The sequence below is a fragment of the Antechinus flavipes genome, chromosome 2 (assembly GCF_016432865.1).
Source record: "Antechinus flavipes isolate AdamAnt ecotype Samford, QLD, Australia chromosome 2, AdamAnt_v2, whole genome shotgun sequence".
NCBI lineage: Eukaryota > Metazoa > Chordata > Mammalia > Dasyuromorphia > Dasyuridae > Antechinus > Antechinus flavipes.
The window spans coordinates 614,840,238-615,128,595 of NC_067399.1; the positions used below are offsets into that span (position 1 = coordinate 614,840,238).

Consider the following 288,358-nt stretch of genomic DNA (forward strand, 5'->3'; position numbering starts at 1 on the left):
TCTCAGCAGTGCAGGGCAGGAGTCATCAGCAGCGGTTATTAGAATCCTTTCCCCACCAGTGAAAGACACTTATCGCTCTTCATCAGCAAGGCTCTCTCAGATATGAAAAGAAAAATCAACTTAACAGGTGGGGCCTCTCCTTTCTCTACCACGTGAAAGGCCACTAGCTACTGTGTCTAGACAGTCCCCGAGCCCCATCAGAGCCCCCCGCCCCGGTGTCAGGGGATCGAGGATGCGGCCCTTCGGCTAGACGGAGCCCCCCCTCCAGGAGCCTTGGTCCATTATCAGTAAGGGCTCTATAGATTCCCAAGTAGGAAACCTTCCAACTGAAACGCCATCACCTGAGGGCTATGTATGCCAATGAAGAGTAACGGCAGTTACGGACCCCCAAACAAGAATTAATTAGGGTGGAGGGAGCACTGCAGAGTGGCTGGAGCTCGCTGGAGGAGCCCCAAGAGGCAAAAACCTCGGCGCGTCTGCCCTTGGCCCCATCAGAAAGATCAAATCGCGTGGGATTTTAGCTAGGGTGTCCAGACCCATGGAGGCCAGGGTAATCCAGACGCTTCGTGGAAATGGACAATGTTAGAACCGGAAGGGACCTGAGAGATCGTTTTACGCACAAGGAAATTGAGGCCGGTAGAGAGTGGGGGTGGGGAAGGGGAGAGAGGACAGGAGGGGGACTTCTAGAAGGGATGAAGGGAGAATGGGAAAAATGTGGCCAAGATCACAAAGCTGGGAAGTGGCAGATCTGGGATTTAAACCCCAGACTTTATTGCCTCGAGGACAGAGCTCTTCCATGATACTTACCGCTTCTTACAACCCTCAGATAGCAATCCACCGCTTGTGTTTTGCGGCTCTATGCCCTTATGGTTCTAGCCTTTTGTTCACTTATTAGACAGCAAAAGCTTGAGGTTAGCTTTCTGTGCTATTCCAAGACATGGTAGTCCCATCCCTTCCCTTAAGTCTATTAGCCCCTTTCTGACTGTACATGACTTCCTCTCCACCTTTTAATTTTATTTTTTTGGGGAGGGAGACAATCGGGGTTTGGTGACTTGCTATGTTATGCATATAAGTCATACATCTTGAACTCAGGTCTTCCTTGCTTCAGACACCGTGCTCAAACCATTGCATCACCTAGCTACCTCCTTTTTAATCTTAGGGGAAGACAATCCACATCTGTCCATCTGCACTCCTAGTTTATAGAGTCCTGGACTTCATGGGAAAGATATGAATTAAAAGCCTGCCTGTGGCACCTAGTAGCTGTAGGAACTTGAGCAACTCACTTATCTTTTCAATGTCTCATTTTCTTTTAAAAATAAAATAAAATATTCTCTCAAAAGAGAATATATGGAAAGTACTTTGCATACTTTGCATACAGCTCGTTCAACTCTAGAGGATGAAGTTTCTACTACCAATACAGTTTCAACTGCTCTGCAATTAAAAAAAAATTAGTTTTTTTCAAATATCAAAAATCACCCCCCCCCCTTTTTGTGTCCTCTGCAATTTAGTCTTGAGAAATACTTGAGTCATGGAAAGAGTATAGTGATTTGCTTATGCTAACCCCATTAATATATATCAAAAGCTGCACTAGAACCCAAGACCAGCTCTCTAGTCACTGCCTCTTGCCTTTAATAAATGCTTATTAAATTGAAGTTAATTTGATGAGCCAGAGAAGAAACCAGCTTCCTAGTTACAAAACACAGCAAATGTAGTGATTTCTATAGTCATCATATGCCATATTTGTCTTTCAATTGGCTATAGGCTGCAAGTACTTTATGAGTGTCTATTATTCTTATCATAGTTATCTTCTCAATGACTTCGCTCCTCCAATTCAATCTTTCCTCTTAGCCTCTTAAATTTCTCCATTTGTTTCTTCTTCTCCTGTTTCAAAATGCTCTAATAATTGCACAAATATGTACACATACATTAAATGGATCATGTTTAACATATATTGGATTACTTGCCATCTAGGGGAGAGGGTGAGAGGAAGGGAAGGAAAATTTTGGAACACAGGGTTTTGCAAGTTTTTTCAATGTTGAAAAAGAAAGCTTTAATTTAAAAAAATGCTCTAAGATCTGCTATGTTGAAAAAAGCCCTTTTGGTTGATATGCTGACCCTTGGCTACCAAGTCTAGGTAGTGATGATCTCAGATCTTTTCCCTTCACCTGCTCTCCTCTATGTAGCAGAAGCAATGTTGTTTCCTTCCAAGGCTGAAGGGAATCTTGTCCCTCCTCTTCAGTGAAGCAACCAAGGAGGAAGTCTTCCCCCTGCCACTTGATGAAGGAGTAATGGATGTTTCTGCTGGGCTCACAACCACAGGGAGCAGAGAGATGAACCAAGGCAGCATGGAGATAGCAGCAGCCCAGCAAGGGGGGAGCAGTCCCTGAGGCAAGCCAAGCTGGGGACCTACACAGAGATGGTGCAACCAGGAGCCACGCAGAGAAAGGAGTTACATGCATGAAGAGAGGAGCGTGGAAAGAAGGCAATCCTAGACCCAGCCTCAGTCCTTGACTGAAGGCTTCCATCCCATAGCCATTGAAGAATACCCTCCAGCTACAGAGAGAGACTGAGTCTATTGCTAGGGTCATTAGTTTGGAGAATCCCAAACACTCTTGGGGTGGAAGATTGAAAGTATACTTTATTAATGCTATAATATGGCTGATTTGAGTTCATTACCTTCCCATTCATTTCTGTCATGATTAAATGCTTATTGTTCAATACTGTTCTTTCCCTGAGTCCATTAGCATGGTGCCCAATTGAAAATATAGATTGGTGAAATCTAGGGTTCCTAGTTTTTATGCTACATGGGGAGGGGTCAGGAAAAATAAATTGCCATTAGAAGTTCCCACAATTAGAACCTATACCTGTGCATGTCTATAAAGAGATGGATTCACTGACTATACATACAACGAATTTTCTTTCCTTTTACCAACAAGTTTCTTCAACACTCCACGACTTACCTGGACAATTACAATAGTCTCCGATTGCTTCCAATCTCTCCCCATTCCAATTCTCCACAGAGCTTCCAAAGTGATACTGCTGAAGTACGGGTCTGACTCCATTCCAATAACAACCCCATCCCCTCATAAACTCCAGTGGCTCCCTATATGTCTAGGATCAAATATAAATTCTTCCATCTGGTATTTAGAGCCTTTCACAACCTGGTGTGTTTATATGTACTTCCTATCTACTCATTTTCCTCTTAAACCCCACAGCATGGCTTCTACCAACGCACTGGAAACAACTTGCTAATAGGTTACCCATGATTTCCTTGCAAAATTCAATGGCCTTTTCTCAGTTCTCTTGCTTCTCAGTCTCTCTGCCTCCAGACACTCCCACTCCAATTCATCTTGCACAGTGGTGTAGACTAGTCTTCCTAAAACAATTCTCATCATATTGCTCCCCTCCTCAAGAAACGTTAATGGCTCCCTATCGTCTATTTTATCATCTGAACTCTTCTGCTTGATCTCTCTGCTTCCACCGTACATGGAACACTAAAGTATCCTCTTCTAGGATAAAATAATAATTTTCCAGTGTTCACAGGGACTTGATGATTACCCCTAGGGGATTCTTGGGAGTATGGAACTCCCTTAGAGTGTATGGGATGCTGGCACATCATGATATCCATTTTATCAGTCCTTCCCTCTGCACAAATTGTTTTCATGCAGGGAAAATCAGATTAAACTTAATATTAAGGCCATCCTTAAAGGGTAAAAGAAATGACAAGATAAGCTTACAAGGGTTGTGTCTGGAAAGGGGAAGAAATAGACCCACCTCTTGACCTTAATGATAGTGATGACATTATATATTCATTAGAGTTTCCATATCTTTTAAGGCTGACTGTTGCAAATTCATTTGTCTGACCTCCTGTCACTGCCTAGCCGGAAGTTGGGGGAAGGGGAACTTAAAGAAGTTCCCTGTCCATTTAACAAAGATCTATTGAGTACCTTAATATATTCATGATTGTGGGAAAGAGAAGGAGTCATGGCCCTTGCTTTTTTTTAAATCAGGATGATCTGTAGCTATTCAGTGAAGCAATTTAAAACCCTTTATTTAGTGCCCATTGTGAGGAAGTTATACCAGACACTAGGGATACAAAGATGTAACAGTCCTTGCCTTCAGGGAGGATACATTTTGGGTTAAGATGAAAGAATGTGTAATTTGTGGGATCCTTCATTCTAGGGCTTTAATTATCTACTTCAGATTATAGGTTAGAATCCTCTCTACGTCATAGCACATGAGCCCCCAGCAGTGTATTCTGTGCATTTTACCATCCAGCTAAATATCAATGCCAGACATTTCTTCCTCCTCTCCACAGGTAGAAAACCAACTTATCCAGTCCTTACCGGGAATCCTTCCAACTTTCATTTTTATCTCTGCCTTAGGTTACTTTCAGGACAAATCCCCAATGTAAACATTTTTAAATGTGAATATAGCATTGCCCCAGTGATCTCTGAGTCCCCTTTCCCATGAATACAAACATACTCAGGAGAAAAGTAGGACTTCATAAGATAAATATGATGCAGACATATGTGGGGAATGCATTTAGCAACATATATAACCCAGATATACATTCATGGAAGGGAAACTCAAACCTCTGAGAAACCAAAAATGTTATGCCTTCTACTTATGGCATATGAATCAAGATTCATATCTTGGGTTTATTAGCCGTGTGATCCCATGCAAATTGTTTAATCTCCTTGAATTTTAGTTGCCTCATTTGTAAAATGTGGGAATTGTACTATCAGCCAATTATAGTTTGACTGTATATAGTTATATATAGTTTATATAGCTCACTGCTGCACCCTGCTAAGTGTTCTCAGATCCAATTCACTATCAACTCTGGCTATTCTCAGGAGAGAATAGGTTTCAAGTATGGGAAATGGCTTGTACAAATACATGAAGATGGGAAATGAACTTTTGAATTTGGGAATCAGCTAGTAATTAAGTCTTGATGGAATGCAGAGTTTACAAAGAGTAATCATATGGGATAAGGCTGCCATGGCTTTGGATATAAGTGGCAACATTTCTAGGTCTCAGGTTTCCTAACTATAAAGTGTGTGTGTGTGTGTGTGTGTGTGTGTGTGTGTGTGTGTGTTTGATGATATAAGAATGGAACTGGATGTTCTCTAAATAGGAGTCAGATTGTGACAGGCCTTTAATGCCAGGATGAGAAGTCTGTTTTATTTAGGAGACAATGGGAAACTAGTTTTTGACAGTTTTTGAACAGGGGGAATGATATAGGATCAAACCTGTTGGAGTCAACTCTAGTTATAAAAAAAAAAAAGATTCTCAAAGTACAATCCATGATGTTTCTTAAGAATGCCAGAGGGATTAGAGGGTGTCCTACATTGTATTAATATATATGAATATATGTATTCATTCAATATAATTTGTATATTATCATATATTCAATAAACATTTATTAAGCTCCTCCTAATCACCCAGGTTTACAGCCTCAATGTTCTCTACAACTGAGGTGTGAAGTTATCCTTCCAAAGGACCCTTTCTGCTCCCCCCAGGTTCTAGGACTTTCCCTTCCTGTGATGTTACTTTTATTTCCTATGTACCTATGAGAACATGTATTGTGTTCTTATGTGTCTATATATGTGTGGTGTCTCCCCCATTAAAATGTAAACTCCTGGAGGATGGGGCAGTTGTGCTTTTGAATTTGAAATTAGCTAATTGTACTAGCATCAAGCACAGGGCTTCGAATATAGGAGTTTAATAAATTCTTGTTGGTTGATTAAAGCTCCCACTTTTATCATCTACATTATGCTAAGCTCTGAGCAAGATATAAAGATAAATGAGACCCAGCCCCTCCACAGTTACATAATTATAATACAAATGTAACATTCATGTTCTATTGTGGAATTCCCAATGGTTATTGGGTTAAATATAAGGGTAAGATATGATTCAGACCTCTATATAGTATATAATTTATTAATAGAATAGGTAAGAACTGTAAATCAAAGGCAAGTTATTTAATTGGAATAGACTAACAAAATAAATAAGAGGAAAGTCAAGCAGTAGAAGCACTATGGGAAAGAGGAAGGGAATACATATTTATATAGCACCTGCTATATGTCAGGCATATGAGTATCCAGGTGGTTCAGGGAATAGAGTACTGGGCTTAGAATCAGGAAGATTTTTCTTCAGGAATTCAAATCCAGTCTCCAATACTTCTTAGTTCTATGATCCTGGGCATAGAACTATGATTATAGTTCTATAATCCTGTTTGCCTCAGTTTCCTCATCTATAAGAATGGACTGGAGAAGGAATTCGCAAATCACTCCAATGTATTTGCCAAGAAAACCATAAATGGTCACAAAGAGCTGGACCAGACTGAGATGACAACAACACGTGCCAGAAATTGTCCTAAATATTTTACAAATATCATGTGCCAATGAAGGAGAATTCGGGGCCTCCTTCCCAAGCACATCCTAATAAAACTAATGTTCATTAGGCATTCTGGAAAGTAATTTGGAACTATGCCCTCAAATTTATTAAACTGCAAACCCAGAAAGGCTTATGGATTCACCTTTCTCAGTGGAAGGTCCCATGACTCTACTCCTGAATTGGGATAACTGAGTCACATTTCTCCCTGCCTCAAGTGGCTTTTCCCTATTCCAGCAGCTTCCAAAATCTATCTTCTTATGGATCTTCTAGAGGTACCTTAAGGTTATCTTCCATTTACACCGAATGTATCTTGTATGTACCTATTTAATTTTATGTTGTCTTATTTGTGAGAATGTACTCAACTTGAAGGTAAGAACAGTTTTTGCCTTTATCAGTGTTTAATAATTCTAGGCATTTAGAAATATCAATAGATTGAGTTGTTGATTGTTGGTCTCACACTGATCACATATGGTAAGGAGTCTTTCTTAAGACTGTTTCTGTTTGCCTTTTCAGCTCCTATTACATCTCTCAAGTATTAGTACCAAACTACATAAATCAGCAAGCATTTATTAAGCACCTATTATGGGCCAGACTTTGTGCAAATTACCTTGGAGATCCAATAAAACTCTAAGAAGACTCTTAAGAATAGCCTCTTCCACAATTTCTGTTACCATGACAAAGCTCTTTAGACAAAATAAAACACGGCAATTTCCCAAGAGGGCTGTGTAAACCCCAGAGATGAAGGGGGCTACAACTTTAGGGTTTTTTGGTGGAAGTTGCATTTAAAGCTGGGTCTCAAAGGAAGTTTAAGATATTAACAGAGGGAGAGAAAGGGACTAAGTGGGAGCTGGACAGGAATTTCAGGCATAAGAAACTTTGTGAACAAGTGCGATAAAATGGAAAAGTAGGAGATTAGTGAATACTCTAGTGATAGCTGGAGCATAATAGTCACACTTTATGAGCATTGAGGCAGCATAGTATAGGAGAAACACAACTGGTTTGGGAGTTAGGGAACCAGGGATCTCTGTCCCTAACTTCTCATTTTGAGCCTGTCAAAGAAGGCATCTGAAACTCTGTATTCCTGTCTATAAAATGCCTTAGAGGCAAGAAGGGGGCCATTGAACTAAAGGTTCTCCAAGTCTATAAATCCATTAACACTCTGTCCCAGTCTGTTGCAGCTGCTTTGGGATTTAGAGACTTTCACAAAAGTGCCAAACTGGCCAGTGATGCTAAAAAACCTTTATTACAGGCATATTTTAGCTCAAACAAGGAATGGCACCACACTTAACCTGAGACATTTAGAAGTTGGAGTAAGGGGGATCAAGGACAAGGGAAGAGGGGTTCAAGCAAAGATAAACCTGGGTCTTTGTTGATGGACTTTAGATGCAATAATTTTTAGACCACAGAAGGATTTAGAACTAAAGGGGGACTTTGAGTGCTCCTATTCAATAACCTTCATTGGCTCCCTATCACCTCCAGAATTAAACTCTAGTATTCAAAGCCCACCTTTCCAATCTTCCTATACATTACTCTCCAGCATGTACTTCTCAATCCAGTGACATTGGTCTCCTGGCTGTCCACAAACAATATCTCTCTGCTCCAGGTATTTTCTCCTGTATTTCATGCGTGGAATGCTCCAACTACTGATCTCCTTTATCCTTTAACTTCCAATTAAAATCCTACCTTCTACCGGAAGCCTTCTTCAACCTCTCTTAATTCAAGTGCCTTCTCTCTATTGATTTTTTTTTTAAATTTATCTTATATTTAGCTTGTTTGTTTATATATTTTTCTTACTTATCTAATTGTCTCATTATTGTAAGCTCCTGGAGGATAGGGATTGTGTTTTGCCTCTTTCTGTATCCCCAGTTCTTACCACAGATCCAGTAGGCAATAAATGTTGATTGTTTGATTGACTGATAGTATAATTCCCACATTTTACAAATGAGGCAACTGAAATTCAAGGAGGTTAAATAATTTGCATGGGATCACACAGCTAATAAATGTTTGAGGTAATATTTGAACTTGAGTCTCCCAGACACCTTCAGTACTTTATTGAACCACTTAACAGCTTCATGATTTGACAACAAAGCTGCTAGAAGTTGCCTTCTGAAATCATAGACCAGTTACACAAAGCTCTGTTCACTTCTCCTACTTTGCCTGGCTTACATCCTCTACCCCAAGTAGCTCCAAGATGAAGGGAGGAGTTTATAGGCAGAAGATGGGGAAGAAAGTTCTCTCTAGAAAAATCTGATTGATTACCTATTTCTGTTGTCACAGGAAGGGAGATGCTAGGAATTGGTTAGAAAGTCTATGCCCTTCTTCAACCTGGGATTGACAGTTTTTAGAATGGAAGATTCTTGAAAAGAGAGTGCATGGATGCCAAGGAAAGAATACATCTAAGCCAGAGGCAGCCTGTTGAAAACAAACATGGATCTCAGATGTCACCATTAATGTAGGAGCTTTGAGTCGAGCCATTGCTTTTAGAAAGCCCTTATTATTGCAGGAGGGTATATGTGTATTTGGGGAAGAGGCAGGGCATGGAGGGAAGATTGGAAGTAATCAATAATTAACCTGTTAATTTCTGTATTCATGGATGTTAGTTTTTTTAGAGTAGATGACCTGATCCAAACTAGAATAGGACAGAGGCAAAATAAGTTTAAACAATGAGAGGAATCATAAAAAAAGGGAATTATATATGGAAGGAAACTTAAAAGCAATCTAATCCAATCCCTTCATTTTACAGATGAGTCTGAGTTTATAAAAGTGATGTCAGTCACCCAAGATTATAAATGTAGTAAGGATTGTTGTTAGTCATTTCAGTGTCCAACTTTTTGTTAATCCATTTGGATTTTTTTTTTTGACAAAGATACTCAGGTAGTTTGCCATTTCCTTCACTAGTTCATTTTACAGATAAGGAAACTGAGGCAAAAAGAGTAAATGACTTGCCCAGGGTAATATAGCTAGTAAATGTCTGAGGTTGGATTTGAATTCAGGTTTACTGACTCCAAGCCCGGCACTCTATCCACTATACAATCTAACTGCCTCCCCAGCAGACCTGGGGTCCTACAACTCCAGAATCCAATGTTCTTTTTGCTAAAGGAACTTCTCCCCTAAGAGCTGTTTGGAACACAAGAAAGGTTCAGGGAGGGCCTCAGTCTTCCAGGAACCTGGGGATTAGAAAGGACAGAGGGACTTGAGGAAGAGAAAGTAGAAAGCTTATACTTTACCTACTGTACAATTTTCCCCCCACAGACCGGTTGTGATTTCACAGTTTGTTGACCAACCATTAGAACCTTTGTCAGATCATTAGAGATGACTTCCAACTGTAAAATTGTGTTAATGACCCCAAGAAGGATCTTTACTTGCAGGACTGGGAGGTGGAAATGGTGATATCTAGCATGAGGAGACTTAACTGCAAGCTGGACTCAATAGAATGGAAAGTCTAGGAGACTCTGAAGTAGTTGTAGAAGACAAGGGAATTGTTTGTTGGAACTGCAGGACCTAGGAGCCAGGTTTCACAGTGCAGTCGATCAATACTGTTCTTTCTAAGGAAACAAACAAAATCAATGCCAGCTGCCCCAGGGCTCTGAGCAGATCTGGAAGCAACAGGCCAGTATATGTGTAGCCAGGAGGCTCCGCAGCAACAATACCCCAAAGTGTGTCAGGCCCACGAGGCTCAGGAAACCTGTACCTTGTTCATTGTGCCCACACAGTACCATACTGAGTAGCCATCTTTGGCATTAAGGCAAAACCAGCCCAATCTTCCACCTACTGCATACAAGGCTATAGAACGTCAGAATTCAAGAGAGTCTTGGAGATTAACCTTCCATCCATGGAATGGATCTGTGCTACAGCAGTCCTGACAAACAGCCTCTTCTTGCTTACCTGTGATAATAGGGTGTTCTCATTGCTTCGTATGGCACTCCAGTTCATTGCTGGACAGCTCTAATTATCAGCAATATCTTTTTTATCCTGAGCTAAAACCTGTCTCCTAATGATCTTCTAGCCCTCTGTCCTAATTCAGCCCTCTAAGGCCGTGCAGGCAGCTGGGTAGAGTTCTGCCCTGCAATCTGTGAGATCCGAGTTCCAGACATTAATTAATTAGCAAGTCATTTCATCTATCAGCCTCAGTGTCTCCATATGTAAAATTAAGGTTTATTACTAACGCCCAGGGGTATTGTGAAAATAAAAAGAGATAATATTTGTAAAGTGCTTACACATCTTAAAGAACTATATGAATGCTAGTTATTATTATTATTATTACTCCTTTTTTGTGTGACAGGTTTTTTTTTAATAATTGAAGATAGCCAATCATATCTGATTTGTTGTTGTTGTTGCTGAGTCATTTTTCAGTTGTGCCTGACTCTTCGTGACTCTGTTGGGGTTTTCTTGGCAAAGATACTGGAGTAGTTTGTCATTTCCTTCTCCAGCTCATTTTATAGATAAGGAAACTGATGAAAACAAGGTTTAGTGACTCAAGGTCATATAGCTAGTAAGTGTCTGATGCTGGGATTTGAACTCAGGAAGATGAGTCAAGTTAACTCCAGGTCTGGCACTCTATCCATAATGCCACCTGGCTGCCCTTCATCATCCTTCAGATGAATTGGTTCCTTCATCCTTCACTCTCCCAGTCACCCAGGCCTGGACACCACTAATGTGCTAATTCATGTGCCTCCCGGGCTGAACACAATGTCCTCGAGGTTCCTAACCACTGACAGTCCATCTCCCACCTTTGTGCCTTTTCACAGTCTGGAATGCAGTTCCTCTTCCCTTCTGCTTCTTAGACACCCTCCGCCCTCCAGTTTCCTCAAAAACTCAGTTCAAATGCTATCTCTTAAAGGAGACTTGCCTGACTCTCTAGCTACTAATACCTCCTTTATCAAATTTCCTTGCATTTTTCTAAGCTTTTTACTTTTCAAAACATGCATGATTTTCAACATTCACACCCTTGCAAAACCTTGTGTTCCAATTTTTTTCTCTCTCCTTCCCTTCACCCCTTCCCCTAGACAACAAACAGTTCAATATATATTAGATGTGCAACTCTTCTATATGTATTTCCACAGTTATCATACTGTACAAGAAAAATCAGATCAAAAAGGAGAAAAATTGAGAAAGGAAACAAATTGCAAGGAAATAATAACAAAAAAGTGAAAATACTCTGGTGTGATCCACACTCAGTCCCCACAGTCCTCTCTCTTCATCACAAGACCATTGGAACTTTGCCTTGTCTTCTTTTTGTATGTATTTTATATAAACAGCATTTGTATAAGGGTGATGTCAAAATCGCTGCCCGTCATTTTAGTCTTGATGACCTTAATAAGATGAGAACAGGTCTCAATCAAACTACAATTGGCTTTCAGCCTAAGTATGAAGAGTCCTTCAGAAATGAAGTGCTTCTGCTCAGGAATCATGTTTGGATAGGCTGAAGCAACTTGGCCATGACCCAGTGGTCATCTATAAATTATTGAGCAAGTTAAGAGGGAAGTCATTCCAGAAATTAAAGCAAGTGTGGCTCTCCAGAATACCCCTGAGGAGGAATTGTCTGAACTTGTTTGACCTCAGTATTGACCTTGGCTGAGCCTTCTTTCCCAGCCCTACCACTTTGTTGAAGAGGACCTTGTGAATTAAGAAAAGTTTGAAGGATTTTGGACTGCCCATCTTCCCACCCGCACCTGGGAAGTAGTAAACCTAGTATCATTCTCCTGGGACAGCGATCTTGACTCTCCCACTATGCCCCCAAAAATGCTTTTTGGAAGATCACTTCAATTCTGGAATTCATTCCTCAAGAGACCTCTAAGCTCCTGTGACCCTTCTTCAGAAAAGACGATGCCTTAAGGACCTTTGTTTAAGGAAGGACCTCAAACCAGCCATTTCTTCATTTCTCATAAGGCTGCATTGCAAACTACTCCACCATACTCTCCAGAGCTAGATAACTTCCTCCTCAGTACTGTTCTTTTTTCCCAGCTTTCTCTTGTACATTGTCTTCTTCCATTAGAATGTGAGCTCTTTGAGGGCTGGGACTTTTTGCTTTTATGGATACCTACAGTGCTAAAGCATAATTCTTAGCAGATAGTAAGTTTTTGATAAATGATTGTTGACTGCCTGACAGCAGAAGTTAGGAACAGTGTCTAGATTTAGCTAAGAACAGAATGGCTAAATATTCACCTTGCTAAAGGGAATATTGAGACAGCTAGGTAGATAGAGTATGATGCTTAGAGTCAGGAAGATTCATCTTGCTGAGTTCAAATCTGGCCTCAGACACTTAGAAGCTGTGTGACCATGGGCAAGTCACTTAAATCTGTTTGCCTCAGTTTCTTCATCTGCAAAATGATCTGGAGAAGGAAATGGCAAACTACTCCAGTAACTTTTTCAAGAAAATTGCAAATGAAGTCATGAAAAGTCAGATATGACTGAATTACCAAAAGGGAATATTCTTTGGCACTTCACAAATGAAAAAAAAGAGATTTCCAAGAACCAGAAATAGTGTGTTAACACTTTGCCACAGGTACCCTCTGAGCTGCAGCTCACTTCTTCAGAACTCTGTATGTATTTTTGGGTAAGTGTGTCACAGATTTTGGGGGGCAGATTCTTCATGCTTTCTAGTCTTACTATACCTCTTAGAAAATATCCCTTTCTAAAAGCTCCTGGCTAAATAATTCTCAGCTAATAATCTTGTAGTAAAACACACTCTGGAGGTTTGAGTCAGTGTCATTAGAGAATAACCCTGACTACTTAGGAGCTGCCTCTAGAATCCTGAGAGATGTTGCCAAGCTCTAGGCACATAAGTCTCACTGATGAGAATGGGAGTGGGATAAGGAGCATTGTAGCTCAAAGGGCTTCTGTGGATGGACTTCTGTGTGTACATTGCTGATTCCCTCCAGAGAACATTAGCTCCTTTAGAGCAGGGATTATTTGGTTTTTGTCTCTGGTTTCCTAGCACCTAGCAAGGGGCTTGGCACAGAGAAGTTCTCTAACAAATGCTTGTTGATTGATTGATTCATTGATGGATGTGGTCTGACTGGCAGAGAGTACAGTAGAACAATTACTTCTTAATGGATGCACTATACCAGAGGTGTCAACCACGCAGCTCTGGGACTGGACAAAGCCTGCAACGTTCCTGAGTGCAGCTGAACCAAATTAAAATGTAGTTGGGAAATATTTAGCAAAATAAATTAAAAAGAATGAAATGTTGGTAATATTTAAATGTAGCTGTAAGTCACTATGCTGCCTGCTGGCATTATGTATGGTTTAGTGTTTCTGTATTTCTATCTGAGTTTGATCCTACTGACCTAGTCCAATCCCAACCATATCCTCTTGCACTGCTGTACTGCTGTGGACACACTTAATACCTCCAAGTGGCAGAGTGATAAGAAGGGAAGGGGATGCTGGATTTTAAGTCAGCAGACTTGGGTTTATTTCTTGGCTTTGCCACTATTTAATACCTGTATAACCTTGGATAAAGTACTTTTCTTTGGTTGTGATTTCCTCATCTGTGAAATGAAGAGATTGTTCTGGATGACCTCTAGCCAGAGATATGCTGGTAAAATGTTAAACAACCAGCTCTCCAGGGAGAAAACTTTTATATAGGATGCACTATTAAGTTTATCTGCATCTCAGCACTTTTAAGTCTAGACAACCAAGCAAACAATAAATCACACCCTGGCTTACAAGGCATAAATGCTCACAATTTGAAAATGTAACTACTGGCTCTCAAAAAGTTGGCTCCAACTCACCAGGGCCTCTAAATACTCTATAACTATGTTGCTATGATCTTCAGAATTCTCCACTCTTCATTTTTTTTTGTTTAGCATTTTTTAAAAGTCTTGTCTGACTTTTCATTTCCCCTTTTGGGGTTTTCTCAGCAAAAATACCGGAGCAATTTGTGATTTCCTTCTTCAGGTCATTTGACAGTTGAAGAAACTGAGATAAAACAGGTTAAATGATGTATCCAAGGTCACACAATTAGAGAGTTCTTGAAGTCAGATTTGAACTGGGGTAGATGAGTATTCCTGATTTCCAGCCCAGCACCCATCTAAACTTCTACTTCTCTCATTTCCTCACACTTAGTCTGCTCTTTGACTTTGTTATAACCTTCAGTTCCTGCCTCTGCCCCATCTTTATTCTCCCAGCCCATCTCCCTATACTCTAGTTTTCCTCATCTCTGCCTGAAGTTTTGATTCCACTTTCATTTAAAAATCCACATTTATTAAGTATCTACCATGCACAGAACACAAGTGAGTACTGAGAACTTCATTCACTAGCAACTATCCCAGAATCCCTTGCCTCATGCTTTTGCTGAACCTGGTCTACAAATTCTTATCTTCTGAGTAACTTCTACCATTCAGAATTTTTCTGTTCCTCATAGGGCTGTGGATCATCCCTAGAGAAAATCACAAAATTGACTTGATTTCACCCAGTAAAAATTTATGGCATATAACCTTAGTTGAGGCTATGGTGCTGCTTGACAATCCTTCTCTGCCTTTATCGATTCCCTATCTCATTTCCTACAATGACTGTTCCGAACATTTCTTCTCTCCTTTTACCCCAACCAGTCCCCTACTCTTTACATTTATAGTGGATGGCCTAGTCTTTTCTTCCCTGAGAAATAAAAACATTCAGTGTGATCCTTCTGCCCTTCCTTAAAACATCCTTCTCAGCATCATCAGTCTCTCTATCCACCTTCCCTCCTAGTCATGGTGAAAGAATGTATTTTTCCTTCCCACTAAGACTTATCACTTGAACCCATTCTCTCTTGCTTTCTCTAGGCCCTCATTCTAGGTTATCTTCTATGCCTAAGATACTCTTCTTCCTCACCTCTACTTTCTAGCTTCTCTGACTTTTGTCAAGACTAATATCAAATCCCACCTTCTGCAGGAAGCCTTTCTCAGTCTCTTTCATTATGACCTCCCCTACTTACACACATAATCTGATGTCTTCCCTCTCAATTTATCTTCCATTTAGACTGTTTATATCAGATATACACATTTTTTCATGTTGTTTTCTCCATTGGAATGTGAGTTTCTTGAGAGTAGGGACTATTGTGTTTCATCATATTCCTGGGATTTAGCACAGTATCTAGCAAATGGTAAAGCAATTAATAAATGCTTGTTAACTTGGGCAAGTAGGTGGTACAATGTTTAGAACAATAAACCTGGAGTTAGGAAGATGAGTCTTCCTGACTTCAACTCTGGCCTCAGACATTTACTTGCTAGATGAGCCTGGGCAAGTCACTTCACCCTGTTTGCCTCAGTTTACTCATCTGTAAAATGAGCTGGAAAAAGAAATAGCAAATGATTCTAGAAGCTTCGTCAAGAAAACCCCAAATGGGGTCATGAAAAGGCAGGCACAAATGAAAGAAAAAAAAACCTTGTTCATTTGTCCCAGGTCATATGAGAGTAAGTCTCAGATTCCAGATTTAATCTGAGATCTTCCTCACTCTGGTCTTTCTAGCACCCGAATATCTTCTAGCTACCTTGGAATGGGTGAGTGCTAGATCACTTAGTGCCTTGTAAAGTGTTCAATACGCTGAGTAGACTCATTTGTATCTAGGAAAGGATGTGCTATTGATTGATTGATTTCTGAGATTAAGATGCTTGTAATCATACTAAAATAAGAAACTGAAATATAGCAATGCTAACCAGCATTAATAAAAATTGGGATGGTAATAATAAACAAGGCAGCATGTAAAAGTGGATAGATGATCAGCACCAGAATCAGGAAGATCAGGGTTCAAATCATCTCTGATATATACTAGGCCAGTGATGAACTACAAGATATTTATCTCTTTAGGTACCCTCGACAACTCTTTAAGTCACCAAAGAGTTTTCTCTTTGCTTTGGTGGAAGTAATTTCTCCATTGGGAATTCTCTACACAGTTGAAATCAGCTACAGACCACTGCCACTTCCCACACTGTAAAATAATTATTGGCATGTGGATAGAACCGTATGATTTACACAGTACTTTATGTACATTATCTCTTTTTTCTCCCAATGATTAATAATTGTGTTCCCCCTCCCCTTTCTCCTCCCCCATCCCCAAATGTTTATTAACTTCTTATTTGAGAAACCATTCTAAATTTTTTGTCAGGTACTTGCTCAAGTACCTTTTAACCCCTCTCTAGTTTCCTCATCTGTAAAATAAACAGCATTTACCTTACAGAGATGCTGGGGCACCAAATGAGATAACATACATAAAGCACTATGCAAAACTCAAAGAGCTACATAAATGTTGCATTTATTATTTGTTTAATTTGTCAGGAATTGATTTTGCCATTAAAAAAATATGTTATTTTCTACTTTTTAAAAATTAGAACAACATATGTGCATCTTTGATCTTCTGGCACATTTCCCATTCTCAAGGATTCCTCAGAGAATACTAAAAGTAGCCCTAAGAGTTCATCTTCAGATCCCTTTACCTTCTAGGCTATAATTTGTCTGGACCTGAATACCAGAAATCATTAAAATGACTAAATGTTCTCATACTATTCAATTCAATTTCATAAATGTCTATTAACCCCTTATTGAATAGAGAACACACAGTTCTAGAAATCATGAGAGAGAAAGAGATAAAATTTAGATAAGATGCAATGCTTGGAAAGAAACATGAAAAGAAGGGGGAAATGGAAAAGAAATCGGCATTTATATAAAGCCTACTATATGTCAGGTACCATGCTAAGAGTTTTTACTAATATTATCTCATTTGTTCCTCACAACCATCCGGACAAGCTACTACACCAAAAAATAAATCAAAGAGAGGAAAGTTTCTATAAGGTTGTTTCAATTCAGTTCAATTCAGCAGATATCAGTGGAAAGATCACCAGCATCAAGGAATATAGGTTTGAATATTATTTATTTCTTCCATTTAACTACCTATGTAACTTTGGATAAATCACTTCAAATCTCTAGGCTTCAGTTTCCCCATCTGGAAAATGAAGGGATTGAATTAGATCACCTCCACCATCTCTTACAACCCTAAATCTATGATTCTTTGAGTCTGTACTCTGTGCTAGGTACTGGAAATACAAAGACAATAATTACCCCAACATCAGCAACAGTACCAGCATCAACAATAGTAGTAGCAGCAGCAGCATCTCCCAGAAAGAACACTGACCCATAAAAATTTAAAAACAGTATTTTTAATGGATGATATTACAAATAGTATTAAGCTTTTTTAATGTGCCAGATGCTGTTAAAAAGCACTGTGAATCCAAATACAAGCAAAAAGAAAAACAATTCCTGTCCTCAAGGAGCTTATATTTCAAGGGGAAGGATTGGATAGACAATATGAAAAAGGAAACTGAAAAGGGGAGAGAAGAAGAAGAAGATTCCCAGGTTAGAAAGAAGGATGCTGGGGAAAAAAAGAGGAAATGAAGAAATAGCTAGTCTGGGCACCCTCTTTAAGTGTAGGTTTTGGGATATCATATATTCCAGAAAATATGCAAGGAAAACTTTTCAAGACATATAAATCCAATGGTAATAATTACTCACTACTTGTGTGATGTTGGGCAAGCCATTTAATCTCTTTGGGGCTCAGTAAAATGGGAAAGTTGCACCAGATATGGCCTAAGATCCCTTTCAACTCTAGATCTGTGGCCCAGAGAGAAATGTGTGGACACGGGGAGGAGGGACATATCATATCTGTCTTCCTAATTGCTATTAGAGTATATTACCTCTAGTGAACCTGGAGAAGTTAAGATTACATGTCAATGTTGTTGTTGTTCAGTCATTTTTTCATTGTGTCTGATTCTTTATGACCCCATTTGGTTTTTTTTAGTTGTTGTTTGGCAAAGATTCTGGAGTGGTTTGCCATTTCTTTCTTCAACTCATTTTATAGGTGAGCAAACTGAGGCAAACTTACCCAGGGCCATGTAGCTAGGAAGTATCTGAGGCTGGATTTGAACTCAGTTCTTCCTGATTCCAGGCCCAACACTCTTATCTATTTTTCTATCTACCTGCATATCCCAATACTTATCAAAAATTCAATCCCTAATGGCAACTGTTGAATTCACCTGTGTAACTGTCCATAGATCATTAGAAGAAAAATGCATAATTATATTATAAAATTATAAGAAATCATAATTATATGATTAAATTATAAAAAACAAGGAAGCAATTGTTCCAGAACCATTTCTATATGAACTAATGAGAGAGAGAGCGAATAAGGTGATTATGTCCATACAATAAGAGAAGCTTCAAATTTATATAGAGTTTTCTATACATTATCTCATTTGAAAACCAGTCCCTATCCTCAAGAAGCTTATAAATCTGCTGGTTGCCAAAGTCAAGTTCTTAGGTACTTTTACTAGGAAGTAAAGACTTTGAATAAAAGACCTGGAACATAGAACCATAGTCTTAGAATTGTAAAAGACCTTAGAGATCATCAACAGGTCATCTGTTGTCCAAAGACCAACTTAGTTATGTTTGGAGAAGTTGAGCAAAATGTAATTAATTTTTTTTAAGGAACTGCTGTTCATTCAACCTTCTCCTAAGGTGTAAACGTTCTGAAATCTATATTGAAAATGTTGGCAACAACACCAGTGAAATTAATTTAATTGAAAAAGTTTATTAACCACCTACCACATTCCCTTGTGACTGGACACTTGGAATGCAAGGACAGAAAACAAGCCATGCTCTCAATGCGCTGTGCCTGGTACATGGTAAGTGCTTAATATCCTCATTTGTAAAATAAGCTTGAGAAGGAAATGGCAAAGCACTTCAGTATCTTATCTTTGTCAAGAAAACCCTAAGTGGAGTCACAAAGAGTCAGACATGATGGAACAACTCTCTCTCTCTCTCTCTCTCTCTCTCTCTCTCTCATTTTCTCTCTCTTTCCCTCCTCTCCCTCTTTGTCTCCTCTCTTCCTCCCTCTTTGTTTCCTCTTTCCCTCCCTCTTTGTCTCTCTCAGCATTGTCTGTTCAACTGTCTACCTATAATCTATATCTACATCTATTAATTAATAATTTAGTTATAATCTATTTATAGATTTATTAATGGAAAAAGGGCAAGTACACAAATAACTATGATATAAAAGAGATAACTGAAAGGGCAGGCAAATATTATGAGACATTTAAGGAAGCAGAAATCACTTTCATCTAGGGGAATCAAAGAAGACTTCCTGGAAGAGATACCCCTTGAGTAAGGCCTTAAATGAAGATATAGAGATGAAACTAGTGAGAAGAAAATTCATTCCAGACATATCATAGAGTATTATGAACAAAGATATGGACATAGTAGAAGATAAATGAAATTGGAAATGGAAAACAGCCTTGCTTGGCTAAAATCCCCCCCCCCAAAAAAAAAAAAAAAACAAACATGAAGGGGCATGGTATAAGCTAAACAGGCAGATCTGAGCCATAATGTAAAGAAATACCTCAAATACTTGGAACATTTTGTAGCTATGGGGAGTTTTTGAGTAAAGAAATGGCATATTCGTAGAAAACTCTTGAAGTAAGTTGACAAAGATGTGTAGAAGAAATCCAATGCTCTGCTGGTTTATGGTAGGAAAGATCATTATCCACTTTAGGGATTAAAGCAGGCTTCATGGAAAGGCTACTATTTAAGTTGGGCTTTAATAAAGGAGCCCAAGACTATCCATCTTGGTTCATAATTCCTTCCCTACATGACTTATTCTACCTTTTCCAATAGGAATACAATTATTCTTGCTGGAGAAGATCAAGGGAAAAACAATAATTCTCAAATCTCATTATCATTATACCATAATAATAACTGACATTTCTATGCTGTTTAAAACTCTGCAAAGTGCTTTACCTACATTATTTCATTTAAGCCTTAAATAGTCCTCTGAGGAAGGTGCTATCAGCTTCCTCTTTTTCCATTTTAAGAAACATAGATAGGGAGAGGTTAAGCGATTTAGTTGCCTGTGGTCACATAGCTAGTAAGAGTCAAAGGGTAGAATTGAGCCCCGGTCTTCCTGATTTCATTCTGACCATACATAATTGTGAGTAACAGGAAGCAAATCTATACATACAGACAGATAGATATGTAGAGAGAGAGAGAAAGACAGATAGCTAAATAGGGTGAGGGGAGGGGGGGTAGATAGGAGACTAAAAGATAGATAGGTAGATAAGTGAGTAGACAGAAACTGAGAAATAGATAGGTAGGAAGATAGGAGATGGGGAAGGGAGAGAAGTAAGGAGGGACAGACAGAGAGAGGGAAGGAGAGAAACAGAGAAAGAGTGAGTGAGAGGTGAGTAGATGTGAGATGGAAAGATAGGGAGGCAGATAGAGAGAAGGAGAGCGAGAGTGATCGAGATGGATAGGTAGAGAGATAAGTGAGTAGATAGAAAAAGACGGAGAATAAACAGGGAGTAGATAGAGAGAGACAGACAGACAGATAAATGAATGGATAGATGATTGATCTTTCCCTCACCATATTTTTTTGAGATTCTCATATACTTCTGAGCTTTGGTCATCCCAACATGCTTTTTACGGGTTTCTGTTATTCTTCAGTGCAATGAGAAAGTTAAAAACTTGAGAAGAAAGGCAACACTGCAGAAAAATCATGAAAAATAGTCAGCTAGGGCCCCTTTAATGTGAAGAACAGAGAGGCAGAATGAAACCAGGGAATTGGCTCCTGGTACTTCAGTTATATATGGCCAGGGCTACTGTCCTCCCTGAGATGATGAATTCCCTGAGGCCACAGCTGCGGGGGACATTGGGAGCTTATGAGCAGCATGCTGTCAGCTCAGGAGAAGAGCTGATCATCAAGAGGGTTGCAAATAAGAGTTTCTTTTTTGACCTCCTCAAAAAGTTCAAGTACTCCAGGCATTTATCTCCCTTGGAAGCTATGGGCCAGAATTCTAACTTTTGGGTGTATACTGAAAACATATATATAAATTGGAAGATGTAAGTATGGGATTTTGATAGTGAGGAACTAATTACTCTGAAAAAGAAACTCTTGGCAGGAAGGGTCCAAAAACTCAACATGTTTAGATCCTGTGATTCATGAATCACAAAATCACAGAGCAGAAAAGACCTTGAAATCTATAGTTTTGCTGTCTCTTGCATCCACATATAGCTAAAAATGATACTTCTATAACTTGCTGAGGGATTGCCTGACCATGTTAATCTAATGTATCATTGAAAGGCATATATGATCCATGGAGCTATATAATAATGACCTATAATAAAATTACTGATTAGGCATAACATAAGAACATAGCCATAACTAGGACAGGGTGATCAGAATTTTCCCTCAGGGCCCCAAAATGCAAAGAGTGTGAAAATGTAAGATGATTTTAAAAGATCATGCAAAGTTAAAATTTATTATATTGATTTTTTATGAGCACTTCCATTCCTATAATTACATAGAATTGAGATGAACACTGTTTATCTTGGATAATTAATTAAAATAGAAAGCTTCCATATTTTCTTAATAATTAATATTTATATAGCACTTCAGTTTGCAAAGTGCTTTACAAATATTATATCATTTTATTCTCAAGACAATCTTGGGAGGTGAGTGCTCGTATGCCCATTTTGCAGATGCAGCAGTCAAGTGACTTGAAGCTAAGTATTTGAGATTGGATTTGAATTTAAGTGTTCTTGACTTCAAGTGTTTGTCTCTGGAGTAAAATATTAGGTAAACTCTACTTTAACTTGGTCTCATCCTGCTTTGCTTCCTCTGGCAGTTTCTTTGAACTCTCCTAGGACTTTCTCTCAATGGCTCAGGGTGTCTATATTTCTGCTACCTGCCACACTCACCAAAATTGCTTGTTAAAGTTATGTTTCAGAGTTACCATGAGCTGGATTCAGTTACCAAGCAGGAAGTCAGAAAATAGGAGAGACCTAGTTCTCCTTCTTTTTAGTCAGCAAACAACATTTATTATGCACCTACTACCTACCCTGGGCAGAATACTCATACATTTTAGATAACACCAATCATAGATGACTGACCAAATAGGATAATGCAGGTAAAGTGCTTTTCAAATCTTAAAGTCCTATATAAATGTCAGCTATTATTATTATTAATGGGGATGGGTAGTCTAAGTAATAAAACCTCATTTGCTTTACAATTTACAAAGCACTTGTCTAATACTAATCCTGTGAGATAGTTGCTGCAAGTATTATTATTCTTATTTCAGAGAAGGAAACTGAGATTCAAAGAAATTAATTGATTTGCCCAAGATGACAGGTCTACTAAGTAGCAGCACTAGAATTAACTTCAAGACAAAGTTCTTTGATTCTCTAAGATTCCTTCTCTTTGTACCATATATATTTGCTATTAATACATACACACACACACACACACACACACACACACACACACACACACCACATATAGGTTACACTGTCTGTGTCAAGTTTCTCAATTCTCCCTCATATGTAGAACACAGAGAATTTTAAAATGTCAGAGCGAGAGACAACTTAGAGATCATTGCTTTTGGGGGTGTTTTTAAAAATAAATTTTATTGATACTTTTTGTTTTTATCCCAATGAAACCTTTCCTTTTTCCCTTCCCAGAGAGCAAACTTTTGCAACAAAGAATTTTAAAAGAAGAAAAAATCATTTCAGCAAAATCAATATGTATATTTTTTTTAAAAGCTACCATTAAATATAGTATTTTATACCTATAGCCTCCCCACCCTCCCCTGTCAGAAGAGATACATTCTCATATCTCTTCTTTGGGGCTAAGTTTGGCTATTATATAATTTTATACCATTCTATTACAGTTATTGTCTATATTCTTTTCCTGGCTCTGCTTATTGTACCTTGTATCAGTTCATATAAGTTTTCAAGTACTACTCTGTGCTCATTATATTCCATTTTTAATTGGGTTATTCAGTCAACAAATGTTTTTTCAATAGTTTTTTATTTACAAGTTATATGCATGGGTAATTTTACAGCATTGCCAATTACCAAACCTTTTGTTCCAATTTTTCCCCTCCTTCCCCTGACCCCTCCCCTAGATGGCAGGATGACCAATACATATTAAATATATTAGAGTATAAATTAAATACAAAATAAATATACATGTCCAAACTATTATTTTGCTGTACAAAAAGAATCGGACTCCGAAATATTGTTAGCCTTTGAAGGAAATAAAAAATGCAGGCGGGCAAAAATACAGCAAATATTTTTTATGGGCCAAGTACTATGGTAAGTTTTGGAAATATCAGTAAAAGGAAACAGTTCCTGCCCTCAAGGAGCTTACATCCTATAGAGGGAAGATGAGATATAAATTTGGAAACTAGAAAATGAGGGAACTAGGGAGGAAGATACTTTGTTTGGGGGAATGATGAAGTCCATAGTATAGATAATCTCCTTAAAGGATCAGGGTGTGATGCCGGAGAAACTGAGGCAAGATAGACATTAGAGAGTTTTAATATTTTTTCAGAGAACTTAGATTAATTGATTGGATTAGACTTGCATCTCAAAGAATCCAGTAGTGAATGAAGAATTCCAGGGATTTTTATAAGACTCCAGTTATCAGGGAAATAAAAGCAAGGGTGGATGGGGCATTGGTGAACGGGAATTTCCAGGAACAGACCATAAATTTGGTTCTGACTGATTGGGAGTAAGGACCATAGATTCTTGATAACTTAGGAGGATTTAGGAGCCAGGATATCTGAAATAGAAGATTTCCCCTTTATCTGAGATTAAATATTTACAGTTTATGACCCTAGAGTAGATGGTCCTAACTTATATCAGTCCTAATAGTCAGGAAGGAGGGTTGCAACCAGGGGGACTGAGGCAGAACAATTCAGGGAAACTGAAGTAGAACATTTTAGGGAAATTGAGGCAGAACAGTTCAGGGAAATCGAGGCAGGACAATTAAAGGAAACTGTGGCATAACATGGGGAGGGGCCACAGGGACTAAGGGTATTTCTGAGATATGACCTCCAGGGCTGCAGTGATCTTCCAGGACGAAGAGCTTTCTGGAGGAATCAGTAGCATAGCCTGCCAAGAAATGGAACAATAATATTACATAATATTCATATACCACAACTTATGGGGTCATACATTTAGAGATCTGCTCTATAGGGGTCATCTCATCTCTGAAGTCCAACCCCCTTATTTGACAAGTGAGAAAACTGAGGCCCAGCAAGGTTAACACCTTGCCTGAGGTCACAGAGGTAAAAATATCAGAGATCAAATTTAAACTAATTTCTTCTGATTCCAGAGCTATGGCTCTTTTCTGCCCATTTCTTCATCAATGGAGATTTTACTGATACAAAACAGTACTGCCATGAAATTTTAGTATATATAGGGGGTCTTTTTTCCTAAGAGATCATCTAATCTCAACTTGTCATTTTTCAGATGACAAATAGGCCCATAGGAGTAAAGTTACATGACCTCCTTATCTATTTCTCTTACCCAGGTTCCCTGGGCTTATATTCAATCTCTATCTACTATAAGATTCTCTTCCATCCTTATGTCTCACTGATACTCCAGAGTATGTTGGGGTAAGAAAGAGTCTCTCCTCTTGCTGATGGCATTTAGGATTGTGGACAGAGAACTTTGGATAAGGAATGGATATAAAGAAGTAGATTTTTCTTTATCACTCTTCCCATGGGGCCAGGGAGGTAGAAAGCCAGGCAGAAATTCAGCTAACTGACAGGTTCTCACCAAGGGCTCTCCTTCTGTAGCTATGTAAGTAATATAGAATAGCACCAAACTGGGGGCATGTGTCTGGATGCTTGGAGTGCCAGGTTTTGCTTATTGGAGAAGTGAAATTTTTTTTCAACACTTCCCTCAGCAGTTTCCTTCCATGAAACTGTGCAGCCATCTAGATGCATTATAGGCTTAATTTCTCTTTCATCAGCACCAAATTCAAAATCGACAAAGGATTTAGCAATCTAAATACTCAGAATTGCTCTCTCCACCTACAGTCTTTCTCTGACCAGAGTTCAAGTTGCATGTTACACATTTCCCGACAGTAAGAGAGACCCATTAATATTTAGCATGTTACATTTTCAAAGCACTTTACTAACACTAATTGATCTTTTCAGCACCCCTTTGTGAGATAGATTAGTACTGCTATTCCTACTGGGGACACTAAGGCAGAGAAAAGGGATGTAGCTTGCTTTTGATCCAATGCTGGAATAAATAGAACCAGAGGTCAGTGACGGCTAGTTCTTCTTTTATTTATTTATTTTTTATTAAAGCTTTTTATTTTCAAAACATATGCATAAATAATTTTCAATATTCACTCTTGAAAAACCTTGTGTTTTTTCTTTTCCTTCACTCTACTCCCTCCACTAAACAGCAAGTAACCCAATATATGTTAAACATGTACAATTCTTCTATACATATTTCCACAATTATCATGCTGCACAAGAAAAATCAGATCAAAAAGGAAAAAATGAGAAAGAAAACAAAATTCAAGCAAACAACAACAAAAAGATTGAAAATACTATGTTGTGATCCACAGTCAGTCTCCACAGGCCTCTCTCTGGGTACAGATGGCTCTCTCCAATATAAGACCATTGGAACTGGCCTGAATCATCTCATTGCTGAAAAGAGCCACATCCATCAGAGCTGATCATCATATAATCTTGCTGTTGCTGTGTACAATGATCTCCTGGTTCTAGTCACTTCAGTTAGCATCAGTTCACATAAGTCACTCCAGGCATCTCTGAAATCATCGTTTAATAGCCAGTTCTGAACCCCAACACTGAAACCCCACTGCCCAAAACAGTGCCTTTCATACAATAAACATTTCAGAAATGTCTGATGAATACAATTGAAAATTCTAAAGGGCCTTAAGCTTGTAGGCATGAACTTATTTTTTAAAAAAATGTTTGATAACTGCTTAATAATATAATTGATTTCCCTTTTAATACTATGTATTTTATTATATGTGTTTAATGGGGAGATGGGAACAAGCATTTGCCTACTATGTGTCAGGCACTGTGCCAAGCACTTCATAAATATTATTTCTTTTGATTTAATTTTAAAACATTAATCTGAGAATAGTTCACAAACTTTACCAGAACACCAAAGGAATCCATGACATACAAAAAAGTTTAATAAGCCCTGCTCTAGACTGAACTCCTTGAATGTCCCTGGAACAAATCCATTTTCTTTAGGTTTTGATATCCCTGGGGTTTGTTCTTTCACTCAATAGGTAATTTGTACATGCTTATCTCATGTATTGCACAATTCTGGGCATACAAGACCAAAAGCAAAGATGGCTCCTACCTCTGGGGAGTTTATTAATTGGGGAGAATTACTAAACCAGCTTCTGCCAAGTAGAGGATTCTCTCAAAAGTAACAACTTTCTGCATAGATGTTCACCATCTTCCAACTTACTTCTGGAGTGGCAAAAGATGAGGAGACAAAATTTTGCTCTGAGGTCCAGAGTTTTAACATAACTTATTTTATCCATGAATACACACACCTAGCCATTCAACAATGTTCTTCTTCCTACCATCTCTTAGAAATCCTTGTTTCCTTCAAATCTCAATTCAAGCATCACTTTTTATACAAAAACGCTTCCTGATTCTCCCAACTATTACTGCCTCCCTCCTAAAATTACCAGTTAATCATGGATGTTACTTGTTATATATAGCCATTTACATGTCTTCTCATTCATTAGACTGGGGCTTCTTGAGGGTAGGTCTTGTTTTTTGTCTTTATATAATTAGCTCTTAGTACAATGCCTGGAATATAGTAACTGCTAGAATGGTACTTACTATGTGTGGTGTTCAGTAGCCTCTCACTCTTCATGACCCCATTTTTTTTTTTTTTGGCAAAAATACTGGAATACTTTGTCATTTCCTTCTCTAACAGCTAAATAAATGGTTGTTTATTGACTATCTGATATCTCCCATAGAATGTAAATTTCTTGAGGGCAAGAACCATTTGATTTTTAGACTTCATATTCCTAGTACCTAATGCAAAACTTGGCAATTATTAGAAACTTAATAAAGGCGGGCTGCTTGCTTGTTTAATGCAAGAAAATTGTTAGATAAAGAGGGAGATACAGAATTTAGATAACATAGGGTTCCTGTCTTTATGGAGTTTACAGTTTGATAGAGGGATAAGGCTCTCAGCAGAAATAATTAGAATACATAATATTACATATTCATTGAAGCGGAGAATAACAATATAACTAAGTGTAAGGATACTTACTACAGACTACAGATATAGACTATAAGTGTATCTGACTTTAGATATGATGTTTCTTTGTGGAGGGAAACAATCAAGATTAAGTCACTTACCCAAGGTCATACAGTTAGTAAGTATCTGAAACCCCATTTGAACTCAGGTCCTCCTGACTGCAAGGCAAGTACTCTCTTCACTCTGCCACTTAACTGCTCCATCTGGTTTTCATACCCATAGTTGCTTCTGTAAAAAGGATGCTAGATTTAGAGCCAGAAGTACTTTATGAAATTACCTCCAGTTTATCTGGTATATATATACATATATTTTGTTTGCATATATAGTTTGTATAGTTTCCATGTTATCTCATTTATTAGATTGTGTGCTCCAGGAGTGCCGGGATTGTTTTTACATTTCCTAGTATCTCCAGTCTAGTACAGAATTTCTAGCACACAGCAGGTACTCAATAAATGCTTGTTGACTTGTCAATTTTTCCTTCCCTCCACTATTCATTGTCTGAGATAGGACTAGACCTCATATCTTTGGGATTTTGAGTCTGGTACTATATTCACTAGTCATCTAATGGCCTCTAGCTATCTTTGAATGCTTAATTGTGGGCTTATCTCCAGGCATCCTTATCTATGTCTTTCATCCTATCCACCTGACACCAGAGAAGGAAGTGAGGCAAGTCAGGTGTCACCTCCCTAAAGTCATGGTCCTCTTCAAGAACAAAGACAAACAATGAATTGTAGGAAGTAGAAGCTGTTCCACTGCGAAGCCAACTGGCCAGTTTAAATTGAGCATATTCTTTCCTTTCCTTCCCTCCCCCCCTTCCTCCCTTCCCTCCTTCCTTCCTTTCTTCCTTTTTTCTTTCTTTCCTCCCTTTCCTCTTTCTTTCCCTCCTTCCTTCCTTCCTTCCTCCTTCCTTCCCTCTTTTCTTCCTTCCTTCCTTCCTTCCCTCTTTCCTTCCTTCCTTCCTTTTTCCTTCCTTCCTTCCTTCCTTCCTTCCTTCTTCCTTCCTTCCTTCCTTCCTTCCTTCCTTCCTTCCTTCCTTTCTTCCCTCCTTTCTTCCCTCCTTTCTTCCTTCCTTCCCTCCTTTCTTCCCTCCTTCCTTCCTTTCCTCCTTCCTTCCTTCCTTCTTCTTTCCTTCCCTCCTTCCTTCCTTCCTTCTTTTTTGTCTTCCTTCCTTCCTTCCTTCCTTCCCTCCTTCCTTCCCTCCTTTCTTCCCTCCTTCCTTCCTTCCCTCCTTCCTTCCTTCCTTCCTTCCTTCCTTCCTTCCTTCCTTCCTTCCTTCCTTCCTTCCTTCCTTCCTTCCTTCTTTCCTTCCTTCCTTCCTTCCTTTCTTCCTTCCCTCCTTCCCTCCCTTCCTTTCTTCTTTTTTCTCTTCCTTCCTTCCTTCTGTTCATCATTTTTTCTTCTCTCCTCTTCTTTTGCCCACATAACACATCATACTCTTACCTGCAGGTGCTCTGCCCTCAGGAATGTAAATTTTGATTGCTAAAACCACACTAGATATCTTAGGGTTTACCAGCTAGATTTCTTTCTTACACATCATGCCTTAAACCCATATCACTCTTGTTCTCATTGACTAACAACAACAGGTCTCAGACCAAGCCTCATTTGGTCATTATTTGGGACTAGATGGCTTAGAGTGAATGTAAATAACAATTGTTTCTGTTTGGACTAGAAAATCTGAGGTTTTCTTCTCCCACACTGATGTTTGTTTTTTTGTCTTTTTAATAGGTAACAGAGGCCATTTTTTGCCTTATTTCTTACTTAGCCTTAATCACTGAATGGACCTTGCCTTAATCAAAAGCTTAAAAAAGATCAAAGTCTTCCACTGAACTTAGGACCATCCCTATTCATCTTTCTCTCTACCTGGCCACTGGACCCAGATAACTCTGGAACAGAAAGTGAGGCAGGTGAATTTACACAGCCCTCCCTTACTTAAATCCAATTCACTTGCAAGTCATGGTATCACCTTCCTTATGTCATGATCCTCTTCTATAAGGAAGGACAAACAATAACCTCAATTTTCACCTACAATTGAGCCCACTCAAAGTTTGGACTTTAAGGAGGTGGAAATGATGGGAGGGGCCCTGACATAGTCTCTACTTTGGGAGGAAGCTGAGGCAAAACATTTGAGAAACTCCTTGAAGGAGTCTCCTTGAACCCTTGCCTCTGTGAAAGACCCACCCCAGAGAATCAAGATAAGTAGTTTCATTCTGTTATCTTGGAGGGACCAGTTGAGTCTAGGACCACTCATACTCAGCCCCAGCTGGAGATCTAGATTTCTATTGACATCTATTGAGCTGAAAATTGGCTCAACCACTCCCAGTAAGCTTCCCATTCTACTGTAAATCTAGGCCTGGGATCAGTAATCTCATTCAATCAAAACTTCAATTTGGAAGATTTTGGTTTGATTTCAACTACTCCCAGACCCTAGCAAAAGTTTCAAATTATAAAAAGGGGCAATTTGGGGCATTTCTTTGCAGAGGACCTAAAAACAGGAATCATGCCAGGCCAAGGGACCTCCCCTGGCATAGCTGCCTGAGAGGATTCTCTGCCCACTGAGAAGGCATTCTCTTCCCAGTGTCAGCCTCTTTATCTTTCTCACCTATTTCCCTAACAGGACTATACCCTTCTTTACCTCTCTGTCTAGATTTATCTGCTAGGAACTTTCTCTCTCTGTCAAGACCTTGACATGAAGGAAGTCAATCTTCCTAACAAAGGCTGACTTCCCAGTGCCAATAAACTTTTTGCCAGTATAACTTTTTGGTTCATAAATTCTTTTATGAAGGATGTACGCTGACCAGAAGGGGTTTCCAGAAATGTCTGCCCTGCATCGGACCTCATCATTTTGGTTCCCTGACTGGGAATCAAAGGGATCTGAACCTCATCATTTAGAGATCCTTTCCAATATAAGAGCAACTCTTATCAATTCCAGGGTAGTTAATGGCTGCTGGAAGCTAGGTGGTGCCATAGTGTATAAAACTTAGAGTCTGAACCACTTATCTTTTGAGTTCAAATTTGGTATTAGACACAATCTGTTTGACTCTGGTTTAGTCACTTAAGTTCTGTTTGCCTCAGTTTTCTCATCTATAAAATTAGCTGGAGAAAGTTCCTTAAAAAAAAAAAAATAGGATCATCACTGAAAGAAAAGACTGAACAACAAAGAGTGTAAGACTTTGAGTACCGAATTTGCATGTGAAAAGGCCACAAAAGAAATTTAAACATCTAACAAAGACAATGAATTTGCCTCTGTGTCTCTGTATCTTCTTATCTGAATAGCAGGAGAGATTTTAGAGTTTAAAACAAAAAATTAGAAAAATGTAGATTCCAGAGATGTTTGTTGATTATTTAGCAAATTCCATTGTCCCTATTTTAATGGCCTAACCAGAAAAGAAGTAGATTTGGGGAATGTGCTGAATTCTCTTTGTCAGTCCTTGTGTGTACCAGGAAGAGATATAGAAAAAAAAGAAGCTAAAGATTAAAGGACATTAGCTTGTCAGCACAACCATGCCCTCTGACCTCCTGTCAGGGAGTTGTCTGTTCTCCTCTCTTGTCAAGACCCTGAGGGAGAAGCCGGGAAGCTTCTGCTAGTCCTCGGATAAGGGTGCCTGCTCATTCTGAAAGAATACAGCAGTGCCCCAGTTGAAGTCAGAAGGAGTAGCCATGACAGCTGGCTTTTAGATCTGTTCAACCAAGGCCAAACGCTTGCACACCAGACTTGAAAACCAGACACTGGGAGGATACATAAGAAGTTGTGTGGAGCTGATACCTCCAGACTGAAATTCTTTATCTTCTTTCTTCCCTCCCCAGGCTCCCTCAAGGAAGCCTGAAATCTTTTCTCTGGTCTCAGAGAAAGTCTGTTTACTTTTCTTTGGTTTAAACATTTACTTTGTCTTTATAAACAGCATTAGCTGGGTGTACTTATTGGAAATGCAGCTGGGAGGAGGAAATTGAGCATCCCAGGAGAAGAAAGATATATTCAACACTGAGGTATTCCCTTACTCTGCCCAAAGGAATGTAAATTTTGATATCTGTAACCTAGCTAGGTATCTTGGGGTTTACCATCCAGTTTTCTTTCTTAAGAATCAAACTTTAAAACCAAATCACTCTGGTTCTCATTAATTGGCTAATAATAGGTCCCAGCCCAAGCCCCAATTGGTCATTTTTTGGGCCCTGATTGACTCAGAGTGATTGTAAAGAGAAATTGTTTCTGTTTTGGCCAGAAATCCTTCCAGATTGATTCTTTTTTTGATTAGGTAAAAGAGGCCATTCTTTGCCTCATTTCTTACTTAGTCTTAATCACTCAATGAGCCTGGCCTCAATCAAACAGAAACCTACCAAAGATCTTAGCTTAAAAAAAGTAACCATCTCCCACTTCACTCAGGTCCACCTGTAGTCCTCCTGGTTTATATCTTGCCATTGGACCCAGATAGTACTGGAGGAGAAAGTGAGGCTGGTGACTTTTCACAGCCTACCCTCACTTAAATCCAATTTACTTGCATGTCATGGTCTCACCTTCCTTATGTCAAGGTCCTCTTTGATAAAGTAGAACAAACAAGTTGGGCTGTCTTTGGCTGGGGGCTTAAAGTGTTAAAAAAAAAAAAAAAAGAAAAGAAAAGAAAAGAAAGAAGAGATCCTTTTGTGACAATTTCCCAGCACAAAGAAAAAGCATTTGTACTGGCAGTCTATCCATGTAATGAGTTAATTGTAGTGTGAAGGCTTGCAAACAGGAATGATTGAACAACTCTGCTGGCTACCTCACCCTATATAAATGACCAAAGAGAAGTCTTTTCTGACCAAGTGGATCTTGAAAGGAAAGTGTCCACAATAAGGTAGCATTTGAATTAGACTTTGAAAGGATGTTTTGGGTGAGGGAATTTAAATAGCATATTCCTGGTTGAAATGTAGCATTTTTAATCCCTCTCTTTCTTGATCACATTGATAAGGATTTTGTTCTTGGTTTTCTCTTTTTGGTGAATGATGGTGAACAGAGAAGACAAAGATGCAGACTCAGAGAAGAGTGATTTTGGTCTCAGGGTTTCACCATGAAAAGAAACAAAGAAGAAGGGCCCTACTACTAGCTTTTAGGACTTTGGAACTATGCAGTGGGCAAGGAAACTTTGAATAGCAGTCACACCTTTTCCCTCTATGTTGTTATCTTGGAGCGCCTTGACTCAAATGTGTTGTTTTGCCCTTTACCACTACATTTCATATTATACTAAGCAAACTTCTGTATTATCTTTATCTTAGGGGACTTCCTTCTACTGTAGTTTGGGGAATGGAGGGATTGTTGTGCCAGTTTTCCTGAATTGTCCTGCCACAGTTTCCCTGAGTTTCCTGCCTCAGTTTCCCTAAATTGTCCTGCCTCAGTTTCCTTAAATTGTACTGCCTCAGTTTCCCTAATTGTTCTGCCTCCATTTTCCTAAATTGTTCTGCCTCAGTTCCTTGATTTGTTCTGCCTCAATCCCCCTGGTTGCAAACTCCCCCTTCCTGACCATTAGAACTGAGATAATTAGGGCTGTAGCTGGCCACTCTGATATTCTAAAAGAGTCATAAAATTCCAGCTGTCCTATCTCAGATACCTAATTGGTATCCTCTACCTCTATCTCTAAGTTCAGACTTCGTGGCTCCTAACTCCTCCTAAGTTATCAAGAATTTATGGTCCTACCTCCCAACCTATCAGAACTGGATTGATGGTCCCTTTCTGAAAATTCCTTGATCACCAGAGTTCTGACTCCGCCCCTGCCTTTGTCTAACTTGATCACTTAGAGCCATATATGTTTCTTTGGAATCACACATTCCTTACTGGATTCTTTTGAGACAGAAGTCTGATTCAGCCCTGGGACCAAAATGGATCCTTTGGTCCCAGAAAATCTTTCCCTCTCAGAAATCCAAATAAAATATTAAAAACTCTTTAATCTCTTTCTTGCCTCAGTTTCTCCAGAATTACAGGAAGAGAAGGAAAACATTAGTGACAAAGAAGTGATTTCCCTCCCAGGACAAGGTTTGGCTCATAGCTTCACAGACTAAGGATCAGTGTGACCTAGTAAGAGCTTAGGGACGCAATGGATAGATCACTGGGCCTGGAGTCAGGAAGATCATAGTTTAAATCTGACCTCACACACTTATTAGCTGTGTGACTCTGGGCAAGTCATTGAACCTTAGTATAACTCAGTTTTTTCTTCTACAAAATGAGAATAATAATAATATCCCACAGTTGTTGTCTTTGCTTAGTATGATGTTTGGTAAATATTAAATGCTATATAAACATTAGCTATTATTATTATAATTTGCAGCCAAGCCAGGGATCCTCAAGTGCTGAACAATGAACTTCAGATCTCCTTAGGAACCTCTATGAGGGGAAAAGAGAAAGTAATAAGCACCTACTGAGTTTGGTGCCAGGCATAATGTTAAGCTCTACTTAACTTCTGGGAATCTTCAGTCCTGTAAATCCTCCTTATATCTGGTTTTCAAAGTCTGGCTTAGAAGCTCCTGGCTTGTCTGAACAAGGCTCATAGGCTTCAGTCTCCATCATCTCCAAATATTATCTCATTTGATGGTATGACCTCATAAGGCTTTTACAAAAATGGTTCAACCACATGTACTGCCCTCCCATATTCTTCCTCCACCTTCTCAGAGAATCTGAGAAATAAGAAGGGAACATAATGTGATGAGAAAAAAACAAAAAACTAGAGTGGAGAGTGAGTTAGAATAACAAACAATAGATATTTACACAGCACCTTTTGGTCACAACAGACTGGTAAGGCAGAGAATATAGACACTAACCCCATTTTATAGAAGCTCAGAGATGAAATAACTTGCTCATAGATAGCCAGCTACCAAGGGCCAAAAGCTGCTTTTAAATTCAATCCTTCCAGCTTCTAAGTAGAGTACACTACTGATAAGGCATTCCAGAAAACCTGGATACCATTTCTGGATCTATTACTTACTATCTATGCAACCTTAGGAAAAATAATTTCTCCTAGTCTTCCATTTCTCATCTGTAAAATGGGAATAATAACTATCTAATAAGGTTGTAGTGAGGATCAAATGAGGTAATGTAAGCAAAGTGCTCTGTACCCATAAAACCTCCTATTAACATTAATTTATAATATTACTTGGTACTCCTGAGATTTTCCTCCAGCAGAGGGACCTAGGAGTTTACAGTTAAACCTAATTTCCTTTAGAAGTCTTCCCTGAAAGTAAATATGGAATTGTTTCCCTCTTTTAAAATAAAATGCTACCAGCCTCAGGGAGTCTGCAGGTAGAAGCATAACCTAGAAGAAAAGGGGAGGCCATTTCCCCAGACATTTTCCCCAGACACAGTCCTGAAGTGGGAATCTGTAGATGAAGTAGGAGTTATATGGAGTCTCCTCTCAATGTCTCCCCACCCCAAACCTTCAGCTTAAACAAATATACATACTATTGTCATAGAAGCCTATAGAGGATCTCAAATGTAGAACAGGGAGAGACCTCTCTCTCTGACCTCAGTGTTCAGCTTCTCTTCCCCATTACTTAACAGATGACAAGAACTAAAACCCAGAGAGTTTGGATGACCTGTCCAATGTGACAAGTGCAAAGGAGTAACAAGCACAATTTGAATATTTGAATCCAGGTCCTCTGACTTCAAATCCCAAACTTTCTACTATATCATGCTATTTTTTTTGTCACATGCCTATTTACCATAACACTCTTTTTATTTACTTTGGGAGGAAGCAATCTTCCTTAAGTAATTTGTCACACAGCTACTGAGTGGCTAAGGCTGGATTTGAACTCTGGTCCTCCTGGACCAGTGCTCTATCCACCATGCTCTATCCACTATTCACTCTTTTGAACTGCACCTTAATTCTGAGGAGAGGTTTTTCCCCTCCATGAACCTTTTTCCCCTTCAAAACCACACAAAAAACTCTTTTCCTACACACCCCCTCCCCGAAATCTGGAATGACCACAGGAAATATAGAAAATATAGAGCACAGTATATTGGATGAAAATAAAATCTGCTAGGTCCAGGGACTTGGGCCATTGTTTGGGTACCTGATGCCATCCTGGGATTCATAGTGTAGATGAATGTGCTCATCTACTGCTCTGTCCTAAATCACCTACTGTTATTGCTTCTTGTCAACAGTGGGGCATTGGAGGGGATCGGAAAAGCAGTCACTTTGAGACTAATGAGCACAGATCTGAATATCAGATTTCTTCTCCAGAGTCTGTCTCACTCAATAAGAAACCGATCCTCCTAGTGTAAGTTGTGCTCCTGAGGGCTATGGAGCTACCTGTGGAAGTCAAGGTGCCTTAATGTAGAAGCCATCAGTTAAATGATACAGGGCTGGAAAGCATCCTTCTTATTGGACTGAAATCTTGGCATTGAACTTGCCCAAATTCCAAACTGCCCTTTTGCCTCGTTCATCTTTTGAAATCCTTTCTTCAAGGCTCACTATTATCTCAACGTGCTATCTCCTCAATACAACCACTTATATTCCTGGTGAAAGTTCTCATTCTCTTTCTGTCTCTCTTTCTTTCTCTCTCATCTCCTTGCCTGTCTCTCTGTCTCTGTCTCTCTCTTTTTGTCTGTCACTCGCTTCTCTGTTTCTCTTTTCCTCCATCTCTTTTTCTTTCTCTCTCGATCTCTTTCTTTTCTGTCTCTGTCTCTCTCTCTCCTCTCTGTCTCTATCTATCCTTTCAAATTTCTCTGAATACTTTTCCAGGATCTCTTTTTTTTTTTATAATTACTACACTTGTATCACAACTGTTCATGTATATGTCCATTTTTTTTCTATTAGATTTTAAACAACTTAAAAATTAGGTTTGTGCTGTATCCATCTTTCTATCCTTCATATCTCACTCAGTACTTAAACGTAGCTTAGTGTTTGTTGAACTGAAATGAAATTGAAGTGGAAGGAAGGTTCAGTAAAGGAGCATGGGAAACTCCAGATCTGGTATTTTATTCACTATGCAACCTCATTGCCCTTATGCAGAATAGTGGCCATAATATTTATATTTTTAAAATTTTAATATTTTCCTCCTTTTCTTTTTTTGGAACAAGTGTTTTGTATGTAGAGTTACTTCTTCATTGGACCAAAAGCTTCTTAAGAACCCAGACTGATTTTTGTATTTCTCTATTATCCATAAAGCCTGGTTTTCTCCATTTGACGTGACTTTTCTGCATGCCCTTTTCCATATTTCCTTGCAAGGTATAAAAGTATAATTGATGACATATTCATCATCACTGACCCAGATCCCTACCCACTATCCACCTACCCACTATCTCTCCCTCTCTAGACCAACTTCTGGAAATAAACAACAAAAGAAAAAACAAACAAACAAACAGCAACCAGGGAGTATTTTTTGTTTTGCTTCAGTAACAATGCAGAGTATACATTTTTTAATCCAACAGTTAAGAGATGCCACTAGTCAGTCATTCTTTATTTATTATTTCTTTTTTTATTCAGGTCCTTTGGGTTTCATGACTCCCTACAGTAGTATTTTATAAGGCACCAAATACATTTTGGACACTGTGTAAGAGTAATCTAACAATAGTAATTGAGACAGCTGAAAAACTCAAGGAAGCAGTTTGCTTCCTTTTTTTGAATTTTGATTTTGAATTTAGCTTTTTTAAAAAAAATTTTTATTGACAGACTGATTTGGAAGAGACAATGTGGCTCCATGTCTAAATAGCCAGCATAGACTCTAAGGACTCTGGGTCTAGTCTCAGCACAGAGTACCTCTAGATTCACTTAAATGACTCTAAGCAAATAATTTCTTCCACCTGGACCTCAAATCATCACCTGAAGAATCCCCATTATTAACGATACCAAGCTGTCTGCTAGGCATCTTACCCAAAATTATGAACAAGAAGGATGATGATAATATGGTACTTTGTCCAAAGGATTGTGGAAATGTCAAATGACACATTTTAGAACTTTTAAGGAGGCAGCTATCAGATTGTATTTTGGAATCTGGCTTCTCTCCGTGGGACCCACATTCTTAGTAGCCTCCATTTCATGCCAATTTTAGGGCTCTAATTTCTGATTTCTGGCACAATTGACCCTTCAGGATAACCATGCAGTTCCTGCGCAAAGCAGGAGACTACACGGAGGATCCCAGGGTGATAGCTACGTCTCTGGAAGAGATCTCAGCAGCCTTCTGCTCCATTATAAGATAAATCTGAGACCAAAGTCATTCAGGTAGGAAGCCTAAGAGGCTGGGTTTGAAATTGGTCTAAGATTGCCAGAAGGAATCTAGAGAAAGGTCACTAGTTGGGGAAAGGACTGGGAGTTCATGCCATGTGACGGAAACACGATTGGCTTCGTATTACCGTTAGGATGAAATATAAACTTCTCTTTTGCTACTTAAAACCCTTCTCAAATTGGCCCAAACCTGTCCAGCCTTCTTACCCGTCACTTATTTCCCATCTACCTTTCACAAACTGCCCTTGCTTTTAGCACTGAGCACTTCATTTCCTAGGCACCCCGTCCCAGACTTCCTGGCTGCGAGTGCCTTTCCCTCTCCCCAATATTAATTATGTCTTTATATATTTTGTGCATAGCATGCGTAGAATGTGGGCGGGATGTGCCAGCAAACAGCACCACACCAGACCCGTGCTTTCTTCACACTACGATTTTATATATAATGTAGTATTCATGATAGCTCTTGCAAAGAGCTTTACAAATGTTACTGTCACTCGATCCTCCCAATTACTCCGGGAGCTTGGTGCTATTACTATCCCCGTTTTATGGGTGAGGAAACTGAGGTAGATCGGTTAAGTGTCTTGTTCAGCATCTTCCGAAGCATGAGTTGTAGCCTGGGTTCCCATCCCGTTAGGGGTCGGACTATACATCCCCGAGACTGTGAGGGAGTCTGGAAGGGCCTGGATCCCGCAGAGTGGTAACGAGACAAAGCGACCCCAAGGCTTGATCTCGGGCGCTCTCCTTGTACGTCTCTTTCTAGCTCTGTCTCAGGGAGATAATGGATGCCAAGCACTTTGTGACCCTTGAAGCGTTCTATAATTGCCACTGATTATTATTCTTTACCAGGACTCAGTCTGCGATGACTTCGTAGTCAGAGTTCCTAATTTATACAGCAATTAAGGGGTGTGTTGGTAAACAATCCCACGGGACGGGGAGGGAGGAGGGGGCATATGCAATACACTTTTTTTTAAAATAACTTTTTATTGACAGAACCCATGCCAGGGTAATTTTTTACAGCATTATCCCTTGCACTCGCTTCTGTTCCGATTTTTCCCCTCCCTCCCTCCGCCCCCTCCCCCAGATGGCAAGCAGTCCTTTACTGCAATACACTTTTAAGTTTAACCTGCATTGTTAACAATTTCTTTAGTTAATCGAGACGATAATAAAACAACCCCACATTGGACACGTTTTGGGGATTACTGGTGTGTAAATGACCACCGAGAACTCTCTCAAGCCGATTAAAGCTCGCTACAGTGCCAATCAACAATCAACAAACATTAAGCGCCTACTGTGTCCCGGGCTCCACGCTAGGGGAGCTCCCCATCTAATAGGGGCGACATGCAAATGACTCCGTGCAAACAAGACATGTAGGGGATAATAAGAGAAATATAGCGGACAGAAAGCGCCAGTTTTTAGGGGCTCCTACTAAAGGTTTCTTGTAGAAGGCGAGATTTTAGGGTGTTTCATGCCTCGTCTCGGGAAAATTTTTTTTCGCCGCCTCCTCTACAGGGACTACAATTCCCAGCAGGCTTTGCGGAGATTAGGGGGCGGGGACAAGGGACAGAGCCAGGGCCTGGGCCCGGCGCGCGCGACAGCAGCTAGAGCGGAAGCGCGCGCTGGCGGAGGAGCCTATGGAAGCGACGAAGATGGCTGGCGCCGCCGGGTAAATGCCCTGCCCCCCCGCCTCGACCCCACTTCCTCACTCCCCTCGGGGGGAGGGGGGCTCTCCTCCCTCTGTTCGGTCTTGTCTTCTCTGCTCCCTTCCCGCCCGTGGCTCTTTTTTCCCCCTAAGCCTGGGGACCTAGCTTTCGGACTCCCCTCCCCCGAGGCTGAGGAGCGCTTTCCGCCTCACGTGATGCCGTGGGGGGGGGGGTAGGCCCCGGGCGGAGGTTACGGGAGAGGGCGGGGAGGAGGAAGGGAAGAAGGCGGTGCCCGCCGCTTCTCTCTCCACCCCCACCCCCACCCCCCTTCACGTCCCCTCGAGGCGTCGCGCTGCGGAGGCGCCTTCCCCTCCCTCCTTCCCTTCTCTCTCCCACCCCTTCCCAGCCCGGCCTACCCGCCTCTGCGCCGCCTTTGTCCGCCCGGACGGCGCCCCTGAAGGGACATTCCGGGCTTGGCTTGGCTCCCTCTCCGTCTGGGAGCTTCGAGCCCTGGGGGCGGACCACCCCTCCCCTTGACTCCACCCATCCTCGCCGGCATTTAGGCTCCCTCTCCCGTAGCCGCTCCACCTCTACCCGCCGCGTGCCCCTTCCCCCTCCTCACCAGGCCGTACTGCCTTCCCCACGCTCTCCTCCCTTCTCCGTGCGATTTCCCCGGGCCACTGCCGATTTCTGGCCCTTCCCTTCTTGGCGGGAGGGCGCGGACTCCCCAGGCTGCTGGCGGAGGTTAGCGGGGCCAAAGAGTCCGACTAAAAGGATCTCTCCATCCTCGACTTTATTTTGCATTTTGAGAAACTAAGGGCTAGAGTGTAGAAATGACTTTTGGCTGGAATCAACATTTGACTTCTTATTGTGCGACCTCTGTGCCACCCAGATGGCAGCGATTAGGGAAGAGGAGAGGGCAGAGAAGGAGTGTTTATTAAGTGCCCGCTCTGTGCTAGTTACAGTAATACCTCCCTCTCTCTGTGAATTTTCTTATTAGAGCCTCTCAACAACCTTGGGAGGCAGGTGGTGTTCTCATTTTACAAATGGGGAAACTGAGGCAGGCAGCCGGAACCGGATTTGCCCAATCCGGGAAGCATCTGAGGCAGGATTTGAATTGACTTACCTATGCTGTTATCTCTCTGCCTCTAGTTCTTCCAAAGGTTCACATCTGATTATTTTTATGCCCACTCTCTATTCTTTCAGCTTCCTTCCCCCAGGCCATCGTGTTCAGAACCCCCAGATTTCTCTGTCTAAAACACCATTATTTATCACCGCCATTGCCTAGCTCTAGAACTTGGCATATTGTTGCTCCTCAGCTTTCTTACTATTCAATCTCAACCTCTCCCCTTCCTTCTCATCTTTTTTCCTCCCTTTGAGTCCTGGTTGTTTTCCACTGGCCCTGCTAAGTTTTCCCCGCATCTTTTGTCTTTATCTCCATCCTTGAATGCCTTCCCACTTACCTTTCCATTTTACCTAGCCAAATCCTATCCTTAAAGTTTTAGCTCCAGTTGTCCTTCTTTTAAAGTCTTCTTCTCTCCTTATTTGAGTTCCTTTCCTGTTCCCTTCTTTGAGTTCCTTATACATTTACTGAAGAATATTAGCACCTCACTGCTCCCTGTCTTGAATTCTCAAGTTGTTTTATATACATAAGTATGTCCTGTCATAGATTAACCCTGCCCCTTCCCGTTTGCCTCTATAGTGGGACACTACATAAGTTTTCAGTAAATTATATTGTTATGGGTAGTAATGATTATACTAGGCCACCATTCCATACTCTCCTGCAACTCAGATATCAGGGTTATTGTTACCTATTCTGTCTATGATTTGTGTCTGTGTAAGTCTCACACTTAAAGCATTGAACATAAATAACTGTAGTTCCTATCCAGTTTCTTTTCTAACTGGCTCCCTGCAGGTCTGGACCCACCCAGTCTTTGTATCTTAGTTTCCTTATAAACAAAGAACAGTTTTTTGATTTCCCCCCCCCCCCCCCCTTGGTTATTCCCTTCTTAGTGATAAGCTTTTTAAAAGCTATACCCAAATCCTTGAAGGAAAACACTTTAAATATAGTTAGTATAACTTTGTAGGTGGAACAGAAAAGCCCTACAGAAATCATTTTGCTGAAATATAGTTTCCTATTTCTGAATACTATAGGAAGGATGACAGTACTATTAACTGATTGTCTTTAGTCACTTTGTGGGCCTCCACCAAAGTAAAGCTATAGCCTTGCATTTAATTTAAGGAGTGATAATCACACATCTTTATGAGCACTTAAGGTTTTTGTAGTGCTTTATCATATTCCATTTGATAATCACAACCTTGTAGAGTAAGTTCTGTTATTTTCATTTTCCAGATTAGGAAACTGGGGCTCAGAGAGCTTAAGTGACTTTCCCAGGCTCAAATACCAAGTAAACAATGTCTAAGGCTGGTTTGTGATTCCGTATTTTCTAACTCCTTGTTTTCTACTTTATTTCTTATATATCATGCTGGCTCAGGGAAGGTCATGATGCAAGGTCAGGTATCTGTTTCGTTCTATGAAAAATTTCTATTCTACAATTTGATATGAGTAGAATGATAGGTTTGGGGACTGAGCAGCTCTAGAAGCCCTCCTACTAAGTGTTAGATGAGGTGTGACCTTCACCATGCTCAAATCAGTATGACTAGGAGGATGGTATATAGCCTTTGCAAAGATGTGGAATGCTGCCCTCTGTCTAGTTCCTCCAAATGGAACTGGCTATAGGTATATTTTTTGATGACTTGTGGTAACAAGGTACACATTATAACTTGAAGTAGCAGTACAACTCTTGTAACTTGTATATTGGCTTTTATACAAGTAAGAAATTCTTGTCCCCTCGTTTGAAAAAAATCATCTGACGTGGAGCTATAATACTTGAAGGCACAGTCAGGAGGAATGAAGTAGTAGAAAGTGTAGGAGTGTGTACTTTCCTCTCATCCTTCCTATTCCCCCTTTCCCAATTTTTATCAGTGAAGTTAACCAGGCGTTATATACCCAGGGTGGTCAGACTAGGTGAGGCCACATATGAATGTCAAGTAGAAGAGGATGATTTGATGAACAAAGAAAAGAAATTAGGTTTCCATTTTAGACTGTTAGGCTTCCCATCTACTGGAAGGTCTTAGCATAAGGAGTCTAATTATATATTTATATTACTAACTATGCTCTGATATATACAGAACCAGGTGTTTGGAAAAGGTTCCTTTCACATCCACTTTGGTTTTCTATCAATACATCTCTGTCTTGCCAGCTGCATATTTGCTCACAGGATAAATCAGGAATAGTGTGCTATTTTTTCCCATAATGTGCTTGCACATGAAAGCTAAGGAATAGAGTGTTATTTCCATCCACATCTGCTTTGTGTGCTATAGTGAATATTACTCAGATTTTCCTTTAAATCTTTGTTCTGTGAATATTTTTTTACTTTTCTGAGACATCCTCCCCTATTTGGAAGGGTAAGGCGTTCTCCAATATTGTGGATACTCAATAAATATTGAATGACTATGTGTCATCTGATTATGTTGATGTTGTTACTGACCCACTATTGGTACAATTTGCACTTTGAATTATTTTACTAGTAGTGGTAGTGGATTTGGCTAATCCATCTATACTCTTACCTAGGTCCTCTTGTGCCCAGTGTAGACTTTTTGCTGGCTGGTGTTGGGAGTGCAATGTCTGAAAGTGGATATATGGAACAGAACAAGGCTAATTGGCCCACAGGGGGATTGAACCCGTGACCTTGACTTCATTATCACCCTGAACTAACCAGCCATAGACAACAAATACATATTAAGATGTTTCAGTAGTTCCCAAAGAACTAGTTTCTTCACATAGTTTCTCATTACGTTTCCATATAAACTGAGAGAACGAGGAACTATAATAAAAACTAGAGCCTTCCTACTAGTAGTACTCAATGTTTTTTGGTCTGTGAATTATTTCACAGAGGGCAAAACTTTACACTAATCATTTGTGCTACCCACTTGTGCTTACCATAGCCAAAAACAAACTAAACCTAACACATGCAACCTCCAGTCCTCAACAAACTGAAAAGAATATTGACATGGTTTTGATGAGACACAGATGATAGAAATCAGAAATAAATTAACTTAGGCCAGAAATAAAAGAACAGAAATTGCCTAATCATCAACTTAAATACTACAAGAAATCCTCTAAACTACTACTGGTGGTAGTAGTTTGAGAACCACTATAAACTAACCATTAAACGATAGAATTTCTAGCTATTTGTTGAATTACTGTATATATTGCAGACTCCTAGTCTTCAGGGAGACAGAAGAAAGAAGACATATTTATTTACTTCTGACTTCTTTCAAATCTTTCTTTAAGAATTGTACTGATACCTGAGGGAGGCAAGGGGCCATTTAGAGTTCACCATTGATGAACCCAGCAGGATTAAGGAAAACCCTCTAACCCATAAGTGTTTTATTGAATGACAGAGAAATCCTAGTTGTCTGAGCCTTATATACTAAAGAAGTTCTATGCTGTCAGCAGCTGTGCAACAGCATCAAACCTCCATTTGGAGAGTCCTGGGAGGCTCCTCCCTTAGAAAATATGTGCCCTCAACCTATGAAGTCTGTTTCTTAATGTCTTCTGAACACTGTCTCTTTTGTCTTCCATTCTTCACATTTACTTTTCAGGTATATTAATAATTGTCATCCTGACTTTTTTCTTTTGTGTTTCAAATCTGACTGGTCATGATCCAGTGATACCTGACAAGAAGTACTAGAGACAGCAGGCTTTCAATGTGAGGCGTTGTGAAACTGCCAAAAAGCAGAGGCTGTAGATGAGGAAGCGTTTTTTCTCTTTAACTAGAATTTGAGGCAGCATTTTGGAGAAAGGTGTGAAATTCTGTAATATAAGGTCTATCTTTTTATCAAATCTGAATATATGTATTTGGTGATAGTATTTTTTTATATAATTTTTTTTTAATTTTAAAATTTTTATTTTCCAGTTCCAAATTCTCTTCCCTCCCTTTATCCTCTCTTCCATCCATTGGGAAGGCAAGAAATATCTAATGTCACATAAAATATATTTTCATATTAGCCATGTTGGCAAAAAAAAAGCCAGAAAAAGGAAATTAAAGAAAATATGCTTCTGAATTCACTCTATAATAAACTATTAATTCTTTATCTTGAGATGGATAGCATTTTTCATCATGAGACCTTTGTAAGTGTCATGGATTATTGCATTGATCAGAATAGCTAAGTCTTAAACATTTGATGATCATTACAGTCTTGCTGTTACTATGAACAGTGCTTTTTTGGATGTGTTCATTTCATTTTATATCACCTCATCCAAGTCCTTCCCATGTTGTTCTGGAGCCATTCCCTTCCTTATTTCTTGTAGCACAATAGTACTAGTAACCATCATAGTTACATATCATTACTTGTATTGCTATTCCCCAATTGATGAGATTCCCCCAATCTCTGATTCTTTATCCCCATAAAAAGAGCTGCTGTATGTATTTTTGTACAAATGTATCCTTATCCTTTTTCTTAGATTCTTTTTGGATCTGGATCTAGTAGTGGTATTGCTGTGACAGGTTATACACAGCTGTACTGCTCACTGGACTTAGTTCCAAATTCTCCAGAATGACTGGCCCAGTTTAAAGGTGTTTCTTTTGACTTAGGATTGGACTGTTTCATGGTTTCCTTTCCCTGGGATGTCAAAAGAAGTCTATGATTAGGGGTCAAAAGGAAGGTAGTTATAAGGTTTGTGTTCTCAGATTCAAGCTAAGATTTTTGTTCTTAATTAATGCAGTGAAAAATTGATGAGAAGGAAGCCTTGGAAATGTTGAGGTGCTCATAGGTAAGAGACTTGAGGGCAGATTGGAAAACAGGAGGAATCATAATTTTAGAGCTAAAAGGGACCTTTTCAGATGAGGAAACTGGGATTACAGAGATATGAAATAATTCATCCATTGTAGCACAAGCCCAGATCTTAATCTAAATCCATATTCCCTTTTATGACCACTTTGAATAATCTCATTCTGATGGCACCTAACTCCCTATCATTTGAAGGGTTAAAAATTGCCTCAAATGGAAATAAAAGGGAAAAGCACAAATAACATTTTCAATAATATTTATGTTGAGAATTTTAATAAGGCCTCTTTAAGCTCTAAAATTCCAGATCTATGATCCAACATGCCTTTCCTTTGGTTACTAAATTTATTTTTCGTGCTTGGCATTTTTAAATTGTTTGCCTCTCCATGTCAATTTATGTATTGAAGGCTATTGCTTGTTGTTGTTGTTGTTGTTTTTGCTGAGGCAATTGGGGTTAAGTGACTTGCCCAGAGTCACACAACTAGGAACTGTTAAGTGTCTGAGGTCATATTTAAAATCAGGTCCTCCTGACTTCAGGACTGGTGCTCTATCCACTGGACCACCTACCTGCCCAAGACTATTGCTTTTTTTTTTTTTTTTTTTTTTTTAAAGAAATGCTCACTTGGCTTCAGTCTCAGGATAGCAACATCTAGGCTTTTGTTGTTGTTATTGTTTTTTTATGTACATCAATAAATATTTATTAATATTTCAGTTCATTCTAACAAATATTTACTAAACCCCTATGTGCAAAGGCACATGTGCTAGTGCTAGTGCTGACCAAAATGAAATAGTTCTTGCCCTCTTGAGAAGCTTACTATACTGGAAAGGCATTCTTGTTATAAATAAAAGTTTACATCTGAGTGAATTGTTGTCTCATAGGTATTCCATATAAGAATTGCTTAAGTTTGCCTAAAGAATATAGGAAATGTTATTGAAAGGCAACAACAAACAGTTCATGGAATATTTATTTCCTCATAGTCCTTATGATGAGCATAAGAAGAATTGCAATTTAACATTCTGGTATTTATTGCAGTAGGTAAATCATTCTTTTTTTTTTTTATATTCAAAATCTTCTGAGTCAACATATATACTTAATGACTTCATTGGAAATATAGAAGAATAGCTAAAAACTACATTGGTTAATATGTCAGGATTAATAAACGAGAGGGAACAAAAGCATTTATACTATTAGGAAGCCTCATACCTACATATCTTAAACACTTTAACAAGAGTTAGAAAGTAGTGAATATCACACAAAAAATAAATAAAATGACAAAAAATAAGAAGACAAGGTCTGTTTTAAGATGTGATCATAGGTATGATTATTTACACAGATCATTTAAAAATCAGTTATATGCATGCACAGGCTAGAAAAAAGCAATTGATAGCAAGTGCAAAGAATAAAAATGAGAAGATATTTCATGTAAATATAGATGACCTAACCAAGGTATACAGTAAAGATGTTGACTCCCCAAAATGAGAATGGACAAAAGTAAAGGTACTGACTCATTACTGTTTGTTTAAAACAAATTTATCAGAACAAGCACAGCACTATTACAAAAAGAGATTCTGAAGAATGTGGAAACAACCCCCCAGCCATCAACCATTTGTTACTCTTACCTAATACAGAGACATGGCAGCCACAAGTTAACATGGTTGGAAAATTACTAGCAGTATTACTAATAGTATTGTTTTATAAGATAGTAACAAAATTTGGATCTGTAGAAAGTTTGACATCTGGAGGGAAAAATCTAGTAATTTGGATAAATGCTTATAGATTGAGGTAGACAGGTAGTAACGGCAGCAAACATTTGTATAGGGTCTATTATGTTCCAGGTACAACAATCTTGGCAGGTAGGTGCTATTATCCTCATTTTACATTTGCAGAAATGTAGTGTACATTTGCAGAAAAGCAGTGGCTAAGTGACTTGCCCAGAGTCAAAAAGCTATTATTGATATTCATATAGCTTCATGTTTATAGGAAGAAAGCCTGGCTTGGAGTCCTACCTCTTGACACATACAGGCTCTTGACTCCGGCTAAGTCATTTAACTACTCTGTCCAAGACACACTCTAAGACTAAGTCACAAAACAGTTACTGATATTGATATTGGAATTGATAGAGGAAATTTTCTCACTATGAAGCTTCTTATCCAGGTGGTAACACAGACCTGGACTCAGAGAGAGTCACTTAGTTACTTAGGCATTCCATGTGAAATGTTCTATTCAGTAGGTCATTGACTATTTGTGATTTTCCTCCAAAATTTCTACATAAACAAGATGTATTGTTAATTTCATCTATTCACATAGTATATGCTGAAGGGGGAAAAAAAGAAAAAAGAAGGAGGAAAGAAAATAAGAAAGAAAAAAAGTAGTGGTGGTCAGACAGATCATAATTGCAGAAAGGTCTTGAAGATGAGGACTGAGAAGAGCTAATCAGATTTAAGAACAGAGAGATTGTTAATAACCTTCATCTCTTTCATCTAAATACTTTGAAAGCAAAGATCCCTTTTATCTATAGACTTTCACCATGGTTTTCCCTTGAGGATACTACATTTTTTTCAAATCCTTTCCAATCTTGACCTGACTATAAGGGCCAGGAGGAAAAGTGGGCATATTTCTTGATTCCCACTACCACTTGTAGATCATTCTTCTGCCATCATCTTAAAGCTAATCTTTACTCTTTGGAAATCCATATAATTTACTTGTTACCACAGTCTTTTTACTAATTGTTGTCATCTTCACATAATTGCCCCAACTTTTTCATTCACTTTAGTTACTTAGATCTTAGTCTTCCTCATTACTCTATCCTTCTGCTGTCATCCTGATGCTGTAATTTCAGTCTCCTTAGTCCAAATCCTTCTTTCTCCAATCCATATACAGAGAGACTGAGTCATACCTTAGACTTTAACATCTATTTCATGACTTGGAAGATTTAGAATCTTGAAATTTCATTCTCTGACCATAACTTTTTAAAAACAAAATCAATTTTATTTTGTTTTCAGATCTGAATTCTCCCCCTCATTCCCCACTAAGAAAGCAAGAAAAACAAAGTCCATTAGAAAAGTATAATTAGGCAAAACAAATTCCCACCTTAGCCTAATTTTAAAAAATTATGTCTTCATCTGCATTTTGAGTCCATCACTTTTCTGTTTAGAGATAGATGCATATTTCATCACATTATCTTCTGGAATTGTTATTGGTTATTGTCTTAATCTGAGTTCTTAAGTTTTTCAAAGTTGTTTGCCTTCACAATGTTGTTGTTATAATATAAATCATAGTCCTGTTTCTGATGGGGTACAGTTGAACCCCCAAAATATATTGGGGTTTCAGGCTCCTGTCACAAGATGTCTAAAAAGAATTTGTAGGTTTAGACCATCTCCAAATCAAGAAGCAAAGATTTTATTGCACTATTGGCATTGAGTTAAGTTTAGCCATTAACAAGGGGAAAGATGCCATAAGGCAAGGTGTTCTCTTCTTTAAAATATAATATAATGGTTCTCTCTGGGAGTAGGTTTCTCGGGGAGGTTTTCTGGAGGCAGCCTTAGTTTCAGTTAAAAGTAATAATCACCCCAAATGCAGCCAGGTGTTAAAAGTTCAGATCTTTTATTGCTTCCTCCAAAATAGCCCGGTTAGTTTTCTTGGTGGCCTATGTAACATTGCAATGTTAAATTAAATGTTAAATTAAAAATAAATAAATGATTGAATAAGCAAATAAATAAATAAATCAAAGGTGTTCCTTAAACATTCAACTCTAATATTCAGTGACTGATTGAACAGTTTGTGGATCATTCAATCCTCTCGCTTTGCCTCCTCTTTCTTTTTCTTATCCATCTATCAATCATTACACTTAATATGTGTTATTGTGTATTATATTATCAGTGTATACATATCTTTGTATCTTTGTGTGGTGTGTTACACATATACACAGAGCGAATTGTAAACTACTTGAGGATAAAAAAAAGCATATTTCACTTAAACTTTGTATCTATCACACAGCATTGTGATAGAGATGTGGTGTTCTTCTTTAATATAATATGAAGGTTCTCTTTGAGAGCAGGTTTCTTGGGGAGGTTTTCTGGAGGCAGCCTTAATTTCAGTTAAAAGTAATAATCGCCCAAATGCAGCCAGGTGTTAAAAGTTCAGATCTTTTATTGCTTCCTCCAAAATAGCCCTGTTAGTTTTTCTTAGAGGCCTATCTTTCTGCTTGGTTCCAAGAGGTCTTGCAGTTGTCCTTTGCCTCTGCTTTCTTCTGCCTCCAGCTAGTACAAAGGTGGAAGATGGAGTGGATCTGACTCCTCTAGCTCAACTCCAAATGTCTAATAACAGTGGGATGGGAAGAACTGCTAATGAAGTGGCCATTGTGATGCTTAGTAAGCAGGCTAAGTTTCTAAAAAGGGGTTAGCAAAGAAGTGGGGTACCAGGAGGTTCTTTTATAAGAAAAAAATAATATCAGGAGTTAACATCTGAAGCTTGGCCTTCTGATTGAATATAGTAACTGAGGGGAAGGAGAGTTGTGATAATTTTGTCAGTGCTAGGAATTCCACTAGGGCCCACTGCAGCAAAGGCCCACTTAAATTCAACAAAAGCCTCCTGTCAAAGGCTCTCCCTATGGCTCACCTATCTACCTAGGACCTGGGGTCTTTTTGCTTGGGTCTTATTCATCCCATTGATTCTTTTTACTTCTCTTTGCATCAGTTCATACAAGTCTTCCCAGGTTTCTCCAAAAAAAAAAATTATGCATCACATCTTACAGTACACATTTCTTAATATAAGTTATCCCCTCTTATAATAGCTGGTTAGGAAATAGCATTTTAAACTTAATTTAGAAGAATAAAGAGGAAAATTAGGTGAGTGGGAAAAGGTTTTTTTCAGAAGAAAATTAGCTTCAGAGGAAATTTTAAATTTTATAAGAACTGCTTGACTTGGGTGGAGAGCAAACATGTATAAGGTGCCCATAAAGTCATTTGGTTCGCTTCTTAGCTAACACATCAATTTCAAATAAACTCAAGAACATTTACCAAATGCCTGTTATGTTAAAGAGAACTGTGCTAAGTACTGAGAGAGATAATAGTTTAGATAAAACAGTCTCTGGTCTAATAGGGGGATGGATATTGCACACCACAAATAACTATAAAAAATGGTACATCAGGAATACCTGAGCAAAATACAATGTGAGGTCCTGTTATGCCACAGTCTCCTTGAACTGTTCTACCTCAGTTGCCCTGCATTAGTTTCCCTAATTGTCCTGAGTTTCCCTAAATTGTTCTGTCTCAGTTTCCTTAACTGTTCTGCCTCAATCCCCTTAGTTACAAACCTCTCCTCCAGTTCATTAAGACTGAGGACCATTTGCTCTAAGGTTATAAATTGTCAATGTGAGACTCAAGATAAGGGAGAGTTCAGACTTCCTGGCTCTTAACTCCTTTTGCCATCAAGAATTTACGGCCCTACCCCCTACCCTATCATTGTTCTTCTTTATCCCAATTTATAAGAATGTCAGAACCAGATTAATAGTCTGCTCCCACTCTCAATGTTCTGACCCTGTCCCTGCCTTGGTCTACCCCTGTAGCTGAGTTGTGTGTGTATATGTCATTGAGAACTCGCATTCACCACTGGATACTTTGAGACGAGAGTCCTGTCCAGTCAATCAAATTCTCCAATTAAAAAATATTAAAAACTCTCTAATCTCTATCTTGCCTCAATTTCTCCGGCATTACAGTCCAAAGGGGAAAAAGTTCTTATTAGCTATGGTTTGGGAAAGAATCAAGGAGAGCTTCCCATAGAGTGGTCATCTTCAAGAACAAAAAGGCAAACAACTTCTATGAGTAGTTACCCCACTGGGGATTCAACTGGAACTAGTCAGTTGGTCATAAAGCTCTTTTCCTCCCTCCCTCCCTTCTTTCTTCCCTTCTTTCCTTCTCTTCCTTCCTTTCTCCTTCCATCCCTCCTTTTTTCACTTTCTCCCTCATTCTTTCTTCCTCCCTTTTTTCCATAGAGGGAATCATACCCTTATTTGCAGCTGTTCAGCTGAAACCTCCCAAGATGTTTTGGAATTTTACTTGTTAGATTTCTTTCTTAAGAACTATGTCTTAAATCCAAATCTCTCTTTCTCTCAGTTGATTGGCGAACAGTAAGTTCCAACTCAAGCCCTATTTGGTTATAATATTCTATCAGATAGATGGCACAGTGAATGGATCAGAGTAATTTTTGCCTTTAAAGCTTGGGTCTTTGGATTTATCAAACACTATGTTATGATGGCCTTACACAGTAACACAGACTTAATAAATATTGTTGATGAAATTTTACCTAATTTTAAGGTAGATTTAAATATACCAGTATGTTAAGAAAGTCCATGCTAAGATCAGGAAACTAGAAGCAGTCTGAGCTTGTACAATTCACATAGGCCTCCTTTCTTTTACTTCCCAGACTGTAATGCCCCATTTTTCTGACAAGTTGAAACTTGTTCTGAATTGTATGTATTTCTCCATATTTGTATAGGTTAGGATACTTTGACTTTAATTGAATCTTTACCATATCCTTGACCTAAAGCTTGAATTTGTGTTGTTATCCTGTAAATACCAAGAAGAATGTAATACATTTATGTTTTTTAAATAGGTCAGGATAGTGATTCTCAAGTTTTCATTACTTCTTCAGAGTACTTAAGTGTTTTGTCTTCATTTGGTTAACCTCAGTCCTCATGACTTTATTCTTTGCCTCAATTATCTTTTATTTAACAGTAGCATTGTGAATGATCAGAAAGTACCCAATAACCTATGGAATTTAATTGGGTTAGATAATTTCAAGGTTCCTTCCAGCTCTCTTGATTAATAAATTTATAAATGCATCAAGCATTTATAAAGGGCACAACTTGCAGAACACTATACTGTAAACTATAGGGGTGAAAAAAGACATAGAAAATAGCCCTTTCCTTCAAGTGACCTATAATCATAGGGAATGGGGAATAAGGGATGAGAGATTAGACTCTTAGATGAAAAAGTAGAGAATATAAGCAATTTAGAGATGATACAATATAACTACATATTTAATATACATATATTTGCATACACACATCACACATAGACAAATAACTCAGACATATAGTCATTGTGGTACTATATGTATATTGTAAAGCAGTGAGCCATGTGATGTTAGGGAAGCTAATTTGGAGGAGATAGATCTTAAACTGATTTTTGAAGGAAGGTAATAGTCATGAATTGATTGAAAAAAAAAATCAGAAGGGCTTTGCAGGTAGAGAAATAGCATGAATGGAAGCTTGAAGGTCCAGATGAATAATGATGCTAAAGATCTTAGATTGAAAGCTGGAAAGGACTTTAGAAATCATTTAGTCCAACCCTCTCATTTAACAGATAAGGATATGTGACCATGATAAATTAATGTGTTAAATGCTTTGGATATGATGGAAACCCTATCCAAAAGGTAGACATCAGAAATTATTTCTATGATAGTTATGTGAAGTACTGAGAAGAACAATGAATAGAGGCCTTGAATGCTAAGCTGGGTTCCAACTTGATTCTATCCTTGATAAGGCGCCATTGTATATTCTAAATGAAGGATCCATGATAAAGTTTGAGGAAGATTACCCTGGCAGCAGTGTGTGGGATGGACTAATGTAACAAGATTGGTTATCCTAGTAATCTGGTAATGGGATCATGAGTGTCCTGTTATATCTGACTTTTGTGAAAGGTAGGTTATAAAGGTCAAGGGAAATGAGTGAACAGTGGACAGAAGACATAAAAGGAAATAACAAGTCAGAAAAGAGAAAAGTGGTCAAAAGTTTAAAGCAAAAAAACAAATAAAACAGGAACACAAAGATGCAGTTTACTCTGCCTTGCAGTCGTGTCTTCCATCACAATCATCTTGATTTTTGGGTAGTGATTGTTAGCCATGCCCTTTCCTTTTATCTTCTTCCTCACCACCCAACCCCGCAGTGTTTAACAATAAGTCCATTTTTCTCACCTTATATGCCTCAGATCTAGCTAAGGGCTGTAGAAATAGGAAGTTTGAGATCCGTTTCAGAAAAATAATCAACAAGACTAGGTGACTAATTGACTATGGGGATGAGGGAATAGTAAAATAATTTTTTATTTACGCTAAGCTAACAGGTATATAATAGTGCCATTGACAATAATGGGGAAATTGGGAAGGAGTGCTGATTTGGGAAGGGAGAGAAAGATGATCAGTTTAGTTTTTGAGAGGCATTTTCAGATGCTAAGATATATGTGATGTGATTATAAAGTAATGTGTAAGATTTAAAAAAAACCCAAATAGAAATTGATCTGGTCCATTCAGATGTGGTCTGCCACTTTCATTCATTGCTTTTGTAGATCCCATATTTATTACAACAGTGTAACATAATAGCTCAAAGCCTTTTTTTGGAAAGTTTTTTTTGGAATTGCCTTCAAAGCAAAAGTCCAATAGGAATCTCAGACTTTATCCAAAAGAGAACTCAGATTTCCCCTCAAATTAACTCCTATTACTGTCACAGGTACCATTATGTTCTATTATTCCTATCTTTCTCAATGTCTTACTCCAGATGTGCCTACTCTTCCCCCCTTCCCCCGCCCCTCCCCAGTGTCATCTACAATGCTTGCTTTGTAGGGAATAAGCATGTTTTCATCCAAAACCTCTTTCTCATTCCATCTTCTTACCTCATTGAAATCTGACTTCCCTATGATTTTAGTTTCTCTTCCCAGTACAGATTGCACATTAACTCACATGTCTGACTCAGAGGTTGTAGTGGAGGAGTGGGGATATTCCCTGCTTCCCAGTGTTACTTCAAGACTTTCCCCCTACCACTGTCACTCAGTAACCAGTCCTCCTTTAAAGTCCATTCAATTTATAATTTATCAGAATTTTTTTGACTGTCATCAATTGACCTGAACACTTTCCTCCCTCAAGGAGTTCAAATCGTTTTCTCCTCCCTAACTCCTGCCCTCTTACTAGATGACTTCATTTATCTATTGACACTCTCTCAATACCCATTTACCCAGTTTTTCAGGTTGCTTTCCATAACCCTTTCTCCCTCCCACCTCAGCTGTACAGAGATGGTCATATTCTTGATCTTGCCATCATCACTCAAAAGTGAGTCATTTTCATGTTCATGAACTCTGAAATTTATCTATCTGATTATGTTTCTTTTTTCATTTTATTTTCCCCTCTACCTTATAACACTTAATCCTATTTTTCATCCTCACTGGGACCACTATTCTGCAGGTTTTTTCCAGGTCATGACCCTACATTGTCTGTGGCTTCCTCCCTATCTCATCTTGACCCTTCTACATTATTCTCTTAAGTCCTTTACATTGTCGTATAATAAATCCAATTTTGCTGTGATGTTCACTACATTCATTCCTGTTTGTGTGCCATGAAGGAAACTGGAGACAATTCTGAAACTATGTTCCCTGGGTCCTTTATGTTACTTAATCTTAACCTTAGGTCCTCACTGGGCAAGGTAATATTACTTTTATACCTCTCCCATCACTTCATTATTCTGCTCATCACAGCAGTTTTGTTAGATTTCTTCATCTCTTCTCAAAACTCCCATGATTTTTCCCTTCAGCCTTCTTAGCTAAGAGCCTTGTCACATATTCAAAACAAAACAAAACAAAACATTGAGGACATTTGCCATGTGTATGCAATAAAGTTACATACAACTTTATCTCCTTCCTTCTTCATTTCACATCATTCAGAGGCCTTCCACCATCGTCTGTCTCATTTGAATAGATGATCCTTCTTCTTGCCAGTATAAATATCTGTTTATACACAAGTGATTTTATTCTATTCATCCTGTCTAGCAGGGTGCCCTTTGGTTCCTCCATTGGCCCCATTTTTTCACTAATCTAGTCTCTTCCTCTGTCCTGGCTGCTTCTCTGTTTCCTACAAACTTGTTCATGTCTCTGCCATCTTTAAAAGCAAAAACTCTTAGTTGAGTTGCCCATCCCCACTAGCTTTCACCCTCCCTCTTCCTTTTTGTGGATAAATTCCTTGAAAAGACTTTCTACAATTGGTTCCTCCACTTCCTTTCCTCTCACTTTGAAAGATCTCTCTTTAAAATTACCAGGGATTTCTTAGTTGTGCATTTCTATAGTCTTTGAAACTCTTAATCATCTTCCTAGATACTCTTTTCTCTTTAGGTTTTCAGGACACTCTGCACTGAATTAACATCTTGTTTCAAGTATGCTTCTCCAGAGTTCTGGTTCTCTACATTCCTGCCTATTTGATCTTTCCTAAAACTTCTATTGGAACTTCATGCAGGTCTGGTCCTAGTAACGGTCTGTGTCCCTCCAAGGTACTGGATGGCCATAATCTTTTCTTTCTCAGCTATTTTGTTTGGTAATCTTGTCAGTTCCTCTTGATTCAATTTATTATCTCTATGGAGATGATTCTCATTTCGGTTTATCCATTCCTAACCTATTTGTCCTCAGTCCTTTATCATTGGCTGCCTATCAAACTGGATGTCTCATAGATATCTCAAAATCATTATGTCCAAAACCAACCTATTATCTTCCCCCTCTTCTCAATTTCCATATTGCAGTTGAGATATATCCTCCTCCTGCTTATCCAGCTTTACAGCCTAAGTGTGTTTTTAGCTCCCCATTCTCTTACTCCCATATTGTTGTTGAGGCCTTTCAGTCCTACTGTTGTAACATTTTCTCTGATACTGCCACTACTAGTCCAACCTCCTCTTAGCTATCCACGTGATCATGAAGTGCAGGTTTGACCTTGTCGCCTTCCTATTCAGCAAACTCCAGTGGCTTCTTTTTGTTTCTAAGATCAGACTTAAAATCTTCTATTTGGAGGAGACCTTTGAAGCCTTTTGTAACCTGGTCCTTCCTTTAAACTTTTTTTATATCTTATTTCTCCACATACTCCTCAATCTGATGATACTGACCCCCTTGCTGTTACTTGTGTAAGGTACTCCCATTCCTCAACTCTGTATGTTTTCCCTGATTGTTCTCTATCCTTGGAGTATTCTCCCTCTTCACCTTTGCTTCCTGGATTCCCTGGCTTTCCTAGAGTCAGTTAAATCCCACCTTTTTCTGCATGAGGCCTTTCTGTCCCAGTCTTCCTCACTGCTAGTACCTTCCCTCTAAGATTTTCTCCAACTTATACTGTATATATCTTGTTATGTACATATTTTTTTACATGTAATAACCTTCACTGGTTTGTAAGCTCCACGAGGACAAGAACTACATTTATTCTTTTTTTTTTTTTTTAAAGTAACCAGCTCAGTACCTAGTACATAGTAGGTACTTAATACAGATTTGTTGTTTGCCTTGGCTATTTCCAAAAGTTTAACTGGCCCCAAAGGATAAAGATTAGTTTTTATTGAAATTCCTCCAAAGAGTATACTAGTAGATTCTAAAGGCATATTTAAAAGAAGAGTTTAAAAAATATAATGAGTAATGGCAGCCTTGTTAGACGAATATAGCCTCTCAAGGTGACTTCTTCAAAGGGACAGCACTTACTTGGATGTATGTATTCTAGATCATTTTCAGAAAAATCAATCATGCTTTTTTCATTTATTTTTTATTGGCGCCTTTTGTTTTTACATCACATTTATTTCTAAATATAATCTTTCTACTTCAACTACACAGAGAACATTGCCTCTTAACAAAAATTTAAAAATTTAGCAAAATCAAGCAATATATCCATTGAGTCTGACAGTTTAGTCAGTCAACAACCATTTATTAACCTTTTACTACATGCCAGACACTATGCTATACACAGCCTCCAGCCGCTGTCTTATAAAAGACAAGAAATACATTTTCTCAACTTTTTTTCAGGGCCAACGATGTTCATTATAATTATGCTGAATTCAGTTTCCATTTTTGTTCTTTTCCACTCATGTTGATGTAGTCATTGCATTTATTTCTGGTTTTGTTATTTTATTCTGCAACAGCCCTTATAAGTATTCTGAAGATTCTCTGAATTCTCCGTACTTATTTCTATAATAGTAATATTCCATTACATTTATATATATACTACAGTTTAAACACTTTCCAGTTAATCTATTGTTCCTAATACTTTGTTGTTCAAAAAGTACTCCTGAGGGTGGGGTGGAGAAATGTGTGTGTGTGTGTGTATATATATATATATATACACACATATGTACACCACCCACCCCCACCCCCCATACCCCAAGACCTTTCTGCTTTGACCTTCTTGGGGTATTTGTCTAATAGTGGACTCCCAAATCATGTGCTCTGGACATTTTTAGCATAGTTACAAATCACTTTCCACAATTTTTGGACTAATTCAGCACTCTACCAATAGTATATTAGTTTTCCTGTATTTTTTAAAAATAGCTTTTTATTTACAAAACATATGCATGGATAATTTTTCAACATTGACCCTTGCAAAACCTTCTATTCCAACTTTTCCCTCCTTCCCTCCACCCCTTCCCCTTGATGGCAGATAGTACAATACATGTTGAATATATTAAAGTATATGTTAAATCCAATATATGTATACATATTTGTATAGTTATCTTGCTGCCCAAGAAAAATCGGATCTAGAAAGAAAGAAAAAACCCTAGAAGGAAAACAAAAATGCAAGCAAACAATAATAGAAAGAGTAGAAATGCTGTGTTGTATTCTCTCTCCGGGTGTAGCTGGCTCTCTTCATTATTAAACAATTGGAACTAGTTGAGTCATCTCATTGTTGAAGAGAGCCATGCCCATCAGAGTTGATCACTGTATAATCTTGTTGTTGCCATATATAATGATCTGGTTCTGCTTATTTCACTTGGCATCAATTCATGTAAGTCTCTCCATTGAAAATCACTGAAATCATCCTGTTGGTCATTTCTTACAGAACAGTAATATTCCATAATAGTCATATACCATAATTTATTCAGCTGTTCTCCAATTGATGGGCATCCACTCCGTTTCTTTCCTGTCTTTCTTAATCTGACCCTACATAATCATTTTACTTTATGATCACATTTTTTAATAAATGAAATTATCCTGTATACTTAGAGGTATGATTGGAATTCCTATGAAAGATCAGGCCCAGAAATGTAGCTTTAGTAATCTTTAGCAAAGAAATAGTAGTTGAAACAGTAAAAATATATTAGTTCTTTTTGAGAACAGGTATAATGGGAATAGTTCATGGGACTAAAAACTGAGTGGTGAAGAATTTTCACAATTTTTAGACTCAAGGAAAGAATAATCATGAAGAAAACAGTAAGTTTAATCACAGACAAAGAGAACCTGGAGACTATATTGTCAGGAAATCAAGGAAGAATATAAGAGGGCAGTGCCTTACTCATCTTATATCTACAATAGTAGCTCTTTTCATAGTCATTTTATTTGTTGGCTTGAATTGAGGAGATTGTTTCAAAAGAGGCCTGCAATACTGATTAGAAGAGGTATAAAAAAGATGAGAGCTGAAAAGAGATAATTGTATATTTTCTAGGTCATTCAGTGGAATGGTAAAGGGTAAAAGAAAAAAAAGAACACTAGATATCAAAGCTAGAAGAGAGTAATTAAAGATTATTTTACCTTTGGAAGAGAAGTAATAGGATTGTGATTAAAAAGGAAGCGCTAGACCAAGTGTAGATTCCTTCATCCCCTTTGGCCTCCTTCCCCACCCCCAAGGTTGTTGAACTTATTTAAAGAACCATGAGACATTAGAAGAAAGAAGATAAAAAATGTTAAAAGATGAGACTGGGTTTGTTTTTTTTTTTTTTTTTTTTTTTTTTTTTAGGAAGTAGGAAGAGAGAGAATGCAGAACACAGAGTTAGCTTTAGAAGGGGGACATTTCTAGAGAGGACAGCTATGTTGGCATATTGGAGTTCGAAAGACTCATCTTTCTGAGTTCAAATCTGGCCTCAGAAACTTTCTAACTATATGACCCTGTCATGTAAAGCCTGTTTGTCTTAATTCCCCATTTATAAAATGAGTTGGAGGAAGCAGTGACAAACCAATCCACTTTCTTTGCCAACAAAGCCTTGAGTGGGGTCACAAAGAGTAGGACATGACCAAGCAACAAACTTAGTACATAATCAGAATATTAGAGGAAGGAGAAAGAAAGAAAAGAGTTTTGAATTCACACATAAGACTGCAGGAAATATCAGCACATCAGGTAAGCATTCTTTTAAAGTGCCTAAAGTGTGCCAGAATAGATGCAGAGGTAACAACAGTAATGACAGACAGTGTGATATAATAGATAGGATCTTCCAATTAGGAAGACCAGGATACATTTGAGCATGTGTGACCGTGGCCATGTTGTTAACCTCTCAGGGTTCCCAGCAGTTCTTCAGATTCAAAGTTACAAATAAAGTTGCTAATTTGTGATAAAGAGAATTTCCATTTAAGGAGTTTCCAATAACAAAAAAAAATTATATATTAAAAAAGAAAAAATATTTTTATTTAGTGCTTTGTTTCTATAATAATTTACATATGTTATTTCATTTGACTCTCTTAGTAAGTGCATGAAGGATAGACTCCCTAAATATTATCCAAATTTTTTAGATAAAGCAAATTGAGACTCAGAAGGGTTGACTTATTGATGGTCTCAGAGTAAATGTTTGAAGTGGGGATTTGAACCTAGACCTCAACTGAGTTTATACCATGTTATTTACCATGGATTGAAGTTGAGAAAGATTTTAAGGTAATAAGAGATAATAGTAATAAGTAATAAAGAGAGAGTGATTTGAAGTAACTTTTGTGGGGTATAAACTAGAGAACTTAAATATTAGTAAGATGATCTCTCAGAAGCTAAGATCAGATGATTATGATCCAGTATTTGGCCGAGTCTCTTTGGTTATAGCATTTTGTTCATCAGTGCTTTGCACTTGTAGGAGAGTGAAGGAAGATATTTTCTGTAGGAATTATCCAATGTTGGGGTTGACAAAATGTGCTTTTTAAGAGATTAAAGAAATTTTATGGTAGTATGTTGTGTTCATATCAATCAATTGAAAACAGTTCAAGACCGACACCACAGAGTTAATAATTGTTACTTTGGTCTATTTATTCCAGTAGTGTGTTAACTTAATTTTTATTGTCATAGTTTTCGGGGAGGTATTGATGAGTAGTACAAAATGGCCTAAAGTTTGATCTGACTCCTTAATGAGGTAATGCAAAATATTTTTCTCCATCCTGCTCTCAGATCTCAGCAATGATTTTAAGATAAGAGTAGCAAAAGGCTAAATATATCTTTGCTATGTTATCAACCTATACTATTGTTCAGATTCATATGAGAATATGCTGTCATTCTATTGTTTCTTATCAGTGTTTTTTATCTTCGTATTATTTTTGCTTCACACTCTTTTTAGCCGGATTTCCTAAAACAGATTATTCAGCAAATTTAATTAAATGTGTTGTTTGCACTTTCTTTTCTTTACTAATGAATGTATAAGTAAGGCCAAATCTAACAATCTTCCTTATGCTATAGTGATTGAATTCTTTGTCTACTCAGTAATTCGGTATGTTTAAGTGGTACTTATTTCTCTTCTATTACAAATGCTAGAGATTATAAAAGCTGCCTAGCACAGTGCCTTGCACATAGTAGGAGAATAATAAATGTTGGAAGATTCTCTCTTTTATCTCCTCTCTGTACTCACCTACAAATAGAAGAAAGGTATAAGATTTCTAAACACTGTTTATTTATATTTATAGAACAGATTTCTGAAACACTGTTTTTGTTTTCCTTTCTGGGAAAAATATTTAAACATATATTTGCACAAAATGCTTTGTTCCCTAGACTTTCTTCTCTAACATGATCTTTGAAAACTGCAAAAGTAGATAATTTTTCTAGGTAACTATTAATAGTATCAGACCATTACAATTCTTGTGTGCCACAAAGAATGGAGCACAACTGTCAGATAGAAAGATGAAGGTATATTTGTTATCTACAGAGAGTATTGCTATTTTTTATGAGACAGAAGAATTAGGGGCCTGGTTAGCTTGTGGACTTGTGTTTTGGGGATTTTTGAGTTAGATTTTGGTAGAGCGGCTCTTCTACCTAGGTCTCAGAGAGATGGCAGCCAAATGCATGCTCTCATCCTTTTGTTTATGTAGACATGAGAAATAAGTGGTTTATTTTCTGGCTTGTTCAAAAGGCTCAGGCTAGAGAATAATTTGGATTTGAAAGGAAGCTGAAACTTTTCTTATCCTATTTACCTCATGGTCCACAATTCATCAAGTTTAAGAATTTCTTAGTTTCTTTTCTGAAAATGACCTTTTTTATATACATGACATTGTGGAGGATATAAGATCCAGAGGACATAACTTTCTTTGTTTTATTATGATGCTGAATTTTTTCCTTTTCTCAAGTTTTTGCCATCTTACAAAGTGGCAAAAACTAAAATATTCCTTGAAGTTCAGAATTGTAACTTCATTTATAATTAAAAAAAATTAAAAGTAAACTCAATTAGTAATTTTTATGTCAATAATTATTCAACTTTTAAATATACTAACCTGATTCTATGAATAGGACAGATGATGCATACATAACATGTTTTCTTTTATTCTTTGTTGTAAAACTAATAAGTGTGTCTTACTACCTCTTTTAGAAAAAACAAACAAGTATGCACTTTTTCATGGATTTAGAATTTCAGGATATTTTGCATGTATTCAGGGCTATTTAGAACTCTTTCTAGGCTGCAAGTCTTGTTTCAGTTTTAGTTGATTTTAAAACAATGTTTAGAACTCTTGACTATTCCTAATACTCATTTGTCCCTAGGAGGCACAATACATATGGTCACTTAGCATTTATTAAGTTTCTTCTATGTGCCAAGGCACTGTGCTAGGTGTTTTGTTGTTGGAATCTTTACAAACAGTTAAGTCATTAGAGTTGATAGAGACAATAATTATCTAATTTAGCATGGTTCAGTATGATTGATGTGATCCTATGAGGTGATATTATGGGCCAGAACTTGAAACAAGGTACTAAGTAGAACTGATAGACAATAATGCTTGTGTTCACACCTTTAGAGAGCTCATATAAGCAAGAAGTATTTAAGTACTCATTGGAGTTCACAAACATGGGAGATTCACAAAGTTAACTTTGTAACTTTGTGAATTCACACTGCCCTTGAAACTCTTAGGGCCAGAGAGCACTCTGGGAGGAAACCCATAATCCCACTCTCATATCCCACAATCCCACTCTCGGAGAAGGAGCATAAATAGAGCTTCAGAGAGCCAGTCAAGGGAGTTACTTCGGAACATTGCCAGGGGTCGGAGAGGAGCACTCTGGGAAATTGAGAGCCAGAAGCTCTCTCTCTGAGGCAAGACAGATTCATTTCCAACTTTCACCTTGGTGCTGGCTGGAGGCTGAAGAAAGCAAAGGCAGAAGCAAAGGACAAAGCTGCAAGAGCTCTTAGAACCAAGGAGAGAGAGAAGCCTCTAAGAAAACTAACTGGGCTATATTGGAGACAATAAAAGATCTGAACTTTTAACACCTGCCTGCATTTGGGTGATTATTACTTTTAACTGAAACTAAGGCTGCCTCCAGAAAATCTCCCCAAGAAATGTGCTCCCAGAGAGAACCATATTATTTTAAAGAAGAAAAACACCACATTTTGGTGCCCCACGATTCCAATATTTTGTATATAGAGAAAGGCAAAAAAGAATCTACTCTCTTCAGACTCATAATCAAATGGAGGAGACAACATAAAAACATCTTTGCATAAACACAATATATATAAGATAAATTAGACATAAAAATATATTATAGAAATATATACATATAGAGAGGACAAATTGGGGAATATCTTATAGAGATGGCATTAAAAATAAGGTGGAATAGGAAAGGTATCTTAGAGAAGATGGGCTTTGCTGAGATATAATCCCAGGAAATGGCAGGCAAAGATGAAGAGGGGAGTATTTTGAGGCATGGGAGAGCCAGGGGAAATCTGGCTGGAGGTAGGAAATAGAATGTCATTTTTCAAGGTATGAACATTTTTTGAATGTTTAAGGAGACCAATGTCACTGGATTGCAGAATATATGGAAAAGAGAAAGGTATAAGAAAACTGTGTAAAAGGGGAAGGGCTGGACTTGGAATCAGGAAGACTTAAGTTCAGATCCTGTCTCAGACACTTATTTAGCTAAGTATCTCTGGCCAGGTCTCTGTCTCAGTTTCCTCAGTTGTGTGATAGGGATAATAATAGTGCTTCTATCAGAATTGTGAGGATCAAATGACATAATGTTTATAATAAATTCTATTTAAATGGTTATTTTCTCCCTTCTCTTCCTTCAGCTTCCTTATTTGTAAAATGGGAGTAATAGTCATCATCACAAGATTATTATGAAAATAAAATGAGATAATATATAAAAGTGCTTTACAAACTTGAAAGTGTTACATAAATATTAGTTATTACTTTAAAATGGCTTCTTAAATACTTATTTACTTTTCTCATTTCTGTGTAGGGATTTTGGTTTGGTTTTTTTTTGGGGGGGTCATTTGAAATTTTCTGTTGAAATTTTTTTGTTTTCTTGTCATTTTATGACAATAACTATTTTAAATTTTTATAGTACCTTTTTGTAAAAATAACGATTCCATTTTTTTTTTTTTGTAGGTATCAATATTGGTGAATAAAAAGAAACTACCAAGATTTTCCTCCTTTTTCTTTGGAAAATTTGTGTAATTTTTTCCCATCTTCATACACAGTCCCTCTTCTGCCCTTCTCATCAAAAATAAATGCTAATATTTGGTAAGTTAAGACTTTGTATATTTGATTGGAATATTGAGAAATTTTAGTTTATTTTCCCAAAGACCTTCATCATGTTGACTGAATACCTTCTGGAGGATTTATGAATAAATTGTTGCACAGGATGAAATGGTATGGATGGGTTTCATTTTGTACCCATAGGTATATAGATCCATTGAAATACTGAAATGATTTATTAACAATTTAGTGGCCTTTTTGTTGTTTTCATATAAAGTTTTGTAAATGATGCTTTGAAAGAGGTAGACACTGAAAGATTTCCTTCCAACCACCCTTCAGCTCTTTTTTTCTTGAGATATATACTAAGGATTGTTTACAGAAGGTATCAGTCTATGCCAGTACTTTGACAGTGTAAAGCAAAGGTATCTTGACCTCTCAGTCATCCTTCCCTCTTTAATTTTCAGTCTTTCTTATACTTCCTCCTTCCCTGCCACATACAAATAAACTCAGATTTCCACCATTATTAAAAATCCTCACTTAACCTTTCTATCCTCCTAGGTTATAGTCCATTGTCTGCTCCTTTCCGTTTATAACGAGTGCCTCTATCCTTTTCCTCTGCTGTTACTTTTCAGCTCTTTATAATCCAGTTTCCCACCTCCCCTGTGGTTGACTGTCTCCAGTTACCATTAATCTCTTCTTTGCTAGATCTGATTCCCTAATTCTTAGTCTTCAACCTCCTTGATCTCTGGGGAACATTTGACACCAGTAACAACCTCCCCTTCTTGAATCCTTTTTGCTCCCTGGCTTTTCATGCTCCTGTTTCCCTCCAGACTTTTCTCCTATGTCTCTGCTTCTCAGGATCCTTTGCTGGATCCTCAGCATAACCCATTCCCTAAGCACGCATGTCTCCTAGGGCTTTGTCCTTGTGCCTTCTCTTTCTGTGTGTGCTTTCTCTTAGTAAGGTCATCAGCTCTCCCATGGTCTTAGAGATAGTCTTCATGTTGCTGATCTTAGATTTCCATGTCTAGCCTTCTCTTTTCTGAGTGATCTTCACCTGTTTGTTGGACATAACCAACAAGACATCTCATAGCAAACCATACTCTTTTCGTAATCCCTTACTGTCTGACTTGGGACCTTATCATTTCACTGAAACTTCTCTCTCCCAAGTCACTAACAATCTTTTAGTTGCCAAAATTAGCCTTTTCTCGGTCCTCATTCTCCTTGACCTCTATGCAACCTTTAAAACATTGATCATTCTGTCCTTGAAATTTTCTTCTCTCTTGGTTTTTGCGACATGACTCTTTCTTGGTTTTCCTCCCATTTGATTACTTTGTTTCCCCCTCTTTGCTAGATCCTCCTCCAGACCATGTGATCTAATCATAGGTTTCCCTCAGGGTTCTGTCCTGGGTTCTCTTCTTTTCCCCCTCACTACTCTTTCACTTGGTAATCTTGTCAACTACATGGATTTAATTAACATCATTATTGATTCTCAGAAATAACTAACCTTTCCTAAACTCTCTTTTGACTTCTAATCTTGCATCTCCAACTGCCTTCAGATATCTTGAACTGGATGGCCAGTAGAGATCTTAAACTCAATATACCCAAAAAGAACTCCTTATCTTTCCCTTAAATCCTCTTCTACCCCCTTCCCCTTCCCTTCCCCCCTCCTACACCCCCACCCCCACCCCCTTCCTTTTTACTGTAGAGGACAACACCATCCTTATTAAGAGTCGTCTTGAATTCCTTGTCTGGTCTGTAGTCAGGGCTGTTATACCTTTGCAATATCTCTCAAATATGCCCACTTTTCTAGTGCAGGCCTTCATCACCTTTTTCTTGCCTTAAGTCTCTCCCTAATCCAGTACATCTTCCATTTAGCCATAAAGTGATTTTTCCTAAAGTTCAGATCTGATCATATATCATTTCCTCCTCTTCCTTCCGCTTACCTTCAGAATCAAGTCCTGAAGTCTGTTTGGCATTCAGAATCCTTTGTACCCTAACCCTCGCCCTTCTAACATTGCAATCTTCTTACAACACTTTATTCCCCAATGGTATGCTTGGCTATTCCATGAACAAGACACTCCATTTCTCAGCTCTGGGCATTCTCTCTAGCTGTTTGTAGCTCTTCCTTCTGCACTCTGACCTCCCTGGCTTCCTTTAAGTTCTACTTAGATTTAATGCCATCTTCTACAGGATATCTTCCTCAATCCCTTTTAATTTTCGAATCTTCCCTTTGTTTATCACTTCCTATTTATCTTGTATATAGGTTGCTTTGCAAATATTTGTCTTCCCCAATAGATCGTAAGAGCCTGTCTTTGACGCTTTTTGTTTCCACCACTCAGCACAATGTTTGGCATATAATAGTCACGATAAATATTGATTGATTGATCCATTGATTCAGTCATTATCTTCCACTGATGTTTCCCCAATGTTCTTCCACATTTCCCTTTCTCTGTTGAGGGAATAAGTTCCCTTCATGTCAGTGAAGTTTGGAATCTGAGTGAGTTTCTGCTGTAACATCTTGAGCATCAATTTTTTTCTCCTCACTTACATAGCTACTATCCTCATTCAGTGTTCATCACCTCTTGATCATATTATCTTAATAGTCCCTGAAATAGCCTACCAGATTTTTTCCATTCCTGTTCTAATCCACTCTCCACATAATTGTTAAATTATCTTCTGAAAGCATAGATAACTACTCCTGCTTGAGAACCTGTAGAGGCTCCCTATTGCCTCTAGAATAAAGTATAAACTCTCAGTTTAGCATTTCAAGTTTTTTCTAATCTGACTCTAGCCTACCTTTCCATGCTTATAACACACTTTTTTTTTTTTTTTTCACTCTCTACATCATAGATAACTGATTGTTGGCTGATCCCTGAACTTGACCCTCTGGTTTCCATATTTTTTCATGGGCTTCTGCCCTACCTGACATGTACTTCCTCCTCAAATTCAACTCTTAGAAACTCTTGTTGCCCTCAGTGCTCAGCTTACATTCCATTCCTCAATAGGAGGAATTGATTGATTTTTAAATTGCCTTGGTTGTTAGTGCTTTCTTTCATTTCATCAATGACTCTGTTTATACTTGTCTGTTTTTATGTAGTTTTTCTCAGGAGAATCTTAGTTCCTTCAAGGCCTGAGCTGTTTTTCCATTTTGTTTTGCACACAGTAGGCACTGAATAGATGCTTGTTGAATTGAATTAGTACTTCAAGCATTAGAGCTCTGTTTGAGGCCCAAGAACTTTGAGGTCCTTGCTGGACTTTGTTGAGATAAGATTGAATGATATACACAAAATCAGTAGACAGAGTGGCAAGGTAAATTATTAATCCTGCCACATATCTTGGAATTAAAAGGAATTTTATAATAGAGTAAAACATTCTAATTTTTAATAATTTCCCTGATAGATATATAATTTCATTAATTTTTAAAAGAAAATAGAAGAGGCTGTTGTTTCATGGAAGATAAGTGTCTTCCATCACATCACAGTTCTGTGAGGAAGATAGTAGAAGTATCATTTCCAAACAAAGCAGTGACATTTAAGGAGTAAGGAACCCCCAAGGTAACACAGTTAGTATGCATCAGAACTGAGATTTGGACCCTGGTCTCCTGCATGCGAGCACACGCTCTTTACCATACTGCATCCCAGTCTGTGCTAACTCTCCATCTTTATCCACAACCTCGAGACGCCTCTGTAGCTAGGCCTAGTTCTGGAGTTGCCTTTCATAGTGGTGGCTCTCACGGTAAAGACTATAGTAAGGGTCAAGGATTCATATGGTGAGAGGGACCTTCAATGGTGGCTGAGACCATGGTGACAACAAAGGAGCTGGTGACCAAAAAGTTTAAGGAAGCACCTTCAGGTGATACAGCTTTCTTACTGATGGATTAGCATAACCGAGTCTTACTTGAAGCAGCCCTGTATGAGACTTTTCTACCAAAAAGGCACAAAAAAGGCTGCCTGACTGATAGGTCTTGCATGAGTGATAGCAGCCTCTTACGGCTCACGGTCCACTGCTTGCTTAGGTAACGAGAAGAATAGGCTGCAGCAGTGAAAGTATTTTCCTAGTAGAATCATCAGAGCAATTCTAGGGAGAGGGATCAGTCAGTCAGCAAACATTTGTATGCACTTACTGTATGCCAGGCACTGTCTTAGACCTGAGGAATCCCAGCACACCCGTGAGACAGACCCCACCTTCAGAGGAGCTGGTGTTCTATGGAGAGATGGTGTCAGCTCACAGCTAGGAGAATGGACACAGATAGAAGGGAAAGCCACAGGCTGCCTTGGCCTTTTAGCTGCCCACTTTTTGTTTTTGTCACACATATAGACACTTTGTGATTATTGAATAACTTCATAGTTGGTAGTCACATTTTGCCTGGGTTTCTTCCTTGTACTCTATCAATAAGCATTTTTTGTCTAGGAAAATTTCTAAATTCATAAGATGTATATATAATGACCATTGTTGAGAGGCAGAGTTCTATTTTTTTGTTTCTGTTTTTTAATGCGAGACATTTTTCTGTGTCCTTGCACAATTCAGAATTTCTTTTTCTGCTTCTATATGTTAAAATGAAGCAGTGTCTAAAAGTAATTGAATATTTGGCATATGGAACAATCACTTATTTATAGTTCCTACTACGTGCCCTGCACTATATTTGGTTCAGTCAGATGGTTTTTTTCTATAAAATGCTTACAATCTATTTGGGCAGTTGAACTCATATGCATGAAACAATAATTAAATATCTGAAATTTACAGGGTACATTTGTAAAACGCTTTATGTTTATTACCCTATTTGAGCAGCACAATAATCCTGTGAGGTAAGAACTGCAGGTATTATTCCCATTTTGCAGGAGAAGACACAGAAAAGTTAAGTCATTTGCTCAGGGTCACACAGCTAGTAGGTGCTAGGTTGATGTAGAGTTCAGGCATTTTTCTGCTTATGCTACCAAATATGACTTGCTAAAAGGCATGATGCAGATCAGGAGTTGCAGAGATGTGGAGAGTGCTGGCTCTCCCTGGAGGAGAGAGCACTTGAACTGGGTCACTTTGAATGAGGGACAAGATTTGGGCAAGAAGAGAAGGTGAGACCGAGCATTCCAGGAGAGAGACTGGCATGGAGACAAGTGGGGTGTGCCGGGGGACGGTGGGGTCTTTCTGGCCCAGGCCGGACCAGCACCTTGGGGAGTGCAGTGAGGAGGAGATGCTAATGCTTGCTCAAAGCGCTTTCGTGAAAAAGTCTGGAAAAAGTTCTCTAACAGAGGGAGCAGGTGCAAGAAGAGAAACAAAGTGAGATTGCCCTTGGATGCGCTGTTAGGTCTTGTGAGCATCTCCACATCTGGAAGCCAGGGTCCTTTCCGTTTCACAGAGCTGCCTGCCAGTGGTCGTAGCTGCCATGTGGCTTAGAGTGAGCAGAAGGACAGGCCTCATCGAGCGTGGCTTTGAGGATGCCCAGACCCCCAGAGAAAAGCAAAGAGAGGCTTAATCTTGGCTGTTTAAAATCTCCTTGTACTTGCCTTTTCATTATTATTATTATTTTTTAAGAAGCCAATCTGCACCTGGCCATAAAGAGTGACATTGTGTCTGGGAAAGTGCTGTGCCAGCACACAGAGCCGTCCCACAAGAGCACTTCCCAGGTCCCCAAACGCGGGGCTGACAATCTGCAGCGGCAGTCTGGGAGGGGGGTGGGAATGGACAGCCGTGGAAAGGGGGTGTACCTGCTAAAGCCGAGAGCTGGGGAAGAGCAAGTCCAAGGCCCCAGAGGCAGTGGGATGGAAACCATTGGAGTTGGCAGGATCAGGGAGGCAAATGGGCTCTAAAGCCACTACTGATGCTTTTGGGGGTCTGTGTGGGATGGGGAACAGGAATTTCACTCCATTTCTCAAGGTGTTGCTGTTTCATTTTATCAGCAAGGCTCTAAGGTTGAAGTTTTATTGATAGAAGTATGGATTGGATGGAATTAGAAATCTTGAAGCAACTAAAAATATCACTTCTTGCCGGGAAATGAGACTGCTCAAACCCTCCCTGCCCAACTGGGAGGGCCAGGGTGAAGGGTGGAGAGTGACTGTAGTTTACCTTTTCCAGGAATTATTACATTCACTATGAGACCAGTCTCTGTATGCACATCACACACTGACTGCCTCTTCCTCCCTGGCTTAGGTTTGTTGTGCTGTGGATTCAGAGACTAGTAGGCCCTTGTAAGTAACCTCATTCTGAACCCAAGGCAAGGCTACCTTGTTACCGCTCAGATCCGGGAATAAACTTGGGGCATTTGCCATGCCGGCCTTCTGTCTGACTTAATTGGGCCATTTTTAAATGAGTATGGATAATGAATGTGTTTGATTACTGTTCTTAGTCCTGTCCTCCATTTTGCACACAGGGTTGGAACTAAAGGAGAGATACTGTTCTGAACCTATTTTGCTATTTTTTTCTTTTCTTGGCCATGTTTGAGCACAGTGTGTGAGTAAATGATCATAACAGTGCTTATGACTCAGAATTCAGTGGTGTATCTTGTTCCCATTGCTCTAATAATATATACCCAAAGAAAGATTGATAGCAGAGAAAGGAAGCAAAAAATCTAGGGAAAAATCTCTGAAGGAGTAAGAAGAGGGATGCAGAAATGGAAAGAGTCTAGTAGTACCACTTTTTCAGGCCTCCAACGTGGGCCTTCACTGGCTCCTTATTGCTTATGAATGAAATCCCAACTTCTTTGCCTGGCATTCAAGGCCTATGGCCAAATAGAAGTTTTTTTTTTTTTTCCCCCCTAGAAGCAGCAGGGTTATTCTCCTAAAAGTACCTTGTTCATTTTCATTTCTCTCCTTTTCTATGGTTTTTTGACTTCCTTGCTTTCTTTTCACCTATCTGAATCCTTTAAGGTCCTGTTCCTCTTCTAGTTTTTTTTATTGATCTCTCTTTTCTCTAAACTCCATAGTCCTATATTGCTGTTTATATAAGACAATTATTTACTGCCTTATGCTGTTATTATTTTCTGTTCATTGGTTTTGTCTTCTGAATTTATAGGATTTTTGCAGACAGTACTTACTTTTCCATTTAGGACGTCTAGGATCTAGATTAAATACCTCCATATCAGTCAACACAGAATAGAATAGTCTAGCAAGCTAGCATGCTAGTATTCATCTTTTTAGTCTCATTACAGTAATTTAGGCTTTGCTTATAACCTAGTCAAACTTCCTAAACAATTTCTGTTCTTAAAGCTTGATAATAACTTTTCCATATATGAAAGAGTAATCCCTGATTTACTTTTTTATCTAATGTTTTCTGTGCTCATAAGTGAAACATTCTGCTTCTATTTCTCCAGAAGCCATATTTCAGATTCCTAGTATGACTGGGAATAGTCAGGAGAGATAGAGCCCAGATACACTGGCTAGTCCTTGCATTCTTCAGACCACTAATGCCTGCTTCTGTTTGAAACATGCAAATGTTCTTTTCTACTTACTGTTACTTTGCTGCTTCATCTACTTAAATTTCTCCATCAGGCTATTTAGTCCTAACTTAGATAAAACACAAGTCTTCAAAAAAGAGCAATAATGTTTCAGGCTGTTCCCCCCTTCTCCTTCCCCCCTCCCCCCCATGGTTTCTTTATATTTTAGTCAGTGATTGTAGGCTTCAATCTGTGACTTGAGAAGAACCATGCAGGGAAGAAAAATGACTTGGTACATAACCTGTTTAGTAAATATCAAACTTTGGATTCAGTCCACTCTTTGTGTCTCACTATAAGATGTCAGGCTAAATTAGAATAGATCCAACAGGGGAACCATTCTAGAGCCATTCTAGAAGTAAGCTAGACCATTGAGGAATGTTAAATTCAGCCACAGAATTCCAGTGAGACACAAACGAGATTAAAATGTAATTCAGCAGTGTTTAACAATAAAAATACAGTTGTCACAGATAATATTTGTTTGTAGTTTTCTGAATCTGAGTCAGTGTTTATTTGAGTTTGATACTCAAATATCCCTGGTACAGAAAAACCTTCAAATTATGACTGGTTAAGTGGGACACTTAGGGATGATTTCTAAAGATAAAGCTTAAGAGATCTTGAGCTCCAGGATCCTTGGATCCTTTTTGAAGCTGATTGTAACTTCCCAAGGTAACCATAGAACTGGCCTTCTCTGAAAATTGGGATTAGTGTGAAAAGAAATTCATGTACAACTTCATGGAGGTAAGAATGCTATATATCAAGAGTTAGATGCCAGGTAGATTGAACTGCTCAGCAGTTTCACTAAACTCGCCTGCTGCTTGTGTATACCATTGCTACATATGCCAAAATGTGTGATCTTGCTCATTTTCATTGTCTTGTAACTATCTTAAAAGAAACATACAATAGTATCATTTAACTTGGGGATTGTTTACAGACATTGCATGTTTTGGGTGATACTGTGAAGGTGTGTATTTCGATTAGAAAACAGGTTTTTTCCTTTGTTTATGACTAGTTCATTGTTCAAGCCAATGAAAACCTTGAACTGACTGCTTTTTTTCAGTGGTCACTTTAGGTGTGAACATTAAACTCTTAACAGTAAGTTGGTGAGCTATAGGGTTACCACATCAGTGAAGTGTGAAAGAGACTGGGCTTCAGGCTGTTTCCTAGCCTATAGAGCGTGAAATCATTTGGTGGCGATGCATGGCAACTGGGGCCAGTGGAGTATAAAATAAGTGGAGGGTGTGAGTTGTGTTGTGCTGAGAGATAAGCCTCTTCATACCATAGTTTGCTTATGCCCTTGGAACTACCAAGATCCTGCTGGAACCATATATCCCATATCTTTGTCTTAGACAATTGACTCTCTCCTGAAATGTTTCCTTCTCTGCTCCTTGTTCCACTGCAGAGAGGTGAACAATACATATGCCCAAGGTATATGTTAAAACACCTAATGTTGCCGCACACTTCTCCTAAAAATACCATCTCTAGCTGGAATTTACTGAGCAAGTTTCATTTGTTTTTAGACTTTGTAGCATGGAAGTCTTATTGTGCTTGGGACCTTCTATAAAGCTAAGACTTGTGCTAATGTCACTTTCATTGGTCATTGTTCCCAGGTATACATTTCCCTGTGGAGCAGGGGAGTACTGTAGGGAAGAATAAGATGTTCTGGATAATAATATGACGGAGATGGTGGGAGGAGGAAATGTAAGAAAGATTATTCATTTGGGGAAAAGAAGGGAGGGATTTCATCTCCTGACACATGGTGAGGTATCCCTACCATATGTTTTTGAGGGTGAGGCAAGGTGAATGGGGATGTTACACAGACAACTATGAATTATGATTATCATCACTTTTAAGTCTAGAAGGTTATTGGGAGTGGACATATACTGAGCACTACAGATCATACATTCTTATCCTTGTCTATTTTAATCATTCTCTCTGCTGTCTTTCTTGGCATTTTGGACAAGTCCTAGAACTTTGTTGAATCTTTGCAAAAGGAAAATTTTGAATATTTGTAAAGTCAATAAGTTATTATAAGAATCACAGGCATACTTTTCTCACTCCTTTTACCTCTAGGGTCCTTAGTATGGGTTGTGTTAACCAGAAACCATTATTTGACATAGTAGACAACCAAATTATTTTATAACCATTTGAGTAAAATAGAGTATTTTTTAAAAAATGCCTATCATTACTGACTTTGTCATAATTTGAAGGTTTTTCTGTACCAGGGAAATGAAACTTGTATGGGAAATTGCTTTTGAAAAGGGAAGGGTTATCATATTGGGTGAAATATGCTGAAAATTAGCATAAAAATTTACTAGTTCAGAAAGCAGTTAAATAACAAAAGCAGCACCCTCTTATTAGGGAATTATATAGGTAATTAAACAAATTAAACAAAAAAAGAGAAATGATATTCTTTTTTTCTTGCCCAAAGATGTTGTTTACTCTTAGGAAAGTCAGTTTGGGTAGTACTTAAGGTGGGAAGCAGTGTTTTCTCAAATGCTAAATAGTCTTTGTAGATAAAGCTCGTGGCCAGTCCTTATATGGCATTTTTCTTGCAATCATTTAATTAATTTCAACTCAGATATTTATTAAACACCTGCTGTGTGTAAAACAATATGCCTGAAAAGTGGGAACTCAAAAATATGACATAAAACTTATTTTCAATAAGCTATTGTTTAAGATTATGGATAATGTTATTTATCATATCCGTTGATGAAGAGGAGAACATCTAAATTTTTTTCAGTATTTTTTTTAGAATATTTACCTTGTTTAAAATTTACTTTGTCTTTGAAATGAATTCCTGGTGGTAATAGGTACTTAAGTGCTTATTGATTGATTAATTGATTACATCTTAACCCAGTAGTGATTGATTGGATCAGCATTTTAGGGAAGCAGTTTATTAACAGATGTTGCAGTGATATCTTCTGCCCACCAGAGGGATTAAGCTTAGCCTTGGTTCAAATCACAGTGGTCTATTGAAAGGGTTTCTTGCCTTTTTCAGTATAGCCTGTGGACAGTACTGGTCTAGAAACATTGGTAAAATAGGAATGAGAGCTGATCTAGCTCCTTGTCTTATTAATCATTCTAGTTGTTCTTCTAGGAGAGTGATTTTCAATCTTTTTTGTTGTTGTTTCTACAAACCATTGTTCCATTTGTTTCTTCACCAAAGCCACATCTCATACTTCACTATAGTTTGTTAGGAATCAGTGCTGCTTTTGATGAGACACCAATGATATGTGGCTTTTCTATTTATTAAATATCTAATTCTGATCCTTATTGTCAGAAAGAAAACTCTATATCCTAATAGAGTGTAAACATCAGTATAGAGAAGAGATTCGCTTACAAAATAGAAATATTCATACTTTCAGAGTCATTATTGAAAGAATAGATTCTCTTGACCAAATATTTTACCTAGGAATGAGAAAAAGACATAGCATGTGTTTGTTTCTCAGTAGCTAATCTGCCACAAGTAAGTGCTTTGAATTTTTAAACATTATTTTCTTTCTATTTAGTTCTGTTCTTAGGTAGTTTCTTTATGAATTTAATTTTAACCTGAATTTTGTGCACTTAGCAGGATCTTTTCTGATTAAAATAATAATAAAACTAAAATAAAAGGCAAGATAAAGGGAGAAAAAAACTCTTGTATGTTAATGCAATTTTATTCTTTTTAATGCCTCTTAAATAGATTAGGGTTGTTGCTCCCTTATTTCCCAGTCCCCCTTTCCTCCAGAATACTTTAAACTATTGACATCCAAGTAAAATGGTAAATACTCCTTTGGGGAGTATCCTTTAAGGGTAAGCTCTATGTGTTTCCCTTATTTTTTTTTTTAAATCTTAGATTTTTGTAGCCACTATCATTTTCATGGAGTCTGCCAGTTTATATTTCCATTAAATTGTTCCAGACTATAACCAGAGCTCTCTCCCACACAACCTCTCTGGGTCAGCACTAGGTTCTTGGGTAAGGGTGGATAGAGTACCATGCAGGCAAAAAGGTCCAATCAAATATTTGATTAGCCTTGAAATAAGGCATATGCAGGTACAGAGGTGGTTGGTCAGATCTGGTCACTTCCTAAGACGGTATAATATTTCTGTCCATGTGGAGACATAACTGTAGAAATAACTGAAGTGACTGATGGATCCATAGGCATAAACACAAGGCATTAAAGTTATTGTTCCATTCCAGAATATACTTCTTATCATTTCTAATTGCCAAATTCATACTTATGGTTGGTACTTCATCTTGGATGATTTATTTACTCTAGGGTAGAAAAAGGTATATCTCCAGTATAGTAGAAGAAGATCATTCACCCTGCAGTGCTGGCAGAGCTGACTATCTCTTAGTTAGTCTTGATGGGTGCTCCAACACATTGCAGAATTAAAGCACAAGTCTGAGACTTGGGTTCCCTTGTTCTAGTATCACTAAATTATAGTTAAGTACCTTGTCCATGAGTTTTTTCTGTAATCTGTAAATGAATTAGGTCAGGTAGCTGTTACTGGTACCAGTCCAGAAGACTAATACAGACTTTCATTCCAAAACAGATGAGATAAGATGTGACTATCTAGTTGATAGGTTTGAGATCTGTCTGAGAGCTTGGGCCAGAAATTCATAACAGTGTGAAGGGCATAAGCAGAAATGAAGTTAGAAAATATAGGCATCAGCCTGCATCCAGTTTTTGAAGGGTAGAAGAGGAAACAGAGTTTGAAAAGTGTCTCAGAATTTGGCATAGACTGCGCAAGTCAGCCCACTAAGATAGCTCAAGTCGAACTGTGGATGATAGGGGTTAGCCTGCTTGCCCTTTGCCTTGCTTTTAAGCACCTTTAGTTTGAGTACAGAAAGATTATATGGCCTCAAAGGACTTGTACGATTGTTGATTCCAGGACTGACAAAAGTCTGAGTAGATCTTTGGGGAAATTCTAATGATTTTCATTCATACCCCTGAATACACACAGAGATAGCTATGTCCCCTGCTTTCATGGAATCTACAATACATTTTCCCAGAGCTGATAAGTTAGACATGAACAGGTGTCTGACTTTTGATGTAGTTTTTCAAACCCTACTAAAAAATGAGCTCAGCTATTTCTTCTGAGCTGTAAATTGGTAGAGTCCATTGGACCATCATCTAGAGAGAATGAAATTATATTTTCAGCCATGTTTATGATTAGGGCAAAGCAAGTGTTGGGATTTCTTTTCAGGAGGTTTAACCTGATTATGTATCTTAATATTACTGGGCTTCTGACCACTGATATATAGCTTAGATCGATGGTGGTTTGGAAAAAGCAGAACGAGTTCCATCCATCATGCAGAGGCTCCATAGAAGCTGGCTGATAATGCTGCTTTCACCAAGCAGCCATCTATCCATCCATCTATCCATCAGTAGGATGAAATGAGATTTAGCGGAACAGGCAGCAGGAACTCTGAGACACTTTCTAACCAATAGTTGCTGCCATGGCTGAGGTCTGACCACAAACTATAACAGTGGGGCTTGGCGGGATGTGGAAAGCAGTACAATCTCCTTCCCGTCACTGCTAGCTTAGCTTGTACTACAATATGAGGCAGTGGCAGCAGCACTGCCTTCCATATTCAATTTAATTGAAGTTTGAGTGAATGTGGAGCTTGAGCAAAGGGTAACTTTGTCAGGTTGAACAGAAACATTTGAAGTAGAATTTTTCTCTTTGAAAATATTATTTAGCTGGGAAAGAAATAGTATTTAGCTGATTTTCATTTTACTTGGGATCCTACCAGAAATTAGCCTTAAATCCATTTTTTCTATTGACAGAACACCTTGCAACTAAGAAATGTACAAAGAATGGTACAGTCTTGTCTACGAAGGAACCTCTGGGAAATTCTTAGGTTTCCATAAACTGGAGGGGAGGGGTATGATATAGTTAAAGTAAATTCACAGGTAATCCAAGTCCTTTTTCCGTCTTTTCCACGGTTGTTAGCAAGTGCCTAAAACTATGGAAAGACCCAAAAATTGAGGACAGAGGTTCCAGTGCTGCTGCTGGCACTGTTTGCGTGACCTTGGACAAGGTATTTCAGCACTCTCAAGTTCAGGTATTTTATGTATAAATTGAGGGCATTGAGCAGGTATCTAAAATCTTGTGAGTTCATGGTACTTACTAGAAATGAGCCAAAATATGAAGATGAAGAATAGAGTTGGGAAGCTAAGGAGGAGATAAATAGGTTAGATAATTCATAAACTAGATAATCAGCCTCTAGATAATTGATTGTTAACTATATCTCCTTGATTGCTGGACTGTCTCATCTCAGTTTGTATTCTGAGGGAATTTATTTGATACTATTTGTTTATCCATTTGCCACCTACCCTGTTCTTGGGTAATAAATGCCTCTCCTTGGCCATGGTCAATGTCCTTGATATGTTTATATGGATGTCACAGCCTACTTCACAGTAAAGACCCCCATTCTTTGTTCTAAAGTCTTCGTTTTTGTTTCAGATTGGGGGGAGGGGTTGAAGGGAGCCTAATGTACCGGAGATGCCTCGGAAATGAGAGCCTTGGATGAATTCCTGGCCCTATTGATCCACCGGCAGTTTATGCATCCTGACATTCATAATCTCAGTAGGCTGCTGATGTTCCTGATTAATGGGCCCAGGGGCTGTCCATCCGTCACTTCACATTAATTACTGAAGAGGTGTTTTTCCAGTGATTTACCTGACAGCGGGCTGTGATGAATACCCCTAAACAGAGTGGGCAGTGATTAATCACAGGGCCACACCCCTCCCCCACTCTCTCTTCCCCCTAACCACAGGCCAGCTTTGGGATCTGACCAAGGAGTGCCCCCTCCTCACCAGCCATCTATCTCCATAAATGCTTGTGGATGCATATTTATCAGGGCATGGGGCCTGGCAGATAGCATTCTAGTATTTGTGCCAAAGATGATGAAAAATAAATCTTCCCACCAGAAAGGGGCACCTAACAGGCATGTGTATGGGGACAAAGAAAAGCATGGGAGCTGCCTTTGTATCTCTCTCATGGAAATCTGTTAGGCAACTAGCTAGCCTTCAAAACAGCAATCAGTGAAAATTTATTCAACACTCATTCACTAAGCATTGATTAAGCACCTACTGTATGTCGTTGGAGGTATGTGAGATTTAAAAAATAAAAGCCATTTTCCCTATCTTTCAGTCTAGTTGGGGAGAATCCCTAAGTTCTTATGAGAACCAGAAAAACAATTCAACGCAATGTCATGTGCTGGAGTTTGGAGTAGAAACAGAGAATTCAGGGGTTTTAAGATTCTTTTTTTTTTTTTTTTTTGGAGAGGGGGGGTTGGCTTGAGACAGGTCATTTAAATGGACAGTTTCTTCAGTTTTCCACTCTGAAAAACTTAGTTTTTAGTTAGTTAACTAGCTCCCTTATTGAGCCCCTACTGGGTGCTCATTGTCATATTAATTGTCATAGAGGATTCAAAAGAAATATAAAATGATCTCTGCTTTTAGGAAGCCAGTGGCATAGTTCTGAAGATAAACCTTTCATGGATAAAGCTTTTAAGCAATACGAGATCTTCTAAGTATAAAAATGGATGATATAGATAATAAGTGCTATATTAGTCAAAAAGAGATAAAAGTCAGTGTTGGCAAAAGTGGTCAGGATAAGCTCTAAGCAAGTCACAGCATTCCAAGTAGTCCTTTTGAAGAATGCATGAAGGTTTGCTTGAAGATGGTAGACAATCATTTCAGAAAAGGAGATGAGTATGAGTTTATTTGACTAGAGCAGAGGATTTATGTTTGAGAGCAATTGGAATCAGAATTGGGGCCTATTTGTTTGGAGGCTTAGGACTTTGGACTTTATTCATTATTTCATTATTCCTGGGGGAAAAAAAAGGTCGTGTTTGGGAAAAATTAATTGCATTTATTTGCACAATGTGGTTTGAAGAATCTATAGAAGCCCAGAATATTCTATTAGTAAAATAGATCGGGGGCTGTACAATGCGGTTACATGAGGAATGGATGATATAATTGACAGCTGACAGGTGATCACTTTTTTTGTCTCTACTCAGACAAAGCTCAGTAAGTCAAGGGTAGTTATAAGCAGTGACCGAAGAATTAAAGTACGAATCTGTAGCCTCAGGTTTTAAGAAGAGAATTGATTCTGAGACTGATGTAACTTCATTAAGGCTACACTAATTACTCTTTGGCCTTTAGGTAGACAGATCTCAAAGCTGAGAGTTGTGATTAAAGAGTCAGTGTATCCAACTGTATTTTATAGGAACTTCTAAAGACTGAAGTTTTCATTGAGCTTTATCTCTCACGTTTTTCATGTCAAATGTACATCTTTGCTGGTAAGCATACTGTTAAAATCTGACCCACCTCTTTTCTCCAAGGAAATTATGGCCATTGAACAATAAATTTCTAAATGTTACCACAGAAATTTGAAGTTTCCCTTTTTCTTAGAGTGACTAAATGAAAATGAACCAAGGTTTACTTCTACTATCATTATTAATTGGACTACAATCTGAAACATTTTCAAGCTTCTGGTGGGAGTATTGATAAGGAAAATGGAAGAAGTGATTTTTCTTTTGAAAACTTTTTTTTTAATCCTTTGAGCTTTTTTTCTATTTAGGAAATGGTTTTTGGTTGCATATATTTGTGTTAATTTCTTACACTTTTGAATATCAAATTTTATTATATATTTGTTATCAAAATTCTTCCACCCCAGCTGACTTTTCCTTAGCCTTATTGATTTTACTAATACAGCAGCCCTTTTATTTATGCAGCCATATTTGTCAGTTTTCTTTTTTATGATCATCTCTATTCTTTCTTTGGTTAAAAATTTTCTCTCTAGCCCTAATTATGAAAAGTACCTCTTTCTAGTCATCTTTTTTTTTTTTTAATCTTGTAATCTATTATGTTTAAGTTACATTATGGCATTATTCTTGTAGAAGTCAGTTATTGGGACCAGCAGTGATTTAAAGGGAAAGGATCATTTGTAGGTATTTTTTTCTCATTAATTTAGGAAGGAAAAAAAAAGGTGAGACCAATTCTCAGTAATTCTTATGGTATCTGAATACATGTCAGGGAGTGGATACAATAGAATGTCTAAGGAAATTTTTTAAATGATCTTCTTTAAAGGGTGGTGATTAGAAGGCCCAATTTTAGAGAAATTGGAAAAACTGTCAGTTTGACCAGAATTTTCAATTTCCTAATCTATAGCTATATTAATGCATTTATACATAAAAAAGCAAATATCATCTAGGTCAAAGAATGAATACTAATTGTAAATGGTTTTGGAAATGACTGTTTTGGGGAGTAGCTGATGAATGGAAGAAGAAAAAAATGATAAGTTCTCTGTTTACTATTGAGGTCATCACCAAGCTCTCAATCACTCAGACTCATCTCCTTGTGCTAAATTCTCTCCCTCACTTTTTTTTTTTCATATCAAAATCTATCTCTTATACACAGAGCAGCTCCCTGGAAATCCAAGTCTGAAGGGCCTCATGGTGGGAATGTGTGGGGGTGAGGTGGGGGGGTGGGGGCAGTGTTAGACATATCAAGGAGCTAGGAAAATATATGAATATGGCTTAAGAAAGGTGCCATCATAACTAGGTAGCTTGAGCTTTAGGCATCTGAACTAATCAAATCCTCTCTTTAGTCTTTAAGGAAAGAGCTACCTTAATTTGTATAAGCAAAGGCAGACTGAGCTATCGCAGGAAGTAGTCCAGTATGATGTTTCCTCAGGAATTAAGTCAAATGAAGTAGTCATTGATAGTCACACACTTATGTGCTTCTCTGAGTTTATACAATTATTTTCATAACAGTAGAGATTCTCAAATTGATCCTGTCTCTCTGATGGAGTACACCAGACTGTTTTCTGGAATGTAGTGGTTTGAACAGGCATTTGACTTACTGTTCAGCTTCCTATTTTGGACCTAGTTTATACAATCCTTTAGTTAAGGTGTTCTGAGTAAGCTTCTGAAGGGATCTATATGACTCCAGTGTATCTGTTTCATCCTAAAGTATCTTTACAGAGAAGGCCCAGGGCAGTTTCCTGCTTCCCCTAAATATTAACAAGTTATTGATTTCATGTTATTGATTTAAAATATAATAATAAATTTTCTACCACCTATTTTGAACAGAAGTAAGAGTGTACTACTCCTAAGCATACGTAGAAATTATTCTGTTTTTTCAAGTGTGAAATATCTCATTGTATTAACTGGTGCAAGTGCATTTACGGAAGGGTGCGTTAAGAAAACTACAGCAGAATCAGTTGTGGTTCATTAACAGATTCCATAGTTATTTAAATGTGAAGTTATATTTCTGCTGTCCAAGTAGAATCTTTCCTATTATTATGCCCCAGATGAGTAGCTCTGTGGTGTATTTGGATTAAGCCTGCTTTAAAGTGAGCCTCCTGTGCAAACGAAGAGCACTTTTTTAGCGTCTTATTTCTGCATTAGGCTTTTGAAATGTTAGGATAGAGAACCTTGATAATATTAAAAAAATATATAGTTCTGTGTGTTCTCCAGGGGATTGTTTTTTTATTCTCACAGAGAAGCCTATTTTTAAAAAATCTGACTAGGTTTTACATACTCTTCAGATTGCTGTGTTTTTCCTTATTATTTATACAAGTATACCAGTATTTCTTAATCTTTTTAATATCTCCTGACCCTTTAAAATTTTTTTTCATAACCTACCAATTCTTGCTCTTTTTTTTTTTTCCAGTATTATATTTCAATCCCTAATTCTAAACTATCCTTTCTTGGTTAGCACTAGTCTTTTTAAACAGCATTTTTTGGCCCAAGGACACCAACTGGACAATATTGCTAGTTCATTTATGTAAATCAGTGTTGTGAAGGTGTTGTTCAAATTCCTATCTATTCAAGAACCAGTGATATAAATTTGTTATCATGATTATTTTAACTTATAAATTTAAGTCCCTTCCCTTTTCTGAAGACTCATATATATCCATCACCTCAAAGAGAATATCATAAGCTTCATGCACTCTTTTTCTCCCTTGTATAAATACCCCGGCCTTTAAACAGTGAACAAGAGTGAGGAGTCTACCACCAATTCATTCAACAAGAATTTAGTGAATGCCTCACTCATTTAATAGATAAAGAATCTGAGGCCAATAGAAGTGAAATCTTTTCTCCAAAGTTCTTAAAAACAAAATTTGGGTCTGATAGAAGGGCAACTTGACTAAATAGATTTTATGTAAGAAAATGTGAGTTCAGATCTCATTTCTTCCTTTTACCACCCTGCATAGTATATTTCATCCCTAAGGTCCCTAGTTTCCTTCTCTGTAGAGGGTGAAACTTTGGAGAAATATACTTGAAACAAGGTATTAACTCAGTGGAATTGATGAAATGATTGTTCTGTAGTTCACATAAGTATATATACTTAGTACTTAGCATGGTGATGTAATGCACTTGCACCAGTTAATACAATGAGATATTTCACACTTGAAAAAACAGAATAATTTCTATGTATGCTTAGGAGTAGTGCACTCTTACTTCTGTTCAAAATAGGTGGTAAAAAATTTATTATTATATTTTAGATCAATAACATGAAATCAATAACTTGTAACACTTAGGGGAAGCAGGAAACTGCCCTGGGCCTTCTCTGTAAAGATACTTTAGGATGAAACTGATACACTGGAGTCATATAGATCCTTTCAGAAGCTTACCCAGAATACCTTAACTAAAGAGAACCTAGTTCACACATACTTGGTAGGTACACTGTAATGATGTAATTACAATAAGGTATATGAGGCTAACAAGGACTGGAAGATAGACATTCTATCTTTGACCAACATTGTGGTGGCTCTCATGCCTCCTGCACTAAGATCAAAACTGGGCTAGAATAAAGAATCTAGACCCTATTCTTGACCATTCTCGTGGTGTCTATCCTGCTGAGACCAAGGCCTGTCCCAAGGACCTCCAGAAAGCTAGCCTGAACATTACATTTTGGTGTCCAACATGGAGCATAAGAATTTACACTCAGCAGTTCAACTGACATGAACATGAGTTCAGTGGAGAAGTCTCAGTGACCCGGAAATAGGGTGAGTACAAAAATAGACAAGCAGGAAATTTTGATAAGGCTAAACTAGTGTTTCAGCTAAAATGGGATAAATGCTTAGAAAAGAACCTTCCCTATCCTAAGGGAAATGTCTAGAATGCATAGTTAAGCTAATAAAAAAAACAAGGTATGATTGTAACTTGGAAGCAGATCATTGGACTCTTAGAAACATTAGAATATATGTCTCCTTGGTTCTCTAAGGAAGAAAAATTAGAGCCAGATAAGTGGAAAATAGTGGGAGAGCAACTAATTGAATATTCCAATGATAATGGGTCCTGATTCAATTCCTGAAGAAACATTATATATATACACACAACATAATACAATTGGCTTTAGGGAATTATATAAGTTTTAGAATAAGAAAAAGAGAAAAAGAAGAAGGAGGAGGAAGGGGATGGTACTGACAAAACAGCTGAAAAGCATGAAGTTAATGCTACCCCTTTGAGATGGAAGTTTGAAGGTGAAACAGGAGTCTTTACTCCTTTTGTAATAGAAAAAATCCCCATCAATCTGTGGGAAAAGATATTTTACGACAGTTAGGATTATAGTTGAGTATTTTGACTTTTTAGGTAGGCCTGCTGTTGAAGGCCTGCCTGCAGAAACAATTTGACCAAGTATACTTATAACCTCCTCTAAGTCCTTGGAATTCCTCTATATTTGTTGTTAAAAAAAAAAGAAATCTGGAACATGGAGGATGTTGACTGATTCGAGAAAAGTAAATGAATAGATAGAAACTGTGGGAACTCTTCAGTCTGGACTTCCATCTCCTACTCAATTGCTTAAAGAATGGCCTCTTTGGGTTAAAGACATTAAGGATTGTTTCTATTCTATCCCTTTGGATAAGGAGGATATGGAAAGATTTGCCTTTTCAGTGACCAGTGTTAATTTAGCTGAGCCTTATAAAAGATGTGAATGGATAGTTTTGCCACAGGGAATGAAAAACAGCCCTATCATGTGTCAAATGTATGTGGCTGCTGCTCTTACTCCAGTAAGAAAAGCATTTCCAAAAGTTATGTTGTTATATTACATGGATAATATTTTGAGGTGTGCACTTGAGCAACAAATGTTGAAGCATGTCTACAAAAAACCATAGAAATACTAAGGAACTTGTAGTTCCTTATGTATATCCAGTTCCATATATCTCCAGAAGAATGCAAAGACCTGTTCCTTTTCAATATTTAGGATATGAAGTATATCCTAAGGTGCTTACACTCCTCTCTAAATGAGAATGATGAGAGAGATGGTCTCTAATCTTTCTTCCAGCTATAAATTTATGATGACCTTCTTAAGAAGTGCAAATACACCAAGTTTTCTCTTTTTTGTCCATGAAGGTCAGAACAATTTAAACCACCCAGGTATTATGACTCGTAAGTATTTTGTAATCTAATAATTCTAATTAAATGTTTTCATGAAAAAAAATCTTAGTGAATGCTTGCTGTGTGCTGGATGAGGAGAAGTACACAATTTAAATAAGACATGCTTCTTATCAGTTTCTCAGCATACCCTGCCCATTTTCCAAAACAGAATTTATCAGTGAAGATAAAGGGGAAAGTGTGTATAGTGGAGAAAGTGCTGGCCTTGGAGTCTGGGAGATTCTGGATATGAGCCTCACCAATTTAAATGATCTTTCTGAATCTCATTTTCCTCGTCTATAAAATAAAGATGGTGGACATGATGACCTTTGAGCTAACTTTCCTGATGAGGAATTAAGCTAAGATGGGGAACATTTGGCTAGAAAATAGTTCATACGAAAAATACCTGGGGAATTCTAATTTACAAAAAGCTCAGTGAGGCCATGGAATATATGAGAGGCTGTTAAAAAATTCCATTCCATTTTATGCTACATTAATAGAAGTACAATGTTGTGTAGTGTTATGGACTAGAACTTGAAATAAGTTGCTAAGTCACTGGAATTGATAGAGACAATGCTTATATATTTAGTTCACACCTTTAAGAGAGTTCACACATTAGTTCACACCTTTAAGATAGTTCACACATTAGTTTACACCTTAGAGTTCACACCTTTAAGAGAGTTCACACATTAGAGTTCACACCTTTAGAGAGCATATATAAACTAGGAGCCTTAACTAGGATTGACTTCTGGAAATTCACAAGTCAGAAGCCCACAAGCCCACTCTCTCAGAGGCGGAGTCAATTCATTCCAACTTCCATCTTTGTGCTGGCTGGAGGCTTTGGATTCAGAGAGAGCTAGAGGCTTAAGCTGGCAGAGGCTATAGGACTAGCAGCAAGAGCTCTCGGAACCAAGGAGAGAGATAGGCTGCTAAGAAAACTAACTGGGCTATTTGAAGCTGGCTGCATTTGAGGTGATTATTACACAGAACTGAAACAAAGGCTGCTCCCAGAAGCCCCCCCAAGAAACCTGCTCCCAGAGAACGATTATATTTTAGAAAAGAAGAACATCGGGGTGGAGAAAGACTTGCAGCAGGAAACCTCTTAGAGAACAACAATACAGCATAGGAGAAAGATAAAAGGCTCATTGTACTTTGCTCCAGACTGAGCATATCTTGGAGCCCTTTGTCCTTTGATTGGTACTGCATTTTAGAAAGCTATAGGTAAACTAGAGTATGTGCAGAGGAGGGAAATCCCAGTTATGAGGACAATGGGAAAATGTCGTGAAAGCACTGGGGTAATTTCCCTGGAGGCAGGAAGGAAAATGTAAAGGTTATCATTTTGATGATTATTCTGAGGGGAAGAATTAAGACCAGTGGATCAAGAGAATTAGAGGAATGAAGATTTCAGCTTAATATGAAAGACTCTATTCCTACCAAAATCGAATACAGTACCTTGTGAAGTAGTAAGTTCCTTGTGTTTGAAAATGTGTAAGCTGAGGTTGAATGACTCCTTGTCACTTAATGTTGTAGAAGAGATTCTATGCATATAGGAGTTGGACAAGGTGACTTTTAACATCTCTTCCAACTTTTAAGATTATATGGTTCTATTGACTGTTACACCTGCTTTCCTGGTGCTAGAATGACACTTATCATCATGGCCTGGGCTAAAAAAAAACTAAAGGACTGATTGGGATAACTGGGGGACAAATTCTGTAAGGAATCCAATCCAGAACTTGGCCAACACAAGGACAGTAGTTAAGAAAGAGATTAAGCATGTGATCTTGGATGTAGCAGATGCTGTGACCTAGACAACCTGAAACAAGTGTGATTCAAAAATTTACCATGAACAACAGTTCTACGTAATGTACCCTTCATTGTTAATGAGGTAATAGAAAAGGAGGTTAAATTATCTTCCCAAAGTCATTTGGTTAAGATTATGATCCCTAAACTATGGCTGTCTCTTGTAAACCAGTTAGTTTCTCAGGTTTATTGGTGTCATATGCATCATTGTTGTGAAACAAATAATTATGAAAAAGGATTAGTGAAAAAGGGTTTGAACTGATCAAGAGAATGTGTTATATATATGGATTTAGTTTATCTGCAAAACTTCTCTAGACTTAGAGATAAGAACCTCCAAGCATAGGATTAACATCTTGTGTTTATGCATTACCTTTCCACTGGGAACCTATCATTAGAAAAAGGAAGTGATTCTTCTCCCTCTTTTGAGGTACTCCAAAAAGAAGATGCTTTTATGTTCCCTGAAGGTAATTTAAGTAAGCATGATTTATCACATAGCATGTTAACTGATCACCACCTTCCAGTCCCCATAAATATTTTTTTATTTATAGAATTTTTTTATATATATTGTATTGCTAAAATGAAAAGAAATGGTATTGGTGGCGATAAACTCCTAAGTGAAATTTGCTTGAGTACTTACCATAAGGGGTGGATGCTGATTAACTGGGCTAATTATTTCAGTATATTTTATTACATTTCTCAATATGTTACTAAACTACCGTGGGTGAGCTTTTGTGGGCAGCTGGAATATGAAGTAAAGTGCTGGACTTGGAGTCAGGAATACCTGAATTTCAATTTGCATCCTTTTTGACCTTTACATTTTGATATTTGTTGTTCATCATCTCCTTCTGGACACTTTTTCCTTTCTGTTTTGTTTGTTTTTGAGACTCTGTTCCTTCCTGGTTTTTCTCCTACCTAATTTTACTGTTCATTCCCAGATTTCTTTGCTGTATCTTTATTTCAGATTATGTCCACTAAACATGGATATCCCCATGCTTTGTCCTAGATCCTCTTCTCTTTTAGTACTATTTCACCTGATGTCATCAGCTCCCTCGGGTTCAATTGCCATCTCTACATAGATGATTCCCAGCTCTGTATGTCTTATCTTGTTCTGTCTTCTGAGCTATAGTCCTGTTTACCAACCACCTAATGAACATTTTAAACTGGATATCTTGTAATACTCTCAAATGCAACACAGGCAAAACAAAACTCATTGTCTTTTTCCCATCAGTTTTCCTGTTTCCCTATTGCTATCAAGGACATGTCACCATCATTCCAGTCAACTAGGCTCAGACTTTCAGTGTCTACTGAAACCTCACTTGTTTCAGTCATATTCCATCTTTTACCAAATTTTGCTGTTTTTATTTTCAAAGCATCTTTCATATGTGTGTGTGTGTGTGTGTGTGTGTATGTAAACCCTTGTGCCAGCTCTCATCAACAGGCATTTTGCATGTACCAGCATTCTGTTAAGTGGATATAAAGACAAACATGAAACAGTCCTTTTCTTCAAGGAGCTTATGTTCTAAAAGTGAGGGGAGAGGGAGAAGTGTACAAGGTACATACAAAATAGATTTTAAAAAGTAATCCTGGAGAGGGAGCCTCCTTTAGAAAGAGGGATGTAAGCCAAGTTCCTGAAGAGGAAGAAGGTATTAGAAAGACTAGAAAGGTGGGAAAGAGCTAAGTCATCAAGGATTTCGGATGCCAAACAGGATTTTATATTAGATGCTTCAGGTTTAGGGACTCACTGGAATGTATGGAATGTGGGCAATGAGGTGTGTCACATGGTCTACCTGTATTTTAAGAAGATCCATTGGAAAGCTGAGTAGAGGATGGACCTGTTATGGGCCAGAACTTGAAACAAGGTATTAACTCACTGGAATGGACAGAGACAATGTTCATGTACTTAGTTCACACCTTTAAGAGTTCACACATTATCGTTCCAGATTCACAAGTTCAGTAGAGGAGATTCACAAGTGACAGCTTCCACAATCCCACTCTTGGAGGAGGAGTCAACCTTTGAGTTCACACCTCTAAAAGAACATATAAAAGGACAAGCCCACTAAAAGTTCTCAGAACCTCAGCCAAGAGTCAGTGGGGGAGATTGAGATGAAGGATTCGGAAGAGGAGAGGCTGAAGCTGGCAGAGGCAGAAGCAAAGGACTAGCAACAGGAGCTCTTGGAACCAAGGAGGGAGATAGGCCTCTAAGAAAGCTAACTGGGCCCAAAGAAGTAGACAAGACTTGGAAGGAGAAAATAAAGGTTTGGATTTTAACTCCTGGTTGCATTTGAGGTGATTATTACATTGAACTGAAACTAAGGCTGCCTCCAGAAGTCCCCAAGAAACCTGCTGTCAGAGAACGATTATATTTTAGAAAAGAAGAACATCAGTGTGGAGAAAGACTTGCAGCAGGAAACCTGTTGGAATAGCATAGTTATGAGCTAAAGAGCTGCACTCAGGGGCTGCCAGTATCAGTTGAGAGAAGGAGGCGTGTGCAGGTGACGTTAGGAAGGTAGAACTGACAGAACTCTATGTACGTGAGAAAGAAAGTAGAAAGAAGGAGAACACTGAGGTCAGGCACCTGGGAGTGGAGAGGGACTACCTGTGAGTTCTCTTTGGTCCGTTTTAGTTTTCAGAAAGTCTGTCCCTTAGATGAGTTTCCTTATCTCTAGCACATCAATCTCTCCTCCAGCTTGTTCCTCTAAAGCACTCATTTAATTTATAAATTGATGTTTAAACTTTTGCTTTATTGCTTCTGCTCTTGTGGCAAAGTATTTTTCTTTAAGACTGCTTTTAAATATTATAGACTTATTCTCTTCTTAAATATTTTTGGTTCCATAAGAGTTCTTTATTGTAGTTTTTTGTTTGGTTTATCATTCTTCCAGGCTTCCTGAATTTCAGACTTTTTATTAGCACTGGCTTTGCACACTTCTGGAGTTTTGAGACCGTGTTTATTTCTGCTTTTTGGGCATTATATTCTTCAAGATTATTACCATTGGCTCTGACCAGGGAACTGCAGATTTTTCACTGTTCTCTTAATTGGTGTGATCTGGGAGCAGGGAGAAGTCTAATTGAGGCTTTTCGGGCTCTCAACCTTTGTTTGGGTCTGAGTGACACAGCTAGATTTTTCCCTTTTTGGAGTTTCAGGACAGACATCTGCTAGCCCCAGACTCTGTCAGTTAGCTAGAAAGCTTCATGAATTCAGAATGATAGAATTTTAGGCCTTGGTCTGAACTCTCTACTCTGGTACTTATATGTAGATCTTCGCCTGGATCTTAGGGCTGAATTGGAGATCCTAGTCTAGGGTGAAAATGACGAACTTTGTGCTTATTCCCACTCTCTGCTCAGTATGCCCTCTCAGTCTTTAGCTATGCTGAATCTGTGACTTTGTTCTCTTTTCCCTGGTATAGATCTGTTGGTCTTTCCCTCTGTACACTAGAGGGAACTAGACTGGGGACTCCTGTTCTAGGTTCAGAGCCTGGTTTCTCTTGAATTTCCCAACCACTTCTCAGTTTGGTGGTCTTCCTCAATCTTTGTTGGAATATTTGTGGCAGACAGCTTAGCTCCTGTTGTGCAATTTTTGCTGGTTTCCTACTCCATCTGACTTTGAGTAACCCCCAGAAAAAAGTAATAATCATCTGCAATGGAGTAAAAGGAACAGTTATTGTGTGTGTGTGTGTGTGTGTGTGTGTGTGTGTGTGTGTGTGTGTGTGTGTTTTCCTGTCCTGAAACATGAACTTTGAACATTGCTGTCATCATTTTGTCATGTCTTCATGTTTGGCCTTTCTTTCCTACTTTATACTACTATTTGGTCACTCCATTCTAGCTAAAATATCTTCTGATCTCGTTTCCAAACTTTGGCCCATCTTAAAGGATTGTTCAGTTACAGTTCAGAATGGAAAAAGAAAAGAAATAGGGAACAGAGAAGGGGCCCTTTATCCACCTAGTTAAATTCTACAGACCTGTAATGTTGGAGGTAGAAGCAGAAAGTAGGCTTCAGAAAGTGATGATTTTACCATTTCCTAGATATTCAGCCTCTCTTCTTTCCTCCTTTCCCTCCCTAATCCATTCAGTTCTGTTATTGTGCCATGTAAAAAAAATTCTTTGTGGTCACAGTTAAAGTTAATTTATAGACTACTACTTGCTTCTTTGATCAGTGAAGTCCAAGGATTAGGGTTCTTGTTCTACATCAGAGCTTTATTTCCTGTGTGTTTTTGGGCAAGTCATTGAACCTCTCAAAGCTTCAGGTTCCTCCTCTATTAAATGGGTTGGTAAGATTAAATGATTTCTAAGACATCTTTTAACTCAAGTCTCTGATTCTATGATCTGTACTATTTCCTCTGTATCAGGTTACAGTTGAAAGCTCCTCTTTTTAGGAAAATATTTTTGATTAACCTCTTCTAATTTCCAAGTCATGAATGTAAGTAATAACCCAGTTCTTTACTTCAGTTCATTCATGTTGATTTTTATCTTATACTTTTACAAGGACAAGTCTTGAGACTCTTCAGTAAAAAAAACCCTAAGCACCCAGAGCATGGTTTCATTCCTTGGCTACTCCCACTCTTACCAATTTGGATATGTTATATCCATGAATAAAGTAAATTGTTGAAAAGTTGAGAGGATCATGGAAGAAAAGGTGTTTTTAATGTGAAGAACAGGAAGTATAAAGTAGAACAAAGGAATTGTGAATAAAAGAACAAAGTCAGAGATGTAATATGTGGGCTCATAGATTATTTTGGAATTTTTTTTGGTTGTTTGATTAGTTTTTTTCCAGGGTACTTCTCTCCACCCCCAGTAACTTTCATTTCTAAATTAGTAAACAACCCCACCCTTACCCCAATCACCATCTCAATCCCAGAATGGAAAAAAAAACCCCAAAAATGTAACTGCCTTATATCTAGTAACTAATTAATGTGTTGTACTAAGTATTCTTTTTCTTCCAGATTGAGGTAGCATCATGCAGTCTGATGTTGAGAAATGCAGACCTCGGGCCAGAAAGCCAGATATGGCCCTTTATGTACCCAAAGCTCGAAGAGGTTCAGTACTTCCTTTATCAAATCATCAGGAAATGAGTTATAGTCACCTGAATGCCATAGTGAAGCAAGGGCAAGAAGAAAGTCAGGTGCCCTCGAAGAATGATGTCTTCAGAGCTAGTTCTGAACTTCAGAGACCTATTAGTAATCCTAGCAGACAAGAGCACAAAGCCAGGGATGGAAAGAGACCTAATTCAAAATCAAAAAAAGGTACATACTTCAAAGAAAGAAACAGAGGAAAATTCCATGCTCAAAAGGGAACTGTAGAGTCCAAAGAAATGTTCAACAAAAATCAACAAAAGATCCTAAATCCTAGTAGTTTTTCCAAAGTACCTTCACAAATACATTTTAAACCAAAGAAAGAAGAGAAATTTATGGATTCCAAAAGCAATGATATGACAGTACCGCAAGGACTACTTATTTCACAATATAGTACGGAAACCTGTGAGACTCAGACTTCAAGTATACCATTCCAAAGTGTGAAATTATGTGATTTCAGAAAGGAAGAACTAAATGGGATGAGTTATACAGAAGAAGACTTGAAAAACAGTGTTAATGCTGATTGTAAGGTAGTAGAGATGGTGTCTACTTCTCAGTTTTCAGATGATCTGGTAGGTTGCAATTCTATTTTGAATCCTGACCATGTGCTAGCATCCACACAGCTAGACTCATCTTTTGAAATTGTGCAAGAAATCATCTGTACAACAGGTGACACATTGAAGCTCAGTACTGCTATTCAGGAGAGCCCAAAGAGTATCATCGATCAAGCATGCATGGCCGTTGAACCTAAGAATGTCAGTGACCTAACTGATCCAGTGTTCCTCAGCAATGCAGCTGGCATCTTGGATCAGACAAGTATGGATAGCGTGTCTGAGGTTGGGGATTCTGGCCACATGCACACAGTCAGCATATTAGAGAATGCCAGTGACGTTATGGATCCACCTTACATGAGCAGAGAGACTGAGAAGAAGGGTGACCCTGCTGATGAAGCATCCATGTGCTATGACCCTGATAATTTAAGTGACTTTGCTGATGAAATATTTACAGGTAGGGAGCAACAGAATGACAGTGACAACACTAGCCAAGCATGTATGAGCATTACAGATGGCATATCTGGTGAGACATGTGTGGGCAGTACCTCGACAATTGTGGGTGGAATCACTGAACAGGCTTGTAGCAACATCAATAGTTTGCTAGACTGTATGGGAATAAGTACTTACATAACCCCTCTTCTAGTGGCTAATAGCGTGGAGTGTGAGAATGAAAATTCAAGTTGCTTGACAGTTTGTGCAGACAGTTACGCTGAAGATAGTTCATCCAGTTATCAGGAGTCAATGGGAGGACTAACAAAGGACTTGTCAGAGTATACCTCTTTAATACCTATAAAGGAGGAAGCATCCAGCAATCATGGTTCCTGTTTAGACTCTGAACTCTGTATGTTAAATAAGCCTGAATTGCTTTCCAACAAGTCCTTGAACAGTGATCTGGATGGTGCAGATGACATCACAGAGTCTTTGAATAATCTAAGAACTGGTGAAGAGTTCAAAACAATTGAGAATGATGCCCCTGGGAAAGTAGAATATACAGTATCTTCAGAACAACAATCAGAACTGAAAGCTCCTCATCCTTCCTCCAATTCTGAAAGTGCTTCTACAGAGGAAAGCTGGGATTCTTTATTTAATGATGATGGAGACTGCCTGGATCCACGACTTCTAGAAGAGGTATGTTTAGATGAAATGGGATGAATCTGGGGATGTCTGTGGGTCTGAGACAAATCAGGCAAAGCATGGTGCATGTCCATGATAACACGACTTAAAATGCAAAGTTCAAAAAAAAATCTATCTGCTAGGTCTTTTAAATAAACCCCACAGAATATAGCTTTCATATAGTTAACCATTGCCTAAGGAATTTGATTGAGAATGTTAAAAAATCAGGAATTCAGTGGTGAACAGTGGCTCCTTGTTTGGGAAGAGACAAAGGAACTTTGGAGTTGGAGACAACAACTCTACAGGGACAGAATGAATATCAGTTGTTCCTATTTAGGATTGTGAGTTTTCAGAGGACATACCCTCACACAGTAAATCATCATCTGCAGTCTTAATTTCTTTCGCAGAAACGTGACACACTGGGTGAGATAACATGGAAGTATAGAATTTAGAATTGTAAACTTAGAAATTTTCTAGTTTTGGCTCTTCATTTATACCTGTTAGGAAACTGAGTCCCTGAGAAGTTGGCTTTTCCAGAATTAAGCAGATATTAAACTGATATTAAAGCAGATATTAAACAGTGTGGATTTGAAGCCAGATACTATTGATTTCAAATCCAAAGTGCTTTTGTATAGTTAACCCCGTAAGAAATGTTAGAAATTGGAAATTCCTTTTGAAGTAGTCAAAATTCAGATGTAAAATAAGTATTTATTGAGACCTCAGAGTATACAATCTCTATCCTGGTAATAAATGTTAAATAAAACAATGTATTAACATAATTAAAATAAAAAAAATCTTTTGGAAATTCATAAGGATGATCCTTCCATTGTGATGACAGTAAACAGATTGGTCTTTGGGAAATTAATGCTGTTGAACTTGAAGTGCTAGCTTGTATTATTGCTGAATATACAATTTTTATCCTGGGTGATCAGCTGCAGTATATTATACCCATCACCACTATAGCTTTGCAAATCCTTGCTGTAATATAGTTCCTGCAAAGTAATATTGATTGGGTGATGCTATGAGGGGTATCCTATTGATCCCTCTCCCCCCACAACAAATGTATAGTATTGTATTAGACACTATGAATTGAGTTTATGTTTGTAAAGACATTGCAACTATCCTCCAAGAATTTCTCTTTAAATTAAGGGAGACGTACTACCAAAAAAATCATAGGATTAATGCTTGTACATTGTATATATAACATACAACTGAATAATGAAGTGCCATTGTGTTGGGTGCTTAGTGTAAATTATCACCTCTTACAGCTGGTTAGGAAAAGCTTCATGTAGGAGATAGCATTTTAAACTTAACTTAGAAAAATATAGAAGAAAATTAGGTGACTGGGAAAAGCTGTTCAGGAGAGGACTAATTTCAGAGGAAGCTTTAAATTTTATGAGAACAGCTTGACTTGGGTGAAGAGCAAACATGTATAAGGTGCCCATAAAGTCATTTGGTTCACTTTTTAGCTAAAATATCAGTTCAGTTAAACTCAAAAACATTTGCTAAGTGCCTATTATGTGCAGAGAACTGTGCTAAGTACTGAGAGAGATAATAATTTAGATAAAACATAGCTTCTGGTATATTGCCCACTAATAAATAGTATAACCAATAAAAAAATAGTACATCATGAGTGCTTGAGCCAAATACAATGTAAGCTCCAAAGAGGAAAAAGTTCTTACTAGCTGTGGTTTGGGAAAGAATCAAGGAGAGCTTCCCTTAGAATGTCATCTTCAAGGACAAAAAGGCAAGAAACTTCTGTGAGTAGCTACTTTACTGGGGACTTAGATGGAACTGGTCAGTTGATCAACACATCCCCTTCCCTTCCTCTTTCTTTCCTTTTCTCCCTTAATTCTTCTTCTTTCCTCTCCCTTCTTCGTTCTTTCCCTCCTTCTCTCTTAGCATGGCCTCCCTGATGTCATGGTTCTTTTCAAGAAAGAAAAACAAATAGAAACAGCATTTGGATTGGACTTTTAAGAATGGATTGTAATTCAGCAAGTAGGTGGAGAACAAATATTCCAGGAATAGGCAACAGTGTACCTTAACAAAGATATCGGATACTGCAAAATAGTATAGTATTACTGGAACGTATATATTGTAGATAATATTGTAAAGAGGTTGGCAAGATAATATGATGCTAGCTTTTGGAGGATCTTAAATGCAAGACTGAGGAGTTTGAATTCTACTTGGTAGATAGTAGGAAACAACATTGAAGAATTTTTGGTCAGACTCCACCTGACCTACTGAAGAAAGATTGGTTTGGCAGCAGTGTGAAAAATTGATTAGTGTGGAGAGAGTAGGGTTAGGAAATAATAGTACATGTAAAAGAGAATGAGGCCTTTGCTAAGATTATGACAGTGAATATGGAAAAAAAGAGTGGTCTCTCCCCCAGTCTCCCATACTTGCCTCAGCTAACTGAGGCATATAGACATTATAAAGTGATAGTAATATAGGCTATGATATAGCCTATAAGAGTTGACTCTAGATAGTATGACATAAATATCAAAAGATAAATGCTTGTGTGTTCTGTATATAATATAAAACCAAATAATGAAGTGCCGCTGTGTTGGGGTATACCCTCTCACAGCTAGTTAGGAAATACATTATGTAGGAGATAACATTTTAAACTTAGAATGAAAATAAAGAGGGATTATGGAAGTCAGATTAACATAAACTAACTAGAGATGAGAACCTAGGGGATTGTGGTACCACTGATAAAAGTCAAGTCAGAAAAGAGAGCAACTTTTGAGAGGAAGATAATAAGTTCATTCTGGGTATATAGATTTTAAGATGCTGATGGAACTCACAGATAGAGAAGAAGTCTTCTTTTAACATCTGGAAAGATCTATTTGGAATTCAGGGAAGGAGTCATTGATAAAGATTTGGGAGTCATCTACATATATATCTGATAGTTGAAGTCATAGGGTTGTCAAGAAAGACAACATAGAGAAAAATGACCAGGGACAAAACATGAAGCAACACTTAGCTGAAAGAGGAAGTACCAAAAAAGAACCAAGAAAGGGTAGTTAAACAAGAGGAAGGAGAACTATTGGTGCCTAGTATCTTAGAAGACAAAGAAGAGGAGAATATCCCATAAGAGGGTTGAAAAGCAGTATTAAATGCTGCTGAAAGGTCATTGATGATGAGAACTGAAAAATTTATACATTCACATGAAAATTGTTCCCTTCAAGGTAACTATCATAGGAAAATATACAATTATTCTAATGGTGCTGTCATTGTTGAAAACATTTTTGGAACTCCTCTATTAAAAAAGTCAGCACCTTTTGCATTGCCTCACTTACAGGAAATCTTCATCCCTTGAGGGTAGATTTGACTTTTGCTAACAACTAAATGACATTCTGTGCCAATTGTGAATAAAGGAGGATGATCAAGCTGGGTCACATTGCTTTTGTTTCTTTTTACCTTTTTAAAAAACTGTAATTATAAAATAATGATACAGACTGGTCTGTGTATATGACTCAGAAGCTGACACTAAAGGCCCTAACTTGGTAACCGATGCCTATGAGTCTAAAGTCTCAGACCCATAATGGCCTGACCTCAAGTTGGATATGAAACAAGTGCCACCTGCTGGCCTTGTCACCCACTATCCAATCCCAGGTCATAGATCCAAGATAAATTATGGAAGGGTCCTACAGCCAGGGATGGATGTTGCAGAATAAAAAAAGAAGTTCAGAAACAAGCAGCCTACTATGTGGCTCAGGAGCCTGCTGCTCAAGAGCTTCTAGTTCAATCTAAAGCCTGTAGAGAAATGCTAGGATAGGAATCCCATACCCAAAGGGGAACTTACAGGTCTGTCACTCTGAACCAGCAGAGCTTCATCGGTAGCTTATCTTAATTGAGTCTAGCTACAGCTTACTGTTTCTCTGACCTAAATGCAGGTCAGGAACTTGTGAAGCTTAGTGATCAGGGATCAGATTGCCCTGACTCAGACTATGCACTAAAAGTTTACAGGTCCCCAACCTGAGCTGAATCTTGAAAGCCAGAAAAAGCAACAATCAGCATCCCCCCCCCCCAAAACCAAACCAGATATTCCCTTGACAAGTCCTCAGAACCTGGTCCTAATGTCATCAGGAAGTAGGCTAGAACAATGAGCAAACAAAAATGGAATCCCATCATTAATAGCGATTAGGTTGACAGTGATGCTCAAGATACAAATCCAGAAAAGAAGACTCCAAAATATTTATCAGTAAAGCCTTAAAGAAAAACATGGTTGAATTTGTTCACAAATTCAACTAGAATTCCTAGAAGAGGAAAGCAATGAATTTTAGATTTTTTTTTTTATCACTGAAAGTTGCAAGATGAAAAAATTAGAAAAGAAATGAGAGCTGTGGAAGGAAGAATTGATCTTAAAGATTGTCCTCAACGGGATCAACATTATTCTTATCCTTTTGGTCTTAATGATAAAGAGGAATGATATTCTTTCTTAAAAGGTCTCTGAATTCTGTCTCTAGACTTGTCAGCAAAAAGTTTATCTATTGGTATTACTTAGTTCCTCTAGCTGTTTTACTACACTGAAGATAAGGACACTAATGTTTCTCTGGAGGAGAGCTCAATAGAGAGTATACCCTCATCCCAATAGCCATTTTAGTTCTGACATCTGTAGATTAAATATACATTTCATCGAAATGAATATATTTTTAGTTACTTTATTACTACTTTCCATGAGTTTTTAGTTAAACATTGTCAGCATTTATTGAAATATTCAGTTAATGACATTAAGTACCTATTATATGCTAGGCCACTGTGCTTAGTGGTGGGAATACAAAGAAAGACAAAAGACACTTCCTTCTCTAAAGAAGCAAGCAACATGTGAAAAACTACATACAAACAACATATATGGGACATCCCAAAAGTTCTGGTGCTTTTAAAACTTAAAATTGCACTTTTAGGATACCCTGTATACGGAATAAATTGGAGATATTCAGTGGAAGGCAGGCATTTGCGTTAATTCATAGTATTGACTTTGTGGGATCTCACATATTCAAAGAACATTTTTAGTAAGGGGCAGGCAGTCAGAAATTGTAAGTAAAGCTTTCTCAGATGATGATGTAAATTGTAGAAATCTTTGAAAGCTGGAAGAAGAGGAGGAGGAAGAGTGATAATGGCAACAGTAATAGCAGTTAGCATATAATCTATCACTTGAAGTTTACAGGTTTACAAGTTTACAGCTATATTCTCTCACATAATCCTCCCAATAATCCTGGAACCTAGATATGATTATTCTTCATGGGGAGGAAACTGAGGCTGAAAGACATTAGGAATTCTCTCAAGGTCACATAATAAGAAATACTGACAAAAGAACTTTGAAGAGAAAAAAGTCATTATCTATATTATTTATAAACATCTACATTTCATCTAACATAGCCAGTTCTGTGGTGCTTTGTAACTCTATAAGTCTAGTAACCCTCATTCCCTTGACTCCACAGCACCAGAGTTTAATATTAAATCTTGATATAGGTAGCTCCCAAAATGGAAACCTGCTTAACTAACTTCTGAATTTGTAGAAATTTACATTTCAGATACAAAAAAAAAAAAAAAGCTCTATGAATGATGTCTTAATTTAATGAATTTAGAGCTTTTACTTCTATTGCTCTCCTTTTCTAGAGTTTGTGGGTCATACTCTTCATGGGTCTTTTTGTCATTCTATTTTTCTATTTCTATGAGCCCTCATTGTACTATTCTTGCTGCTGCTACAGATGCCACTTGAAAAATGGCAATGTGGAATAAGGGAAATGGAAAGGTTTACTGAGAGCCATGGGGTAGGGATTTTAAGAGGTTGGGAACAGGCTCAGAGGGAGTTGCTGGAATGTGTGGGTTGGTTCTGAGCCTCAAGCAAGCCTGCAGTCTTTGCCGTCATAAGTAACAGGAGGACCACAGGCATTAGGGCCTGAAATTACAGGAACTAAAATCTCTGAAATGTGCTTCCCATTTTTAAATGTAAATCTTTGGGAAAGAGTCTCATTAAAGAGTTACCCCCTGGAAAACCACCCTTCTGTTTTTTAAAAAGTTTTATTGACATGTTTTGTTTTCACATTAAAAACATTTCTACATTATCTCCATCCTTTAATAGCTCTTTTGTGACAAAGTAAAACAATTTAGTAAAACTAACTGTACAGTGGCTCCAACAAAAGGAGGGGTATACAGAATTCCACATCTGTTTTACCTCTCCATCTCTTTAAGTGTTTTTAAAATGAATAGAAAGCTATTTTCTTCACCATCCCATTGAAAAAAAGAGAAAAGAAAAACTAATTCCTTGGAACAAATATGTATAGGCAAGCAAAATAGGTTTTTTCAGTAGCTGTATACAAAAACATCTTCCTCATTTTATGCCTTAAACCTGTCCTCTCTTAGTCAGGTAGAAAGTAGTTTGTCTCATCATTGGAACTCTAGAATAATGGTTGATCATTGTATTGTTCGTAATTCTTATAATTTTTAAAGACGTTTGTCTTTGCAGTGTTTTTATTATTGTAAAAATTGTAATCCCTGCTTCTGTCCCTTAATCATTAGCTTATAAAATTTTTCAAGATTAATTTTTAAAAATAATATGGATGTTACACTATAAATTGTTCTTCTAGTTCTACATATTTAACTTTGCATCAGTTCGTGCAAATTTTTCCTGGTTTCCTTAAACTCATCTCTTTGCTTGTTTCTGACAGCATAATAACATTCCATCACATTTATATACAAATTACTCAACCATTCCTCTATTGATGTGCATCCCTTTAGCTTCCAGTATTTGCCATGACAAAAAGAGCTGCTGTAAATATTTTGTTCATATATAAGATCTTTGATCTTATTTTCTTTGATCTCTTTTGAATATATCGGGGAAATATAGCCCCTCCAACATTTACCATAAAGCTAAGATTAAATGGGAAACAGTTGATCAGGGTGGAAATCTTTGCAGAAAATTTCTCTGATATAGATCTTATTTTCAAAATATATAAGGAGCTGTAACAGTAAGAGCTAGTCCTCAGTTGACAAATGGCTAAGGATATGAACAGGGAGTTCTCAAGGGAAGAAACCTAGGCTATCTATAGCCATATTAAAAAAAAATGCTTTAAATTGCTACTAATTAGAGAAATGCAAATTAAAGCAATTCTGAGATTCCACCTCAAATCTTTCAGATTGGCAAAGATGACAGAAAAAAAAAAGAAAATGACCCTTCCATTTTAGAAGGGATATCTAGACTTCTGTGGGCATCTCATTATTAGAGTTATAGATGTTACAGAAATGGAACAAGAAATAATTGCTTAAGGCTTTCCTTTTTTTACTGCCTTGTGGGTGTTGTATTTTTTAAGCATTCGTATTAATTTTGTCCTGGATTAGACACTTTGCTCTCTTTAATAAGACCATTCTGCTCAAAAATTTCACAGTTTAGGTTTTTTCTCAGCCCCTAGTCATGCAGGATTTAAGTTAAAAAAAAAAAAAAACTCTGTTCCAGCCTGTCTTTAACACATCTCTAATTCATTTTTGTTGTAAAATTGTCTGAATTAACATTTTTTATTGACCGCTTTCTTAAGGATTTATAGACTTGCACCTTCCAGCCATGGTATATTCTGATGCAGTCACTTGGGGGACTAGGAAAGGAGCCTGATTGAATTATATACTCTGTTTAAGATACTGTAGTCCAATCCATTAGACGATGATGATTAGATCTCCAAGTCATCCAAAGATAAGGAACATTAGGTAGGTTTGTTAGATTAGCATTAACAATTTGCTCTCTTGTTCTTATGAGGTGACCTCTTCTAAATAAAAATATTCCTCCAAAGCTTTCTTGACGTTTCCTTCCCAGTAATTTTCGTCTAAATTAAAGCAAAACTCTTTACCCAGCACATTTGCTTCCCATCACTGATATGGCATAGTGGAAAGAGCCCTGTTCTAGGAATCGAGGTGTACATTGTAGTTTTGGCTTTGCCCCTAACTGGCCAAAGAAATCAGCTTGTCTCTACTTTACTTTCTGCATAAGTAACACAGACTGGCTTAACTCTCCAACACCAATAATCTGTGTTTCTAAGAATTCTAGATTCCTATTATAAAAGCCTCCCACGCAGGCCTTCCTAGTTGGGATTTTTTGTATTTCTGATTGGGCCTTCCATGGAAGGCCAGGATGGAGCAAATGTGTATGACAATAGAGATTCAAGATTAACAAGAAAAGGAAATTTATAGAAAGCTCAATTATGGAGGAGGGAACAATTGCTTCTGGTGATGTGTTGGTCATCCTACATGCTTCTGGTCTTTAGGTCCAAGTGATACTCCTTATGGTAGAAGTTGTACCATGCTTGCCAAGCTAAGCTCTGTACCTAAGAAGTGATCATTCATTTTACTAAATATGGTAGAATATAGAGTTCAGAGATGCTTTCCTCCGTGAGGAATTTGAAGTTGATAATACAAGGCTGAAATGCTGATTTTGATGGAATTTATTCTTTGTCAAGCAGAAGAGAGGAATGATGATAAAACCAAAATATTTCTATGAATTTAAAGGTTCCCTAGAGTACCAAAGTCCTCTAAAAATATAAATGCCCCTAGGGAGAGTTGTACCTCTGCATTCCCTAATATTTCTTTAATCAGAAATAGAAATAAAAGGCCAGAGGTATTTTAGTTTGACAAAGCAGACCTGTGTACAGAACTGGAAATATAGCAAGATAGTGGCTTATCTGGAAAAGATTTGATGAGATTTCCTAAGTAACAAGGTCATTATGAGTTAAAATTGTTATATGACATCCAAAAAAAAAGCTAGTACAATATTATTTTGTATTAAGATAGGCAGAATATGCAAAACTAGGAAGAAAAAAATTTCAATGTTTTCTGCTCTGTTTAGCCCACATATAAAGTTTTGTCCTGGGTACCACATTTTATTTTGCTCTGTTTTTTCTTTTCTTTTAAATTTATTTTGAACATTCCTTTTTACAAATCTTTTAAAAATTTCACACAGTCATACTAAAATTTTTCATATTAGTCATATTACAAAAAATAGATACAATAAAATCAAGAAACATAAAGAAAGTAAAAAAGCTATCTCAGTCCCTCTCTGTACTTAGCTAGGATAGTTCTCAGGAAAAAGGCACAGTCTATTTCCAGGTCTATATGCAAAACCTTTCTGATATGGTACAATCTACCAGAGATCATACTCATTGTATTAATCTTCAGGAACTTACTGTTGCTTTCATTTCACAGTGAGTCAACAGAGAAGGACTTCATGTATGAAGCAGACATGTACTTAACCAGCCATAAACATATTTTATATATTTGAAGATAGATTTGTAGGAATGGGCTTCATTTTTGCTAATGGGGAAAGCTTCAATTTATACTCAGAGTTCATTAGATCTCTCTCTAGAGGTAGATAGTATTTTTCATTATGAAATTTTATGGAATTGTTGTAAATCATGGTATTGATCAACATAGCTAAATCTTTCACTTTTGATCATCCTAACTGTATAATGTTTCCTTGGTTCTGCTCATTTCATATGGCTTCTGTTCATATAAATCTTTTCAGGTTTTTCTATAACCAGCCTATTCATAATTCCTTTTTAAAAGCTTATTGTTTATTTTTAACTTAAAAAAATTTTTTTGAATTCTAAAATCTCTATCTTTCTCTAGTCCCTTTCCCTTCTCTCTGATCCCATTGAAAAGGCAAGCAACTTAATCAATTGTACATGTGAAATCATGAAAAACATATATCCATATTAGCTATGTTTAAAAAAAATAGTACAAACTGAAGTATCATTTTCTTTTTTTCTATTCTCTAAGGGGATAGCATTTTTCCTCACGAGTCCTTCATAATTGTATTAGATCATTGTATTGAACATAATAGCTAAGTGTTTTACACTGGACGGTTAGTCCAGTTATCACGGTTAGTGTGTATAATATTCTCTGGTTCTGTTCAGTCTTTACTTTCTGGAATATCATATTACAAGCATTTCATTCCTTTTATGCTGTTAAATCTTGTATGATTCTGATCAGCTTCACAATATTTGGATAATTTCTTTCTGACTGCTAACAGTATTTTCTTGACCTAGGAGCTCAGGAATTTGGTTACAATATTCCTGGGAGTTTTTATTTTGGAATCTCTTTTGGTAGATAATCAGTGAATTTTTTCAATTTCTCTTTTACCATCTAAATCTAAGGTAGTGGGACAGTTTTTCTTGATAATTTCTTGAGACATGATGTCTATGTACATTCTTTGCTCATGACTTTCATGTAGTCCAGTAATTCTTAAATGATTTCTTATCAATCTATTTTCCAAGTTAGTTGTTTTTTCAATAAGATATTTCACAATTTCTTGGGATTGTTTTTTTTTTTTTTCCATTTGTTTGATTTTGTTTCTTGATTTCTCATGGAGTTGTTTACTTCCACTTGCCAAATTCTAATTTTTAAGGAATTATTTTCTTCAGTGAGTTTTTGTACTAATTTTTCCATTTTGTCAATTCTATTTTTAAAGGTGTTACTTAATTCAGGATTTAAATTTTTTTTTTTCCTTTACCAGTATGTTAATTGTCTTTTCATAATTTTCTTGCATCATTCTCATTTTTTTGTTTGTTTTTGTTTTCAGTTTTTTATCTTATCACTTTAACTTTTCCAAGGAATTCTTGTTGCGCTTGTGTCCAATTTGCAGGCGGTTTTTGTTTGCTTTTTCCATTTGAGGCTTTACTTGTACCTGTTTTTGCATTGTCTTCTTCTGAATTTGTGTCTCGGTCTTCCCTATCATCATGGTAGCTTTTAATGGTTAAGTTGTTGGCTTATTTTTCTAGCCTCTTGACTTTGAACTTTATGTTACAGTTGTGCTCTATTTACCTGGGAAGGTATTGTTCCAAGGCTTTTTTGTGCTATTTTCAGAGCTAGTTCTGGAGTTATGAAAGATTTCAGTACTTTTAAGTTAGTATAACATAGGGAGAAGTATAATCACTATTTTCCTGGTCTTTATTCTGCAAGGCCCCTTGTTCCCTTGCAGCCACAAGTACAAGTGCTCCTCTCTGCCTTGGAGCTGTGACCCAAAACTGTATTTAGGCAACAGAGTTGTCAGTAGCTCCAGGTGCTACACTCTGGTCCAGCAAAGGATTTCTGCCTAGTTGTCTGACTCCATTATTATATCATGGCTGAGATATCCCAAAGCTGTCACTTCCATTGCTGTCTTTACTACCTGCAAGGCCCATGGCTGGTGCTCCTGCTGTGCTCCTGGGCCTGGGTCTCTCCCAGCATTATAAATTTCTTCTCTGGACTTCCCAAGTTGTCTCAGGCTGAAAGAATGTCTCAAGTTTGACTTTTCATTGGCCCTGCCGCTCTAGCATTTAATTTGCTTTGAACAGTTATTTTAAAATTTGGAGAGCAGTGTTGGGAGAGTCTGATGGATTGTTGCCTCTACTCTGTCATTATGGATACCACATTTTTGGAATAATATAGACAAACTAGAAAACATCTCAAGGAGTATGGCCAGCATGGTGAGAGATTTGAGATTTTAACATAGAGAAGAAGAGAAAACTGAGTGGAAAGAACCCCATCTCTGATGCTTCTTACTTGTATGGCATCACACAAGCTTCTTAATCTCCCAATACTCAGTTTTCTCATATGTAAAATAAAGGATAATAAGGATAAGTCTCTTCTAGCTGAGCTAATCTTATTTCTTTTATTGATCAGATTATTAATATAGCACAACAGAAGTATACTATAAATATAAATTACCTAGATTTTAATTTTTTGACTTTGGGCTTAAATACCAAAAAAGAACATTTTCATATATATAGCAGAGCACATAAAAGAAGATTCTCTATGAAATTGAATTTCCATTTTGCACAGCTTGCTTTTTAAAAAAAGAGTATATAATATATTCTACATATTACTTTCAAGACTGTCCTGCTTATCAGTGCTTCCAAATTCCTTCTCTTCTTTTATGTGTGTTTTTAAAAAAATCAAAAGAATTCTTTTACATCATGCATTATGAATTTAAATTCCAAAATTATTATTGAGTTTTAGTTTCTCTATTTTAAGAAATTTTCTTGAGTTTTTCCTCTTTTTGTGCATTGGTACTGATTTTTCCCAGCATTCACAGTAACCAAGGCAACTTGAGAAGAGGAAAAGTAGTGCCAATAATTTTTTTAAAATCACATCTCTTGTAAAGTAGTTTTTCTCAGATTCTTGATAAGGCTTGATTTTGGGAAATGTAACTATCTTCATGAAATATACACAGTCATTTGACATTTGTACATGCTCCCAGTCATTGAATTCAGAGTGTACATTCTTAGCATCTCTCAGGAAAGTATTCTATCAGAGGCCACCAGGGTAGCAAGATTCTCAGCCCTGGACTTCAAGTTTAGGAGAGTTGGAGAGATATAATAGACAGAGGCATTTGTTGATCATAAATGATCATGCAAAAATAAGAATTTCGTAAGGTGTAAGAAAAAAAGTATTTTTGATGTTATTGGTAATATGGCAACTGGAATTAATCAGGAAGTCTTATTAGTGAGTTTATGTCAACAGAAAAATAAAAAAAAAGTGCATGAAGAAAAGTCTAGATAGGAAAGATTTAAGAATGGAATAAAAACTCTTAATTTGTTCCCACAGTCCCATAGGTAGGCAAATATTTAACAAATTATTGTCCTTTTCCATTTGTTTTTAAAAACTTTAAAGTTCCAAATTCTCACTCATACATCCTTCCCACTCACCCCCTTATTGAAAAGGCAAATAATTTAATGTGGCTCATGTTAAGGACTATGCCTAAGTGCACTGTAAGGGGCAGGTCAGTTCTCCAAGAGTCTCCACAGCTGTGAACATCTGAAGGACTTGCAAAGCAGCCTTTACTGACACATGTGTTGCTTGTGGACTGGGAAAATAAATTGGAGGCAGAGGGAAGAGGAGAGAGGTCAGACAACGCAACAGTCTCTTAGTGGGGAGGTCAGAGAACAGCAACTGACTCTTAGTCTCCTTGTATCATTATCATCCTCTCACAAGAAGAGAAGAAAAGGTCTACTTTCAGAAGTAAAGGAAAATTATGTATTGTGTTCCCAACATGCTCATATATGCGTAGTTATGTAAAATACCCATATTAGTCATGTTGAGAAAGAAACATAGGCAAAAAAAAGTCAAGAAAAAAGTTTAGAAAATACTCTTCAATCTTTACTTAGACATCATCAACTCTTTGTCTGGGGATGAATAGTACTTTTCATCATATGCTCTTCAGAACTGTTTTGGATCATTATATTGCTGAGAATAGCTAAGTCATTCATAGCTGATCATCTTATAATGTTGCTATTACTTTGTACCTGGTACATTTCACTTTGCATCAGCTCATGTAATTCTTTCTAGTTTTTTTTTTTTTTTTTTTTTTTTTTTTTGGAGAGCATTCCGTTCATTATTTCTCACAGCTCAATAGTATTCTATTGTAACCACATAATACAATTTGTTCAGCCTTTTCACAATTGATGAGCATTGCCTCAGTTTCCAATTCTTTTCTACCAGAAAAAGAGCTGCTATAAATATTTTTGTACATATAGATCCTTGTCTTTTCCCTTTTTTTCTTTAATCTCTTTGGGGATACAGACCTAGTAGTGGTATTGCTGGGTCAAAGTGCTTTGGGCATAGTTCCAAATTGCTCTACAGAATGATTGGATCAGTTCACAGCTTCCCCAACATTGCAATAATGTCTTATTTCTTCTCACATCTCCTACAACATTTGTCATTTTCCTTTTCTGCCTTATTAGCCAGTCTAATAGGTAGTACTTCAGGAATTGTTTTGATTTGCATTTCTCCAGTCACTAGTGAGTTAGAGCATTTTTCATGTTTATAGACTCATTTGATTACTTTAATACTAAATATCTTTTGATCATTTATCAATAGGGGAATGACTCTTATTTTTATAAATTTGATTCATTTCTCTATGTTTGAAAAATGAGGCCTTTATGAGAGAAACTTACTTCAAAATTTTTGCATTATTACTATTGTTAAATGTATTTTCCTTCATCTTGTTCTGCTCTTCCCATTTATTCTATTCTCTCCTTTCATTTTTGTCCCTCCTCAAAAATGTTTTGCTTCTAACTACCCCCTCCCTCAATCTGCCTTTCCTTCTATCACCATCCTCTTCTCTTTTCTTCCTCCCCTCCCACTTTCCTATAAGGTAAGAGATTTCTGTATCCAATTGAGTATGTACATTATTCCCTCGTTGAACTAATTCTGATGAGAGTAAGGTACGTGCACTCCCCTCACCTCTTTTTTTTTTTTTTTTGTCTGAGGAATTCTGCTTCTCCCTTTCCCTTTCTCTCTTTCATCCTGTACTTTCTTTTTTTTAAGATGTCATCCCTTCATATTCGACTCATACCTTTGTCCCCTACATATATATTTCTTCTAATTTCTCTAATAATGAAAAAGTTCTTATAAGTTGTAAGTATCATTTTCCCACATAGAAATGTAAATAAACAGTTTTGTTTTTAAGTTATTAAGTTCAATATGATTTCCCTTTCTTGTTTACCTATTTATATTTCTCTTGAGTTTTGTAATTTGAAAGTCAGATTTTCTATTCAGTTCTGGCCTTTTCATCAAAAAAGCTTGAAAATCCCCTATTTCATTGACTTACCATTTTTCCCCTTAAGGGTTACTAGGTAGATTATTTTTGGTTGTAATCCTAGCTCCTTTGTCTTCTGGAATATTATATCTCAGGCCCTCCATTTCCTTAATATGGAAACTGCTTAATCTTGTGTGAGCCTGACTGTAGCTCAAAAATATTTAAATTGTTTCTTTCTGCTTGCTTTGAATTATCTTATTTGTCCTAGGAGCTCTGGAATTTGACTATAATATTCCTGAGAGTTTTCATTTGGGGATCTCTTTAAGGAGGCAATAAGTGGATTCTTTCCATTTCTATTTTATTCTGTCTCCAATAAATTAAGAGATAATTTCTTGAAAGAATATTTATGCTCTCATGCTTTCAGGTAATCCAGTAATTTTAAAATTATCTCTTTTCCAGTTCAGTTGTTTTTCTAATGTGATATTTCATATTAGCTTCTATTTGCTAAATTCTAATTTTTAAGGAGTTATTTTCTTCAATGAGCTTTGTACCTCTTTTTCCATTTGGCTAATTCTGCTTTTTAAAGCATTCTTCTCTTCAGTGGCATTTTGTTTCTCTTTTACCATGTGGCCTACTCTGTTTTTTTACTTGATTTTCAGAATCCTATCTGAATTTTTCCATGGCCTGACACCAGTTCATATTTTTCTTGGAGGCATTTGACATAGGAGCTTTGATTTTGTTATCTTCTGAGTGAGTGTTTAGATTTTGCTTGTCACCATAGTAATTTTGTGTGGTCTAATTTTTTTTTTTTCTATGGCTTGCTCATTTTCCCAGGCTGTTTCTTTGACTTTTGACTCTTGGTTTAAGTGGGGCTCTGCTTCCAGGGTGAAGATGCCCTTTCTCAAGCTTCAGGAGTTTTATTGCATCTGTTTTCAGAGATTTTTCTAGAGAACTGTACGTTTTCATTTCTTCCAAGTTGGTATGATCATAGGACAGATACATTTACTTTTCTCTTGACCTCTTTGGTCTGTGAATGACCATAAGCACTCTTTTCTGCCCTGTGATGAGGGTCCCTCCACTGTGGCTTCAAGCTCCTCCTCAGCCTGGGACTGTCACCCAGGACTGGGACCAAGATCTGAGTATGGACCAAGCCACAGAGGCCTGCCTCAGGGCTAGCAGAGAGACCCCTGTTACCTCTTTCCTACCAGTCGTTTGTGCTGTGTGGGGACTGAGAGCTCCAGGAAGCACTGCTGCTGCTGATTCCGAGGCTCCCAGGGCCTGCTCCTGGCTTGCTGGGCTGGGTGTATGCTGGCACAGCCTGTGCTGCATCTCCCCTAGGTGGGACAGACCTGTCCCGCTGACCTCTGCGTTGTCTCTGTCTGGAGTATTGCCTGACTCAGTCCTTTTGGGCGTCTCCTGTTCCAAGAGTTATTTTATGGCGAGAACTGTGGCTTTGCCACCTTTTGTCTGCTATCCCTTTCCTCAGGTTATCTTCCTACCGCCCCCAAACTGTACATTGCTAAAGATAAGACCTCACAGAATTACTCCCTTGCTCAAGAAGCTTCGTGTCCCAGGATGAAATGCAGAGTCCTCCCTTTGGTCTTTAAGACAACCACAGTCTGGTACTAGCCTCTTCTCCAGGCTGATTACCCATTGTTTCCACACATACAGTTGGCGCTCTTTGCTTCAGCCAAACTGGCTTACGTGCTGTGCTTGTGTACAGCGTTCCATCTCCTCATCTACTTGTGATCAGCTGACCCCTGGGCCTGGAATACTCTCCCTCCTTAGCTCTACCTTAGGGAACCCCCTCCTCCCTCCTCTGCTCAGCTCAAGGGCTGCTTTCTTCCAAAGAACTCCCTTGATTCCTTGGTGCACCTGATAACTTTATATTTTACAGAAAGCCTTAAGGGCAGAGAATGGCTCAATTTGGTATTTGCAATCTCCAGTACCTAATAGTTTCTGGGACATAGTAGGTACTTAGTAAATACCTGTTGAAGAGTAGAATCAGCAGCTCTGAGTTGGGTTTTCCCCTCTACTGCAGATGATTTGAATACAGCCATACCAATCAATCAAATTAACAATAGAAGCAAGTCACATTGATGAAATACTTTAAAGTTTTCAAATATTCTCCATAAATGATCTCATTTTGTAAGCACCCTCCCCCATGTACCCTAGGAAGCTTCTAAATTGGTCCAAACAGTAAACCAGCTGTTGGTTCTGTCATTACTGCCAGCACTATCACCTACTGTCTGTTTATATGCACAGTAAGTCATTTAAAGGGCAGTATGTGGTACAATGGCTAGAGCACTGAGCTTGGAAACAGAAAAACTCATTTTCACTAGTTCAAATCCAGCCTCAAACACTTACTCTGTGAACTCGACAAAGTCACCGTTGCTTGCTTGAATTCCTCATAATGTTTGTTTGTTTGTTTTTTAATGAATGGGAGAAGGATATGGCAGACCACTCTAGCATCTTTGCTAAGAAAATCTCAAATGGGGTCACAGAAAGTTGGATATGATTGAAACAACTGAATAACAACAACAAATGCCATTTGCATGGAGTTTTGAAGAAAGTACTGGATTGGAAGTTAGCAGAGCCAGTCATTTAGCATCTGTTAAAGCTCCCACTGTGTGCTAGATATTGTACCAAATGCCGGAAACTTTGGTTATAGTCCTTTTGTGCCACTGACTTTCTTTTTTTTTTTTTTTTTTTTTTTTTTTATGACCTTGAGTATGTCACAGTTTCTTTAGGGCTTATTTCCTTATCTCTACAATGTGGATAATACTTCTTCCCTGTCATCTTCACAGAAGCGTTTTTACGATCAAATAAGATAGTGGCACTGAAGCATTTTACAAAGTATGAAACTTATGTGAGTGTTAGTATTTTTTGACTTGAGGGTTGAATAGAACTGATCATCTAAGATTCTGTTCCTGGTGTGTGTTTCTCTTCTTATGGCTGAAAACAAAACCATACTATTCTTTTTTTTTTTTTTTTTTTAAAGCAAATAAACATAACAATCCTGGCATCTCTCCCTTTTTCACAGCCCAGCAGTAGTCATAGTTAAAAGAGGTGAGGTGTCCTGAGTTTGTTTTCAAGGGTGGACTCGTAAGCCATAAAATTGCTAAACTGAGTTATTTAGAAGTTAATTGAACTCTGATTCTATGACTTTGTGGGGATTATTCATGAATGAATAAAAGAGGTTTGCTGAAAGTATAGATTTGACCCAAATGTTTTATGAACAGTAGGACTTGCTACTGATACACTCCTCAATATTTTCTCATGAGTCAGAACTCAGATGTTCATAATAGGTTGTAGGCTCATGGATTCCCCTGTCCCCTCTGTCAGGCTCTTATTCTTTCTTCTCCCAGAAATATTTCAGATTGGTCTGACATAACCAAAAGTGCTTATGAAAAGGGCCTAATCTGATGCCTTTGATATCCCCTTTCTGAGAATTATCAGAGCATGTCTATGCCTTTCTTGTGAACTTCTCCACCATGCTCTAGTTTGTATTACAGGACATGTCTTATCTCTCCAACTAGATCTTCTCAAAGGTAAGGACGATGCCTTATTTAGTTTCCAATTCCTTTTGTTCCTATGTAGTATGATGCAGACTAGGTGCTTTATATTTGTTCAAGGAAGTTATACATTGAATGAGAAGACAATGTTGACCCAAATATAAGTGAATGGGAAGTTATACTGTTAGATAACTTAGCACGGGAGCAGTAGATGAGGAAACTACTATTAGGTCGCCTGCTTCCTTGTATTCCTTTTCAAAGATTTTGATGATTCTATAGAGCTGTAGTATCAAACTCGAACAAAAAGGAATCCCTGTAGGCCACATACTGACTTAGAAAACCATATATAAATATTATCTGTGTGTGTTGTATTTTTATTTTGTTTTGTTAAACATTTTCTAATTACATTGTAATTTGGTTTGGGCCATCTCCGCTATAAAGGATGGGAGTACATTCAGAAGCAACATTCCCTCTTGTATTCTCCTCAAGAACTTGTTAAGTTCATAGAATTTGAAACTGGAAGAGACATTAAAAATCATTTCTACCTCCATACCATGCAAATGATCAAGAGGATGTCACCTGCCAGTGGCTGCTGGAGGTCTAACTCAGACCTGTAGAATGGATCTTTTCCTGTGAGAGGATGATGATGATGATATAAGGAGACTGAAAGGCTGTTGCTGTTCTCTGACCTCCCACCTGAAAGGCAGCTGCGTTCTCTGACCTCTCTCCTCTTCCCTCTGCCTCCAATTTATTTCATTCTAGTCCACAAGCGACACCTGTGTCAGTAAAGACTGCTTTGCAACTTCTTCAGATGTTATGATCCATAGCTGTGGAGGCTGTTGGAGAATTGACCTGCGCCTTCACCTAGGCATAGTCCTTAACAGATTAAGGCAGGGGTCCTTAAACTATGGCCCATGGGCCAGATGTGGCAGCTGAGCGGTTATCCGCCTCACCCAGGGCTATAAAGTTTCTTTATTTAAAGGTCCACAAAACAAAGTTTTTTTGCTTTTACTATAGTCCGGCCCTCCAACAGTCTTAGAGACAGTGAACTGGCCCCTTATTTAAAAAGTTTGAGGACCCCTGGATTAAGGTATTCAAAATCACACAGATAGTAACAGAGCCAAACTGTAAAGCCAGATCTTTTGATTCTTAATTCAGCTCCATTTCTACTTCACCATTCAACCCTTCAGATCCAACTTGATGGTCTCAAGAGAAATGAAAATTGTTCAACCTAAAAGAATAGTTAGGCACTTCTGAAGTAGTCTATTCTGGGAATAAAAAGGAATTCTGCATTTGGAGTTTTGTCTTCTAGATATTGTAAAGATTTAAAAAAACGTGTATTGACATTATTGGTAATGTTGAAGTGAAGTTTAGTCGGAAGGAAAACTTAGTAATGGATTTGAACCAATGGAGGAAAAAAATTCCCTAGGGAACTTCATTCTGCAGAATAGGAAATAAGTTAAGACCCACATGACAAACAGTATTGAGAGCCAAGGCTAATTCTGGAGAGCAAGTCAGAACTATGCTCAAAAAGTTATCAAAGTGTGCATACCCTTTGATCCAGCAGTGTTTCTACTGGGCTTATATCCCAAAGAGATCTTAAAGAAGGGAAAGGGACTCACATGTGCAAAAATGTTTGTGGCAGCCCTTATTGTAGTGGCAAGTGCAAGAAACTGGAAACTGAGTGGATGCCCGTCAGTTGGAAAATGACTGAATAAATTATAGTATATATTAATATTGTGGAATATTATTGTTCTATAAGAAACAATCAGCAAGGTGATTTCAGAAAGGCCTGGGGAGACTTACATGAACTGATGCTAAGTGAAATGAGCAGAACCAGGAATCATTGTACATGGCAACTAGAAGATTATACAATGATCAATTCTGATGGATGTGGCTCTTTCCAATAATGAGATAATTCAGATCAATTCCAATAATTTTGTGATGAAGAAAGCCATCTACACCCAGAGAGAGGACAGTGGGAACTGAGTGTAGACCACAACATAGCAGTTTCACTTTACTTGCATTTTGTTTCTTTCTCAGGTTTTTTTTTCCCTTCTTGATCTGATTTCTCTTGTGCAGCAAGATAATTGTATAAATATGTATACATATATTGGACTTAACTTATATTTTAACATATTTAACATGTATTGGATTATCTGCCATCTAGGAAAAGGAGTGGAAAATTTGAAACACCACAAGGTTTTGCAAGGATCAGTGTTAAAAAAAAATTACCCATCTATGTGTTTTGTAAACAAAAAAATTGAAGAGAAAGAGAGAGAGCTAAGGCTAAATCTGCCTGCTGTTAATCTTTTTGGTCCCTTTTCTGCCTATGTGGCCAAAATGTTTAACAAATAACTCATTCCTCTTTGTAATGCAAAAATAGGTAAGAGGCAGGTATATTTCTCTTTTAATCTAGTGTCATCTGCAAATTTGCTAGTTCTGAAGTAGTTGATAAAGATGCTAAATATGAAGGGCAACAGATACTTCCTAGGACACTCAAATAGAGATCTTCTTCCATTCTGAACCAGATATTGACTATTCTTAGTGTCTGGTTATTCAGCGAATTTAAAATCATGTAACTAGTCTGTAATTCAGCTCATATCCCTAATTTTTTTTCCTGCAAAGAGAACATAACAAAATTTATTAAATTTTTGCCAAAACATAGACACACTTTGTCTATAACATTTTATTGACATAGTATCATCCTGCTCTTTCTCTTTACCCCTTCATTATCTTCAACTCTGATAGATGAAGTTTCTTGGTGGGAAATCAGGCCTACATGGTTCTTCCCAGCCATCACCTCACTAGTTTACTCCCTACTTTTTGGCCACCATCATTATCTTAACTTATAGTAACCTTGGACTCTCCCTCAACCTGGGGAATCTAAAAGATGAGCTTTTAGCTTACCTTGCTGAAAATGAAGTTTCTGCTACTCTTCATGCCTTGTTCATATCACATCCAACCCTTCTATGGCATTTTCCCATTAGAATGTAAGCTCATTGAGGGCAAGAACTGTCTTGCTTGCTTTTCTTTGGATCCCAAGTGCTTAGTATAAGCATGCTTGGCACAAATTAAGTGAAACTTTGTTTCTTTAGTAGGCATTTTCCCCTTTTTTGAAAATTAATACATTTTTTACTATTTAACAATCCTGAAGCATCTCTCCCAGTCTCCAGAATTTTTCAGAAATCACTGACAGTGGCCTTCCAATACAGACATAGCTTTTTCAGAACTATTACCAAGTGCAATTAAGTGCTCACTTAGTATCTCCTTAGTTAATTTTGTGCTTCAATTCACTATTAACAATACATTTTCTTTCTGTTCTTTCCAGTCTTAAGATAACAGTTAAGTAGTTTTGTTTTCTTTCTCTATCTCATTATCTTTATGTCTTATCTCCTAAGTAGAGATTCTGACCCTTCTTTGATCCTTTTTCCTAATGTAGTTATAAAAATAAAAAACCTCTTTTATTATCCTTAGTATTTCTTTCTAACTGCAGTTCTCTCTGAGATTTGACACTATTCTTAGACTGCCATATTATACTTTTTCTTGTTTTCCCCATTATTTTCTCTTGCTTCTACCTTACATGTATTTGTTTTAATCCAAAGTAAATTCCCTGATTAAATATTGGTCCATTTAAATGGCTCCCTCCTTTCTGACTCATTGCAGTTGTTATTGTTTACATCTTCAGATTTTCATTTTTTAGAGTTTTCCATTGATGTGACTTCCCTTATAGAATTTTAGGCCATGGGATCCCTAACTATCCTTTCTATAAACCCTTTGAAAACTTATTGTTTAAAATTTCGGGTATGTGACAAACTTGCCTGGATTTCTATCATGAATGCCAAGATGGAGCAGTTATTTTTCCCAAAGGTACCTGTCTTCACTACTTGAACCATGGATTTTTTTTTTCTTGTTGACCAAAATCAGGTATAGAATAACATTTTCTCATGTTACTTTTTCCACTTTTGAGAGAAGAAATTTTAAGTAAGGCAAGTCAATTTATTCATTCCTTTAATTTTGCTAGAATTCCAAGAGATGTCCAGATAATTGAAGTCTCCTCTCACTTTTATATCAGGTTTTCATGCCAGGCTTGTTATCTGTCTCTTGATATATTTCATCACATTTATTTCCTTCTTTTTCTAAGGAATTCTTCTGGAATACCTCATTTATTTCTTCCTCCTAGTTGTCTTCATCCAAATATTTACACCTTACTTCCCCTTACTTTGGTTCCTTAATTGCTTTTTTTTCACTAGTAAATTTATTTATTTTTAATACACATTGCTTTATAAATCATGTTGGGAGAGAAAAATCAGAGCAAAAAGGAAAAACCATAGAAGAGATTTTTAAAAAATGGAAAAAAAGTGAATATAGTATGTGTTGATTTACATTCAATCTCCTTAGTTCTTTTTCTGGATGCATATGGCATTTTCTGTCCATTGTCTGTTGGATTGCTTTGGATCACTGAACCACTGAGAAGAACCAAGTCTTTCATAGTTGATCATCACACATTCTTGCTTTGATTGTGTACAGAACACTAATTTGGCTTATTTCCCTCAACATCAGTTCATGTAAATCTTTCCAGGCCTTTTTAAAATCATCTTGTTCATCATTTTTTTATATTTTTCTTTATATATTTTAGAAATGAGACATCAAAAACACTGGCTGAAGATTTTTCTCCCTTTGTATTTCCTTTTTAATCTTGTTTCTTTTGTTTTGTTTGTGCAAAAAAATTTGGTTTAATGTAATCAAAGTTGTCCAATTTACTTGTCATAATGTTCTCTAGTTCTTCTTATGAGTATATCTTTTTAATATATAATTCTATGTTCTTCTTTATGACTTTTGTTTTTTCCTTTTGAATGAGGTAGACCCTTTCAGAATTATGTTCCCATCATGATTCCCATCTTACCAAATTTCAATGAGATAAAATTTGCTTTCTTGTATTGGGATATCCATTTTACTTTCCTTATTATTATTTATACTTTATATATTTATGTGTAAGCATTTAAGACTATAAGGTTATTCTTAACTTTTCTCTTGGATTTTTATCTTTTATGATTTATTAGATATTCCTGCTATTTTTTGTGTTGAACTTGCTATTCTCTGTGATATCTAACTTGGCAAGGTACGAGAGCAGTTTTCTTCCACCCCCCTTTTAGTTAAAATCCTTATGAGCATATTTGCCAGAATATAGTAATATGTATGTGTCAACCTTCCTGATCAAAAGTTTGTCATTCTTTTATTTTAAGCTATAGGTCCAGGAATCTAATTACCATTCTTAATCGCCATCTTAATCAATTGTTCACTTCCCACTTTTCCCTTTCTCTTCTCAAGCCTTACATCAGCAATTCTGTTGGAAACCCAACCTACTGTGTCCCTAAGGTCTTTCTTTCCCAGGACTTCATATTTCCCAAGAATACTTTCTAGGTTTCTTATTGCAGCAGCATTTATTCTTACAACGAATTACCAGATGTGATTTCTCTTTAAGACTTAACATATATCATTAAGTTGGAGTACTTATTTTTATTTCCAAGTTATTTGCTTAGTAGGTAGCCATGGTAATATATTTTGGGATTTACACTGTCATTTTATACAATTGTACACTGATCAACAGAGTACATCATAGAGTCAAGTGCTGGAACTTGGAGCTTTTGCATATCTTTCTCTTGTTGGTTAGACTACTCAATTATGTTGTTGTTATTCTGTTAATTTTTGAACATAGAATTAGAAGCATGCAACAACAATTCTTTTTCAGCTGCATACTCCATATTTTTAAATTACCTCCCTCTCTTTCTTTGTGATTCTCTTCTCCATCAGGAGGATATGATTTGTCACTCTCCACTATTTTTATCTATTAATCCTGACTTGGAGTGTCAAGGAATACACATTTGAGATTGGTAAAGGGCACCACACGGAAGCTTCTGACCTCTACTTCTTTGCCACTATTTCAGGGTGAGATAACCTTGGGTAGGCACTAATCTTGCTACTGAAAAATAGGAAGCATAGTATTCAGCGTACTGGCTTTATTGCTGCTTTCTCCACTCCCATTTGATGAACTTGGAGATTTGGTTTTTACCAAACAGGTAGCAGTCAATCAATGAATCTGCATTTATTAAGCACCTATTATATGCCAGACCCAGTAAAAGTGATTTTCTCTCAGTGGAAAGGATTTTATATTGATTCCATTTCAACATTTGACTAGGTCAAGAATAAATCTTTTCAATTGCCTTTTAGAATGACAAAATACATTCGTATTACTGTTTCCCCCTACTAACCCTTTACAAATTCATCACTTCAGTCTAACCAAGATGATTTCTTTAGGTTTCTTCAAAGCTAGTGGCCCTGAATATACCCTTTTTACTATTTACCTGAGAGAAAATTCTGTTTCAAGGAAATTCTGCTATTCTTTTCCTCAGATTTCTTAACTTGGTCAACAGAAAGCAAATAGATTTTCCCCCCATGTTGTTAAATTGAAAAAGCATGCACACTACATGATGAATCTGATCAATAAGTACAAAAATAACAAGTGCCATTAATCCATCTCCTGAGTTCACACTACTTATAACTCCTCACATTAATCAGTCTTTATTTCCTCACATGCTGGCACGCAGGTGAAAATTCAGTTTCTAGTGCTACCTGTTCTCACTGGAAGTTCATTAAAAGTTCATAAGGTTTTATAAAAACCTTATTCCCTTCATTATCCCCATCATGTACAGTCTTAACAGTAAAAAGACTAGAATCAAGGAGTAGGGGCTGGATGACCAAAGAAGATACTCACATAGGAGAAGTATTTACTATATTTTGGCTTAATGGCTCAGTTACTTATGTGCTTCCTCCTCCTCCTTAGTTACCGGGGAATTCGAAGAACAGGAAGAGTCTCCAGGAACCTAGATTTGATTATTACAACTATGAAGCTCCTGAGCTTGACATCAGCGATTGTGAACTTCCTCATGTCATTGAAATCTATGACTTCCCTCAGGAATTTCGCACTGAAGACCTCCTACGAGTCTTTTGCAGCTATCAGTGAGTGTTCTCTCATGGGTTGGGAATGGTAGAGGGGATTGGGATAAAGATACATTAGAAAGCCTTCTATAAACACTTAAAAGTCTTCAGTTTTCCTAAGAATGGCTACAGCTTCAAGTTAGCTTATGTTCTCTAAAGCTTAGAATATTTTTTAAAATCAATATTGTCATCAAAAACAATTTTCCACAATATGTTTAGAAGAATTGCACTTGTTTAACCTATATTGTATTACTTTCTGTCTGGAGGCAGGGAAGGGAGGGAGAAAAATTTGGAACACAAGATTTTGCAAGGGTGAATGTTGAAAATTATCTTTGCAATGTATTTTGAAAATAAAAAGCTATTATTAAAAAAATTAATTCTCCACAATTAACAACTTTTCAAACTCTTCAAGTGCCTTAAAGTATTAATTAGTTTTAACAGACATCCTGTGAATCATCATTTCTCACTTGAAGATCTGTTGTTCTTGAGTTTGACATTTACTCCTTTGAATGGTGGAATGGTTTCCAGTTATTCATGCTATTTTTGTCCGAGTTCTTTAAAGAATCCAAACTTTTTTTTTGAAGCATGCCTGTTGATCTCACTATATGTCTGGATTTCATATCCCCTAAGTTTGCCTTAAATTTTTCTGATTATTTCTTTTTTGGGTTGCACTAAAAGGCTTTCCACTTCCAACCCCCAAGCCCTACCCTAGATAGGCTTCTGCTACTATCAAATACTTTGCTTAGACTTAACTACAATAGCTGAAAACTTTCTTCATTCTTGACCTTGAGCATACCATTTTCTCCCAAATCTCTTTAAATTAGTTGTTTTCAACTTGACTCCATCATTTCTGACTACTTTCTGCTAAGTCTTGTTAAGATTGATATGGGAAAAGATTAGTCTAATGGTTTGGCTCTGTGTCTAGCTAGGACTAACATTTTTCTCCCCACAGAATACTCTCTGGTGTTGAATTCAGTCTTTTTCTAAATATATTTGTAGTAAAGAATCTTATTTTTTTGTTACCCCAAATCCAAAAGGATCTCCATGATTCTTCACCTAGTCACATTTAAATGTTATCATCTTTTCTTAAGAATTAATCCTTCAAGTCCTTGAATTATTTCTGTGTTATTTCTCAGAACTTTCTATTACCCACTGCTTGTACCTATCCAAGTTATTAACTTTGAATATCAGCTCTTTTGAATACTATATAGTCACAATTCTTAATGAATAAGTGTTCATTTAAAATCTATCTTTCAATAATCTCTTCCCGAACATATATTTTCATCACTTTCTCTGACTTTAATTTGGTAAGTATGTATTAAATACCTATAGTACACTTAGCATTCTCTTTGTGCTGTGGGGAATTCAAAACAAATATAATGACATAGATCCGTCCCTCAAGAAGCTTATATGTTTTTCAGGAAGATGAAGCATCCAAAACATGAAACAAAATATGATTAAGTATCATATTGAATGATATAGTCTGAGTATTAGACAATATTATTAATGTACTATATACTACTCTGTAAAAGATATTTTTCTGACTTTATAGAAAATTTTAAAAATTATATATATACCCTTCTTTAAGGGTAGGGGAGCATGCTAGGATTAGCTGCCAGGAAAGAGGAGATAGGAGTTTTCTTAGGAGCCCTGGCAAACACAATATGCTTTCAGTGACAGTTTGCAGGCATACTAAGGGTTTAGTTGAAGAGTAAGAGTGTTGTTAAATACTTTATTCCAACTTGGAGACAAGGAAATATTGATACAGAAGAAACTCTTGCCATGAGCTCCAACAGAGAGAGAAGGTATGTTTTTCCGTCTGAGGTGATCACCAGCTACATTTAACATACTATATAAACTTAATCTACTAAAGAAAGTGAAAGACTTGAAGTCCATCTGAAGTACACTTCCATCTTATTAGAGGTGATAAAATTTTCTTAGATAAAAGGAAAGAAATAATTTTGAAGCAAAATTATTCCAGGGCAAGGGGAACAAAATCATTGTTTAGAGTTGATGAAGTAAAAAACTGAGACGTTGAGGAAAGAGAAGAAACATCTTTTTATTGGAACTCTACAATAGATATGAGATTTATCTTCAAAGAATGATTTGTTATGCTTTGAAAAAGTACCACCCCATATTCCAAAGGAATATTCACCGACACAAACCAGTGACTGAATTCTATTACCATCAAGATGAAGAGATCTTGATGATTCTAGACCTGACAGAGCAAGTGAAAATGTGCTCTGTCACAGCATGTCTTAAAACTGTATCTCCAAGAGATGACAGAGTTACCAATAGAACTATTCTGTAATAAACAGAGGCACACAACAGAAATTGGCATGGTTTTGGGGTGGAGATGCCCAGTAATACCTAGGTGAACAATATGTATTTATAATCTCAGCTGTCTGTATACAAGTATAATAGACCCCTCCCTCTCTCTGCTTAGAGAGGATGGGGCTTAGACATCAGAGAGTTACTTCCTTCCAAATCTTCCATCATTTAAGATGGCTCCCAGGGAACTCGCCTCAATATCATCCATCCAGTTGATCTGTAGATTTCAAGATCTATAAAAATTCAACATTCTCCATGATGAATTCACTTCTGTAATTCACACCTCCTCAAATGATTTCCCATCCTCTTACAAGACCATGTTATGTTCCCACTGGGAACATACCACCCCACTTTACCCAGTCTAGCACCCTCCCACCCCCCACTTCCCCACACATATTTCAGCTTCTTTGCTTTTTTCTTCCCCATTAGACCTTGAGCACTTTAATGGCAGGAACTATCTCTTTGTATCCCCAACGATTAGCACAATTCCTGGAATATTATAGATGCTTAATTTTTTTGACTAACAACAGAATATGGATAACAAAAAAATCATTTTTGAATTCAGGAAAGTAAAATCTGATAGGTTTGAAGAAAACTTAGCACAAAATTTATGACTAGAATATGGCATTAGAAATGATTCAGTAGAGAGGAAGCAGATGTAATGCCACATAAAGAAATTACATATTTACAGTCAAGAACATGAGAATAAAAGCCAAAAGAATATTTACTGACATTTAAATAAAAAAACAATAGAAATAGTACCATTATAGGGGGGTATGTACATGGCCTAGCCAGGTACAGAATATAGATGATACTTTTTCTAAAACATAGTATAAGACTGACACAGGAAACAAAATTTAGTAATAATTTGTGTGGGAAGAGAATTTGACAATGCAAGCATCTGCTAGAAGTCTCATTATTTTAAAAACAGAACATCTGATAAGTCCTCAATTGGCCTTACCCCTTTTTTCATAATGCGGAGGAAGCAACAAAAGAAATTGTTGATATCTTAAAAGAACTTTAGCTTTAAAGAACTCAGAGTGTGCCTAGTCTCTCTCCCCACCCACTCCCATGAGGTAGAGTTGAAATGACTTGCTCTATGCCATATGTATAGTACATGGCAGAGCTCCGCTTTGAATCTAGATCCTCTGACTCCAGAACCTGTGTTCTTGCCACTGTACCACATTCTAGTGAAAAAGAAAAAAACTTACAGAAGGGGAAATGGCAGGATCTTGGGCAAGGCAACTAGATCTTGAGATTCCCAATAGGAAATGCTAGGCTGAGGGGAAAAGAACAAAGATAAGAAGCAAGATGGGTGGTGATGCTGTTGTTAGGGATTCAGTGAAAACTCTGTCAAAGAAGGGCACACAAGTAGAAAACTGTGTGGTAGCAATGCATGTTCTCCTATTGACTCACGTTTTTAAAAGAGCTGTCCACATATGAAAATCCAATGAACCTATGAAAAACCTATATCAGGTTACTTACTGTCTTGGAGGCAGAAAAAATTTCAAACACAAAGACTTAATTTTGAATTTTGAAAGCTATCCTTATATGTATTTGGAAAAAAAATTCTATTGGGAGGGCGGATGGAGGGGAAAATGAATCCAGAAGATGAAGGTAGGAGCGTGTGATCAAGGTTAAATATAAGAATGACACAGAAGAGTCCAAGAGGCTACATCCAAGAAAAAAGTATCTTCAGAAATGCTCTGAGAAGATTAAGGATAAAATAGGCCCATGTGTTGGAGATATAACAGTAGGAGGCAAAACTACTTAATTTCTTTTTTCTTTATCCCAACTTCCCATGATTCTCTCCAACAAGGAAAACAGCATTTTTTTTAAAATTATAGCTTTTTATTTGCAAAACATATGCATGGGTAATTTTTTTCAACATTGGCCCTTGCAAAACCTTCTGTTCCAAATTTTCCCCTCCTTCCCTCTCCCCCCTTCCCGTAGATGGTAGGTAGTCTAATACATGTTAAATCCTATATATATATACACACACACATATTTATATAGTTATCTTGCTGTACAAGAAAAATCGGATCTAGAAATTAAAAAAAAAACCTGAGAAGGAAAACAAAAGTATAAGCAAACAATAACAGAAAGAATGAAAATGCTTTGTTGTGGTCCACCCTCAGTTCCCACAGTCCTCTCTGTGGCTATAGTTGGCTCTCTTCATCACTGAACAAGTGGAACTAATTTGAATCATCTTATTGTTGAAGAGAGCCACGGCCATTAGAATCGATCATCTTTTAGTCTTGTTGCTGTGTAAAATGATCTCCTGTTCTGCTCATTTCACTTAGCATCAGTTCATGTAAGTCTCTCCAGGCCTCTCTGAAATCCTCAAAAACAGCATTCTTACTGAGATCTAGAAATCATGTAATATGAAAAACATTTGAAGGATCGAGAGCTATTGAACCTGGAAAGGAAGGAGGATGGGTGTGGAACTGAAAAGATTGATGATTGCTATGTTGCAGAAAGAACAGACTTGTTCTCTGTTGTTTGAAAAGCCAGAAATAGGACTAATGATAGAACAGCTTGAGGTATTAGTGAGCTCCTGAGACTGGAAGTATTCAGAGAAATGATATTCTGCTAGAATTAGGCATGATTTAGAATGAGCAAGTTCAGGAGACAGGAGGTTGGACTAGATAACTACTAATGTTCTCCTCCTTTATGTGGAAAAGGGGCAGATCAGTATGATGGCATTAGATTGCTTAAGAGTAAGAATTCATGAAGGATGAAGGAATGGAGTTGGCTATTTAAAAGTGGTTACTGAAGAAGGAGGAAGATATTCCTTGTGAGAAAACAAAACTTGGGCAGAGGTTCAGAAACAAAACTGGTCATGACTTGAATCATTTCAATGAGACATTTGGGAGGTGCATTTTTGTTGAGGATTAATAAAGTGAGAATGGTTCCATAAAAAGGGTCCAGATTATTATGGTGAGCACAGAAATTAGGCTGAGTAGTTTTGACTTTGTCCTACAAGCATTTACAAACCAGCTTGCATTTTTTTGCATAAAGGATTTTGAGTAGGATTCAAAGCAGTGTTTAAAGAAATTAAATCTGTGGATGCTATAGTTCTGGAGGCAGCAGCCTCCCCCTCCTTCGGGGTCTTGTGTCCCATGGCTTCTTTTCAGCTTGGTTGTAGTGGCAATTCATTTTTGGGCATGGGGGTGAGCTAATATACTTTCTGACTTCAAGATCCTTTATGTAGATATGTAAAAGAGAGATTGAATGGAGAAAAGACTAGAGGCAGAAAAGGCAGTTAGGAGATTGTTGGGAGTGATAAGAACATTAAATAATAAGGACCTCAATTACTCAGCATTGATAATGGAAGAGATTGGTTGGATACAAAAGGCTTCTTGAAGGAAGAAGAGACAAGATGTAGTAAATGAGTAGGATCGATGAGATGAAGGAAGGATAGATTTAATTTATTATCTCTATGCATGTGACATCCAGATTTGTATTCAGCTGCCAAAGTGTTTTTTCTAAAGCATAAAACTGACCATGTTCCACACCACCTCCAACCTGCTCCTCAGTGGCTTTCTTATCTACAAAATAAAATAAAATTCCTCTTTTTGACATTTAAAATTATTCATCATCTTATTTTTCCCTACTTTTCTAATCTTGTTATGCTTTAGTCGCTTCCATGAATTCTGTAGTCTGGCTTCAGAGGTCCACTTGTAGTTCCTTAAATGTGACTCTCCATTTCCTGTCTTTGTGCCTCACCTCTGCCTCTTAGTTTACCTGACTTCATTCAGGATGCAGCTTCCCTGCCAACTTCTACGGGTGACTTTTCCCAATCCTTTCCACTGCTAGTCCATTCCCCTCTCAGATTACCGTCCATCTTTTCTATCTTATATGTACCTACATATTACATTACAGAACATAAGTCCTTCCTTATCAGCTGCCTACTGCACATTTCTTTATATTCTTGTTCTTGGTTTTATTCTGAAACTAAAAAGCACCCAACTAAATGGGCATTTTCTATAGATAGTAAAATGGTGAGAAAGGATTCCACATGAGACTGCAATCTCTGTTATATACAACTTGTTTTTCTTTCTACATTTTTAATAAGTTCAACCTGTCACTTTCAAAGCTGCCTGACTAGTCTGTGCTTCTTAGTGGAGTCCTTAGGTTCTCGTCTCCTCAATCATCCACTTGTCTTTTTTTCTTTTCTCTCATATCCATCCCTCTCAGTAATGGAAGAAGAAAGCTCTTATAACAAGTCAGTGATAAACATTTATTTTGTACTTCCTAAGTGGGGGGTTTTAGTTAGGACTTCAAAGAAGTCAGTGGATGGCAGGAGGGAGAGCGTTCCAGGCACAAGGGAGGGCCTGGAGTGCCCAGAGCCAAGAGATGAAGGTTCTTTGGAATAGCAGGAAGGTTAGAGAAGCACAACCAATGCACACATTGAATCTGTCTGAAAATAGATGGCTTATTCTGCAGCCTGAGTTTCCATATATTTCAAGCTGTAACTTTAAATCCAGAATGTTCAAAACAGAACTTAATATCTTTTCTTCCCTACCCATCCTTCTCCCAGACTTCCCTATTATTGTCAAAGGCACCACCATCCTTTCCCTTAGTCAGTTCACAATCTCATAATTGTCCTTGACTACTTATTTTCTCTTACTCCATGTCTCTAATCAGTTGTTTGTGCTTCCACAATACCTGTCACATCCATCCCCTTCACTCTACCCATATAGCCTCAACCTACTTCAGTCCTTCATCACCTCTTGTGTAAATATTGTAATGCCTCCTAGTTAGTCTGACTCTAGTCTCTCTCCACTCCTTCACATGGCTTGCAGCATGCATTTCCTAAAGCATAAGTCTGACTATGTCACTTTCCTATTCAGTAAATCCTAGTGATTTCTGGTTACCTCTAGACCAAATAGAAACTCTGCTGTTTGGACTTTAAAGGCCTCACAACCCAAAGACTCCAATCTTTCAAATCTTTTTTTAACTCTTTCACACTCCCTATGGTCCTAACAAGTTGACCTTTTGACTATTCTTTATATACAAGCTTCCATTTGCTGTTTCTGTGCTTGAAGAATAGGTTGATGAGGTCTCTAAAATCTCAAGCCTTGAATGGATCTGATTTCCAGAGCAGAAAGTAAAAGTTATGCTTCCCAGCTGAGAAGTTGAGCCTGTTTTTGTGTAACCCTAGAATCAATGAAACCTGGCTGTGGTTCAGAGAGAATCTTGGAGACTATAGCAGGAATCCTATTGTGCTTCAGATGAGAAAGGCTACTCAAAATTTTATTTGGTCATTAGCACCCATGTCTAAGAATTCATCAGTGCGGATTTTAATAATATATATCATGGTGTCCAAGCCAACCTGAGTTATATCAGGGTATTTAGTATATCACTTTGATGAGCTACATTTTGAGAGCTATGATTCTTGTTTGAAAATATTAATTTAAATATTCATGACTATATATTGAATTCATGAGATCCTAATTCTGAACATGTAAAATAGAACAAGGAGTATAAAATATGTTGTAGTTTTTTTCAACCTCAGTATTAAAGGCACATTTTTTATAAAATGTATAACAGATTTTAAAAACCAATTTAATCCTCTCCCAAAACAGGAATTTTCTAAGTTAGGTGGTTGTTAGTGAATGGCATATGTTAAAGCTATTATCCAAATACTTGTAGTCTTTAAGGGATAAGCATTTTTTTATTTGTTTTGTAGACTTTAACAGAGAAAGAACCTTCCCATCACTTTCAAATATATATTTCAGAGTAGGGAAATAAGAATCTTCCAGAAGTTATAAAATTCATTCTTTCATCACACAAATCATCTTGGATAGATAGCTATCATATTATGAATCTTTCTAGAGAAAGACCTTTCCAGTCTCTGTAGTAACTTGAAGTGCAGCAAGAAAATTCTTTTTTCTGATTAACCTAAATCACTTTAATTTCCTTTTATCTGGTTTTCCTCAAAGGATCCTTTTCCTGGCTGGATGTCTTGATAATAGGGTATAGATTGTCATTTCTTAATTCTTTAGTGTGCTTTTCAAAGTTCTGAGAAAGCAGGAGGGCAAATGCCAGAGTTAGATCTTCAGACTTTGGAATCTTAAGCGTTGGAACTAGAAGAGACCATAGTCAACATCCAGTTCAACTTCTATTTCAGTGATTAAATGGAAGCCCCAAAGGGGGCTTGATCAAAGGCATACAGCTAGTTAGTGGCAGAATCTGGACATAGGGGAACTAAAGCCTCTTGTTTCTATCTTCCTAACATCTCATTTCCATCGCCAAATCTCCCCTCATTTCCATCACCTGTTCTAGTAGCTAAACTGTTAACAGGCTTATCTAATTGTTGCAATAGCCTCTTAACCAAATGTTTTACCTCTGGTTTCTACCTACTCCCGTCCCTTCTCCATCCAGCTCCCAAAGTGCAGGTCCAATCATATCATCACTGTCTTCAATAAACCTCAGTAGCTCCCTGTTACCTCCAGGATCAAAACTGGTGGTACACTGGGTAGAACTCCAGGACTGGATTCAAAAGAACCTGAATGCAAATCTGGCTCAGACACTTACTAGCTCTGTGATCCTGGCAAGTCACTTAACCTCACTTTGCCTCAGTTTGCTCAGTTGTAAAATGGGAATGATAACAATAATACCTACCTACCAAAGTTGTTGTAAGAATCAAATAAAATATTTGTAATATTTCACTTGGAATAGTGCCTGGCACATTATATATATTGAATTGATGCCTTCCTTCCTTTTTTCCTTTTTTTCCTTCTTTCCCTCTTCTTTTTCCTCTTGTCCTCCCTTCTTCTCTCCCTTCCTTCTGGCATTTAAAGCCTTTTATAACCTGATCCCATCTTGCCTTTCCTGACACATCACTCCTTTATATCCAGCTAAACTGGCTTTCTTCTTTTTCTTCTCATGTGGGCTCATTCTTCTTCTTCCAAGAAACCTTTCCTGATCATCCCCAACTGCTAGTGTCTTTCCCACAAATGCCTTATGTCTATTTGCATATATGTATGTATGTATACACCTACCTATGTTTGTGTATGTATGTACCTACCTATGTTTGTGTATGTATGTACATGTAGTCTGTCCATGTAGAGATTGTAAGCTCTTTGAAGGTGAAGTAGTTGAATTTCTAAAACCTAGGACAGTGCCTGGCACATAAGAGATGGTTAACTTTATTGATTGATTCTGTCTGACTCCAAAAAAAAGGTAGCCTATTAATTCTGCTAAAAGGCTAACTTTCCACTGTTGTATCTTCAAATCTGGTCTGGCATCCATTTTATATTTTATTTCTCTTTATCATAGTTCCTCTGACTTCATCACAGCTTTTACTGTGATAGTATATAAGAAAAAACAAAAGACATCTTTTAATTAAGCTGCCCCTTCTTCATTATTTGCTTTTTGCCATTTTGTATGAACTCCATCTTACTGTGTAATCTCTCCATGCCCTTGAATCTACATTTGCAAATAACCTTCCCAGTTCACCTTCTCCCTTCTAGTCCTCCTCCACCCCCTCCCCTGTACCTGTTTTCTACCTCTCCCTTGTCCCCTGCCCACAAGAACACCTCTTCCAAATAATGCATTTAATACATTCCCTCCCCAGGGACTTGTGAGGATTAATTAGTTGATGTCTGTAAAGTACTGGGGAACATAAAATACTCCCGGGTAGTGCTCTGTGATGACATTATTGCTTTTAAAATTCAGCTACAGCTTCTGTTCTCCATTATGTTTTGTTTTTTTTTTTCCTGTGTATCATTATCCACTTTTGACTGTATATGAGATTGGGTCTGTCTCTTTCTTTTCCTTTCTCAGCATAATGTGTTTTGTGAGACTTTATAGGAACTTAATAAATGTTTACCAAATGAATAAAACTGTCTCTTTTAAGGCATAAAACATTTGCTTTCTTGTGTTGCAGAAAGAAGGGATTTGATATCAAATGGGTGGATGACACACATGCTCTCGGAGTGTTCTCCAGTCCAATTACAGGTATTTCCCTTTTATCCATTCTTGGTCTTCTTGATCAGTTGAAGGACCCAGGCTGGTTGTAGCTCAGAGGAAAGCTGCCTTACAATGTCTTGAAGAGGAAGGTTAGGCTTGTTCACCTTGACCCCAGAGGATACATTTCCCTAAAAAGCAGATTCAGCTTGATATTCACAATGAGAGCCTCTGAAAGTCAAAAGGCTCATCTCCAAAAGTGATGACTTTCCCCGCCTGCGGTCTCTCTGCCAGGCCTGGGGAGGGAATGTCCTTAGTACTGCAGGCTAACCCACATAGCCAGGGTTCCCTGCTGCTCTCAAATCCGGATTCCTTTACTTTCCTCCCTTCCTTTCAGAGTGGTGCCTTGGCGCTTTGAGCTGTAACTGATTGTGACCCAGGGAGAGGAAGGATTCCTTCTGAATCTGGTGGAAGGTGTTATATTTACTTACTAATACCCGGAAGATGTATTTCCACAATACTTTTGAAGTAATTTCATCATCATAAGCAACAATAAAATCACAAATCTGAACATGTACCTTCTCTTCCCCTCCCCCCCAAAAAAGTATTAGAAGTAATTAAATTGTAGTGACAGAAGCCCCCTCGAGAGCTGGTAATGGCCACACTTTTGTTGCCATGTGCCTTTTGTGTGTGGGAGCAGTCGCATGTCAGACATTTCTCCCCCGACCCTCACCTCTAGTCACCCCAAGATCTGTTGTATTTGTATCCCAAGTACCTAATATAGCCCCTGGGATAGAATAGGAATAAAGAAATACCTGTTGAGCAAGTGAATGAATGGATAGTCCCTGTCACTTCTCCACAAAAGCATTTTTATTTCAAAAAAGTTCCTTCTGCGAACCAGCTCCTGATTCTTTCTTTGCTTCATTTCATTGCACTCTCACGTGTTGATGTTCACACTTGTCCGCAGCCCGCGACGCCCTGAGCAGTAAGCACATGATGGTGAAGATCCGGCCGCTCTCTCAGGCCACAAGAGCAGCCAAGGCCAAAGCAAGAGCTTGTGCTGGTGAGTCGAGCCCCTCTCTGCTAGCTGCTCTCCCTTCCTGCTCGGCCCCAGGCCCGCAGGTCCCCCTTTGAGTCCTCTTGTCAGCCTAGGAAGTCAGTCCTGGGCTCAGAAGGTCCCTGTGGGGTGGGGTCATCGCAGTCGGGATGGGTCATGGGTCACTGCAGCCGCCTTTCTTCCCTGGGCTGGATCTGGTGTCTGCCCCATCCAGCTCTGGCTGAGACCGACTTGCTTAATAGAGTCACTGCATAAAGTTGTGTTATTGCAAATGAATGAAGCCGAGTTGTACTTCACAATGTTAATTTCCTGTGATGCTCATCTAACACTGGTATTAATTACTGCTGATGCAGCCCTTGTTAGTCTATTTGGTATGTTAATTACTGTGTTAAATCACTTAGGACTGAGCTGCTTCTTCCTTCCCTCCCTCTCCTCTCTGCTCCCTCTCCAGAGTTTCTCCAGCCCGCCAAGCCTCGCCCGGAGACCTCGGCGGCCCTGGCCCGGCGGTTAGTGATCAGTGCCCTTGGGGTGCGGAGTCAGCGCACCAAAGCGGAGCGGGATGCCGAGCTCAAGAAACTGCAGGAAGCCCGTGGTGAGTTAGCTGCAAAGCTCTTTTTAAGACCATTCCCTGAGCCTCATTTGAAGGCCCAAGCTCTCGGGGGTAACGAGCTGGTTCTTGTGCCGATGGTTGGGAGAAAGACAAACGAAAATCTGCTTGCCAGTTTTATACCCAGCCAGATATTCTAATCAATGCCCCTTGCAATGTTTTTCATGAGATATGTATCAGCCCTCCAGATAACATCTCAGGCTCTTTGTAAAGCATAATAATGTCTTCCCCAGCCTTTAGCAAGGACTTTTTTGTGAAGTGCATTTCCAGTTGAAATACTACCTTTAACATGAAAGGAAATTTGCCATGGCTTATGCTTAGCACATCCATTACATCACTGTGTTGTATATTATAGACAGATCTGATCTTATCAATACTTAGGTAAGAAGTAACAGAGAAGTGTGGCATTTCTTTTTTTTTTTCTGGTGTGAGACAGCCCTGAATGTTTTCAGTGTGGTATGGTCTGGAGTTCACATCTTTGAATTATTTACTAGTAGCTAGAGTTCTAGGAAAGTGTTTCAAGTCCACAGGTAGATTTTTTTCTTTTCCCCACATTTGGGAGCTGAAGTTAAAATCTGTCTCTTTCCCTTTATCGTCTGTTGACTTCTTCGTAAAAGCTTAGGATTCTGGCTTGGCTCCTAAGTACTTTTTATCGACATTTAAAGTTTAGACAGTCTCATTGCCCCAGCTTACGATCTGGGGAATCTGTGAAGGCAATTTATTTTGAGAATTCTACTTACCAGAAAGTAACTTCATTTTTCCATTAAATGAATTGAAGTTTCGAAGACCTTGTTTATTGCTGGTCTAACAAGGCCATTAATACTTCCTGTCCACTCTGCTCTGGTGATAGCCGCCAGCTGGCGGCCTCTCAGCTGCACTGACCAGATAACCAGTGACAGAGTATATCATGGCAGGTGCTGAAGTTTCAGAGCTGAACCCAAACTATTTTTGAAACCTTAATGATTGTAATGAACTAGTAGTGAGTTCTTTAAGATTCTCCATCATTGAAAGAGATTCTATAGGTCAGGATAGAGGTTTCCTATTGATTTTGAGAGGCTGTGACCAATGAAAGGGCTCTGTGAAGAAAGGCCAGTGGCATGTTACCCCCGTGTTATGTCATTTTTCTTTGTATGTTTATCAGTTGGTAAACATGAGTCTTGCCCAACCTCCCCCTTTGGCAGCCCTCACTTCATTTGTAGGACTGCAGTAGACAGTGCCAGCAGTATCGCCGTGAGAGTATCTGAGCATGCAAATTATGTATAGATGATGGGGACTTTGGGACTGTGGCTAGTCTACACTGGCAGGGAAGGGAGGAAGCAGACTTTTTTTTTTTTAAGTTCCTTTTATGTGCCAGTATATATACTGAAGTGCTTTACAAACATATCTCATTTGATCTTCTCAACAAATTGAGACATAGCTGCTATTATCCCAATTTTACAGTTAAGGAAACAAGCAGAGAGTGGATAAGTGACTTGCCCAGGATCACATAGCTACAGCCAGGTATTCCAGCCCTCCTGACTCCTGGCTCAGAGCGTTATCCTCTCTGCCATCAGCTGCCTCTAAACGGGTCATTGGCTTAACAGCATAAGCTTTTAGGACCTTCTTTCTGGTGGTACCACTAGTTCTAAGATCTGTCTTTGTAGACTTTTCTTTTTTTTTTTTCCCCAGAGATCATCATAATCTTTGTGTCTGAGTTGTGTTGTGTAAAATCTCTCTTATTAGCTCTATTCCAGATTACGTAGATGGAATTGTGTTTCTGTGGAACCCCAAAATGTCCACTTATCAATATCTGAAGTTGGGCCTTAACCTTTTCTTTGAAGATGAGAGAAAGCTCTAGAAGATGCACTATTTCTGTCTTTTTTTTTTCACTTTATATTTTAAAAACATTGATCAAATCTTACCACTGTCAGGAGGCCTCCCCCCTCATTCATGGGTTAAGAAAATATATACCTCCCTGAGGCCTCATAGATGAGTAGTTTCTCTTTTCATTGCTGCCCTGCAGATTAAAGTCAAAAATATAAAACCATAAAAATCCTATCATCAAGCCAGGTTAGATGAGACCTTGAAGCCATATCATACTTAAACCTTCCCTGGAAAATGATAATCAATTCTGTTTTGAAAGACTCCAGAGAAAGAAATTCCACAACCTCCCTTGGTAACCTCTTTCAGTTTCTAACAGCTTTCATTACCAGAAAGTTCTTAAGTCTTGTTAAATTTGTTGTTGTCATTAACTTTTTTCTCCCTAGTTCTCTCCTTGATGGAAGTAGAGATTCCTTAGAAAGAAAGACTTAGAAGTGGGAACAAATCTGAGTTAGCAGGCATGAAATCAGCTTTTATGTGTCTGGGTGACCACCAGAAAGTCCTCGTGTCCCTATTTCCTCATCTGTTAAATGGGCATAATAATACTTGACCTTTCTTCCTAATGGAGTTTGGGGGAAGGTAAGAATGAGATGGTGGATGAAAGTGCTTAGGAGAGTAGATCTTAGTTTTTGCCTCTTAAAATGATGAAGCTGAATTAGGTGATTTACAGAAGCTCTTTGAGCTCTACATTCTCTGACTCTGGCACTAAGGAATCCTATTCAAATGCCAAATGCTGTTGTGATTGTTACTGGGTTAATTTATTATATAATTATTAAAATAGTATTGACATTAGTATTACTGATACCATCACCTCCTTATCCCTTAGTCTTCTCTAGGACTCGCTACCTTTGACTTTTCCTCATAAACTTTATTTAATCATCTTCATGCCTTGCTTCTCATCCCCTTTTCAAATTCTTTCCATCTTATTCCTGTAGAATCTGAACAACACAAGAAAGCATCCTGTTCACAAATTCAGAAGTTGTGGCTTTGACTACTTAGTGCTTCTTCATGCCATGAAGCCATGACAACATCTACTCTCATGCCAGTTTGTGATAGCAGCATAACTGTAGTTACCTGTCATGTTCCCTGCTTTTTAATTTTCTAAATTTTCCTAATTTCTCTAATTTACTAGCTCTGAATTCACTGTCCTTGTTTCTGGTAAACTGGAAGAGGAAGTAAAAGTGCATTTTCATCACCCACTTTACCTAATTAAATCATCAATAATTTAAAAGCAGACTGTTTTCATAGATGACTCTGGAGGTGTTTGTGATAGAATTATCCTGCAGAATCTCTGAGGTGGATGGAACCCCAGAGATCATTTGAGTCTAAATCCATGCCCATATGAGACCCTCCTGGGAGACAGAAGGGGATAGGGCACTGGCCCATGAGTCAAAGGACCTGGTCTCTGAGGCTCCAACCTCTGTGACCATCAACAAGTCCCCTCCCCTCTCCCAGCTGTTGTCTTCAGCTGTAAATTGAAGGCATTAGACCTCCTGGTCTCTGAAGGCCTTTCTAGCTCCATTGCTCTCATTCTCTGGTTCTTCTGTCACAAATGGTCATTCATACTGGACTTGAAAATCTCCAATGAGGGAGAAAGCCCATTACCTCCTGAGGAACATTTTTGGATTTTTGAATTGTTAGGAAGTCACCCTCACTTGACATTTTAAAACATTTTTTCTTTGTTTTTATGAACTTAATAATCAGCAGCAAATTCAAATACATATACACTTATAAGGATTGTATATGAAGTTCTGAAATTGTTACATAATTTGTATTGAAAAGTGTGTATTAAACTTAGATGATTAGGTTGCTCTAATTGTTTTTTCTGAACTTATTTTTATTTTCTTTTGTAATTAAAAAAATTCTTATCATCTTATATGCCTGAATTAGCTGAAAAATGTCTTTTTAACTAGAAAACAATGCCTTCAATAGTTGAATGACTGTTTGTTTTTTAAAATTTTTCATTGATATTAGTTAAAAAGAATTCCTTATGATCTTCCTTCCTATAAATATTTACTATGAGATTCCACACTTCTGGTATTGATAGGAATATAAAAATATAAGTTTTAGCCCCTGCCTTCCTGAAACTTTCAGCCCATTTGGGAAGACAATTCAATTCAGTCACTGTTGTAGTAGAAGCAAGTGAGCAGTCTCCTGTCCCGATGGAGAAAATGAGGGACAGTGAAGACGTGTGTGTCATGCGATGTACAGGTTCTGTGCAAGCCTCTAATAGCCCAAGTCACAGGCTACTGGCCAGGCCTTCGTTGGAAGAGACCGTAGGCCAGGCCAGAAAATAATTTCAAAGGACCATGCTAGATAGTAAGAGAGAAACAAAATTGAGCACAGTTTGGCCCTCCCCATGGGGAACTTGCGGTCTAATACATAGTAGATACATAAAAGCCGAGTCAGAAAGGAGTAGCTGCCCCTGACATGGATATTTCTGCTGTCAAAGTTCCTGATTATGTATCCCTTTGTAGGGCTGTTTTTAAATCACAAAACTTCATTGATGACCACTGCTCAGGTTTGTGCCATTTAGAACATTTTCTGTATGTTCCCTGGATGTATCGCCAATCCAGGTTGCTTCATACATTTTGGTATCTTTGTATCTGTCTACCAGCACATTTGATCTGTGTCCTTCCCCGGCTTCAAGGTCATTAATAGCTTTAATGAGCATCTCATTTCTTCTGTCATACTCAGCAGGGGAGTTTATAGAGCACTTGACAATTCAGAAAGTGCTTACCTCACTCTAACCCTGAGAGCAGATCATGGAAGTATTTATGTCTATTATACAGAAAGGAAAACTGAGAACTAGAGGACTTTGCCCAAGGTCACAAAGCTAATTGTGATAAATACTTAAGTACATAAATCTCTTTCCCACTGAACCATAAAAGGGTGATAAAAATGTTTTTAACAGCCCTAGCCCAGAAGCCCTGCTGAATACCACTTAATTCTCTAGATGGATAATAGTAACCCATAGATAATCATCCTCTAAATATGACCTTTCATGGCGCTGTATCTCCCCACTTCTGATAGAACTGTTCTGCAAGCTGAACTGTATTTTCTCAGTATATTGATAAATATCTAAATACTTGCTAAATCAAGAATCTAAAGACTTACCAAAATCAAGTTAGGTCACATTTTTCACCTTCCCTTGATTTACCACATTTTTCACTCAGAGTAATAGACGGATATTAGATTAGTATGGTTGGGCTTGTTCTTAAGAAAGCTGTGCTCATTATTATTCTGTAGATGTTTGTGAATTGATTTTGTGATGATTTTTTTCATTATTTTTCCCAGGCATAGAAGTAAATCATACAGGGCACATCCCTATTCTCTTTTAAGAATGAAAACACTAGTTCTTTTCCAATCTTCAGCACCCCAAGTCTGAGAAATGGTCGCTAGCGATCTTTTGGTGACTTCAGTCAGTCCATTTAAATCTAGGAAGTGTATAAATCACTGTTTGTTAGGATGCATCAAGGGATGTCCATGCTCTGGGACCACTCCTGCAGTCCTTTCTTCCTCTCTGTCTCTCCTAATCCGTCTTTCTCTGTCCCTGTTCTTAGCTTCCACATTACTTATTAACATCAACTCAGAGCTCCACAAAAACAGGCCAGACAAACCCTCATTTCCTTTTAGTGTTGTCTGTTCTCTTCAGTTGGGTGAAGGGACAGCATTTTTCGTGAGATTTCTGTTTTACATATTTTCAGGTTAAATTTAAAGTGGCACTTGAACCTAAGGGAAAGTCACCAGGCTCGCAGGGTGGTTGGGAAGCCCCTCTCTGTAGAATGGGCATGGCGGCCGAGTGCTCTCTCCTTCGGCTCTAAGAATCTCTGATTTTGGGCCTGCTTGAGCATTGCAGAGTGGCTTCACTGTTACATTAGACTGCTCACTAAGATGGGGTGGGCTGGGGAGAAGGAAAGGTTGGCTTGTTTATTGGCATTTCTGCTTTTTTGCAACTATTTGTACAACCATCTAGTTTTCCCTTACATTTCCCATGTTTTTTATATTCTCTCAAAAGATTAACATTTACAGAGTCTCCCTTCTTGGGCTCCTTTGTGTTTTATTTTACTTCTTCCTAGAACAGCTGTGCTTTTCGTGTCATGGAAGGACCCTGTGGTGGCCTATGGATGCTTTCTTAGCATGACCATGGTCTGTCTTTCTAGTGGAAGTGAATGCTAACTTTTAGTGAAGGATTAGTAAAAAACAGACAGAGACATACACAGATATGGAATATGTAGGTGTCTGTGTGTTGTTTCTGTGTGATGTGTGTATATACAGATACACATGTGTGTGAATTGAGATATTGTTTCTCTTCCTTCCTCCCTCCCCATTAAAGTTCAGGAAAATCTCGGCCTAGATCAGTCCCTGGGTGGTCTGTAGACTCTAGATTGAGAGTCCCTCTTGTCGTTTCCTTAGCTTGATTGGTGAAAATTCACTTTTTGTTTTTTTTGCCAGAGTCCCATTGACTCTCCTTGCAGCCTAGAATCTTTTTCAGTTTCTAGTCAGTTTCTCATAAACTCCTGTTGTAGACCCAGGGAGCTCCTCAGTTTTCTGAGCAGCCAGTTACTGCCGTGCCCTCGGGTGCCATGTGTCTGCGCGCCCCCCCCCCCAGCCACATCATTTCCTCAGCAGCCATTGGGTGGACCGAGGGAGGGCTCCTGCAGGCCGGCTGCCATCTGGCTGCTGTGACCAGCGCCTGCCACAAGGTGGAGCCCACAGTGCAGCCAATTCCTTCCCTGTCAGTGCCCACCTGCTAGTCTGCAGCGTGGCACGGTATAGGAGAGGTGAATGCAGACTATCTCATTTCTGAGTATAGACACGATTTCAAAAACATTTTTATTTATGTAGCTTCTTGGATCCTCAGGCTGTAAAGTCTCTTATAGATATTAACATATTTAATCATTTCAATAGACCCAGAAGAGCAAATAATGGGTAAGGCTTATTTTATAAAGTTTGCAGATACAATTACATTGATATAGGAGCTTCTGGAGAAGGAAATTCTCATCCAATGCAGGTTGGCAACTTCTCTGCAAAGTCAAGTTTTACAGAGAGGTCTAGGACACAGAGAAGTGACTCCCTGAGAGGCACACAGCCAATTTGGGTTAAAGGAAGGACCTGAACTCAGGTCTCCTTATCTTCAGAATTGGCTCTCTGCCCTGGGCTGGGCTGGCTCTCACTGTCAAATTAAAGAGAATTGTATTTTCAGTAGACTTAGAAGCAATTATTGCTTGCAGTCATTATCATTTACTGAATATGCTTTCTTCCCTCACCTGCCCCCAAACTCCTCCCATCAATAATCTAAGGACACTGAATTTAGGAAAATTTGGCAGAAAAACTATATTAAGAACATATAGTCCATTCTAGTATTAGCATACTAGTACTAGCATTCCATTGGAGTTTAGAAGAGTAGAGACTCAATAGTGAATACTTAAATTCATTCCTGACATCTTGCTCCTACCCTTGTTCCTCTTGGGAATAAATGAGAGATGAATATAAAAACACAACTAACCCCAAAATGATAGGCAGTTTGAAGGAGGCATTAAGACAGTTGAGAAGTAGAATAAGAAAGGCAAGAATAACCAAGCAAGAACTGATTTCTGGGATTTGATGGAATTTGATCTTAGTTCTAAAATATATTTGTTTTCAAAGTCAGTGCTAAACATTTATATACCGCAGGATTATAGCATCGAATATTTAAGTAAATTAAATGAGGTTCAGGAAGAGATGGCAAAATTATATTAATAGAAGATCTTAACTTTCTTCTCTCTCAGAAGTAGATTCAACCAAAAAATAAACAAGAAAAAATTAAGGTGAATAGAATTTTCTGGAGAAAATTGAATGGGGATAAAAAGGAATATATCTTTTTCTCAGCAGTACATGGCATCTGCACAAAAATTGGCCATGTATTAAGGCATAAAAATCTCACAATCAAATACATAAAGGCAGAAATATTTTATGCATCCTTTTTGGAAAATGCCACAAAAATTACATTCAATAAAAGACCATGGAAGGAAAGATTAAAAATTAATTGGAAATGAAATAAATCTAATCTTAAAAAACAAGTAGGTCAAAAAACATGTCATAGGAACAATGAATAATTTCATTAAAGAGAATGACAACAATGAGACAACATTCCAAAATTTGTGGGTTGCGGTCAAAGTAGTACTTAAGAAGGGAAAGCTTATAACTCTAAAAGTAATTAAATAGAGAAAGAGAAGATCAATGCATTGGGCATGCAACTGGGGAAAAAAAAAGTAGAGAAAGAATAAATTAAAAATCCCCAATTACATATCAAATTGGAAATCCAGAATATCAAAGGTAAGATTAATAAAATTGAAGCATAAGAGAGCCATTGAACTAATAAATAAAACTACGAACTGGTTTTACAAAATATACCTTTTTCTTGCCTCTTCATGCTCTCCCTTGTTTTTCTATAATATGACATTTTCGTAATTGTGTTGCAGAAGTATTAGTAATTGATAACCAAATCAGAAAAAAAACAGTGATTCTATTTGTCATGGTTGAAATTTCTCTGAAAACTGAGGGAAAGTCACTCAGTTGGTGTTGTGTGGCACCAGCTTAATAGTGCTTGTCTTTACAGAAAGAAAGCGGTTGGAAGCGAAGCAAAGGGAGGACATCTGGGAAGGCCGGGACCAGGCTGCTGTGTGAACATCATCCAGAGAAAGAGATAATTTCACGGATTCAGAAGGCTCCAGGCTAGAAGACCTTACTGAGTTTCCTTTGTTTGTGAGCAAGGCAAAGACTATGGGTCCAGAGAGAAAGTAATCTGCTCCATCGGGCAGTCGGCTTTCTGGATCTGGAAGGAGCAGTTTGGGATCACTCCATATGGAAAACAGGAGGAAGCAGCTCCATCAACTGAGAAGGAACTTGGAAGTAGACTCCACTGGGCAAGAGAAGTCCTGGATGTGTGAGCAATCTACTTAGGAAGAGCCCGGCCAGCCTAGTGGCAGAGCACCCAAGGGAGCACAGGGCCCAGGTCGGAAGAGCCAGTGTTCCTCCAGCCATGCTCAGGGATCTGGAACCAGAATTTTGGTGCCGGTTCTTTCTGATGATGGGCCAGAGTCCAGAGAGGGCCGACAGCAGCCCATGTCACAGATGTGTGGCCTCCAGAGTCTCAGCCTTGCCGAGAGCCTGCCTGTCTTGCGGCAGCCAGAGCTGTGTTTCATGGCACGCCGTGCACCAGAGCCCGGGGAAACACTGGCATCATGGTGTAATCGAGATGCATTAAATCTTATCTCCTGACGTGTGGCTGTACGCTTGGTCTGTTTCGTCATCACCACTACCACAGGGGAGCGGGGGCGCGGAGGGGATTCCTTTGTTGTCTTCGTGTCGGTAGTCTGATGCGGTTAAATGGAGTTTTAGTCATCCTGCAGCCCAGGGACTCGGTCCTCTATTTCCCTAAGGCGGCCTTTTCTGACATGGGATTATTGTGTAGGTGTTGGTATATGGCCTCCTCCTCATCCCCTGTCCCTCTAATCTGTCATCCCACAGAAAGCATCTGGCACGCAGCGTGCTCTTAGTGCAATGCCACTTGTGCCAGTGTCCCTTGGCAGCTGGGGACAATCCATTAAGATCAGGGTCAGCCAGGGTCAAGCAAAGTCTCTGGGCAAGGTCAGAGTCAGGGACTTCAGTGCAGGCTCTGTGCTCCTGAGCTCTGCCCCGAGACACCGCGGAGCCGGCCGGACCAAGCAGCAAGGGGCCGACGTGGCAAGAACCAGCCTGGCCTGGGTCCTCAGGGAGACCGTAGCTCTTAGGGCCAGGGATGGCAATGGGTGAATGGCACCGCTGGAGCAGGACAGAGGAGGAACTTGTGGGGGAGATGGGCACAAACGTTCCCTGGGAGGGAGTCTGCATCCTAAACCCACTCTTCTTGGAGCTCCCTGGACCTGGGTCAGCCTGGCAGGCTTGGTTATCACCGTCAGTGTCCCTTGGTCTTGCTTTCTCCCCACCGTTGTTACAGTTTGTGAAAAACACTGGTCCTGAATCCCACTGTCTTGCTCTGATCCTTGGCAACAAGGCCTCCTCCCTATCTTCCAAAACAAGCTTCTCTGAGGTCTTTACAGATTCCTGAGACACGAGTGTCGGCCTGCAGTGGGCTGGCTGCGGCTGCTCAGCTCTGCTGCTGCCTCCACTTTCCAGCCCGGCCTTTTCTTGCCTCTCTTTCGTGAGAGCCAGGGGGTGATTAGCGCAAGTAGGCACTTCTCTTATTACTCCCCATTGAGGGCTCTTGGCCTTTCCTCAGAGCATTTTAGCCTTCAAATCAGCAGTTTCATTGTTAAAATGTGCAGTTTGATACAGATGACATTCACTATCTGAGATATCCCTCTCTCTCAGAAAGTCACTTCTATCCCCTTCCTAATTTTCGGATGCTTTTTTCCTTCTGGCATTTACTCTTCTAACCTAAACAGGAAGGAGGATTTTCTTAGGCAAAAATCAAAAGCTCTGAGACTTTTCTCTTTCATATATAAATATGACTCAGCTCACCTATCAATGGGATTTATGTTTTGAGTTTTTAAGTAGTGGTGATGGATCTGCACTTAGACAATTATTTCCATTCCATTTTGAACACTGACTTTTTTTTTCCCCAGAGCTGGTTTGGGTGAAGGATACAGGTAGAAATCATGGAATAAGATGAGCCTGTATGTAGTATGTAGCAGCCACAGTAGCCTTGTGCTGTAACCAATTTCCTACCGATTAAAATCATCCCCCAGATGAAATGGCCCTTGGGAGATAATAGGTCACCCCCCCTGAGAGAGCTTAGATCAATCAGCCCTTATTGCGAATGTTGAGAGGCACCTCTTGAGTAAGATTAGACTGGTGCCTCTGAGATGGATCCGTGATTCTGTACCAAATGGAGCTAGCCATGGTGAATCATGGCATTTAGCCTGGAAAAGACCTTCATCCAGTCAAAGCTCTCCGCTTTATAAATGAGGAAACTGAGAGAGACGAAGTCATTTGCCCAGAGTCATACTGGTAGCAGATTACAGAGTTGGGATTCAAAGCCAGGACTCTTAATTCTTAAGTCCAGTACTGTTTCCCGATACAGATCGTTTCTGTTCTAAATGCCAAATGTACACTTGCCAAAAAGACTATTTTATGGAAAACTCATATAGGGCAAGTGCTTACATGATGGTCAGAAAAAGTTTCTCTGAAGAACTTTGGAATCAATTTGCACTGTGGGAGCCACTGGCACAGGACCACCCCCCATGGCGTGCCCTCAGAAAGTGCGGCTCCCTGGGCAAAGAAGAATTGGAGGAAACATGATGTGCAAATTGACAGAATCCGCCCCAAATGTTCCCAGGGACTGTGGGTCTGACCCGTGGCAGAGCATTCAGAGCTCATCTTGGTCTGATCAGCCACAGCTGGACACACTGGGACTTGAACTCTAACCTAATGATGTCATTTCGGTCTCTTTGAGAACAAAGGGACAGCAACCATCTGACCAAGTGTTTTGTTAGGGCCCGAGTAGGTGGTCTCAGCTTTACATGCACACAGTGTTCCCTCCTTATCCACTTAGTAATGTCTTATGATTTAGTGTCTTAATGCCTAGAATTAAGTCCCCAAAAACAAATATTCCTTGTGAGTCCTGAACTCCTCTGCCCACGGCTAAAAGAACTAATGGCAGTAACTAGACCCTGAGAGGCTCTGTAAAGGTACAGCTAACCTCGGCTCGGAGGAGGAAGCTCAGGTTCCCCACGCGTTAGCTGCATAGAGACGGAGCTGTGCTGAGGCTTTCTGGGGTCTGTCTGGAATCTGGTTAACATTCCTCGCCCAGTTCTACGCCGTGTTAGCCAGCACCTCCTCCTCCACGGCCCCCTCCTTCCTCTCCCCCCGGCCCTGGGACAGCGCAGCCCTTGTGCAGCTGCTCGCCAAGGTTGGAACCGGCCGCTCCTCGCGGACGTGTGATGTGGGCGCTCGCCTGGGGACTGGAACTGTGGCTGTCTGCCTGACCTGCTTTCTCTGGCACTCTTTGAAACTGGGTCCTGCCAGGAGCCCCGGCTCGCCCCCTGCCCAGATCTGGCCCACGGAGCCATCCGTCGGCACACATTCCTCCGCTGGATGCACGCTTTTCCACAGACCGTTAGCTGCGTGTGTGCGGATAATGTCGTTACTGTTCTGGAGCTGTTTGCCGAAGCCAACAGGAAATCGGTCCTTCCCTTGTTTACCCAACCTGCCACACCAAAATATAATGTCCCTGCTGCTTAATAAAAGAACTGGGGGAGTTGAGAAGAGAATGTACAGCATGGGGAACGAGGGAACACAGGCAGGCCATTTTGTGCTCAAGGAGCGCACCCCAGAGCGTGACCTTTTTGCTCCCAGAGAAGGGAGACGACTCCAAATGGAAGGTGAGGTGGGTGGGATAGGCCTGTGGCCATAAATCTGCCCTTAGGGAACGAAAGAACACTTCCCCAATGATGAAAATTAATAACCCTGGGGATTTACCTTTTTATTTGTTTTCGTGGGCACTGAGCCTAGGGCGTGCTGTTTTGGGGAAGCAGGAGGTAAAACTGGCGGGGGGGTAGTAGGGGCCTTTGTTTATGAGGCGCGGTTGGACTAGATCCCCTCCAGGACTCCGTGAATGATTCCCATGTGGCAGCCTCGGCATTTGACCCGTGCCCGGTTGGAGGGATGGTGGAAGGACTGGCACCCCCCCGACCGCAGTGTGTGTCCCCAGAGGGGGCTCCATGCCGCCCCATAGCCCATACCAGCCTCGTTGCCCCGTTCAGATTTCCATCTGACACAGTCTCCTCTTCCCATCAAACACCACTCCCCAAAACTTTGTCAGCAGATAGCTACTCGTTACATTGCAAAATTTATTTATTCATTATGAAGTTCACTCTGGAGCTGGAATTAAACTGGACCCGAGGCCAGTCCTGAGACAGAGTGCCCCTGCTTGGGGCGAAGGCCCCTGGCTTGTCCCAGAGCCCAGATCTTCCCATCCACTGTGTTTTCTCGGGCCATCGTTGCGTGCGACCCTCGTGACGTCAGGAGCTAGTGGTGACCGGAGGCCCAAGTTGCTGGGACTTGGGACTGCGTGTGGATAAGGGTCCCCAGAGAAGGCGGGGACGGGGCAAGGGATGGGAGGCCGAGAATGGCACAAGGCACGGGGCCGAATCCACTGAGGTCTGAGCCTGTGGACTTAAACATCACTGGTGACTTACTCCGCTGTGTGCTCGGACTGCTGGCAAACAACAGTTTATTCCATCAAGCTTCTTGCTCCCCAGTGCCACGTACAGGAAGCACCATAGAGTTGGGGCTTCTGGTCATCCCAAGAAGGCAAGAGCCTGAGGAGCCAGGGGATGGTGACACAGAGTTCAGGGAAAGGCGGTTCTGTAAGACTCGGGACTGGGCACCTGCAGGCTCCGTGTGACAAAGGTCCAAGCCCAGTGCCGTCCTTGGGGGCTGTGCTCATCCTGCTCTGGCGTTCTCTCCTTCCAAGGCTCCCTGAGCGTATTCTTGTCGCCCCCGGACGCTCTCCCTCGTCAGGAGGCTGAAGCTCCGTGAGGGGGTGGCTCCAGGAGGCTGAGGTATCTGGTGTTGGGGCAGCAGGGGAAGGCTTGTGGCCGGGACCTCAGATGAGGTTGTTGAGGAGTCGCTGCTGCTGTTCCAAGACTTCCGTGTTGGCTCCGTAAGCGTCACCTAGAGAGGGGTCGCAGCTCCTGTTACATCTCTTTCCCTGTGCCCGGCACCCCTCAGCCCCAGACAAGCCGATTCTCTGAACCCAGGATGAATAAGCTGTGGCTTTTCTAGGAATCGATAGAGGCTCTTTGGGCATCCTCAGGAGTAACATTGAAAGCAACATTGTCTCTTCCCCTTTCACTTCCATGTTCAGGGGATGGCGCCCCTGTGTTCTGGAGCGTGGTGCCGTGTGGGGATACACTTACCCCCCACCCCAAGCCCCCATTACTCACTCCCTAGCTTCTACGGCCTGCCGGCTATCACTGGGCCTCCAACTGGATCCTCCCCAAAACCCAGCCTTCTTATTTCACTAGGACACAAAGCACGTTGCTTTTATAGTAAGCACTTCAGTGTTCAAACAAAGTGGAAATTAGACTAATTTTGAAACTGAAATCAGGGAAGGTCTCAGTGGACGGCCTTTTTGTTACTCGGCCACCCTTGGCTTCTGTCCTAACTCCTCCCTGCTCAGCCTTCTTGCTTAGGGGCCTGTCGTCACAGCTGGAGACGAGAGCCGACCCTGAAAGACCCATCTCTGCCCAGCATTGCCATTGTCCATGTGACAGCCGGGCAGGGAGAGGCTAAGGGTGGGTGTGGATGGGAGAAAATGCCAAGGAAAAAATCTAGGAAAATAAAAAGAAAAGCTTGTTTTCATCTTTGTCCCTGGGAGTGATTGAAGAAGTGGCAGGGCAGACAGGGAAGACTATTTCTTGAGGTTTGGGGAGATATAGGGGGTTGTTAGTAATAGGGAGGGTTGGGAAAGTAGATTCTGGACGTCTGTCTGCAAGACTTTGTTAGGGGACACATCCTTCCCTCAGTGGAATTAATGCCTCTTGTCCACGGCGAATAGTCCTGACTCAGGACATAACTCTGCAAGTGGCTCCTTCACTGGTCGGCAGCTCCGAACTGCCTGGATTCGCCCCCTGCCCTCACAGCCCCTTACCTGTGTGGCAGCCGTGCAGCCAGACCCGGTGCCCGTCGTACTTGCATCGGCACCGCATCATGTTGTTGGAGAAATCTGACTCGGCCACCTCAAATTTAGGATTTACCACCACCTGAAAGAGAAGGGGGCGAGGAGAAGAGCAGAGGATCTGTCAACAGAGGGGATGGGCACATTGGCTTTGCGAGGGAAAAGGAGGAGAGGACCTTGGGGGGATTGCAGCCCCAGGGCGGAATGGCAGGGCTGACAAATGAGACCCCCTCTGCACGGATAGATGGATTCCAGCAGCAACCACACTAAACGTCCTCTAAAGGCAATATTAGAACATTTGATTAAATCACAATCTCCCCAAACCTTAGTTTGCCTGTATAAAAAAGATGGTTGATCATTTAAAAGATAATTTATAATCTTTTATAATTTTATAATATATAATATAATTTTATTTTTTTTATTATTTTGCCTCATTTTAATTTTAGCTCTTTTAAAATAACTTGTCAAAAATGACTTAAATTTTAAATTAACTACTTAATCTCTTCTAGTAATTCTACTTGAGTTTGTTCAAAAGCTGTTATTTTCCTCTGAGGCATTATTTGTAGCATCCCTTTTTGAACATCCCTGTCACCATAATAGCTCAGTTTGGTGAGATTCTTCCCCCCTTTCTTCTCCCCCCCACCATTTTTCCAGCCTTCCTGATTTCACACTTAATATTAGGCCTGGACTCTGCAGCACTTCTAGAAGGAAGATCTTGTCTGGTCTTTTTTGCTCTTTTCTTGGGTTATTGTGTTGTGCTATTAAAGCACCTAAGGAATAGGCTATGGACCTGCAGACTTTCGAGACTCTCAAAGTGATTCAATCCAGAGAAACATTTGATTGTTTCCCCCCCGGTCTGACCTCTGCAAGTTCTTCAATGTAGTTTGGGTCTGTGCGGGAGTAGATTTCTGCTGGATTTCACTTCTAACAGGCAACTGAAAAGTTCTGTTAGTTCAGTGTATCAGAATTGTCAACTCTCCTTTGTTTTAGATTTTCCACCCTGATTATTCTTCTGCAGGCTGGGCTGGATGTTGAAAGTGAGACCGGCATTGGGGCAGATGGAGCCAGATCTGTGCTATGTGATTGATCATTCTTGCCTTTCCTATCTATGTCAGAGGGATGTTTGGAAGAAAGAGTGCTAGTTTGGGGTTTTTTTTAAAAATAGCTCAGTGCCCCCTGTGAGGTGAAGAGCAGTACTCTCAGGACTCCAGAAGGAAGATTTGGGGATTAGAGTGGACCTGGAATGGACGCCATTACCTGGAAGATGTAGTCCCCAGGACGCACATCTGTAATGTCCACCCACTGGCAGTCGATATCATGACGATAGGTGTCCCAGCAGCCCACGGTCACCCCCTGCTCCCCAAAGTTGGCGCAGGCGTAACGCCGCTGTAGCCCTAAAGGAAGGCAAAGGCAGCTTCAGAGGCCTTGGTTCGTTGGGGAGCCGTGCCTGGGAAATAATGGCTACAACACGCCCCCTTTGCATATTCCCAGAGCCCCAAGCAGGAGAACTTCCTTTAAGTGACTGCTAGCTTTCTCCATGCCTTATCTGGGGGGTCTTTGAGGGCTTGGAACAGTAATAAAAATGAACAGGAAAGGGAGAATGGAATCGAGATGGGGAAGACCCTAAGAAAAAGTCTCTGAGAATCAGGGCCCAGCCACGTTTCCTGGGTACCACGAACCTGTGGGGCAATTGGTGTCCTCTAGGCAGAAGCTAGCCTTGTGTCCTTCAGCAACCTTGGAGCCATTGAGAGTAAGAAGGTCATAGTGGGTGAAGACCTCAATACTGTGGTAGTGCCTACAAAAGAAAGCCCATCACCCCTGGCACCAGGACAGGGTCTCCTGGGGGGCATCAGCTTCATTCTTGCCCAGAGAAGGTCTGGGATAGCAAAGCGGAGCCCCGAGCCGCCACCTGGAGACAAGACAATCAGGTTCTGCCTTTCCAGGGTCCTGCCCTCTGCCAGGTGCCGCAAGTCTGCCCCTGCCCCCTGTCCAGCCTGAAAGGGCAACTGAGCAGGGCAAGGCGTGATAGCAGCCGGAAGCCTTGGTACACGAGACCTTGGGGACCCGTGTGGAGCTAAGACGCCTTTAAGGGGAGCTCTCCTTCATGTCGGGCTGAGACCAAATTGCTAGTATGCCGTCCAAACTGGCAGTAATAATAGCTCTGCTGGTAACACTGGGAATCGTGCTTATTATCCTGGATAGAACCAAGACCCAAAAATGCCTCTTCCCCACCGCACCTCCTTGCAGCTCTTTTCCCCACGAGAGGATATTTTCTATGCTATTGCCTCTCCCTCTGGGTGAGACTTTTCAGCCTCCCCCTCGATTTCTGGGGTCTCCACCTTTTCCCTAGCCATCGAATGACCAGGAATGATGTTCTCCAAAGGCAGCATCCTGGGTGAGGAGGCTTCAGAGAGCCAAGGAGCTGGGAGAGTAGCCCAAGACTGAGCTCCTTCCAAGCTCACAGATTCTGAGTGCCGTGACTCTGACAGAACTCTCAAGAACAAGGTGCCAAATCCAAAGATGTCCCAACACTTAACCCTCTTGACAAAAGCTTCTGTGCCCAGGACCCTGAGGAGCTATAACTAAGGATTTTGGTACCCACGGCAAATTCATTTTGGAGGAGGGGAAGATGCCAGACTCTAGAGGATTGGAGGGAGATGGGTGCTAGCCTTCTTTCCCTATGAAAATGGTGGCAAGGTCCCAACAGGCTCCACCTCTGAAAGTCTGATCTGGGACTTCATGGTAGCTGGGGTGAATCTCCCAACTCTCAAGAGAAGATAGGGGATGGGATAGTAGGACCAAGAGAGGTGGGGTCCCCAGGACTTCTGGAGAAGGAGACCTCTGACCTGTAACCATCAACCCCAGGGAAAGCCTTTCCGATGGGGACAGTTAAAAGTCTTAACCACCCGATGCCATGGGTAGCAGAGACCACAGAAGCCCCGTTTCAGGCTGAAACATCTGCTGCCCTGATTAGGAGAGATGTCCAGGCTTTCCAAAGCCAAGGCTAAAAAGGGTGCCCACCTGTGGCACTGGTGCCAGATCCAGCTATGACGCCCAGTCTTAGGTCGGAAGTCCGCCCGGCCAAGGTTGTGGATTTGGGAGGAAAATCGCAGCAGGCGGCGGTGCCCGTAGGGCCAGTTCATGTGATCAGCTGACTGGGAGAGACAGTTTTCCTCATGGGCACAGTACAGCAGACTCAGTGGGCGGTCCTCCAGGTAGGCTGTCTCTTGTACCAGCTGTGCATTCATCACCAAGTCTGGGGCACCTGGAGTTAACAGGAGCCAAAGGCGAGTGGCATTCCCTCCCCCCCCCCCCAAAAAAAAGACCTTCCTTCCTGCTTTACCAAACTGGGGCCAGGTTCAGGCTTTCACCTGAATAACATTTTACATGACTAGTAAATGGTTGTGTAGAGTTTTAAGAAGCTTAAGTCTTCTGTAAGGTTCACAATTAGGCAGGGAGACTTTATTATGTCCATTTTCAGATGAAAGACCAAGGTTCAGAAATGCAAAGGGATATTGCCCCAAGATCACAGGACTGCTAAGTAAAAAGATGGGACATAGACCAGGGAGTTTTTCTCCATCGTTATTCATGACTCCCATCAATGAGCAGATCTCCCCTCCCCTAATGACCTGACTCTGAAGGAGATGCAAAGACCCCAGACCCAGTCAAGAGCAGAGGTTCCCTTGGCTCCCCTTCCCCTGTGCTAGTTGGAGTTGAGAACAACCCCCACCAGAAGGGGCTCTTATGGAACCCTGTCCCTCCCATGTCTGGCTCCTGGCCTAGCCCCCACACAGCCCAGGTGGTACTCACTGTCAGTACAGGTGACTCCTGCTGAGAAGCGGCCCACCCCGTGGGAGCAGTGCACAGGCCCGTGCCGCTGGCATTGCTGCAGGGCCAGCTCTGTGCCGGAGCAGCGCACCCCACTCATCACCACTTTGCCAGCCCCTGGAGTGCCCTGCCAGTACCACGTGTCCTGGAAAAAGTCATTTCTCCATCAGTCAACAGAGACCACCTGGCCACAGGAGCAGGGACTGGGGTGGTGTGGGGGCCGTTGTCACCGGCTCCGAGAACCCGGACTTTACAGAGGGCCAGGACCCCTCCCCAGGGTCTCGCCTGAAGCAGAGCAGAAAGGGATCACGGGGAAGTCTCGCGGACCCACCTGGATGGCGTGGTTGGCAAACCCCATGCCGAGCTGCCTGCAGACCACCATGGCCTCGTTGAGCCCCCAGAGGTCACTGCAGACTGCTCCCCAGACAAGAGCCCCGTTCGTCTCCACCAGAACCTCCACCACGCCCTCCTCCGGAGTGCGCCCCCCAGCCAGCCGGATCTGCAACAGCCAAAGGGTGAATAGCGGCCATCTCCACCTGCGAGCTGCACACTTATCTTGGAGGCGTTATCTGGGATCGCGGCGAGGTCCCCACTGCCCTCAGACCCCCCACTGCCGACCCCTCCTCTGCCAGAAGAAATCCCCGCCATTAGGCGGCATTCCCGGAGAGTAAGATTTTTATTTCAGGCACGAGTGTACAATACTGTACCTGCGAGGAAAGACCGATACCTTTTCCCTGCTAGTGTGAATGAGGTCACTCTCTGAGAAATGGCCCTTAGGAGATTAGATGGAGGATGCTCAATGGGCGGCCATTCGCTGTGGGGGCGGCCCCCAGATATGAAGTGGCCCTCGGGGGGCCGGAACGTAGCCGAGGGCAGGACCCCGGGACACAAAGACAAGCCCGCCGCGCAGCCAGTGTGGGCCAGGAACGGGCGCTCCCTGAGGGCAGCCCCGCCGCTCCCAGCCCCGCCCACCTGCTTCTGGAAGTCCAGGTTAGGGACGTTGCACCTGACGGCGGCGTCGTTCCCGTGCTGGCAGCCGCTCTGGGAAGCGTCGAGAGCCGGGCAGTCGCTGAGCAGCCTCTCGTACCCGCGGCAGCGCACTTCACTCAGGTGGATGGGGCCCAGCCCTGTGCGGGAGCAGGGGACAAGCTCCTTGGCACGCGGCCCCTTCCCCAAGGCGGAGAGGCCCGTTCCGCGCCCCCGCTGCCCCTTCTGCGGACTCTGCAAGAAGCGGGGCCCCGGGGGGCACCGGCCACGCCCGAGCCCTCACTCACCTTGGCCCAGCTGGGCCCCAAAGAGGGCCTCCCGGGCGGAGCCGTAGCCTAGCTGGCGACACAAGACGCTGGCCGAGAGCAGGTTCCACCGGCGGTCACAGACGGTGCCCCACTGGCCGTTCATCAGCACTTCCACGCGGCCCTCACCCACGTGGGCCCCGGCGCGGAGCCGCACCTGGGGCTCCTGGAGGGAGAGACCCGGAGTGAGCAGGTCGCTTGGAAGCGGGGCCGTGCCTGGCTAGCGCAAAGCTGCCGGGGCAGGGCGGTGACGCCACAATTTCGGTGGGCAAGCCAGGCAACGGATTCGTTTTAAATCTCTAAAAAGAGACTATTGGCCTCCCTGACAGCAAGGTCCCTCCAGAGCTTAATCTTCTACGATTCCAAACCTTTACCTGTGGAGGCTAATAAGGCATCCTTTGAAACAGCTTGGTACCATAGAAAGCTCATCAGTTAGGAGTTAGGAGAGACCATTGCGCAAATCCCAGCTAGGACCTGCACTGTCTATGTGATGGTCTTGCCAGCCTCATTTTCCTCATCTGTAAAATGGGGTTACGTATACCATGAATTCACTGCCTAACTCTCAGGGTGAATGCGAGCAAAATATTTTGCAAATTTTAAAGCACTTTGAAAATATGAGTTCTTTGGAAAACGTTCCCTCCAGAAGCAACCTTACACAAGAGCCTTTCCCTGGGAGTCCCTGGGGCACCCTTCCAGGGCTGCTTGCCTTCCTCCTCCGCTCCCCTGGAAGCCCTTACCTCCTTGCGGCGGGGCTTCCCCTTGGGATGGCGGAAACGGGGTCCTGCCACACAGCTGACCACAGCATGGATGCCTGCGGGGCAGGCTGGCCGCAACTTGCCCTTGGCTGGGGACACCTGCACTTGGCATTTAGCCAAGTGGGGCTCGGTCCCCAGGCAATTCACCCGGTGGATCCAAAAGGAATTCTTCTTGGTCAGGCTCCTCAGCCTGCAAAACAAGTCGGGAGGAGAGCATGGGCTTTCTGGAAAGAGAGGGAGAGAGATGGGCGAGCGGGGTAAAGAGATGGAGGGGGAAGGCATGGTGGAGGAAGGGGAGGATGGACGCAGGGAGGGAGAAGAAGGGATGAGGAGGGAGGGAGGGAGGAAAAGGAGGGGATAAGAAGAGGAGTGAAGGAGGGAGGGAGGGAAGGAAGGAAAGAAGGAGGGATGGAGAAGGAAAAGGAGGAAACAAGAGTGAGCAAGAAGCAGAGGAGGGAAGAAGGGAGAGGGAAAAGAAGGGGATAAGAAAAGGAGTGAGCAAGAGGAGCCAGGTACAGAAGAAAGAAGGGGGAGGGAAAAGGTGTAGGCAAGAAGAGGCATGAGCAAGAGGTGCCAGGGAGGGAGGGAAAGAGGGGGAGGAAGCTGGAAGGCTGGATGGAGGAAGGAAGAAAAAGGGATGAGGAGAAAGAGAGGAAGGAAAAGGAGGGGATAAGAAAAGGAGTGAGCAAGAGAAGGGAAGGAGGGAAGGAAGGAAGGGGGAATGGGGAAAGAAAAGGAGGCAAGAAGAGGAGTGATCAAGAGGAGCCAGGGAGGGAGAGAGGGAAGGAAAAAAAGGAGGGAAGAAGGGGAAGGGAAAAGGAGGAAGCAAGAAGAGTGAGCAAGAAGAACCAGGGAGGGAGGGAAGGAAAGAAGGAGGGAGGAAGGGGGAGAGAAAAGGGGGGATAAGAAAAGGAGTAAGCAAGAACTTTCCCTCTGGGGAAACGACTGACCCTTCCACCCACCTCCCCACACTAGTCACCTGGATTTAGGGTCTTTCATCTTCATATTCCAGAGTTTCCTGCAATTGAAGAAAACTAGAAGTGAGGGATTGGAATAGGAATATATGGACCCTTCCCTTCAGCCCATTCCCAACTGGTTTGGGGACAGACTTTGGGGTTCAATGAAGAGAGCCAGATGATCTGTATTCAAATCCTGATTCACTCTCCTTTCTGCCTTGGTGGCCTTGGAGAAATCATTTGACCACATGGGCCTCAGTTTCCTTATCTATAAAAGGAAAGCGCTGGGCTCCCTCTGTGAACCTTTCAAACTCTAAGCTATGAGGACCTGACTCTATTTGAGTCCCTAAATACATCCCTTACCTCTACTGCCTCCTCTCATTCCTCCTGGATCCAGGGGAGAGAGACAGGGAAAGGAGCAGCCTTTGAAAGGAATCACCCTCAAGGTGAAGGTCACTGGTTCTAGGGAGCAGCAGCCTAGGCTATAATCAGAGTTCCCAGGGCCTCCCAGGGATGGTGACTGAGTCAGCCATGGCCCAGACGTGCAATTAGTAGAATTTAGGTCAAGCAAGGGCTTGAGTCCTGGCAGTAGAAAAAGCAGGAATCACGTATTGGCTGTGTGGTCCCTTGTCACCTTTCATTTGGGTTATATTGGTCTGTGGGGCAGGGAAGTAGCACGTGAGGCTGGACTTTGGGGCAGAGCCACATGGAGCAGCTGAGGGGAGAGGAGGTACTTGGGGGAGGAGAGAATTCCCTATTCTGTGGGAAAAGGGAGATTTCACTCTCTGTAGAGCAGGGCCCTCACGTAGACCATTTGGAATTGGAATCTTGGCTAGCTTTGAGTCACCTGACATCTAGCCAAAAACACCAATTAGACAGCGCTTTAAATAGATTTGACATAGTCCAGATTTTTACTTAGGATTTTAAATATGGATATTCTTATCAAATCCCTTTAAATATTGTAGTTTTTGCTTTCACAATAAAATATTATCTAGTAGGTGAATTTCCACTCACCCCACTCCCTTCTCTGGTGAATCCTATTTCTGGACTTTCTAACTGAACAGTCCCATGTTAAGCTGATAGCTGTGTCTTGGAGAAGACCCTCTGAATAAGATCTGGCTTCCTTCCTGAACCCCAAAGTCCCAGCCTAGACACACATTTAACCTCAGCCCTGACACTCAATCCCTGACCCCCAAAGTCAGGATCTCCCTACCTGTAGAAGTGGGTATTGACTGGCACCTCACTGGGGAAGCCCAGCATCCCGCAGATCACTCTGCTGTTGTTCATGGTCCAGCCCTGGTCGCACACCTGCCGCCAGTGGCCCTCGTATTTCACCTCCACAGCACCCTCCAAAATGGGGTTCTGCCGTTTTGCGCTGGCCAGCACAGGCTTGATCCGTACCTCCTCCAGCCGCTGCCCCTGCCCAAGCACATGGGATCATATAGACAGTGAGGGTATAGGACAGACAAAGAGACTCCTCCATGGAGCCCATTGGGGAAACTACCCCGTGGTGAGCTCCTGGGGCTAGGAAGCTATGAGCCAGCCTCATCTACCTCAAGTCTAGACTCCAGATTTTCTGTCTACTTTCTGGGATCCTCTCTGGCCCTGGGCTCACCTCATCCGGACCACTCTGGAGAGTTTTCCCCTTCATTCCTTCTCTTCTCCCATCTCTTCCCCTTGAGGGTGGCTGCCCTCAGGCTGGCAGCTCTCCTGGGCCCAACCTGCCCTATGTTGTTTGGCTGTGGCTGTTTTTAGCTCTGGGATGTTTGTGATGAGAAGAGGCTGCAATTGTGGCCAGTTGTGTGGGTGAAAGAGCCCCCACTTGTCCTCCCTCTGCTCCCTCCCTGTTGGTATACTCTTTCCGCAATTCCCAGCAAGCCCAACCTCTTTTTTCTCCAAGTCTGCTCAACCTCAAGAGACAAGATGCCAACTGGCCTTCATCAGAGAAATAGCCTGGGACCCTGGAATTCATTCTAAGCTCAAGGATCTCTCCCTTCCTCCTTCTCTACTTCCCGGGCTTCCATCATGAATTCAGTATATTTCATGAGCATCTGTTCTGAACAAGGCAATGTTCTACCCACTGGAGACGCTGAGACAAAGACACCAAGTCTGTTCTCTCAGAGGCTTTTAATCGACTGCTCTGCAGTAAGGAGACCTCTCCTCCACAAAGGAGTCTGGTGTCTCCTCTGTCCAGCCCCAAAGGGAAGCTCGTTTTCCGGGCCCCTATCTGGGCTCCTTCTTACCTGTGGCCCCAGGATCTGGGATGGCCTCTCTGAGCGGTTGCTGGGCAAGCGCTGGGGGTGGCAGACGACCCCGACATCTTCAGAGTGGCTGCAGTCACTGATGCCCCAGCCGTTGAACCTGCACTCTGCCAGGGAGCTCTCAGTGCCCGCACAACGTACATTATCCATCCAGATGTGGCCTAAGGGAAGAAGGTGAGGGCGAAGGGCACTGAGGACCAGGAGGTGATGAGGTCTTAGGTCATGGACCCCACTTTTTCTTTTTTCTCTTCACTTTGAAAAGATCTCTAAACTCAGTGATTTTCTTTAAATTGATCAGTCCACAAGCAGTTATTAATCAGCTCCTATGTGATAAGGATGTGCTATGCAGTAAGAAATACGTGGGAAAATGGGACAGTGTTTGTCACTGAGGATTTACTTCTAAATCAGTATAACCAGCATTTGGGGGCTTACAAAGCACTATACTGATATCTCATGTGCTCTTTACAGCAACCCTGTGAGATAAATTGGCATTTATTAGTCCCACTTTACAGATAGGAAAACTGAGGCTGGATTACACAAGAATACATAATTAAATATTACATAAAAATATGTGGCAGGATTCAAACTCAAATTTTTCTGACTTTGACTCTAGCACTATATCCATTATGCTACCCCAAGAGAGCTATCTCTTTTTCTTAGCCAGGGGCCTCCTTGAAGAACTCCCTGTCACCTGAAGGTAAGCACGCCCCTCCCAGTAATCTATAGATTTATAGAGAGAAGGAGAAAAGGGGTGTCAAGGGAAGTTAAGGTTAGAAGGGACTCTGGAGATGATCTAGTTTAAATTCCTCATTTTTTGGATAAGGCACCTGAAAAGAGAAATGATTTACCCACAGATCCCCAGAATTCATGCCCTCTGCTACTCTTTTTTTTTAAAGTCATGGTGCTTAGCTCTTGGACCTGCTCTCTCCCGCGTCCTACCCATCATGCTCTGGCATGAGCTCAACTGCCGGGAGATATCAGCCCCTGAGCCTATCGTCCGGGACCCTGGTCACTCACCTTCCCCTTGACCATACTTGGCGCTGTGTGCCCACGTCAGGGCAGCCTCAAAGCCAAGCTGGCGGCAAGCCACGTTGGCCTCCGAGAGACTGAAGTCATCATCGCACACGGTGCCCCACTGGCCCTCATGCAGCACCTCCAAGCGACCCTCCTCGGGCTGGCTCCCGGCACCCACCAGCCGCAGCTTAAGGGATCCTAATGACTGTTGCCAGCTTAGGGGGACCTGGCACAGCCACAGCAGGATCAGAGAGCAAGCAGGAGGGAGAGGCCACATCGGGGTAGCTTCAGGAGCAGCAGGAGCTCAGAAATCTGGGGAAATAAATGATATAATGATGGGTAAAGACCCCAAATCCACTTAGGCAACAGAGGCTTTGCCCCATTTGGGGATCCCAAAGACTCAGGTGGAACCCCTAGCTTTCCCCACTTATACAAGGTGGTAAGGAAGATAGTCCCAGAACAAAATGCTTATTAAGTGATTGTTGACTGACGGACCCTAAATCAGCAGGCTGAGATACATCATTGTGGCTTCCAATGTTTGCAGCGCAGTGGAGATATTGGACTGTATCCTCAGAAAACTCTCAGGCCTTTGTCTTGTATTGAAACAATTTAGAAGCTGGGGGCGGGAAGGGGGTGTCCTGTGCCCCTCAGTATCCTTTACTAGTCTGGCTAACCTGCCAGTTACCATCAAGCTGGTCAGCAAAGACACAAAAACCCATTCGTGTTATTGCTGGCTGAGTAGGTGCTTATGGATAGTACCGAGTCTTCTCTTTTTCCCCCTTTATTAAAGCTTTTTATTTTTCAAAACCTATGCATGGATAATTCTTCAATATTAGTCCTTGCAAAACCTTGTGTTCCAATTCCCCGCCTTCCCCCAAGCCCTCCCCTAGATGGCAAGTAGTCCAACATGTTAAACATGGTAGAATTATATGTTAAATCCAATATATGCATACATATTTATACAATTATCTGCCACACAAGAAAAGTCAAATCAAATCAGAAAAAAAAGAGCAGCAAAATAACTACCGAGTCTCTTCACATCAATAAAGGGCACCTTCTGGTTATGAGAGTGAGTTTTCCACCTTTAGAACCACATTCCCACAAACTGCTACTCCTTCCATTGGTGGTGACATCGGTGGGAACCAGAAAGAGAGAATGCTTCCCTTCCCTTGTGCTTAGATGTGCCCTGAACAATTTCTGGGCTTTCATCAGGGCTCAAGTTCCTTGATGCTGGGCCCGCCCAAGGCTCTGAAAGTACTTCCTGGCTCCCGGGACTCAGCAGGATCAAACCAGCTTGTACTGTGTGCTTTGTTTGCCCTGGACTGACCCTCCCATGGAGGAGAAGTAGGTGGTCACCCATGTGGTGTAGGGGGGAAAACAGAAGGGATTGGCTCCTAAATTCCTCCCTTCCCACCTCACCTGCCATGCCCCTGGAAGGAGTGCCTCTGGGTCAGACAAGAGAGGAAGGGTGACTGTCCCCAGAAGCCCCCTGTGAATGCTGAAAACACGTGTGAGGTTCTGAGATGGGCTGGCGGTGGAGGGAAGTCATCCTTGTGCTCCTCCAGCTGGCTCTCAGACACACACCAGTGCTTTCACGTCGCAGGGGACTCCGGGTCAGGAAACTTCCTCTACAAGCAAGGACAATACCTACTCAAAGTTTACCAACTTGAGAGAATTTCCTGGGCTGCTGAGAGGTTGAGTATCTTGTCCAGAGTCACACCTCTTGTTGTGGGCTGGAGCAGAGACTTGAATCCTAGTTGTCCTGAATCCCTCACCTCTCCCGGACTCTCACACTTTAAAAGAAGAACTGACACTTACTAACAATAAGAGTAGCCATTATTATAAATAGTTATAACAATAGAGGGTTACAAGGTTACCAAGGCAATTTGTCTCATCTGAGCCCCAGGATTCCCCTGAGAGAGTATCATTGCTCCATTTTATAGATGCAAAAACTGAACCTTTGGGAGCTTGCCAAGGAGACAAGACTGCTAAGAGTCAGGGCTGGGATTGGGGCCCAAGTCCTCTCACTCCAGCTTCAATGATGCTCCTTCCATACCAAGATGCCGCCATTAAAAATGTAGAGAATAAGAGTTTATTAGATTATCTAATTGCAATTTATTTGTAATTAGTTTGTCTATTAGATTATCTAATTGTATTTTTTTTTGTAATTGTAGATTTTTTTTGTTGATTTTGATTTGGTGGAATCAGAGGCAGCCAAGGGTAGAGCAGCTATGGAGAGGGAGGGAGACAGCCAGGCAAGGAGTGGGGAGTAGGGCAGCATGAGGACCTGGAGTTTGCCAGATGGGGAGCATTATTTGAGAGCAACAACAACAAAAAAGATCAGTTCTCCTGGCTCCCAGGCTCTGCCCTAGGCTTAGAATTCCAATTAAGGTTAAACTCCTTTTCAGCCAACATTCTACCTTGAGCGTCCTGGAACTTAGCTCATGCAAACAGAGTCAGGGGTAGATGAGCCTTTAGGTGTTCCAATCCCCTCATTTTAGAAAGGGTTCTGGGATCAAGTCTTGTGCACTCTTTCTTTGAAGTTTCTCATATCCATCCCTTTTTTCCCCCACCTTCACTGCTGCCATCTTGGTCCGGGCATTCCCATGGCATTTGCTGGGATACTAAATCATCCTAAAGTAAAAGACCTAGTTTCTTGGCCCAGCTTTTGCCAACAAGCTACATGGCTTCTCCATTCCATATACCACCAGGAGAGAACAGAAAGATCGCTAAGTGTGGGGGTAAAGGTCCTAAATGAGAATTCTGAGTCTTCCACTTACTACCTGGGAGAGATCTTTTTTTGTTTGTTTATTTGTTTTTGTTTTTTTGCTGAGATAATTGGGGTTAAGTGACTTGCCCAGGATCACACATCTAGGAAGTGTTAAGTGTCTGAGGCGATTTGAACTCAGTTTCTCCTGACTTCAAAGCTGGTGCTCTATCCACTGCACCACCTAGCTGCCCCTCTGGGAGAAATCTTGAGAAAATCACTCATCAATCTTGAGAAAATCACTTATCATGAAACAAAAGAAATGGACTGAATGATCCCTTCCTGCTCTGGACCCATGAGACTAAGATCTTCCTAAGACTCTATTTTCACCATTCCCCTTTCCCCCATTTCCCATCATCTCCTAAGTCAGGAATAGGCAGCCCACCCTTTTGGATGCCTCCAGTTTTTCCAAATTACTCAATTGGCTGCAATAAAATGAACAAACAAAAATACATGTCACTCTTTATTTCAGAAGTCAACATTTCAGCCATCAGCGCATACCTGACATAGGGCGCTGCCTGTAGGTCACTCCTGGTTCCTCTCACCAAAAATAAATAAATAATCACAGAGTGTGAGTCTCCCCGTGTGGTCAGAGAGGCTTGGAATGGTTAGTGGACAAAGAGAAATAACACCTTGGTCACTTAGTCACCAGTTTGGATCTGGCCCAAAAAGAGAGGCGGATCTTCAGGTGGGTGGATCTTCAGTGTGGTTTGTGGTCAACAGCACCCAATATGAAGGAACTGGAAAGAAAAGAGACAATATGTGGCAGAACATCACTGATTGGCAATACAGGAGTAAGAATAAGTGGGCTAGTAGATAAGAGATCTGAGTGGTTCCCCCCTGGCACTTAATACCTGTGTGACAAGCCTGTTTTCCCATCTGAAAAATGAAGGAATAGGTTTGATTATAAAGAACAACCTGTATTATAAGACTTCCTTGGTACTTTCTAACATACTGTGATCCTATGGTGTTATGAATCTATAAAACACTGTGATTCTAAAAGGGAAGAAGAAGTTTCATTAGAGAAACTGAGTCAGGTAACACTTTCTTCATTAAATGAGAGAAGTTCATCTAGCCACTCAGCAGCCTGGTCTCTGCTCTGAATCTCCTGTCCTAGTCACAAAAATCATGATTTAGAACTAGAAAAGACTGGTCCAAGAGTGTTAAATTCAGATTGAAGTGAATCCTTTTGAATCTCCTATTGATTTAGAAAAATCACAAACTAACAGTATCTGTATTATAATATTTTTATTTATTTTGCCAAACATTTCCCAATTATTTTTTAATCTTGTTCCAGTGCTTAGGAGTTTTGTCTCAGTTTGACAGCTCTGATCTAGTCCAACCTGATTTTTCAGAGAGGAAACTGAGCCCCAGAGTGGTTGGGTTAAATAGTAATCCAAGTAGTAAATAGCAGAGTGAGAAGGAGAACCCTGCATTACTAACTAATGGTGTGTTGACCACTTTCTCTCTGGGTATCTCTTTGTGTTTCTGTCTATCTCTCTGTCTTTCTCTGTCCCTGTCTGTCTCTTTCTCTCTGTGTCTCTGTCTGTCTCTCTTTTCCCTCCTCCTTCCTTCTCTTCTTGCCTTTCTCCTGCTTTTCTACCTCCCTCCCTCTCTCTTTGTTTCTCTTCTCTCACTCTGCCCCTATCTCTGCCTCTGTCTCTCTATCTCTGTCTCTTTCTTTCCTTCACTTTCCCCATATTGGTGGCAACAAGATTGCCTACCACAAAGTACACCAAAGATCTGCTCAACTGCTACCTCTGGGTCGGAACCATATCAGTCACTAACTGGCCAGCCCATTCTCTCCTTTTGAATACTAAGCACTTCTAAGTCAAGATTCCTCTCAGGTCTTTGGATTCCAAAGCTAGTCAGCCCTCTTTCCCTGGCTTCATGCAGCTCTGTCCCTACTCTGTGTGGGCTGATGGGTGGGGGATAGCAGAGCTATTTGGAAGTAGAAAAAGGATAGGGCAGGAGAGGAAATAGAAAGGTGTCAGGAAAGTAAGATTCTTGTCATGAGAAAAAGTGAGCTTGAATGCAAAGTTTCATCCACTAAAGGGAGGCAGCAAATGCAGAGTGTGCAAAAACAGGGCTGTAGACAACCGGGTATTAGAGAGGAAAAGTGAGAGGAACGTGTGAGGAACAGGGCTGGGGGAGAAGGATGAATGAAATTCCACCATGTTATGGGTTGATTTATGACCCTGGCAGAACTGTGTGAGAGCCCTGGGGTAGGTGCCAGCTCTGAGCTGAGCCAGGAGACAGTTTCCAGGCTGGTTCCAGCTCAGGGTAGCATGAGGCACCTGCTCTGTGGTCCTTGCCAAACAAGACTGGCACCTGGCCTGACCTGGCTGAGCAGGAGAACTGCTAGGTATGGGGATATCCCAGAATCTGCAAGGAAGGTGAATGGAAAAGGGGTAATTTGGACCTGAGGGGCTCTGGTCACTCATGTCCCCTTTTCCCCAGAGCCTTTTCAGTTCTGGGTCCACATGCAGGTGGCAGTTTTAAGTTCCCCTTAATCCAAACTTCCTGAATTATAGGCTATGGAAGGTCAGAGCATAGAGGAACTTTTGAGATCTTTGAGTCCAATTCTAGTTTATGGATAAAATAAATAAACAACAATAAAAAAGCCCAGAGGATCAGAGAGGCAAGATATCTTTCTTGTAAGGGCAGAGGTGGGATAAGAATCCAAGTCTCCTGATAGCTATACTAGTCTCCTTTACACTATGCCATTCTATCTCCTAAAACTGGACTTCAGAATATTCCAAGCTAATGGGCTGAATGAAATATCTTTCCGGATTCACAAAAAGTGGAACCACAAATACCACTCACTTCTCTGTAACTCGAAGGAACATCCTCCCTCTGTGTCTGTCTCTTGACTCTCTGAGTCTGTCTCTGTTTCTAGCTCCCCACTCCCTCTATCTCACACTTCTCTCCTCTGTCTCTGTTCCTTTGTCCCTGCCTGTCTCTCCCATCCATTTCTGTTTCTCTCTAATCTTAGCCTGTCTTTCTGTCTGTCTCTATCTCCCTACCCCTTCCACCCCATACTTCTCTCTCTCCTCTGTCTCTGTTTCTTTGTCCCTGCTTGTCTCTCCCATCTATTTCTCTGTCTCTCTCTAATCCTAGCCTACTTTTGCCATGGACCCATGGCACACTTCTGCCAATCTCCAAGGTGTGTCAACCTTCTTTGCCCAAAAACATCACAAAAAGTTTGCCCATAAAGAAAGGATGTGCTTATGCCCGTGGGTAAATTAATTCAGTCATTTTACCAATCAGTAACAGGTTTAAAAGTAATTAGCAAACAGCTGTGGACCAATCCAATCATACAATCCAACTTGCTGAATAATAACCGTTCTTCCTCCCCATCATCCAGACTTTTACTGTTTTCAGAGTACATATATCTCAATCAATCCTGCCACAGATAAAGCAAAAGTTCTTATTCTCCTTAGACCTGTGAGAAAACTGAGCCTCAGAGGGGCTAGAAGCGACCAGGAGCACTCAGCCAGCCAGGGATGGAGCTGGGACTGGAATCCAGATGTCTGAATTTCTGGGTTAGTGCTGTTCCCAATGCAACATGTTCTGTTTAAACATAGCCCAAAATTAGTAAAAAATAGATTCTCTAAAACTTAGTCTAACAGGCAGAGACAGAGGGCTGGGTGAGATAGAAAGAGGGAGGGAGGGGAGAGGGGAAAGAATTGGGCAAGCAGGAGATCAGGAACACTGACTGGATACCCAGTGGGTTCACTCACCACTTGGAGCCAGATTGGGCCGGGGCAGACTAGGGCTGCTACTGCTGCCGCCGCCGCCACCTCCCGGATTGCTTCCTGACAGGTAAGTCTGGGAGCCGTCCCGGCCCCTTATATCCCGACTCCCTTTTCCCTAATCCCCTCCCTCGAAGGAATCTCTGAGGAGGGGATGGGGAGGAGCTTCCGGGGGCCAGATGCCCAGCAGGAGGGAACCAGCTCAGCCCAGCCCAGCTTCCTGGGCACGAACCTGAAATAGCCGGGGGCCCGGCTCCAAACTCTCCAACCTGCACCCCCCCACCCCCCCACCCCACTAGGGCTACCTCACCGGGCGGGGCAGCTCTGGGGCTGTGAAAGGGAGAATTGGACTGTGCAGCCTGAGGCTAGCGGAGTGAAAGGAAAAGCTCAGCTCCCAAGAGCTGGGGAGGCGCTTCCTCTGCTCAGCCCCGGGGGTTGGCCCGCCCCGCCCCCCTACCCCCCAGAAACTAGGCAGGCTCATCCTGCGCCCCGTGCCCAGGCTCCGGGTGGCACACGCGTGCCATTCCTCTCCCCCTGAGTGTTTGTGCACGGTTTGAGGTCTTGGCAGGCGCAGGGATGCCCAGCACACGGCTTTATGGAGGCTATTTTCACTGGCCACTTTCTATTTTCACCCAGGACTAAAGGAAAGGAAATAAGCATAAACAGAAGCATGAAAAATCGAGGTCAGATAGAGGGAAGCATTTCCTGGCAGCCGAGTTTGTCAAATATTGAAACAGATTACTTAGGGAGGTTGTGAAATCCTGCTGGAGTTTGAAAAGGACTGGAAAAAAAAAAAAAAAAGGGATTTGTATGACATGCTTTAGCTGTGGGCCTGCCCCAAAGTAGTTAACAGAAAACGTTTGTTGAGCCCAAGCTGCATTTATCCCCTCTTTCCTCCTCACCCATCCCGTATCTTTCCTTTCTCACCCCATGGAGAAACTGAGGCTCTTTCCTGGGTCAAGGCGAATCAATGGAAGGATTTAAATCCTAAATCTTAGCTCCATGTTTTAATCATTGATTCACTATGTGACTTTAAGAGACAGATACATGTTCCTTCTCAGTGTTCCCATCTTATAAAATGGGGGAAAATGTTCCCAGCAAGCCCACTTCCTTCTTGGGGCCCTGGGGGCCCGGACCTCTCTCCATTTAGGTGAGTCCCCTGCCTCCTGGGCTCTGTCAGCATCCTCTCCTCCAGTCCCAGACCTCTCATCCATGTCTCTAGCCACTCTGTCCTGTCTGTAACCCTGCCCCACCCCAGCTGGAATCGAAATATTCCTCTAGCATGTCCCTGAAATGAGTCAACAGGAAAAAATGCTTCCAAACCTGGGTCAGCTGCTGTTTGGGGCGGCTCCTGGGGCCCTCTCCCTGGGACACTGAGGCAGCTGTGGGCCGGCATGCCAGGTATGCTGTTCCTGCCTCCCCTCATTCCCAGCTACCTCTAATGCTGAGCCAGGAACAACACCGGGCAACTTGGAAGCCCCGAAGCTACGGGCTGCCAATCATCATCTGCCAAGGCCTAAAAATACCCCCCGGAGGGTCTGGAGGGTGGGGTGCTTCTGAGCTGGGGTGGGAGAGGGATGTAGTCTGGAGTTTCTGGGAACACCCAGGTGACCTCCAAGGGACTCAGAGAGCCCTTGATACAGGGCTCAGTGAGCAATTACTGTGGGATTTGGAGCAAGGTAGCGTGGAGGGGCTGCCCATTACCTGTTCGATAAGAGTTCCAACTCCTGATCCTGGCATTTAAGGCTTTCCATGGTCTGCTTCAAATCTTCCTTTGTGGGCTTCTCTCACATCATTCTCCTCCTGGTATTCAAAGCTTCAAGTAAACCAGACGGCTTTCATCCCTCACTCGGGGAGCAGCAGCCAAATCAATACATGACAATTGGCAGCCCTCTGACAATTGTCCTCCTTATGATACACATTGGCTGTGTTCCTGGGCAGGTCCCTTTACTTCTCAATGCTCTAAGTCAATGGTGACACTCAGGTAGAAACAGGGTCCACTAAACCAATAGAAGAAATTGTGTGTGTGTGTGTGTGTGTGTGTGTGTGTGTGTGTGTACGTTTATTTACTCCAATTACATCTAAAAACCATTTTAAACAATCATTTAAATTTTTTTTGAGTTTTAAGAAAAACCATATGTTAACATCTATATTCTTTTATAATTTTATTTGTTTCATTAAATATTTCCCAATTTCATTCTAATCTGGTCCAATAACACTAGAGAATGTTGCTGGCAGGGGGCATCTTTGACACATTCCCTAAGCCAATAACTGAAGAAGGCATTTCTTCCTCTGGAAATTCCCTATATCGATGAAATACCATTTCCAGTCCTTATTTTTAGGGCTCCATTCACTATCACTGTAACTTCCCAAATAAGTTTACCTTTCTCTGACCTGTAGCTTCTTATGTGCCCTGTCTCCTGTAACTAGAATATAAGCTTTTCTTTTTTATTTCTTACCCTAGCAGCACACACTAAATACCTTTTATTCCTTTGGCACACAACTTTCCTGCTTCCCTGTCTTGGCTTATGACATTTCACTGTGCCAAGAGAGCTCTTTTCCACAATAGCACCCATCTGTGAGATTCCTGGGTCCTGAAAAACTCAGCTTAAAAGCTGCATCTTCAGCTCGAACTTTCCTTGACAGCCCCCATAGGAAATGGCCTTTCTCAGTACTCATAAAGCACGTTGTTTACAACTCTCCTCTAGGTTCCTATTGTATTTTGCACCATGGTTATTGGTGTATGCATCCTAGTACAACAGAAAGAACATGGGCTCTGGGAGACTTGGAGGGTTTCTGGTCAAATCTTGCAATAGATACTTGTTACTTTTTATATCCTTTTCTTTTTGTTTTGACAAAATACTTTTACTCAGTTCTTTATGCACTCAAGTGTCAATTCCATCAATTAAAATCTAAAAACTCAGTTTTGTGCCAATTGCATTACAAACCATTTACAAATCTGGGACAAAATATATATGTCCCAGAATTCTTCCATTTATCAAGTCCATATGCTTGGACTTTAATTCTTACTGTCAAACCGATAAAGTCAGGCTGTGTGTATATGGCTCCCTATTCTTTCTGAGGATCCATATTAATAAAATCGCATAGACTCATTCTTGAAGCTCCAGTTTGAATGGAGGGACATGAAGGAGGAAGCTCTCTCCAATTTCCCGCAGAATCTTTCAGGTGAAATCAGTCAGATGTAAAGTCTCTTCAATTCCCCAGGCCTCAATTTTGCCAACTGCAAAATGAAGGGATTGGGCTAGATTGCCTCTCCAAATCTATGATTCTATGAGACGCTCACTGCTGGGAAAATTGTTACCAGTCATATGGAATCAAGCTGAGTCGTGGAGGATCAGATATATGGTTCTCAGGCAAAATTTGCAATATTTCATCACTATTTGTAGCATTTCTTCTGTCCCCCCTCCAAAGAAGCACAGGATCTGATCCTGGACCATGTAAGACACTCAGGAAAACACTAACTCTCCCCATGAGCTCTTGGCTGCGTTTCCTGGAAATATACCACACACATGACCAAGAGAAACAGGATGCAAAAACCAGCCCTTTATGGCTCAGTTGTCTCAAGTCTCTTAGAACCTTATCTGCTCTTCACTTCTTGATTCTTCAAGACATAACACTTCAACTCTCTCATAAGCACAGGCTGGTTTAACTAGGGTGTTATTGTTGTTTCCTTTCCCCCACTCCATTTTGGAGTTTTCTTGGCAAAGACAATGAAGTGTTTGCTACTTCCCTCTCCAGTATGTTCCCATTTTACAGATGAGGAACTTGGGCAAATAGTGGTTAAGTGACTTATCCAAAGTCACACAGCTAGTGAGGACTTCCTGACTCCAGGCTTGGTGCTCTATCCACTGCACTACTACCTAGCTTCCTGTTGACTTAGATAAATCATCCTATAAACAAAGGATGGCTGCTTTAAATATCTGCACTTACCCTTACCATATATGAATGAAACCCTTGCTTCTTATCTCTGATACAAGTCTGGCAGAAATCCTTTATCCCAAGACTTGCTGACATTTGTATTATGTCTAGCCCTTTTGTAGCCAGGAGCATGTCTAAGTTAATTCTGTACCTCCGCTAAGCTTAATACAGTGCTCTGAATATGGTGGGCATTTAATACACACTTTATTTTTCTTTTTGTTACTGTTGAATTGATGTTGAAAATGCCATTTTTAGGAGATTAGTCTGGTCATAGAGAGCAGGATAGACTAAAAAAGATAGGTGAATATTGGCGGGACAGCAGGGAGATGCTTTTTGTAGAGCAGAAAGATCGTCTGGTATCAAATCCGAACTCTACCACTTCCTATCTGTGTGACTGTGGGGAAGTTAGGGGCCTAGGTTTTCCTAATCTATAAAATAGGGAAGGAGATTAAATAACTTCCCTTGTAGCTTTAAATCTGAGACCATCATGGGTGGGAGTCTAGATTAGGATATTAGCTGAGGAAATAGAAGAGTGAGCTTCATAACTGCTAAATGCTGGGAGGGGTTAATGCTGAAGGTAAGCATTAGAGGTCACCAATTCAATTCCTTGACTTTGTAGGTGAAGAAAGAGAGGGATTCCTCTCAATGAATGTACTACCAAGCTTTGAGCATCCCTTCCCCAAATGATTCTGGCTTTAATGTATTTTTATTGATGTGTGTATATCTCATGTCCCCCTTTCTTGTTTTCCACTCTATCCCTACCTTGTGCAAATTCCTTAAGGGAATTTTAATATAATTTTATGTTTTATTTTGAGTCCCTAATACCTAAGGCACAGGGCCTGGATTCTTCATTGATGTTTGTGATTCAGGAACTGAATTGAATAGAAAACCTGGGTGGGGGTGATAATTAATCTATCTTCCACAGACCAACTCCCTCCTTCCCCCCACCCTGCCCACCACCATGAACTTAGATGGGGAAAAAAAAAAACATTACATACTTATTTCAATATGTAATTGGATACCTTTGTATTCCTATATATTCAGGGATGGGGGGGGGGTGTTAATGTTTCATAGACTTCACCAGAGCCTTCCAGGGCTCAGTTCATATAAAAGTTACCCTTCTTCAGTAACTTCCTGTCTCCTCTAGGGTAAATTGTTATTCAAAGGTCTTCATAACTTGAACCTTATTTAGGATTTCAGGCCTTTTTATGACTTCACTACCCATTGTCCATTCACTATACAAGCCACACAAATCGGCCTTCTTCATCTCCCTCCTTCCTTCACACCTTTGTATCAGATATGTGCCATGCCTGGAATTCATGTCCTCCTCCTCCCCACCTTTCAAAATCCCTCCCTTCCTTCAGAGTCCAGCAAGGTCCCCCCTCCACCAAGGCCTTTCACGTTCCATCTTCCCCCACAACCATTGGAGCCCTCTCCCCACAAATGACATTTCTACTCTTTAGCTATATCGCATCTACTTGGGCTATGCTGCCTCCCTTAAAACATCTGTTTCTGGAGGGCAGAGGCTGTCTCAGTTTTGTGCTCGTATCCTTAGGATTTAGCATGATGCATGGCATGGGGTAAATACTTAATGAATAAAAGCAAATAAGATAAATAGTTAACATTGATATGGTGCAAAATATCTTACAAATATCATCCTATTTTATCCTCTACAACAACCCTAAGATCTAAGTATTTTATGATCCCTATTTAACAGATAAGGAAACTGAGGCAGACTGAAGTTAGGTGACTTGAGCAGACTTATCCAATTAGTCTGAGGCCATATTTGAACTCAGCTCTTCCTGATCCAAAGCACTATCCATTGCACTACCCTGTTATTTGATTATAATATAACTCCATGAAGGATATGTCTTTATTCTATGTCTTGCTCTTCTATGTACTTTTTTTTTCACAGCATCTAATCTGTTCTCATAGACCTTATGGTCTAGGCAGACAGATAAGATGTCTAGTTCAACTAAGAAATTTCCCGAGGTAGTAAGTGTAGAATTAATTATTAATCAATTATTCCAAGTGAGCAACACGAGGGACAAGAATCATTGGAGCAGCCAAGGAAATCTTTATGGAGCAGTTAAAATGACACTAATAACTGCTGTTTACATAAGCATTTTAGATGTAATATCTTCTGATTTGTGACTGTGTGAGAGAGGTAGATCAGAATTATTATTCCCATTTTACAGATGAGGAAACTAAAGGTCGGAGAGCGATTTCCCCACAGCTACAGTCAATAAATCATGGAGTCACAGAATTGCATCATTGAGACAGGCCTTGGGAGCCATCCAGTTCAACCCACATTCTGAGAGGAAACCCTTCCATCACAAGCCTGACCAAGTGTCATACAACTTTGGCTTAAAGATTTCCTATAGGGGCAGCTAAGTGGCGCAGTGGATGGAGCACCAGCCCTGAAATCAGGAAGATCTGAGTTCAAATCTGACCTAAGACACTTAACACTTCCTGGCTGTGTGACCCTGGGCAAGTCACTTAAGGGGAAAAAGATTTCCTATAAAAGGAAATTCCCCTACTTCCTAGCAGGAAGAGAACTGGAATTTATTCAGTGCCTACTATGTGCCAGCCACTGCACTAAGTGCTTTACAATTATTCTCTTATTTGACCTGACGACAATCCTTCGAGTTAGGTTCTATTATTATCTCCATTTTACTGATGAAGAAACTGAGGCAGCAGGAGTGACTTACTCAGGCTTGCACAGTTAGTATGTGTCTGAGGCCATATTTGATGCCCAGTGTTCTATCCCAGTGCTTCCTAGGTGGCCAAGCATCTCAAATCAGCTACTAGAGAGTTCTACCCAAAGGGACATTTTTTCTTATATCAAGCTATGTGTGTCTCTCCATACAACCTTCATCCTTTGTTCCTGGCTCTGAACTCTAGGCCGAGAAGAACAGACTTGATTCCTTTACCTTATTAACAACCCTTCAGAGGCTTGAAGACAGAGACCACCTAGATCCTCCTGCTGAAGTACTTCAAAAGTCTCATCAACAATTTTTCATCTTAAGGAATCCAATGATTCTTGCTGGTTTTTCAAGAACTAAAACAGTTTCATCTTGTGTTAGGAAATCCAATGATCCCTGAAGATTTTAAAAGTCTTTTTAACAGTCTCCTTGTCAGCTATACTCTTTCAATGGTGAGCACAATCAGCAACAGAACCACCCGATGTTTCTTGGGTCTTCTCTTTCGTTTCAAGGATCTGCTCCATCTCTCTGCGATGGAGAAGGCAAATGCGGCTCATAGGCACCCATCTGATTCCTTCTCCACCTGTAGAGATACAAGCAAACCCTCTCCCCCAAGCAGTTAGCCTATCTGGTCCCTTCCATTCACCACTTTTTGGGTCTCTCCACATCACCTGGCGATTATCTAAAGATAGTGGAGCTACTCGCACTGGACACTGCTCTTCTGGTGGGTTATAAAACCTGTCTGCTGGAGCCAGTGCATCTTTATCAAAGATTAAAAAATTAATGGTATAGAGAACTAAATTTAGAAGTTCTCTAGGGTTACCCGTGGCTCCCCCTCCAGGTGGAAGATCCCATTTCCTCAGCTGATTCTCATGTGACATGACCCTGACACCTTCATTATCCTCATTAACCTCTGGGCTCTCTTCAGTTTATCAATGGCCTTCCTAAAAATTGGTCCCCAGAGCCAAATTCAATACTCTACATGTGGTGGAACCAGGGCAGAGTACAAAGTAACCATCACCTCCCTGGTTCACTAGGACATCGGCAAGCTGGCCTAGTGTTGTCATTATTCATGAAAGACAAATGCTAGAACTTCTAAAATAGCATTTATGGTCAAATTAACAGAGCATGCTTTTTGGTGCTCATAAAAATCATTTATTTAATCTCCTGATTAATCCCTACAACTTCAAATCAATTTCTCTTCATCATTTCCCGCCCAACATCCCAGTGGTCTCCTGAGATAGTGGGAATTTAGTGAACCACACAGACCCCATCTTGTGACTCAACTTTGGTTCCTTTCTATTCAGTTATGGGTCTAGTCCAGTTTCTGTCTTGTGAGAAAACTTTATTCAATTATGGGAAACTTGATTGTGCTGTTTGAACCTAGCCCTTCACGGCTGGGAAGTTGAACCACCTCTACCTGCTTCTTAGAGACCTTAACTAAGGACCAAGGTTATGCTGACCAGAAACCTGGTCAGATGCAAAGATTAATGCAAGAAGTTTTCTCCCAGTGGTACATCTCAAGTCACCCATGTATCTTATCTGCAAACTGGTCCTGTACTGATTCTGTGCTGATAATTATTGTTTCCATTTCCCTTTGATTGAATACGGATTGGGAAGGAGGAGGTGATGGAGGAGGACCTCTTTTTTTGATCTCAGGAAATCTGACCTTTTGGCTCTCCCCCTCTCAACTTGGAAAAACCCCTAATATTTCCTCCAATTAGAAATCAGATGACCTAATTTTGTATCCTGGTTAATTGTTTTTTTAATTAATTGATTTTACTGGATGAATTTATTTTAATGCATAAAAGTCTGTCTCTCTCCCCCAGTATTCTGGATCCAATGGCAAAGTTGAGGAGGTCTGCTCCCTATTTCTTATGCAACTGCTGTGTATTCCTTCATAAACTGATTTGCTCGGAAGCTCAGACTTTTGTTTCCTCAGGCATTTCATCTTTCACATAACATCCTTCTCGCCTGGAAATGTCTCCACCTCTGTAATTTCTTTCCCTCATCTGTATATTGAACTCCCCTTTCAAGAATATCCACAAGAGTCACGTTCAGCTCCTGACTCTCTCTTCTACTTTTCTACTTTGTCCCCTCTCCAGAGTCTGTCCCTCCATCCCTCCCTACCTCACCGCGGCTTCTCTGCTCCTTCCTTGGCATTGTCTCCCCCCATCAGAAGGGAAGCTCCTTGAGGACAGGAACGTGTGCAGCATTTGTATTCCTAGGGCTTAGCACATACTAAACCCATAGTCTGGCACAGAGTAAGTGCTCATTGAATGTTAATCTAATATTTTTTTAATGACATCACCAACCCAATGACAACATGAAACAGCAGTCATTTCTGGCTCTCCCTCTTAGTCATTACCCTCAATCCCTCCCCAGCATCCAACCAATTGCCTAATCCTGTCAGTCCTAATAAAGCCATGTTCCTCATTCCCATCAGCGCCTTTCTGTCCTCACTCCTCCTCCTATCACGGGCCTTCATTACCTCTCACTGGCAGCACTGGGCTTTGTGACTAAGTCCACGGCCTTTCCACACTTGCCTCCCCACGCATAACAAAACGGCCACAGAGTTGGCCCGAGTCCCTTGACCCCTGTGAGCTGGCCCAGGCCAAGGTGGTCTATAAGAGCCTACAGAGCTGAACTGGCATGAAGCCAAATGCCCAAAGATGGTTAGGATTAGGACTTGAATAGTGGGGAGTGTGAACTGTGGGGAATGCAATGCAGGTGGTGAGAACTGCTCCCCTGAGGGAGTGTGGGAAATTAACTATGAAATAACGGAGAGAAATAAAAGGATTATTGAGCAGCCTCGAGTGCTCTGCTAGAGATAGGCAGCATGAATCTGAAATGTGCCAAGTGCAAGTCTGCATGGTTCCCTGATCTCCAGCCTGGCACCGGAGCCAAGAAAGCCGATGGTGGCAGCGGGCCAGGTTGAGGTGACAACACAGCAGAAGGTTAAGAGACTGGGGTATTAGTTAAAGCAGCATTGGCCAGCCATGATCTTCAGCCTGGACAGAACGGGAACTAACAAAGTGAGCAAAGGAGCCATGCCCTCAAAGAAGAGGTGGTAGGGACCGGTGAGTCACCACCCTCACCACCAGCACCTTCCCTCTGATCCCCAGGGAGACAGCCCAGGACACTGAGCCCACAATCCCCTAGAATGGCAGTACTACCCCCCCTTCCCCAAGGCTGTCTCCATTCCAATCCCTGAAACCATCATTCAGGAAATCAATCCTTGTGGAATGTGACCTGGCAACTGCATTTGCAGAAGCTCCAGCCCTTGTCTCTTTAAGCAAACCCTGCTTCTAAAGACCCAGAAAAGAGAGGTTTTGCAACCAAAGTCCTTGATCCTGTTAAATGGCTCCACATCAGAAGTAGATCTGGTTTTATCAGTGGAAAAAATGTAAAATTAGATGACTCACCTTCTTCCTTGGAAGGACCATGGGGTCTTTTCATCTAGCTTGCAGGTGATCCCTCTTTGGTTGGCTCCCCTTATTAGAACTTCAGGGACTCTCTTGTTTTGTTTTGTTTTTTCTATTTATATCACTAGCATTAAACACAGTGCTTTGCACTTACTGGTTGCTTAATAAACATTTTTTTTTTGTTTTGAGTTATGAGAAAAGCAGAAGTTGGAAAAGGCCAGGCAGAGAGTGATGTAGTCAGTATTGAAGAGGAAGAGAGGTGGAAGATATTGGTATTACTATGTGTTTTTGGAGGCACGGATGAAAATCATGGTATGGCATCAATTTTTATGGGGTTTGGATTCTAAAGGAGGTAAATAGGGATGGGAATCAAGAGTTTAGAAATTTACATTCAATTTAACCTTGGAATGGATGAGGATTGTAGAGGGGAGGCACCAAGGATGGATGAAGAAGAAGGAAAAGGGGATGCCGCAGAGAGAAGCCTAATTTTTTTTTTAACAAAGCAGGGGACACAGTCAACCAGAGAATGGGGAAAAGGGGAAATACAACTGAGGACTTAAAGATAGTTTAGAAAGCTCAGAACAGTCACTGTGAGGAGCATGTGGGAAGAACAGAAGTGTTGATAGCATCAATGGTGTATTGAAACTAAACAGCAAGAATCTGCATGGGCCTGTGATTCATCCCTTCTTTCCCCCCTTCCCCATTGTGACTCTTTAGTTTGGGAACAGAGAAAATAGATGCTGGCAAGAATCTGGAATTGAGGATGGACATGATGGACATATCTATGGGTAAAAGAATTTAGTGACGTAACAGAATACAGCATCCGGATCTTATAGAACAACCATCAAGAGGAGCCAGCAGGGACAGAATAAATATGGTAAACTAAGAAAAGCAAGATATTAGCAGATCTCTGGGGAAACACAGAGAAGGTTCAACAAGTATGAGAGATGGAAGAGGATCTTTTTGTAAAATGGGAAGTTGGATGGTTATTCAGCTTCAAACAAGCACATCACAAAAGCACAGAATCTGAGAGTTAGAAAGGACCTCACTGGCCATTTAGTCCAATCCATACTCAAAGAAATCCCTATGACAATGTGCCCAACAAGTAGTTAGCCAATCTCTATTGAATACGTATAGTGAAAGGGAATCCACCAGCTCTGGGAGCAAAAACATTGCACTTTTGGACCACTCTCATTGTTGGGAATTTTTTTCCTAACATCAAGCCAAATAGGCTTCTTTGTGCCATCTGCCCATTGCTCCTGTTTTTCTCCTCTGGGGCCAAGCAGAACAAATTTATTCCTTCCTCCATAGGACAGGCTTTAAGCATTTAAATCCAGCTCTCCTGATCTTCTATATTCTTTTCTCTAGGCTAAACATGTTTGATGTCAGTAATTCTTTTATTTTTCTAGTTCCTTCTTAGCTTTAGTATTCTATGATTGAAAGGTTGTATTTGAAGGGCATCTATCAATATTTAATCTTAGTAACTAATCAATTCACTAATATTTTCCACTCTGTAGGTTTGTGGTGAGGATGCAATGAGATAATGTATGTAAATGTGAGCTATTAATATCATTATCATCTTATATTCAATGGAGTTTAAATAGATACCATCCTTCAAGATATCACAACCCTATTACTGTTTTTTTACATTTAATGTTTACCAGACTATTGCTTTTTGTAATTGAATGACCATACTGGGCTATAAGCTCATTAAAAAAACTTTGGGTCATCTTCATTATAGCTGGGGGATGAGTACTTCATTGATTCCTCACCTGGCTTTTACTTCCTCCTCTAGGTCTCTATTTTTTGAGCGCTTTTTTTGCAATGCAGTTTGGAGGTAATGAGTGTTTTGTATGGTGATAGCTATTTAAAAAGTGTTATTTTTACAATTTTATGGGTCAATGTTATGCCTAGGCAACTGTGGGTGACAGTTGTCTGCAATGATGCTCCAATTCTAGGACAATTTATTTATTGAATTTGGGAGTTTGAATTTGTAGGACTGAGAGACTTGTCATCTGCAAGTTTATGGACTCTGTCCTGGATCTTCTCCATCACAGTGGCAATTAACTTTGGCAAGTGTACATTTCCTTGTTTTATGACAAGTTTTATGTTTATTATCAGAGGGTCATTGAACAGAATTCTCTCTGTTGTTTCATTTTCCAAGGAATCATGAATGATCTAGATGTATGAATGGGAGACACCTACTTGTATAAGAATCTGTGATGGGGAAATTTGGGGATTAAAATAAATTTTTGGGTTTTTTGTTTGTTTGTTTTTTCCCTTGGTGTACTTATTTTCCTCCTAATCCTCTCAGAAATTTGTTATTTCTTTTTTCTCTATTAATTGTTTTATTTTTTTCTGGTTACACATGTATATTGACTTTTTAAAATATACATTTCTTTATAAATCATGTTGGGAGAGAAAAATCAGAACAAAAGGGGAAAACCACAAGAGAGGAAAAAAAAAAAGAAAAAAGAAGTAAACATAGCATGTGTTGATTTACATTCAATCTCCATAATTCTTTTTCTGGTTGCAGATGGCATTTTCTATCCAAAATTTATTGGGATTGCCTTGGATCAATGAATCACTGAGAAGAACCAAATCTTTCATAGTTGATTATTGCACAATCTTGCTGTTACTGTGTACAATGTATTCCTGATTCTGCTAGTTTTGCTCAGCATCAGCTCATGTAGATATTTCCAGGTCTTTCTAAAATCAGCTTGTTTATCATTTTTTATAGAACAATAATATTCCATTACCTTCATATACCACATCTTATTTAGCCATTCCCCAACTGATGGGAGAGAAATGCTTGTTAATTGAAAAAATGAATAAATTTTTAAAGAAAACAAAACCAGTAAGGCAGTATTTTATTCTTTTTCACAATTAACAAAAAAATAAATACAGATATCTCCTATTTTTTGTATCTTCCAGTTAATTGCATAATGGTAGAGATGTGGTCCATTGCTGTCTTTGCTTATGAAAGCCTACTTGCCTCTCAATGCTTTTAAGTATGTCCTCATTTTGTATACAGATGGTCCCTATAAAGATTTTGTATAGATAAGAGAGTAGATAGTACTGACTTACATAGATCAATAGTTACTGATATTCTCTTGGTCATTTGAAGTTTTTTGCAAGGATCTTCTCCTCCTTCAGATATATTATAAATCAGTTCCTCAATACTCTTTCAATTGCATCATCCCTAGCACAGATCTACTCTTATGTACTTGTTCTAATCTTTTCCTACCTTTGTTGTTCATATTGCTATTTTATCCCTTCTACATACACACCTAGAATTGTGATACTGGGTCCAAACAAAATGTTTTCACCATCTTTCATGAAGAAAACAGTTTGTTAAAATGATTTTTGCAGATATTTTCTTCTGTTTGTAGTTCTCCTATTTTCTTTCTTGGATGCCCTTTAATTGACATTGCTTAGTCAGATATCTCGTAAAGTTTTCTTTAAACTGGTTTTATCTTCCACTATTTTTCTCTAGTTTATGAGACAATATAACTCATAACCATCCATCATCTTTTTGGGGGAAGATTTTTACAAATGATTTTATATTCTGATCCTCTGTTGGTTGCCTTTGGCATCTACTTCTCACCATTTGGCAAGAAAGTCAGATGTTTGCTGATCAAGGCAGTCTCTGGGCAATTTTGGTGTATTTGTTGTGCAATTAATTTACATTTGTTAAATTTCTGTAGAAAATTATCATAGTTGTTGTCAATGTCATTTTTTTATCCATTTCCAATTTTTGACTTTCAATGGCTTCTTAAAATGATTCAGAGCTAAGTAGTCTCAAGTGTATGCTATATCTTTTTCTCATTCTTCTTTTTAAAAAGAATGCTGATCTTGGAGATCTAGTGCAGAATTCAGGTCAAAAAAAAAAAAAACCTTGTGAATGGTAAGGTTCTTCAGATGCTCCTCTTGGCAGACAACATTGTTTTGATTTCCATGAAATTCTGAACACAGCAAAGTCTCCTGGAAGAAATCTGTAATCATTCAAAGGAATTTGACCTGTCCACCCACACAGAAAAACCAAATGAATGAAAAAATGTCTATTTGCTCAGATACCAATGAATTTAGGTGAATACTGTAAAGCTTATCCAACAGTGTGTGTATCTGGGACAACCAGTAAGAGTTGGGCTTAGAGTCAAATAGGAAAAAGTAGCAGGCTAGACTATGTTGGGAAATAACAAGGTTCTTGTATTGACCTTCAGCTTCTCATGAAAGCAAAACTAAGATTTAATCAGTGATATCATATGGCATTGAAACATGGAATACTACTTCCTTCTAAGAACTGAGAAAGAAGACAATGGGAAGGCATATGTCGTTTATGAGCAGGATCAACAGACAACTAAGAAAGGGAAATAATTGGGAGAAAACCTCATATATACATTGTTGGAAACTAGCCCTGCATGTCTGGAGAGCTGGAGAACTGCTACCTGTTGCTTAGAGACCCTTAACCCAAGACGTAGGTTATGCTGATGAGAAACCCAATCAGATCCAGAGATTAATGCAGTTATACATCTCAAACAACCAATATCTCTTATCTGAAAACTGGATCCCATACTGATCAATCAATTATTTCCCTGTTCCTATAATAGTTTACAGACACTTGAGGAGAGTGGAGTCCCTCTTTTCTGAATTCAGTGAATCACACCTGCTCATCTCTCCCTCCTAACTTGGAAGGACCTTGATCTTTTATCCAATTAGAAATCAGATTCCCAAATGTTGCACTGTTTCTTTTTAATTAATTGGCCTTACTTGATTAATTGTTTTTAATTTGTTAAAAGTCTGTCTCTTCCTGTATTCAGGATTCAGGCCTAAGCTGGGGAGGTCTGGTTTTGTTGTTGGGCAATTGCCATGTATTGCTTGATGGGAAGTTTTATTTCTTCAGTCATTTCATCTTTTATCTGCCACATAATCAAGAGGAACTGTGATGAATACTATCAAGACATGGTATGACTGCAAAAGAAGAGTGAGGGATGACAGGAAGATAGTGTAACTCCTCTGTTTGTACTCTCCCAAATCGAGAAAGATGTGGATGAATAAAGAGATATATCTAGCTCATTAGTGAACTTTTCAAAAGATATGAATAAGTTGACCTCCCAAATTGTTCAGACCACAAAGCCATATGAGAATTTTAGTTTGTGAAGAATAGAAAGTTTCTGCCAAATAATTTGGGCCAAATAATTTCGTCTTTCTAGGTATTAAATTAGATACTAAATTTTTACAGCCTGCCTTTACAATTGCACAGCTTCTACCATTTCCTTGTGTTGTGACCTCATGAGCTTGCCTGGAACTTTTATTTGAAGGTCGAGTACTCCAGTTTATACCAATCCAGGTTCAGCATACTTTGTGTGACCGTACTCCTAAAGGTAGAACTCACAAGCCCCTACCAATGTTTACCTGTTTATTATCATCTACAAGCCACAATTAGCCCAAAGCAGTCATTTATTGTAAAAGAGTGAGAAAGTAAACAACAAAACTTTCCTTCAAAAATTTAGAGTACTTTAGAAGGGAAGCAACAAACTGGGAAAACATCTTCCCAGTTAAAGGTTCTGATAAAGGCCTCATTTCCAAAATATATAGAGAACTGATTCTAATTTATAAGAAATCAAGCCATTCTCCAATTGATAAATGGTCAAATGAACAGACAATTTTCAGATGATGAGATGGAAACTATTACCACTCATATGAAAGAGTGTTCCAAATCATTATTGATCAGAGAAATGCAAATTAAGACAACTCTGAGATATCACTACACACCTGTCAGATTGGCTAGAATGACAGGGAAAGATAATGTGGAATGTTGGAGGGGATGTGGGAAAATTGGGACACTGATGCATTGTTGGTGGAGTTGTGAATGAATCCAGCCATTCTGGAGAGCAATCTGGAATTATGCCCAAAAAGTTATCAAACTGTGCATACCCTTTGATCCAGCAGTGTTTCTATTGGGCTTATACCCCAAAGAGATACTAAAGAAGGAAAGGGACCTGTATGTGCCAAAATGTTTGTGGCAGCCCTGTTTGTAGTGGCTAGAAACTGGAAATTGAATGGATGCCCATCAATTGGAGAATGGCTGGGTAAATTGTGGTATATGAAGGTTATGGAATATTATTGTTCTGTAAGGAATGACCAGCAGGATGAATACAGAGAGGCTTGGAGAGACTTACATGAACTGATGCTAAGTGAAATGAGCAGAACCAGGAGATCATTATACACTTCGACAACGATATTGTATGAGGATGTATTCTGATGGAAGTGGATCTCTTTGACAAAGAGACCTAACTGAGTTTCAATTGATAAATAATGGACAGAAGCAGCTACATCCAAAGAAAGAGCACTGGGAAACAAATGTGAACTATTTGCATTTTTGTTTTTCTTCCCGGGTTATTTTTACCTTCTGAATCCAATTCTCCCTGTGTAACAAGAGGACTGTTCGGTTATGCACACATACATTGTATCTAGGATATACTGCAACATATTTAACATATATAGGACTGCTTGCCATCTAGGGGAGGGGGTGGAGGGAGGGAGGGGAAAAATCGGAACAGAAACGAGTGCAAGGGATAATGTTGTAAAAAAAATTACCCTGGCATGGGTTCTGTCAATATAAAGTTATTATAAAATTTAAAAAAAAAGACAAAAAAATTTAGAGTACTTTCCCATAAATACATGGAGTCAATAGGAAGAGAATATACTGTAAAGTTCATAAGTAAAAGGGTACATGTGACCAAGTCAATTTATACCTTTAATTTTCCAGTTTTCCCTTTACTGGACATTGGTCTTGCTCCTGCATGAGAAGTATTGCTGTTAATGATTGGCCAAATCTCCCTCATTTTCAGACTTGGACTGAGGAAAAATCCTGGCTTGGGCTATTGTTCTCACCAATACCCTAATTTAGGACCAGTCAGAGTCTCAGATGTGGAATCTGCTATCTTTCAAATAGAACTCTAGCTTTAGAATCCAGCCTCAACTTGACTCTTCTCTTACTCCATGGGACATTGTCAAATGTTTCTGGTGGACAATAATGAGGGGAGGTTGGGAGAGATAATTCCTACCCACTCTTGTTGTTCTCTCCAAGAGGTGCAAGGCTAAAAGTGAATAGTGAATTTGTTCTTCAAAACTCACTGCTTCTATTCTGTCAGAGCATGTCACTATTTTTTAAATTCTCACCAAATATATGTCCACTAAGGGACAAGAGCCCATTGTCTCTGACAATTCTTAGCCATAGTTCCTGCCTAATTTTTTAATATGCAAATGTATGATTCAAACTCTGAAAATGATATACCCTGAATCTGTTATATCTTTCATCTAGAGTCACTCAGTGTGTATGAAAACCCTGTAATTCCATCAAGTGACTTGGAATGGGCGGGTGTGAGGGAGAGTACCTACACATATATTTGTCACATTTTCTTCAACTGGAAAATTAAGGTGATGATAATGAAGATGAGGGAGAGAATACAAAATATAAAACACTTCCTTGCCTTCAAAAAACTTACAGTCTGGAAAAGGACATATGTTCCAGGGGAGGGAGTGAATTATTGTTTTCCCCCAAACGTTTTCTTCGTGCGTGTTCTCATGCTACCTTATCTTTAGCACAGCTTTCAGTAACCAAAGATGGTCAGGGTTGTTTTTTCTTAAGCAAACAAATATGTACCCATATATTAGGCTCCATTGGCCATGATTATAAAGAGCAGTAAAACACCAAAAACCAAATTCTTGGGACTTTATGAGAAATTTGAATATTTCCTCCAACAGACTTGGGTATTCAGATTTTTTTTTTTTAAGCCACAGCCCTTCCCTAATCATGTTAATGACTTGTGGTAAATTTGGGCAACCTAAGAGCTTACTGAGGAGAGACCTTGGAAATGGTCACTCAATTAAATTAAGTTCAACATATACATTTATCAGTCCCCTACTATGTGCTAGCTACAGTGCTAGCTCAGCTTTAGGAATAAAAAGGAAATAGGACCTGCCTTCAGGAACCTTTTAGCCTGATGAGGCCCTCAAATATAACCTGTATAGAGCAAATAAATTCAAAATCCATCAAAGGGAGAAAGAGCAGTAAGAAGCACCAGGATCAGGGATGGCTTTGTGAAAGAAGCAGCATCTCAACTGAGTCTTTTGGGAAGATAAAGAACACAGGTTTATGGGAAGGATTTTAAAAATGTCTCATTTTTCTCTTCCGATTTTACAGCTGAGGAAACTAAGACCCAGAAAAATAAGAAGACTTGCCTGTAAAAGAAGTGGCAAGATCAGATTCTGAACTCAAGGCCTTGGATTTTCATCCTTTTCCTCCATTTCACCATGTTTCCTTTCTTCAGGGAGGAACTGGTGGAGAGGAGGCTAGGTCTTCCAGGCATGGGGGAACAACTTCAGTGAATGTCTCAAGGTAGGAGAAGGACTATTGAGTCCAGGGAACCATTAGAACATAAACATTTATTAAGTGCCAATTTTATGCTAGGCACTGTGGTTGGTGTTGGGAAAACAAAAAGAAACAGTGTGCATTGCAGTCTGAGAGAACAGTTTGTAGTGCAGTTTGGCTAGGATGGAGGAGTATTTTGAGGGGAATAATGCAAGATAAAATGAGAGCTCAGTTGTGAGGAGCCATCAGAGTTAGACTAAGGAACTTGAATTTCATCCTAGAGACAGTGGGGAGACACTAAAACTCCTCTTTTAAACAGGGGAGTGAAATGACATAGAAAGGTAAAAGATTACTGAAGGAGATCTATAGGTAGGCAGTTAGTCTGGTAAGAATACAGGGAAGGGCCTTGGCCAGGGTCATAGCCAAATGTGTGTGAAGCAAAGTGAGAGGGGGAAACGAAACACAATAATATTCCCAATTAGCCCCTACTATATACCACCCCTCCTTGGTCCTCCTTGAATGTTGCTGTTCTTCAGATCCAGCCTCTTTGGAATGAGATAGATGTTTTGAGAAAAGGGACAAGTTCATATTTCTTTCTTTCCCTCCTTTCTTTTCTGATTTTCTGAAATTCAATTTAGCAAATGTTCATTAAATGACTACTGCTTGCAGAGCATTGTGCCAGGTCCCTGGGGAGAGGAGGCAGGGAAGGCAAAGATATATAAAGCACCAGCCCTGCCCTCAGGTGGCTCACAATCTAAAAGCAGCATATGGTTCATTTATAAGTAATTATATAACTTGAGCCCTCTCTTTCTTTTCCCATCCCAATTATGTCTCTGAATTGTTTCCCCATGGGCTCCTGGAGAGATAGAAAATATTATGGAGATGGGAGAGAAAGGGGGTAGGGAGGATAGGGTAAGGTGGGTAAGGATAAAGTTGGTAAGGAAGAAGCGGAGAAAGGGGAGAGAAGGAGAGAGGAGAAGGGAAAAGTAGAGGAAAGGGGGAAAAGGAGGAGAGCAAAACAAAAAGTAAAAGAGAATAAGAGAGAGGGAGGCAAGGAGAGTAGTGGAGAGAAGAGGAGGAAAGGACAAGAGAAAGGAGGTGAGAGGAAGAAAGGGGAGGGGAAAGACAGACATGGAGCAGGAGGAAAAGAGGAAGAAAGAGACACAAAGAGGCAGAGAACAATTAATGATCATCCTGTTAAATGAAAAAAAAATCACTAGTTGAAGTTTTTCCGGAAATCATAGGAAAGAAAGACAGTTTTTTCATCCCCTTTTTTTCAAGGGTTGTGAACAGAAGCCACTCAGCTAGCTAAAGGAACTCTATCTAGTCACTTCAGTAGGACTCTTTCTGGCCTTGGCCCCCTTCTTTCTGATTCCTAGAAGAGAAATGGGAGTGTTAACCTATAACCAAGGAACCACATGGATTAGGCACAAAAATCACAGTCATGGTCCCAAGACAGAAAGGCACCTAGAATCCCAGCTGAGCTGGGAGATGTTCTGTCCCCAGAGCTAAGATGGAGCTGAGTACCTCCAGGAGAAGAGAGAATGACTCAGGGGGAACGAGTTGTGCAGCTGTGAGAAGATAAGATCCAAAGCCTCTGCTACTGCCAGCTACTAGAAATCCCATTGGGATAGTCAACTGAGAGATAGATTTCCTTTTGGGTGTGAAACCTTCTCATAATGTTCCCTGATTTTCTTTTTCTTTTAGCTCATGATTCTGAAACAAGGAATGGACACTTTTTTCCTATGAACTATGGTTGAATGTAATTGGAATTTCCTGTCACAGCCAAAGATCTGGAAGGGCAACCAGGAGGAAGACTAAGAGAAAGTTAGAGATAAATGCTTCCATATAGGAATGTTTGAGCTAATTTTCTTTTTCACTTTAATGTAAGAAATCAATTAGCTGATCACATATATTAAGTCGCTGAATCAGTGCACTGGGAAAAAAAAACTGAGAAAAGGAGAATCCACAGAGAAGGCTGGAGGCAGATTTAATATTTTAATCAACATTCCATTTCATCCCTCAGATAAATTTAAGACTTGGCCATCAAGGAATGATTTTCCTGCTGCTCTTCAGTATGGCCTTGTTTTGGAGGGAAGCAGTCCAGGCATCTATTTATAGAATGACTGCTCTCAATTGGCCCCAAAGGGTGTTATAGCCCCTTGAGGGAAGGCTTTCTCACACCAGAGAATGTCACTTTCAAGGCTAATGGTCTAATGGTTTAAACAGAACCCCACTTGGTGGATAAATAAGATATTGTACTCCCTTGCTGGATAATTCATATAGTGATATATTCTCTCTTTCTCTTTCTCTCCTTCTCTCCTCCTCTCCCTCTTTCTCCTTTCTTCTCTCCTCTTTTTCTCTCTTTCCTTTCCTCCCCCTCTCTCTTTGTCCCCCTCCTTCTCCTTTTCTTTTCTTCCCCCTCCCTCATCTCTATCTGTCTCTATCTGTGTCTCTCTATCTCTCTGGCTCTGGCTCTATCTTTGTCCCTCTCTAGTCTGTCTCCTTATCTCTATCTGTCTCTGTCTCTGTCTCATTAAGGAAAGCAACACTAGAACTAAGTAGCCAAAAGGCCCCATGCTGAAGCCAATCATGACTATGGAACACAAATATAGATGAAGTGCTATTCAGGCTCTCAAGTGATACTGCAGCTACTCTTTTGGGACTTAGAGATTTCCATAGAAGACTCAAACCAGCCAATAATGACAAAAGCAATAGCTCTTTTATTAATCATTGTTGTTGTGGTTCAGTCATTTTTTAGTTGCGTGTCTGACCCTATGTGACCTCATTTAGATTTTTCTTGACCAGTATACTAGAGTAGTTTGCCATTTCCTTTTCCAGTTCATTTTACAGATGAGGAAACTGAGGTAAAGAAGGTTAAGTGTCTTACTCACAATTACACAGCTAGGAAGTATCTGAATTGAGGAAGATGAGTCTTCCTGACCCCAGACCTAGCATTTTATCCCCTGTACCATCAGTCACCCTTCATTAGTCATATGTTGTCTTACATAAAGGAAAGCCCTTAATTTTAAATGTCTGAAGTGTGGAGAGGGAGGAAATTAAAAGGAGGAAAAGAAGGCAAAAGAAACAGTTTGAAGTAATGATAATGCATTGAAGTAGCTAGGTGGTGCAGTGGATAGAACACACTCTGGTGTTGGGAAGATCTGAGTTCAAATCTTACTTTAGACATTATCTGTGTGACCTTGGGGAAAACCTTTAATCTTAATTCTTCACAGGTAAAATGGGAATGGATATAGCATCCATCTCCCAGGATTCTGAAGATAAAATGAGATAATGTTTGTAAAGGGCTTGGCACATAGTAGGTGCTATTAGTTATTATTATGAACGGTGAAGGGGCAAGATACATATAGTTCAAGCTTTCCACTGAAAGTGATCTTGGAGCAATCCAGGCCAGCCATCTCTTCGTTTCTCACCTAACTGCATGCTTGCCTCCGAATCTCTCCACCATGCTTCAGGAACAGTATTTTCTTCTCTTTTCTTTGTGATCAATTTTCCTGTCACAGCACCTTCTTTTCAGTTTGATTTTGCTAATTGTCTTTCTCATTAAATTTTAAACTTCTTAAAGGCAGGGAGTCTTTTGCCTTTCTTTGTATCCCTAGAACTCAAAATAGGGCTGGTATATAGTAGGAGCTTAATCAGTGGTTATTGACTGACTGATGATTAATAGGGGCAGGAAAGGAGTAAGTGGGATTGATTGATCCAGGTGAAAGATATCTTGCTGACTAGATTATAACAAAATCTTGGTCACTCCTCTAGTTCTTTATTGCATCCCTCTGTCCTATACAGTGGGCTAGAGCAGCAATGCTCAAGAGGGGAGGGGCTGTCTCAGGTGCTCCAATTGGTTTCCTACTTCTGATATCCCAGACTGGGACCAGGTACCCATGAACATAGGGGTTGCATGGAAGATGACAGCTTCCAGCAAAGAAGAATTTATATATGAAGCAGGAATGTGAGGAGAGAAGCCAGGCAAGGAGAAAGGATCTTTTCTAGAGCATAGATTCTCAGGTCAAGACCAGTCTTGAAAACCCTATATTTTTTTCCACATAACACCAGAAGAAAAGGTCATAGTCAGCTTATTAGTGGGGAAAGGCTCAAATCATGAGATGTGATTAAAAAAATAATAATTTAAAAAGCCCTAGAATTCAGGCTAAAAGACATCTTAGGGACCATCTAATTTGACTACCTAGTTTTATCTTTTGAGAAGGGTAAGACCCCAGAGGTGGTAAACCACTTGTCCACGGTCATATAGTTTAAGTAGTAGGACCAAAATTCAAACCTCAGTTCTTTGATCCCACATCCAGTGGTTATTCCCCTATTCCACACTGCCTCTCTATCTCATGTCAACTATGAGTGATAATTAGGCTGGGATCTTGCTAGCTGAGCATTTAACGTAATCAAGTTCAGTTGTTTACACTGTCTCCAAATATCGATTAGTGAGCCCTGTGTCCCAGAAATCCCTAGCAGCAACTTGTGAGTTTTGTACTGACTTGGCAATCCTTATACTAATACTAACATCACATGCTAAATTGGACCTTTCCATATGACTGCTCTCAATGATGTTTCACTTTAATTGCTTCTAAGATAGGGAAGAATAGAAGCTTCTTTCAGTAGCCTGAATCTAAAGAAGAAGGGAGCTCTACAGCTAATGGGCCATAGAGCTATACCCAGCTGGGAAGGATAGGGTTGGCTACCCAAGATGTCACCCCAAGGGATGTATTAAGTATGGCCCGGAGATTTGTGAGAGATCATCAGGTATAATTAGAGGGGTATAACATCACAAGGGACATAGAACTATCCTTAGCTCATGCTCATTCTCTTCCTTCAATAAAGTCTTTTTCTTCATTCTATGTTTACACAAATAATTAACTTTCAATCACTTACTCTGAGTTATGAATACATGACTTAGAAACATATGGCACATATGGCCAATGGCCCACTGCTTTGCCTTCCTCCCACCCACTTTAAGATGAATCCCTCTTCCCAGCTTCATCCAAAGAGCAACAGAATTCTTCTGAACCTACAATGCCACCTGGAGGCTAGCTCAAGAAAATGGCTGACTCATTGCTTCTTCCCCACCATTGCCTTTCTTTCCCCTTAAGGGGATCATTCACACATTATGCTCCCTGATGATTTCCCCTCCACTTTTCACTGTTCACAACTCAGTTTTTTCTACTTCAGGCAATTTCTTTCCCATACATATAAATCTTCATCAATTACCCTTCCAACTTATGCTCGATGTCTTCAAGAAAATCTCTTTTCATTCCACTGGTGGACAAAAAAAATGACCCCAGTTTTCCCTGATGAGCACATGAAGAGTGCAAGTAATGTAGAGTATCAAGAAAAAGAATTACTGGTTATAAACAAGAGCTAATGATACATATTAAACAAGGACTGAAAAGTCCTTAGTTTAGAAGTAAAATTAGGCAGAACCAGAGCCATCAACCACCATGGCTCTTGAAAGTGCCTGGAAGTCATTGCTTTTAGAATCTCTCTAGTCCAAGCTCTTTACCTTCTTCTCCTCAGAACAAACCTGATTTTCCTCAATGAATAACCAAAAAAAATTTTTTATTCACTTTCATTGTTCTTATATTTTGCACAATAACTCAAGTTACAAAGTCCTCTGAAAGGCTTAGAATCAGAAAGAACACACACTAGAAGAGTGCTATGGCAATTCACTAAACCTCTGGAATCTCTTTAAGACTATAAATTACAGCAAATGATCAGTTTGCACTAGTGAAAGGAGTTTCCACAGTGGGAGTAAATTAATCAGTCAATAAGCTCTTATTAAATACCTATAATGTGTCAGGCACTGTGTTAAGCCCTAGGGATACAAAGAAAGGGAAAACTCAAACTCCCATGATTCCTACCCTCAAGAAACTCATATTTTAATGAGGTATAAAGATACATACAAGATATTTAAAGTTAAAAATAAGAGATAATCTCAAGGGAAGGGAGGAAAGGAGGACCAGAGAAGACTCTTGCAGAAGGTGGGGTTTGAGTTGACTCTTGAAGAAAACCAGAGAAGTCAGGAAAAATAAGTGAGGAGGGAGACCATTCCAGACATGAGGAATAGGTAGTCATGGGGAACAGCTAAGCAAGAGGGACAGCTTGTCAGCTGACTGCCTCATTATTTCATTCATTATGTCTGTGACTTCCTACACTCAACTACCCTTCTCTGGCCACAATGTTTTTTTTTTAACATCATCTTCATTTCAATGTATATCCTTCCCACTTTCTCCTCTCTAGAGAGTTATCCTTTTATTGCAATGAAAAAGAAAAGAAAGAGACAAAGACAGAGACAGAGATTGTTTAGCGAAACTAATACATCAGGTCTAACATTGAGTCTAATTCTATATTCAGTATTTGACAGTTCCCCACTTCTGTAAGAAGTTAGGAAAGTTTATTCTCTCCACTCTTCTTCAAGGTTAAACTTTATAATTCCATGACACATGGTTTCATTTTTAAAATTATTCTTTCTATTTATTTTGTTAAGTCATTATTTATGATGTTTTCTTGGATCTGCTTACTTCATTTTACATCAGTTTATGTTTTCCAGTGCTCCTCTTGTAGACTTCATAGTCAACAATTCTAATGGCACAGTAACAAATCTCATTCTTATACCACTCTTTGTTAAACCATCCCCAAATCTATGGACATCTACTTTATTTCCAGTTCTTATTACTATAAGAAGTGCTGCTGTAAATATTTAGTGTATATAGGAGGCCTTTAATGTATATATACTGTAGATATATAGTATATATAGTGACTTTCTTGGAGAATATTTTTAACAGTGGCATCTCTGAGTTCCAAAGGTATGGGTGAGTTAGTCACTTTCTTAGTATAATTCTTAATTGCTTTCTATAATAATTTAACCAAATCTTATGTCCATCAATAGTTTATTTCTACACCTTCCTTTCTACAATCCCTTCAGTTGTTCTCATCTCTTGTTATCTTTGCCAACTGCCATGGGTGTTAGCTGAAATCTCAGGATTGTTTTGATTTGCATTTTTCTTAATACTATTAGTGTTTTGAAGCATTTTTCTTATGGTTGCTGACAAGTCATGATTCCTTTGAGAACTGTTTGTGAAAAAAAAGAGAACTGTTTGTAATAGTATTTTAGCTGGGATGGTAATAATGGGATTGAAAGCTTAAATTCATGCCAATTATCTGGTATTTGTTTATACGGTTGATTGATGAAGCATGATGTCTTTGGATAACACATCAACAAAGGGTTAAATATTTTCAAAATATCTCCTCATCTTTCAGTTCAGGACCCAGCACAGTTTCCTGAAGATAGTAGTTAATTAAATGCTTATTGGGAGAATGGATAAATGAACCTTTGAGTATTCTATTAAAAATATGGTTAATCATATTTTAGTGCAATGAAATATATTCTATTAAGTTAATTTTGTAATGAATAACACAGAGCACATGGAAGACAGAGGGCCAGAGTTTCTGGGCTTGGGTTTCTGGTAAGGGTGAGGACAGAATGTATTCTTTGAAAAAACATCTGGCAGCTGACCCGATTCTTCTTAAAGGGGACAGGCAGCCTGCAAGTAGCACATTGGTGAGCAGGCTGTGGCAAAATTGGAAGGGACAGAGTAGCTTATTGTATCCTGGGTCTGTTGCTTTGCTCCAGTGTTGGGCAATTCTGTTTCAAGCTTTGAATAAATTGAAGACATTGGAGAATATGGAGGGCCCATGCGATGTTTGTTCAGCTCTCACTTTTTATTACTTTTTAAAGTTTCATTGATGCTTATTGCTCTTTATATCATTCCCTTCCCAATACCTGCTCTGTCACCATACAAGCCTCCCTTGTAACAAAAATAGTTAAGTAAACCAGCTGATACAGATACTGTAGCTGAGAGTACACGCTGCACTCTGTACTTACAGTCTCCCACTTCTCAAATGGGTGGAGGGAAGTACCTTTCATCATCTCTTTTCCAGGACTAAAGCCCAGCTCCCTGCTCCAGGTGTTTCCATTTACATCACTGTAGTCATTGTTATCCTATTTCTGCTTTCTTGGCTCTACATCATTTCCTAAGAATCTTTCCATGTTTCTCTGAATTCCTCTTATTCATCTTTTCTTACCACACAATAACATCCCACTACATTTATATAAATGATGAGTTTTCTTGAAATAGCAATTAGAGTGGGCACAACATGTCACTAAAGGGTCTTTTATATGAAAGAAGTGATCTAACCTTGTCTGCACCTTTGGCAGTGCTGCTCCCACATGAGAACATTTTTAGAGGCTCACTGCTCAACTGGAAGCTCTTTTCTCAGATTTCATCCTCCTTGACCTCTTTGCAACATGTGGCTCAAACCTTTGCTTTTAAGAATCCATTCAAATGGTTATTGAAGCGTTTCCTGAATTGCTAGTGGCTTCCCTACCTGGATGTCTTGGATTTATTATCTTTTATATTTATTTATTATATTATATACTATTATATATGATTAATTAGCAATAATTAATATATTATATTTATCCTTTGTATAATCATATATGTATGTTACATGGGTATATCTATGTTTATGTACCTATATACATATATACATCCATCACACACACACACACACACACACACACACACACACACACACACACATATGAAGGAAATGGCAAACCACTCCAGTGTCTTTTCCAAGAAAACCCCAAATGGAGTCACAAAGAGTCAGACACTACTAAAACAATTGAATGAATTATATACACATATATGTATGTGTATGTATATATATAAGTATAAATATAAGTATATATGCTATGAAGCACTGCTAGTCATGGGGAACAGCTAAGCAAGAGGGACAGCTTGTTAGTTGATTGCCTCATTATTTCATTTATTATGTCTGTGACTTCCTACACTCAATTACCCTTCTTTGGCCACAATGTTTTGTTTTTAACATCATCTTCATTTCTATGTATAGTTTTCATTATATATATAGATATCATTTCTCTGTATACATTCTTTGTATATCCTTCCCACTTTCTCCTCTCCAGAGAGCTATCCTTTTATTGCAATGAATAAGAAAGAAAAGAGACAGAGACAGAATTTTGATTGGCAAAGATAAAGAAGGAGTATATACTAGGCTTGGAGGCTAGTTTGTGCACATATATAGAGACAGAAAATTTAAGTGTTAAGTTTGAAGAACAATATATAGTTCAAGCTAGAATACAGAGGACATAAAGGGGTTTGTTCCCACTCTTCTCATAGACATTAAGTATGTTTATAGGAGAATATATCTCCTAGGTTTATGGGGGGAAATGTATTGTAGATACTGTACATATGATGCTATTTTAGTAAATGCCTTTAATTTGAGTTTGTCTATTGACTAATTAAAAAAATATTTATTTATTATTAAAGCTTTTTATTTTCAAAACATATGCATGGATAATTTTTCAATATTGATCCTTGCATAGCCTTGTGTTCCAGATTTTCCCTTCCTTCCCCTCACCTCCACATCTAGATGGCAAGCAATCCAATATGTGTTATGCATGTTAAAATATATGTTAAATCCAATATATTTAAACATACTTTGTAATGTTCATCTCTAAATTATAAAGTTCTCTGGGAGCAGGTTTCTTGGGGGGCTTCTGGAGGCAGCCTTCCCTACAGTTCAGTGTAATAATCACCTCAAATGCAGCCAGGGATTAAAGTCCAAATCCTTTATTGTCTCTTTCACTTGGGGCTCAGCTAGCTTTCTGGAAGCCTTCCGGATCTCGGTTTCGATGTTCTCCACAGGACAACCTGCCACCACCTCTCTGTCTTCCTTCATTCTGCCCAACTGAATCCTGACTTTTCAATCTCCCAGAGTCTCCAGTCAAGACAAAGGTGAAAGTTGGAATGAATCTGACTCTGCCTCTGAGAGTGGGCTTGTGGGCTTCCTGAAGTGCATCCTGGTTGAGGCGCCTAGCTTATATATGCTCTCTTAAAGGTGTGAATCTTGTGGAACTCTTAATAAGTACTAAGTACATTTAGAGAACTGTTAAGCACCCTGCTGAACAACCATTGTTTCTATCAATTCTGTGATGACCACGTATTTTAAAATCAGCTGGAGTCAGGAATTCAGGTTAGGGGAAAATCCTCGACCTTTATCCTTAGTAGAGGTGAAGAAGGATCAAAGGAGAAGGGGGATTGGAGGTGAAGGGGGGGGTTGCAATAGCACTGTGTGCAGCTGCAACAAGACGCCAGCCAGCAGTCTCTCTTTCCACTTCCCTTTCCACTCCCCTGCCTCTACCTACCAAAATCGTCATTTCCTATACAACACATCAGGACTTGCACAAAGAGTGGGCGGGGGCCATTCTTTCTCCAAGCATATATATTAATAGAGTATAGTCCAATTACTATTTCGCCTCATGTGCTTGGGACCTCAGTGCATCAACTTGAGCCTCAGCCCATTACATCTCCTGCTTTTTTTTTTTTTTTTTTTTAGAACAGAGGTGGTCATGCCATCCCTGACTCTTCAGGGAGGTCAGAGCCCCCAAGGGGAGGTGATCACACCCTCCCTGACTTCTCAGGAAGGGAGGTGAAAGCACTAAAAAGGAGATGATCATGCCCTCCCTGATATCTCAGGAAGGGAGATGAAAAGCACCAAAGAGAAGTGGGGGTTGGTAGCGGGTTTCTGGGCTGAAGGGTCTTATTATGCACAAACCCATCAGCATGGGAGGTATTACACAAGCACATAGCAATAACCCTCCCCACAGTCAGTGCAGGGTTGATGTGGTGTCACAAACATGAATTATACACCCAAGTAACGGTATAACAAACAATATAAATCAACATGGTTATAAAAGCTTGCCAGAAGTTCTAGAAGGAAAATATGTAAACTAGTCACACATATGCCTTCTTCAGCAGTCAAGAGATAGTCCAAAACCAATCTATTGTCCATTGCTTCACATATCAGGGAATCCAATGATCCCCACAAGTTTTTGAAGTCCTGCAAAAGTCTTATGTGTTAGGGAATCCAATGATTCCAGCAGATTTTGAGGTCCTATAACAATCTTATCATTTCTCAGAAAATCCAATGATTTCTGAGGGCTTTCAAGTCTTATGTCTCAGAGAATCCAATGATTCCTGAGGGTTTTCAAGTCCTACAACAATCTTATCATGTCTCAGAGAATTCAATGATTCCTGAGGATTTTGAAGTCCAACAATTATCTATGTCCATGAGTCAAATGCCATAACTGCCACGCTCTTTCAATGGTGAGCACAATCAGCAACAGAACCACCTGATATTTCTTGGGTCTTCTCCTTTGTTTCAAGGGTCTGCTCTATCTCTCTGCGATGGACAAGGCAAATACGGCTCATTGGCACCCAACTGATTCCTTCTCCTCCTGTAAAAATACAAGCAAACCCTCTTCCCCAAGCAGTTAACCCTATCTAATTCCCTTCTATTTACTACTTTCTGGATCTCTCCATATCACCTGGCAATTATCTAAAGATAGTGGAGCTGTTTGCACTGGACACTGCCCTGTTGTGTTAAAAAGCCTGTAACCTCCCCAATTGTAATCCTGATTGCTTTTCTGTTGGTTGATGACATCAGAGTCCTGAATTTCTAAAGACTCTCTGGGTGTAACCTCAGTTGCTATCATGCCCCATCTATCTTTTGATTGATACCTTGGAGCTGGGCCCTGCCTCTCATTTCTCTGGGTCAATCAACATTCAGAGGCCCAGTGAACCCTCGGTTACATTTTGGACATGGGGTCTGGGGTTTTATTCTCTCACCCTGTCTTCTCATTTTATCTCCATATCTACAATGAGCTCTCAAATGTCCAACTTTTCCACATTGAAAGCATCTATGAGTTGCTCTAGAATTCCTTTGCCAAGAGGGACCCTGTCTTTCCATATTCAACATAGTTTGGGTATAATAAGCATTTGTGCCCACTGTGGCACAGTGCCTTATGATCTCCTCTAAAGGAGCATCCTTGTGCAGTCCTAGTATAATTCTTCTGCAAATCTCATTAGCATTTTCCTTAGCAAGTTGCCTTATCAAAATGTCTGTTACTGCATTTTCCCCATTAGTTCTTGTGATAGCTGTCTGCAAACATCCATAAAGTCAGCAAAGGGTTCATTTGGCCCTTGTGTTATTTTTGTGAAGGCCCCACCCTTGTCATCTTTATTGTGGAGAGAAGCCCACTCCTTGATAGCATTAGCAGCAATTTGCTCATATGCTGCTATGGAATAATTAATCTGTACTGCAACATCTGCATAAGGACCTACACCTGTTAGTTGATCACAGGTAATTGCAGCATGAACTCCACTTGACTATTTTGTTGGGCTTGTATCCTACAGAGCTCACTATATTCAGAAAGCCACGGGTTCTAGGCATATCTTTGCTATAGATTTCCAGTCATTAGGGATTAAGATTTCAAAAGCCAAATTCTGTAATAACATCTTAACATAAGCTGATATAGCCCCATAACGAGTGCAAATTTTTTTCAGGTCTTTGAGGATTTCTATATCAAAAGGAGTGTATTTTCTACTTTCTTGACCTGAAGAATTAAACTGTTGAATTACAAGAAAAATGTGATGTTGAAATTCTGATGCATCTCTCCCTTCCACTTTGGCCTTAATTAGTCCCTTTTGCAATCTAGTCATAGGAGCAACTGGATGCTGGGGGGAAGATGCTGGTGCTGTCATTGCCTCCCCCACTACCCCTCCTCCCTCCATTCAGGAGGGTGGAGTTGATGGAGAAGAGTCAATTACCTGCTCCTTAGGTGGGGCTGAAACTGCCTCAGATTCACCCTGCCCTTGAGCCTCCCTTAAGTCTCTATGCCCTGTGGGGATATGGTCATTAATCTGTTCATTATCTTCCTCCATTATCTCAGGCTTCCCCATTTGGCTATTCCTATAGCTTTATCCTTTTCTTCTATAACTTATCCGATTTCTTAAGGCCAACTGTATTATATTGTATAAATAGAATGCCTCCATGGAAATTGAATGAGGACCGTTTTCGTTGTAATATGCAGAGAGCTGTTGCCCAATTAATGTCCAATTATCTGGAGAGATTTGCTCTTCCTCTAAGAACCAAGGGGAGGTGCGTTTTAATGTACACAGAAGTCTAGCTGTCTGTTCCCAAGTTATAAGTGGCCCTTGATCTTCTAACAGCTTAAGCAGGCTTTCTATAGCCCACTCCTGGGTGAGTGTGGGGGTGTTGGGGTGGGGGATGGAGAATCTTTAGCTAGCATCTGTCCCATTTCAGCCAAAAAAGGTTACTAGTTTAGTCTTTAAGAAAATAAGTTCCCTGTTTGTCTATTACAATACTCATCTAAGTTCCTGGTCACTGGAGATTCTTCAGTGAAAGTAGGGTCCTTGGTTCCCACGCTTGGGCGCCAAATGTGATGACCACATATTTTAAAATCAGCTGGAATCAGGAATTCAGGTTAGGGGAAAATCTTAGATCTTTATTCTTAGTAGAGGTGAAGAAGGATCAAAGGTGAAGAGGAATCGGAGGTGAAGGGGGATTGGAGGTGAAGGGGGGGTCACGATAGCAATATGTGCAGCTGCAACAAGATGCCAGCCAGCAGTCTCTCTTTCTGCTTCCCTTTCCACTCCCCTGCCTTCACCCACCAAAATCGTCATTTCCTATACAACACATCAGGACTTGCACAAAGAGTGGGCGGGGGCTATTCTTTCTCCAAGCTTATATATTAATAGAGTATGGTCCAATTACTATTTAGCCTCATGTGCTTGGGACCTCAGTGCATCAACTTGAGTCTCAGCCCATTACACGATTCCACTGACTTAGCACCTTGTAAGAATTCTAACAATACTTGTACAATTATTTTGCTGCACAAAAAGGATAAGATTAAAAAGGAAAGAAAATGAATAAGAAAACCAAATGCAAATGGAGCAACAACAAAAAGAGTGAGAATGTTATGTTATGATCCACACTCAGTCCTCTCTCTGGATATAGATGGCTCTCTTCATCACAAGATCATTGAAACTGGCCTCAATCATCTCATTCTTGGAAAGTCACATCCATTAGAACTGATCATTATATAATATTGTTGTTGCCATGTACAATGATCTGCTGGTTCCACTCATTTCACTTAGCTCAGTTCATGTAAGTCTCTCCAAGCCTCTCTAAAATCATATGGCTGTTGGCTGATTATTGAAATAAAAATAATCAGCAGGAGCTCATGAGCTATAATTCTAGAATTGTAAGTCCATAGAGTACCTTGAAACTAAAATAATTGCTCCCCCATGGACACTGAATCTGCAAATATATCTATGAGGATCAACTTGGGAAGATAATTCAGAAGAGGGTGCTACACACATACTATTTATTCTTCATCTTCTACCTCCATGCCCTTGTACTGGCTGTCCTCTATTGCTAGGATGTCCTATCTCTTTACCTTTGCTTTTTAAAAGTCCCAAGTTTCCCTTAAGATTCAGCTACAGAATCACATCCTACGTGGTTCCTTTACTGACTTATCCAGACATTAATGAAGCTTTCTGTATGCTGAAAGCAAAGCAAATAAGAACTTGCCTTAGCTATGATTTCATCCTTCAAAAGGTAGAGGAATCAATAATCAGAAATTCTATGCTGGATTTGATTGTTTGTGTTGGGAATTTTGCTGTTTTGAAAATGAGAGGAGATGGGGGTAGAGGAGAAGAAAAGGGTCCATTCTGTGCTAAAGAATATGATAAAGAATGAGAGGAATTCTGGGTAAGTCAATGTACACCTAAGATTTTTCTTTTGACTTTTTAAAAACGTTTTTATTTAAAATTTGGAGTTACAAACTATTTCCTTCCCTTCTTTCCTCTTCTTTTCTTTTCCACATGTTTCTTGGCTCTTTTCCACAATGAGATGATTCAGACCAGTTCCAATGGTCTTCTGACAAAGAAAGCCATCTGCACCCAGAGAGAGGACAGGGGGAACTGAATGTGGAGCACATCATAGTATTTTCATTCTTTTTGTTGTTGTTTGCTTGAATTTTGTTTTCTTTCTCATTTTTTTCTTTTTGATCAGATTTTTCTTGCTGCAGCATGATATGTGGAAATATGCATAGAGAAACTACATATGTTTAATATATTGAATCACTTGCTGGCTGAGGGAAGGGATGGGGGGAAGAGAGGAAAAAAATTGTAGCACAGGGTTTTGTATGGGTTAATGTCAAAAATTTTCCATATATATATATTTGGCTTTTTTTTTGTTTTGTTTTTTCCTGAGACAATTGGGGTTAAGTGACTTGCCCAAGGTCACACAGCTAGAGAGTATTAAGTGTCTGAGACCAGATTTGAACTTAGATCCTCCTGACTTCAAGGCTGTTGCTCTATCCACTGCACTGCCTAGCTGACCCCATGTATATATTTTGAAAATAAAAAGCTTTACTTAAAATAGGTTCTTTTCCTTTTGGGGGAAATGTCTTCAGGATATAGACCTAGCAATGGTATTGCTGGATCAAAGGGTATGCTCTCCAGAATGGTTGGATCAATTTACAACTCCACCAAGATTTTAGCAAAGAAGATTTCAAAGGGTTCCAAAGATAGGTGTGATACCATGTATTAACATCCTATAAGAAAAGTATTTCCATCCAGAGAGGGAAAATATTCCAGAATGAAATTCTAAGGACACAAAGGGAAACAACTGCAGTGAGAAGGAAGAATGAAATTTGTCTAGATAGACTGGAAATCACTAACCAAATTATATTTTTTAAAAGAATTGTATAAAAGATGAAAACAAGACTAGGTAACAGGATGAATAATGCATTGTGGCATAGAACTGTAAGAATAATGTTAGGAATGCTAAAGCTTATCCTGAAATTGGTGAGTAAGCTAAGGACAACAAAAATGCTATTTTGCTCTTGCTTTTGGTTTGTTTAGCTCTACTGGGAGAAAAAGGAAGATCAAAGAATGGAGGAGACCTTTGCTTGGGGTAGATGGGATGATGATAACTAGCAGCAGAGAGAGAAGGAAAAACTGCTCAATTCTTACCTCCTTTCTGCTTTCAGTGCCAAGGACAAAGATCCTTGAAAAGGAAATGAAAAAAACAAAGTGACTCACAAAGAATGATTTCCTAAGATAAGGGAGGAGAAAGTAAGAAAAATCAATTTTCTTTGATGAATTCAAATCTCCTAGTTCATGAACTATATTCTTAGAAGTGTCAGAAATGATCATGGGAAATGGAAAAGTTGGGAAAGGATGAATTTGGTCCCAATTTTCAAAAGTAAGAAGGAATGGGCTACACAAATTATTGATCAGTGAATTGGTTTTTGACTCCCAGGAAAGTTATAGAACTGATCTTTTAAGTCATGGCTAGTGGATGTCTAGAATGAGAAGAGTAATTATAATAAACCATCACAGCCTCATTGAGAGTAAAGCAATCCAAAGTTAACTCATTTTTTAGATTATTGAACTAGGAGATAAAAGAAATGGTATGCATATGTATATCTAGATTTTTTTCAATGCTCTTAATGAAATATCTCATAATATTCTTGTGAAGAAGATGGAGAGATGTAAATTCAACAATAATTCAGTCAGACGGATTCAGAACTGATTGGATGGCCAGACACAAAAAGGCTTTATTAATATTTTAATATCAATGAGACAAGCCAGTTTCAATGGTATGAATACCTAAGGAATTGTGACTGCTCCTGTGATATTTAACTTTTTTTTTAATTTTTAAAGCTTTTTATTTTCAAAACATATGCACAAATAATTTGTCAACATTGACCCTTGCAGAGCCTTTTGTTTCAGATTTCCCCTCCTTTCCCTCATCCCCTCCCCTAGATAGCAAGCAATCTAATATGTTAAATATGTTAAAATATATGTTAAATCCAATATGTGTAACATATTTATACAATTCTCTTGCTGCACAAGAAAAATCAGATCAAAAAGGAAAGTAAATGAGCAAGAAAAACAGAATGCAAGTTAACAACAACAAAAAGAGAGAATGTTATGTTGTGATCCACATTCAGTTCCCACAATACTCAGAGGTGTAGATGGCTCTCTTCATCACAAGATCATTGGAACTGTCATCAGTCATCTCATTTTTGGAAAGAGTCACATTCATCAGAATTGATCATCGTATAATATTGATGATACTCTGTACAAAGATCTCCTGATTCTGCTCACTTCACTCAGCATCAGTTCATGTCAGTCCCTCCAGGCCTCTCTGAAATCATCCTCCTGATCATTTCTTATAGAATAATAATATTCCATAACATTCATATACCATAGATGCTTAACATTTTTTATCAATGACTTGACATTGATAAATGACAAATGCCTCAAATTTGCAGATGATACAAAGCCAGGAGGGATAGCCAGCAGTGGATGGTAGTCAGAATATAGAAGTATCTGGGCAGTCTAGTGTGCTAGGCTCTGATTTTATCTACCAAGATGACATTTAGTAGGGATAAATATCGTTCCTTTCACTTGGATACAAAAGATAAATATCTAAAGTACAAACTGAGGCAATTGTAATTAGATGACAATTTTTCTGAAGAAGACCTAAAAGTTTTAGTGGACAGATAGCTTAGTATGAGTCAGAAATAGGGCAGAAATGGCTGCCAAAAAGATTAATGTAATCTTGGACAATTTTAAGAAAGACATATCTCCCAACATTAGAGAAGTGAGGGTTACATTGTACTCTTATTTTACTGGATCTCATATAGTCTTGGGTTTAGTTCTTGGCTATGCAGTCAAGAAAGAATATTAATAAATTAGTGAGTTTCCAGAGAGGCTTTTGATGTAGCCATTGCCATAGCAACTGATATAGCTTTCAAGAATCCCAGGTCATTTCCATGTCATGGTGAGTTGTCAGAAGATCACTTTAGTGTATGATAAATAATGACAGTCAACACACATAATATTATATAGTGACAGAGCTCTCTCTCTCTCTCTCTCTCTCTCTCTCTCTCTCTCTCTCTCTCTCTGAAATAGAATTACAGAATCTCAGAGATGGACAGGCTCTTAAGAATCATTTAGTCCCACCCATTATTTAGTCTCAGACCCATTATTTCTACAACATTCCCAATTAGTAATCATTCATCCAGGCTTCCCAGAAGCTTTCCAGTGAGGAGATTTCCACTATCATCCCATTTCATTTTTGGCAGTCCTAACCATTAGAAAGTTTTTCCATAGATCAAATGGGTATCTTCAATGAGTACCCATTATTCTTAGGAACCATAATTCTCTTAAGGAAAGTGAAATCAATTTGATTCCTCTTCTATAAGACAAGGATATGAAGATAGATATTATGTCCCCCAATATCTGCTTTCCCCCAAGCAAAACCTATCAATTTTTTTCAACTGATATCCTATTGGCATGGTCTCCAGTCTTCCAGTAGGTTCCCTGAAGGCAGGAATGGTCTTTTTGGGGTGAGTAAATTTGGTTTTGTATCCCCAAAACTAAATAAGTTATTTTCTTATGAATGAACTCCAGTTTATTGATATCCTTACTAAAATTGATTCCCAGACCTGAACACAATACTCTAAATGTCTACTAATCACAGCCAAGTTCAGTAAGTTATCTCAGTCTCCATAGTCTGGATACTATTTAAGCACATATTAAACTGAAATTATGTTCCAAGAACTTCTATGCTAGTCACTGGACATATATAGAAAAAATAAATAAAATAGTCCCTGTCCTCAACATGTTTATAAGCCTTTGGCTTATAAGTTTTGGCTGCAAACTAAGATCATGTTCATTTTCTTAGCTACTATTGGGTAATATTGAGCTTGTAATTAAAAAAAAATAACCAAACCTTGTTAAGGACCATACCTAAGTGTACTGCAAGGGGCAGGTCAATTCTCCAAGAACCTCCACAGCTGTGAACATCTGAAGGAGTTGCAAAGCAGCCTTTACTGACATAGGTGTTGCTTGTGGACTGGGAAAATAAATTGGAGGCAGAGGGAAGAGAAGAGAGGTCAAACAATGCAACAGCCTCTCAGTTAAAGAACAGCAACTGCCTCTCAGTCTCCTTGAATCACCATCATCCTCACACAAGATGAGAATAAAAGGTCTACCAGAGGTAAAACACAGTTACATATTGTGTTCCCAACAAAACCTCTGGATCTTTTTCATACAAACTGGTATTTAGCCATATCTCCTATCTTTTATACTTATGTTGTTAAGATTTTGGAACTTTTTATTTGTCTTTATTAAATCTATTATCTATTACATTTAGTTCATCCATCATTCTAGCCCACTGAGATTTTTTTGTAGTTTGATTGTGAACCAATATGTTATCTGTCCTATTATATTTCATGTCATCTGCAAATCTGATAAACATTCTATCTATACCTTCCCCCAATTAATAGTATTTTATTTTTTCTTATTACATATAAGATTATTTTTAATATTCTTTTATAAAAGATTTTCATCTCCATTTTTCTCTCCCTTCCTTCCCTTCCCTCTCCCTAAGACAGCAAGCCATCTGACATAGATTACACATAAATCATAGTAAACATATTTTCTACATTAGTCATGTTGTAAAAGAAGAAAGAAAAAAAGCATGAGAAAGAAAAACAATTAAAAAGTGAAAATAGCATGCTTCAATATGCATTTAGATTACAGAGTTCCTTTTTCTTAGATAGCATTTTTCATCATCAGTCTTTCAGAATTGTATTGCTGAGAAGAGCTAAATCTATCAAAGTTGATGATCACACAATGTTGCAGTTACTGTGTACAATGTTTTCTTGGTTCTGTTCACTTCACTCAGCATCAGTTCATGTAAGTCTTTGCAGGTTTTTCTAAAGTTTGCTCATCATTTCCTATAGAACAATAGCATTGCATTACATTCATATACCACAATTTGTTCAATCACTCCCTAATTAGTGGACGTCCCTTCAATTTCCAATTCTTTACCACCACAAAGAGAACTGCTATAAACATTTTTGTACATGTGTGTCCCTTTCTCTTTTTTAATGATCTCTTCTATCTATACCTTTAAAAAATTCTCATCTTATTCTTATGACAATCCTATACCAGAGTTAGGAAAGGCATAATTACCCTCATTTTGAAAATAAGTAAATCAAAATTCGGAGGTTAATCAATTTCACATGACTATAGTAGAGGATTTGGGATTTGAACATAGAACACCCTAAAAGTTGAGTGTTCTTTCCACCAAAGTGTATTAATACCTGCTTGGTTCTTTTTTCTAGACTTTCTAAACTTTTAAAGCATCTGTTTATTTTATATAGTGAAACTTTGGAGATAAGAAGACTCAAGGAAAAATTCCACCTCAGAAACTTACTAGCTGTGTGACCTACTTAATCTTTTCCCAAACTCCATTTCCTTATCTGAAAAATGGAGATAATGAGAGCTCCTACCTCACAGGGTTATGAGGATTAAATGATATAATATATGTAAAGGGCTTTTGCAAATCTTAAAGTACTATATAAATGCTCCCTATTACTAAGTGGATTCATGTTGGACTCCTGGAGAGGACAAAGACAGAGCCAGGGGGGTTTCTGGCCTCCAGTGTAAATGGAATGGAATATAAGGGCAGGTGTAGACAAATCTTGTAAAAGAGGTATGGAAAACCCTGCCAGCTCTGCCACTCCCTCATATCTTGGGTCTGACCACTCTCCCTGCTCCTGCTCCTGCCCTCACCCCCCAGCTTGAAAAAAGTTTTCCACTCTGTCTACTTCCTCCCTTGTGGGAATTCAGAGCTGGTTTGATGTGAAAATCAAAGGGAAAACCAAATCGGAATGAACAGGCAGAACACAATGGTCCTGGGAGCTCGGGGTGATTGGTTTTTCCTCCTACTTTGCTGAAATACAACTTGCCCCAAAAACCCAAGGATAATTGCTGAGGATGACAAAGAAGATGTTATACAAGTGACAGCTTTGGTTGGAGTCCCAAGGCACAGCTTCCTGTGGTTCCTTTTCCTGGTTCTTCAAAGTAACTGGAGAACCTTGATCTGTTAGTACTAATCTAACCATATGGGAGGAAAAAAGACCCCAAGGCAGGAATGGATCATTGCCCAGGCTCTATCCAACCTAGAGGCTCCAGTCTGTTTTCTGTTTTCCACTAGGACTTATACTCTGTGACTCATTCTCCCCCTCCGCCTCCAACCCAGCTCCCATCTCCCAATTTTAGTTTTCCTCAGTTCTTTGAACACTCAACTCAGATCTCAGCTTCTGCAGGAGTTTTTCCTAAGGTTTCCCAGCTACTAATGCACTTCTCTCTCAGATTGCCTTTCATCTTCTTGGTATGTATTTTGTAGGTACCTAGTTATTACAAATTGTCTTTCCCAGCAATCTGGAACTATGCCCAAAGGGCTATCAAACTGTGCATACCCTTTGATCCAGAAATGTCTCTACTGGACCTGTATCCTAAAGCAATCATAAAAAAGGTAAAAGGGCCCACATGTACAAAAATGCTTTTGTAGTGGCAAGGAACTGGAGACTGAGTGGATGCCCATCAGTTGGGAAATGTCCGAATAAGTTATAGCATATGAATGTTATAGAATATTATAGTTCTATAAGAAATGACCAGCAGGATGATTTCAGAGAGGCCTGGAGAGACTTACATGAACTGATGCTGAGTGAAGTGAGCAGAACCAAGAGAATGTTATACACAGCACCAAGAAGAGTATATGATGATCAACTATGATGGACGTGGTCCTTTTCAAGAATAAGGAGATTCAGGCCGGTTCCAATGATCTTATGATGGAAAGAGCCATCTGCTACCCAGAGAGAGGACTGTGGGAACTGAGTGTAGATCACAATATAATATTTTCACTTTTTTGGTTGTTGGTTGCTTTCATTTTATTTTCTCAAATTTTCCCTTTTGAACCGATTTTTCTTGCGCAGCATAACTGTGGAAATATGTATAGAAGAATTGCACTTATTTAACATATATTAGATTACTTACTGTCTGGGAGTGCTGGGGAGAAAGTGGGGGAAGGAAGAGAAAAATTTGAAACACAAGGGTTTTCAAGGGTAAATGTTGAAAATTATCTATGCATATGTTTTTAAAATAAAAAGCTTTAATAAAAATTGTTTCTTCTACTAGAATGTATTCCTGAGGGAACAGATGAAGTTTTTTGCCTTTCTCTTTATTCACTCTTCCTGCCACTTGGCATGGTGCTTGGCACCAGTAAAGGTATTATAAAAGCTTGGTGAGTAACTTTGACAGATTATTCTAGTGACTTTAGGTAGCTAGAAAGTATAATCTCTGCCACTTCTGCCAGCCCATGCCTAGGACTCTGAGACACACCAATTTCCCTAAGTCAGGGGATCTTAACTTTCTTTATGTCATAGACCCCTTTGGTTTTGAAAGGTATAGACTCCTTGCCAGAATAATGTTTTTAAATGCATAAAGTAAATAAAACAAAAGGAAAATAATTTTTATTAAAACAGTTATCCAAATGTTAAAAAAAATAAATCTATGGACTCCAATTTAAGAACTTCTGCATAGATATTCCTGTCTCAACTTTTAAAATGCCTTTATTTCCCTTCAGACTCCAGAGTAAGGCTATATGTATATCTGTTTATACACACACACACATACAGAGAGAGATGGTACTATGTACATGTACACATTGTGTATCTGTCTTTATATGCATATATATGTATACAGTTTTATTTAAGTTTCATTAACATTCAAGGACAAATTATAATGTAAAATAAAAATATCATAGCGCAGAACTATTGAGGCAGAGAACACGGGAATGTTATCCTAGGACACCTTCACTTGGGCCATTAATGATCCACTCAAGCTTCTAAGCCCAATAAGTCCCCTTCCATCTGGCGGACATTAGGCTTGACCATTATTTCAGGGGTGTTGTGAGGCTCCAATGAGATCATGGATGTGATCTTGGCAAACTTTAAAATGCTATATAAATTCCAGTTATTATTATTATTATTATTATTATTAGCCTCCAGTCACCAGGCCTCCAGTTCCATGATAACTTTATTCCCTGAGCCTTCTACTGTGCCCCTCATCCCTGAGTTACATAATGTTTATAGTGTAAAACAGGAGGTGGTGGTAAATGTTTAACAACAGGACTGAGAGGGGGGAAATGAAGTTTAATTTGCATTATTAATACTTTCTGAAGAGCAGAAAAGCAGCAAAACAAGAAATCAAGCTCTGATGATTTCTGAAGTGTAAAGGCTCACATGGAATTTTAGCAATGGGCTCTTTCAAACTAATTAGAGCTGACTACAGCATGTCCCCTGGTCACCCCAGAGGTTATCACATGACCCTACCATCTTGACTTGGGGAAAAGCTCAACTTTACCACCTCTCTTTCAGGTTCCCCATGGAGATATGCTGGAAGTACAAAGAGTAAATCTGAAAAAATTCACTTTCCACAGGGATGCCTGGTGCTTCTGAAGAAAGCTCCAGGGCAATTATTTTTTTTGGAGTGTCAGAGATGACACTAGGACAGAAGGGAAAGGCGGATGGTCACAGGAACAAAGGAGTAACTAACATCTTCCCCTTCACATACATGCTGTGGTAGCCACCATCCTAAAGAAAACCCAACCCCCCAACCCCCTTTACCCTTCCTAGAAAAGGAAGTATGTTGGCAGCCGCCCCGCCCTAGTTGGGAAAGTCTCCTAGAACTGAAATATAATGAGCTGGCAAACCCAATGTGGAACCGCAGGCAGCTTTTCCTAAATGATCAAAAGGCAGAAAAGGAACTTGATGCTCTGGAGGAAATGCTAATCTGGGTTCTAGTCCCAGGGACCTTAGGCAAGGTCCTCTCTGGGTCTCCATTTCCTCATCAGTAAAATGAGGGAGTTGAACAAGATGATCTTTCAGATCATTTCAGCCCTAATCCTTGAGCCTTCAATCCTAAAGGAAAAGAGTCTGAAAGAAAACCCCAGTTTCTATTATGGTTAGAGCACTAGCCTTAACAAAGCACCATTTATCTATGTGAGAGATTAGTAACAATGACAAACATTTATATGGTGCTTTAAGGTCTGCATCATGCTCCCCACAGATTACCCCACTTGAGGTAGATGCTATTGTCATTCCCCTTTTATAGATACAGAGATTGAGGCAAAAGAGGTTAAGAATTGCCCTACAAGGGTTACAGAGCCAGAAGGGATTAGTTTAGGATTTGAATTCAGATCTTCCTGACAACAAATCCTTTGATCTCTTCTTTGCTGCTTTACTGCCTCATCTAGTTTGGAGGACTGCAGAGTGTGCTGAGGGAGAGATGGTTCTATGTTCTGTTTGAATTCACTGTAGACACTTAATAAATGTTCAATCCAATCTCACCATGAGGCATTATGGGAGCATGAAAGGATTCCAACTTTTAACTATTAAAGGTTATGAGGTGAAGATCTCTGGATCTGAAGAATTAATTAATGAGCAAAGTGGGGAAGATCTGGGTCAAAGCAGAAAAGCTGGATTATTCACTGATCTGTGTGTCAATTTGAATTTTCTAAAAAGAAAACAGGATAAGGACTGGCATTGCCATAGAAAGAACACTGGATTTGTAATCCCAGAACCTGAATTCAGATCCCAGCTCTGTTTCCTCCAAGATTGTTAATCCTAGGAGGACCTTTAGATATTACCCAGTCCAAACCCTCAACTTGCTAATGCCCATTTCACTAGGTTGAGTTAAGTTAAACCCCAAATTGCTCTATAAGGGTGAGGGAATATTATTGCAAATGGGGAAACGGAGGCTCAAAAAAGTGACGAAATTACTCAAGATCATCCAGAAAGTCAGTGGGAGAACCAGGACTAGAATCCAGGTCTCCTAACTTCCAATCTGGCTTTCATTCTACTCTACTGAACCACGCATAGGGCTGCCAGTACTTTTCCCCCTTACTCATCATGCTCAAAAACAACTCCACCCATCTACAAAGAAACTTGCCCAACATTTTTCACCTTTGGGCTACAGTTCAAAAGGAGAAATATCAACCGAGAAGGAAAATTTTGGACAAGTTCTAAAGGAGTAAGAAAAAAAAGGAGGGGTGATGGAAAGGCCTTTGAAACCTTGGTTTCATGGTCATTGCTTGACCCAGTTTTTTCCGTTTGAAAAAAATGTTCAGGCCTCAAAGGCTCTGGTGTTATATGTAGGAATTCCTGTGAAAGATTCACAGTGAAAACAAACTCCAGTGAATGTCAGTCGTGGCTATGGAAAGAATATTGTCCTCCCTCCCCAAGCCTGGATCCCTGGGTCCCAGCCAGCTTCCAAAGATAGACCTGGCTTTATGCAAATCCCTTGTCAAAACCTTCTGTGCAAACTCCTCACTGGTGAAATTTGAGCTCACTGGGAGATTTCTCCTTTGCTCCAGGAAGGAAGCTTTGGAGCCTGCTAAGATTAATGTAGCCAGGGTGGCCCGTGCTGGGAGCTTTCCCCCTGCTCCCACAATGAATGGTGCTCCCGAGGGAATGAAGCTATAGGACCTGGAGGGCCAGAGCTGTCTCCCATATCCCTTCACTTTAAGTGAGCTTGGTAACTAAGCTTGGATTGTTGCTAGCAGAGGATAATTTTCTCCTATTTGGAAATATCTTTGATGTTCTCTGTCATGGGTGCTGCTTCCACAGGTGCATAAGATACCTTCTCTTGTACCATTTGTTTCTATTCCCTTCCATAAATTCTCCAAAGATGATCCATCCTGGTTTATCTTTGAATTAGAAGATCCTCTAGATCAAAGGTATTTAAACTGTGGTCAATGGGTTTGTGAACTTGAACAGGAAAAAAATTATACTTTGATTTAATAGAAATGATTTCCTTTATAATTTGATATCTTTTATTTTTCACACTTAAAACATTATTCTGAGGACTCCTTAGATTTCTATAACTAACAAAGGAGTCTAAGACACACAAAAAAACAAGACTCTCAGTCTAGATTTTTCTAGATTTCACAAAGTACTAGGGTAGCCACCAGGATGTCCATCATTATCCTGCACCTTTGCTACATCTTTTCCAATTGTACATTTCCTGGGGTTCTTTCATGTGACTTCTTAAATTTGTTCATCACTTGTAAGAGATACTACAAGCTCCTTATATCCACAAGTCTCCCTCTGGTTTTTTGGACCCTCCACAACATTCATTTTTTGGCATTTCTGATGTCCCATGATTTGCAGCCCAGCAGTAACATTGGAAGACTGTTGGTGTTAAAAATAAGAAAGTTTGTGTCAAGGAGGAACTTAGCATCATTTTAACCAACATTTAGCTTCCCAAATGCAATCTAGCCCACTCTCTTCCTTCTCTTCAATTTTTGGCCCAGCTCATTGTCTATTTGTAGCACCTGTCAAAGACATATGTACTAATGGGCTAACTCAGTAGAAAACTGCTTGTCACAATCTGGATAAATCCAATTTTTTCACTTATTTGGTTTTTCCTAGGTGGATTGTTAGACCCTTCTCTTTTAACTGTCTGTGGGTCTCAGTAATGTTTTCTAGTTTTCTAGATACAATGAGAACAATGTCATCCATAACTAAGAGCATCTGGAATTGTTATTCATCCCACTTCTATTTGTGGGCCACTTAGGATATCCTCATGACATTGGAGGAAAAGGGATAAAGAAGAAGAAAATGACAGTTAGTAAAATCTACTGTGTCAGGCACTATGCTGAATGCTTCAGAAGTACTATCTCATTTGATCCTTACAGGAAGTTTAGCTAAGAGTACTAGGTCTGGCGTCAGAAAGATTCATCTTGAGTTCAAATCTGACTTCAGACATTTACTATTTTTGAATTCTTGAGCAAGTTACTTTACCTTGTTTGCTTCAGTTTCCTCATCTGTAAAATTAACTAGAGAAGGAAGGCAAACCTCCAAGAAAACTCCCAAATGGGATCACAGGGAGTCATACATGACTGAAATGACTCAGCAACAACAACAAAAAGAAAGGACTGGGTGCTATTATTGTCTCCATTTTACAGCTAAGTTAACTAAAACAGAGGTTTTGCCCAGATTCATACAGATAACAAATGTGTGAGGCTGAATATGAACTCAGGTCTTTCTGACTCCCAGTTCAGCACTCCATCTACTGTACCACTTCTTACAGAGAAACTGCCTCTAATGGCTGGTGGAGAAGTGAACTAGTCCAATTATTCCAGAAAAAACTTAAAATTGTGTCCAAAAGGCTATAAAACAGTACATATTCTTTCTTTCTTTCTTTCTTTTTTTTAGTACATATTCTTTCACCCAGCAATACTACTATTGGATATCAAAAAGAAAGGAAAAGGAAAGGAAAAGGACCAATATTTACAAAAGTCTTTAGACCAGCTCTTTTTGTGCTGGCAAAGAATTGGAAATCAAAGGAATGCTCAGTTGGGGAATGGCTGAACAAGTTGAAACATATGATTGTGATAGAATACTTTTGTACTGTAGGAAATGATAAAGGTGGGGGGGATGACAAATGAACTGATGTGAAGTGAACTGAGAAGAACTGGAAGACTGATGGACACGGTAACAATAATATAATTATGATTAATTGTGAAAGACTTGGCTATTCTGCTCAATACAATAATCTAAGACAATTCCAAAGGACTCATGATGAAAAAATTCTATCCCCCTTCAGCCAGAGAACTGATGAAACTTGATACAAATTGAAATAGAATTTTCTCACTTTTTTATTTTTCTTGCTTTTCTTTGGAAGTATGGCTAATGTGGAAATGTGCTTTGCATGTTTTCACATGTATAATTTATATTATATTTTTTGCCTTTTCAGTGAGTAGGATATAGGGTGAGAAGGAGGGAGAGAATTTGGAACTCAAACTTAGAAAAAGAAAAGAATATTAAAATAAATAAAATTATTTTAAAAATGAATACACTCATCTGTAAACATTTACAGATTTACAGTAAGCCTGATGAGAAACTCAATGAATGAAGCCAAAATATTTAAGTATAATACTAGGAAAAACACAGCAAATAGATGAAAAATGAAAAAAAGATCTGCCCTGATTACTGTATCAAACTCTTCTCTTTATCAAGAATAGTGGAATCACTACATTTGAACTCTAACATTACAGTCCTTAATTTGTTGTAAGGAAATAGAAATGACACTAAGGAAAATTAATACAAAATAGCAACTGGATTAGACCAAACCTACACAGTAGGAATAGAGAACAATTTGGAGGACATTGAAGGATCGCTTCTAAGACATCTGAAAGAGGGGAGAAAGGTTGTTGTCCTTCATGAAGAGACACAAAAAGACATCACTATGTCGGTGTCAATGTAAAGTGTATCTAAATGTACTGATCAGACCATTACAGGATTGGAAGGCTCTCCCATAGGTTAGTCACAATTAGTCCACATGAACATTTGGAGAGGAGATAGCACTACATTTGGGCATTTCTTTTGAGCTACTGCAAATCTGCTTTGTTTATAGAGCACAGCACTCCATGACTCTCAATTGATTCGAAAGTTCTTCAGAAAGAGATTGTCTTATTGCTTCTTCTGACCTCCATGTAAATACTATCCTTGTGTGAATTCTCTATAAAAAGACTCCTTAAGCAAATGTACATTTGATATTTGAATAATGTGGACAACCCCTCAGAACTGCTACTCTCTGTAATAGAGTTTGAATACTTAGAAGTTTAGCTTGAGAAAAAAAAGCTCAATGTCCAGTATGTTATCTTGTCAGGTGATCTTCAGAATCTTCCTAAGACAATTTTAACAGTTGCAAAAAATTGAGGATATTATTAATATCCAAAAAGAAGACAGAGAAAAAAAATCAGCTAACCTACTTACAAACCTACTTTCCCATTTCTGCAAAATCTTTGCAAAAATAAGCTATCTACTTATCTGTCTATCCATCCATCCAGACACAAGTGTATATAAATCCTTGATTAAGGTGATTAGAAGGGACAGGCAGGCTTTTGTAAATCTTGTTTTATAGCAGAAAACATATCTTGAGTCATACAATTAACTTGACAGGTTCATAGAATACAAGAGTCCACTTTACTTTTTAAGTCTTATCTCTTGGGAAATCTCTTGGGGAAGAAATGATTGGTTTGGGCTATTGTGGATCAATAGGCATGAATTGCCTCTGTTGTGGGTCAGAGTCAATCCGCTGTGTTAGGCCTAATTTTTATAAAAGGGAGTCTTTAGAGAATAACTTTTCCTTTTTGGAAAGATCCTGAGATTGCTGAATATAGGTCACAGACTAGTGACCTGAAGATGGGCTTTGGTTCCTGGGAAGCAACTGCTGTACACAGGCACAGTCTTCCAGAAATCAACTAACTTCCCTCCCTCTGCCCTCACAGATCTAGTAATAGAAGCCTTTTTGCTCAAAAAAATGACAGTATCTGGGGTGTTGATGGGGAATTGATTGCTTCTGTGCCCTGTGTACCAGAATTCTGAGTGTCTAGACCCAGTCTTAGTGAGAGAATGAATTTCATGGGTATTATTGAGTTCCTTGGGAGTTCAGAAAGCCAGCTTTTGTTTGGAAGAAATGGAAATTTATGAGCAGTGCTAATTTATCTTTTTTTATTAAAGCTTTTTATTTTTCAAAACATATGAGTGGACAATTCTACAATTCTTCAACATTAGTCCTTGCAAAACCTTGTATTCTGATTTTCCCCCCTCTTCCTCCATCCCCTCTCCTAGATGGCAGGTAGTCCAATATATGTTAAACATGGTAGAAATATCAATGCTAACATCTTCGAGAGAAGAGTATCATATATGAGGCTCTGAAGCCCAGTAAATCAACAAAGAACTGAATTTTATACAGAAGAGAAAAAATTTATCTATTATGAGTTATTCAAAAGCTTGGTAATAAGATTAGTAAGATGATAAAATGGTTGATTGTCCCTCTATAAACCCCAATTTCATTTTTTTTCTAGGGTGAATGCAAGCATTTAAACCAGCTACCATCCCTGGGGTGAAAGTCAGAATCAACATAATGAGTGGGAAGGTTGACTTTCTATAATGCTCAAGTTTATTTTCTTTCAAAAGAGAGTCCTAATCACAGGGTGGTGCTATAAATCTGGAGTACTATAAAACCTTGGCAAAGAAGGAGAAACGCACTGAAGAGGGAAGAGAAAAGTACTGATTACTTAGGAGTCCTTTATGTCTCTCTCTATACAAATCCTTTATGGGTTTTCTTCATTTTCTTTGGGGTGAAATAAGGTGGTGCAGTAAAATAGGGGATGAGTCTGGAATTTGCAGGACTTGAGTTCAAATCTGACCTCAGATACTTCTTAGTTGTGTGATCCTAGGCAAGCCAACTTACCCCGTTTGCTTTGATTTCTTCATTTGTAAAATGAACTGGACAAAGAAATGGCAAACCATTCCAATGTCTTTGCCAAGAAAATCACAAAGAGAGTCACAGAAAGTCAGTCATGACTGAAAGCAATTGAATTTGTGGCTTGTTTTACCCTGAGTACAGGAACAAGAGACCCTTTTACTTACATCTAGGAAAAATCTAGATATAATCTCTTTTTGAACTATATTCTAAGATTTCCTTCCAAAAGGAATGTGAGGTAGGTAGAAAATGAATCAAAGAAATAAGATTTGAGGAGAGGTCACCCCTAACATTGGAACTGGCCCTTGTAAACCCAGAACCTTAGGTGCTGAGTATGGGTTAATCAAATGGACTGATGATCTCCTCAATTTGGGTGCTCCCTCCAGTGACACAAATCAAAATATATATGTCTATCCTTTGTGTATAGGCTTTAATCTCCTATGAGTTTATCACCCTCTGTGAGGAGATACACCTCAAAATATTAGATAGAGCTTTTCTTCATTTTCTCCTGACATCTTGAGGACCACAATGGAGCAGTTGAGTAGACCATTTGTCATCTTTTGCTCTTTCCATGTCATCTGACCAGTGGCTTTTCCTATCATATGTTCTGATCACATACTTTATTCCTCTTCTTGCTCATAGCTATCTTATGCCTTATCTATTGCTCTTTGTATGAAATTCATTTTTAGTTCTTCAGTGACTCTTGTGTTCCATGGTTTGCAGTCATGAACATCAGTAGAATGTCAATATTAAAAAGACCTTTACTGCTGTAAGAAATTTGGAATTATTGAAAGAATATTTCAATTTCCTGAAGGCAATCCGATAAACTTTCTTTTTTAAATTCAACTTTAGGTTCAGTTTGATTTGTCCCCTATATAGATACATACCCATAATATGTAACATAAACAAATTTGTGGACTTAAACACAAATATATTTCTGTAAGTAAGACAGATAGAGAGAGAGAGAGAGATAGAAAAGTCCTATAGGTAGTCCCCCTAAGTGGCTTGTTATAATCTGGACAACATATATTCTTCATCTACTTTTTCTTTTTTCTTTTTAAAATTTATTTGGTATTTTATTTTCCCTCAGTTACATGAAAAAAAAAATTGACATTTGTTTTTAAAACATTGACTTTCATATTCTTTCCCTTCCTCTGTCCCTACTCCCCTCACTTTATTGTGAACATGGCAATTCAATGTAGGTTATACATGTCTGGTCATGCAAAATATTTCCATAACAGTTATGTTGTGAAAGAAAACACAGATTAAAAAAAATCAAGAAGAATAAAGAAAGTAAAAACAAAAAGTATGCTTCAATCTGCACTCAAACACCATCAGTTCTCTCTGGGTATAGATAGTATTTTTCATCATAAGTCCTTCAGAGTTGCCCTGGAAAGAATAGTTATGTCATTCACAAGTTGCTTATCTTACAAGATTGCTGTTACTCTTTTATTTGCTTTGTGTAATTATTTAAGTCAATTTTTTGTCTTTTTTTTCTGACTTATCAGATGCTTTGCAAAATTCTGGGGCTTGATACAACCATCATGACATCATCTGCAAGCAGAAGCTTTTGGAGAACCGCACCATCTACTTCTTCACTTTGGCATATATGTTATATGGCTTTCATCACAATGACAAACACCTTAAGCAAGCTTTATGTCTCACCTGATGTTTACAAATAAAGCATGGTTGAACAATGTTAAATCATTCGAGGAATCTTGAATGATCTTGATGTATGGGCAGGAGACACTTTGCTAGAAGGAACCCTTTAAGGCAGTGTTTCATATGTTTTTATCATCAACAAACAATAAGCGTGATAGGATGTTTATTCTCTACATATTTTAGTCAATTTTGTTCAGGGAAATATGTGACCCACTTTCTTTTCCTTGCCAATACCCCCATGTATTCAGGGGGTTATTATAGTATGTTTAGCTGCTTCAAATGTAACTCCAACTTTGGTCACACTCACAAAAGGCAAAGAGACTTTTAGGGAAGGAGAAGACCTAGTGTTCAGACTCCCAAGGTCTTCCCAGATTTCTGCCTGGTAGAAAGAAGAAGTAGAAAGCAATCACAAATGGGGAGATGCTTTGGGGAACAGCTGCTGTAAGTAAGCCATACGAGCAGCTAACATGAAGTAGCGCCATGGCTGGGAGAAGAAGTCCAGATCATAGTTTGATGGGACAGGACTGATCCTGTCTGGTGGCCAGGCTCCAGTGAGAGAGCCAGGAATATGCCTCCAGGGGTAGGAGAGAGAGAGATATTTTCCTGGCTTAATGACAGGTGGTTATTTCCTTCTCTGTTCCTCCTGGGAGAAGTTAGCCTCCCAGGAGCCAGTAACCCCTCTGCTTCTTAGAGAATACTACTTCTCTCCATTTTGGCTACTGGTTAAAGTAGCTGGTCGTGTACAAACTTGCTTATCTCTTATCCAATTTAGATTTTATTTACCTTCCATTAAAAAAAATATTGGCTGATTCTGACTATGCTTAATTAATATCTGTAGCTTGATAAGATTTTGGAAAGACTCCCTCTTTCTCATGGATCTTGGAAAGTAGGTTTCCTCAAAAATAGGAGCTGAGCTTGGGGCCAGAACCAGACAATTTCAGAGGACAGAAAGAGTATTAGTTCTCGTTCTCTCTCTCTCTCTCTCTCTCTCTCTCTCTCTCTCTCTGCAAAGCCACTCAGGACCCAGAAAGATATTCACTAGGAAATGTAAAAAAAAAAGCCATTGACTAAACTGAGTAAGGGAAGTAGCCATTTTTCTCCTTCTCCTAGTTAGAAGAAAGAATGCATGTGTTTTCAAAGTAAAGTCATGCCCCAGAAAAGGAGTAAATTGTTAGCCCCGAAGTCCTATAGAAGGTGTGAAGAATCAGTTCCCCTAATATGCTTGAAGTTCCCTGTATGAATAATAGGTAGCTTGACCTTCTCTTCAAAATGATGCTTAATGGTCATACCCATAACATTTTATCTATACATGGAGAAGAAGGCATTTACAGTAGACAGCTAGATGGCATAGTGAAACTATGGATCTCAAGTCAAGAAGATCTGAGTTCTAAACTGGCCTTAGATACTTCCTGCTTGTGTGATGATGGGGAATTTGTTTAGTTTCAATTTCTTTATAAATGAAATGGGAATGAAAATAGTACCTACTGATAAGGTCTAGATTTAGGGAACCAAAATGATATTAGGATTTCTGGTGATCAGGGAGTTAAATGATAAGGTTCCGTGGCAGGTTTGGTTCAGGGAACCAAATGGAGAGATTTGGCTCCCCTGCACCCCTTTGGGATTTGGCACAAGGGTAGGGAGTTTTGGGGACTCTCTTCTGAAGGCACAGAGGTTCTCTGTAAAGGAATTTACAGACCCAAAAATATAGATTGATAAAAGAGATTTATTATGGGGATTGGAAGTAAGGTTAGAAATCCTGACAGAGAGGCATAAAGTCTGATTAGGGAAATAGGTGAGAATAAGGAGAGGATGGCACTGGAAAGAGTATTCCAGTGGACAGAGACCCTTGGCATGGAGCTTGGCATGTTTGGAACCTCTGCAAAGAAAGGGTTGTAGTTTGGCTCTTTTATAATGGGAGCTTTGGCTACAAGCTGAAGGGGGCTTGTGGGTGAAGTCCTAAGTTGGCTCCTCGCTGGGTTTCAGCTTCAACTAGAATTTGAATTGAATTCGATGAGTTTCAGTTCTGAACTGACCCCACCCAGATAATAAGGATGAAACTGTTTGTCTCTTGGGGCAGAGTCCCTTATTGAGGCAGAGTTGAAGGAGATTTTCTCCTTCAAGGATTTTCAGAGTTTTGGGGTCCCCTCTTTACTACCTCTTATAGTAAATGGAAGGATAACACAGGACAGCAAAATGGCAGAGTGGCTAAAATACTGGGTCTGGAGTTAGGATCTGGCCTCAGATATAACTAACTGTGTGACCCCAGGCAAGTCACTTAAACCTGTTTGCCTCAGTTTTCTCATCTGTAAAATGAACTAGAATAGGAAATGGCAAACTGCTCCAGTGTCTTTGCCACGAATATTCCAAATAGGGTCACAAAGAGTCAGGCACAATTGATAAATGACAACTATATAGGATAAAATGAGATAATGTTTTCAAAGAACTTTGCAACGTTGAAGTGCTATATAAATATTAACTATTATCACTATTGCTATTATTGTTGATGATGTTCTCTTCACTTATTCTTTAGCATTAATAAGGTCTGAGATGTGTTTTAGATCTTTGGTAACTTTTCTTCTTACAGATACCTTGAGAACACCTTCTCAACACCCTCCTGATTGTATCACCTCCACCACTGATATCCTCTACATCACTTCAGAAGATAAAGAAAAGCAATGGAGGCGAGAGTATTTCTTAAGAGACATAATTAGAGAGGAAATGGATGTTTTCTTAGTTTCTGAACAAGTTGAGACTCTGACACATGGAAACCACTCCTCTCAGCTGTTCCTTAGATTCACACACACACACAGAGACTCACACAGACTTTCTCATGCACACATACACACATGCACACGGTACGATGAAAGAAGTAGAGGTGCAAACTAAATGAGTGTTCATTGTAGAAGCATGGGGAATTCATTTCAGACTTCAACTTGAAAAGCTTTGAAACTGAGGAGCAAAAATGGCAGCCACATGGACAAAAGGTCAATATTGACCAGATATAACTTTCTTAAAGATTTCAGACTTCCTCAAGAGAGAGAAATAGGAGTTTCTCAATTTATTTACAACCTCCAAGAAGACTCAATACTGACCTACAGGAGGTTTTTACCATGAGTGGAATACCCCAAAATAAAAGCCTTGCCAGGTATGAAGTGGTATTACTGCTTGGTTTGAGGAAGATCATAAAAGCTGAAGTGATACCCATTCTGGATATATAGATGTTATTTACTTTATTATTTGGCATATAACCCAGTCATTTGCATAAGACTCTTCTATAATTATTCCATGCCTTGTGTTTGCATAAGGGACAATTGGTGAGAACTTGTAAGTAGAGGGCTTCTTTTCTCTTTTCTGGTTTTGGGCAAAGAGAGAGGGTATACATGGTTCCAGGCTTTCTTCAAGAAGAGATCCCTGGAAGGAACCCTAGAGAAAGAGAAAGACTCTGGAAAGAAATCAAGGAGTGAGAGCCTTGAGCATGTCTGTATTTCTAAATTACTGCACTACAGACTTCAAGCAATTTCTTTTTGGTTGAGATTAGAGACTGTTTCAATTGGTCTAAGATAACTTTCTCCCATAGGGAGAACTCATTTACTATTTTGTAGCTTATGCTAATATGTATAGCTTCTCTATTTCTATTTGCAATAGACTTGGGTAAATAGGGTTTATTAGCTATGCACTATGTGAAATAGTCTTTGTGTAACTGGCATTTGGTATAAAGGGAGTCAAGCCTTTGGATTCTCCTTCTTTGATAATATATGGTAGCTTAAAGGAGACTGACTTGAACCTAGATTAGCAATATTTAGGAAACCAGATAGATAGATATTTTTAAAAATATTATTTCTAGAAGATGTTGTAGGTCTTCACAGAACTAAGCAAGTTTAGCCTCTTTGGTATCAGTGGATGGAGTGTAGACTTGCATTATTACGATGCTGAACAGAGAGTATAAAAGCTAGCTTGAAGCTTAATATTAAAAAAAAAAACTAAGGTCATTGCAACTTAGCAGGTAGTCACAAATATTTTATATTGTCTACAGTTATTTTAAATGGGATTTCTTTTTCTATCTCTTGCTGCTGGGCTTTATTGGTAACATATAGAAATGCTGATGATATATATGGGTTTATTTTATTTCCTATAATATAATATAACAGCTAAAACTGTTAATTGTTTTTAGTAGTTTTTAGTTGAAAATCAGTATTTTTTAACTATGGTGCTAGAAAAGATTTTTGAGAATCCCGGGGATAGTAAGGAGATCAAATCAGTCAATACCTAAAGAAATTAATTCAGATTGTTCATTGGAAAAACAAATATTAAAGTTGAAGCTTAAATACTTTGGCCATATCATGAGAAAACAAAAATCATTGGAAAAGACTCTGATGTTGAGAAAGATTGATGGTGAAAGAAGAAGATGCCAGAGGATGAGATTGATGGTGTCATGGAGGCAAAGAACATGAGCTTGAACAGACATCAGGAGATAGTAGAGGAAAGGAGGACTGGGAATGCTATGGTCATGGGGTCAGTGAGAGATACAACTGAATGACTGAACAATCACACTGTAGAAATAATTTTAGTTTATTATCCCTTCTCTGAGCACAGCAGAATAGACCAGTCTCCTGGCTCCTTTTAAGAATCAAAATCTCTTTAGAAGAGCGATAAAAGAAACTCCAAATACATCTATTCATATGTCTATATGAGCTGCATTTAGAAAGACCCACATGGACACACATTTAATCTACTTAAGCAACAAACACCTTTTAAATTAACATTCTGATTTAAGTTTTAAACAATATGTCCTTGACTTAGAGTCAAATTAATGAAATGTATAGTCAGTGACAAAATTAAGAAGTGGAAACGGAGTTATCCTAGTAGTTTGAGGCTATGATCTGATTAGGTAGTCCACAGAGGCAAATCCAAGACCTAAGAGACAAATGCTATCATACAAAAAGAAGTAGAACTAAGGGAAAAGAGATGGTCGTTTTTTGAAAGCTGATCAGTTGTGAGAACACCTTTTGTAGCTGGGCAGTACTCATGAGAGATGGGGAAATAAACATGTGATTGACAAAATGTGTTCCTTACCAAAAAAAGAAAAAGTTTCACACTGATCATAATGCTCCCTATTTATAACCATTAGAATTAAATTCTAAATGTTCAATAAGTTCCAGGTGTTGGGGACATAAGACATTCTACCATTATTTTAAAAAATGCTTTCAAATATATCAGAACATAGAACATAGGATCTCAGAGCTCAAAGGGCCCATAAAAATCACCTAGGGAAAAGAAAAAGGCTCTTCCCCTAGGACTCAAACAACTTGAACATATTAGCCAATTCTTTGATAAGCCACCTTTTTATAGATGCTTTTTGTGTTTATGCCTTTGTCATAGGACTGCCCTCTGCAGCTGTTGATAGTTAATCCACAGTTCTTTAAAATAGATGCTAATAAATTGGCTGGAGGCTTTCCCTCTGTGTTTTTCACCTTGGAAAAGCACAATTATATTTCTTGTGTAGCTTGGTTTTTCTTGATCATCAATCTATCTGAGTATTATTGAAGTCGGCTCTTCATGAAACACATCTGGATGACAATCCATTTGTTCACTGGAAGATTTAGTAGTTTTAACTTCCTCAGGTAATTCCTTCACAACTGTTCTCACCACAATTCAATTCAACAATCCAACAGGAAATTTATTAAAGCACCTGCTATGAATGAGGTCCCTCTGTGCCAGGAATACAAAGATGAAAAAGAACACAATCCCTGTCCTCACAAAGCTTACAAGTGAAGGGGACAGCAGGAGAGAGAAGATAAAGGTTTGTATCCAAATAAGTAGAATTGAGGCAGAATATGTTGAATGCTAAAGGGAAATACAAAGAACTATGAGAAGTACAATGGGAAATCTAAAGCCAGAGAGGAGACCTTTGTTTCATTTTTTATTTATTTTGGTGAGGCAATCAGAGTTAATGGACTTGCCTAGGTTACCCAGATAGTTAAGTGTTAAGTGTCTTAGACCGGTCTGAACTTAGATTCTCTGACTTCAGACTATCACTAAATCCACTGCACTATCTAGCAGTTCCAAAAAGACTTTTGAGAACCAGGGAAAAGGTGACAATTAGGGAAGGCTTCATGTAGGAGGAAACACTGAGCCTTGAAATAAATAATACGGAGATAATAATAATGTTGGCTCATATTTCCATGGCTTTAAAAGGTTTATAAAATGTTCTAGAGATAGTATCTTATTTGAGCCTCAAAATAACCTTTTGAGGTGAGTGCTGTCATTGTCTCCATTTTATATTTGAAGAAACTGAGATTCAAAGAGGTAAAGAAATTTACTCAGGATAAACCAGCTAGTAAATTTCTTGGGGAGGAGCTGGGGAATTCAAACTCAGATCTTCCTGAATTACTGAATTCTATCCATTAGGAGTAAAATAGAAAAATACCTTGAAGTAAGAGAAGGCAAGATAAGACTGGGGAGCAGATAGAAGGTCTTTTTAGCTGGAATATATTGTATATGGAGGTGAGGAAAGTGAAATAAGGCAAGCAAGGTAAGGGGGAGCCAGACTGGATTTTTCCATAGATAGTAAGTCTTTGGACACTAAGTAATAGAGCTGAGAACAAGGGGGAGGAAGTGGGTGGAGTGAGTAAAGAGGAAGGGTTAGGGAAGTGGACACAAGGCAAATATTCTGGCACTACTACAACAAGCTGATTTGGTAACCAAGACAAGAAGGTAAACTTGTAACCCCTCACAACCTCATCTTCTTGGCAAGGCACCCCTGAGATAGGAAATATACTTCCATCATCTCCCAGATTTGTGCACCCAGGGAAAGTGCCTTCTTTTCCTCTTCCTTATTATACCTTTGATTTTTTCCCCTTTCTCTTATAGGTAGGGGATAAATATTGATTCTCATCATATGGAGTCGAGTGGGGTAGAAACAAAATTGTTTTCACCAAATAGAAACGCCAAAGGAGATGAGCCTCATAGTTTGGTGGTTTCTGCTGTACTCGCCCCTAATCAAGGATGGTTTCCAGAAACATGAGCTCACAGTTACATGTTCTGGCCTGAAGGAAAGAAGAAACAGATATAGTCTAGAATTCTCTATTCAGAGTTTATAGAGAAAAAAACCTTTCCAGATCCTAACTTCTCAGTCTCCCCCCCTCCCTTCTTATCCATAATCTTCTCCCTCTTATTCAGCTTTAGGAACTACTTCCTTCCCTTTCTAGGGTCTCCCTTCCTTTCTCTAATACCCCACCTATTACCACCCCTGCCCACTATGATTCAAAGACCTTTTCCTATTAACATCTCCTCCATCCGTCATTCATTCTCACCTCACATCTGCAAGATGCTGTCACTCAGTACTAAGAGAAGGACAATGTGTACCAAAACCAAGTCTACTTTGCCTTGTGGAGCATCTTGAAGAGAAAATGCAAGTTTAGGTATAATGTCATTTTTCAACAAAGAAATAATAATACAAAAACAATCTGGGAGCATTCTCTTTAGGAGACCCTATAAATTCAATCATGTCCATCTTCTCAGGACCCTCAACATTGCCTCAACCCCCAAAAAAAGTTATCTGAAAACACTTCTAATCTGACTGAAGAGCTATGCATTTGGAGTCACAATTCAACAAATATTCATGGAATAGAGATTAGTGACCCATAAAATTACACACCAAACACAGTCAAGGGTGACCCAAAGAAACCAAAAGGCAGGTTGTCTACTTATACTTCCTTTGTACAATCATGCCATGAAGAACATAAGAAAAAAGTCTGGAAGTTCCTGTAAGTTTTGAAGAATTTTCAAAGAAGTGGTCAGAAGCATGGAAGAATATGTCTAAGAAGAAAAAAATCCAAGTCTGACGAAATGGCAAAGGCTAGTAAATTGCAGTATGACAGAGAGATGAAGGATTATGGACCAGCTAAAGTGGGGGCGGGAGGGCAGGAAGGATCCAAATGTTCCTAAATGGCCACATCTGGCTTCTTCCTATTCAGAATTTTGCCTCAAGATAAAATCTATAAACCCTGGGATATTCACTGGGGATGTAGCAAAAACAAACTAATAAACAAACTCGGTGAGTGATAATGAAAAGCAACGATACAACAAGGCAGTAAAATGAAGGAAAAATATAAAAAGAATGTTGCTGATTTTAAGTCCAAAGGAAAATTTGATAGTACAGAGGGGACAGGCAAAACTTCCTAGAGAAAGGTAGAGGAGGAAGAAGAAAAGAAAGAAAAGAAACATGAAGATAATGGTGAATAAAACTATATAATATTTATCTTAAGTGCCATAGAATGGGGAAAATACTAAGTGAAAAACCTTTATTGATTTTTTCTATATGTTTGTAGCATATACTTTTAAAAATAGAAAATAGGTGCTCTAGATATTTTACCTGGTTTATGTGACACTTGTACCTGTATGACATTTGTATATATTTCCAAACATTTTTAAAAAGAAAAGGAAATTTAGTGTTTTTCTTTCCGTATGTTCTTTGCTGTTGCTATAACAAAGCATTTTAAAAAGTTACAGGCTTTTATGTGTGATAATTATGCTTATGGATTAGAAATTCCAAGTTATAAACTTATAGAGAGACTATATATATTGATTATAGTCTCTCTGTGTATCTGGAGGAGAGAATGTATATACATATCTCCACATAGCCATATAAACATATATCCACATATAAATATATAAAAGTATGTATTGTATATGTATGTGTGTTTATATGTATTAGACAAATTCTTCTAATACATATTTGAAATTATGATACCTTAGAAAGGGAATATTAATTTGGACCTTTTATAAGGTGCCATGAACCAAAGCATGCATTGTTAGAATAGCTGTATAATTATATCATCGGATTTTTCCATCCAGCTTAAAGTTGCCATTCTGAATATAGTGAAATGGGCAGGTGGGTGGTGTTGTAATGAATAGAGTACTAGGTCTGGAGTTAGGAAACCACATCTTCCTGAATTCAAATCTGGCCTCAGACACTTATCAACTGTGTCACCTTGGGCAAATCACTTCACACTGTTTGCTTCAGTTTCCTCATTTGTAAAATAAGCTGGAGAAGGAAATGGCAAACTACTTCAGTATCTTTACTAAGAAAACCCCAAATGGGATAGCAGAATGTTGGACATGACTGAAAAACAATTCAGCAACCACAACCTATAGTGATATAAATAAAAATAGCCATTTTTAGATGTGGCAAGGGAGTGGGGTTTCATCTGGCATAAATAGTTGTGGTTGTGAAATGCTATCATTTTTAAATGGAAATAAAAAAAAAAACACTGAAGGAACAATACAACAATAGAAGTCAAAACACATTCTGTACCTCACAGTTGGAACATTTTGATGATTTTTTAAATATGTTTAGAATGCTAAAATGTTTTTTTCAAATTAAACAAATAGTATTAACATTAAAAAATTCTATGGAGGACCTACTATGTAGATGATGGGGGTACAGAGAAAAAAATGAACAGTTTTTGCCCTAAAGAGCCCTCTGTTTGGAATGGGCAGGAAGGAAGTGATATGTGCATCATAATACTTTGATGGATCTTTCATGAATCCTGTCAATATTTTCTCTTTTCAAAGGTACAGTCTATAAGACTTTGACTTTTTTTTTGTTTTTTCATCCTAAACCAAATTTTTCCAACATTGAGTTGCATCTATTAAATATACAGCTCATGAACCACCATCTAATATTCCCTTTCACACATCAAACCATTTACCCATGAATTCAAAGCAAAGGGCATTCTAATTAAATAAATATATCACAAAGTAAATAACAAGGACAGAATCCCTTAATTTCATTTCCATGAGTGAAACCCAAGTGGAACTCTCCTCCATCTCTAAAACTGCTTTTAAGCTACTTTTCTGCTAAACTACTGCTACCTGCCATTTGCTGTTACTAAGTTGCTTCTTCCCTAAAAGGAGTATTTACAGTTTAGCCCATGTTTCAAGCATTGTGAATCAGACCCACAATTACATTCAGTCATCAAAATAAAGAATTCCTTAGGTCAGGTGTTTTAAAAATGGATTAGAAAACACTACCATCACTAAAACCACTTCATCTGTTCCCATTCTATTTTCTATCTTTTTGTTTTATTTTTTAAATAATTATTTTTAAATTTTGAGTTCAAATTCTCCCTCTCCCTCCAGTCCCTTCCCCACCCATTGAGATGATAAGCAATAAGATGCTCATTATACACGTGAAGTCATACAAAATATATTTCTCTATTAGCCATGTTACAAAATAAATAAAGCAAAAAAATGCTTTAATCTAAGAGCTCATCAATTTTCTTTCTGGAGGTGTATAGCATCTTATATAATGAATCTTTTGGAGTTGCCATCAGACTAGGCAAGTCTTTCACAGTTGTTCATTGCTACAAAATTGCTATTACTATGTAATGCTCATTTCACTTTGCATCAGTTCGTGTAACTCTTCCCAGGTTTTTCTGAAACCATCCCCTTTATAATTTCTTACAGCACAAAAATGTTCCATTCCTATACTACAACTTCTTTAGTCATCCCCCAACTGCTGGATATCCCCTTAATTTCCAATTCTTTGTCACCATGAAAAGAGCTCCTATAAATATTTTGTACATATAGGTTCTTTCTACTTTTCTTTGATCCCTTTGGGATACAGGCCTAGTAGTGGTATTGCTGAGTCAAATGGTATGCACAGTTTTGTAGCCTTTGAGGTATTGTTCCAAATTATCCGCCAGAATGGTTGAACCAGTACATAATCCTGAGAACAGTGCATTAGTGTTCCTATCTTCTCTCATTCCCTGCAACATTTATCATTTTCCCTTTTCTTCTTGTTTCCTCCAGACCTTTTATAAAAAATTGATAATTTATTAGAAATAAACAAAAACTCGATAAAATACATTTATAGCATTTCCCTGATCTATCAGTCTTTTAATTTACCCACATTTCCAAAACAGTACTATAAAAATGATTATACATGAAACTGCACATCAACTTTATGTACAATTTGCTACTCCTTTCAAATGTACAACAAAATTATCATGTAAATTTTTTCTTTCCTCTTTCCCATCCCAGAGATGGCTAACATTCAATACAACATATATACACACACAAAACACAAACACATATATGTAAAATTATTATATCCAAATTTCAATTTATCATCATTCTTTAGATATATATTTTTATATATATCTTTCTTCATACATCCTTTACAGCTAATTTGAAAGTGAAGAAATTTCTTTCAACTCTCAGTTTCCCAAATTGAATATTGAAAATTTACACCAGAGCTTCATTAAGCTACACAAAGGGGAAGAGGTGACACTGATGAACTTTCACTGAATTCCTACTACTACAGTGAAATTGGTGCTCTCCTTAAATTCATATTTCATTTTCCTCTTTTTGCATGACCTTGCAACCATCCTTTGCATTAAAGTCACCACAGAATATATATGCTCATTTAACTTGGAGAGTATTATCAAATTTTTCATGGAATTTCTCAATTGTCCTCTTTAATATTTGTGCATAAGCTGCAGTTGTCTTGAATAGTATTATTCCAAAAGCTCATTATGGGCCCCGTCTATCATTGAGATGTCCAAATGTCCAAGAAATGATATTTCTTCTTGCTTTTGCACTCACAAAAAATAAACTAACTCCACTCCCAACCAATACTTTTATTTAGTTCGTCTAGAGAGGTAAACTAAACCCTTCCATTTGTTGCAACTTCTTTTCATTTTTTTTTTTATGTTTTATATGTGATGAGAATTTCAAGATTGATGCGATTCAATTCCTGCAATAGTATGCCAGTTCATCAGTCATTGGACAAGGACCACAAATTCAGAATATCAGCAGTTAATGTTTATATACAACCTAAAAATTGTCTGGTTCTTTAGGACATTTTGTCCCCATCCCTACAGAAGCATACAGTTCTTTTTGCACTTTATTTTTTCTCACAAATTCCCATGCCCATGTAATTTATCACCTAGCAGTCATCTTACTGGGAAACTCTATCTTTATTGAGTTGGCTATCAGAAAGTAGATGTCTACTGTAGCTAAGACTATACATGTGTGCACAGATGACTATAAAACAAGGTGGTGAAGGGGACAGAGTACTCTGGGGCAATTCAAGGAAGGAAAAAATTTTTTTTCATCTGTAAAGAATTAGGAAAGGCTTAATGAAGGAGGTGGACACCTAAGCTGAGTCTTGATGCAAGAGAAGGATTCTGAGATGCAGCAATAAGAAAAAAGTATATCCCGGGCATAGGGAATAGTCTGCACAAATTCAAAGAGTGGGAAATGGCATGTCAAGTTTGAGCAGCATTCCAGATTGACTGGAGCATGGACAAGGTAGGGGAAGTGAATATGAAATGAAGGGGGGTAATATGAAAAAGAGTAGAAATGTAGGATGAAGCCAGGTTGGGGAGGAAAAGCAAGAGGGGGGTGTAATAAAAGGATCATTCTCATTCTGACTCCCAATGTTGGGGCTATACTTATTAATTCCCAGCCCTCCAGACATTTCAAGATGACAAAAAGAGCAGTTTGTTCTTCAAAAGACCTATTTAATACCTATAACCCCACATGGTCCCTCCAGCCCTTTCAGTTAAAAAACCAAACAAACAAGGTTAGTGATACTGGATGAGGAGAGACTGGGAGCAGGAGGAACAAGGCCAGACATTAGAAGCTATAGCCATACCAGGTGTGAGGATGCAGCTGTGAGGAAGTAGCTAGCCCGAGGAGCCTCTCTGGGGTAACCAGGGGGACCCCTCTATGGAGGGGAGATATGGCTGATCTTCTTTTTCTGGGGAGAGGGGAATGTCCATTATCTACCCTAGCATTGCCTATTCTCCTCGTCCTGGGGTGGGGCAGGAGGGAGAAAAGGGTGTAGCATTATGGGAACTCTTTTGTGGCAGGCAGGTGGGGGCTGTGGGCTAGACTTGGAAGCTTACTGACTCTTCCACACCTGGAGCTCTAGGCTTTTTCCAGTGGATGCTGGGTAAAAATAAATACATTCCTCACCCAGCCTGGCAGAAGCTGCCCGTTTCTCATCATGGCTCAGGCTGGAATCCAGTTTCAGGCATCTGGCATCCCAGCTGCAGTCCGCCAAGGTGCTTCAGAACCAAGCACGTAATTAATTTAAGCAACTAAAAGAAGAGGCTGGGATGTTATTTTTTTTCCCTCTCTTGGAGAAACTTCTTTCTTGCAGCTGATCCATTCATAACAGAGAAACTCACAGTTGGATTCTGAATGTCGTTCAACTGAAGCTAGAGATGGAAGTGGGAGTTCTGAACTTCTTTGGTAAATAACAAGGGACTTCATTACAAATGAGAGCTGACATTGGCATAGAACAAGTATTATCACCTTCCACTTCCATTCCTTTGAGGAACCAAAGGCTCTCAGAAGTTAGGGAGTACACAGGATGTCAGAGAAAGTGTTGAAACTTGAACCTGGGCGGAAAGTGCTTTTAATGCTAACAATGTCTTTTGTTTTTATACCAGTCATTTCTTTTTAGATCATCTCCCCCCATCTCCTGCGTACACTGGACCCTTCTTTTTAATAAAGAAAAATATGTACACAAAACCAATGTACAAAGCAATCTTGTCTAGCAGTGTAGTATACAGTATTTTATACCCATGGCTCCCTACACTGAGACGAGGAAGATTTGTTCATTTACAGTTCATCAGAGTGTGGCTGCTTAATGTCGGTACATTTTATATGATTGTACTCATATGTTGCTCTTCTAGTTCTGCTTTTTTATTCTGATATATTTCATTGAAGCCCCCACCTTTCTCTGTATTCTTCGTATTCATCACTTTTTACTACTAGTAATAATAGCTAGCATTTTCAGCACTTTAAGAATGGCAGAATTTTTTGCCAATATCATCTCACCTTATTCTCACAATAACTTACCAAATGAAGAAACTGAGTCAGCCAGAGGTTAGGTGACTTTTTTAGAGTCTAGTAAGTCTCTGAGGCTGGATTTGAACTCTGGTCTTCCTGGCTCCAGATCCATGCTCTGTCCACTGAACCATCTCACTGTTTATTATCTGCATAATAATATTTCCTTAGAGTCACATACTACAATTTGTGTGGCTATTGCTTAATTGATGGTCACCTCTTAAAATTTTTGTTGATGATTTTGTTGATGACTAGAATCTTCTCTCCCTGTGCAGGTAGAGAGATGGATGACACCGTGAAGTGCTTTATCTTGGGATTAAAGAGAGGAGCAAATATGTGCTATCACCATGATAACAGGGAAGGTGAAAGAAATCCTACCACCTGTCAAAATCCTGCCCAAACTTTCCTCACTTTTTAGTCTGTATGTAGCCCTTTAAAATTCACACCATGCTTTATGAATATTACCTAATTTGAGTCTCACAACAATCTTGTGAGGTGAGTACGGTTTTACAGATGAGAAAACTGAGGTTCAGGGAGTTTAGGTGACTCACCCAGAATCACACAGCTAGTGGGTGATTAACTCAGGTGCATCTGTGCCAAGCCCAATGTGCTATCAGCCGTGGCAAGCTACCTTTCAAGGTCTTCCAAGCCTAAGTCACAATCTGCTGCTTCATGGGCTCTGCTAGGAAGCCTCACCTTCCTGGGCCCCCTCTATGGAGGTGTTCTCCCCAACCTCACCCCTGTCCCCGGTGGCCTAGCTTGCAGTTGTGCTCTGTGTTTTATTCATTAGATTTCAAGGTTCTTGAGGGCAGGAACTGTATGTAGGTTATATATTACTGGACCTCTACTATTTAAGCACAATATCCAACCCATTGTTAAAGACATATCTCAGAATAACATGTGGCCCTGGAATCTGATAAAAATTCATTCAAATCTTATCTTGGACATTCACCCACTCATTTATTGCAAGCAAAATTTTATCTCTCTGAGGCTCAGTTTCCCACCTGTGAAATGGGAATAGAGAGGTGTTGTGTTATAATACTCGATAGAAAGCTGATCTCCAAATCAAGAAGTCCTGGGCTTCAGTGAAAGAATTCTGGGAAATGAGTATGAACCACTACATAGAATTCCTAATTCCTCTATTTTTGTCTGCCTGCATTTTTGATTTCCTTCACAGGCTAATTGTACACCATTTAAAAGTCTGACTCATTTTATACAGCAAAATAACAGTATGGACATGTATACATATATTATATTTAATGTATATTTTAACATATTTAACATGTATTGATCAACCTGCCATCTGGGGGAGGGGTGGGGGGAAAGAGGGGAAAAATTGGAACAAAAGGTTTGGCAATTGTCAATGCTGAAAAATTACCCATACATATATCTTGTAAATAAAAAGCTATAAAAAAAGACGACCTGGGCTTAAGTCTTCCCTCTTACACTCAGAGGCTGTGGGACCCTGGACAAATGACTAGAATAGTCTCTAAAATTATTCAGTGTGGATGAAATGCTCATTGGAATTGGTAGGAGGAATTCCTCTCTGGGAGCATCCTTTATCAATGAAAAAAATAGTAATGCCTATAATCCCTATTTCACATTGATGTCAGGAAAATGAAACAAGTTATTATTGTATGTTGTGGTTTAAATCAATTATTGTATCAGCAAGAAACACTTGTGGAACAATGGAAGGAAGGGAGAAAGAATGGAAGGAATGGAGAAAGGGAGGAAGGGAGGAAGGGAGGGAGGAAGAAATGAAGAAAGAAAGGAAGAGAAAGGAAGGAAGGAAGGTAAGGAAGAACAAAGAAAGGGACAAGGCAGAAGGAAAGGAGAAAGGGAGGGAGGGAGGAAAAGATGGAGAGGGAAAAGGAGGAAGGGAAGGAAAGAGACAAAAAGCAAAATGTAGGCTCTAGGCTGGAAGCTGGTGCAAACTCTTTGGAAAGAGGAGGCTTGTCGCTACCAGCAAGTGAGAGGTGGAAAGCGAGGGTAAATGAAAGGCAAGGACAGGGCTGAGACCCCTGATGACAAGCCTGGCTGGCTGGCACTTGTGACACGGCCCACCAGACTCCAGGTCTTGGAGAAGATAATGAAGATAGAAAAAGTTGAAGGTAGGGCAGCAAAAATGATCCAGGGACCAGGGAACATGACTTACGGGAAGAGAGTTTAATTGGTTTAGCCTAAAAAGCCCATTACGCTCTCTGGTGGACACGATGATGCTATAAATATCTACAAGGTGACAACACTGGCAAGGGGAAAGAATCTGTCATGTCGAACACTGAGGCTCAAACCAAGGGACTGGGAGTTTGTGCTAGACTGGCCCATGGCTCCTCGCATAGGAGACAAGCCGCCCCCAGAAGCTGCAGGCCAGAGGGATGGCATTGCAATGGAGAGTGAGCTGGGATGAGAAAAGCAGCCAGAAATGGCCTCCGAAGGTTGTTCTGATGGAATATGGATTTTGGACAAGATCCTGGTAGTTGAGACACCCCTCCAATCACACCCAGGAGGAGGCAGCTCCTTAAATAACGAGCACTAAGCCGCCCAAAAATCAACACTATCTGCAAGAAGTGTTTGTTTCAGGCTTGGCAAGGAATCCAGGACAGGGAGGCAAATGTGTGGATGAGGAAAGGAAACGAGGGTGGTGGCCATGCTGGGTAAAATGCTTTCCAAGGTGTGAAGAAGAGCCCCAGGGATCGGGGAGCTAAATCTTCTGACCCTCAGAGAGCTGCTGGGTGCTCAAAAGGGGAGGGGCAGCAATATAATCATGAGATGTGGATAAGGAGAAGTCTGAAGGTGAAAAGCCGATGAGTGGTCAAGAGTGAGGGTGTGATAAGCTGGGCTGAGCCTGTCCCTGGGCTGTCACCAGTCAGCTGGGATTCCACGGTATGGGAACCCCCTCTCAAGACAAATCAGGACCTTGGGATTTAGCAGATCATCTCACTAGTCTGTTAGCTGAACAGTTTTTCCCCTTCTCTTTCTTTTCTTATTCTTTATTTCAAGGGATGTTTTAAAACAGAAGAAATAGCTTTCCATTCCCTGGGGACTCCTCTTCCCATCCTGGAAGACACTTACCAAAGATGGCCACCCTCCCCAGAAAGAAATAGAGTATCCCTGCACTTATAGCCCCAGCTATCCACACAATTGCCTCCATATCGTAGAGAATAGGGAGAGGCAGAGATGGGGAGAAAGAGATTTTCAGAAATTAAGGTGATATAAAACAAAAGATACCGATAATTTCTTAAAGAGATCATTACTATGGCTGAAATTTATCACCTAGGCCCAAATTGGTTAAGTCAACAAGCCTTTATTAATTGCTAGAATGTGCTAGGAACTAAGCTAGATTGGTCCTCAGTAAATAATAATAACTGGTATCTATATAAGGCTTTAAATACCTTATCTCATTCAATCCTTTCAACAACCCTGAGATAGGAAGGAGAATTGTTATCATCCCCGTTTTATGGATGAAGAAGTTAATGCTGAGATTTATTAGGTGATTTGCCCAAGTTCAGGAAGACTAATAACTGTCTGGAGTGAGATTCGAACATAGGTTTCTCTAACTCCAAGTCTGATGCTCCCACCTGTAGGCTATCTAGCTGCTATTACAAAGCTTTTCCCATTTGAGACTTTCCAGAGTTTATGCTTTGCCTTCAACCAGCCAGGATCACTTGCATTTCGGGATGAGGTGCCAAAGTAGGGCTTTAGGGAGGCTTGCTGCATCATAATGTTATTAAAGCGTCCCACGTGGTCTATGTCTTATTTCTACAGTAAGATTTGAAGCCCGTTGGGGCAGGACCTGCCCTACAACTCTGAGTCTTGTCTGGGCACTTAGTGTTTGACTAATTTGGGACTGAATTGTTTATGGGAAGTAGAGGCCAGCCCAGGAGATGGGGTTCAGAAGGAACTTAGGGGAGACTGCCTTTGTAAACCTTTGCCTACCTCAAATCCTAGGAAAGAGGGGGAAAATGTATTGGGTGGTTAATAACGAGGGACAGGGCCCAGGATCAACTGAGAGTCTGAGAAGTCACAGGTCAGTTTGCTTGAAGGATCCTTAGTAGACATTTTCTGCTCCCGCCTCGTTGCTGTGCTAGCCCTATTTTCCCAAGTCTAAGACCAAACCAAGGAGCAGGCAGACAGTGAAAAAAGGTCATCCTTTTGTCCCTTTCTCCCCAGGCTTTTGTCCAGCCCTTTGGAACATGTTTCCCCAGAGAGGTGGGCCTAACAATTCTATTTCTATAAGTAGCACATGTATGATTATCCTTCCTAGGAAGTTAAAATGACTTGCCCATAGTCAATTAAGAAGCAGAACTAGTGCTTAGCTGGAACTAACTTCAAGGTCTGTCTTTGCTCCTCCCGCAGAACCTAAGACACATGTGAATGGGAAGGCTACGACAGAAGGACATAGGAAGCCAGAACCTTGAAAACCACAGGACTTTCCAACCCCCTCCTGCTCCGCACCAGAGGCCAGCTTCTAGACGGCTTCCTTCTCAAATACTACGAGGAGGATCAAATGAACAAGAGTAAAGTCAATTATTTTAGGGGATGTGCAACTAGGGAAGCTGGTGCGGTGGGTGAGCTAAGCCAGGGAGGAGACTGGAAATAAAGTGGCTCCTTCTTCCCACCTAGGTATCTATTCAGGGCACTTAAACCTATGCTATCCAAAGGCAATAATGATAGCTCATAGTTCTCTAACTTTTAAAGTTTCCAAAGTACTTTTTGAATAGCAACCTCGGGAAGGGGATAGTTCAGGTGCTTCTATCCCCATTTTACAGATGAGGAACTGAGAGGCAAATCACCTCAGTTCTCTGGGTCTCAGTTTTCTCAGCTGTAAACTGAGGAGGTTCAGCTAGCTGACCATCAACTCTACAATCCTATAACTTGGCTCTTACTCTGATGCTTTATTGTACTGTTGGAGGTAACCTGGCTCTCAGAGAACTAGGCCAGCATATGACAAACTCTGTCAGGCTTTTCCAAGATGTAAAGGCTGCCAGGAAAGCGTATGTGCTAGGCCAGATTTCTGTGGTCTGAAGTGCAGCCCAGCTAAGCTTGGAGAGACTGATCACCATGCTTTGACCATAGCAACTCTTGACCATGTAGCAAGTCACAAATGGGTTGTAATTCAGGTGAAACATCCACTAGATGTTTCCCAGATCCTGTACATATATTGAAGTATTTCTGTAAGAAGTACAAGGTTGAACATGCTGAGCGCTCATGGTTACACTGCTAATGAGTGGGGGAGCCTGGCTTTGGACATGGGTTCTTCAGCATTTTGTTCAGCACTTTTTTCTGTTCTAAAAAATGCACTGGGGAGAAGTAATGGAATCACAGAGAAATAATGGAATCCCAATATCTCAGAATTTAAGAGTTAGGAGGGTCCTCAGCTGCCACCTAGTTGAACTCGCACATGAAAGGAATCCTCACTGTAACATTCACAACAATCGGTCTTGCGATCTCTATTTGAAGCCCTCCAAGGAGGAGCAATCCACTACTTCTCAAAGCAACCAGTTCCCTTTTTGGACAGCTCTAATTGCTAGGAAGTTTTTTCCAGACGGCAAACCAGAATTTACCTAAAATATCTGTCTTAGCACTGGAGGAAATTCCTGGTTGGTCAAAGGGAAGCAGGGGCGGTAGGAGTTGTGGGGTGTGTGTCTGTTTGTGTTGGGGAGTTCTTAGGTCAGGAAAGTTTCATAGTAAGAAAATGTAGCTGGTCACGTGAGCTGTAACTAGCAGAAGGCAAATGGCCAGGATGATGCCATTGGGGCTCAATGGAGGTATGCAGCTTCTTCTTGGCAATGACCACTGGCCCCACAGTTTTCAGGCTGCTGGCTCATTCCCTGCCCTTGGTAAAACAGTTACAAAGGGTCCTATTGCTGTTCTCTTTTGGCCCTGTGTCTCCTATCCCAACTCTCTCAAGGGCAGAAATCAGATTGCTCTCCTTCCCAGTACAACTCCTTACCTTTCCCATGACCAACCATGATTCTGGAGAACTGATGCAGCATGCTACCAGCCTTCTGATAGAGCAGTGACAGGCTCAAGATGCAAAATAAGGCACATATTTCCAAACTTGGCCACTGGGAATTTGTTACAAGAATATTTTGTTTTAATTTTGGGATTAGTTGAAAGAGAAGATTTAGTGATACAATTCACAACAAAAGACAAAAATGATCATTGAAGTATTTTTTAATGCATAGAAGAAAGCAGAAAGAAAGTCAGAAGGAACACAGATAAGCAGGATAGTTTGGAAAGTAATATGTTGAATTTATTATACACTTCTGAGGAAAATAAATAAGGATTCACCACTTCATAATAAGCCTTTTCTGTTTCCCTGTGTTTATGGAAATGCTCATTTTATTTGATGTTTGTTAAGTTTTCAAAAAACAGGGCTCCATGCCCTTAATTGGTAGTATCTATCTAGGGGAAAGTGAGTTCTTGTCTCTTTCTTTCCTTTCTTTTCTCATCATTCCTTGTTATTGGTATCTTGTATTTTACATACTTAGACCTTCTAGAACATTTAGAATACATACAAGGCTATTGGCTCGACTTCTGTTCCTGGATTTGTGATATAACCTTAAACAACATGTGTCTTCATGTATTAAGTGAGGGGTTGGATTAAATAGATGATATCTAAAGTCTCTTCCAAATTTTGAGAATCTATGAGTCCATGAAAATCTCAGCAAATTTCTACTTGGACATTTCCATTCTGTACAGCACTGAAGAAAGATAACCAGCTCTCTCCTGCCCTCTTATGGTTCCCTTAACTCATCTGCTTTGGGGAATCTGTCAAAGGAAGGGATGCATCAAGCTAATTTGGGAGTCACAATAAAAAAAAGTTTATACTTCTATGGAATTTTACAATGTATGAAGTACTTTCCTTATAACAAACCCTTGGGAGGTGAGTAGAGTATTGTTATCCCCATTTTGTAGTGGAAGAAATCGAGGTTCTAAAAGGTGGTATGTCTTTCCCAAAGGCATCTAATTAAAAGATGGAATGTAAATCCAAGTCTTCCTCACTTCAACTTCAATGTTCTTTCTACTAGACCATGACACGTCATAAACAGAAGAGCAGGAATCTCAATTCAGTTTCCAATAAAGGTCCTGAGGTGAAGGGGGCACCCCTTTCTAGTCATCCAAGCAGAGAAGGAACAAAATGAGAGGCAATGTGATAAAACAAAGATCAGTGATCTGGGGGGTTGAAGAGTTGGAATTGGGTTCCAGCTTTGCTACATTAAATAAATCACTTAAGCTAGCCACAGGGGTCTAGGGCTGACCTTGGCAGTGATAGTTCCATGGACAAGATAGACCAATGTAATAAAAGGGAGGGCAGAGAATAAATCATTACTTAGAAATTAACCCCATGAATCAAGTTGAGTGTATTTGAGCCTGGAACAATTATGTGAATTGAATTGTACAGTCAACTATAGGTGGTATGTTTGCAAGAATTCAACATACATAAGATTTCCTCTCTAAACCTGTTTCCAAACTGTGAAATGAAGGGAGGAGGGTCCTAATGTTCCCTTCTCCCTCTGATATTCTATGATCCTGTGATAATCCATACAGGGCAAACTAAAATAGTCAATATTTCATTAAGTGTAATTTAATGTAAAGTAAACATTATTATTTCTATTTATATTACATATCAAAATAGTTTACATTTCTACAGAATTTTACAATTTACAAGTCACTTTCATCATAATCCTTGGGAAATATGTAGAGGAAATTAAGGCTTTGAAAGTTGTAAGACTTTCAGTAAGTCATATAAAGTGGCAGATTTGAAACTGAAGCCTGAGTTTCTGGAAGCTGGACAACACTGAAAATATGAAAAAAGGCTATTATGCAATAATGTTCCTTGGAAAAGCCCAATCCTGATGGAAATTCTTGGAATGATGCTAGGGATGATCTGGGACAAATTCTTTGAACTATCCATCACTCCATTATTAGAGGCAGATGAGAGTAATGGTTTGAGAGGAACTTGGGACAAGGAAGCCAAGTTAAATCAAGGCAAGTCAACTCAACAAGCTAATTGCTGGAAATACAAGAGGAAAAATAGTCCTTATGCTAAAGAAGTTTATGTTCTAATGGAGGAATAAAACACATAAAAAGAAGCTGAAAGGGGGAAGTAGGGGAAGATATGTTAGGGAAAAAATTCTGGAGAGGCAGAGGCAGAGCTAGAGTGAAATGAAGGAAAAGACATGGCTGGCTTGAGCACTTTTCTTAAAATGGAAGTTCTTGGAGGAACTGACCAATTAGGATAATGTGGATTTGATGTAGTGTGGGGGAGATTAGGGTTAGATTAGGACTAGGAATTAGAATTAGGAAAGAGTAGCCCTTTCTTGTGATGGGGAGGTAATCTAAAGCTAGTTTCTATTCTGAGGAAAGGATGGGTTCAAATCCTCTTTTTGACCCTATGGGACTGTAGATAAGAAATGGATCTCCTTGAGTCTCATTTTCTTCATCTGTAAATGAGAACAATAAATCCTATAGGACCTACATCACAAGGTTGTTGGAAAGCACAAGTGATATGATCTGTGAAAGTGCTTTGTAAACCTTGAAATGAACTATATTCCAATTCTCCCCTTCCTGCTTCAGTTTCCTCATTTGCAAAATGAAAAGGTTAGAATAGGCAACTTTTAAGACCCTGTCAATCTTTAACATGCTCTGCTCTGCTTTAATGCTTCCAAAAGTAAAATGATTTTTTAAAACTGTTATTGGGTTGATGAGAGAAGCAATGTGACATGTTTGAGGGTCAGTCCTTGGGAGAAAACAACATTAAATATGGGACCCTGAAACATCCAAGAAACTTAGCCCCTCAGTGCCCTCAGGCATCTCTTGAAGGGCTATCAGTTACAGAAAAATTGCTGATCTTCACTGGTGGAGAGCATTTCAACACCAGGAGTTGCTTATGTAGCTGAAGTCCAAAGTTTGGATACCTTCCCCCCAAAAAGTATTGATCGGAAAAGGCTAGTCCACCTCCTAAGATTTCTCCCTGGTGACTTGTGTTTGACAGTGGCCTCCTGGAAACATTCTCCCATGTTGTCTACTGTGACTCATGGTGAACACTTCAAGCCAGAGGGGGGGAAGGGTGGAGTCCCAGAGAGCTACATATACGGTCTGTGCTTCTATTCTGACACTAGCACTGCACATACTTAAATCTCCTGCCCCCAGCCACCCTCCATCTGGCGTGGAATAACCTGTAATCTACTGACATTTGAATTCTCTCAAGCAGACTATCCTTAATTGACTGTGCAATTCAATTCACCTAGTTCCCCCACACTTGAATGCACTGCAGTTGACTCGTGTCTAACTTCACAAGCCGTGATTCCGTTGCCCTTTTTAATTCTGTTTGGCTAATGTGTCCCTTTTCCTGTCACCCACGAGGTTGGCCACAGGCCCTCCATGGCCTCGCCCTAACAGCCTGCCCAGTTTTATCTCACCCTGCTGACTTCCAGGCAGCCTCCTGACAGCCAAGGCTATCTACTCACCCTGCTACTAAACTGAGCATCTTCGAGCTGGAGCTAGAAGGGGCCTCAAAGGCTGATTCTAGTCTAAACCCCAAACGGCAAGGTGTAGGTGACTATACAAAGTCAAACAAATTGTAGCTAGATAATAGTTGGAAGATGGGTTAGATAGATACAAAGTTATAAATAAATATAAAACTAGATAGATGGATAGTTGGCAAATTAGATACTAAGATAAAAACAGATTAGACATCAATAGATATAAAGATAGATGGATAGATAGATGCTGTTATTCATCATTTGTTTTTAAAGGAAACCAGTGATATCACTGCATGATGTTTTGACTTGTGCCTGAATTGCCTATAAGTGAGACAGAGTTATGCAAAGTCCTCAATCTCACTCTCCCAGTCATTAAAGTCCAGGGGTAAGACAAAATCCAAGGGAACTGGTGATGGCCTGGGATGCAGTGGGGACCATGACATCTTCATGTCTGACCAAGCTCAAAGAACCCCACAGCCCCTGCTTTGTCTGCCTCCATGGCCATTGGAACAAATTGTTCCTATCTGCTCATTCAACCAGGGAAAGTCTTCATATTGGGGGGGGGGGTGAATACCCCCAACTCAGGACTGGTTTAGCCTGTCTAGCAGGACAGTTATATCAGAGCATGGCTACTGCACATGCTACAGCTGAGAGCTGAGCACCATGTGGTCACCAAAAGGGTATGAGAGATGGACCAGAAGACAGACAGACAGACAGACAGATAGTAGATAATAAGTATTTGGTAGATAAATACAAAGATATAGATAGATTATATATAAAGATAGATGGATAGAGTACATAGGTAATAGCTGGTAGAGATATGAAAGAGATAGAGACAGAGACAGACATACACAGAGAGACAGACAGAGAGGAAGGGAGACAGACAGAGACAGAGATGGATAGGCAGATCTCAAAGTAACATTGAAACCCAGGTTCACTGATTCCAGAACCAGGGCTCTTTCCACTATAATTTGCTATCTCCAATTATTTAATGAATTCTGTGCCTTTCTTACAAGTAGAGTGTTCTACTCTTCCTAGTCTAGCTTATTGAAATCCTACCCATCCTTCAAAGTATAGTTCAAATGACACCTTTTCCATGAAGGCTTTTCTACTTTGTTTAAGGTTGAAACGATCTTTTAGAATCATAGAGTTTATTTTATTTTTTTAAAAATTCAAATCTGCTTTCATTTGCATTCTTTTTTATTATTATATACCTTTTTATTTACAAGTTATATGCATGGGTAATTTTTCAGCATTCACAATTGCAAAACCTTTTGTTCCAACTTTTCTCCTCCTTTCCCCCACCCCCTCCCCCAGATGGCAGGTTGACCAATACATGTTAAATATGTTAAAGTATAAGTCAAATACAATATATGTATACATTCCATGCAGTTATTTTGCTGTACAAAAAGAATCGGACTTTGAAGTAGTGTACAATTAGCCTGTGAAGGAAATAAAAAATACAGGTGAACAAAAACAGAGGGATTGGGAAATCTATGTAGTAAGAACCATAGAGTTTAAAAGGACCTTACCAAGCAATCTGGTCCAAAATTCTTAATTTTATAGAGTAAGTTAAGGTTAGTTTGATTAGTTAGGTAGTTGTGATGACCACATATTTAAAATCAGCCAGAGTCAGGAATTCAGGTTAAGGGAAAAATCTTCAATTTTTATTGAAGTGAAGAGATGAAAAAGGATTGCAATAGCAATATGGGCAAGATAGATTGCGATAGCAATATGGGCAGCTGCGACAGGAAGCTAATTAGCAGAGGGGGATCGGAGGTGAAGGGCCATCGCAATGGTAATGTGAGCAGCTGTGTCAAGATGCCAGCCAGCAGTCTCTCCTTCCGCTTCCCTTCCCACTCTCCTGCCTCCACCCACCAAAATTGTCATTTCCTATACAACACATCAGGACTTGCACAAAGAGTGGGCGGGGCCATTCTTTCTCCAAGCTTATATATTAATAGAGTATGGTCCAATTACTATTTAGTCTCATGTGCTTGGGACCTCAGTGCATCAACTCAAGCCTCAGCCCATTACAGGTAATATAGTAGATAGAATGCCTAGTCTGAAGTCTGGAAGACTCATCTTCCTAAGTTTAAATTTGGCCTCAGATTTGGCCTGAGTAGATAGATATTATTTGTGTGACCACGGGCAAATCAGTTAACCCTGTTTCTCTTAGTTTTCTCATTTGTAAAATGAGCTGGAGAAGAAAATGGCAACTCCCTCCACTTTGCCAAGAAAATTCCAAATGGGATCATGAAGAGGCAGATATAGCTGAAGTGATTGAACAACAATATAAATGATATTCTATCTCTGAAAGGCCAGAGTTTGAGTTAAATGAACTTACCTAAAACTGAATAGAAAGGCATATACCTGTTTTATAAAACAACAGTGGCTTGGTTGTTTGGTTGTTCTGTGGTTTTAATCATAAGGAACAGCAATGAATTATGAAATGGCATATTTGTAGCAAAAGAAATAAATGAAGGTGTAGCAGCATTTACCAACACTTCCCTATCTTAGACATTTCAGTTATTGTGGCAAAATATACCTCAACTCCCTAATCACTTAAAAAAGTCTCAGATCAAGGGTAATTTGAGTAACTGCCCCGGGCAGAAAGGGTTGTTTAGTTTTGTTTTTTCTTATTAAGGGCTATTGGCCAACAGAAAGAAAAAAATCCATCATGGACCATACATAAGCAAAAAACAATTTATAACTAATATTGGATGGAGAATTTTTGTCTTTCTTTTTTGAAGGGAATAGAATATGTTCAGCTTACTCACTTTGACATTTAAAAGAGGTTAAGGTTTCAGGACAAGTCCCAGAAATGCTTTATGATTAATAAGAAAGGCTTTATAAATGCTGCATGGTTCTGTAGCTCACCTTTAGTAGCTGCCACTGGTGATTGGTGGTGCCTAATTAAGGTAGTGCAGCATGGCAGCTATTTGGGGAACTGAGAAAGGAATGGATCCAATTGAACTTAACACATGCTTATTGAGTGTAATGGAGATGCTGGTCAGTGAGGAGGCATATGCCATGTGGAACACACTCATGTAAGAAGCCAGTAGACAAGTTTTTCAAGGAGATAGGAAAAAGAAAATGACAACTAAAAGGAAACATCACTTTTCTTCCTTACCCCCTACCCCATATCAATTGCATTTGAAAAAGAATGACTGAAGGAAATTGGTACTTTTATTTGTCAGAACGTCCAAGAGATATTTCAGGACTAAAAGCACAATATTGGGACAAACCTAATGAGAAATTGGTATCCCAATGTCTGGGACCAATCAATTTATTAAAATCGTACCATTCTTGGAAGTGGCTTCCATGGTGTTCTAATTTTCCTCTGTTGTATCAAAAGGATGTCTTATTTGCCAGCGATGTGGGCCACGTGATTGAATAACAACAACAACCACCGCTTTTCTTAGTTCTTTGAGCTGAGATCAAGAATTTGACTGTGGCTTACCTTCAATCCCCCAGATGGAATAAAAGAATACAAGAGATGTATTTTTGCCCAAATGTTTTTACTTTAAGAGGGGCTAGGTCCAGGCAGGGGTGTGCTGCAGCCAGCTCAGACTGGTTTGAGAGAGTCTTGAAAAATGATTATTAGATTTTCAGAGCCAGCATTTGTATCTCAGAATTCAATGCTACAAATTAGTATTTGATATATTGTTTTGTTGATTGTGTAGGCTTAAGAATGTGCTTCAGAAAATGTTAATAATGCAGATTAAACTTTAAAAAGGGTCATATTTATGTTCTTCCCACCTTTTCCCAGAGTAACAGTTGTTAAACATTAACCAGCAAGCATAACCATGGGTCCAAGAATCAAATAGCTTGTGTGAATAAACAAATGACAAATCTAAAATATTTTTTAAATGATACTATATGCCAGGTACTATATTAAACACTCAGAATATAAATACAAAAAGAAGAGCATTCTATCATACTAATAGAAAGAATCAGTATATATAGGAAAGTAGAGAACAAAGAAGAAAGTTTTGATCTGGGGCGTCACAAGGATAATATAGTAATCATAGCATCCTTTCTACGAGCAGTGGTATAGTTGATAGAAAGCAAGGATGGTATAGACATATGGTGTCAGAGTAAATGGCAAGATGACCCAAATAGATGGATGGATGGGATATGAAACATGATCTGGGGAAGTGGCTATTGATTATGGCTAGGTATATAATTTGAAAGTCATTTGCATAGAAACAATCGCTTAATTCGAGGGGGCTAATGGGTTGTGAGAGAGAAGGAGGAGAAAGAGAGGAAGAAGAAGGAGCATAAAGAGGAGGAGAGGAAGAAGAGAAGGAGGAAAGGAGAATTTTGAGAGACACCCATAGTTTATGGTTCATAGCTGGCTAATTGCCCACAAAGAAGAAGAAGGAACAGCCAGGGAAAAGAAGAATTAAAAGCAGAGCACTGTGTCACAGAATCCAAGCCATGAATGAAAGGTGTCCAGGAAGAAGAGATGGTTAACAATGCTAGAAACAGCTAAAGAAATCAAGAAGAATGAGGATGAAAAGGAAGAAGTTAACAGTTGTGAGACAGTTGGTGATCTTAAAGAGCAATTTCAGTGGAATAGTGGAATTTTGCTGTTCATGGAAGAAAGCCAGATTGCAGCATGTTGAGGAAGGAAAGCAATATGCTCACATTTCTTTAATAAATAAAAATAGAAAATATACCTACCTTAATAGGGCAGATGATTTGGTTCTTCCCTACTCCCAATTTTAGTTGAAGTAATGAAAGAATGGAAAGGGGACATAAATAATAATAATAAGGTGCTGTTGTTCAGTCATTTTTAACTTGTATCTGATTCTTCATGACCCCGTTTGGGGTTTCATTGGCAAAGAAAGATAGTGGAGTAGTTTCCTATTTTCTTCTGCAGCTCATTTTACAGATAAGGAAACTGAGGTAAACAGGGTTAAATGATCTGCCCAGAGTCATACAGTGTCTAGGGCCAGATTTAAATTCAGAAAGATGATTTTTTTTTTTTAACTTCAGACCTGGCAATGTGTTCACTGAAAAGAAGTATCTACAATCCATTATCCATCTGCAAAATGTGAAGTTTTCCTATTAGGCTCGGAAGGGCAGCTTGCCATTGGCATATAGAATTTTCTGGAATGTACTTACACTTAAATACAGATGAGAATTTTTTAAAAATCAAGTCTTTTTGCTATTCTTTCTTAGAATGATAGGTTCAACTCCAGGGCTAATTGGTTTCTAAGGTTCTTCACAAAATTCACCTTCTGAGGCTTTTGCTCTCTTTTTCTCTTCCTTTCCTTGGCATTCTAAATTGCTATTTATAGCAAAGAATGCACTTAACTGCTCCTCCTAATTCAATCACTTAGGCTCTTATCTGTGAGTGAATGACTGCTATCATTTTATTACCTGCTTTCTTAAAAGAATTAGCTCCTTCTGAACATTTTAAATAGTACACAGATCAAAACCCAACTAAACAAAGTAAACTAGAACAGAGGAGATCCACAATTCATTTCATAAATACAAAATATTTTTTAAAAAAATTATTAGGATCTTTGTTAGGGTCAATTAAGGGAGAAAGGGAAATTGAACCTAAACATATAAAAATCTGAACTGAGTATTTTATACAGCATAGTGGTCATGGAAATCTGAGAAACTTTCTAGCCCAGATGAAATCCTGGGATATTTTAAATTCACAAGACATAGCTTTAAAAACTGGATAGAACCAGAGATGAATTCTTCTAAAAAAAGATAAAGCTACAGAGAAAAGTCACCAAAAATCACATTCCCAAACACACTTCCCTCAGAGCTGCTAGATCTTCCCAAAAAGACAACCTGAGCACTCACTCAAAAGGAAGAATTTTGTTAAGTTTTTAAAGAAAGACCCATCCAATCATGACTACACACTAAAACAGATGTGTGATTACACATCTGTAACATATTTGGTGTCACTGATTCTACAAACTACGTATATATTCTTATTTTCTAAAGCAGGGGTTCTTAACTTTTTTTTTTTTTGTCATGGTCCCATTTGGTAGACTAATGAAACCTATGGACCCTTGTTTCAGAATTGTCTTTTTAAATGTATAAAACAAATAAATTAGACTTATCTAAGGACACCTCCCCATCATACCTTTATTATAATGGAGCATGGTAAACAGACAATTAAATAGAAGAGTTAGCTCTAAGAGCCACCAACAAGAACAACTAAAATCCAAGAAAAGAAATCATTGGTAACTTTGGAGAAGGGAGTATCAGTTAAATAATGATGTCAGAAGCCAGGATTCCTATGTTGTGCCTGTTATAATTTATGAGATCTGATTATGGATATACATACACATATGTATATATGTGTGAATATACACATATGTGTACATATACATATATGTACCTTTCTTTTTCTGTCTACACTTTCCATTATTTAGCTCTTGATTAGACTGAATTATATACTTTTCTATAAAATGTGAGAGGCAGAGGAAATTTTTCAGTGTCCTATAGAGCATGCACTCTGTTATTTCCATTTCTGAGGAATAGCTACATATATCTAAAGTGTAGGATCATTTCCCTCCTAAATGAGAAGATAAAGAGACTGGAAGAAGTCCATTTTATTTTCTGAGTTAGTTGGGATAAGGAGATATATACCATGTTGTAAGACATAGAGGCTTTGGCTTAGAAGCAAGCAAGGCTTTGGTTCATACTCTTCTTGCCTCTGACACCTACTAGCTGTGTTACTCTGGACAAATCACTTCCTTTCACCTGTTTCCCCTTCTATAAAATGAAGGATTTGGTGAGATGGTCTGTAAGCTCTCTTCTAGCTCTAAATCTATGATTCTAAATGGTCTTTCAAATAATAGAAGTTATTAAAAGAAGAAACAGGAAGAGGAATAATAACAAATCATTATCTTATTTGATCCTCACAACTTCAGAAAGTAGATGCTATTATTATCCCCATTTTGCAGATGGGGAAGTTGAGGCAAACAGCATTAGTTTATTTTTTAAGAGATTCAGGTTCACACAGCTAAGAAGTGTCAGAGATTGGATTTGAATTCTGCTCTTCTGGCTATAGGCTTATTAACATCCTATCCATAGCAACACTTGACTGCCCTAAGAAAGGAATCCTAACCTGTGTCAAGAAGTTGGAGGTTGTAGAAAAATGTGACACAGAGAGGACTGTCAGATACTTAGAGTAATATGTGAGCATTTAGAAAAGAGAGGGGGAGAATCGGACACTCGAAGGAAGAAGGAGCTTCTTATGCTCTAAAGAATGAACAGAGGCACTATCAAGAAAAACATTATCCAATAATGGTCTGAGGAAAAAGACAGTTCATAATAGTTGCTGACTTCCTTTGAAGGAATACTGAAGTTCCTATTTGTCAGCCTGAAATAAACAAGAAATGAAGTTATAAGTCTTCATGATAGAGAGCCTCTTGAGACTCTTTAAATCCTATTTTCAATTCTAAGGATTCACATGGGGATAAATAATCCTGATAGCAGGAAATTAGAAAATCATCGCTAAATATCATGAAATCTTGGGCAGGACACAGAAGACTCTAATGGCATTAGGTGGTGTGTTCAGGAATGAAAAGCAGATTTAGAAAGTGAATAGTTAATTGGCTAAGGAGTAGCATATGAGAATGAGATTTGTATCCTGGACCATGGCCTAAAATATAGGAATGATGGGTTTTGATAAAAGATGGAATTCACCTAATGAGAATAAGGACATAAAGACATCTTCCAGGAGTCTTGTGAATCTAAACAAGAGCTAAATAATGGAAAGTGGAGAGAGAGAGAGAGAGAGAGAGAGAGAGAGAGAGAGAGAGAGAGAGAAAGCTACATATATGTATATGTACATATATGTGTATATTCAGACATATACATATGTACACACATGACACATGAAAGTATGTCCATAATCAGATCCCATTAAGCATAACAGGCACAATATAGGAATCTTGGCTTCTAAGATCATTATTTAACTGATACTCCCTTCTCCAAAGTTACCAATGATTTCTTTTCTTGGCTTTTTGTAACATTTTCAATTTCAATAGTGAACAGCATTATCTTGAGAGTCTTGATGAACATAATATTGTACAAACCACATTTTTGTTTTTCTTTGTATCCTCAGCACTTAGCCCAGTGGCTGGCACTTAGTAGGTGCTCAATAAATGTTTGTTGAAGATGATGATGAAGAAGAAGAAGGAGAAGAATGCAGTGTGGTCCAATAAATAAAGAGACTTGGATTTAAATTCCACCTCTAACATTTAATAGATGTGTGATTTTGAGGAAGTCAGTTAATTTCTTTGAACCTTAATTTCCTATTGTATAAAATGGATGGATGGGGAAATAATAGCTGTATTAGTTTCTTGGTTGGATCAAATGAGATTATTTATGTAAAATGTTTTGTGAGCCATGCAATTTTATGTAAATATAAGCTATTACTATTCCAACATTAGAGAAGATCAGTAATTCACAAAAAATAATATCTTAGATAAGAACCACCAATAAAATCTATTTCCTCAGATATTTACATGTGCAAAATTTTTAGTAAAAAAATAGGGTGAACTGGAAAGTCTAACATAAGGAGTCAAATTTAGCTTCAGCGTATCATTGAGTATTCTTGTGAAGGAATTTATGACAGGAATATGATGAAATAGTACTCAAAAGAAAAGAATACATAAAGGAGTTGTGAATTAGTATTAAATGTTAACAAGATATTCTCATGAGGAAATCCAGAAGCAGGAGGAGGGATGCATGATGAGTATCAATGGAGAGAAAAACAAAAATGATACTATCTTAGGGTTATGTAACAGGTCACCTGAATGTAATTGCCCAGTTAAGCTACTATTGGTTATCTTTGAAAGAAAATGAATAACAGAGATGTTCCATAGTACAGGAAGAGAATAAATGTCCTGATTTTTTAAAAAAGTATATGAACTTCCAACCATAGTCCTTGATTTTTATTATTCTCAAAATTCTTTTAAACATTTATTCAAGGAATATCTCATGAGCATTTAGGAAGGGACATGATGATCATGAAGACCTACTCTAATATGCTTTCAATAATACAGGGCATGGCAGGCAAGGGCAGCTAAGTGCACCATGGTGTACAAAGTACTGGAAACAATTAGATATCTTCCTGAATTCGAAGCTAACCTCAGACAGTTACTAGATGTGAGACCCAGGGCAAGTTACTTAATCCAGTTTACCTCAGTTTCCTCTCCATAAAATAAACTTGAGAAGGAAATGACAAATCATAAACACTCTATTATCTGTGCTAAGAAAACCCCAAACGATTCATAAAGAGTCAGGCATAAATGACTGAACAACAACAAATGGCAAACCTCATTCCCTTTGTAGGCAGAGTAGATAAAGGCTATACTGTGAACTATAATGAGATTTTTGACAACTACCTGACAAAGTATCTTGCTATTCTTAGGTATAAGATGGAGAGACATATATTAGATGATGATACAAGTTGGGTGTATTTAAAGCTAGTTTAATGACCAGACCCAAAGAAGCATCATGAATGGATCAATATCACCTTGGAAGGTAATAAGAGAATGCCCCAGCCTGCCCAGGAATTATCTTTGACTCTGTGCTATTTAGAATTTTTTTTAATCAATGACTTAGATAAAGATATATATGGCACACTCATCAAATTTGCAAATGACAAGGCACTTAGGGGGATAGGTAACATATTAAATGATAGTCATAAACCTAAAAGATTTGATCATGATAGAATGATGGCCAAACCTAATACAATCAAATTTAATGGGGATAAATGTGAAGCCTATCATTTAGGTTTAAAAATTGATTTCATAAGTGGAGGATAGGGGAGATATGTCTAGGCAAAAGTTCATATGAAAATTACCTGGGGTTTTTAGCAGACTACAAATTCAGCAATGTCATACTGAGAAGAATAGGGTCCATAATGGGGAAGTCTGTGGTAGACAATCAACCAACAAACATTTATGAAGCATCTACTATATATAGGTAATAACACCAGAGTACAAAGAAAAAATTAAAAACTTGCATTTAAGAAGTTTATAATCTTTTCTTTAAACTATAACTATTTTTCAGGCTCATTATACTTTGTCTGTCTTTCCTCCCTAAGAGTGTGGAAAACACATCTGCTTTTTTTTTTCTCAAGTGCTTTAATTTTTTAAAATTCTTGACTTAATAAACACCAAATAAAATGGGCATTTCCATATATGACATGTGGTAAATCAGAAAAAAAAAAGATTGTACAAGAAGCTGTAGATCTCTATCATAGATGTGTTGTTTTTATCTTTTAGTACTTAAATTCAACCTATAGTTTTCAAAATTGGTCTTCTTGTCTATGCTGGAATATTTTCTATTCACTGAGTTGAACACACACACACACACACACACACACACACACACACACAGAACATGCCCAATGACACACACATAAAGTGTGTCATTTTTCCCCACATTCTTTTTTCTCCCTTATTCTTATGCCACTTCCTACCTCTTTCCCATTCCCCCACTGAAAAAGAAAAACAAATCCCTTGCAATAAAGATGCAGTCAAGAAAAAATAAGTTCACGCATTAACCATGTCTGAAAATGTGTGTCTTCTGTATTGTGAGTTGCAAAAAAGTGGGTAGCACACTTTGTTATTTTTTTAATTTTAAAAGCTTTTTATTTTTAAAACATATGCACAGATAATTTGTCAACACTGACCCTTGCATCGCCTTGTGTTTCAGATTTTCCCCTCCTCCCCACTCCCTTCCCTAGATGATAAGCAATCCAATATACATTATACATGTTAAAATATATGTTAAATGAAATTATGTGTAAACAGATTTATACAATTCTCTTGCTGCACAAGAAAAATCAGATCAAAAAGGAAAGTAAACGAGTAAGAAAACAGAATGTAAGCAAACAACAACATAGTGAGAATGTTATATTGTGATCCACATTCAGTTCCTACAGTCCTCTCTGGGTGTAGATGGTTCTCTTGGATCATTGGAACTGGCATCAGTCTTGTCACTGTTGGAAAGAGTCATATTCAACAGAATTGATCATCATATAAGATTGATAGCAATCTGGGTATAAAGATCTCCTGGTTCTAGCACACTTCATTATAAGTCTTTTAGAATAATAAATGGTTACTGAATTGACCTAAATTCTTATATCTTTCAAAGTTATTTTTCTTTACAATGTTATTATAACACAATTTGCAAGGTAAAATCTATGAATAGTGATACTGGCCAAGAGATGATGGCCTGATCCTCCATTAATCAAGCTTAACTCCTTTAGTACTCCTCTAGTACATCAGCATCAGCATCAGGTACTGCCTCAGACTATAACTGACCTTATATGAGGCTTGAAAAAGAAGTGAGTTCTTTCCAAAGCCCATTAATTTCTGGGCTATGAAATCCTTTATTATTAATTTTGAATATTTGGATAAACAGAAAATCCTAGTTTGAGTGTTGTAGGAGAAGTGAGATGGCTCAGTGGATAGGACATTGGACTTCCTAGAGTCAGGAGGACCTGAGTTTAAATCTGGCCTCAGACACATACTAGCTATATGACCCTGGAAATTGGTTTGCCTTAAATCCCTGGAGAAGGAAAAGAAATCATTCCAGAATCTTTGCCAAGACAATCCTATGTGGACAATATATTCATGGGGGTCATGAGGAATTACATATGACTAAGTGACTGCAAAATTAAAATCGGTTCTACTGGCCATGGATGTCTATGGACCCAAGCCACATAAAGACCTGAACCCAGAACAAATAAAATTACAACAAGTCTTTGAATTTGTTGTACTCATCCCTATAATCAGAAGATGAGTAATGTGCTATTGGTGACGGCCACTTTACCTTGTTCACACCCACTCAGAATCCAGAAGGCTTTTAGAATGACTAATGTAATAATACTTAATTTATTATGGGAGAAGCCTTTTTTCTAGGGTAGGGCTTCCCTATAACCATTCTTTCTGATTAGGATACGAAATTTGAAAGTAAACTCCTCAGTTCAGTGGGATATAAACTTGATAAAAATATCTAAATCTCTACCAAACAACCTTGAAGGAGATTTATAGCATGCATTTTAATCTCTCTCATGAACATGCTGGGGCCACTGAGACTAAGCAGAAATCTTGGCGGGGTCATCATGTAAACTCTACACCACCCAGAATGATACATATTCTGTACACACCAACATTTGGGCAAGAGTCACAACTTCTTATAGGCTGTGGTTTGGCATTTTTGTGGATGGGGAAAGTACAGAGCTCACAACTCTCACGTTCTTCCTTTGAGAGACCTTCATTTAGCTGCTGTCTAGCTAAGGACTCTGCTTAGAAAAGTAGCACGTTCCGATTTTCTGTTAAGAACTCAAGTCAGGGATAAACATAAACTCTTGGGACCACAGGAAAACAGAAGATGGTGAACTGTTACACTAGCACCCTATCCCAAGTGGCGCAGAGATGAAATGCTCCACTAGTCCAACAAAATAGCTCCAGGAAAAGACTGGAGTCCACCTAATGGTGCTTGTTAGAACAAGGGCACATCTTCCCTTTTGGAGAAGGATGGATCACAAATAATGAAGGGTTTGTAAGACTGAATATACATAAATCTACTGTGTGATGATGGTGTACAATATATACTTGCATAGGACTTAATTATCTGGTGTACTTTGCTTGCAACTATGATAAGTGTAATTCATGAATGTTGTATAATATATGCTTACAGATTTAACATATGCTGTCATTATAATTTTCAGAAACCACAAAATTTTTAATTGGGAACATTAGGACAAAAGCAATTTTAAAGGAGCTTGAACAGCTTTTCCACCATGTAAGAAAAAAAGCTAAAGAAAATATGTAATAGAAAGAAGGAGATAGAGCTTGCAGGAAGGACAGCTATGAAGACTCAAGAGCCAGAAATAGAGCTCACTGAAAGGGGTCATTATAACTATTGCATTGATTTAAAAAAGAAAAAGGCTAAGATATGAGACCCTTGCTTAGAAATATGCTCTAATGCTTTCATTAGCCTCAGTGCTTTTAGGAAATCAGAAGAGACTTGATCAGATTCTGGTGTTCCTAGGAATGACTTAGAAGGGGGAACAAAAGTCAAAGAGATTATCATTAAAGAGAAGCTCCCTAGACTAAACTCAGTCCATCAAGTATAACAGGGCACATCTCAATCAAGTTTCATACTTGTAATTTCTATTAAACTCAAGATGACTTGGCTCTGTATAGATGTTAAAAACTGACATTGGAAGGAATCATGGGATGGAGAATTCAGGTTTTTCAATCTGAAGACTGAGGGTGTCCTAGGTTATCAAATTTCCTTACAATATTTCCATATAGAAAATACCTGCCTACTATACTTTTCTTACTTTTTATTCAAGACTCCACATATACATTTTTAAAAAACACAAATAACTCTCAAATCCTAGAGTGTTTTGTGGCAGTGCTTATGTGGTGGCAATGAAAGCAAGGCGCCTATGATTTAACCGCAATAGGGTTGGTATTCTGTGTGACGGGCTGGGAGTGGAGGACAGGGTTTAAGGAGTTTCTCAGATGTGGGGACACCGAGTCAGAAAAGTGCCCTAAAAAAAAAAAACCTGTCAGCTTCTCCCTACTTCAATCTCTGCCAAATTTCAGAGGGTTAATTAAAAAGTGCTATATACTCACTAATCAAGCGTGAGCTTTGGTCATACAGCCTGTCAAATAGTATGTCCCTTGCCTTCTTTTATGAAGTCTTCCAAATCAGAATCCACCCTCTAAATTGTCATTGATTGACAACAGTGGAAAACTTGCTCCAGCCCATAAAGGGTAGGTTTGATCATTCTGAAAAGGAAGCAGCGCTCGGATGGAGTGTGGTTTTGCAGCTAAAACCTCTGGATAAATATTGGGTATTCATTCTGTGGCCTGGCCTAGAATCCTGGGAGGGGCTTGTTAAGTGTAAGGTCATTTCATCATGGAGGGCACTTCTATAATCTGTGTTCAAGGATTCTATAACCAAGCCCATCATTTTCTCTGGGGTCCATGAAGTTACGTTTATTCTGGGGTCCAAAACATTTAAAAGATTTTCTTAAGAGTATTTAGTGCCAATTAAGAATTTGCTTCTTCTTTCTTCCAAAGGATCTTCCCCTGAAAACTCATCACCAGAAGCAAGAAGAGAGGGGTTTTGCTCTTCTTCTTATTTTGCTTAGGGTAGGTCAGACTCTCCAAAGAACATCCCTCAGACCAGCAATATCTGGGGACAGAGGTAATTGCAAGTATCACAAAGACAATGTTTCAGAAAACTAGGGAATCTTGGAAGCCCTAAGTCTTCCCTGGTCATCCAGTGGTTAGAATCTGATGCTCTGACATCATGCCCTAAGTTGGATGCCTTGGTAACAGAAAATTTGAATTAGAAGAGAATTCAGAATTATTTAGTCCATCTCTCCGTTACAGGTGAGGAAATTGAGGTCCCAAGAAGTGAAGTGATTTCCCCACAGTAGTCACACAGTACAGTAGCAGAGTTAGGACTCCCAGTCAGGTCTTCTGACCAACTCGAGTAATCGGTTTCAATATGCAGCATTGCCATTTAGCCTGGGTAAGGAGCCTAGGAGCAATTAGTGTAGTAGAAAGAGAACCAGTGGTCACAAGATGAAGGTAGCCAAGTCGGAAGCCCAACTAAATACAGTGAAGGAAGGAGAACAGAAACAGAAGAGCAACAGCAGCATCAGTCCAGTAAGTGATGTCTGACCTTTCCATAAGGCTGGTTGGAGTAGATGTAGCTTAATTGTTTTGTGGTAGTAGCATTGGCTAATAGGCAAGATGGGTCTGGCTGAGTTCTGTGCAAAGCTGCATCTAGGTTATTAAATGCCTCTATCTTTCCTTTGCTTAGAAGTCCCAGCTTCAATGGCTTGGAGCCACTGACAGTTTGCTAATAGCTCCAGCTAGTTTTTCAAGCTAAATTCATTCAGGTCGGTCCAGCTTAAGCTTCTAAAGCCCCAAAGATATTTCTACTGTAGAATTGTCAGTTGAAAAAATTGTGAATCATTGGAGGGGGAAAAGTGTGTGGGAAGTGGAGAAAGAATATTGCCAAGCATTGAAGTTATAGAGAACAAAGGGTTACTTATAGAGAAAACATTTAGCATCAAGAAAGGACACAGAGTTTGTGAATAAAACCCTCTATAGGGAGACTTACCAAAAGGAAATTAGATTATCATATAGACTTATTTCTAGGGAAAGGAAAAAGGGGCAGTCTTTAGAAGAGTGTCTTAAATTCAAATTTAATAGCTGTTTCCAATCGATAGCGCTCATATAGTTATCTAAATATTTTTATTCACAAAGACATGTCATGTGAACATGTGTCAGAACAAAAGATTGAATGATATAACATAGGAAAAGGGGAAAGGGAGAATATGGCCCAATCTTGCGATCTCTGTCCTAGAAGGTTCCATGTTTGAGGTCAGAGAAAAGGAACTGCAATAAAAATATAAAAGGATTATTCTTTCTGAAATCAGAAGGAGCTAAAGATAATAGTTAGACTTGGATCTAGAAAGTAAAAATAGGGTAGACTGGCCAGAACCTTAAGATCTTAGAGATCATTTACTCTCCTCATTTACAGCTGAGAAAATTAATGTCCCAAAGAAAAGAGGAAGAGAAAGCAATAAAAATTTATATAGATATTACAGTATTAGTAATAATACAGTAGTAATTACATTACTAATAATGTAATATTACAGTAATAATACAGTAGTATTACAAATATTATCTCATTTGAGAAAAATGGAAATGTAAGTGATGTGGTAGTAAGTGGCAAATTCAGATTGTGTGGTTCCAGATCTGGTGAGGAGGAACCTGACGTCCCTTTCATGTTCAGTGATTAGCTGTGATGTACAGCAATTCTAAGAGCTTTGATAGGTAAAAGCTATGGAACCCAGGGCACACTGTGAATTGATTAGTTCTATATTTGTTTTTTCTGATCCCAGTAAACTTGAGAGTGAGATTGTAGGATAAGCAATAACCCCTACGTTACACTTCTACCTCTTTTCTTCTTTCTTGGTAGCTAGTATATCTTATCTGCCAGCATACCTGTAACAATCTCCTGAACCTTGAAAAATATACTGGGTTTTAAAGGCTAGATTTCTTTCTTAAGGGCCATGCCTTAAACCCAAATCACTCTGGCTCTCTTTGTATGGCCAACAATAATTCCCAGTCCAAACCCCACATGGTCATTGTTTAGACCTAGTGCTCAGAGTGAATATAAATAGCAGTTGTTCCTGTTTTGGGCCAAAAACCTTGAAGATTTTCCTCTCCCAGATTTTTTAAAGGTATATTAGGTAAAAGAGGCCATTCTTTGTCTCATTTCTTACTTAGTTTTAATCACTGACTAAGAATTGCCTCAGTCAAACTGAGACCTGTTAAAGACCTTGGCCAAGGTCTCCCGCTGCATCCAGCGCCATCTCCAGTCATTCTGAGCTACATCTTGTCATTGGGCTCAGATGGTTCCCAAGCAACCTTGCTCAAATCTAATTCACTTGCATGCCATGGCATCTCCTCCCTGATGTCATGGTCCTTTTCAAAAACAAAGGACAAAAGCAACAGCAACAACTTCTCATGGGATTGTTGTTTAGTCATTTTTCAGTCATTTCTGACTACTTCTCATGTGAACCATGCCCCAAATATCTATATGCTCTGATTCAAACTTCTGCTATTCCTCCTACTCTCCCCTTTGTAAGAAAGCATTATTCTAGGTTTTTATGTTCCCAACTGCTGCCCTCTTAAGAGCACCTTTCAAACTTGGGATGACTCATGACTTTGGTCTTCCCAGCCAAAGAAATTCTACCAGTCAGGAAGCACGTATTTACTATGTACACAAAGGGTCACAGTTGGTACCACAAGATGTGGTATATTTTATTCTTTGGTAGAAGAAAATGGAGTATTAATAGGAAAATATGACAGAAAATACAGAAGACAGATGATTTTCCTCCAACTCACCAGAGAGATAAACAACATGTCTTTTTGGCTGTTCCTAAGAAAAGTCTGTCAGCTGTCAAGATTTTATTTGCTTAGGGATAGGAATTAGAGCTGTGATTTCATTAGTATGAGAAACTACCTATGCAGGTCAGAAACTTCTCTGGAACTTATATTTTAAAGAATTGTCTAAAGCAGGGCATCTTAAACTTTTACCACTTGTGGTCCCTTTTCTCCTGAGAAATTGTTATGTGATCCCAGGTATATAGGTATATAAAAATAGGTATACAAATCTAACATTTATTGATTAAAAAATTCGCAATTTCATGACCCCTACATTCAATTATATGACTCCATATGGGGTTGCAATCCCGCATAAAGTTTAGAAGACTGAGGAATTAAGTGACTTCCATTAGCTCTCAAAAACAGTATACGTGAAAGGGAGGACTGAGCGAACATCTTCCTTCTTCCTACAGGACACTGGGCTTGAAGTCAGGAAGAACCATGGAACTTTCTGGCTCTTCATCTTTACCTCTTTGCTTCCTTCAAAATCTCACCTAAAGTCCCATTTTTTAAAATGGTGAGAGGGTATAAATAGGCAATTTTCAGATGAATAAGTCAGAGCTATCTGTAGTCATAAAAAAGCTCTAAATCACTATTGATCACAGAAATGCAAACTTTCAACTATCAGATTGATTAATATGACAGAAAAAGAAAATGATAAATGTACACTAATGTACTTTTGTAGAGTTGTAAACTGATCCAACCATTCTAGAGAGGAATTTGGAAATCTATGCCAAAGGGCAATCAAACTGTCCATACCCTTTGATCCAGTAATACCACTACCAGGTCTGCATGGCAAGGTAATTTTTGAAAATGTGAAAAAAACTCATTTGTACAAAATATTTCTAGCAGTAATTTTTTATGATGGCAAAGAATTAGAAATTGAAGATATGTCCATTATTGTGGAATGGCTGAACAAGTTATAGTTCATGATTGTAATGGAATACAATTGTATTGTAAGAAATAACAAGCAGGATGATTTCAGTAAAAGCTGTAAAAACTTATATAAATTTTTGCAAAGTGAAATTAGAAGAACCAATAGACACAGTTACAGTAATAGTTGTATAATGATCAACTGTGAATTACTTTAGCTATCTTCAGAAATATAATGATCCAATAGAAAATACTATCTGCATCCAGATAAAGAACTATGGAAACTGAATGTAAATCAATACTTGTTATATTCACTTTTTTCTTTTTCTTCTGTTTTTTCTTCTCTCGTGGTTTTTTCTTTTTGTTCTGGTTTTTCTCTCCCAACATGATTCATAAAGAAATGTGCCTTAAAAATTAATGTGTAACCAGAAAAAAAAAAACAAATTTTGAAAAGGAGGAAAATATAATGATCTAAGACAATCTCAAAGGACTCATGATGAAAAATGCTATCCATATCCATAGAAAGACTACATGTAGCTGAATACAGACCAACCATATCATACTATTTCTTTTCTTTCCTTCTTCCTTCCTTCTTTCCCTCCTTCCTTCCTTCCTTCCTTCCTTCCTTCCTTCCTTCCTTCCTTCCTTCCTTCCTTCCTTCCTTCCTTCCTTTCTTTCTCCCTTCCTTCCACAATAACTAATATGTAAACATTTTACATGTTTGCACAGATATAACCTATATAAGATAGTTTGGTGTCTCAGGAAGTAGGGAAAGGAAAAAGAGGAATAGAATTTGGAATTCAAATCTTAAAAAAAAACAATGAACATAAAACTTGTTTTTTATATGTAATTGGGAAAAATAAAATATCATTAAAAAAATAAAGTCCCATCTTCTGCAAGAAACTTTTCCTAACCTCCCTTAATGTTACTACCTTCTGTCTCTTCTCCAATTTATCCTGCATTTATCTTGTTTGCAGCAATTTGTTGGCATGTTATCTCCCCCATCAGACTATAAAGTCTGAGAACTGGTGCTGTCTTTTGCCCTTTTTTTGTATCCTTAGATTAATGCTTGTCATATATTAGGTGCTTAATAAATGCTAGTTGACTGACTAACCTGAGTTCAAATCCTTCATCAATCTCTTACTAGCTGTGTGAACCTGGGACAAGTCACTCTATCTGTCTTAGTTCCATCATCTATAAAATGGGGATAATAATAGCACCAACCTCCCAGGGTTATTGTGAGGATTGAATGAGGGAGTATTGTAAATGTGTTTTGTAAATCATAAAGCACTATATAAAAGCTAACTATTATAATTCCTTGACTGCCTCTATTCTCTTTGCTGGTTTCATCATGTGAAAATAGGTGGGCACATGTTTACAATTTGGATACCTTGACTTTCTACTCTTAGCTCCTCATTCATTTACAATACAAACTGGTTTTTAAATGGCATCTGATTCATAGCCTAGAGCCACCCACACCCTTACTCTAAGTATAACAAATTGACAAATATTGTGATTTTCTTAAAGTACAAGTCTGATCACAGCACTTCTCTATTTAATGGCTCTCCATTAATTCTAGAATCAAATGCTAGCTCCCTTGTTTGGCAAGTAAAGCCCATAACAAGTAAGGAAGTATTTATTAAGCACCTACTATATGCCAGGCCCTGTGCCATGTGCTGAAGATACAAAGAAAGGTAAAAACAAAACCAAAAACAAAACCTGATTCAGTTCCTCTTCTCAAGGACTTCATAGTCTCATAGGGAAACAATTTGCAAACAACTAGGTAGAAAATATAAACAGGATGAATTGGAAATCACATTAGGAGAAAAGTAGTAGTAAGGGAAGTTTATCAAGAAAGGCTTCCTGCAGAAAGAGTAATTTTAGGTAGGACCTGAGAAAATCCAAGGAAGTCAGGAAATGGAGATATGCAAGGAGAGAATTATGTGCATGGGGAACAGCCAGTGAAAAATATAGAATTGGGAGATGGAGAAACATCCCTGAGACTGATGTCACTAAATAGCAGATATGTGGAAGGAAGTAATGTGGAAGAAAACTAGAAAGATAGAACTAGACCAGGTTATAAAGGGCTTTAAAAGTCAAAAGAGAATTATATATTTGATCTTGGAAGTAATAGGGAACCACAGTGTTTAATGAGGAGTATAGTGCAATAAGACAGACAATAGGAAGATGAATTTAGCAGTTAAATGAAGGATAGACTGAAATAAGGAGAAACTTGAGGCAGGGGGAGCAACCAAAAGACTACTGCAATAGTCTAAGAATGAGGTGATGAGGACCTGCATCAGGATGATGGCAGGGTAAGAAGAGAGAAGGGATCTTATTTTAGAGATGTTTTGAAGGTATAAGTTATAGAACTTGGAAAAAAATTTAAGTTATAGGGGCAAGAGTAAAGGGGAGATGAGAATGAAACCTTGATTTTTAAGCTTGGATGACTAGAAGGATGGTAGCATCCTTGACAACAATAAAGAAGTTAGGAAAAAGAGAGGGTTTTGGTGGAAAGGTGAGTTCAGTTTTGGATATTTTGAGTTTAAAATATTTCTACAACGTCTAGTTTGAAAAATATGAGAGTAGGAGGAGAAGTTAGGGCTGGATTAAGTAGGTTTGAAAAATCATGAATAATAATGGAATCCATGGGAATTGATGAGATCACCAAATGAAATAGTCTATACAGAGAGAAGATTAGAAGGCCCAGCATAGAGGCCTTTGAGACACCATGGTTAGCAGGCATAGTTTGGATGAAGATTCAGAAAAGAAGACTAAGAACAGTAGGAGGAGAACCAAAAAGAAACTGAAAGAGAAGAAAGCTTCAAGGAGAGAGTGGTTAAAGAAAAAGGATGAAGAATAAGACAAAGTCATTAGATCTGAATGATGAATGAGGTCAGAAGCTAGACTGCAGAGTGAAAAAGTGAGAGAGGAAAGGAAATGGGGGACCAGCTATAGATGTCCTTTGTAAGGAGTTTAATTATGAAAGAAGGATATAGGGCAAGAACTACTGGGAACCTATTCTGTTTTAATAATATCTGATGGTGGATCAGGTTATGAGCTTCTTATTGTGAAATTCAGACTTAAATTAAAGAAAGTAGGGGAGACTATCATATAGGTATGACCTAAATGATATCCCTAGTGAATATAAAGAAATAATGAATAGATTCAAGGAATTAGATCTGATAGATAGAGTAGCTAAAGAACTATGAACAGAGATTCACAATATTGTACAAGAGGTGCCAACAAAAACATTCCAAAGAAAAAGAAGAGCAAGAAAGTAAAATGGCTGTCTAATAAGACTCTATAAATAGCTGAGGAAAGAAGAAAAGTGAAAGGGAAAGAAGAAAAAAAAGATATATCCAACTGAAAGCAATATTCCAGAGAATAGCCATCCTATCCCTATAAAAAGGGTTCATTAAAAGAACAGTACAAAGAAATAAAACAATAGAAAAGGAATAGAAAAGACAAGAGATCTCTTCAAGAAAATTACAGATATCAAGGAAGTGTTTCATGTAAAATAGGGATGAAAAAAGACTAAAATGGTAGAGATTTAACAAATAGAAAACTAAGCAGAGGTAGCAAGAATATACAGAAAAACTATACAAGAAAGATCTTAAAATCATTGATAACCACAATGGCTTTGTTACTGATCTGGAGCCAGACATCCTGGAGAATGAAATCAAGTTGCTAATAACAGTAAGGCTAATAGAGGTGACAAAAGTTAGCCATTTAAAAATTTTAAAAGATGATACTATTTGAGTACTATATTCAATATGCCACAAAATATGAAAAACTCAACAATGGCCACTACTTTAAAAAATCAATTTATGACCCAATCCTACAGAAGGGGAATGCCAAAGAATGTTCAAATTACTAAACAATTGAGATCATTTCACACACCAGCCAAGAATTATTAGGAGAACAGGCTGGTTTTCTAAGAAGAGGAAGAACTAGGGACCAAATTGTCATCATTCCATGGATTATAGAGAAAGCAAAGACGTTTCAGAAAATTATCTACTTCTGTTTTATTGACTACACTAAAATCTTTGATTGTGTGGATCACAAGAAAATGTGCCAAGTCCTCAAAGAGCTAGGATAACCAGATCATGTTATTTGTCTCCTGAGGAATCTGATGTAGGTCAAGAAGCAACAGTTAGAACTGAACATGGAATAGCTGAGTGGCTTAAGATTGGAAAAGAACTACAAAAAAACTGTATTTTGTCACCTTATTTATTTAACTTACATGGAGATTACATTATGCAAAATTCCAGGCTGGACAATTTAAAAGTTTGGATTAAGGTTGCTAGGAGAAATATCAATAATCTCAGACATGCAGACAATATCATTCCAATAACAGAAAGCAAAGAGGAATTATGAAACCTTTTGATGAAGGTTTAAAAAATAGTGTAAAATCTGGCTTGAAGCTTAATATCAAAATCTAAGATATTGGCAACTAGCCCCATCACTTCCTGGCAAATGGAGGGAGAAGGAATAGAAGCAGTGTCAGATTTTCTATTCTTGGGCTCAAAGATCCCTGCAACATGGCTGTGATTGCAACCATGAATTTAAAAGATGCTTGCTCCTTGAAAGGAAAACCATGGCAAATCTGGATAGCATATTATAGAGACATCACTTTGCCAATGAAAGTCCATATAATCAAAGATATGTTTTTTCCAGTAAAAAATGTATAGCTATGAGAGTTGGATTGTAAGGAAAACCAAGTGCCACAGAACTGATGTTTTTGAATTGTGGCACTGAAGAAGACTCTTGAGAATCCTTTGGACAGAATATTAAATTAGTCAATATTTAAAGAAATTAGCTCAAGACTATTCTCTTGAAGGTCAGTGACTGAAGATAAAGCTGAAGCTGAAATAATTTGACCATATAACAAGAAGACAGGACTTATTGGAAAAGACTGAAAAGTTAGGAAAATTTGAAGGCAAAAGGAAATGGGGACAGCAGAGGATGTTTTAACACACAAATAGTGTTAAGGAAGCAATGAACAGACTTCAGGACAGACTTTGGACAGATTTCAGGAAATAGTGGAGTGTAGAAGAGCCTGGGATGCTATGGGTCTAGGGGTCATGAAGAACTGGATATGATTGAATAATTCAAGAACAACAAAAATATGATCTTATAAATTATATGGTCCACTCCATGAACAGTATGATTCAGTCATTCTTTCTTGCTTTTTTTTTAATGGCAAATTGAATTTATTTCTTCTTGGAACATAATTTCATAAGCCTCCAGGTTCAAATCTCAAGTATATACTTATAACATTAACATACATGTTCATGTGATTCAAGCATTGGATTGTATGAAATCATTAAATAAAAGTTTGAACACAAAGTATAAAATGATATCAGAAATAGAGGGAAGTTTCTTTAACAACCTATATAAAAATTATTGCACATATATAACACTATCTGATATATCATAAGGCTTTCAAATCTAACTGTGTATGTGTGTAAATCTGTTGCTGTCCTCCAATAGAACATAAACTATATAAGCTCTTTGAGAGGGGTAGGAACTATATTTACATATTGTAGCTATATGAATAATATATATAATATAAATATCACATACATATTTTTTTCAAACTTTTTTTATTTCTCAAAATACATGTTTTCATATATAGTTTTCAACATTCATCTTGCAAAACTTTGTGTTCCAAATATTTCTACCTCTTTCCTATCTCCCCCTTCACTAGACAGCAAGTAATCCAATATGGGCTAAACATGTACAATTCTTCTAAACAAATTTCCATATGTATCATGCTGCACAAGAAAAATCATATCAAAAAGGAAAAAATGAGAAAGAAAAAAACAAGCAAGCAAACAATATCAAAAAAGGTGTGATCCACAATCAGACCCCATAGTCCTCTCTCTGGATGCAGATAGCTCTCTCCATCACAAGTCTATTGCAATTGGCTGGAATCACCTCATTTATACATATATTTATATATACACATATGTATATGTTTATGTATACATACCCATTTATGAGCCTTATTCAATCGTGGGTTTCTCCCATGAGAAAATTTCTTCATGATCTTCAAGATTCTTCATCTTTGATTCTATGATTGAAATCCCAAAGGAGAAATTCTAGATTTAATTGTACAGAAAAGGGGGCCCCAAAGTAGCTGTATTGTGTAACTCAATTGCTTCTTTAGAAACAACACTTTTATTTAAGTCTTTTTGCTCACTTTTAAAAAAAATCTTGCTTGAATAAGACCCAAGTCGACTCATCTTTATAAAACTTTTAAGGATTATCTTTACAATGTGAATTACCAATATGTCAAACAATATAATACATGTGGAACATTTTATTTATTGGTTTAATTGGTGCTCAGAAATTTAATTTTGGATTTAATTAATGGATTTAATTGGTCCAATACATGAACATCCAACAGTTTTGATAATGTCTTACAACACAAAACAGTGTTTCTGAATAATAATTACATTAACAATGAAAGTTTTGCATAAAGAGTAAAGCATGTTTTCTTTTTATGTCACAAAAGAAATTCTCTTCAAGAATCAGACTTTGTACTGTTATATTGGAGAATTATATGGGTTCTCTTTGTAAATAGCATGTTTCATCATTGGTCTTCTTGGCTTATGAATGTTCATTACATTGTTCTTACAGCTTTCAAATTTGTTTTACTAGTGTTTGTCCATCTCCCTCTACTTTGAACCAATTCATATAAATCTTTCTATGCCTTTTTGAAATCATCTTTTTTTTTATTTCTTACAGCACAAAAATGTTTTATCACATTCACATACCATAGCTTATTTACCCAATTGTTGAGCATCCCCTTCCCCCCACCAAAAAAAAGAGCTATTATAAATATTTTTGATCATATAGGACTTTTTTTGCTTTCTTTGATGTCTTTTGAGTATAAAACAAGCAGTGATAAAGTTGGGTCAAAAGGAGCACGCTCTTTAGTAACTTTTTGTGTATAATTCTGAATTGCTTTCCAGAATGATTATGCCCTTCGAGAAGCCTACAAATAGTGCAGTTATGTAAATGTTTTTCCAAAGCCCCTCGAACATTTGTCATTTTCCTTTTTTTGGTCATCTTTGCATGTGAGGTGGAATCTTAGAATTGCTTTAATTTGCATTTCTTTAAATAGTAGCACTTTGGAGCATTTTCGTCATATAGTTATAAATAATTTTCTTCACTTGAGAATTGTCTGTTCATATCCTTAAACTATTTATCAATTGGTGAATGGCTCTTTTTCTTATAAATTTGAATCAATTCCTTATATATGTTGGAAATGAGACCTCCACTCTTTACTCTTGAGACTTTTCTACCACTCCAACAAAAGTCTTCCTCATCCCTGTTTCCTAATTGCCCTTTATGTATTTTCTTTATCCCTTCCCCTTGGTGGTAGGGACAACATATTTTGCTTCAATTATGTTTCTAGCACTTTGCACAGTGATTGGCACATAGGTAATCATTTAATAAAAACTATCTATCTATCTGTATTGTTTTTGCTGGATAGATTCTAAACTCCTTAAGGGTAGGAACTATTTCACTTTTGTCTCTGAATCTCCAATATCTAGTTCACATAGTAGGTGCTTTTTTGAATGATTGGTTCTACATTGGTTTTATTTTTCTTTAATTTTACTATTGCCCCTTGTTTCCATTTCTTTTTTTCTGGCCAGTATGTCTTTTGCCCTCCATTTCCCAGCTTTAGATATTTATTGAGTTCCCTTCCTCTCCAAATGTCACCAATCTCTGAGCCCTACATTTACTGAATGAGCCAGAGAGATAAGGCCCACACTTGGAACTGCTTTTAAGATTTAGTGGAAGTCTCTTAGATAATTGGATTAGATTGGTTCATTTCCTCTAACACCACAGTAACTATTTGGTCATTTGATAAAGAGTGTATATTAAGAATACTGTGCATTAAATTAGTGTTTGTAGACATTTTAAGAATTCTGTGCTTCTTAGCAACCTCTGCCTCTCTTTCTGCCATTGCTGTGGTTGAAGATGTCATATTTATTTCAAGGAATAGATAACAGTTTGGTTTAGATGGAATATTAAGCATGTAAAGGGAGTAATATAAAATAAGACTAGAAATGTAGGGTTAATGGGAAGACAGTGTGGAACATAACGTAGCATTCTCACTCTGTTGTTATTTGTTTATATTTTGTTTCTTTCTTAGTTGTCTTTTTCTTCCTTCTTGATCTGATTTTTCCCGTGCAACAAGATAACTGTATAAATATGTATACATACATTGGATATAATAGGTATTTCAACATATTTAACATGTATTGGACTACCTGCCAGCTAGGAGAAGAGGTGGGGGGAAGGAAGGGAAAATTTGGAACAAAAAGTTATGCCAGGGTCAATGTTGGAAAAATTACCCATGCATATGCTTTGTAAATAAAAAGCTTTAATTGAAAAAAAAAGAAATGTAGGGTTAGGATTAAATACAATATGGGGTCCAATTGGCACAACCTCAAGTAAAATATTCAATTATTCCCAACACCTTTGAGCCTAGCCGGGTCCCAGTCCCAACCTGAGCCTTGGTTCCATAATCAATCCAGAGAAGCCAAAGAAATGTTGAATATAACACCTTGCAATGGCCACAGGAATGCTTCAGGCCCCGAAGCCGCTGCTGTTCGTGGCCAGAACATTGCAACCTCCACAACTGCTTGACATAAAGATAGGAAAGTTATTGTGGTCATGACAGGGACTGGAAGGGACCAAGCCAAATGTGAACAAGAGCCATGAGGCTCCCAGAACAGCATCACTGCTGCTACCCTGGTGTCTGACACCTTGCCTCTTTGCTCCTGCATCTTCTCCTGAGTCCAAGCTCGTCCAGCTGGCCAGCCAGATTCGTGACATGTGGGTTCTGAGGCAGTGCCAGAAATATCCAATAACGGCAGCCACCAAGAGAACGCGGGTCAGAGAAATTCAGGGACGACTCTCTCGCACCACAGTTCTGACGTGTTTGCTTCCTGTTGACCAACCTTCTAGTGCTAGTACTCAGGCAAGCACCCAGAGTGGTCACTGGGCCCACACCTGAAGCCATTCTAGCTTAGAAGGACTTTCTATATCTTGGACCCTAATGGCATAACCTTCAAGAACCCAGGAACAGGTCATAATGAAGGTCCATGTCATAATGAAGCATTGGAGGAAGACCCTACAAGGAATAGAGTTTGTTAAAAGAAAGAAGGAAAACAAGCCTTTATTAAGTACCTAGCAAGTGCTGATACTCTTCAGTGATTTTCCCATGGGACATGGCTAGTTAGAGGGGCCCTGGAATTAGAATCCTGACCACTCAGCTTTGTCAGTGCTTTGTAATGCACTATACTTGTCCATTATACACCACACTGGCTCCCTCCCTTAGAAATGTGGTGAGGGATGATAATAATAAACATTCTCTAATTCTCTGAAAACCTTCAGTTCTGGGTTACAAACAAGGTGTCAGAGAAATTGGAACCAAAAAGTGCATCTCCCATCTCTAATTCTTAAAATTCTGGAGAGCAGGCAGTTTGGCTCTGAAGAAAGCTTTCTAAGGAAACATCATCATTGCATTTCTTTCTCTGAAGCTAAAGAACAATAGAACTAGGTCTTAGAAAGACATAACTGTCGATGGGAATAGGCAGTTTTAAACAGTAAGTTAAATCACCTTTTCTGTCTTTGTGACAGCTGTGTCCAGGAATAGAAATGCGCTCTACATTAAATTTTGGGGTTTTCCTTATTTGGTCTTGAGGCAACTCACTGTTTAACAAGTTTCTTCCTTCCCAGACTTCTTTATTGTTAACATACTAGGATGATACAGATCATGTCATATGAGCTGCTGGAATCAAAGGTATTGCTGGGTAAGCTGATGCTGGTGAGAAGGAAGGAAGGGAAGAAGTTGGGGAAGCTTAAGATTTTAAAAAAATTGAGAAGCATGGAGGGATATTGCTGATGTTCATGCGTATGACAGTGTCAGAATTCTCCCCAGTGCATCACTTAGAGGGATGTGGTACAAAGGCACTCACAACCTCATTTCTGTACTCCCTCTTTGGGCTGGGCCTAGGATGCTTGTCTCCACTGTCACTCTTCTCATACCTCCCAGGGGCATTACTATAGTATTTGAAGAGAAAAGATTATATGATGATGTTTCCTTAAAATTCTGGACAGCTTACAAGAAACAATGAGATGGAAAATCAGTAAAGGGAATAGAAAAGAGCAAAGAAGTTTGAAATTTTGATGAAGAGCAGCATATTAAATGATAAGCACTTTGGAAATAATAAGCATTTCGAAACCAGCAATGCAGATAACATTTAATGGGGTTAAGCTAGGGACACTCACTTCACTGGATGAACTGAACTTTTCAATGCATACTGAGCAGTTCCTACCTGTGGGAAAGGGCCTCCTATCGTGTCATATACCATTACAGAGATAATCTCAGAAGTGGAAGGCAGAGATAATCTAATCCAACTAATTCACTTTATAGATGAAGAAACTGAGGTTCAGAAAAGTGAAATAAATTGCTCAGTCACATAGTTACCTAGTGGCCAAGTCAGGAGTAGAATCCAAGTCATAAATAATCACCTGAATGAAAGTGTAAATTTTTACTTGCTTAATTCAGTTTTGAGATTTTAGAGAAACATTTCTCAAATTTAAGAATAAGTTCTCAGGTGCTTTTCTAGGTCAGAAATTGTCAGCTTCAATCAATCTATAATAAAGTGTAAGACAACTAAACATTTAAGTAAATGCAATTTATCAAAGCATAGGCATTGGTCATTTCTCATATGAGAACGTTCTTTATTAATCCATTAAGAAAGAACTGAGTGAGTATGTGACCACCCAAGGGACAAAGGGGGTGGGTACCAAAGAAGTGGAAAGTTAGGATTCGAATTCTATCAATGAGGAGAAAAGAAGTAGATAATTAGATTTAAAAATAAAACTTTGATGCTAATTTGAATTCTATTGAAAATACTTTCCCACAGAACAGTTAATGGCAGCTTCCATTTACATTAGGTCTTGGCAGAAATCTGCTAATTATCAATGAAGATCATCTAAACCAAGTATCCTCTCTCACAGATAAGGTGGGATGCCTTCTACAATTAAAGCATTTCCTAAGAGACCTGAGTACTGAACTCCAATGGAGCAAATGCATAAGGCATTGTCTGAGTTGGTCATAAGATCTACCAAAAGGAGTGACAGGAGACTGAGTATCTTACTTCCAGAAAATATGAAGGACAATGGAAATTTTTCAATGACCTAAAGAGAATCAGTAGGTTCCATTTTTTTCTGTCACTACCACATAGTACACATGTGGCCAAGACATTCCTGTATTCAATTATAAATTCCAGCGGCTATCTATTATGTCTAGGATCAAATGTAGATTTCTTTGGCATTTAAAATCCTTTACATATCTTTCTGATATTAATATACATTCTTCCCTTTCCTGAACTCTATATTCCAATCTATTTGATGTTCCTTCCACTCATACAAATCCCAACTCAAATATTAATAGACAATTAAGGTATTAACCATTCAAATAAAATATTCTCTATTAAGTCCACATAAAGGAAGAAGAATAGAATATTGTAATCAGTCCCAGCAAGAAAATCTTAAAAAGTCACCTAGAACTTGAACCCAAGGGGCCTTTGAAGTTGGAACTTGGTGGGATTGTTGTATTTAGGAACTGAAGTAAGCTGTGAACCTAATCCCTTTTCTCTGACAAGAGAATGACGTGATGAAGGAGGATTATGCCCCCTCAGCTGTTAGGGGCATTTTGTATGTGTATTCTTTCTGCATTTTTGCAGCACATATTCCTTTGTGAAAGCTAACCCGACTGTTGGATGGATAAATGGAACAGGGATGCAAAGGACCCCCTAAAATTGAGAGAACATCAATGGACATTGGAGTCAATGGAAGAGACACTCCATTAAGAATAATGGAGAACTTTGGTGGAGAAGAAAAATCTAACTTACCTGGGCCTTTAGGTACAGTGGACCAGAGAAGTTAGTGTTACATGTGTAAAGGTATGAAGAATAGATGAAAAGAGAAATTTGACTTTGTAGGAAAAACTGAGACTTGGATATATGGGACTCATAACTGGAATAAATCTATGGAAAAATATGCATTATTCAAAGGGAATAGAATAGCTAAATGAAGTAGTAGAATAATATTACATATTATGAAGCTATATTTGTGTGAGGAAATTCAGGAACCACAGGTAGAAAGCCTGGTTATTAGCATTTGGGTGAGGGTCAACTAAGGTAGAAATGGAAATGATATCTTGGTGGAAGTATACAACAGACCATCTTCATATAAGAAAGACATAGGTGAAGGGATCAAGAAACAACTTACATTCCTGGATTATGGAAACATGATATAGTAGTGGAGAGGGGTTTCAAATACTCAGGCAAGATGTTCTTTCTCTCTGACAAAAAATAAAACAGATCAGGTAATACATAGCAATTGAATTCTTCAAAACGGTGATAAAAATGAAGAGGTGAGCTATTATCATGGATCTGATTCTGATAAAGAGGGTAGAACATATTGCTGAAATAGAGATGATGAAAACTTGGGAAAAATGATTGTGCCATTTTAGAATTTGTGATAGAGGAAAAGAAAGTCAGCAAGAGTCTAATATGCATCTTAGATTTGAAAGCAACAAATTGGAGTTTCAAGAAAGAATAGGCAGGAGCCAATGGTCTAACTTCTATAAAGGAAGTTAGTTTAAGAAGCACAAGAATGAAATCTTAAAAACATATAACATGCATATTTCCAAGAAAAAGTAAAGGGACAAGCTACTTGAAGAGAATTATGCAAATGCCCAGTGAATTTTATCAATTTAAAGGGAAAACACATGTATAGAAGAGAGCAACAAATTCAGGTAATGAAGGGTGAATCCAATGAAAATGTCAGTAGTACCAAAACTCAGAAAAAACTGAGGCTCGTCATGAATTCTAAGGCCTCAAAAAGGCTTTCTGGGACAATTCTATGGGTAAGATGGAGAACTAAATATTTTCTCTGATCTTCATGATCTTTCAAGTGTCTTTGAAATAGGATCATGTGGTAGAGGTAAAGCAATTATCATTTCTCTTCTTGCTCTAGGACATCAAGAACCTAAACAAGAGCAGAGGAGGCTAATTCCCTAAACCTCCAACAAACATAATACCCCATGCTCCATCACCACCACAATCTGGGCAGCGGAGACACACAAGTCAATCCACTTGGTTGCAACAGAACTCAGCTCTCTACCCCAAATCTCTTTCTTTTCCTCCAGTTCTGTAGAGAGCCAAAGGATAGAAATTTGCTCAGGTTGTGATAGCAGCAAAGTATTGTAATACTTTGTACTTCATCAGAGCTGGGCCAGAGAGTTTAAGAGAGAAAGGGTACTGAGGCAGGATATATATGTGGGGGACTATGTGGTACTTCACTCTTTCAGAGAAAGAGCTCTGAATTAGGAAGGTCTAGTTCTGTCCCCTCAGGAGGCATTTGGGGCAGAGACGTAGGCTTGTGAATTATGAATTGCCCAGCATGAGAGATTGAGATAGTTTTGAGATCAAGCCCCCAGGAAAGTTGACATTTGAAGGGGATAGAAGCAGAAAGTGAGCAACAGAAGGAGGAGTTTTTAAAAGACTGAAATTATCAAAGATCTCAGGAAGAAGAAAACTCAAAGTCCTTGAGCATAAACAGATAAACCAACAGGGAAACTATCAAGAAAAGAAAGGAAAATAGCTTCCATATTAGGAAAAAAAGAGTTCAGGAATCTATGAATACATATTTATAAGACAAAGGAAAATTAATTTGCCTTTTTTTTTCAATTTCAATTTCAATTAATCAACATCTGATGAAGCATAGGATTCTGTGGATTCTTAAGAAAGCATGGAACCACAGCAAGATTTTCCTGAATGGAATAAAAGACAAGAATTATAAAAGCAGAATTCATGGCTTGCATAGCAGAAATAATTGAGAGTAGGCAAATTTCAGTCCATTGTTGTAAGTTTCAATAAAGATAGAAAAAAAGATAATGCATTGGGAGTGCAAATACATAGAAGTGAAGAACAATCTGGAAAGAAGAAAAGCAATAACACTGAAAGACAGCATGATTTCCATATAAGCAAAATATATTGATCTTGAAGATAGAATTGCAAAGATAATTTAAGGCTTATGGGTCTCTAAAAATAATAGGTGTCAAGTCAAAAAAGCCTAGGCACCCTAATACAAGAAATAATATAATAGAATTTTGGAACACAGAAGACAAAGTGCCAGTTGAAAGAATCCATAGATCATTTTCAGAAAAACAAAACAAAGCCAAAAAACCTATGCTGCAAACTCTAAGACCCATAGTGGTTAAATTGAACAATTCCACTGACAAATAACAAATTCTGCAAGCAACTAGGGAAAAGACCTTCAAACATAATGGAAAAGAAATTCAAATTAACACACGACTTCCACACTCACCCAAAACTATTTGAGGGAATGGAATATGTTCTGAAGAATAAAGGCACTTGAGATGTAGCTTAAGGTAATCTAAACCCTGCAAATCTGAGCCTAACCATAAATTTAAAAAAATGGACATTCAGTGAGGAGGTATTTAAAACATTCCTAGAAAGAAAGCAGAGTGTGAAAAAATTATTTGCTTCTCAAACACCCTGAGCAAGACAAGTACAATAAGGATAACAAAAACAGCAACTAAGTACAATAGCAAAACCAGAATAACATAGAAACTGTAAGAGTTTCCTTCCCCAGTGTACACAAAGCAACAAGAGTGAAAGTAGAAGTTAAATGGAAGTGATGGTAGAGAAATAAGCCTGAAATATCATAGACTAACTCTACACAATGACAGGTAAACCAGTGTGTTTTGTTTGTTTGTTTTTGGACTAAATTACAGAAACGGAAATAAAAAGCTATAAAAAAATTGCAGAAAGGGAAGGCATATAAACCAAGAAATAAGAAAGAAGATAGGGAGGAATTTGTGGTGTATCCTAGTCAAGGCAAAAGCTAACAATGAAAGGAAAGTGACTCCTGTAGTCTCTCAGAAAGACAAGAGATTATAAGGAGAATAGGTGGAGTGGGATTGAAATATGGGAAAGAAAGGAGAAACTTTGTTTCAGTGGTAAGAGATGCTAGCACTGATGAAGTTCTTATGGAAAAAGAAAGAGTATAAAAAAGAAGTGGGAAGGATTTGCTTTTTAGAAAGACAACTCATTCTAGGAATAGCCGATTTCAAGAAGAGTGGGAGAGTATGGACTCAGGAAAAAGACACTGAAGAAAATACAGGGAGGGGGATGACCAAGGAGAGGGCAAAATTCAATAATTAATTGTATAATCAAAGACATATAAACGACCATAGGGCAGACAATTCCTCTCTGTTACCTGCAGGAACTGGCATTTTTTAAAAAGCATGCTTTAATATGTATCCAGACACAATTATTTCTCTGGGTATGGATAGCATTTTTCATCATGTTCTTCAGAGTAGTATTTTATCATTGTATTGCTGAGAATAGCATTTACTGCTGATCACTGCACAACATTGCTATTACTTTGTACATAGTATGTTTCACTTTGCATGAGCTCATGGAGAATTTTCCAGGTTTTTAAAAAATTATTATTTTTTTATTTTCAACATCCATCCTTGCAAAACCTTATGTTCCAATTTTTTTATTCCTCTCTTCCCCTTACCCCTCTTGTAGATGGCAAGTAATTCAATATATGTTAATCCTATACATTTCCACAATTATTGTGCTGTACAAGAAAAAATCATATCAAAAAGGAAAAAAAAACGAGAAAGAAAACAAAATTGCAAGAAAACTACAATAAAAAGTGAAAATACTATGTTGTGGTCCACACTCAGTCCCCATAGTCTTTCTCTGGGTGCAGATAGCTCTCTCCATCACAAGACCATTAGAACTGGCCTGAATCACCTCGTTGTTGAAAAGAGCCTCAGAATTGATCATCATGTAAACTTATTGTTGCTTTGTACAATGTTTTCTTGGTTCTAATCACTTCATTTAGCATCAGTTCATGTAAGGCTCTCCAGGTCTCTCTGAAATCGTCCTGCTGATTGTTTCTTAGAGAACAATAATATTCCATGACCTTCATCTACCATAACTTATTCAACCATTCCCCTGATGGGCATCCACCCAGTTTCCAGTTTCTTGCCACTACAAAAAAGCTGCTACAAACATTTTTGCACATGTGGGTCCTTTCTCCTTTTTAATGATCTCTTTGGGATACAGGCCCAGGAGAGACATTGTTGTATATACACAATTTGATAGCCCTTTGGACATAGAGGAACTGATATTTTTAAGAGTGAGACACAAAAGGGAGTCATGGGCAAGTTCTATAAATCAATAACAAAATTTCTTTGGAAAAAATAACCCAAAATAGGGCATCACAAAAATTTTAATCTCACGAAGAACATAGAGAAAAGAAGAACTAAAAGAGAAGGGCAGTGGATCAAAAGTCTAGAATAAATAGAAATGAAAGTTAAATAATAGAGAGAAAGAGAGAAAAAAATCGTTTTTAGAAAGAGGTGCATAAAGAGGTAGCAGACCAAAAAAGTTGAAGAGGGGAAGAGAAAAGGAAATTCTACTTAACTTAACTCTACTTAACTTAACTGATTACTTAACTGAGAAGAAAAAGAGAGAAGAAGACTTAAATAACTAGATAAAATCAAGAGAATAAAAGGAACTTAACATAGGAAAAACTTTTCCAATTAGGGAAAAGGGTAAAAAATGAGATGGGATAGGACTTGAGGGTGAGGGGAAGAGAATTAGTGGAAATTACATTGCTTTAAAAACAGATTAAGCTAAAATAACTGAAGAGGTAGAGTAATGAGTTTATAGAGGAAGGTATAAATCTTAACTTGGGGAGGAAAGACCCCAATATTAAAGGAAAATATAAGCATAATTCTCAAATTTAAATATGAATGGAAGGGAACAAGAAAAGAGATGAGTGCCCACTATGTGCCAGGCCTTGTGCTAACTATTTTATGATGGGAAAAAAAGTTGAAATTCAAGTTAAGTAGGAATGTAAGCGGTATGAGAACTAAGTTTTCTCCAGTGAGTTAAGTTCACCAAGCCCAGAAGAAACATCCCAAAATACCAAAAAAAGTGATGTTTTTCAATTCATTATTACTGGTGGAAAAGGCACATTGTAGTTTATCTAGTTTGAAAATAATTATCACAACAATTTTTTTTAATTTTTAAAAAAATCTTGAGCGAACATGATGAAATTTTGGAAGCTCTCTTTTAGAATTTCTTTCAATAGATATAGATAACAAGTCTCATAAGAAAATTAATCTCATAAATTCTTATTTTTACCCAAAATAATATTATGCTACTTGAGCATTCATTCAACTTATTCAACATATTTGGTTCCAAACAAGTCTCTGCCAATTTCAAAATTCAATTTTATCCTCAAAGACTGAAAGCAATTCCCAAAGAACAATTCTTAAAAAAAGAGAAGTTGAGTATCATAAGTTGGTATATTATGGTCTTCCATAATAAAGACTTTGGAAACTGCTATTTAATTTTGTGTGTGATTTCTAATATATTTGTTTAAAAAATCCAGTTTCCATATTTAACAATAAATAATGAAGTCTGGATATAGGAAAGTGACCCTTTAATCCTCATTATACAATAATATACCACCAAAGTGAGGAGCAACGAATCAAACTTAACAAGATCAAAAATTCCAGATTCTGGGTGGTACTTGGGGGATCACTTCTTGGTATGAGTTGGATTAAACGGCCACCAAGGCCCTTCAATTCTCAAATTCTGTGATTCTAAGAATTAAGTCATTAAACTTTGAGCTGTTTGAATGTTTTGTTTTGTTTTGTTTTGCCTTTCTTTGTATATTCAGTGTTTATCACAGTGCCTGAGACATAGTAGGTGATTAATAAATGCTTGTTGATTTGAAATTTTCCATGGAGTTCAGCTGCTTTATCTGTAAAATGAAGAGGATAGACTAGATGACCTCTAAGCTCCCTTTTAGCTCTAGTTTTAAATATATTATCTGCCAGTAGGACCATTCAAGAGGCACCAGAAGGTCTGGCCTTGAGTTTGCTGGAATAATACTTAAGTATTTATTGCTCTACTGTCTAAGGATATAGAAAAAAAAGTATCTTGAGCTATCATTGTCCTATTGGGGAAAATAATTCTCACTAAGAGATGGGAACTATGAATACTTTGAATAATGGTTTGGTCAGACTTGTATGAACTGATGCCAAGTGAAGTGAGAGAACTAGAAAATAACTTATATTAAACCTTCAGTATTAAAAAAATTCTGAAAAATTCAATAAAGGATGATTTGGGAGGAGGAATAAAGAAAAATATTATCCATTTCATGACAGACAAGACACAATATGCAGAATAAGAAACATATTTTTGGATGTGATCAGCATAGAACTCTGTACTTGATGCAAGGACTCTTTCTTTTTCTTTCCTTTTGGTTTTTATTCTTTTTCTTTTTATATATCTCTTTTATTCTTTCTGACTGACTTCCTTTCTTTTGGTTTCTCTTCTTCCTTCCTTCCTTCCTTCCTTCTTTCTTTCCTTCCTTCTTTTCTTCCTTCCTTCCTTCATCTTCCTCACTTTCTATTGAGAGGGAGAAAAAAGCAAATGCTTTTTGGGGAAAAAACTTACGAAAAAAAAGTATAACTGTACACAGTAAGGGAAATGTCTAAGGAAATAAAGAGAAGAGCACAGAACTTCACATTGAAATTGGCAGGATAGATAGATGTAAATGGAGACTGCCTAGTAATTAAAAGGAATGACCGAAAATGATTAATACTACTTCTCTGTATACTGTATATGTTTCCTGTAAGTTCATTCCTCTGTAGTATAGATTAAAGAATTGGTTCTGCCTCCATCCATGACTTTCAAAAAAGGAAATCATGAATGTAAAATTGGGAGCATGACCAGTCATTCACCAGAAAGAGGAAAGAGCTCCACCTCGTGGATTTCTCGGATGGTGTCAATGGAGAATGGGACCCAGGCATCCGGGCAGCAGATCTGGGAGTATTCAGATGTAAGTGAGAAGGTCCTAGGACGGCCACAATGTGGTATCCCTCTGTCTTGCATAAGATGAATGCTCTGAGGGATTGTGACTAAAGTTTGTAAAATTTTGTAGGATATAGATGGGGTGAACATTTATGTGGGTGTCAAGTCAAGGAATACTGGAATCAGGGATATTTCCTGACACTTCAGAGAGGTGGCTTTGGGAATTCTACATTGCAGGGTATAAAATAACCTTACAGAAATCCTTATGCCACGAGAGAATATAGACTAAAAACTCAAATAAGTTCAAGAAGAGTTTAGATAAATTTATGCTTGTAGCTACCCAGCAAGCTGTTGTGGATGACAGGGACAGCTAGAGAATATTTGTAATCTTTCAAGACTGACATCATGGAAGACAACCATGGTCAACCACAAACATCCCATATCGTCACTATTAGAGGCTTAATCCTGACCTAGATGAACCATTTGTCTTGATCCACTATAATATTTCCTATGGTCTTATTTTATGCCATGCACCTTGACTTAGAAATGTCTTAGCAAACCTTTTAATGGATTCATACATATATAATGTAGGAGCAGTAGCTCAGACAACTGGCAACATTATTCAGTCTACAAAATTATAAATATTTGATTTTTAAGGTAATGTTATCATAAATGCTTGCTCTACTGAAAAGCTTCAAGTTCATAGTTTTAATTTAAAACTTTAAAAATCTTAATGAAATGTATTCCAATTGTCACTCCATAGGGAAAGGATGTACTTCAGAAGCTTCAGAGGAAGAATTCAGATGAAGGGATTATCTACTGTCTTGACTTTTCTCTCTTTATGGAGACAATCTATTCATAGTATATTATGCCCAAATATAGAAAGACGTGACATTGGCCACCAAGAAATGGAGGGCTATAGACAGGTCCACTGCATGAGTCTCCTTTTAATTGAGCTGAGGGGAATGCAGAAGAACTAATTGTGCATATTTGAAAATAAGAAGGACTATATAGGAATCCAGGGACTGTCTGCCAGGGCCTGAAAGGAAATGCCATCTGGTTTTAGCTTTGCAGGGAAGAATCTAAGGAGGAATCAATAAAAGGATTTAATTACAGCTTTTTTTCACCACATTTGGCTCCAAATAACTTTTGGTTGATTCCCCCAAATCAAATATACCTTCAAAGATGAAAGAGTCACTACTTTGGGGGATAGTCAAAAAAAATGTACAATAGGCTCTGAAGGCAATTCCCAAAGATGAAGTCCAAAAAAAAAAAAAAAACCCTCCAGTGACATAATTAGAATAAGAGCATAAACTCCCAAGGTGATTGCTTTTAAGGAAATAACACATTTGGATGTGTGAGTTGATGTGCATATTTGAGAATCAATCTTGTTTCCTTATGGCCATATCTCATACTACAGTTTTGTGTTCAATATAAAATTCCATTTTCCCCTTGATCAGTGAAGAGGACTTTTACCTAATAATTATGTAGGAATAATTAAAAGCTCTGACACAAGATGTCACATCCATATGATTTTCTAAGGTTACAGAAATTTGAGACTTTTCCTAGTTTACCTGACCTAGAACAAGAACTCCCATGTCCACTTCTACTTCTATAGACTTTTACTGAGTATCTGTGCTATGCAAGCTGTTGGGATTGTTTGTCCTTTGTTCTTGAAGAAGACCCAGGCATCAGGAAGGGGATGCCATGACTTGCAAATGAATTGGATTTAAGTGAGGGAGGACTGTGCAAAGTCACCAGCCTCACTTTTCCTTCCAGAGCCATTTGGGTCCAGTGGCCAGATAGAAAACTAGACAATGAGAGATAACCTTGGATGCAGGAGTAAATCTTGGCCTTTTTAAGCTAAGATCTTTCCTAGGTCTCAGTTTGAGGCAACAGGTAAAAACTGAGGCTAGGTAAGAAATGAGACAAAAATGGCCTCTTTTACCTAGTCAAAATAATAATAATAAATTTGGGAGGAGAAGTCCCTCAGGATTTCTGGCCAAAACAGAACCAATTGCTTTTAACACTCACTTTGAACCATGAAAACTTAAACAATAACCAAGTAAGCCTTTGATTTGGACCTATTGTTCACCAATCAGTGAGAGGTAGAGCAATTTGGGTTTAAGATAGTCATTAAGAAAAAAATTAAGAAAAATCCCTTAGACCACAAGATATCTTGCAAGTTATTATGAATTAAAGTTTACATTCCTTTGGGCAGAGCATTATTAGAGATACAAAGACCAAAGTCCTCCTCTCATGGAACTTACATTCTAAAAGCAGTGGGAAAGCACAAAGCACACAAATAAGCAAATTCAGGTTTATCGGTAAAAAGAGAGAACTTTTACAACTTGTAGGAGGTGGCATGTGAGCAGAACCTTGAAGAAAGTTAAGTATTCTAAGAGATAGGGCAAAAAAAGGAATATATTCTTGGAATTCAGAATAGTCTGCTTAAAGGCAAGGAGGTAGAAGATAAAAAACCTAGTTCGGGGAGCAGCAAATAAGCCAGGTTGGCTTGGATGTAGATTGTGTGAAAGAAGTGATGTGAAAAAAGTCTAGAAAAATACGTGGGAGTCAGAATATGGAAGGCTTTAAATGCCAAGCAGACAAGTTTGTGTTTTATCCTACAGGCAAAAGGGATCCACTAAAGATTCTTGGCAGGAAATGACTGGTGTTTTAAGAATATTAATTTTGCAGTTATATGGAAGATGGATTGGAGAGGGGAAAGCCTGGAAGCAGGGAGACCAATTAGAAAGCTATAGCAATAGAACAGGTCAAAAATAATAAAGACATGAAGTTGTGGCCGTAGAAGTGGAGAAAATGGGATAGTCAGTCAGTCAACTAGAATTTTTTAGATTAATGAGACGTACAACTTGTTAGCGACTCTGTACAAATAATCTATAGACAGGATAAAGATGATCTCAGAGAGAAAGTACTAAGCATGAATAGGGCTGAGAAAGGCTTCTTGCATGGGGGGAGACTTAGCTGAGACTTTCTTTGCAGTGGCTGGTGAGGGAGATTGCTCAGGACTTCAAAACAGACTTGAGGTTCCAGAGTGCAGCTATTGGTGCCCTTCAGGAGGCTAGTGAAGCATATTTGATGGGTCTTTTTGAAGATACTAATCTGTGTGCCATCCGTGCCAAGAGAGTTACTATCATGCCCAAAGACATCCAGTTGGCTCGCAGGATACGGGGAGAAAAAGCTTAAGTGAAGGCAGTTTTATGCTGTTTTGTAGTAAATTCTGTAAAATACTTTGGTTTTAATTTGGGAGTAAAAGAGGAAGAGTCAAGAATTTAATTTGGGAGTAAAAGAGGAGGAGTCAAGGATAACTCTGAAGTTGTTCTGGGTAGCTGGAAAGATTGTGGAGATTTCAAACAAAATAGGCAAATTTGAAGGAAGAATGAGTTCAGAAGATTTAGAATTCTTTTTTGGATACATTGAGTTTGAGATACTAATAGAATATTTAGATAGAGATTTTTAGGAGGTCATTGTAGATATGAGCCTGGAATTTCTTTGCTCTTGATAACTGAAAATAAAAGTCACAGAGTGCTGATTTTTCATTACATTAATATATTAGCTCTTGATTTATACAAAGTCACAGAATGAAAGCTGAGTCCTGGTTCCAGGTAGAGAGATATAACATAACTTGTCAATGTATTTTACTACAGAAAAGAGTAAACAAGGATCAGGAGAGGAAGAATGAAAAAAGAGAGAAATCTTTTAACTTCTTTCTCAGAGCCCAGCAACTTGTTAAAAAAAAATATAGAAAAGTTAAACTGTAATGCTAGATACTTTATTTACTTTCTGTAGTAGTCTTCCACCCAAGTATAGGTTTTCTTTCCCCTATTATTTGTTGGTTCAAAACCCAAACATGAATAAGGCTTAGAATCTTAGCTTTAAAGTATATTTCAGGCAATACATATCTAGCATATGGCTACTTCAATGAAGGAGAAAATTAAGGAATGAAAGGCCCATGTAACATCTTAAGGACCAAGATGCTATCTTAAATTATTCCCTTCATGACAACCAATTTCTATTCACACCTCTGTTCAAAAAAACTCACTTAATGGCATTCCTCACTACAATGATTGCCACCAATCTGCCTAGGATGAATAGTAAATTACAGGTATGGCACTCTCTAACAGGATGATCAAAGAAATGACTTAGTGGAAAATATTTTCACTAACTGAATTTCTCAAATCAGGGTTTTAAAAAATATTCCTCCAGTGGAACAATGTCATGTGTAACTGGCATACATAGAGAATAATAAATCTGACATAGTAATAAACCTCAACATCTGAAGCTCCACCTAAGCCCCTGTATTTAGGTTCCAAAATTCTACATTCTCTTTCAGTCATTTTGAATTTTTGTGTAAATAGATTAGAGGAATGGCATGATACTAAATCCATAGGTAATTTCCTAATCTTGTATACCTGGGACTAGGATCTTTACTCTATTTATCCCAAATAGTGTTCTTATCTGGAGTGTTCTTACAGAATATATGGAGATGGCAACCATTGGAGAATGGTGAAAAAAAGAGCAGAATCAGGAAGATTGGGAAGGAAGGTCTGGGAGGGGAGGGAAAAACTCATGAGGCTCCTCCTTCATCTTATACGAGGGGATGATGAGAAATCATTTAAGCATTCTAGAGACTTGCCTGCACCAGGCCCTTAAAAACTGGTGGACTATATGACTGTGCCATGGAGCCATGAAGAATAGTAAAATAAATTGTTAGCAGTGAGAGGTTCTACTCTCCCTGCTCAGCTTACTCTAACCTCCTTTAAAATGGCAGAAAAAGCGGAAGTTGGGGATTAGGAATGAGGTAGAGAAGGGTTCTGTCCAAAGAATTTTCATACTTCGCACTCTAAGTAAATGGGGATTTAAATACAATTCTGGCACTAAAAGTTGCTCATTTAATGGTTTGTTTTCTTCCCTTCCTTTTAAATAACTTTCTTTTGTAATAGTGTGAACTATATACAGAAATGGAGAGCTGGTTTCTTTATAATATCGAGGTGTGAGTGTGTGAGTGTGTGTGTGTGTGTGTGTGTGTGTGTGTGTTGTAGGAGTGGATTATAGCATACATATTTTATATTTTTATGAATAGGAGTTATAAGTAAATAGAAGTGAGAAAGTTTCTTAAAATGTATCTTCTGTCCTTTGGCTCCTAATAAAGTCTCCGATTTAAATATTATTCTTATTTTATGCAACAGCTTAAATTTTCTTTCTCCTACAAATACCTTAAAAAGAAGGATAACAGGGAACAAAATTTACTGAATTGAAATCCACTGAGTTAGCCTGGCTTTACATGGCAGCCTCTTTTATAAGTTGGTTGCAGGTCTGATAATAGGTTAAATTCAGAGATGTCTCCCATTAATTGTCTTCTTTAAGTTCCAGGTCTTTTCTGAATGTTGCTTCCCACTCTGTGTCAACTTTCCTTCCAGTCTCTCCTTATAAAAGGTGTTGCTGAATCAGACATCAGAATGAAATTATATCATTATTTGTATATTCATATATCACACATTCATTATAAAGAATGAAATCCAAGCAAAAGGCAAGATCATCCCCAAGTGACAATTATCCCCTGAAAAAATGAGGATTTTGATCCATCAAGATCTTTTACAGAATAAGGCTATTTGCAGAAAATTTCCCTTATTTTTAGAGCTGGGAACAAGACTAAATTTATATGTAGGAAAGGGCTAAAAACTGCTTAGTTCTTTTCTAAAGATAAGGAAAGAATGGAAAGCATAAGTGCAGACATGTGCATGTGTGTCTATGTGTATGTGTTTGTATAGACAGACAAAGAGAGATAGAGACAGAGATAGAGAAACAGAGAAAGACAAAGAGAGACAAAGAGACAGAGAGATATTGGTCTGTGCCAGTAGTAGGTTGGCAACAAGGGATCACCAGAAATGTTTCCCTGAACTGTGAAGAGAAATATTTAATGGCAGACATGCTAGGGATCTATGCTAAGTTGACTCCAAATGACTACTGGACAAGCCAGTGCACCATGAGCTAGCTTCATAAGGTAGTTGTATAGTATAGCAGATACACAATCAGTGATGCTCTCTGGATCCTTTGGAAACCACCTCAAAATCTCCCTGCGAATTTGGGTTAAGACTAGAGTTGGCCTAGAAGGTTTTGTTCTGGTCTCTCCCTGATTCCTGAATTGAGGGACCACAGAAAAATAAAGGGGAATTCCACAGGTTCCAAATCCTTTTAGGAGAAATACACATAAGCTGGAATCTAAAGTCCCCTAGATCTCTAAAACAGCATCATCCAGAAGCTACTGAATCATTCATCTAGTAATGTGAACAAGAAGGTGACTAGAGCTTGCCACATCCAGATTTTCTTTTCTTCTCCCCAGAATTTAAATTTTCTGAGCTTGTTTTAGCCAAGATTTGGGATTCCATGTGGTCTCAACAAACCACAGGCAGGAGTTCTAAATGCTTTTTGTGTCATGAACTCCTTTGGCAATCAGGAAAAGTTTATAGCATCCTTTTCACAATGTTTTAAAACAAGTAAGATTACAAAGGAAACAGTTACATTAAAATATAGTTATGAAAATATTTTGAAAAATAAGTTCACAGCAATTAGATTTTAGAAGGTCCTGCTTTAGGAGTTTAGGGCATGGAAAAGAGAGAAAAATACATTTCAAAAAAGAGCACAGAGAAGCTCTACTTTTTAAAAAAATGATTCCAAGGTACTCTGTATAAAAATCTTCTAGAACTGGCTGACTTGGGATCAATATCGTGGGAGGAAGTACTCCCAGCAATAAGAACACAAATCCAAGTGGAGCTTCCATACTCTCCTTTTCACCTATCTTTGATCATAGCAGAACCCACGGACCCATCATTTGGAGCTGCTGAGGTTGATGATTTAAACTGCCCAGGGGTGCTTCATCTTTTTTGCTTTGCTACCAGATTTTTGTGAATGTTAAGATTTAGGAGCTAAGAAGGCTGAACTATAATGTTTCCCTGATCTGCTTATGACTTTCTATCCTGTTCTGCGGCAACCTGGCTAGCCCTGGCACATTCCAAATAGCTCTTAAGAGGCTCCTCAGTCTATCAAAGCACCTTCATTCTCCAATTCTATCTTAGTCTATCTGGTAGAGTTTATGTCATTCACTGGCTCAGCTAAAATGCTGATGTGGCTGTAATGCAAAGAGTTTCAATTGTCCAGGGCTCTGGCAGCATCCTTGGGGCATCTGGAATTGAAAAATACACAGAAACAAAGGACAAAAGCTTTGAGTAACCCCCCCCAGGAATCAGCTAATAACAGCACATTTTTGCATTGCAGGCAGTAATCTCATTTCCTCCAACTACACTCCCCTTCCTCATTTCTGGGCACGCTACCACCAACCTCATTGCTTTATGCACACCACTTTGGCTCTGTCACTCACAGCCCTTTACTGCTTCCCCACTGCCCTCTAGATAAATGCTTCCAACAGCTGCCTTTCAAGTGCCCTATCAATTATCCTCATCAAATCTGTTTCCCTCACGTTTCCTCCAATATATGAGACCTCTATCTAAGGCTCTGTTCAAAGGAGCTTCTGCCTATTACTTCCCAAGTAAATTAAATCCACTCTTATATAAAACTCCTTTCTCCCCTTTAGGAAACACAGTGATTGACTCTATTCTTCCCAATGCCATTATAATTGCCTAGCAGCCCAGATCCAAGGCACTGATGTGATTATGGTAGCTATGGTCTTTTCTCATGCCATTACCTAGAATACTCTTTCCCTCCTTCTCACCTTCCTAATCTCCAGCTTTTACAAGGCCTAGGTAAGTTACCACCTTCTCCAGGAAATCTCCCTCGAACACTAGTTCCACCCTCATCCCAGCAGGAAATAATCACATTTTTGGTGAGCTTACATCTTTCATTTTGCTTCATAATTACTGAGCAGTCACTTTTACACTTCCCTTCTCATAACCCGTGATTTAGAGACACTGGCCTCTGCTCTTCTTTGTACACAACAACCTCACACATTTTGACTAGCTGTCCACCGTCCCTGAAATTTTCTCCAACCTCATCTCCATCTCCTGACATGTCCAGAGCTTCCAGCTAAAATCTCATGCTCTACAAAAAGTCTTTCCTGATCCCCTTCAATGCTAGAACCTTTCCTCTAAGATTATCTTCAGTTTATTATTCCATTCATGTCATTTGCACATAGTTGTTAGAATGTTGTCACCCCATTAGACTGTGAGCTCCTTGAAAGGTGTGTGTGTTTTACTTCCTGGCATATACATATATACATACATTTATATATAGATGTGCGTATATATCTATATCCATCCCTAAACCCCTGACTATTCTGTAATCTCCATGTTGACAAGGTTCTCTTACTTATCTTGCATACCCTTCACTGCCTTGCACATAGAATGCCGAACGAGTGGTATATAGTTTATGCTGATTCTGTTTAGCTATATTATCATTTCATTAGACTATTAACTCTTTAAGGACGTTATATTTAATGGATTCCATATACCTTTAGCACCTGGTATAATGGAGACACATCTGTGCTTGCTAAATGCTTGTGGAGATAAACAACAGCTTAACCCTGGAAGAATCGGGAAGAAAGCTCTCACTGTGCTGTCCTGCCAGTATTTCTATGGGGGTGAAATTCTTCTGAATCTTTAACAGTGGATTTAAGGTTTTTTTTCCCCTTTGGATAACTTCTATTCTTCAGTGTTTTTCACTACATACTTAGTGTTAGCCACTACATTCAAAGATCGTTGGAGGCTTAGGAAGATACCAGGATAAATAGAAAACAAGGCATTTACACAAATTTACCATAGACTATGATAGATTTGAAGGAGGAATGGTCATATGCAATCAGAAGACTGGGCAAAGTAGTTGAGAATTACTCACTTGATAGTAAAAGAAAAAAAATTCTCTTGATCTTGGGGGAGTTATAAAGGGCTGGCAGTGATCCAGATACTAGGGGTTGTAGGAAAAATAGAGAATAGAACATGCTGAGAACAGCACCTACATGGAGAGCTATTAAGGTAACCAGAGAACGGGTAGGGATTATCTTTGTGGTTGATTATTCTGTGAGTACTTTGAGGATAGTAACTGTCTTTTGCCTCTCTGTACAGCACCCCCACTGCATGTTTAATACAGTGCCTGATAATAGTAGGTGTTTAATAAATGATTTTTGGGGGATCTTTGAATTTTATTTTTTTATTTTAATACACACTGCTTTATGAATCATGTTGGGAAAGACAAATCAGAACAAAAGGGAAAGGCCATGGGAGAGAAAAAAAAAACAGGAAAAAAGTGAACATAGCAAGTGTTGATTTATATTCAATTTTCATAGTCCTTTCTTTGGATGCAGATGGCATTTAATGTCCAAAGTCTACTGGGTTTGGATCGGATCACAGAACTACTGAAAAGAACTAACTCTTTCATAGTTGATCTTAATGATTTTTGACTGATACAGAGAAGAGCGGTATGAATCAAAGGATGAGAAATAATGTAGTTTGAGTCTAAGTGCAAGTTCACTGATTAGCTCAAGTGTGCATTGTGGCTCCTAGGATGAACCTTGATTTGGGGAAGCACAGAGTGTGGGTTTTGAGGGCACAGGTGGAAGCCAGTGTAGTCTCCTGACGTTTTTGAGTTCAAAGACTTGTTGCGGTTCTGGGTGCCTTCCATGCGGCAACAGTAACATTTGGGGAACATTAATGAGAGAACCCTAACCAATCTGAATGGCAATCTGAAAGCCCCTACTCGTCCATGCAGAAGAAATGAGAATGTCTAGTGGTACAAGCACTAGCTTGAAGAATGATTGCAATCATTGTGAGGGTGAGTGAATCTTATCAATAGCTAAGGGCAGCTACCAAAAAAACCTCCTTGACCCATGATTGGAAGCAAACTCATGGGTTTATATCAGAAAGACCAGGAAAACAAACTCCAATCAACAAAGTCTTTGATTTGCTGAAACTGCTTAGAATTCCTCCTTTAAAAAAATCTTTAAAAAATGTTTTCCCCCTTGGTGCTATTAGAGAACAACTCTTCTTGACAGAATTTGAATCAGTAAAAGGTATTTATTGTCAGTATTGCATTTTCCTCCGCAGGAACCCCTAGGGAGGCGTCTGCTCTGTTGGAGAGAACACTGCTGAACATATAGTCGCTACTTTGAGCTGTACTACTAGCTTGGGTTCCCAGAAAAGTAACTTTCTTTCTGCAAAGTATATTCAAAATGACTATTAACATCAGCCAGATTCTTCGTTTTCTCAGGAATGTGGAAGTAGGCGCTACATGTGGTCCCCACTTTTTGCTTCAATGCTTTCCTGGAAATCACATCAGAAAGCAAAACAGTGACAGATGGTTTATTTTCTCCCTATTGTAGAGCTTCTGCATAGCCTGAAAGCAATCTCTTTCACCACTAGATGGCACTCCCATATTGGTTCGAGGAGATGCTCTCAACATTTTTGGGTGAGGATGAGAAATCCTTTTCTATAAATCACCAGCTGGAAAGGGACAGATGGGGAAGTGAAGGCAGTGAAAACTTAACTATGGGTGATTTGGGATCACCACTGTACAAATGGCTGGATTAGTGAAATCCCAGGTTGCCAAAAGCAAGGAGACATTTATATATTGACCTTGATGAGTAATATAGTATATGTGAAATATTAAACTTGAATATGTAAAGGTAAAATTTCATTATAACTAAAATACTTTCTAGGTATTTTCTAAACATGGTCTTTCCCTATCTATATCCTCACCAGAAATTTGAACAATACCTTTGCGTCTTCCATTTTCAACAGATGGAATTTTGACTTTCCCTTTCTGGGTCCTAAGTCTCCAAGACTCTTCACATCCCAAATTCTGGCCTCCTTGTTTATTAAATGCTTCTCTGGGAAATTCAGATTGAGCTTTCCTATCAATAGGAATGTACTCAGAACCCAGCAGGAGAAGTAACTTAAATAAACCCCCTAGAAATGCCATTTAAAAAAAAAATGCTAGGTTTTGTATTGTTTTACATAGCGGTAAGTGCACAGGACTTCTTCAACAAATGTCTCAAAATTCCCCAGAATCCAGCTATCCAAGACTCTGGCCAAGGATAGCCAACTGGCTCCACTAACAGAATATTTCTAAAGTTCTTCGAAAGCCATATAGTCTTCTTCCTTCCTTCCATATTTGCCACAGACCACTAATCCTTAGTAAGCCCCCCTTAGGGCTGCTCTGTTAATGAAAACATTACTTTGTTTCTTATCTGTGGGTTTTGAATTTTTCTAAGGGCAGATTGGGGGAAGAAACAAAAGATACTGAAATCACAACTCTGCACATTTCTTTTTTTTTGTTTTGTTTTGGTTTTGGTTTTGGTTTTAATTTTTTTTAAACTCCGCACATTTCAATGAAAAAGGAAACTAATGTGCAGGAGAATCAAAAATCCTTTCTTATCACTTATCATTCAAGAAAATGGTGTAATATACAGCTAGAAAATCTAAAACAAGTGCTATCTAGGGTCTGAATTAACAGAACCAATGAATCCAGACTGAAGGATCATAGTATCAAAATAGGAAATCCCTCAGTAAGCCAGCATTTATTGTAAGACACTATGTGCCAGTCTTGCGGAGTACTGTGTATCCCTCTCCCCCAAAAAGCAAAAAAAAATGACTCCTGCTTTTAAGGGATGTATGTTCAGATGGAAAAATATGTTTTCAAAAACCCTAGGTATATACAAAGTATATGCACAGTACAGATGAAAATAATCTGAAAAAAGATGGCATTAACAGCTGGGAGGCAAAGGCAGACTTCTTGCAGAAAGTGGGATTTGAGTTGTCTTGAAGCAAACCAGGGAAACTAAGGGAGAAGGTAAGACAGCAGAGCATTTCAGATTGGAGAGCAAACCAATGCAAAGTCACTGAGACAGAAGATGGAGGATGCTGCACTTCAAAGAACTGCAGGGCAACTGGATTGTAGAGTGCAAGGAGACTCTGGAGTAAGGATTGAAAAGGACTGGAAAGGGCCACATTTTGACAAGATTAAAGTGACAAAAAGAGCATTTCATATTTATCCTTGATGTGACAGGGATCCCCTATCATTCCTGGAGCAGGGTAGAAGGGAATGATACTGAGATGGTCACTTACAATTTAGAAAAATCATCCAGGCAAGTGAGTGAAAGATGAATTGGACTGTGAGGAAGTCCTTGAAGCAGGGAGATGAATCATGATTTTGCAATAGTCCAGACAAGAGGAGATAAGGGTCTGAACTAGGGTTGTGGACTTACAAATATATTTAAGGGATATTGGATAAGCAGAAACAAGAAGTTTCTGCATATCAGTGAGAGTAGTCAGCGTTAGATGATCGAGAGGGTACTCCTTCCCTCAGCAGTAATAGGAGATATTTAAGAAGTAATATACAGGAAAGCAGGAATAAGTCCAGAACTAGGGAGGTTGGGGGGTGGGGGCTGACTAGTTATGTTTTGGGCCTATTAAATCTGAGATGCCTTTGAGACATGCAGTATGAAATACTTTATTGGTCGCATCAATTAGGGTTTAGTGACTTGCTTGGAGGGGGGGTGCATCATACAGCTTGTAAGTATTAAGTGTTAAGCACTAAATGTCTGAGGTCAATTTGAACTCAGGCCCTCCTAACTAAAGGAGGCCAGTGCTTTATCCATTGCATAATCAAGTTATCTCTGCAGTGTATCAAATCTTAGAGGCCATTGGAAATGCATAGAAAGTTTAGTAAAGGGACTGGAGTTGGATATACAGATCTGGGAACCTTTGGTACAAAGATGGACCATTGGGAACTGAAGGAATCCTTTAGTGAGGTAGTATAGAGAAGAAAGAGAAGGGGGCTCAGGACAGAGTCTTGCGGTTTCCCTACAAGTAGAGTATTTGACATGGAAGAAGGATCAGCAAATGGAAATGAGAATGGATAGACTTAGAAGGAGAACAAGGAGAGAACAGTGTCAGGAAAAACTTAGAGAAGAAAGAGATTATTTAGAAGATAATCAACAGGATCCGGTACAGAGGGATCAAAAAGGAGCAAGACTGAATAAAAGGCTGTTAGATTTGTCATTTAAAAATAAATTGTTAACTCTGAAGAAAGCAATTCAGTTGAATGAGGAGGATGAAAGTCAGACTGAAGAAGGTTTCTTTATTTTTTTTTATTTTTCAACATTTACTTTTATAAGATTTTGATTTTCATTTTTTCATCCCTGCCTTTCTCTTTCCCTCTCTCCCCAAGACAGCCTGCATTCTGAAATAGATTATACATGTACAATTATATGTTATGAAAAAAAAAATCAGAAGAAAAGAGTAAAACCACAAGAAAGAAAAAAAACAAAAAAGTTAAGATAGCTATTGGAATCTTTACAAACTGCTAACTCATTAGAGTTGATAGATTATTGATCTGATCTTACAAGAAGATGTTTTGGGCCAGAACCTGAAAAAAGGTACTAAGTAGAACTAATTGATACAATGCTTGTGTTCACACCTTTACTCATTGGAGTTCACACATTTGGGAGATTTCAGGGTTTAGTATGAGATATCTGAATTCACACCTCCCTTGAAGCTCTTAGGGCCAGAGAGCACTATGGGAACAAACCCATAATCCCTCTCTCTGATATATAAGAAGAAAGCAGAGGCTCAGTTAGGAGAGTTGAGCTGAATTTAGATTGAGAGGGGAACGTCAAGTGAGTTCAGCCAGAAGTCCTCTCTCAGAGGCAAGAAAGATTCATTACAACTTTTACCTTGGTGCTGGCTGGAGGCAGAGGCAGAAGGAACGGACAAAGCTGCAAGAGCTCTTAGAACCAAGGAGAGAGATAGGCCTCTAAGCTAATGGGGCTATATTGGAGACAATAAAAGATCCGGACTTTTATCACCTGGCTGCATTTGGGTGATTATTACTTTTGACTGAAACTAAGGCTGCCTCCAGAAAACCTCCCTGAGAAATTGCTCCCAGAGAGAACCATTTTTTTTAAAAAAGGAAATCACCACAGATAGCAAATATGCTTCAATCTGCATTCAGACTTCATAGTTCTTTCTCTGGATATGGACAGTACTTCTATCATGAGTCTTTTGGAACTGTCTTAGATCATTGTTTTGCTAAGAAGTGCAAAGTTGATCATTAAAGAATGTTGTTTTGACTGTACAATGTTCTCCTGATTTTGCTCACTTCATTCAGCATCAGTTCATTCAAGTCTTTTTAGGTTTTTCTGAAATTTGCTTGTAATTTCTTGTAAAACAATAGTTTTCCATTATATTCATATACCACAGTTTGGTCAGCCATTCCCAACTGATGGCCATCTCCTCGATTTCCAATTTTTTCACAGAGGGTTTAGATGAGAGTGAAAGAGAGGAAGTGAAGGTAATGCCTTAGTGATGATTTTTTTCAAGAGTGTAGCCGGGATTCCAGAAGACTGACATCACATACTGCCAGAGAGATATCCTTCAAAGACATCAACTGAACCTGGTGGCACAATAAGCAAGTCACTAAAATTCCCAGTGCTCCAGACAGCTTTCTATAAATTCCAGAGAAGATGCTGCTCTAGAGAGCCACTTACACCAAAGAAATCATAGGTTCCGTATAAAAAAAGGATCCAAAAGCTATTTGTTACTGATAAGGATTAGTTGCTAAATATGGAAGCATTTTCTCAGAACACATTATAGTCAACTGGATGCTTTTAGCTTTGTGTGTCTTGCTTGTGTAAAGAATCTCCATTGGGAAAAAAAAAAGAATCTCCACTGAGATGTTCTATGGTCTCATTTATCACATCTACTCAGTAGATCAGTTTTTGCCTAGAGTTCTCTTTTCTACCATTCCCTAGTAAACAATTCCACTCTTTGGCCCAATTACATTAATATCTAAAAGCTCTAGAAGTCTGAAGGCTTCTAGCACTGCTGGGACTATTTCAAACTACTCCAGCAGAGTGATGATACTCTTCAAAGGAGAAAAGCCTCTTTCTTGTAATGGAAAGAAAAAAAGTTGTTGTTTTTTTTAAATAACTTTTTATTGACAGAACCCATGCCAGGGTAATTTTTTACAACATTATCCCCTGAACTCTCTTCTGTTCCGATTTTTCTCCTCCCTCCCTCCACCCCCTCCCCCAGATGGCAAGCAGTCCTATACATGTTAAATATGTCACCGTATATCCTAGATGCAATATATGTATGTAGAACCGAACAGTTCTCTTGTTGCACAGGGAGAATTGGATTCAGAAGTTATAAATAACCCGGGAAGAAAAACAAAAATGCAAGCAGTTTATATTCATTTCCCAGTGTTCCTTCTCTGGGTATAGCTGCTTCTGTAGCTCTCTTTATCGAAGAGATCCACTTCCATCAGAATACATCCTCAAACAGTATCATTGTTGAGGTATATAATGATCTCCTGGTTCTGCTCATTTCACTTAGCATCTGTTCATGTAAGTCTCACCAAGCCTCTTTGTATTCATCCTGCTGGTCATTCCTTACAGAACAATAATATTCCATAACGTTCATATACCACAATTTACCCAACCATTCTCCAATTGATGAGCATCCATTTATTTTTCAGCTTCTGGCCACTACAAACAGGGCTGCCACAAACATTTTGGCACATTTTTTTCCCTTTCCCTTCTTTAGTATCTCTTTGGGGTATAAGCCCAATAGAAACACTGCTGGATCAAAGGGTATGCACAGTTTGATAACTTTTTGAGCATAGTTCCAAATTGCTCTCCAGAATGGCTGGATGTGTTCACAATTCCACCAACAATGTATCAGTGTCCCTGTTTTCCCACATCCCCTCCAACATTCACCATTATCTTTCCCTATAATTCTAGACAATCTGACAGGTGTATAGTTGTATCTCAGAGTTATCTTAATTTGCATTTCTCTGATTAATAATGATTTGGAGCATATTTTCATATGGCTAGAAATAGTTTCAATTTCTTCGTCTGAGAATTGTCTGTTCATATCCTTTGACCATTTATCAATTGGAGAATGGCTTGATTTCTTACAAATTAGAGTCAATTCTCTATATATTTTGGAAATGAGGCCTTTATCAGAACCTTTGACTGTAAAAATGTTTTCCCAGTTTATTGTTTCCCTTCTAATCTTGTCTGCATTTGTTTTGTTTGTACAAAAACTTTTCAATTTGATATAATCAAAATTTTCTATTTTGTAGTCAATAGTGATCTCTAGTTCTTCTTTGGTCATAAATTCCTTCCTCTTCCACAGGTCTGAGAGATAAACTATCCTATGCTCTTCCAATTTATTTATAATCTCATTCTTTATGCCTAGGTCATGAACCCATTTTGACCTTATCTTGGTGTACGGTGTTAAGTGTGGGTCAATGTCTAGTTTCTGCCATACTAATTACCAATTTCCCCAGCAATTTTTGTCAAATAATGCATTCTTATCCCAAAAACTGGGGTCTTTGGGTTTGTCAAAGACCAGATTATTAAAGTTATTGGCTGTTTTGTCCTTTGAACCTAACCTATTCCATTGATCAACTAGTCTATTTCTTAGCCAATACCAGATGGTTTCAGTAACTGCTGCTTTATAATATAATTTTAGATCTGGTACAGCTAGGCCACCTTCATTTGATTTTTTTTCATTAATTCCCTTGAAATTCTTGACCTTTTGTTTTTCCATATGAACTTTGTTGTTATTTTTTCTAGGTCATCAAAATAATTTTTTGGGAGTTTGATTGGTATAGCGCTAAATAAATAGATTAATTTAGGTAGTATTGTCATCTTTATTATATTTGCTTGCCCAATCC

General features: G+C 38.9%; 2 protein-coding genes, 2 long non-coding RNA genes and 1 pseudogene across 5 annotated transcripts; 3 read left to right on the forward strand and 2 right to left on the reverse strand.

The window, feature by feature from the left end:
• Positions 1 to 22,813: 22,813 nt before the first annotated feature.
• LOC127551764 (uncharacterized) lies at positions 22,814 to 40,186 on the reverse strand. Its single transcript, XR_007951164.1, has 3 exons — positions 39,721 to 40,186; positions 27,585 to 27,711; positions 22,814 to 24,318 (listed from the first exon to the last, which is right to left on the reverse strand). It is a non-coding gene; the product is annotated as an uncharacterized LOC127551764 (long non-coding RNA).
• R3HCC1L (R3H domain and coiled-coil containing 1 like) lies at positions 38,967 to 139,188 on the forward strand. Its single transcript, XM_051981822.1, has 8 exons — positions 38,967 to 39,327; positions 63,701 to 63,835; positions 91,335 to 93,145; positions 117,999 to 118,174; positions 128,382 to 128,452; positions 129,369 to 129,464; positions 129,910 to 130,050; positions 138,527 to 139,188. Exons 3-8 carry the CDS (start codon positions 91,349 to 91,351, stop codon positions 138,592 to 138,594), a joined length of 2,349 nt encoding a protein of 782 aa, XP_051837782.1. The 5' UTR covers positions 38,967 to 39,327; positions 63,701 to 63,835; positions 91,335 to 91,348; the 3' UTR covers positions 138,595 to 139,188.
• Positions 139,189 to 142,746: 3,558 nt separating this feature from the next.
• On the reverse strand, positions 142,747 to 161,497 carry LOXL4 (lysyl oxidase like 4). Its single transcript, XM_051981829.1, has 17 exons — positions 161,209 to 161,497; positions 157,967 to 158,205; positions 156,350 to 156,491; positions 154,702 to 155,010; positions 153,667 to 153,845; positions 152,637 to 152,842; positions 151,447 to 151,485; positions 150,450 to 150,657; positions 149,695 to 149,878; positions 149,393 to 149,547; positions 148,752 to 148,919; positions 148,403 to 148,565; positions 147,614 to 147,857; positions 146,272 to 146,387; positions 145,850 to 145,986; positions 144,566 to 144,677; positions 142,747 to 143,586 (listed from the first exon to the last, which is right to left on the reverse strand). Exons 4-17 carry the CDS (start codon positions 154,973 to 154,975, stop codon positions 143,519 to 143,521), a joined length of 2,253 nt encoding a protein of 750 aa, XP_051837789.1. The 5' UTR covers positions 154,976 to 155,010; positions 156,350 to 156,491; positions 157,967 to 158,205; positions 161,209 to 161,497; the 3' UTR covers positions 142,747 to 143,518.
• LOC127551766 (uncharacterized) lies at positions 161,192 to 211,496 on the forward strand. Of its 2 annotated transcripts, XR_007951166.1 has the most exons (4): positions 161,192 to 161,290; positions 179,499 to 179,693; positions 206,938 to 207,015; positions 211,303 to 211,496. It is a non-coding gene; the product is annotated as an uncharacterized LOC127551766 (long non-coding RNA). The 2 variants fall into 2 exon arrangements; XR_007951165.1 differs by lacking the exon at positions 206,938 to 207,015.
• Positions 211,497 to 215,660: 4,164 nt separating this feature from the next.
• On the forward strand, positions 215,661 to 219,685 carry LOC127546943 (high mobility group protein B3-like; annotated as a pseudogene).
• The last annotated feature ends 68,673 nt before the right edge of the window (positions 219,686 to 288,358 follow it).

Coding starts and splice junctions, on each gene's coding strand:
- R3HCC1L (XM_051981822.1), top strand. CDS start 91,349: ATGCAGTCTGATGTTGAGAAATGCAGACCTCGGGCCAGAAAGCCAGAT. Junction 128,453..129,368: donor GTTCTCCAGTCCAATTACAG/GTATTTCCCTTT, acceptor ACTTGTCCGCAG/CCCGCGACGCCCTGAGCAGT. Junction 130,051..138,526: donor GAAACTGCAGGAAGCCCGTG/GTGAGTTAGCTG, acceptor TTGTCTTTACAG/AAAGAAAGCGGTTGGAAGCG.
- LOXL4 (XM_051981829.1), bottom strand. CDS start 154,975: ATGTGGCCTCTCCCTCCTGCTTGCTCTCTGATCCTGCTGTGGCTGTGC. Junction 153,846..154,701: donor CAAGTATGGTCAAGGGGAAG/GTGAGTGACCAG, acceptor TTCTTCCCTTAG/GCCACATCTGGATGGATAAT. Junction 150,658..151,446: donor ATGAAAGACCCTAAATCCAG/GTGACTAGTGTG, acceptor CTTGTTTTGCAG/GCTGAGGAGCCTGACCAAGA.